At 42.0% G+C, this 288,358-nt stretch overlaps 1 protein-coding gene across 4 annotated transcripts; it reads left to right on the forward strand.

Annotated features, from left to right (window-relative positions):
* The first annotated feature begins 20,257 nt into the window (after positions 1-20,257).
* On the forward strand, positions 20,258-207,834 carry SMARCA2 (SWI/SNF related, matrix associated, actin dependent regulator of chromatin, subfamily a, member 2). 4 transcript variants are annotated; one of them, XM_030566024.1, is made up of 34 exons: positions 20,258-20,413; positions 34,539-34,799; positions 41,508-41,637; positions 54,975-55,304; positions 56,804-56,911; positions 59,491-59,740; positions 74,148-74,274; positions 76,059-76,232; positions 76,493-76,666; positions 80,021-80,191; positions 85,546-85,599; positions 87,020-87,150; positions 87,351-87,411; positions 89,523-89,623; positions 89,804-89,951; positions 92,844-93,007; positions 98,602-98,668; positions 99,304-99,414; positions 108,938-109,180; positions 109,517-109,630; positions 113,485-113,592; positions 114,652-114,738; positions 115,433-115,479; positions 124,096-124,262; positions 129,405-129,568; positions 132,541-132,768; positions 140,182-140,259; positions 154,675-154,893; positions 176,586-176,803; positions 197,710-197,815; positions 198,902-199,003; positions 204,360-204,492; positions 206,033-206,175; positions 206,944-207,834. In XM_030566024.1, the coding sequence occupies exons 2-34, from the start codon at positions 34,575-34,577 to the stop codon at positions 206,977-206,979; spliced, it is 4,719 nt and encodes a 1,572-aa protein (XP_030421884.1). In that variant the 5' UTR covers positions 20,258-20,413; positions 34,539-34,574; the 3' UTR covers positions 206,980-207,834. The 4 variants fall into 4 exon arrangements, with proteins under 4 accessions (XP_030421884.1, XP_030421886.1, XP_030421885.1 ...); XM_030566026.1 differs by having other exon boundaries at positions 56,810-56,911; XM_030566025.1 differs by lacking the exon at positions 20,258-20,413 and adding an exon at positions 22,124-22,317.
* Positions 207,835-288,358: the final 80,524 nt, after the last annotated feature.

Below are 288,358 nucleotides of genomic sequence, written 5' to 3' on the forward strand. Positions count from 1 at the left end.
TCACCTCCAGGTCCTGCTCTCCTTGACTGGAGCAAGAGACCTCAGCCAGCAGACCAAAGTGGTGGCACCAAATCAGACACACAGAATGATACTAACTATATGTTTGAGGAAAGGTCAAAGTGGTGGGGGGACTTCAGGCAGAGGAGAGAGAAATGGTGGGTACTTGAGGTGTGTTGAGTGGAGAACAATCTACAGTGCCATTCTTTCTCATTCAGTATGGCCTCATCACTACCTTTTCCCACAGGTTTGCTAGACTCTAGGGGAAGGAAGGACAAAGAAGAATGTGGTAACTACCCACCTGTGCACTGTAGCTGCTTCTAGCGGTAAGCAGCAGAAAAAACAGTGGTGGTGAAAATGTATCTCTGTATACTGTTGGGGTATCTGCCTCTTCTAGACCTGTCTTCCCTCTGGCTCTGAGCAAGTTCAAGCCATGCCATTGGCCTAAGTGGGGGCTTGCATGATTTAAGGACTGAGTGCAATACAAACAGAACCAGGAAACTGATACATGTGAGCAGACTCCTCCCCACCACATTGAATTCACTGGAGCTATGTATGTGAGGGTCTGCCTGTGCAGATACGCTTGCAGAATGAGGGCCAGAGTGAAGAACTCAGGGTTTGTCCTATGATTAATGTACATTTTTCAATGGAGTCTGTGTATTTAACATGAAAATGATTCAGTTATATAATGTATTTTCAATGGCAACAACATATTTGATGCTCTGTCTTCTATATAGTATCTATCCCATATGTCTGTGTTGCTCTATGTAATTCTCTATGGGGTTCCTGCTGGTAGTGACCTCAGCAGTTGTTAGGATTCCCTTTTCTCTTTCTGCCTTGTTTCCTCTGAGTTTATCTCCCTGCCTGTCACAAGCACTTTATGCTGTGCTTGTGATCAGCTTCATTACTACACTGTGCAAACTGGTTTGTGCAAAATTTCTAGCCTGTTAATCCCATCTTTCGGCCCCCCCCCCCCCCCTCTCCTTGGTGGTTAGGACTTGTATTGTACCTGGGTTATATTTGCAAGCTCTGTACCACATTGTCACACTTGAAATTATACCCTTGACAAAGTAACTTGTGGGTTTAACAGTACAGGTTTAGCACTTCCACTTCTGCATCTGGACTATTGATATAATAGGGATGGACACGTATCAACTCTATTTCTTTTTGTTGAACAATTGACAGTGTAACATATTATATCTGTTATAGCATCCATGACCTTGAGCAGCATTTCAGTGTCAATGTTTGAAGTGAAGACTAGTGTATATAGGTGACATAATTCTGGACCTTTATATTTAACAAGATATAGAAGGCACGTCATGGAAGATTTGTAGAAAGAAGTTATCTGAGCTGCAAGTGGCTCTTTAATGTGTATCCTATGACTCTTTGCAGCACAGGATATTAAAACACTGTGTGATGTAATAATTAACCAATCAGGATGATTTCCCTATGTTATTACCAATTAAGTTATCAACTTGCACTAAGTTATTAACTTATTTGCTGTGAGAATAATATATATTTATATGTGTATATATCCTATAGTAAATGAAACAATGAATTCACATTAGTGTCCATGAACTGCCTCATGGCACATTTGAACACTGTATCCAGAAATGATGTTTCTAAAAGTACATCTATCTAAGGAATGATTACAAAAATATAGGAGGTTGTTGTTACAGAAAAATTAAAGTACTGATTACCTATTCAGCAAAGTAGAGGGCAAACGGATACATATATATTTGGTTACCATTTATTCAAAACTCAGACGAAGTACATTCATCTGGGAAAAAAGAAAGAAGAAAAAAAGAATACAGTGCACCTGTCCATTTTAATAGACATGACTAGTCTGTTAAATGTGTAATCAGAGATTTATCTTGGTTTAATAAAATCACTAGAAACTACAGATCAGTTTTGTAATGATGCTCACTCTGCAATATTGTAACATCCTGATACACAGAGTTCTGATGACTATATTACTGTATGTCTCCTTAAACAAATGCTCACTGTTGAAATGATTATCGTTTTGTATCTGATATTTGCATGGCTAGGATTTGTAAACCTGTTAATTAATACTTCCTAAATAAATAAATAGTTGTTTTTTAAAAAAATCTATCCTTCTCTTATTTTTATTGATGTTAGCAGGCACCACTATATTTAAATCTCTAGCTGATAAAGCCCTTTCCAATATCTAACCACAATCTGTTCTTAGTCTATTTTAGTTCATGGCAATGAGTCATGCTTTTATCTTTTAACCTAAACAAATTAATTCCAGGGTCTTTGTATAACACCCCCACCTCCTTAGATATTTGCATGGTATAATTAACACACTCTGTCATCTCCCCATCATACCTCACAGGAATGCTGTTGCCCTTTTCTAAATTCTCTCCCAATACTTGAATGGTCTTTTAAAAACTTGAGGACCACAACTGCATTGTGTAACAAGCTTGCAATGTATATTTCCCAGATCCTGTTTTCTGGCCTGTTTTTGAATAGATTCACACAGTGATTTCCCTATTACCACCACCCCCCTCACAGTTTTGTGAACTAGTTACATGCCAATTTAGTGACTGTTTGGAAATTTGAATTGAAATTGAAACATTAATACACATTTTAAAAGCATATACAGTGTATTATAAAATACGTGTATCTGAAAAAGTATAATAGATTTGAAAAGTATGAACATAGACTAGCTTCCTATTACAGCTGTTGTTTTTTATGACAGGGTCAGTGCATTCTTTTCAGTGATGTTGGCCAACCTAATAATTTCAAATTATGATTTGTAAGCAAAGTCTAAATGAGCTCTCCCTGACAGCTAGTGATGAGCTGGGTCTGGGGGGAAAGGCTTCGGGACCAGATTGTATTTACATTCACACCTAATCTACCTAGGTATCCAGCAAACAGAGCTGTTTTGCCCAAGTGATAGATTTTGGCTGGGGCTGGGTTACAAATCACTTGAATGTGGGGCTGGGGAGGGGGCGAATGAAATGTTGTTCTTATTGTATGAGTAAAGGGCAGTAGAACTGCACTTAGCCTGTGCTGATTGAGGGCATCAGGAGAGAGAGTTGGGGACCTGTCCCTCTCCATTGTTTAAAGTCAGATCTTATTAGGCTCCATAGATAGTCTTTTATTCTGTTAAGTGACCACTGCAGCTGAAATCACTGATAATCAGGTCTAAGTGCTTAGTCCTGCTGTGGGTACAGTGTTTTTGTGTAAGAGACAGCCCAGACTGCGCTAGCAGCGAGCGAGGTTCTCACACTGAGAGCTCAGCTGAAATCACTGAGAGCTGGTAGAACCTCAAGAGACCAACTTTCAGAGGTCACAGTGGCAAGTGGCAGCAGAAGGTGACTGCGCAGGGCCATTGGCAACAGAGTGGTGGAGTGAACAGTGGCACAACAAACATCACTGGCCAGAACGAACAGTGAGCAGCTGGAGGAATGAGCAAGGTGCCTTCTTGCCCCCCACCTAGGAGGTGTACTCACATGAAAGCACTTCTGAACTCTGAGTCTCCACTGACTAAGGAGAACACCAGTGAGTGGGGTACAATGGAGGGAAAAGTGAGGGGCACGTTAAATAAACATTTGTTTGTTGGACTATATTTTAGTGACTTGGCTACAGAATGCTAGGTTTGTGACTGGGAATGGAAACTTATATAAATATGTTTCCTAGTAGGCCAAGATTTTTAAAATGCATTATTTGCCAAGGTTATTATCTCACATCGTTGCTATCTTGAGAGGTCGTTATGTTGGGGAATTTCTGTACTAAACATTTTTATTATTATAATTAATTTTTACATAAGAATGGTCAAACTGGGTCAGACCAATGGTCCATATAGCCCAGTATCCTGTCTTCCAACAGTGGTCAAGGCCAGGTGCTTCAGAGGGAATGAACAGAACAGGTAATCATCAAGTGATCCATCCCTTGTTGCCCATTCCCAGCTTCTGGCAAACAGGCTAGGGACACTCAGAGCATGGTGTTGCACTGCTCCCCACCCTGGCTAATAGCCACTGATGGACCTATTCTCCAGGAATTTATCTAGTTCTTTTTTAAAATCCTGTTATAGTTTTGGTCTTCACAGCATCCCCTTGCAAAGAGTTCCATGGGTTGACTTTATGTTGTGTGAAGAAGTACTTCCTTTTGTTTTTTAAAAATCTGCTGCCTATTAATTTCATTGGGTGACTGCTAGTACTTGTGTTTTGTGAAGGATTAAATAACATTTCCTTATTCACTTTCTTCACACCAGTCAAGATTTTATAGACTTCTATCATATCCCCCCTTAGTTGTCCATTTCTAAGCTGAAAATTCCCAGTCATTTTAATCTCTCCTCCTGTTTCATACCCCTAATCATTTTAGTTACCCATCTCTGTATCTTTTCCAATTCCAATATATCTTTTTTGGGATGAGGTGACCAGATCTGCACACAGTATTCAAGGTGTGCATGTACCATGGATTTATATAGAGGCAGAATGATATTTTCTGTCTTATTATCTATCCCTTTCTTAATGATTCCCAACATTCTGTTTGCTTTTTTGACTGCTGCTGCACATTGATGTGGATGTTTCACTGCTCTACAGCCAAAATGCTTCTGAAATAAATGTAGTCCAACTTTACTAATTCTGGGTCACTGAGAACGAAAATGATGCTTAAAATTGTGATTGGCTCTAGTTTTCAAGATATGCTATTAGGTCAGTATATACGACCCTTGACTTGGGAATGGCGGAGGATAAGTGAGTTATAAAGGGAAGGGATCTCAATTTAAACCAGAAATGACTAAAATACATCTTTGACCGGATCTATGACTAAATGTATGACTGGGTTTGGACAGTACTTGCTTTTTAGGCAAAACAATGAATGATGCAGTCTGAAGCTGGTATTGCATCATACATGATATGAATTGCATCATGTTATTCCTAGAAGTCATGGATAATGCAATCATAACGAAGCTTACATCATTCTGCTGAAGAAATTGCCCTATATCAGCTCTAGAAATCATACAGTGTGGTGCTCTCTTATTTGTCAGTGTTTGATTTTGCAAAGGGACACATTTCTGTTTAGGCCAAAGTGAGCAGAGATGCCTCGTACTTGTGTTAACAGTGCAGATAACTTCTGCTATGTTTGTGGTGAAGTGACTTTTGCATCACAAAAGTGCACTCTAACCACTATGGTTAAGAAAGCCTATCACCTTTATTTTGGCTGCAAAATTGGAGATCAGTACAAGAGGTGGGCCCCACACATATGCTGCAACACCTGTGCAACAAATCTTCACCAGTGGTTGAACAGAAAAAGGAAATCTATGCCTTTTGCAGTGCCAATGATTTGGAGAGAGCCAACTGATCATACCAGCAATCGTTACTTCTGCATGGTGCCTCCAGTTGGGAAAGGTGTGTCAAAGAAGAAAAAGTGGACTGTGCATTATCCAAACATTCCATCAGCTATACGCCCAGTACCCCACGGAGAAGGACTGCCGGTTCTTGATGCACCAGAATCATTCTCACTTGAGTCGGACGAGGAAGAGGAAGAGGATGAAACTTCTGGTCCTGAACCATCAATGTCACAGGACCCACATTTTCTCCCATCCTCCTCCTCTGAACCACACCTCATAACATAAGATGAACTGAATGACCTTGTCAGGGATTTGGAAATACCAAGAGTAAGGCAGAGCTGTTGGGCTCCAGACTACAGCAGTGGAATTTCCTGGCAGGCTATCAGGGCAAATGGAGCCCATCAATGCTTGCAGACTATTGCTGGACAGTGACAAGAGATGCTCCATTTAATGAATACAAGAGACAAGCCAAGAAGCGCCGAGTAGACACTGAATAGGACTAAACTATGTACAGAATAGTTTTTTGCCTTTTGTTTCTAATAAATTTTATTTATATAACCCTTTTGCTGATTTTTAAAGTGTTACATAAACAGGACCAGGTGAAATATTATCAGTAAAGCAAGCATAACACATGAAAAGACCTAGGTTTACAATTTATGATTAAAACTCTACTATCTACCACAATATACATAGACATAAATGTAAAAACTTAAATATCTTAGAAACAGTAGCCAATCAGTGTTTTAATTGTCATATTTAATTCAGCACATCAAAATACATAATAAATATCACATTTTATCTCTGAAGCAGACGACTTCTCAAAAATTGTAGACTAGTGTTTTCAGAGAACTATCCACAATGACTCCAAGATCTTTCTTGAGTGTTAACAGCTAATTCAGACTCCATCATTTTGTATGTATAGTTGAGATGTTTTACAATGTGCATTACTTTGCATTATCAACTTTGAATTTCATCTGCCATTTTGTTGCCCAGTCACCTAGTTTTGTGAGATCCCTTTGTAACTCTTCACAGTTTGCCTGGGACCTTAACTATCTTGAATAGTTTTGTATCATCTGCAAATGTTGCCACCTCACTGTTTACACATTTTTCCAGATCATTTATGAATATGTTGAAAAGTACTGGTCTCAGTACCAATCCCTCAGGGATACCACTATTTATCTCTCTCCATTCTGAAAATTGATAATTTATTCCTACTCTTTGTTTCCAAGCTTTTAACCAGTTACTGATCCATGACAGGACTTCCCTCTTATCCCATGATGGATTACGTTTCAAAAGTCAATTTAAATTAAATACATTTTTAAAAATATATATATATTTTAGAAATCTAGACCTGTTATGTGTTTTGGTGTAACTTGCATTATCCTAACAAACATTTACTTTATTCATATCTCTTTTATATGTTGCAGGTCAAAGTGAAAATGAAAGACAAAAAACAATACAACAATTTTTCCACTCAGAGGCCTCAAAAACTAACCAAGGTGAAGAACACATCAAGAACCAAAGAAATATCAATATGTCATCTGAATGTCAAGTGGTATATCTACATCCGACCAGTCAGAAGAACAAATACAGCTACCTACTGAAGAAACCATGTCTCCAAAACCTAAAGACAGTTCACGATGTTTATTGGTCAAAGTGTCCCCATTTATTGACGTTACAAAAGATGGCTACTGGTGCACCTCTTGCAAAAAAGTTTACAAAGAAGGAAAGCTTCCCAGTGCTATCTTTGGTAAAAATGAAGGAGCTTAGTTTGCCAAACCAATCAGCAAAGCCAATGCTGACAAACTACGTGAAAAGGCTGCCAAGCCTCTGAAGTGCATCAACATGCAGAAAGTCTTATAAGCCCACTTTCAATTTTAGAAGTACTTAATGAGGCTGTTAAGAATGCTGGAGACACAACATAGTTCATGCGAACAAACATGTCTGTGGCATCCTACTTTCTATTTAAGCAAGAGATACCACATACTACAAACTGGAGGCCAATGTTAAGTGCATTGTCACTTGTTCATCCTGAAGTGGAACACTGGTTCCAAATGAGACCAGCAAATGCTCACTATCTTTCTGCAAGAAACTCAGCTGACTGGCTAGAAGCATGCGGTACAACAGTGAAAGACTCAACAGTTGAAAAAGTGAAGAACTCCTGTCACCACATTAAAAAAATTTACAAACATGGCTGATGAATACTTGATGCCCATTTGCATCGGTGCATTAAGTCATTGTGATGTCTGGGGTAGGCCAGTAGATGCATTTCTTGATGTTCAAGTTATAGAAGACACATCAGCTGCATCTGTGACAACCCACATCTAAGAAGAGTTAAATGCTTGTCAATTGGACTCCAGACAGATGGCTGCTTGTGCATATGATGGAGCTGCAGATGTCTCTGGAAGACATGGTGGAGTACAAGCTTTGCTCAGAGAAAAGTGTAACCCTAGTCTCTCCTATACACACTGCAGAGGCCGTCTACTCCAACTAGCACTAGTATGAGCTGCAGAATCTTCAAAGACATTTAAAAAGCTATACATTTAAAGTCTTCATTATATTATTTTTTCAGCAAGAGTCCAAAAAGACTGAATATCTTGGAAAATAAAGAAGTTACACTGGGTCTGAAGTTCAAATTAGTCCAACCTGGAAAAAGTCCGCTGGCTTTCTCATGAGCAATCCTTGGCTGTTGTCTTAAAATTACTACAGCCATATTACTGGCTTTGGAAAGCATCTACCAAGACAGGATGGATCCAAGTAGTGAGGCTGGTAGATTACTTTCACTACTACATTCAGGGAAGACTATCGCCATTCTCTCTCTCGTAAGTCTGCTGTTGAAACCACTTGGGTCATTAAATAATGCCATCCAGGCATCTGCTACAACAGTAGTAGATCTGTGTCAGGCAATAGAAGCTACATTTGGATCAATCAGAGCTATCCATTTAAAAATACTGGAAGAAGCAAAGACTTCAGTCCAGAAGTTGACTAATGTAAGCATTTATATTGAATCCTTAAGTGAAGAAGGCAAGAAGTGTTTGTTAAGACAACTGAAAAAGTACACAGACTTGATTCTTAAAAATCTACAACAGTGACTTCTAGATTCTACTCGACCTCTACGTAGCTTTTACAGATCCCTGTCCTATAAAACACCAACAGTTGAGTGGAGTGAGGCAATACCAGCAATGGGGCTGCCATGTGGTCAGGACAGAATAGAGAATTTGAATACAGAGTGGAATATCATACGACAAATGAATGAAGATTTGACTTCAACTTTCTTTTTTATCATCACTAGTGGCTCGATCCGATCTTTGTGTTCTGTTTCCTGGGATGAAGGAAGTAGGAATTCATCTCTTGCTACTCCCAGTCACAACAGCTACAGTTGAACATTCTTTTTCATCATTGAATAGAATTTTGTGTTCTGAAAGAAGTCGCCTTCCGCCTGATCATGTGAATGAACTAATGAGCATATCAATTGAAGGAATGGAAATAATGGACACACGAGAAGCACAAAGATGAACGCATTGCATTCAAGAAGTTCATTAACAGAGTTGTGCAAAATTATAACAAGAAACCAAGAAGGATGTAGATGTAGTGCTTCATAGAAGGCTTGAGTAGCCAACTTTAATTTGTGTGATGATTTTAAAACATGAGTTAAATCTAATAAAATGGTCACGAAACATTTTTCAGTTTTTACTATGGTGCCATACAGCCCACCTTCACACTCAGGAATCTCACCCCTCATCGGCCCTGACACCCTCCCGTAAAGTCAAATACCCCCTGTAATTTCAATTCCTGGGGAAACCACCGGGTTCATAGCTTCATTTCTTTGTTGCTGCCCTTGGCAATCTATTCTACACATAACTCAGACTAAAATCTTCACTGAAGCCATCTGAATCAGGAATCTTAAAGTCAGGCATTTCCAGGAATCAGTAACATTCTCAAATGTAGGAAGTTTTTCCTTAACAGTATCTACCTCACATAAACTAGGAAAATGAAGAAAATCCTTTCCACTTTTAGCAGAGCACTAAATTTAATCCTGATAGTTTCTAACGGAACCATTTAAAAATACCAGTAGTTTTCTAGTTCCATCTTGCTGTGTTGTTTTTTGGATTAGAAATGGATTATTTCAAGGTTGTACAAACTAGGGACCTGATTCTGCTCTTTCAGCTCCACAAAGTGTAATAATCCATGTACCTAAAACATTAAGAGCAGTTTTTTGCATTAAACTGTTGCTCTGACAGTATTCTGCTATATTCCAAAAAAGGGCATCAGGTCACAAATTCATGTATTCCATATTTGTGATAGGAAATCTACCAAAATGTGTGAGCAAAAAGTTGTAGACTTCTACATTTGGAAATCTTGTATATTCTGCTATATGAAACAGGTGGATCAAGAGCCAATATTTTGAACATGATAATTTTATCATATATAGTCTCTTCCATCTGAAGCTCACAAAGTGTTTTACACTTTGGAAAGATTTACAACTTAGCAAAGCTGTGACACAGAGGAATACCATTCCTGTTCTACTGAGGTGAAGAAGAGTTTAGTAACTTCTCACAGGAGGTCTGTGTCAAAGCTGGCAGTAGAATCCACATCTCCCATTTCCATGCCTTCATCACAACACCATCCTTTCTCTTATAAAGATATTCATTGGAATAAACAATACACAAGAACCTTCCTCAGATGTGCTATGTAATACAGAACTTGTTTCTTTCTTCTTCTCCATCCTCAGTTTCCACTATTTTCCACCAGTTTCAGCCATTCATTTTGGTCTTCTACTGGTCTGTTCAGATTTCTGAGCGTCTATATATGTTTCAAAACTTCTCCTTTTCCCTTAGTAGTCTGGATAGTTTTTATGTTGAGTAGACACAGAATCTGATCAATGCTTGTTCTCCCCTTGCCATTTTAATGCTTAGATTCAAACACAGAATTATGGCTTACACCCCAGTGGCTAACTCCTGAAGATTATAATATCTTGTATTTATGTAGCAATTCACAACAATTTTTATTTATTGAGCACAATCAGTATGTGTGTCACTGTACAAGAGAGTAGAGGAGGAACCAGCCCTTGCCCCAAGACATTCTACATAGAAAAGAAGAAAAAGTCCATGCACTAATTAATCAACACAAAACCCATAATGAGGTAAAGTAGTAGTATTCAAATTTTACTCATCATGAGAGTGAGGCAGAGGGCTGAGTGACTTCTCCAAATGTCACAGAAGCATTGCTGACACCTTGTCTGCATGAAGAGTTGCACTGGTTTAACTAAAAGCGTGAATTTAAACTGATATAGGGCTGCAAGTTTCAGCACTGTAAAGTGCCAGTGTAGACAGTGCACCAGCCACACTCCCAGCACTGGTAGCTACACCCCTCATAGGGCTTGGCTACACTGGAGAGTTGCAGCACTGTTGGTGGGTTGACAGCGCTGCAACTTAGTAACTGTCCACACCTGCAAGGCACATCCAGCGCTGCAACTCCCTGGCTCCAGCGCTGGCTGTACACCCGGTCTGCTTGGGGTGTAACGATTGCAGCACTGGTGATGCAGCGCTGCTTGTCAAGTGTGGCCACCAAAAGCGCTGTAATTGGCCTCCAGGGTATTAGGAGGTATCCCAGAATGCTTGCTAACAACAAACCGGAAGAATGGCTTGAACTCCGAGCTCCCCCGAGCTGCTTATCTAAAAAACAAACACAGATCCTGTTTGCTCGAGCGAGCAAGCGGAGGCAGGCAGGGGAATTGCTTGGGAATGTTAACAGCTGTTTGCTTAAAGAAAGAAGTCACACGGCAGAGAGGGGAGGGGGAGTCCGTGTTGAGCAGCTGCTTATGTGGTCTGAAGGCTATTTAGGAGTGCATAATTTGCATTTAGTGAATAAGGGGATGGGGGAAGGGCTCGAAACTTTTAAATTGATTGCAGGTTGGTGATGTGTATGCTCCAGTCCTTAGAACTTACAAGGCAGGGAGCTAACAGATCCAAAAATCCACTCTCTCTCTCTTCTCTACGTTCCCCCTCACCCCCCTCTTTTGAAAAACACGTTGCAGCCACTTGAACGCTGGGATAGCTGCCCACAATGCACCACTCCCAACAGTGCTGCAAATGCTGCAAATGTGGCCACACTGCAGCGCTGGTAGCTGTCAGTGTGGCCACACTGCAGCGCTTTCCCTACACAGCTGTACGAAGACAGCTGTAACTCCAAGTGCTGTACAACTGTAAGTGTAGCCATACCCATAGAGGTGGGTTTTTTAGAGCGCTGCCACAACTACACAAGCCACATTAAAGCGCTGTGATGAAGATGTGTCCACAGTTAAACCAGTATAACTTCTCTAAAGTTCTATGCTGATATAAATCTTTTGTGTGGGAGAGGTCCACAGGTAAGCAAACTCTGCCTCTTAACATAAAACATTTTTCTTGACCTGGTTTGGGGAGAATGTGCCAATAAATCTTCCAAACACAGTTTCTGGTCTATCTTTGATTTATTGTGCTGTACACATTGAAAAAAGATGGTGAGGTTGGAAGATGGTAAACAAATCCTAATGTTGGCTCAAGAAATTCTTGGGAAGAATGTTGGAAATGCCCTGTCCTTTTGATTTCTTTGTAGTTTACAACTTATCGATCTAGGTTACAGAGTGCCTGTCACTGTAGATTATGATGGTCCCCCAAAATGATAAGGTATACACACAAAGATATCTTTATCTCACCCTCTTCTCTTCAGTCAGCAGGATCTGGAGCAATTTTTCTCCCTGTAGTGTTGTTGTTGTTTCCAGGCTCCCAGTAGGAGGATGTCTCATCCTTTGATGCTGTGGACTAAGTAGGAGAAAATACACACTTAGCAGGTATACATTTCATGTCTGCATTGGCAACTGATTGTTGTTTGAGGGGAACAGCATCACACACTGTTTGTGAGACCTGTGTTACCTAATAATTAATGAGCCATCCTGATCAAAGGTTATATATTATGGGCCAAATCAATTTCTAGTTTAAATCTATTGGCTTAACCAGGTTTATACCTGGGATAAATTTAGCTGCATGTCTCAGAATTAGAAACAATACTCTTTTGGGGCCCAGATTCTTATGTGAATGACAAACGTTAGACTGCTAATAAGCTGAACATTAGTTATTAAATAATACTGGTTCCACTTTGGGAGTTACCATCAGAAATATATAATAATAGTAACAATGACATGGACAATGCTGATGAAGGTACAGTTCTTACTGTGTAAATGCATTCATACTTGAAAACTAGAAGGAGGCACAATATGGAGAAAAACACACACAGATAAGAAACTATACAAGGACAAAAGCAAGTGCTGAAAACCCAGCCATTAAACCTAGATGAGCAAACACGCATAGCACATGACTTCCAAAGGCAGCTTGGAAGAAGGGTGAAATGTGCAGTATATGGCACATTCTAGTGCCTTTAGTGTGTAGCAATCCATCTAACTTTTCTATGTTGTGTATTTGTTTGAATGTCACCCTGATGTGCAGAACAGTCACAAAACTGCCACATATCAGGAGGCCAGGTCATGTGTAACTTTGATCTATGCAGATTTAAGCTGCCTGTCACCCTTTCCAAAGCCCACAATAGCCACTTAATTCAAGTAAGTCCATCTCATTTCATAATTCTGAATTGCAGATTGATTTATTTAATTCAAACATTACTGGCCTGATTCTCCCTTCACTGGTAGAGCTGGGCCCCACTGATTTCAGGTGTAACTCAGGGGAGAACCAGACCTTCAGTGCTTCATCTTTGCCTTGTGTACGTTTAATCATCATATCCATTGTAGGCATACAATACGAATTCATTGTTTTTCCTTCTTGCCCAATCCAACAGTCATGCCAGTGTAGATGAAGAATAGTTGTGTTTACCCCACTAAGTAGGAAGTGCTTTCACTGTTTTTTCCTATCATGCATTGGTCTCAGCTAGGTAGAAGTTTTCTGAATTAAGTTTTAGCTTATAGCTGTCTGGCACTTTAACTGTTTTTAAGATCTGCTCATTAAGTCTGGGGAGTAGTGGGAGAGTGGAATTACTTAATTACAATTAGCAAAAAGTAGAACTCAGTAAAAATGTAACAAATGATGGGTGCCAGCTGGATACCAAAATGTCATTTGGTAACTCATAGCAAATAATGACTTTATGCTCCTCCCAGACTTGTTGGGCCAAAGAGTTACACTAGGGATGATCTTGGCCATAGAGCAAAATTCAAGCCTGATGCAAATGTGTGTAACTTTGTTAGAATGGGGATGGCTGAAAATTTTCCATTGAAATTATTTTTCAGTGTAAAATTAAGTTTTTTACTAAATGAATTTTTTATGAGAAATATCTGCTTTTGAAGAAAAAATTCAGTTTTTTTAAATCAGAACCCAAACATGATTTAGATATGCCATCTCAGTGCGTTATGGGAGTTGTAGTTTGGTTGCCTCATGTCCTCATTTTCCTCTATGAGCTGGCTCTTGAACTTGACTTTATCTGCTATGATGCACTATGGCTGAATCCCATGATGCACTGATTCACCTCACCAAAAGGTGCATCACGAGAGATACTGCTCAACCAGCAAGCTCAGCCTATAAAGGAGAATGGGAGCATAAGGCACCTAAACTATAACTCCCATGAGGTACCATAGTGGCATTTTGGAACTGAACTATTTCAGCTTTTGGCCAAAACATTTCAGGTTTTTATTTTAAACCCAGAAGTCAAAAATTTCATTGGAAAAAGAAATTCTGACCATCTCTACATTAAAGTCAATGACATTACACCAGCTTACAGAGGCTCTAGATTCACTGTTTTTAACAGGCTTACTACTTCCATAACAACAACCTTTTGGGTGACAAGAGACTTTTTCCTCTAGAACTGATGTCCCCCACTTTAAAAAAAAATAGTGTTACTTGTAAGCAATTTACAGGGCATGAAAAGCAAGTTGCAAGCAGACAGTACCTCTGAAGTTGACTGTGTAGCAAGGTTTTCATGGCTTTTTTACCTCAGTGAATATAAACTTCAGCTTTTAAAACAGCAATCAACAGTCAGAAATCTCCTCCATTTCCACAGGCCAAATTTTAAGCTCTTCTGCTAGGCTTTGCCTACACACAAACTTACACTGAACTAACTAAATCAATTTTAATTCATGCCTTTTGTTCTTTCTGTTGTTTTTAATCAGAAATAAGTGTTCACAGACAGACTTGCAAGAAAATTACAGAAAGTGTGAATTAAAACAGATTTAGGTATTTTGGTGCCAGGTTATGTGTAAACCAGCCCTTAGTTTTGCTTGTTCCCTTTTATTCACAGGGAGCACAGTGTTAGGCCATGTCAACAATACAAACGTTAGCCGCCACAAGTTACATCAGCATAAAGCCACTGGTGCACATGCATGCTTGGCTCCTAGCGGTGTTGCGCATACTCACCAGGAGATCTTGTGTCGAGACACAGTGGAGTGCACCATGGGTAGGTATCCCAGTGGGCAACTCGACACTGTCTAGCGCGCTATCTTTTGGTAAGTTTTGGCAATGCATGTGGGCCAGAAACAAATCACACAGGGGTGACGAGGAGCAAGGGGGTCAAGTTCTCATCATATGACTTTCTCCATCTTATAATGTCATCCATGTCCCATAATTTTCATACCTTTTTAAAAAATCCCATGAATCTACACAGCCTCCCTTGCTGTCCGCCATCTCTGACAGACTCATGGAACCTGCACACCTCTGCACTATGAAGCATAGTAAGCACAGGACACATGGTCCTCTGGTATTTGCAGAGCTGCAGGAAGAACCGCAGTAGTGCGGGACATGATTATTTTGTGGAGGACAGATTGCTGTAGGACATAGCAAAAACCAATTCAGTGTTGTCAGTGACATTCATTAAGCAGTAGCAGATGGTGGAACGCCACTTCTGGGCCCAAGAAACAAACACTAACTGGTGGGATTGCATCGTAAAGCAGGTTTGAGACTGTGAACAGTGGCTACAGATCTTTTGGATGTGAAAGGCCTCATTCCTGGATCTGTGTGCTGAGCTTGCCCCAGCCCTCCTGCGCAGGGACACCAGAGAGAGAGCAGTATTGACAGTGAGAAGCAAGTGGCAATCACACTGTGGAAACCTGCAATGCTGGATTGCTATTGGTCAGTGGGAAATAATTTGAGAGTTGAAAAATCCACTCTGGGGACTGTTGTCATGCAAGTATGCAAGGTAATCATCTCCTGCTACACAGGACTGTGACTTTCGGTCATATGCAGGACATAGTGGATTGATTTGCGGAAATGGAGTTCCCAAACTGCAGTGGAGCAATAGATGCCATGCATGCACCTATTTTGACACAAGACCACCTTGCCCCAGAGTCTATCAACAGAAATGGCTACTTCTCTATGTAGTTGTGCAAACATTGGTGGATCACCGGATGCTTCACTGATGTTCATGCTGCTTGGTCAGAGAAGGTGCCTGATGCTTGTATCTTTAAAAACTCAGGACTGCTCAGAAAGCTACCCGCAGGGATTTTTTTTCCCAACTGGCAGATTACCATTGGTGATGTTGAAATTGGACCACCTTCTGTAGATGAGAGATGAGCTTTTGAGTTACACAGAGCTCTTCTTCCAGTCTGGGAAATGTACTCAGAGTGTCACAACTAAAAACAAGATGGAACAGATTGTTTAGCATAAGTTGTTAACATATATTTCAATGGACCATTCAAGGTGAAATGGCCTGTTAAAACCTTTCTAGTCCTGGGGCGGATGGAGCGCTGGGTGAGGGGGGAGAAGAAATCAGGGCGGGGGGGGGGGTTAGTTGGTTATTGTTGTAGTAAGCCATAAATCCAGTGTCTCTAGTTCGTCCATGATCTTTAGGGTCTATCACAGTTATGAATTTGAGCTTCCAGGCTCATCTTTTTAACGTGTTGTGAATGTTTCCTTTGATGATGAGGACAGAGACGGCAGATATAGAGTGATCGCTTTGTTAAAAGTGTTCACCCACAAGTGATGTGCTGTTTTTGTCTTATTTTTCTGTTTGAGTTCATTTGAGAATGTAATGATTGTTTGTTTCACATACATGTTTGTTATTGGGCCATTTGGGCCATCCATACTGGACGAGATTCAGCACATGCTGTGAAAGGCATATGTAGGACTCATGGATCTTGAAAGGTGTGTTGTGAGGGGGGAGGTGCAGATCATAGTAGTTGAAATACGTCTACAGGTTTTGCATTTGTTGTTCTGGCAGGGTCTGGGGCTGCTTTGAAATGTTGGGTTCTAGTCAGTGTGGAGTGTGCTTCTGATGATGAGCTTGGAGAGTTGGGAGTGTCAGAGAATTGTTAGTTGACTACGGGTATGTCTACATCTACAATGTTGCAGCGCTGGTTGTTACAGCTGTATTAGTACAGCTGTATAGGGCCAGCGCTGCAGAGTGGCCACACTTACAGCAACCAGCGCTGCAAGTGGTCTTAGATGTGGCCACGCTGCAGCGCTGTTGCACACTGCGGGGAAGGAGACCTGCTTGGAGGGGGGGTCGGGGAACGCCAGAGCACACCGCGGGGCTGGATACCTGCTTGGAGGGGGGGTCGGAGAACGCCAGAGCAAACCGCGGGGAAGAAGACCTGCTTGGAGGGGGGGTCGGGGAATGCCAGAGCAAACCGCGGGGAAGGAGACCTGCTTGGAGGGGGGGTCGGGGAATGCCAGAGCACACTGCGGGGAAGGAGACCTGCTTGGAGGGGGGGTCGGGGAACGCCAGAGCACACCGCGGGGAAGGAGACCTGCTTGGAGGGGGGGTCGGGGAACGCCAGAGCACACCGCGGGGAAGGAGACCTGCTTGGAGGGGGGGTCGGGGAACGCCAGAGCACACCACGGCGAAGGAGACCTGCTTGGAGGGGGGGTCGGGGAACGCCAGAGCACACCACGGGGAAGGAGACCTGCTTGGAGGGGGGGTCGGGGAACGGCAGAGCACACCGCGGGGAAGGAGACCTGCTTGGAGGGCAGTGGAGTTTGCTTAATTACCAGAGAGGCTTCCTCAGGTATGCTGGGATACCTGCTTATTCCACAGAGGTCAACAAAAACGCTGGTGAGTCTCTACACCTGATGACCAGCGCTGGTGATCCAGCGCTGGATCCTCTACACCCGAGGCACGACTGAGTGTACGGCCAGCACTGCAAACAGGGAGTTGCAGCGCTGGTAATGCCCTGAAGGTGTGTACACATCCTAAGTTGCAGCGTTGTAACCCCCTCACCAGCGCTGCAACTTTGTAGTGTAGACAAGGCCTAAGTTAATGTAGACATCATGGTTAAGGACTGTGATGGCGCCCCCCCATCCACTGGTTTGATCACTGTCTGGTGGTTGGATTTCAGGCACTGTATAGCTATCCTCTCAGCAGTAGAGAGATTGTGGTAGATGTGATGTTTGTTAAGGATTTCACAGTCAATTTTTTTCTTGAAGCAACCAATGTAAGGATCACGAGTGTAGTTTTGTCTACTGTGGGGTGTCCAATCAGACGACTCTTTTCTCTTATGAGTATTGGTGGAGACATGGTCATTGTGAGTGGTGTCATCACTGTTGTGAAAGAATTCTTAGAGGCAGAATCGTCAGAAGAATTATTTTAATTCCCCACATGTTAATATGGTATCAGGTATCCATCCAATATACTGGAGTCCCCACAGTCTCAAATAAAATTTGCTGCTGTATGAATTCCTGCAAACAAAAGTAATCAGTGCATTTATCCCTAACATCAGTTGAACATTTTATTGTGCCTGGAAGATTAATTTCATATTATCTGCCCTCTTTGTATTGTTTTTACTGAAAGGAATGACCATTTGTTTTGATTTCTGCTGAGTTCAAGGCCAATGCATGTGAGCTGTCTTTATGTGAGCTTCCCCCCAGGCAAGACTTGTTTCTCCTCTGCAGAGATAAAGGGCAGAAGGCCTGCACATTAGCCCTGAACAAAAGAGGGGGCTGTATAATGGAGGTGAGGGATGTGCAAAACACCAATTCACTGCAGTTGTGTTTTTCTCCTCTTCACAAAGGTGTTAATTTTGTTATCTCTAAAATGCTGGATTGTAAATCATGGTCAGAGACACAAAGCTAAGTCTTCAATGTCCCATTCTAATTAGATTAAAATAAAGTTAACATGTACATTTATTGAATATTTTATCATTGCTTTTCTCCTACCTAGTCATATTTGCATTCTGCACTACCATTTCACTAATTTTGTTCCCAGTTAAGTCTTTTCCGTATAGGCAATGTTGAAGCTTATGACAATACCAGTTTCCTCTTCTGAGGAACAACTTTTTTATTGGCTGCTTGGAGCTTAATACTGATTCTCTTCGGTGCAGTTATCTTTTATCATTTTGATACTCATGAAAAGCTAGGGAGCTGAAGTTAATGATCAAGTAATAAGATCTTGGAAAAAACCACAGAATCAGCGATAATTAGCATTGTATACCCAGCATTATAATCAGGCAGGCCATTACTGATCTGAATACTAAAAGCAAAAGTCCACCATGTAAACAATACCTGTCACTTAATCCATATGGAGCACTTGGTACAGTCCTATTGTTTCAGGTTCTTAACTACTACAGTTGGTCGCTAAGACCAGTAAAGGACCTGCTTTTCAAATACCATTGCTCAAATACATAGTCAGTAATTTTAATTGTGAAATTTCTCTTAACATAAGATTTTACATCAGGACAGAAAATAATGTCCCCAACAAAACAGTTGGACTGCAATTGGAATGCCTAATTCAGCTGTTACATTACAAAATAAGGAATAAATCATACTTTTAATATCATCAAATAGGATCAGCTTTAATTTTAAGAGTCAAGCATCCACTTTAATCAGGGTTTATAATAATAGGCCCGACAATTTGACAAATAAATAAACAACCTTTTAATGTATTCACTACTAACACTGAATAAGGTTATTTTTTCTAGAAATATTGTGATAGATCTATAGGTTTGCACTAGATTGCAGACCAGCTAAGTTCGGGGAAGGGGAAACAATACCTACATAATTAAGTTATCTCACCAGCATGTAAGTGAGCAAGTATTGCAAGTTTTAAGGGTGAAAGGCAGGTAGAGAGAGGGGAGTTAACAGAACTACATAATTTACTCTTCCTAGCTCTAAAAAACAGATCCACCCCCAACTTCCCTTCTAGAACAGTTGCAGCCTTTTTACATGCAGATTACATCTGATGAATAGTTTAATAGCTTTTTCCAGACCAATGACAAAACAACCCCTTGGTCATCTTGAAGGAATATTTAGTAAAGAATAGTATATCAGGCTGGTGCTACATCTTCATTAACAAGCATTTGGAAGTTGAAAGCCCAACTGATTGACAGACAGATTTAGCTGGAATGTTCTCTGCAGCCTTCCTTCTTTCACAAAAGGAGGGTCTATGATCACAGATTTGGAAGGGAATAAAAAGTTTCAGCATGCATGACAATGCCTGGCGGTGCCCTTTAAAAACAAACAAACACCAGGTACAACAAATAGCCTTCAGATCTCTCCTCCCAACCCTCACCTCCCCCTCGCTCTCTGCAGGCGTGCACTGGCAGGCACAGGCACAGATAAATTCCAGCACCTTCTTCACCTACCCCCAAACTACTATTATTATCACGATTGCTACTACACAGTCCCTGTCTCTCACACTGGGGCCCGTCAGTCTTTTCTACTCCAACCCAAACAAATGCCAAATGAACAAGCGAAGGGAAAAGGTGCAAGAAACTCATCCTGCTCCTGCACACCTATTGAGACATGCACAAACAGAGGGGGGCTGCAGCATGCACATTTACAGACACACACACGCATCACTTTCTCTCTCCCCCCCACATTCTTGTACATCTCCTCCTCCTCTGGCAGCAGGCTGAGTGACAGGCCCTAGTCACCAATGCGATCGGCCTTTCTGCAGACGAGGCGGGAGCTCGCTCCGCGCGGAGCCAGTAGCAGAGCCGCTTCCTGAGCGGTGGTGCAGGACTGGGGAAGCAGGGGGAGGAGTCAGGGGCAGGAGTTTAGGAAGAGGAGGGAATGGCTGTCATCAATGAAGTCATATTCATAATCTAGTCCCTCTCTCTCCGGTGCTGTACTCTGGGTGACTCAGAGAGGGAGAGGGGAGACCTCCCGCACGCCACGCTTCTGGAGCAAGGTAAATCGAACTTGTAACTCCTCTCTGACCCCATTTCTCCCTGCACCCCCTGCCAACGTGCTCTGAACCTGCACCATTAGTCAGGCTCCTTGGGAGAGAATGTGTTATTATTTGATGACACGCACGCACCTAGCCACCTTCCCTCCCTCGTTTAAAAAAATAGCATCGCTACTATCCCCAGAGACCAGTCGCGACCCCCCCCCACCTTTCCCCAGAGGAGCGAAGAAAGTTTTCAATCAAAATAATTCGGAAATAATAATGAAAACCTTTTCTAAGCCCGGCTCCTGACTTCGGAGTCAGCTGCACCGAGAGGGAGCCTGGCAGAGGAGGGGACAGGGGACGTTGCTTCCAATCTATGCATTTTAGAGGAGGCGACTGGCGAACCGAGCCAGCAATAAATAACAGTAATCAGCTGCTCTTGCAACCTTTGGTGGTGCTGCTGAAACGAGCGTTTCAAAAGGCTCCGGGCAAGCGGCAGCGGAGACAGAAATAGATCCCAAGAAGCAACAGCCCCTCCAGGAGCAGCTCAGTGGCTGCGATGGGGCCGGTAGGCTAGGCTGGTCGCCTCTTCCACTCCCATTGACTGCTCTGGCTGTGTTTTGGTGGCTATAAAGAGGGGGTGGGGGAAGGGAGATTCTCCCCCCCGCCCCCCAATCCGGCAGCGGCCAAAGGGGTAGATTTGGCGCATGTGGCGAGGGCGGCAGCAGCCTGGCTGCTGAGTGGTGCATGTTGGAAGTTCAGTGTGTCCTGCTCTGGGGAAGGGTTGGGCAAGCGTTGCAGTTTGTAGGGGTTTTGCAGGGGCTTTGTTGCCTGGGGGGTCCTTTTCTTGTAATGCAAATATTTAAATAAACGTGGCTGCGGAAGGGGGGGGTGGAGGAGGAAAAAGATGGGAGGTATTGGGTGGGGAGTGCTTGTTAGAGTAGCAACGTTAACCAGCAAAGCCAAGGAGGCCATGATCCGGATAATCTCCCTGTCTGACTGTCACAAACATTACCCGCACACACACCCGGGAGGGCGGGTAGAAGAGAGAAAAAGAAGGTGGGGGCCGGGACTTCACGAACCGGGGCTGCAGGTCCTGTTGCCTTACAGTTTAGTCACAGGGTCTCTATGCAATTAAAAACAAAACATCAGCGCTTTAGTCAGTCGCTCCTCTTCTGCTGAAAGGTGTCTTGATTCACTTCCTAAAATAGCTTCTCTCTCTCCCCCTTCTCCTGCAGCTCCCCCCCCACCCTTTTGCAGCAGCCTAGGAAGCAGAGAGTGGAATAACATGCGCTTCCAATTTTTAGAATCACCTTCAAAGCAAAAAGCATTTTATTTCTAGTATGCACAGAAAAATCCCTCAGTCATTTTTGGGGGGGTGTTGCGGGGGTGGGGGGAGGTTGTGTATGCACATTCATGTTCGCATAGATTTGTATTGTGTAGGGAGACGGGAGCATCATCGCCACACCATGGGAGGGGGATTTTTTTTTTTGGCTACCAAAAAAAAAGTTTTCTGTTGATGATTAAGTGAAGGAGAGGAGAAGAGGGGGCTTGCAGCAAATGTTGCAGTTTGTTGTTGGTCGCTGTGCGTTTGAGTGAGTCTGGAGGAGAAGGAGGGCAGCTTTGAGCTAGCTTCTCTGTGTCTGCTTGGAGAGAGGAAGAGGCGAGGTTTAGTGGTGGTTGGGGATTTTTTTTTTCCCTGTGTGTGTGATCAGCAGCAGAGAATCAGGAAGTCACAGCCGCCAAATACAGACTCTCGCTGGCTCTCACACACAGACATGTTTGATCAGCATGACATGATGACGGAGGGAAGAAGGGGAGAGACAGGCCTAGCTTTGCTATGAAACATGCTCTCAGTCCGCGCATTTGGCTTCTAAACCCCCTTGTACGTGCCTAGATCTGTTGTTTGGTGCCACTTCATTAAGGTAAAGGTCTCTTAACTCAGCAGGGGAAAGCTCTGACTGCAGCCATTGCTCTGTAAAGTAAGAGAAGGAAATGGGGCTGGCTCTTGCAAAATGGATTTTTAGGTCTTGTCGATCGGGTCTAAAACTTTCCAGAAAGGGAGGAGAGAAAATATGGCTCTACTAAATGTGCTTGCTAGTGCCAATGTTTTTTCTGTGTGTGTGTGGCTTGAAGCACCAGGGTGTGTTGCTAGATAGAAACTTGAGGCCTATGCAAAACTCCCGGAAGATTCACTGTGGGGTTTTAAAGGCAAAAGCTTACAATTTAATGAAGAAAACCCGGGTGAGAAAACTTCTGTTCTCCAACTATCTCAAGCTCAAGGGTTGGGGACAGTTCAGTTTGGATTCCTTTTCATATTTTTAATCACAAGTTTGTATGTGTGTATAATGCTTGGTGCTTCCCCGCGCCCCTCCCCCCTCCCCACGCTCCACGTTAGATTAACTCTTGAAAGCTTTTACTTTGCAAACAGGAGAGGAAATTTATAATGTTGTTGTTTTTTCCAAACAGAATGATAGTGTAACAAAAAATACTAAAGAACAGCAAGGAGATGTTGGTGAATTAGGTTTTTACTACAATAAATAATTATGTTGAAAAAAAAATCAGTGCCACTATATTATTAAATGCTTATTTTGGTTAAATCTTAGTGGTCCTATAGAGTGTATTTGAGCTGGTTTTCCTTTGTGCTTGCAGTTCTACCCTTCATTTCTACTTATCACAATTTGCAAACGTTTGAGAGGGTTCCATTCTCTTATAATTATTTTGATTAAGATTTTAGATAACTGGTTAGTAATTTGCATAAAGAGTTAGACACAAAGGTTAGAAAATTATAGTAAACTAAATAGTGAGGTTTTTTTCTCTTAAAAAGGCATATTCCAGGTATATCATGTACAGCATTGTTCTTCTCTTTGCATTAAAAAAAAAAAAATCCTTTACTTTAGTATTCTTTAGTTCCAGCCACTAACCCCGGAGGTCTGCAGTAGGACAATGAATATTAAGCCAGAATCCCATTCCTTTAGTAGTATATACCAATTACACGTTAGGAGGTGGGGCAGCGTTTGCGGTGTGAGTTAGTGTATTGTTATGCAAATCAAGGCACACTTTCTCTTTGGGAACCTAATTGCCCTATTATTCTCATTGACTTTTTTTTTCTTTGAGTCCTTTTGTTAATCAAAGAAAAAAAATGATGTACCAAAAGGACAGGATTAGAGACTGGTTTTATGCTCACATGTAACACATCAGCAGTATGAGGCAAAAAGATCATACCAGTAATGAGCATTTTTAAATAAATTCAAAGTTAGGCATATTGTGTAACACATATGGACTTGACAGAGGTGAAGGTAATGCTTTGTTAAATACAGTGTCTCTCATGAGTTATGTCTCAGCTTCAGGACTGGCATTACTATGGTGTTTCATAAAAAATATGCGCCACAAGAATGTGTTCAAAGCAGTCTTAGATCTTTTTCTTTTATTCATTTCTAAAGTGGTCTGTGAGCATTTCTCGGCAAATCTGAAAAGTGCTTTGACCAATACCTAAGCTTGAGATTGACAAGAAAAAAGTGATCCAGCTAGCACTTTTCTATTGTGAATGTTGGAATTCTATTTAATATATTCTTGACAGAAGTGTAACTGAAATTAACACCTGCAAATATCTTATTTTCAGTTTTTGTTTCAAGTTAAGATCAGAAGGTGCACAGTAATAACTTTAAAAAAAAATGTCTGGACTCTTTCTCACATTATGGTCCCGATTAATAATATTGATATCATCCCTTTTTAAAGAGGAATTGTCACTAGGGAGCAAATGAGAATGCCGTCCACAAATTATTAAAACACTTCTTTGTGTATTTTTTGCTGCTATTGATGATGATTGCATGTAAAGAAAGCCTCCTAGACCTCCACCCACCTCAGCGCAATTTCTTCTTTCTGATTGATTCCCCCACTGAAGTAATAAACACAGGATTGTGACATAAAGATGACTTGTCATGAAAATGGTGGCAGGCAGAAGTTTATGACTCATTAGCAAGATAAAATAAAGAATGGAACATTGAGGGAACAAGCCCTCATTTTAACACACAAGTTGGGTAGTTTGCAAACATGAGATGACAATGAAATTGGGGATGTGAATGGAATTTTTTTTGTCTGACAAATTTAAAGTCCCCTCTTCCCATTCAAAGTCTCCCTCTTCTCCCTCCATCATCTTCTTTCTTTTTTAATTTTTGTAGGGTAGAAGGAGCTATTGCAAAACAAGATTTTCAAAGGATGGGGTATTCAACTATAATATTAGAAATAGATTTGGGGGAGTACACATCACCTCATAGAGCTTGTGTCTTCACTAGGAAAGAAGGTGTCTTCTTAACCTGATTTAGGTAGCTCAAGGTGTGTGAGTTAGATATTTATGTGAAAACTACAAAACTTGTCTTCACTAGGATTTTACCTTGAGTTAGCTAACCTGGGTTAAGAACACACCTTTTTTTCCCCTTGTGAAGACAAAGTCAATTTGTGCCCCTAAATAATACAGTGATTTGTTTTCCCTCTCCCACATCCTAATGGATGGGCTTGTGTTCTTCAGAATCTGACATGAAGAGGACATTCAATAACCGTGATTAATGCCTGTAGAAAAGGTCACAGTGTAGTAATTTAATCCCTAACCAATCAGCAAAGCCTCAGTCTTCAGTTCCCCTAAGCAGAGTACAATCCACATGTGTAGCACTGAGAAGCGCTACTAACTCCACATGCAGACTTGTTGGGAGAGGACTTGATCTTAGTTATTATCAGGATAGGCATTCAGTGGACTTATTTCTAAGTCCTCTAGTTTGTACTACTGCAAGTTGCCTTCCAAAAGTGATCCTTATCATGAATTCCTAAAATATGTGAAGCCAGATCCTCAGCTGGTGTAAATGTGTCTAGTACCATTGATATAAATGGAAGTACACTTGTTTACATGAGTTGATGATCTGGTCCTTCACCTTTACTGGTTTTTAATGTTCTATGTACCCTTTTTTTCACACAATTGCTCACTTGTGATTAAACAACATTAGTGTTCTAATAGATGTCTAATGCTGTGGTATTTTATAAGAATTTAACAGATACATAATACATTGGAATTATTTGTAAATGTGGTTCATTCATTTTATTATATAATGAGTTGCCTTCATAACTTTCTGATTTGAACTTTCAGAATTTTTTGGTTTCAGTTATACAGTGTGACTTTTTTACTTTAAAAATTAAGCAAATGTTATGAAAAGTTAGTAATGCAATTCTTGTTTTCTGTGTTGACACAGAAAGCACCCCTGTTTTCTGCTTTCAGTAGCAAAGTATCATGATTTTCTGCTGTATCTTTTAAAAACACTTGCTGGCCATGACTTCAATCTGGAGATGGGTTGAATGGTCATTATTTCCCAATAGATAACATTAGAATATTGTAACATCATAACATTGTGAGGCACTCTGGACTGCAGTGCTGTCAGAATGTTGCTGACACTCAGCTCTGCATTGCCTTTCCATGAGATCCTCATGGTGCAATTTGCTTGTTTTGCGTTATCTGGCTGAGACCGAATCTAGGTTGACTCGGTCTAGAAAAGATCAAGGTTCTGTTTGCTGGCGAGGGGCAACTACTAGAGTAACTGAAATTATGTGTGATTGCTCCGTCTGTTGCTAGAGTGTATCTGTCCCATGAAAAAGCAGTCTGCAGTCTCAGAGTCCTTTGGGGTGCCCAAATGTTCTTGGATACCCAGGTAATAGGGGTGGCTTGCTCTGCTTATTTTGTTTGGATCTGGCCAGGATGTTACAGCCTTTCCCTGATATGGAATGGCAACAAGTATCCATGCATCTGTTAACTCTAGGTGGTAATACTACTTTGTTCAGTATCTATGGTTAATGTTAAAGGCCACCTCAGAGCGTCACCTAGGGTAGAATACAGAAGCATGCCGCCTTTGGGCTTGTCTGCCCAGGATGTTATAGCTTCCAAGATGGACACTTATTCTGGTCTGAGTGACTTTTTCTGGTTTAGCTTAAACTGCTTAGAAAGCCATATAAGCTGAACTGGAAAAAGGCCTTTTTGTTCAAGGATAATAGTGCCTACCTGGGAAGGTACACCAGTATAACAACTAGGGGTTTAAATTCATACCCCACCTTATCCCAGTATAATTTCATGTGTAGACAAGCCCTTAGAGTGGATTGCATATTACACATTATAAGCCCTTAGAGTGTAAACATATTACACCTTCATTCTTTGAACTATAGTAGCTTCTGCTCTGCTTCTGGAGCAATTCAGGCTTGTTTCTAATAGATAAAGCCCTAAATGGTTTAGATCTGGCTACCTCAAAGGCTGTCATTCCAAATGAGATCAGCTGACAGACATGTTGGGGATTTGGAAGTAAAGGTGTTCCTGGGTAAGGATTTTTTTCTTTGGTCCACTAGATTTTGACCTTCAGAACATAATGAAACACCTCTACGTTGGTCAACCACTTGCTTAATATGAGTAACTCCAGGTTTATGCTTGGTTAGGGCACTAGGGGATGAGAGCTATTTGTGACATTCAGTGTGGACTATCTAACTCAGTGGTCCCCAACGTGGTGCCAATGGGCGCCATGGCGCCTGCTGGGGCATTTATGTGTGCCCGCCTAGTGCCCAGCAGGGGAGAGAAGGCTGCGGGCGCCAGTGTTCTTTGTCTTTCTGGCTTCTCTCCAGCTTCTTTCTGTACTGCCCAGAACTGGCGCCAAAAAAAAACAACCAAAACCAAAAAAACCCCGCTCTGACTCTGCAGAATGGACGGAATGCTGCGCCATAGCATGTGCTGCCCTAGGCACGTGCTTGCTCCACTGGTGCCTGGAGCTGGCCCTGTATGTGAGTAGTTGTTGGCGCCTGCCACACTCTTCTGAAAACATGAATGTGCTATTGGCCACAAAAAGGTTGGGGACCGCTGATCTAACTTAATGTGGTGCTGAATGTATACTGTAGTGTGCTCAGCTGCTATTGGTGTTTAAAAATCAAACCAGTGGCCATCCAAATGCCAGTAAAACTGCTGCATTGTTCTTTATGTATTGTTTAGTAGTATTTAGCAACCAAGAGCACTTGTAACAGGGACGACCGTGTGCCCCCTCATGGCTAGAGGTGCCTCTGCTGTGCCCTGCCCTAGTTTTCCCTTGCTCCTGCAACAAACTCCACAATCTCTCTTTCAGTCACAGCCCTTCTTAAGGCCTGGATGTTTAATTAAATTAACAAAGTTCACACATGCACAAAATCTTCCACCCAGGCTTAAGCTGGGCACAGCCCCTTCTTCCTGAGGAACTGTCTTTTCCTCTGGGACTACTGCAGGAAGACCCTCTTTCCCTGTAGCTTCACTCTGCAGTTCCCTTCTGTGGCTTCCTGCTGCCTTTTGCATTGGGATCACCTGACTCAACCTAGGTGTCCTGTAATCAAGCCAGGGGTAATCAACCCATGGACTGCAGACACAGGAAGGGCTCTCCTGGGTCCATATGTGTGTGGGAAAGAAAGCCAGGTTGCTTTCTCTCTCAGTCCACACACAGAGATATATCACATGCCTTTCTGTCCTCTTCCATACACAAGGGGGACTCTCTCTCCCACACACTTATGAACACAGGAGAGCCCTTCCTGTGTCTGCAGTCCATGCAATTTAGTGCTCTCCCTGGTAGGAATTTGAGGGCCCTGATATAAAGGTACCAAGGTGTTGTGGCTGGGTGGTTAAGGTGCTTGACTTCAGTCCTGAAGATTGTGGGTTTGTGTCTTGCTCAGGCCAAGGCTACACTGGCACTTTACAGTGCTGCAACTTTCACGCTCAGGGGTATGAAAAAACACCCCCCTGAGTGCTGCAAGATACAGCGCTGTAAAGCCTCAGTGTAATCAGTGCTGCAGCGCTGGGAGCGCGGCTCCCAGCGCTGCAAGCTACACCCGTAAGGGATGTGGTTTACGTGCAGCGCTGGGAGAGCTCCCTCCCAGCGCTGGCGTTCTGACTACACTCACACTTCGCAGCGCTTTGAAATTTCAAGTGTAGCCATACCCTATGTCTCACACTGAAAGACCACTACCAGTTCACATAGCTGCAAAATAGGTACTGATCCATTAGGGTAGTCAAAGGCAGTTGGACGTGATGCTGGCCACATCACTTGCTGGTGTACTGTTGGCTATGAAACTGAAGTGCCTTAACCATCTCCACCTGATGAGCCATTGTCTCAAGAACTTTCCCTTTGATGTAAAGGGGTTCTAGAATGTAGTTCAGGATTCAGTTAAAAAAGAGATGCAAACTTTCTTTGAAGCCACTGTAATATCTTGGCTTCAACGAAGTCTTGTGAGGACTGCAAGATTGGGCATTTAGTCCTGACTATATGGGTCAGGAGAAATGTGTTTGTTTTTTTAATATAATCATATATAGAATCATATAATATCAGGGTTGGAAGGGATCTGAGGAGATCATCTAGTCCAACCCCCTGCTCAAAGCAGGATCAATCACCAGCTGGTCCAATCAAGGATTGAACTCACAACCCTGGGTTTAGCAAGCCTATGCTCACTGTTGGAAATGCTCTTCTCATATCTGTAACAAAGTAAATTCCCAGTCCAAACTAATGGACCAAAACTGACTATGACAGTGTTCTTTTGTTTACTTATCTAAATACACAGGGCCAAATGCTAGCCAGAGATATGATGGTGTAATCTGGACAGAATTTGACCCACACACTGTCAACATTGTAGTTGGTATCTCTTGGTGAAATTTTGCATTTGAATTGAGGCTGAGATTTTTCAGAGGAGTTTAAAGTAGTTATGCACTCAACTCCCCTTGAAATTCAAAAGTTGGCCACCTACGTCTCTTTGATGATCCCAGTAAACATATACCCCACATATTCTTGAAACCTATTAAGCCATAATCTTTTTAACAGTTCTGCCTTATCAATGGCTCCTCATTTGGTAGAACAGTGTATAAACTCCTCTGGTTTGTAGAGTGACAACTGCTTTTTCATTTTGCAGACCACTTCTGTCAGAGAAAGTAGTTCAGACCCCCACCTCTATTAAATCCTGTGGACCCTCAGGCAGAACTTGCTTTGGCTCATAGCCATAGTCATTGAATTTTTTTTATTTTCCTCCAAGAAGTTAGCTCTTCTAATTTACTGCTTGGTATAGAAGAATTGTGTTCTTTGTAAAACAAAATCTCTGAATATAAATTGGTTTAAGAAGATTCCACAGTGTTATCCTACAAGATTGAGTGAGTTTATCCCTCTTAACAGAAATAAAACTAAAGGACTTGATCTGGAGTAAGGCACGCAGGATTCACCCCAGTAGTGATTGTTTTTACAGCTTAGGCAGTTGGTACCTCATTAGAAATGAATGTTAAATCTTCCAAGTTCGCTTACATGAACTTTCTAATGTACATATACATTATCTTACAGTTTACATTAAGCTGTAACTAAGGCCAGTTAATTTTTATGAAAACTTAGAATTAAGTTTGAAATAAATTTGCATATAAAGGGAGTGTTTGATATCTCTTCTAATGGACAGGTTTAGGTACAAGTAATGCATGAGATATTGGATTTCACGATGCTGTGCAATGAAAATAGTTATTGTACTTACACATTGGTTGCATAGTTTCTGTTAAATGCAGCCTTAATGGTGGTGGTGCTGCTAGGTTTTACCTTGTTAAAATGTGTTTGACTTCCATGACATAGAGAGACAGCTATAAAAGGGTCCTTGTAATGCTGCTGTACATTTTGGCATGGTGAATATCCCTTAAAAACTCTTGTTTGCTGTGTGGAAAATGTCTTTGATTCCAAGAACAGTCTTATTGCAGGCGTCTAAGAAGCTGTATGTAGTTGTGATTGTTTAAAAACATGATTCCTTTTCTGGGGATGCCAGGGGATTGCAGGGGGACTAATTAGGCCTTGTGGTGTTCTGTTGTTATCTTTTGTTTTGAAGAGTAAAGCTTCAGAGGTATCACTCTGCAAGGAGTGGGCTCCCAAGATAGTTTATTTTAAGTGAGTTCAACAGCACTTGTTCCAGTTTGTTGCTTTGATTCAAAGTAGAGAAATAAATAATAAAATATAACAGTAGAGAGTTTTTAAATAAAAGCTTTTGAAAACTTTTTTGACTCCTGACAACACCTAGTTAATGGGGAGAAATCAGGGAATGCTTCCAATGTAGTAGACCTTTTTTCTTATTTGAAATATTTGGTTTTATCAACACACAGCTTGTTGAAAGGAGCAATATTGTAAATACTGTAAACTTCAAATTCCGTGCGCACAGAACAGAAGCAGTAGGGAACAGCCAGCAGTGTAACCATCCCCATCCTGCCTTGTCTATGGGCTCCTGTCTAACCTAGTGGAATGACTGTAGGGTAATTTTATTTTTTATGTCCATTCAGTCCTTGGCAACCAACTAGCAGAACCAGTAGACAAATTACAATGATGGTTTACACCTGTCCTCTAATGACTTATTTCATTTAAGTCACTGAACAGCCACTAGAGGATAATGTGGTTGTGTTACGGCTTAATTTGCGTGTCTTTGGCTCTAGATCTGGGAGATGAACATTTCTGTGTACCATTATCAGTCCCCTGACATGTCCACTCTTCCTGCAGAACTCTGTTAACTCTACTATATTTTGATGGTAAAACTAGAATTATTATTTTTAAAGCACCTGATTTAGAAATAAGTAATTGTTTTTTTATTGTAGTCTTAGATACGATTATTATTTCTTGGCAAACCATGACAGGGAATGACCTAATCATTTCCTTTCATTAACTTAGAGGACATCCATGTTCTCTTGCATTACAACTGTCTTTCATTGACACTAGTGAACTAAAAGTTCTAAATGTTAGTCACTGACAAAACTGTTAAGTGTGAAAGAGATGAAGAATGATCCCAGCTTGTATCCTGCTTCCATTTGTTTTGTTAAGTACACAGAAATAAATAAAATAGTTGGCTCTCCAGTGAGTTTGAGGGCCTCTAATTCATTCTCTGGGCTCTTGTCATTTTATAAGTCACATGAGCTGCATTCTCATGGTTTCTGACATCTGCAGAACCCCTCAAGTTAATTACAACTCTCTGTTCGCTCCAGAGCAGTTTGTCCTTTGTGTATTTCACTTGATATCACTGTTGCACACCAAAGTAATAAAAGTTCTAAATGAATGTCTTTTTTTTTTAAATTCTATCTAATGTAAAGATTTTATATTAATAAAATGCTTACTCCAATCACCTCTGAGGCACATAGGGAGAGACTTTTAAAACTCACAGATGTAAGTTAGATGCCTTAGGGCTTGTACATACTAGCACTTCAGTAGAACTATGTTGCTCAGGCCATGTCTACATCTAAAATTTTGCAGCGCTGGTTGTTACAGCTGTATTAGTACAGCTGTATAGGGCCAGCGCTGCAGAGTGGCCACACTTACAGCAACCAGCGCTGCAAGTGGTGTTAGATGTGGCCACACTGCAGCGCTGTTGGGCGGCTTCAAGGGGGGTTCCGGGACGAGAGAGCAAACCGGGAAAGGAAACCAGCTTCGCCGCGGTTTGCTCTCTCGGTCCCGGAGCCACCCAGCAAACCGCAGGGAAGGAGACCTGCTTGCTCGGGGTTCCGGGACCGAGAGAGCAAACCGGGAACGCCGCGGTTTGCTCTCTCGGTCCCGGAGCAAGCCAGCAAACCGCAGGGAAGGAGACCTGCTTGCTCGGGGTTCCGGGACCGAGAGAGCAAACCGGGAACGCCGCGGTTTGCTCTCTCGGTCCCGGAGCCACCCAGCAAACCGCAGGGAAGGAGACCTGCTTGCTCGGGGTTCCGGGACCGAGAGAGCAAACCGGGAACGCCGCGGTTTGCTCTCTCGGTCCCGGAGCCAGCCAGCAAACCGCAGGGAAGGAGACCTGCTTGCTCGGGGTTCCGGGACCGAGAGAGCAAACCGGGAACGCCGCGGTTTGCTCTCTCGGTCCCGGAGCCAGCCAGCAAACCGCAGGGAAGGAGACCTGCTTGCTCGGGGTTCCGGGACCGAGAGAGCAAACCGCGGCGAAGCTGGTTTCCTTTCCCGGTTTGCTCTCTCGGTCCCGGAACCCCGAGCAAGCAGGTCTCCTTCCCTGCGGTTTGCTGGGTGGCTCCGGGACCGAGAGAGCAAACCGCGGCGTTCCCGGTTTGCTCTCTCGGTCCCGGAACCCCGAGCAAGCAGGTCTCCTTCCCTGCGGTTTGCTGGCTGGCTCCGGGAACGCGAGAGCAAACCGCGGCGAAGCTGGTCTCCTTTCCCGGTTTGCTCTCTCGGTCCCGGAACCCCGAGCAAGCAGGTCTCCTTCCCTGCGGTTTGCTGGGTGGCTCCGGGACCGAGAGAGCAAACCGGGAAAGGAAACCAGCTTGATTACCAGAGGCTTCCTCCTTCCACGGAGGTCAAGAAAAGCGCTGGTAACTGTCTACATTGGATCACCAGCGCTGGATCACCAGCGCTGGATCCTCTACACCCGAGACAAAACGGGAGTACGGCCAGCGCTGCAAACAGGGAGTTGCAGCGCTGGTGGTGCCCTGCAGATGTGTACACCTTCAAAGTTGCAGTGCTGTAACTCCCTCACCAGCGCTGCAACTTTCTGATGTAGACAAGCCCTCAGAGGTGCAAATACCCCTCCCTCCTGTCCCGCCCTCCGCTGCCAGTGGTGTAAGTTAGACTGACCTAAGCATCAGTGTGGCTGGTACTATTTTGGTCGGAGAAGCTCTTCCACCAATATAGCTACTGCGGCTCGAGGAGGTGGAGTTACTATTCCGATGGGAGAGATGGAGTGATTCTAGTATAGACTAGCTCTAAGTGTCCTTTGTGCCTTTAACAATCTTCCCTCTAACTCCATGTGATATTATTTGGTGTTAATGAGTTAAGTTATTTACATTCATATTCTCCAGGTGTTGTTTCTTGTAGTCTGTCAGATATGCTGTTCTGTGCAGGGTGGAGTGATTTAAGTCATTTTGATTTAAGTCACTGATTTTAATCATGATTTAAAAATCAAGCAGGAAACACTGATTTAATTTATCAGTTTTAATCGTGTTTTGCATTTGTATTTTTCAGTTATTTTCCTAAAGAAAGGTAGATTCTTATTGTTTGATAACCATCCAAACATGTTGATTTACAAAGTATGACCTTTACACTGATTTTTGTGCTTCTTTCTGCCAATCAGGAGGATAAATCTATATCTATACACATTTAGTTGAGCAATTATGTTGCTTAACATTATTTTTTACAATTTTTATATTTATTAGAAAATAGTGAATGATGCAATATCTAGTAAATCACTATAAATAAAAAGTTAATTATTTTGTGTCAAGCTTTAAATTTGAATTTCCATCCAAATAATTTAAAATGCACATTTTTTTAATTACATAAACTACCTTAAATGTGCTGGATGCATAAGAAGAACAGTTTATGAAAATGTTTTGCATTTAAAATTAACTGATTTATTAAACAAAACTTATCTGTAGTTTGTGAATTAAACTGATTGTTTCTGGTCACTCTGTCCTTGAAAATTTTAGAACTAGTAGATCTCATCCTTTCACACTCAGTTTTATTTATAGAATGGAAGGAGAAAACAAGTTCTCTCAGTTTTTCAACTTCCAACTGGTTTCTTAACTTTGAAGGAACTAGTCATTGAACTGAACTAGTTGAATAAACTGAAGAAAATATTCTCTCTGCACATGAAGAAGAGGCTACTACTGTCAGAAGCTGGTTTAGCACTTCAACAAACTCTGACTCTGGGTGCTTAGCCAGTGACTTTTACCAGTTCAGTAATTTTACTTTTTTAAAATGTTGGCAGCAAACATGAATTGCTTAATATTTTTGTATTTAAATGATTGTAATTATCAATTTAAATTAAATTGTAAATTGGTTCATTTTAAAAAACATGTATTTAATTTAAATAAATAAAATCCAAATTGTAATTTAAAAAATTGCTTATTTTTATCCACCTTGCTTTTGTGGATGATTTATAAATATATCCAGAACCTGCCTGAACTGTCTCATTTTTGTAGCCTTCCAATGACCTTTTTTGAAGGATGGGCAAATTGATGCAGCACAGTAAGGATCATTGAAGCATTTTCTGCTGATGACAAGTCACCTGTGTGTGTGATGCTAGTCAAAAAAATTGTTTTATCACGCATAGTTTCTTACTGACTATACTCCACTAACTCTCCATTTTATGTAAGAAATACTGTTTTGTTTCTTTTTGAAATTAGAGCCACTCTGTTGATCGGAAAAAAGACGGAAAATAGATGTCCACGCCAACAGATCCTGGTGCAATGCCTCATCCTGGCCCTTCCCCGGGGCCAGGCCCATCACCTGGACCAATTCTAGGACCTAGCCCAGGACCAGGACCCTCTCCAGGTTCAGTACACAGCATGATGGGACCAAGTCCTGGACCCCCTAGTGTTCCCCATTCAATGCCCAGTATGGGGCCCACTGATTATCCACAGGAAGGCATGCACCAAATGCACAAGGTAATTGTATCTGCAAGTGAGCACTATGTTTCTCAGATTGGAATTCTATCAGATCAACATTTAATGCACCATTAAATCTCACGGAAGCAGTGACAGATGATACTATCTGTCCTATCAGCATGTTCAAGTTGGTGTATGTGGGACGCTCAGTATCAAGTTGTGGTTGCAGATGTCATAAATGGCCTCATTGTCCACCATGAAAGAACAGTCTGAGTGGTGTGGGTGGTCAGGATGGAACTGTAGGGTTCCACCACTGCAGTGGAGACCTGTGGGATATCAGATATCTACTGATAAAAGCATACTTCTATATTGTCCTCCCCTGCAGCCCTGTATTCTATTCTGTGGCTCACCAGTGAAACCAACTAAATTCTGATTCCAGATTTATTACTGGAGATGATGCACAATTCAGATTGCGCAGACCATGTTTTTATTTTTTTTCAGACATCAGTTCAAGCCTGCAGTTGCTGGCAGTTAAACAAGTCGCCACCTGACATGTAAACTGCACACATTTTGACATGATAAGAGTCCTCACTAGAGAATAAATATGGAGCATCACAAGGGCAGCCTGGCAATCTTTCTAATTATATCACACATTACATCTTAGGGCAGGCTCCTTTTTTAAAAGTCCATTTGGAAATGTTCTGCTTCCATAGTGCATTTTAATGGATTTTTCTCCCTTTTTGTTTTATTATTGCAGAAGGAAACTTCATGAAAATGGAATTCTTGCCTCTTAAAGGCTTATGCTTAAAGAACTTGCACACTGATGAAAATTTTTATTTCCAAGTTGACTTACATAAGCCGCACCTCATTAAAACACTTGAATGTATATGTAACTTAAAGCAGGTGGCTAGTCTGACCTCAGTGGGGCTTATGAGCTTATCGTTATGTGTGTGCTTACAGTTATACATGTGCTTAAATACCTTGCTCTATCATTGCTGTCTGAAAATATTTGTGTCTGGGATTTCTTCCTGAAACTTTCTCCTATGTGTTCCAATCTCTAATTATGCAGCAAAGTTATTATGGCATTAAAGTTGCAATAAAGCTTCACCTGTCAGGCTTAGTTTCCCATATAGACACCCCATGTCTTGCCCCTGTAAAATGTTTTAAGTATGACTTACTTTGGTGACTGTTTCTACGGGGAATTAGAATTGTGCTCCTAATTAGGGGTAGATAGAACAGTTTTCAAATTACAACTTAAAAAGTTATCCCTTTAAAGTAAACTTTTAATTTTTATTTTTTTTTTAATTCTCCTTCAGCTGCCCCAGTTTCCGTGTTTGGATGCTCATGATCGTGCATGTGATAGTTTTGAAGGAAAAACATTTTGAAGCGAAATTATCAGCTTTCATGCTGACTGGATTGTCAGTGAGAATGCCATTTAAAGTTATCATCAAGGACATGACATTGGCTAAAATCTTTGGCATGAAAAACTGTCATTAAAACATTCATAAAACAAACACCACCTGGGGGGCAGAGAAGCCTGGAGCCAGGGCCCTGTGGAGTTTGAGCATAGCAGGTCCCTGGTTGCTGGAGTGGCCTTGATTGTAAAAACTTCTGAAATCTTCGTGTTTGAAGAGGCAAGCTGATGTAGGGCTTAGTTCAGTGCTTAAATTTTATGCACATAAAACTTGAAGCATTAAATTAGCTGAGCTCTAATCTGTTTCTCTCCACAAACACTGCTTACAATCTTGTGTCTGTAGTGTCAGTGACTATAGTGTCAATATAGTGCCCCTTGCTGTCAGTGCCCTGCTGAACTCCAAAGGGCTCCTGGGCTGCTTGCCTAGCCTCCCCCCATCTCTGACTGCTGCTTGTCTCCTGAGAGGTCCTGAGGCACGCAAAAGAGGGAAATCATCAGCAATTTAGCAGAAGAGCAGCTACAGATTCCATTTACATAGTCTTTTTTGGTTCACAATGTGTCTCTAGCTTCTAAATTTGTCCCAACCCCTTCCCGGTCGCCTAGTAGTGCCTTTTTAAAATGCTGAAAGAGCATTTACCACACAAACTCCAAGTTCTCCTCTTCTATAGAGCTCAGGAACTTCACAGGAGAGGAAGGAGGCTCTGCTGTTTTTTCTCTTGTGGACCACAGTAACAGATCTGCTGTCCCGGGCATCTTTAGCCTTGTGTTTTGCTAGAAAATTTTATTGTGTTTGATTGTGGAGAGTCTAGATAGCTGACACAGTGGTGACTGATTGGCATAGACCAGGGGTAAAACCTTCAGAAGCATCTAAGTCTCATTTTTCAGAAGTGACTTAGGCACTTGGGAGCTGTAGCAGATGTCTAAGTAGCAAAGATTGTCCTATCTGAGCTAACTTAAATCCTGCTAACTTTGGTAACAATAGCAGTGCAGATAATACTGCATGGGTTTCAGCATGGGTAGTGTAACCCTGGCATGTCTCCTGGCTACATTGTTGGCTCACTAACCTGTTCTGAAGCTTGCACTGTGTTCACTGTTATTGTTACTCATGCTGGCTAGATTTAAGCTAGCTTGGGTAGGCTGCTAGCCCGTATACAGTTCTCGATTTGTTTACATATCCTGAGTCTCATTGCAAGCCAATGGGATTTGGGCTCCTTAGGCACTTAGGACCTGGGATAAAACTTCCAAAAGAATACCCTATCCAGCATTGTGCCAGTTAATTCAGCACCACGTCACCTGTTTGTGATACGAGTCAGTAGTGGTTGGTATTGTGTAAGCTAACATGACTCCTCACAGTTATAATCAAACGCAACAATATGTTACTAGTGAGAAAAAGTGCCATAGAAGTGTGCTGCTGGAGAACATGTACCTGGCCCATCAGTATGTGGAGTTTTTAAAAAAAAAATACTTATACACATGAAATATAAAAATGCACTTGCCATTTGGACATGTCATTAACTTGCAGTGAATAATAGAACCCTTATACAAAATTAAAAATAACGTATTAAAGCACATGTTAATATTTATCAGTTATTTAAGTTGGTGTTAAAGCATAACTCTTACAGTTCATATATTTAACAACAATGCTGATGTGAAAAATAACAGTTATGCATTCCAACAACTGGAAATCCTCCCTACAAGAAAACTTATTCTTTCTATAAATCAATAATATACATAGAATACTTATAGTTAAAACTAATAAAGTAAACTAACTTTTCTGGACCAGTGGGGGAAAAGCAACTTATTACTGTCAACCTTGAAGAATCAGACTTCTGGAAGAGTGAAATGGATTCTCCTTTGGCTCACGTACGATCAACAGAATTGTTGGCAAAGACCCAGTTGCCAGGGCTTGTCTTACAGTTACGCCCTCAATTATTCCAGTGCAATTACATTGACGGCACGTATATAACAGAACAACATTTGGCCTGCAGAAATTTTATTCACTAGTGACCGTGCATAAATAGAAATAACCCAGCTTGACTCTCAGATCCCAGGCTGAGGCTGCACGTCTGTCAGAAGAAAAAATTCTTCATTTGTAAACTAAGGAGATTTGATCTTCAAGTAATTGTGATGCAATGCAACTTGTGAATTAATGTGGTTACTTAAACATACAATAAAGGCAGTGTAGTTAAAAGATATATTCCATAAGCTTAGCTGCTGCCTAAAATCTGAATTCTGTAAATGAGAATGTCATGTGGCCCTGCATGTAATTGAAGCCTCCCCCAATTTTCCAAAAGCACAATTTATGACGTACAGCCTGTCCCTGCAAATGCTTATTTATATAGAACAGTGGAAAGGAACTGTGTTTAAAAATGATCATTTAATGAAAGCCTTAAACTCTAATGCTCATTATTTTCTATGCTAATTAGTACTTAAGTGAAATATTATCTCCATCCCCCAAAATGCAGAGTAGCACCATTGCATCGTTATAAGATATACTCTTTTCCCCAACAAATTCTTTATGGAAAAAAGAGTTTTTATATAATTTAATAGGTGTGGGACCAGTAGGAGTGAGATAGGGTTAGAGATCCTTTCTGTAAGATATTTTTAACCATTATATGGAGTTGGTTATATTCCTGCTATGTAACTATACAATGTTTCTATAGAAAAGATATGTAACTCGATTTAATTTTTGTAGACTCCTATTAGGTTCTGCTCCTGTTACATTTTCTAGGACTTTTTCTTAGGAGTTGTTCTATAAATAGAGGCTGTCAGGTTGAAAACTGTACTTAAAAGCACAAATTTCTCATTTAAGTTAGGAACACCATAACTGAAACTAACCTTAAAAAATGTTCATGCTGTTTTAATCTTAACTTCTCATATCTTGGACAATTAAAAAAAAATAGATCAATCAGATTCACCTGTGTTGATAATCAGTTTCTAGTACATTTCACTTTCATAATGCTTGGGTTGCTTACACTTGTCATTTGTCAAACCCTCACTGTCAAACCCTCTGTCATTATAGACTCTCCTCTCCCCTCCCCCCACCCCGCCCCACGTGTTTAAAAGTTGTGGAAATATTTGTATTGGCCTTAGGTTTTGTAAAAGCTTTTCTTTTACAAACAAACAAACAAAAAAATTCTTTGGGTCACTTTGCCCTGAAAGCATCCTTTTAACTGTGAAGTTGCTTTGCAGTTCCACAAGTGAATGAATCCCTCACTCCGTAATTGACATAGGGGTATTCTGGTTATACATTTGTTTCTCCCCTGGCACCAATCCTCTCTTTCTGTGTTTTAGTTTTAGTTTTAGTTTTTTTTTATTAGGGAGTGGGGAGGGAACCTGTTCAAAGGGCCCTTGGTTTTGCTGTCTCTTCTTAACTGACCTACCAACTGTCACGGAACCTTCCTTGCTGCAGCCTGTTAGAATAATACAGTGAAATCACTCTAATCACGCCAGAGCATATGCTACAATGGACCCAAGTGTTGCAGGTGAGACCAATTTCTAGTATAAATCACCCTGTGTCCACCTGAAAAGCTGGGACTAGAGCTTTGATTCTTTAGCTTCAAAACACCGTGGCTCAAATTCAGCCACGGTGTGACTCTGACTCTAATGTAGTTGGCACCAGAAATGAATTTGGCCCCAACTCTACACGTGTCAATGTAGCAACTGTATGCAATATGTGAACTACCTGCAACAAGAAGTGTATCCTCTTCAATGTTGGTGAATGCTCCAAAACCAGGAGAGGGTGCCCCATAGCATGGGAAGGGGCTGCATGCTTCAGGATGGAGAGGGGCTTTGTGTTTTTTAACTTCTTCTGCTAGAAATAGCCCAAACTCATTTTTAGACTTAAAGATTAGTTGAATTTTTTCCCAGGCTTTTTAATGAAAAATAGCTTTAACTACTATTTTTTTTTGCAAGAGATATATTTGCCTCATTCAAAATGAAGAGATTTGATACAAAATGAAAAAAAATTTTTTTTCCCCCATCTCCCCGTCCCTTTTGCCATTTTTTCTAAAATCCCATTTTCCGGTGAGGGTTAGTTTTGTGAAAATTTAAGGGAAATGAAAGTGGCTTCATTTCCTTTGCATTTTTTGTGTGGAAAATATTACTGTTTTGGCCAGCTCTATTAAACACATTGTGTATAAAGCAGATTTTCTATAAAGAAATGCTTCCACTATCTTTTTTTTTCCTTTTTCTCTCTTTATAACTTACTGCACTTTTTTCTTACATTCTTTTTCAGTAGTCTGTTTTCCCTAAGGCTAATTTTTCTCAAAAAACAAAACAAAACAAAAAAAAAAACCAACTCACAAATCCATTTGCATTTTGAGAGTTAAAAATTGCAGATGGCAAGTTCTCTGTCCAGGGTGGCTCCTAGAAGAATTGCAGGAGTTCAGCCCCGTGAGGAAAGAGAGCCTCTCTCTTCTTCCAGGGGGTGGGAGGTAGGGAACAGAGCAAGGTGCCAACCTTTTCTTTGCTCACCCCAAGCCCTGCACATGCAGTTAATGATTGGAATACATCTTTTCGATTTGTGACCTGTTGGATTTCCGGCTTTCAAGTGTCTAATTTGTTCCTAAGCCCCTTATCTCTGATTTGGCCTTTTTTTTTCCATGACATTGAGCATAAATAAAAGAGAGATTTTCTTCTATCCCCCATTCCAGTCTCTCCCCCAGCATTATCTCTCTGACCCTTAGTTGACTTCCCTGCCATGGCCAGTTTGGGATGGGGCCAGAACCCTGGCCATGCTCACCCTTCAAATACAGGTGAGAAGTGTTGTGAAGGGTGAGTGACTGACTGATTCTTGAGGGCGCCAGAGTTTGAACGTGGCCAGGAAGAGGTTGCCTCCTGCAGTGGAATCTTCATGTTCAAAGAGAAACAGCATTTGGGATATTCCATTACAGCACTGACTAAAAGGAAAAGAGTGGGTTAAAATAACTAGCCTTATTCCATCCCGAGCTGCAGAGTTTACTCTCATAAGTGGCCTATGTTTCACAGCTTTATAAACAAGGACCACCCAGATCAATTCTGATTGGATGTACCAAGTACTATTTGCCTTCACTTTGTAGTACTTGGAACTGCCCAGATGTCTCAATGAATACTTGAAAGGGGAAAGAGAGAGAGAAAGGGAGGGGTCTTTCAAAGACCAGCATTCCAGAGTTGTGGTCTCAAGAGGTCTAACTCTAGAATAGACTAGAGAGCGAAGGGGAAGAGTCCCACTGTACCCTTTTGCAGTAAGAAGATGTAGAGGTTTTACTCATTTTAGTCTATTTTTATATATTTGTGTAAGCTTTTAACTTCTCTTACTAGTTTGAAAGTTCATAAAGCAATATCTTTGTATAAATCTCTTTTTAATTTTGCAGTCCATTGATGGCTTGCATGAAAAAGGAATGGTTGAAGACATGCATTGTAGCTCCATGAAGAGTGCAAGTATGAGACCGCCTCACCCTGGAATGGGCCCACCACAGAGTCCAATGGATCAGCATAGCCAAGGTTGATATGTTATTCATGTGATGTGTTTTTCACCTCCGTAGAAGACCTTCAGAGCCACAACTCCTTTGTGATAGGTTTCCCAGTTTTCTTTTTACCAGTTTTGACATGATGAATTATGACCTTTTGAAAACTACTTAAAATTCTTGCTCCCTTGAATGTTCACCTAAGATACCTACTGTGGTCCAGTGATTAGGATACAGCCCTGAGATCTGGGTTCAATTCCCTGCTCTGCCACAGCTTCTTGTGTGACCGTAAGCCTGTCCCTAAGGCTCTGTGCCTCAGCTTCCCCTCTGTAAAGCAGGGTAGTATTATTTTCCTATCTCATGGAGATTGGTAGATTCTTAGTGGGTGCTGTATAATATCTGAGAGATGGAACAATTTTTAATATCTACCAGATGAAGCCAAATTCTGTCAAGAGCTGTTTATAGAGAGGGATAGCTCAGTGGTTTGAGCATTGGCCTGCTAAACCCAGGGTTGTGAGTTCAACCCTTCAGGGGGTCACTTAGGGATCTGGGGCAAAAATCAGTACTTGGTCCTACTAGTGAGGGCAGGGGGCTGGACTTGATGACCTTTCAAGGTCCCTTCCAGTTCTAGGAGATAGGTATATCTCCAATTATTATTATTATAGGCAATTGCCAGAAAACCTGTGTCCAACAACGGGCATACAGGATGGAAGTTAGCTTCACCCAAGTCCTGCAGAAGCACTGCATCATGAGTTGTGCTAGGAAAAGAGCCAAGGGTCAGAAAACATCGTTGGTGTGTTTTGTACACCCACCTCTCCCTTCTAACCTGGCAGTGGTCCTAGCTAAATACCCCAAGAATTATACTTGATCAGAAAGTGGGTGCATACCCTATTGAATTTTTTTTTGTGTGCTTTTTTTTTGCAGTGCTCATGAAATTGCTTGAGGGGCCATTTTGCCCTCTTGTTAGCGTTTGGCCTGGTATCACCAACATTTGATTTTAGAGGCTTTTGTGGTGGCTTCCCTCAGCCCTGCCAACTCCTCCATCCCATCAACTTGTAGCAGAGAAAGGAGACTCTGCCTACATGTTAAAGGGGGATGTATTTTATAAGCAGCTGTATGCAGTGATTTAGTTGACAACACCTGTTAGGACCTTAGCTGCTTAATAATGTGTCATACAACTACTTGTATTACAGTTGCATCTCAAGATCAGGATTGGGGCCCCATTGTGCCCGTCAATGTACAAACATAAGAGATGATCTCTGTGCTGAAGTGCTTATAGACCAAATGGACAAGACAAACAAACAAATAGGGAAGTGATTTTGCTGAGGACCTACTATGTGACTTTGGGGGAGTTGAGAATAGAGCTCTAGTCTCTTGCATGCAAGTCCAATGCCTTGTCCACTGGACAACACTTGTCTCCCAGTTTTACCCTTGAGTGAGTAACTACCATAAAACAAAATAGAAGGGGGCTTCTACAGGCCAGATTTTGCTTCAGATGCAGTTTCCACTGATCTCAGTGGAACCCAAGAATGCGTATCTGAGAGAAAAATTTCCCCCCAAGGATGCATGCTGTCACATTGTTGACTTGCCCCTTAAAGAAGCTTGCCCCTTAAAATGAATAGAAAAGTTGCTTCTAAAATCAAAGCTGCTAGATCTAAACCAGGAGCAGCGCCAGGGTTTTTGGCGCCCTAGGTGCAGGGCTGGCTCGCCGGTCCCGCGGCTTCAGTGGACCTCCCACAGGCGTTCCTGCGGACGGTCCGCTGGTCCCGCGGCTCTGGTGGACCTGCCACCAGCTTCCCTGCGGACGGTCCGCTGGTCCCACGGCTCCGGTGGACCTGCCGCAGGCACGTCTGCGGATGCTCCATCGGAGCCGCAGGACCAGCAGACCCTCCACAGGCACGCCTGCAGGAGGTCCACCGGAGCAGTCTTCTGCCCTCCCAAATCCTGGCGCCCTAGGCGACTGCCTAGGTCGCCTAAATGGAAGCGCCGGCCCTGATCTAAACATAACATTGTTAAACTACAAATATTTTGCATCTAAATAGTTGAAAGTCATTTTCCTCTTTCATCCACTTGTTAGAGCCTGAGGTCAGGACCGTGCTTGCTCTACAACAGATGATCGCATTACTAGTAGCTAAGTCAGACTGAATCTTCTGCTGTTTTTTGTGTGTGTCACAGGGGAAACAGAATGCTGAACTTCTAGTCTTGTCCGTTTAAGAGGTTCACTCCATCTTTATTTCAGAAATCCTCTTTAAATCTGTTACTGTGAACTTCTTTAACTTTCTTTGCTTGATTGTCCTCTCTCTTCAACTCCACAAAAAGAATATTGTGGTGGTAGAAAGTGCTGCGTATACATGTGGGGGAAGGATTCCAGATGGATGACACAGTAAGCTTTTTGGAAGCTGACAAGTAGCGGGGGAATGATCTCTTTTTTTTCATTGACCATTTGGCTGCAGGCTTTGAACTTCAGTAGGCAGTAAGAATATATGTATTAGCTAATAGCATTTTATCCAGAAGTTGTGTTGTAAGTAGCTGGTTAAATTAGAATTAGTTTGGTATCCTCCCAAATAGAGACCCAGTCCTGAATACGATGTAGACATTTTTTTAAGCACAAGTACCACTGAAGTCAACAGGAACTGTTAAAACATGTGGAAGTGTTCGTTGTGGAATCCCCATCATTGGACGTTTTTAAGAACAGGATGGACCTATCAAGGGTGGTCAAGATTTACTTAGTCCTGCCTCAGCCCAGCGGGCTGGACTTGATGACTTCTTGAGGTCCCTTCCAGTCTTACATTTCTACACTTGGTCCTAATACTGCAGTTAAAGTGATCTGAAGATTGTCCATATTCATTGTACTTTCCTCTGAGGACATTTTAAGAGTTCTGAAGCAAGTGTGTCCACTTTCCTTCATCATTTTCTAGCTTTGGTCCCTGAAATACTGCAGGCCACCTACTCCATACATTCTGACCTGATGTATTGTTTTACTCAAAATGCCCATTGAAGTTAGTGGGCATTTGAGGTGTGCATAAAACTGCTTGACTGGATAACTTGCACCCAGGAGCATTAAAAATTGGTAGAGAAGCTATCTGAACCATTAATGTTGACTTCTAACAAATCTTGGAAGGCAGGGGAAGTTCAAGGACTGGAAAAAAGCTAATGTCATGCTGATATTTAGAAAAGGGCAAACAAAATGAACCCAGGTAACTATAGGCAGGTTATCCTGACACTGATCCGAGGCAAAACCATGGAAAGGCTGATATGTGGTATAGTCAGTAAAGAAGTAAAGGTTTATAGCATACTTAATGACAGTCGACATGATTTTATGGAAAATAGGTGTTGTCAAGCAAACTTGATGTTTTTATGAGATCAAAAGTTTGACTTAGTTCCACGACATTGATTTAAAAAAATCTACACAAAATAAAAATAAAAACTAATTTCTAGCTCATAAAAATTAATTGTAAATGCATCCTCATGCTCTGGGTGTCTCTAGCCTCTGATTGTGAGAAGCTGGGAGTGGATGACGGGGATGGATCACACAATGATTGCCTGTTCTGTTCATTCCCTCTGAAGCACCTTGCATTGGCTACTGTCGGAAGACAGGATACTGTGCTAGATTGAGCATTGATCAGACCCAGTATGACTGTTCTTATGGGTAGTTGTCCTCTAATGGGTTATTTCTAGTGGGGACTCCCAGTGATCTGTTCTCAGCCTAATGCTATTCACTATCTTCATCAATGATCTGGAAGAAAATATTATTGCTAGTACAATTTGAAAATAGTGGAGTGATAAATAGTGATGGGAAGAGGTTACTGATACAGGCTGATCTGAATTTCTTGGTAAGGTGAGCTTATTTGAACAACATGTGACCTTGCACGTGGCTATCTGAATCAAGGAACAAAGCAGGTCAATGTAGGGGGATATGAGATGGGGGGAGTTAGGGGTTGGGGCGGGGAGCTGTATCCTGGAATATGGTGAGCACCCAGTTGAAATTGAGCTCTGCTGTAGCTAAGTATGGGGCAGAAACAATCCTTGGATATATAAGCAGGGAATATAAAGGAGGAGGTATACCTTTGTATACAACATTGGTGTGACCAACACTGTTCAGTTCTGAAGTCAGCACTTCAAAAAAGATGTTGAGAAATTGGAAGGGGTTCAGAAAAGAACTGCAAGAATCAACTGAAGGCTGAAAAACATGCCTTTATACTTGGAAAAAAACCTTAAACTACATTATGTATGAGAAGGCTAAGAGGTGACTTGATCATAGTTTACAAGTACTTACCTGGGGAAGAGATTTCTTCTAGTTGATGGCTCTTTAATTTACTGGAAAAAGGCATAATGAGATTCAGTGGTTGAAAGCTAAAAGTAAACAAATTCATACTGTAAATAGGATTGGCAGAATTATAATTTTTTAAAAATAATTGACATATCAATTATCAGAGGGGTAGCCGTGTTAGTCTGGATCTGTAAAAAGTGACAGAGTCCTGTGGCACCTTATAAACTAACAGAAGTATTGAAGCATAAGCTTTTGTCGGTGAACACCCACTTCATCATCAAAACTAAGATCTTAAGCAGCATTTCTTTGCTTATCTGTAAATTTCTATCATCAGTGGAAATGTCAGTTTGTGTGAATAGTGAAGATGAAGTTTACTGACATTTACTGATAAATCTAATTCTTCCAAGCCTTACTATGAATAAGGCACAATTTTTTTTAACAGTGAGGGTAATTAGCCATTGAAAGATCTTGTTGAGGGATGTGATGGATTCTCTATTAATTACTCTTTAAATTAAGACTTGGATGTCACTGAAAAATATTCAGTGGCACAAACAGAAGTCATGGGGTTGCAGAAATTATAAGATGAGGTTTTTGGTTCGTGCTATGCATGTGGTCCAACTAAAATGATCATAGTGGTCCCTTCTGGCCTTAAAATCTATAACTATAAACTGGGAGTGTAAGGCATAGGCATATACCATATGTTTTAGTTTTTGAAAATGAAAAATAAATAGATTTTATCCAGTGTTTCTCCTCTCCGACAATTACTGTATTTGTTGAGTGTCAACAGTCACAAACACGTAAGATGTGGTCCTTACCCCAAGGAGTTTAAAATCAAATATCAAACAGACCATTTATTTCAAACTAGACTAGTTTAAACGTCCAAATGTCAAGTAATACAGGGGATTTATTTTTAAAAAAATGTATTTTGTTAGTTGAAAAGTTTCAGAAAATATGACAATGGGAGATGCAGAGAGGGTCAGAATTTCAAAAATGGATATATAATTCTGCACTGAATTATAGTATGCAATTGGTAGAATTGTGTAAGTAAATTAGGTATATACAGATGCAGGAGGACAGTTAGGCCTGGTCTCCACAGAGGGGTGAGAGGGGGGAATTGATCTAAGATACGCAACTTCATCTACGAGAATAGCGTAGCCGAAGTCGATGAATCTTAGATCGAGTTAAAATTACGTACTTTGCGTCCTCGCGGTGCTGGATCGATGGCTGCAGCTCCCCCGTCGACTTTGCATCCGCCTCTCGCACTGCTGGAGTTCAGCAGTCGAGGGGAGAGCGATCAGGGATCGATTTATCGTGTCTGCACTACATGTGATAAATCAATCCCTGATAGATGATCGCTACCTGCCAATCTGGTGGGTAGCGTAGATGTACCCTTAGAAACATAACAGGTTGCTTGCATATGCAGTTGTGGCAATTATATACCTAATGCAAGCATGTAATTGCACGCAAGGTCTTGAAAGAAAGTCCGGAGTATTTATTGGCCAGTAAGATTATTTTCAAGGCAGCTCGGTACAGTATCATGAGAGGAACATTTCTTGGAATAGGAAACAAGGAAAACTGCCTTTTTTGCATATTTTTGATGAGCAAATCAAAACCATTCTCAAAAGCTAAATCTGCATTTACTTTGTCATCCTGCTGATAAATGTCTATCCACTGTCTCAAAGGCATTTGCTCTTCTGGGGGTTTTTAAACTAAAGATAATTACAAAAATAAGTTATGCAGCTTCATATTTAGCTTCTGTTTTTCCTTAGATTTAGTGGAATGCTAGTCATGCAGAAAGAATCTCTCACTAGCTGAGACAGACTGTCACATTTTTAATGCAGTCATACTGCAACAGGATGATTTTATAAAAATCTGACATTAATTTGATGGGAAGAAGACTCTTGAATTGGTTTCTCTTTCCCCTACAGTTCCCCCTTCCTCTCTTGCTATCAGAAGTTAAGTTTGTTTCCTAAGGGTACGTCTACAGTACGAAATTAATTCGAATTTATTTTATTCGAATTTCCAAAAGCAATTTTATACATTTGGTGTTGTATGTCCCCACTAAAGCATGTGAATTCAGTGGAGTGCGTCCACAGTACCGAGGCTAGCATCAAATGTTGGAGTGATGCACTGTGGTAGGTATCCCATAGTTCCTACAGTTTCTGCCGCCCATTGGAATTGTGGGTTAAGCTCCCAGTGCATGACGGGGCAAAAACATTCTCGCAGGTGTTTCTGAGTGTGTGCTGTCACTAGCTCCTCCTGTGAAAGCTACGGCAGATGCCATACTACCAGCAGACGTTGCAGCACGGTGCACCACCTGTCTCCTGGTACTATGAATCCACCTCGCATGTCCTCTCGTCTTTCTGTCTAACTCTTTCATCTAACCATTTCCCATCTTTTTTCGGCTACCATGAACAGCCGCGCAGCTTCCGCTGCTTTTTCCATGTTGTCTGTCCTGAGCTCCCGTGGAAGCTACAGAAGGCAACAATTCCCTGCTGTTTTTCAGCCGTCATGAACAGAGCCGCACAGCTTCCACCGCAAACTCTGCTCACGTTTCCGCCGCAAACTCTGCTCTCCCGCTCTTGCAGATCTAATGAGCTTCCTGACTCCATGAAAGCTACAGAAGACAACTATTTACTGCCTTTTATCGGCCATCTTGAACCGAACAGCTCATTTTGTGCCCTTTTTCCAGGATTACCTGTGCAGGCTCCATAGCATGGCAAGCATGGAGTCCACTCGGATCTCCACTGCAGTTTTGACCATTGTAAATACCTCACACATTATCCAGCACTATGTGCAGTACCTGCAAATCCGGGCGAGGAAGCGATGACAACGCAATTATTATATTGATGAGGAGATGGACACAGACATTCCTAGAAGCACGGCATGTGGCAATTGGGAGATCATGGTGGCATTGGGCCTGGTTCATGTCGTGGAATGCCAAATCAGCCTGGGAAACAAGCAAAGACTGGTGGGACCGCATAGTGTTGCAGGTCTGGGATGATTCCCAGTGGCTGCAAAACTTTCGTATGCGTAGGGCCACTTTCATGGAACTTTGTGACTTGCTGTCCCCTGCCCTGAAACGCAAAGACACCAAAACGAGAGCAGCCCTCACAGTTGAGAAGCGAGTGGCCATAGCACTGTGGAAGCTTGCAACACTACAGGTCAGCCAGGAATCAGTTTTGAGTGGGCAAATCTACTGTGGGGGCTGCAGTGCTGCAAGTAGCCAAAGCAATCACTGAGCTGCTGCTACCAAAGGTAGTGACTCTGGGAAATGTGCAGGTCATAGTGAATGGCTTTAATGCGCTGGGGTTCCCAAACTGCAACGGGGCAATAGACGGGATGCATATCCCTATCTTGGCCCTGGCACACCGGGGCGGCCAAAACATAAATCGCAAGGGTTACTTTTCCATGGTGCTGCAAGCACTGCTGGATCACAAGGAACGTTTCACCAACATCAACGTGGGATGGCTGGGAAAGGTGCATGTCCCCATGTGTCTGACAAAGTGGGTGTTCTGGGAAAGGTGCATGACAATGAGAGCCTGTACCTCCCGTTCGGACCATGCTGGAGCTTGTCTGCGAATCCAGGACTGTGTGATCTCTTGTAATGGTGGACTCTGCATGGTCGTCTGTGATAGTGGACTGTGCTGACGGTCACCTGTGCTGATGGTGACCAAACAGGAAATGAAATTGAAAAGTTCTCGGGGCTTTTCCTGCCTACCTGGCTAGTGCATCGGAGTTGAAAGCGTTGTCCAGAGTGGTCACAAGGGAGCATTCTGGGATAGCTCCCGGAGGCCATTAACGTTGAATTGCGTCCACAATACGTTTAACTTGGGATTGTGATCTCAACTTAAGCGCTACTCCACTTGCCAAGGTGGAGTACAGAAATCGATTTAAAGAGCCCTTTAAATCGAAAAAGCCAGTTTGGTCATATGGACGGAATCATTTTTTTTTCTAATTATTCGGCTAATTCCGAAATAACAGACTAGTGTAGACCAGGCCTTAGTATCTCAAATGACTGATTTGCTCTTGAAGGTTTGAATTTACTGTGATTACATGATGCTTCTGTTTAATCTCAGTAGCTTTGTTTTTGTTCTATTTAACTTATTAATATAACAGGGAAAATAAATTTCTCTTGCTTCATATTAAATGAAATTATATAAACAGCAACATTTAACTGAATTTAGACTGCATTAGCAACAACATTCAGCACAGTATGTTAATGTAAGCAGACAGTATTCATATTAGCATTAGATGCCCTGGATTTTGCTGCAGATTGTTAAACTGCTAAGCAGAGCTATGTGAAGAATCAAAATTAAGTCATCCCAATCCTACCTCTTCTCCATCCCTTCTCCCTCAGGAGTTGGGGAAACCTGAAGACAACCAGAGGACTCAAATAGTTGTGGTTTTTTGATAGGAGAGAAATCAAAAGGCTTAAGAATGCGCTGAAACACACAAACTATGCATGCCTTGGATTTTGAACACAATATACAAAATTATCCTGGTGTCAGTGAAAGCTAGGCCAGTAGTAGAGAATATTTCTCAAGTGCCCTGCTCACAGCTGATTAAATAACTCAAGTGCAAACATAAGCACTGTGACACTTTTGACATTACCCAAGGTATACAAGGTGAATCACTACTGTCTGCTTATAATGCAAGGGAGCCTTGTCTCTGCATACTGGAAGGAACTTGTCCAAAGATGTCAGCTGCTGGCAATATAAGGACCCCACTCCAGACTCTGCAAGCCCCTCTCTTTCCCTGTGCAGGCTAGCAGTTTGCATACCCCAGCCCTTAGGCTCCCTAAGTGAGTCCTTGGATCAAAGGAGAGAGAAACTGTGGCTAAGTTTTACGGAGGTAGTTTTCCCTTAGAGTTCTGCTTTTGCCCTGGGGCACATTTCCCTTTCACTTGTTTGTACATCCCACTTCATTATGCTGGAGTGCCCAGCCCCTCATTTTCTGGACACCCACTCAGCACACAGATTTGCTGCCTCCATGGAAGGAGTGCCCCCCAGTTCACTAGCTTCACCTCAGTTCAACACTCTCCTTAGCATATAGCACTTAGTCATGTTTATCGTAAACCCAAAGAGAAGTTTATTTGACAGATCTTAAGATGAAAATAGAAGTATAAGGATTGGAAATATATGATTGCAGATAAATACAAAATACAGTGTAGAGCCTATACTTATTAACAAGTTCCTTTCCTGTCTAATAAGGTATTTCTCAACCGATAGTCACTCCATACAGTGCTTGTACACTCAAGAGAGCAGAGATCCACTTTTCATGACACTCATGCTGGCAGAGTATCATCTTCTTAAAGGACACCACCATGTGTCCTTCATAACGAAGGTGTTTTGTTAACTTCAGTTCGCCTTGACTTTTCCACAATTTAAGATCTTGGTCTTGGTATCTTTTGTGCTTTATAAAGGTCCAAGCTTATACATTGTCTAGACTATGAACGCTTGGCTGGAGGGGTTGGAAGAGGTCAGGTGTTCCCTCTCTTGATTGAGTTAGCTTTGATGCCCACCTCCAGCAGGTTTCTAACTATTTTACATTACATAACTCTTCAAATATTTTCTGTACATACCACAATAGCCACGACAACCAGCGAGTTCTTAGCTTTTGGCTGAGACCACATATGGCCCCCTTCAGTGAAATGCCATGAAGATGGTGATCGCAGGGGAAACATGCCCGTCTGGGCATGCCTAAGCAAGTTCCTGGGAATAGATTTGTAACTGTTTAGCCCCTGTTTGCTGCCAGCAGAGGATCGCCTAGGTCACAAACACCAAAGGGTTTTTAAGGTGCTGGGACTTATCTACATTTTTAGTCACTACATAGAATGTGCTGGTCTTTTTGTTAACCTAAATTTGGGTAGATTTAGAACAATTTACACAATTCACCAAGTTACCTGCACTTCAGAGAATACTGATATTCGCCAGCCCTAATGTTCTTAAATTAGCTACATTTTTCTTTTGTGACCCTTTTATCTCTGACATAGAGATAGGAAAAGAGCGATTAGGTCACATTATCCATCTGCCTCCCAGTGTAAGATTATCCTCTACAGTATATTTTTTCAGTCGTAGTTTTGAATGACTCACGCACTTCTACCCCTGTCCTTCAGCAGTTTCATAAGAGTCAGTGTTAGAACCAGTATCCTGACCACATTCCAGTTGGGAAAACTTTTATATGTTGCTGACCAAAAATTCTCTTTGTAACTTTAGTTCTTCATCACATGTTCTAAGCTGTTAGGTAGTATTGCTGTGCATTGTGAAACACCCGTTTTCTACCCCATGGTGGCTGCATTTCAGTGGTGGGTGAAGTGTTACTCATTCTAAGTTAACCCTTTATTTGAAGTTAATCATATTACTCCTAGATCAACACCCTCTTTTTCCCAAGCCTTGTCTACAGTGAGCTTTTTTTTTGGTAAAAGTCTGCCATTGCTGTAGCACTGATGCAGTTCCATCAGAGATGGCCATTGACGCTAGCCCTCCCATCATGGCTCAGAAGCATTTCCCTCACCATGTTATGTTGGTGACACAGTGGTAACAATGCCTAGGCCAATGTACACTAATGTGCCCACCATTGCTACAACTAGTGGAGTTGCACAGATATTAGAATGACAATGGGAAACTTTAAGAAAGAACTCAATGTAGAAACAGCCTCAGCCCATACTGAATTCTTTCCTTCCTTCGGTATTGGCACCTTTCACATATCTGCAGATATCTGTTGTATCTTTCTTTTACTTGTAATCTAGATAAGCTGTGTATTCAGTTCATCCAGACTTTCCTCAAAGTCTGTCTCTCTGGACTATTACATTTCTTTGTATTACTACATTATTGTTATTTGGATACAGGTAGGGTGCATTGATTTTAAATTGACAATTTAGATCGGCAAGCAGGAAATCATTGATTTTTTTAAATCTTGTTTTGCACATTTGTACTTTAGTGAGATTCCTAAAGAATGGTTCATTCTCATTGGTTGGTATAACCATTAAAAGAGCTTGATTTGCAACCAACTATAGCCTTAACATTATATTTGTTACTTCTTTTTGATAAGCAGCAGGATACTCTACAGCCATATGCAGTTATTTAAACAAAGTTTAATAAGCATTTATTCAGAGTCTTAGTTTTTACCTTTTTAAATGGTGAAGGAAGCTTTTTATTTACTAGAATATTTTTTTCCTCAGGGTTTATGTCAAGCTGCATTTGGATAGAAATTTGGAATTCAATTAAAATATACAATACCAGCATTTTAAATGTCTTGTGTTCTTTAAATGTGCTAATATGTAAGGGAAAAAATGAGTATAGCAAAACCTCGTTTGCATTTATAGATAACCAATTTATTAAAGGAAGGAAGTCTAGCAGTTTGACTACTTAGTGCCTCCTGAGCACCCCATCCTGGGGTCATCCCATCTTTACTTCCCTTTCATCCAGGTCCCTTTAAGAACTGTTTCCAGTGACCTTCTAAGCTCAAATCCTTTGATTCACTCTTCACCAGTTCTCCTCAGGGTGGCAAGAGAGTTTGTCAAAAATAGAACTCAGGAGTTCAAAACAAACACACTGCTCATTTTCCCTTCTTTAATTCCAGTCACAGGTTTTACCTGGCTAGGGCTCTGCAAGTGCAGCCTTGCCCCTCAGAGCTGCTTCTTCCACTAGCCTCCTATCCTGAGCTTCCCCAACTCACTGCCAGACTGCTTGCTTCTAACAGTTTCTCTACCCCTCTCCCCGGTAGCTTTCTGCTGTCTTTTATATTATTTTATATTGGAATCACCTGATTCCTCTCAGGTGGCATTTTGTAATCTGGGCTGGCTTAGCCCCAGGCATTCCAGCCCATATGCAATGCACCCTATAACACCAAGTATTAATGGTAGTTAGAGAATCAGCAAATTGTTTCTGGTCATCGTGGGCCAGATTTTGAAAGGTATTTAGGTGCCTAAAGATGCAGATAGGAGCCCAGTGGGATTTTCAAAAGTGCATAAGCAGGGTAAGTGCCTCACTCCCATGAAATCAAGCAAACTCTGCCACTCATTGTTTTACGTATGGGAAGGCTGGGGTTTAGTGGTACTTTTCCACTAAGCAAAGATGATCTGAGATGTAAACAAATAATATTTGGACAGTGCAATCGAAATTCACACTGATAAAGTCAGAGGTGGGATTAGAATACACAAGTTCTACCCCTTTTCCCTAACCCAGTGCTTTTTCTGCCAGATCTTTCACAGAGCACCAACACCTCAATTGGCTTTTTCAAAAAAAAGTTTTTGTTCAGAAATGGCTCTTACAATTTCTCCCATGTCCAGATAGTGAACAATATTGAGTATTTAGTTAATATTGGGGAGGGATAGCTCAGTGGTTTGAGTGTTGGCCTGCTAAACCAAAGGTTGTGAGTTCAATCCTTGAGGGGGCCATTTAGGGATCTGGGACAAAAATCTGTCTGGGGATTAGTCCTGCTTTGAGTAGGGCATTGGCCTAGATGATCTTCTGAGGTACCTTCCAACCCTGATATTCTATGATTCCAAACTTTAGCTATTAATTAGCATAAGGTGGCACAATTGTACTTAATTACTGAAGGGTGACTTACAAACTGTCTGTTTTTATAGCTTTATTTTGAAGATATTGTCAAGGAATGCCTAGAGTAATGGACAAGTGCTTCTTTTCAGGGGAGATATGTATACATCAAAATAAATAAACATTGTGCAATCTGCATAAACTGTATAGTAGGCAAGCTTCAAAAATCTTCCAGATGAAAATTTCCCCCACCTCTTCCGTGAGCCAGTGCCCCATCATGGTGGTCAGAGTTCCCATCCTGTTTGGAGGCACTGTGTTTAAGATGGACAGTTTGGTTTTAGATGGCTTAGCCAAAAAACATGAGGGGTTATTATTTTAAAAGAACCATGATATCTGGTGCAAGATTAAATTCTGGTAGCCTTCTGGTAGTTGTCCCAAGGAACTCCAGATCTCCATTTCTATCTTCACAAAAAATATTATCACTACAATACCTAATAAGAAAATGTGTATGATTTGGGTATTCATAAAGGTAATAGAAGTTCTGTGGCTCATAAGACTTAGTTAATTGGGAAAGTAAATTTGTGATCCTCCTAACTATTCCAGGTTATATGTCTCCTCACCCATCTCCTTTGGGAGCACCAGAACATGTGTCCAGCCCAATATCTGGAGGGGGCCCAACTCCACCCCACATGCCACCAAGTCAACCAGGACCCATGATACCAGGAGATCCACAGGTCATGAGCCAGCCCAACAGGGGTCCTTCACCTTTTAGCCCTGTCCAGCTGCACCAGCTCCGGGCTCAGATTCTAGCTTACAAAATGTTAGCTAGAGGCCAGCCTTTACCTGAAAACCTGCAACTTGCTGTTCAAGGGAAGAGGACGTTGCCTGGGATTCAACAACAACAGGCTCCTGCTAACTACAGCAGACTACCTGGTAAGTACATGTGGGCTATGAAGCGTGGGTCATATTCTGCCATCAGTTATACCAATGCAAAACTATCAGGATCGGTGGTGGTGCGTGCATGCATGTGAGGGCCAGATTGTGGCCTCAGTATGAACAACGAGCTTCAGCTTTATATAAGTTGGACTAAGAGTGGCATAAAACCACTGCATTAAAAATACACTGTAAACTTAAAATCTAGTTCATTAAAAAAAAAAAGCGGAGACAAAAGTATTTTTATATACTTCAGCTGCCCTGGGTACCCTCTACCTTTTTTGTGGTGTTAAAAAATAATCACATTTTTACTATTCTCTTTTAAGTGCTTATATTCTACCCTTACTGACAACAAAAAAACAGGAGAAATTGACTCTGTAAGGGAAACATTGAAACTGACTATATTAAGAATACTGAGAAATGACCTAAGTAAACTGAAAAATATAAATTTTTTTTCTTTTTTTCTGTCATAGTGATCTTAGATGTTACAAGCAACATAGTAGGTAAACACTTTTTAGACAGAAGCATGCTTTTTGTTTCTTAAACTGTGAACTTTTAAACACACTTACTGCAGAAAAACCCTTTGCATTTTCTGAACAGGTCTTTGCTTAAAACTCCTCAAGCTTAGGGGTGTGGATCCTTTTGTGTGTAATTCACATACAGAAACACTGTGTGGTGATGGTCCATTATCACCACCCTTCCCATCCTCATCCCCTGGAAAAAAAAGTTTATCCATCCAAGTTTATGTGCATTTTTTTCATAATAGCTGTATCCTTAAGGAAGTGACCTGTATGTATTTTTAGCTGTACATCACTTTTTGGGTTTAGAAGCCCTTACGACTTGATGATGCCTTATGAAAAAGAAAATACCAAAATTATTTAGAGACAGTTTTAGGTATCATTTATCTATTACTTTTGTGTGTCTTTCTGTTACTAGGGGCTATGAAAACTTAATCTTTGTTTTTAACAGTTAATCTCCTCCTGCTGTTTATTACCCACATTAAGAAGTTATCCTCTGTTGGTGGCGTCATAGTATCTACCAAACAGAGGATTATGATTTTAAGCAGGGAATAAGCAGCAAGAACAGATTTCAAAATATGCAAATTTTTTAAAGTTAAAGATTTCTATGAACTATCTGTGGATGAAATATGTTTGTGTTTGCCTTATGTGCTGGTCACGTAAAATTGATCCCAAATCACTTTTCTGTAGTTAAAAGTTGGGGGTTAAAATGATTCTCTTTTTCTTGTTAATAACAGTTTTAATAACACTGCTGGTCACTTTATTTCAGTGCACATGGCTTTGTCTTCTAGTCTTTTTTTTAGTAGATTTGATTTAAATGCACTTCATTACATTTATATTTCACACAGCAGAATCCACTTAAATCTGTATTTAATGCCCCAAACTGTATTTGCATATATAGACTTGTTTGGCAGAAAGTGGCGTGATTTCTGAATGCATAGAAATGCCGTGTATTTTAATACGTTTCTTTTCTCTGTCGAGTTGCAGGTATTGGGGTGCATTCAATTCCCGGTCCCCCAACTGGGCCAGGATCTGCTTCAGGAGTGCCAGGACATGCAGCTGCCATGACCCCTAAATCTTGGGCAGAAGGTAGAAGAGAGTACAACAATAATTTTGTACTACACAGTTAAGGTTAAATTGTGTTGGCAGGGCTTTGGGAGTAGGGACAGGAAAGGAAGTGGGGAGATAAAAAGGCATAAAGAAGAAATAGTGTAACCTTTACTTTGCCTCACACACAAATATCAAGGAGTGTGCTACAAATGATCAGACTGTGAATGACTTGGGCGGATGAAATTATTGTTGCTGTTAGGCGACCTGAACATGAAGCTTCTCTCTACAATCAGAATGAAATATATTAGCTGTTTGAGGGACAAGCATAAAACCTAATAAACAGGTAGTTACAGTCTGAGCATGCTTAATTGCAGAAAGCTGTTCAGACCATTTTTCTGGCTACTGTAAACAAACGTTTTCACGCAATGGGTAAAATTCGGCTTTTTAAAAAAATGTACTAAATTTTAAAGTACAAGTTAGTCTTCAAGGATTAGAGAACAATGTTACATTGTTCTGCTAAATAACCTGCTTTATAATCTGATGATCTGGGAATACATTTAAAAACTATCGTTGGGGTTTTTTTTGTCCCCACCTACTTGAAAATGGAGCAAAAGAAGCAAGGTGGTGGGCGAATGAAGAATATCAGTTTAATAGTAAATGTTCCTCTGTCTGGAACATTTTTGTTCAAAGATTAAATTTTTTTTTTTTTAATGCAGACACTGGTATGGTACAGATTTCTCCTATTAAAAAGCTCCTTATTCTGTGTCAGTACTTAAAGGGAATTACATCTTGGAGGAAATGGGGACTAAATGATGGTTCACTATCCTAAAAAGAAATGTCGTCAGATGACACTTATCGCTCTCTTTAAAAAAGAGACAAAATACTGCTGTCTGGTCAGTTGCAGCATTATGTTCCTTTGAGTGCTCCAACAAACTGAGCTCCGAAGATGAGCCATCTTCTCCAGATGGGTTTCGGGTCCTGGATCTGAAGTAAACTGATCCTGGGATTGAGGACAGATTCTGAGATTGTGTTTCATCAATTGAATTATTACATGCCAACCCCCCGCACACCTTCAAAAAATACAGCTTTATTGTTGCAGATATCTGTTGTTTTCAATGTCTCTCTCCCACATCTCCGTCAAATCAGTAACTACTCGTCCATGCACAGAGGGCCATAAACTGCAGCACTTTCCTATCTGTCTCTATTGGATGCTACTTTCATGTTAAGTGATGCATTAAACTTTTGAAATGAGGAGAGTGCTACAGTTTAGAAGAAAAATCAAGCACCCAATACTTGAAATATTTATTTACTTATATTACTATCTTAATCTGGGGTAGTGTGTGGTTTTTTTTTAAATGTAATTTTACAAGTACACCTCTACCCCAATATAACACGACCCAATAGAACACGGGTTCGCATACAACACGGTAAAGCTCTGACACTCTGCTCTGAGCAGCGTGTTAAGGGTGTCAGCCAGGCCGAGGTTGAGGGGTTTGATAAGGGACAGAGGGTCTCAGGGGCGGTCGGGGAAGAATCTGGGGGGCAGGAGCTGTGGGAGGGCACTTTTGGGGGCCCTGCAGTCTCAGAGTGGCCCAGGGGATTAGCAGGAGGCTGGGAGCAGCCCACTCTGCTTCCCTTGCCCCGACCCCAGCCGTGTCGCTTGGGGGAGGGGGCTTGGGGGAAGGGATCCCCCCCGCACTCACCAGCAGCGGCGGAAGCAGAGCAGCCCGGCCCCAGCCCGCTCCACTCTGCCAGCTCCCAGCTGCAGCACTCCACTTCCCACCACAAGTGAGTATGGGGGCGTTCTTTCCCCAACCTCCCTGCGCTCACCTACAGCGGAAGGCGGAGTGCCGTGGCTGGAAGCTGGCAGGGTGGAGTGGACTGGGGCCGGGCTGCTCCGCTTCACGCCGCTGCTGGTGAGTGCCTGTCAGGGGGCAGGGAGGGGTGGATAGGGGTCAGAGCAGTCAAGGGATAGAGGGTGGGATCCTGGGGGTGATTAGGGATGGGGGGGTCTCTGGAGGGGGCGGTCAGGGAACAAGGAACTGGGGGGAGGGCAAAGCAAGTTTGATATAACGCGGTCACACCTGTAATGCGGTGAGATTTTTTTGTCTCCTGAGGACCGCGTTATATCGGGGTAGAGGTGTATATTAAATTATTGTAAAGTACATAAAAGTGGATGTTTTAATAAAGTGAATACTGCTGACATTTTTTCTGGCAGAGCTGTGGAAAGAAGCTTGCTTTTGGTGCTAGCCAAATTCTGCTGGGTGTATTTTCATAATTGACATGGAGATAGTGCCCACATAAGAGAGCAGAGTTTGATCCTCTGCCTAGATCTACCCAGTGCTAGAAATCTCTTGCTGATACAAACTCTACACTTAAAAAAACCCCAAAGACGAAATGAAAATATAGCCTTAATAAATTGTCAGTTGCAATTGCTGTTTTTGGATTACTTTCTGTAATGTCCACTACAGTATATTCTTCCTCTGTGGGAAGTGAAACCTATCTCAGTGTTTATTTTTGTTAACTCTGAAAGTTTATCTTTGGTGCCTAGCTGCAGATTTTTATGTTCAAAATAAAGCTGCTCTGTTTTTCACATGGCCATGTTACTTGTTTTACAGGTCAAGGCCCAGATATGAATGTTGCCAGTACACCACAAAAGCTTGCTGTTCCACCTCCTAGTGGAAGGCCTTCACCTGCCCCTCCTGCAGCTCAGCCTTCTGCAGCCATGCCTGGTCCTTCTGTACCACAGCCAACACCTGGACAGCCTTCACCTATTGTCCAGCTGCAGCAAAAACAGAACCGTATCAGCCCCATCCAGAAGCCACAAGGATTGGATCCTGTTGAAATACTCCAGGAGCGTGAATACAGGTAAAGAGGGATACATGAGAGTTAAACTACACATGCTTCAGTGTTGTGTTTGTGGACACTAGCTGGTCTCTCTTGCAATTGTAGCTCATAAGGGTCATAATTAAAATAATTCGTTTGAGAGAGGCTATAGTAAAAACTAATATAGACCCATCAAACTAAAGGGTGATTCCAAAGTTTACTTTAAAGTTAAACATGTGCTAAAGTGCTTTGCTGGATCAGGACTGAAAGGACTCAGGTTATGAAACTAAAATTCTTAGACTCAACATGGAGATTATTTTAGCAAAAGTTATCAGTCACAAAAAGTATTCAGAATTATAAACAAAGGAAAAAAAGACAGCTGGAATCCAGGGGTGGGAGAGGGAGAGGTGGATCCTTAAGTGCCAAGGACTCAAGTATATCTTCTAATAAGTGGGCATTCAGCCCAAGTGATTCCAATAGAAAGGAACAAGGTTTAACACAGGGATTCTCAAAGTTTTGTATTGATGACCCCTTTCACACAGTAAGCCTCTGAGTGTGACCCCCCCTTATAAATTAAAAACACTTTTAAAAAATATTTAACACTATTGTAAATGCTGGAGTCTGGGTTGGAGGCTGACAGCTCGCAACCCTACATGTAATAACTTTGCGACCCCCTGAGGGATCACGACCCCCCCATTTGAGAACCCCTGGTTCAACAGATGAAATGTAAAATGGAAATCAGGAGGGCCAGGATGGAAGTCAAAAAACAAAAAACCAATAAAAAACAGGAAGTTTGTCGAATGGAATGTGGGTTGGCTGATCCACCAGGGAGTAAAGAGCACAAGCAAGCAAGCCAAAACGAAGATTTAAAAAAATACCAAAAATGAGGTCCTTATGTTCATATTTAGGCTCTTAAATAAAAATGTCTTGACTAAAAAGTACTGAGGATCCAGGAGTGTCTGTTATAGCATATCAACCTTCATACTTAATTATTAGTATTTAATTGTTTGTGTTACTGTAGCACCTACGAACCCCAGTCATGGACCAGGACCCAGTTGTGCTAGGTTCTGTACAAATACATAATAAAAAGTTGTCCCCTGCCCCGAGAGCTTACAATCTAAGACAAGAGACAACAGGTGCAGACAGAGCAACATACAGGGAGTACAAGGAAACAATATGGCAATATTGGTCAGCATGATAGGCAGGTGTCTTCAGGGCCTGCCTAGGGTTGAGTATAAACTTCCCCTTTGGGAAGGTGTTGGTACTACAGTTGCCCATTTATAGGCACCTTTTTTTTTACACCTCTCATACTGGTCACTGTCAGTGACAAGCTACAGACTAGATGTTCCATTTGTCCGATCTGGAATGGGAGTGCCTTTGTTCCAATTACTGAAAAGGTAAAGGCCTAAGGAAATAAAAATGGAAAGCAGGATCTAATGACGTTTGTTTTAGGAATGTGCTCAAGCTTTACAGATATCTAAGGGACGATGATTGAGATGAATCTTTATGGAATATGAAATGTTTAGCAGCAATGTGCTAGGAAAGAGGGCTAGTGAGTGGGTGAGGTGTCCACAATAAAATGATTTGGACTCTAATGTTCTGCTTAGAAGAGACCATTACAGTGTAGATAACTTCGTTTTATCTAGAGTGTCATAACTCCTCTTTTGTGATGCAGTTCCAGGATTTGCTTTATTCCAGGCTTTGTTTTCTGAGAGACACAATGATGAAATAGCCCAGTTTTGGTGGGCAAGGCTAGTGTGATTACAGTACCCTAAGCAAAACTAGAAAACAGAGCAGAGATAGGGAAGGTCTTCCCTAGGAATACCCTGCAGAGGGCAATATATCTGGCATGATTCTGCATTATTGCATCTTATCTGCCTTGAAGGTTGTTTAGAGGTACTTCAGAATGCTGTATATAAACTTGTAAAACAGAACTGCCCTGTCAACTAAGAGTTATGATGCTTCTCAAAGATCTACTTAGTATCTGTAGTACTTCGGGTAATATGACACTTGTAATGATGCTAAACAAAAAGTATCTTACTAATGATTAAGAACAAGCCTAGCGGTATACTCTGTACTGTTTTTGAAACTGTTTTTTCAGGTCCTGATCCAGCAAAACAGTCAAGCTTTTGCTTAAATTAAGTGTGCAATGAAGTACTTTGCTGGATTGAGTCCCTAGTGACTAGCATCACTTTTACCTTAACTAGGAACGGCCTTTCCTGTTTCATTGTGTAGGGTTATTGAAGTGTAACAGCATTTTCAGAAAACATATATGATATACAAAGCTTAGTACAATTTAACTTTTGTTCTTATGGAAGGGGATATAACTATGACATGAGCCAGGAATCCTATAGGCCAGTGCCACACACACTTTCATGTATCAGTGATGGTGCCCCTCAGCCTTCATCTGTAACTGCTTCTTCTCTTCGAACCCTGTTTCTTCCAGGAGCAGAGATTGCTATTTGTGCCAGATTGTATGACTTAGGGATGTATACAAATGGGGACCTACAGGAGATCACATGGCTCTTCTTATTCCTGAATTAATCCAGGATTTGAATGTGGATCTCTTAGCAGTGCATTAACAGACTGTGTTCACCTAGAGGCTAGTGTATAGCGTTCTTTGGATTCAAACCATGCCTTTAAGACTCTGGCCTGTCTTGAAGGTGCTGCATAGTCACACAACCCCAGCAACACCTCAGAGAGGTATTGTGCCTTGGGAACTCCCCAGTGTGAATGAGAAGATGTGAAAAGTGTGGCATGCATTCTTCACAGCTAGTCAACAATGTTGGCTAGTACAAGTTCGGAAGAGGGGGCCTGACCCCATTCTCTGCCTTTGGGGTGGCTGGTAGTTCTAGCTCCCCAGTTTTTAAGCTTGGAATGCAAGGAATATGACTGCGACTAGTCCTTGTGCAAGAGACAGAAGAATGTGTTGGGAACCTTGAACACCTGCTTCATCTTCCTTCTAAGGCTGCTTGGTTTGAAATACCCTCACTTTGTATCTTTTGGGTAATCTGCAAAGACATATTTTGTAGATTTTTGGAGAAGGCTGAGGGTGTGCTGCCCTGAATGAGATGGGGTTGGAAAGAATTATTTTTTTTGTAGGCGGCAGGCTGGCTGAGTTGTGTATTTTTTTTTCTTGAATGCTGCTGGGAATTTTGTTTTGTTGTAGTAAATTTGTTGGTAAATTTGATATTGTTAGATAAAGTGTATATGCTTTTTTGCACAATGGGAGCAGGACGTGACAGGTATAGTTAAGGTAGTGTAAGCATTCCCCTTCTCAGAACCCATTGTAGTTGCTGATATGTCTCTGAAATGGTCAGGTATTGAGTTTGGTCTGTGCCTGAAGTTTAAATGTTTTGTTAAACGTTTGAGTAAAAGCCAGTTCATCCATTTTTTTTTTTTTTTTTTTTTGTAATAAGAGAAAGGAAGAAGACATCAGGTACTAAAACTTAAAATTTGGCACCTAGCTCTCATTGTAGAAAAGTATCTGAATATTTCAGTGGAACATAACATAAGAACGACCATAATGGGTCAGGCCAAAGGTTCATCTAGCCCAGTATCCTGTCTTCCGACAGTGGCCAATGCCAGGTACCCCAGAGGGAATGAACAGAACAGGTAATCATCAAGTGATCCATTCCCTGTTGCCCATTCCCAGCTTCTGGAAAATAGAAGCTAGAGGCACCATCCTTGCCTGTTCTGGCTAATAGCCATTGTAGGACCTACCTAATTCTTTTTTTGAATCCTGTTATAGTCTTGGCCTTCACAGCAGCCTCTGATAAGGCGTTCTACAAGTTGACTGTGAGGAAATACTTCCTTTTATTTGTTTTAAACCTACAGCCTTTTAATTTCTTGTTATTAGAAGGAGTAAATACCCCTTCCTTATTTCCTTTCTCCACACCAATCATGTTTTTATAGACTTCTATCATATCCCCCTTAATCATCTTGTTTCTGTTACCTCTGTTCCCCTAAGAACCAACCCAGGGTCACACTAGTATTAGTTTTATTACAATGCCGCTGTTAGGTCAGATAGAGAAGAGATGGAGCTTATTCATACATGCACATATTCACTGCATTCATACCCTCATGCACCCACACACTTACACAGGCGGAGAGTTACTGGAAACAGCATGGAGGCCGAAAAGCCAAAGCGTGGTAGATCTGGTGTGTCTGCCTGCGGTCACGAATCCAGGTTGCTGAGCAAGTCAAGGAGCAGCCACTTGTGTGCGTGGCTGCTTCCTTTTATTTTGGAACTGGGCGCTCCTGTCACATACACTGAGTTTTTCTTCTGTGTCCGTCACCGAGAAGCATTCCCTTTCATGCCTCTTTTCTTTACAGCACCCCAGGATTACCTTCATCAGGCACACCTGTCTCCTGTCTCCCAGGCTCTCTTCTCCTTGCAATTCCTTTTCACCCAGTCCCACATACATTCCCTTATCTTCTCCCCACACTCTCTTGTTCACACTCTCTTTGTTTTTATGATGGGATATTACAAAGCTTGGAAGTTCATACAAGTGGTAACTTGAAAAGGTTGCAGAGCTTGCAAAGGTTACAAAACTTCAAAGGCTATGCTAACGATCACTGAAGTTACAAAGTCTGCAAAAAGTTTGCAGAACTTAATGACACAAGTTACAGATTTTACAATTACATTTGAACGGAGGCTTTACATAACCGTTTCCAAACTGAAAAGTCCCGGTCTTATTAATCTCTCCTCATATGGCAGATGCTCCATACCTCTAATCATTTTTGTTACCCTTTTCTGAACCTTTTCCAATTCCAATATATCCTTTTTGAGATGCGGCGACCACATCTGCACCCAGTATTCAAGATGTCGGCATGCTATGGATTTATATAGAGGCAATATGATATTTTCTGTCTTATTATCTATCCCTTTCTTAATGATTCCCAACATTCTGTTAGCTTTTTTTAAAATGCCACTGCCGTTTTCAGAGAACTATCCACAATGAGTCCCAAGATCTCTTTCTTGAGTGGTAACAGCTAATTTAGACCCCATTATTTTATATGTATAATATGGATTGTGTTTTCCAATGTGCATTACTTTGCATTTAAAAACATCAAATGTCATCTGCCATTTTGGTGCCCAGTCACCCAGTTTTGTGAGATCCTTTTGTAACTCTTCGCTGTATGCTTGGGACTTAACTATCTTGAGTAGTTTTGTATCATCTGCAAATGATCATTTATGAATATATTGAATAGCATTCGTCCCAGTACAGACCCCTTGGGGACCCCACTGTTTACCTCTCTCCATTCTGAGAACTGACCATTTATTGCTACCCTTTGTTTCCTATCTTTTAACCATTTACCAATCCATGAGGGTACCTTCCTTCTTATCCCATGACAAATTGCTTTGCTTAAGAGCCTTTGGTGAGGGACCTTGTCAAAGGCTTTCTGAAAATTTAAGACCACCGCATGCACTGGATCCCCTCCACATGCTTGTTGAACCCCTCAAAGAATTCTAGTAGATTGGTGAGGCATGATTTCCCTTTACAAAAACCAGGTTGACTCTTCCATATCAAATTATATTCATCTTTGTGTCTGACAGTTTTGTTCTTTACGATAATTTCACCAGTTTGCCTGGTTCTGCAATCAGGCGTACCAGCCTGTAAGTGCCAGTATCATCGCTGGAGCCCTTCTTAAAAATTGGTGTCACAGTAGCTATCCTCCACTCATTTGGTACAGAAGCTGATTTAAATGATAGGTTACAAACTACAGTTACTAGTTCCGCAATTTCACATTCGATTCCTTCAGAACTCTTGGTTGAATCCCATTTGGTCCTGGTGGCTTAATACTGTTTAGTATAACAGTTTGTTCCAAAACCACCTCTCATGACACCTCAGTCTGGGACAGTTCCTCAGATATGTCACCTAAAACGAATGGCTCACTTTTGAGAATCTCCCTCACATCCTCAGCTGTGAAGACCGATACAAATAATTCATTTAGTTTCTCAACAGTGGCCTTATCATCCTTGAGTGCTCTTTAGCATCTTGATCATCCAGAGGCCCCACTGGTTGTTTGGCAGGTTTCCTGCTTCTGATGTACTTAAAAAAAATAAAATTGTTATTACTTTGAGTCTTTGGCTAGCTGTTCTTCAAATTCTTTTTTGGCCTTCCTAATTATATTTTGACATTTCATTTGCCAGAGTTTATGCTCCTTTCTATTTTCCCTCTTCGGATTTAACTTTTACTTTTTAAAGCATGCCTTTTTGTCTCTTGCTGCTTTTTTACTTTGTTGTTTGGCCACAGTGGCACTTCTTTGGTTCTCTTACTATGTTTTTTTAATTCAGAGTATACATTTAAGTTGATCCTCTATTATGGTGTCTTCAAAAAGTTTTCATGCAACTTGCAGAGATTTTACTTTTGGCACTGTACCTTTTAATTTCTGTTTAACTAATTTCCTCATTTTTGTGTAGTCTCCCTTTCTGAAATTAAATGCTACAGTGTTGGCTTGCTGTGGTGTTTTTCCCCTTCACAGAGATGTTAAATTTAATTATTTTATGGTCACTATTACCAAGCAGTCCAGCTATATTCACCTCTTGGCCCAGATCCTGTGCTGCACATAGGACTAAATCAAGAATTGCCTCTCCTCTTGTGGATTCCAGGACTAGCTGCTCCAAGAAGCAGTTATTTAAGGTATCAAGCAACTTCGTCTCTGCATCCTCTCCTGAGGTGACCTGTACCCAGTCAATATGCGGTAGTTGAAATCCTCCATTATTAATGAGTTTATTTTAATAGCCTCGCAACTCCCTGATCATTTCACAGTCACTATCACCATCCTGGTCAGTAATATATCCCTACAGGATATGTGCCTGTGGTGTAACCAAGTTATAAGCTTTGAAAATCGCCTACTGTGTACGTGCAGTAGCCTCAGGTACAGGCTCTCCTTGCTTAAATTGTGAAGTGTAACATTAAGGAATGTCATACTGCACATGCATGCATGGCTGATGTAACTGCCTACTGAAAAGTGACCTGAAAGTATGTGTGGGCAGTAAACCTCAGCACGTGTGCACCCTGTAAAAGAAGTTGATGGAGTGCTTTTTTAGACCTCCAAAGTTGCACAGGATAGGATATGTACAGCTGCGCACATCTTTCTTGCTGTGAGTGCGTAACTGTGCAACTAAAAGTTAATGTCATCTTTTTATGGATGTTGTAAACATGGAACATTTCTTTAATATTTGCTGTTGCATTGAAGAAATGCATCTAATCTGCTCAGTGACTGGAATTCCTGTGTCTTGGACTTCCTTTCAGGTAGGAAGCTACACAGTTGATTTGACAATTCCTCAAAGAATGCACGTAAAGGTGCAGCATGACATTCTTCTCCGTTAGCCATTTGTTAAATGGACCACTACAGATGGAGGAGCAGTAATAGATTCATTAGCATATTGAGACTGAAGAAGCCTTGAAACCGATGACATGTCAAGGGGAGACTTTCTACTTTTAATAGAGGACCACATTTTGACATTAAAAAGCTTTGGCTTAAATCAACAAAAAAGCAAGAAAATTTGGAGTTTATGTTGCCACTGAATTCACTTGGTGGTGTCTACCAGCTCTTGCAGCATATGTTGCTGTGAGATGAAATTAGCGGTATAATTGTTGTTAATCCCTATGTGACTGATGGTAGATGAAAAGAAACTTGGATATTTAAAATACCCATTGCTATAAAAAGTTTAAATTACTGCTATGTGTTCAGCTGTTAAATTTGCTGTGCTACTTGAAATATGGCCAAAGTTGTAAATTCTTGACATGCTTTTATAAAACTCCATTTTAATACTTTCTTGGAAATAAAGTGCTGGTTTAATCTTAATGAATGTCTAAAACTAATAATGTATAGTGTAATTTAACATTATTCCACTAGGTGGAATGGCTCTCCTCCCCACCAGCATTAATTTAAAAAATGGCACTTTCCAGCATCTTTAATTTATGATCACTGCAAACTATGTCAAATTGATTCATGTTATTATTTGAAAAGGGTCTCCCTTTTATAAAGCTTTCTTGCTTGCTGCCTGGCATCCATTTCATACAGCCTGCAGTGCTCTGGCACAATTTCTGCCATTACCCCCAATTGGTGAGGGAGAGGTAAGTATCACCTACTTTGTAAGGAGATCTCTATCTTCAGTTTGTAATGCAATATCTATGTTCTGTAGAGATGAAGATAAAATGCTGAACTGCAGAGATTAATTAAATGTATCCTTTAAATAGGGTTAGTAAGTACTCCAAGCACTTGAAAAAGACTTTTTTCTTCTTGACCCTCTTATGAATGAATGACTTAATAGCCTTTAGCATTTTCCCCTGAAAAGATGAATAGTCCAACATATTTTTATTAGTTTGAAGGATTAGAGGATGAGCATGATCCAGAAAAGTCTGATGCATTTGCTTTAGGTGAAAACTGGTGGTCATAAAATTCTTTAAAAAGTTAATATTGCTGTACATGGAAAAATAATTACCAGCAAACTGCCACTCTCTCTCTCTTCCCCCCACCCCTTCACTACTCCTAGAGATTGGGAAAGGACCTGGGTATCATTGTGAACAGCTCAGTGACAGTTTATTAAACTTCACCACGTTAAGCAGATGGCATTAGAATATTTAAAGAATGGATAGAAAATGAAGAAAATTGTATAAAACCATTAATTTATATAACAGCACACCTTACCTGGAATAAGTTCAGTCTGTTCAGCCTAAATATACAGAATATATAAAAATAGGATCAGGCCCAGAGAGCATTAAAGAAAGTTATCAGCAAATGTCCAAAGAGCCACTCCCACCTCCTTTATATGTAGGGTGCAGCTAACAAGCCAGGCCTGGCAGAAAGAATTGGTCTGAGTCAATCAGTGTCTCACTACAGTTCCAACAACCTGGTCACTGGGAAAGTCAGAGAAACCCTGCCAACCAGTTGCAGTTACACAAAATAATTAGTGATATATAGTGAAGGTAAGCCAGTGTTTTTTGTTCACCCTGTCACGTAATGCAAGAACAAGGGACAGTCAATGCAGCTAAAAGAGAACAGGTTTAAAACTAATAAAAGGAAATAAATTATGTATTTTTTTTAATTAAACACCCCCCCAAAAAACAAACAGAATCAAAAAGCCACCAAGAAATCCCCAGCCTGTGGAATTCATTGCCACAAAATATCAGTAAGGCCAAGAACTTAGTGGGATGCAAGAAAAAGAAGATGGTGTGGAAATGAAAACATTCACAGTTACATTAAATAGGATTGTTTTGTTTTGTTTTTAAATATACAAGAGATAAATAAACTCTTTCTGAAGCATCTAATACTGGTTACTTTTGGAAATAGAGTACTGGACTAGATGGACCACGTGTCTGATCCAATATGGTATTCTTATGTCCTACTTGGGACATGGGTTACTATATCCCTTCCAGAGAAGGTGCATTGGGTGGCATCCACTGATAACTGTTCAAACCATTTTTTGAAAAATTGTGTTTCCACCTAAGTGCCCTGGCTGGCCCCATTTCTGAGTCTCACTTGTCAGAAAGCAGGGCAGTAGTCCAAAATACTCAAAGATTTAGCAGATTAGTATTTACCTTTCAGTAAATTGAAGATGCGTCCAGGGGTCTGTCTAAGCTGATGCATATCAATACTCTGTGGTATCAGTTCTCTGTTGTCCCTATAGTTTTAAACTTGCAGTTTAAACTAAAAGTTAAGCATCTGGGGCCTGATCCAGCAGCAGCAAACTCAGTAGGAGTTTTTCCATTGACTTCAGTGACCATTGGATCAAGCCCTTAGCCCTTATGGCTGCAAACACTGTTCAGATGCCTTTCTGAGTAAGTCAAAACACTAGCTTGGGGAGGTGTCATTGCACACATAACGGAAGTCATATTGACTCCAAAGAGAGTGAGTACTTTAACTGTTTCATACCTGATGCATCAGCAGAAACATTCCAGCTATTTTGGGACTGGAAGATTGAGAAAAATCATAGCTATGATCTGGATTCATCAGTATGAGGATAAGCACCAGGCATCTGTGAACATCTCAGAACTGTAGATCCGGTCTACACTAGGAAATTAGGTCAATATAATTATGCCATTCCGAGGTTTGAAAAATCCACACTCCTTGGCAATGCAGTTAAACTGATCTAAACCCTGGATTAGACAGCTCTAGGTCAATGGGCGATTTCTGCCATTGACCTAACTATCAGCTCTTGGGGAGGTGGATTATCTACCCATCAACATAGGCAGCATTTTCACTGAAGTGCTACAGTGCTGCAGCAGCAGTGTTGCAGCGTTATAAGTGTAGATGAGCCCTAAGTCTCTTTATGCATCTATCAGCTGCTAGTCTGTGTGGATGTGCAATAGTCAATCTAATCCTCCCTTGTAAAGGCAGGAGGTAGGGAAGCCACTAGACTTTTCAAGTTGTTTTTCAGCTGTAACAGCATTGAAATTCCCTCGCAATCACTAAGTCCAGTTAGAGCTAGAGTTGTACAGAATTTGGATTTTTGTAGTGTCTTATAGTTACTTGAAAGAACAAAATCTCCCAGTGTTATATTCTGAACAAATAACTATCCTGTAGGAATCATAAACTTCTCCTCTGGACCTGAACAAATATCTGTTGCTGTTAATGGAACGTGTTCTTGCCAGAACAGTAACTCCTCTTGATTTACTGTTCAATCTGTATGAAAAACCTGACTGACCTAATTCTGCTTCAATTTTCTGTACTCTTGAGGACACAGAATGAGTCTCCTGCAGTTATGCAGTAATCCAGCCTTTTTGTTGTTTCAGGAAGTTTCAAATTTTGTATCTGTTTATCACACTACATATTAAAATACAGATATTAAGCACAAAGAAACCCCTCAACATTAAACTCACCTGATTATGATCATTTCTGTATCTGGTAAATTCTAATGTAGTCCAGCCCTTTCTGAGGTTGACCCAAATATATCCATGTGCAATATGATTCCTAATTTTCCTTTGCAGCACCCACCTTTTCCACCATCACTGTTCTAACTGGTAATTTCTTTAAGGAATGTACCTGCAGTAGTGCTTTGCACAGAGTGCTTTTGCCAGGGCCACTTTAATTTCACATGCCCTCAGTCAGCATTTGTGTGATTCTAGTCCATTTCATATAGAAGCAGGTATTTTGGTGTCAGCATTGCTCTTGTATATCCCAATAGCCCCAGTAATCTAACAGATTACTCGTTTTCAGGCCTTCCAAACTGACACATCTGCACGCCTGTTGTAATAGACAGACTACCAGGGTTTGTTCACTATACCACAGAAATGAAAGTGCAAGATTAATGGTCAGTGAACTCTGGGTTGTGGTAATTTACCTTTTGTTACAGTAAATTTAATACCAGTCCAGTGTTCAAGGCCCTCAAAATCTCTCACTACTTCCCTATGTAATGTTAGGGTTCAGTGATTGTCTTCCACTCTAATTTAACACAAGGTAGAGGAAAGAGACTAGTTAAGATCTCTTAAAAGGATTTTTTAAGAAAAAAAAATCTTCTCTGGTGACATTTTATGAATGGCAGTTTTACAGCATGATAATGCAGAACTGTATCTATAACTGTGCACCATGACTCACCCCTTCAGCGCCTCCTGCTGGTGTCTTCTGGGAATTAGCTCTCCAGCCATTGGAGCACCCTCTGCAGGCCAGTGTCCTGCTTTCCCTGGCCCCCATGTCCCTCCCGACCCAGTGCCCCTTGCACGCCAGGGTACTGCCCCCTGGCAGTACACCTCTCAGTCTCTGGGTTTCCCCTCCCAGGGAACCCCCACCCATTATCCCTACCTCACCTCAGTCATAGGCTACTGCCATTCACCAACTAGCCCCCCGCTCCCTGGGGCAGACTGCAGTATAAGCCACTCATCACAGAAAAGGTTGTGTTTGGACCCGCTGCCTCTACCTATGGCAGAGCTGTCTCTCTGCCGCCCTAGTATCCCATAGTGGGCCCTTACTTTGGCCTGCAGTTCTGCTAGGGTGGAGCTCCCTAACCCTTCCCCAGCACTGCTCCACCCTCAGTACCTTCCTCAGCTCCCCAGGCAGACTGGGCCCTCCCTCTCCAAAGGCAAGAGAGAGAGTATCTTTCTGCTCCTATCCTCCCTGGCCTTTATAGGACCAGCTGGGTCTGTTTGGAGCATGGCCCCACCTGTGGCTGCTTCCCAATCAGCCAAGCTTTTCCCCCACCCCAGCCCTCTCCAGGGCTATTTTAAGCTCTTTCAGGCAGGAGTGGGTGACCACACTGCTACAGTACCCTTAATAGATTATTCCTTCTGTAAATGCATTCTTCAACAGAGAATTAATTTATATCGCCACTGTATCTGCTACCTTAGTCAATACTTTTTTCATTGTTTCCATTTTTATTTAACATAGACATATACATAGTGTTGTATAGTACTACTACAACGAAAGATTGCCCAAGCAACTATTATGTGACACCCCTCCCAAAAAAAGTGGGGGAGGAGATTTACTTTGTTTTTTTGGTATTAGCAAAATATTACAATGTTTTGGATTGTATACACGTCAGCAGAATCTTTTTTCCTTAAAAATCTTTTATCAAAAAAAATGTGTATTTTGTTTCTTTTGTTTTGCTTTGCTTTGCTTAAATTTCATGGAAACTGGGGCCTGCAAAAAATTGACCTGTCAATATGTCCAATCCTGCTCCCATTAAAGTCTCTGGTAAAACTTGCACTGACTTTAGTGGCACCAGAATTGGAGGTAGTGTTTTTGCCTTTTTACAGTGTGCCTTTTAAAGTATTGTACGTGTGGCTGGTTGTACCACCTATTATGCAGCTTGTGGTTCAAAATATTTAACAACCGGACCACTTAGAATTCATTCCGAAAATATTGCTGATTTATTGATTATAATCCATTTTTATCTAGTTCATCTGTTTGCCAGAAGCTAGGAGTGGATGACAGGGGATGGATCACTTGATGATTGCCTGTTCTGTCCATTCCCTCGGAAGCACATGGCATTGGCCACTGTCTGAAGACAAGATACTGGGTTAGATGGACCGTTGTCTGACCCAGGATGGCTGTTCTTATGTATTATTTTCGAGCAGGGGTGAAGTTGTTGAGTAGGAATGGGTGGTGTATGTGGCTTTAAAAAGCATAAGTTACAATTGTCTTTTTAGGTGTGAGCAGTTCTCTAGTTTGGTTGGTATGACATTTTGCTTTGTTAGCAAATTCATTTACCAGGTTGCCAACTACTCTATTAATGCTATTATCAATTTCTTACCTGTGTTATATTGTGATGGAGAGAAGATGAGTGATTGTATAGGTTTGGCTATGAGTCTGTTATCCTTTTCAGGAGGGAGTAGGATCAGCCTTTTAATTTATGTAATCAGACTTCCCTTATAAATCTCCAGAAGTGTGTATGTCACATGTAGCATGAGTAGACTAGATAAATTCTCATCTCCACAGCTTTGTAAAAAATGGGGACAGAAATTCTTTCCTCTGGCTCCTATTGTTGATTCACTTGCATTGCAATGCAGATCATGGCCCAAAATGTTTATCAACTGGACCACTTAGAATTCATTCAGAAATTCTCACTGGTTGTTGGTTGTAATCCATGTTTTATCTAGTTGAAAGAATTCTGTGGTTGAAATTACACTGAAGTTAGACAGCACTGTATTTGTAAAAGTGCCAGAAAGCCAAAAGGAATATTAAACCACACGTTCACAGTGTTATTAAAAGTAGCATGGGGTCCATGTTTGTCTGTCATTCACTGCCTGATCAAATATGCTGAATTACAAACAAGCCAAAACAAAACGCCACTTTACAAAGATTGTATAACTACCAGCACTACAAACTCAGTTTGGAATTTGAAAGTGAAGGTGTGTTCTTTCTGGCTTGTGCACCATGGCTGGTCTTAAAAGAGTTTGCAACTGGAAGTTAATTCTGTGGGGGCTGAGTGAGCTGGAATAGAATCCAGCTTGCACTGTAATAGCTTTGCAATGCCAGAGTTTGTTTAAAGAATAAAGAAAGTGAAAACTTAAACTTTGTCAGTAGAATAAGCACATAGGATTTTGATCACCAACAAGAAATAGTTCTGCTAAATAAGAATGTTCCATTCTTACACAATCACTATTCTGACTGCAGTCACACTTTAAAGAGACCTAAAATAATACCCAATTGTTTTATAACATTTTTTTCTTCGTGCTTAACAAACTGGCCTGCAAACACAAAATGCTTGAAAGCATGAGTAGAATAAATCTGCTGAGTTGCTGTTCCTATACAACTAATAGATAAAATGAAGGGGAGGAGAGAAGAGAGTCTTCATTGTTTGTTATCAAGGGTATTCCTGCAGAGTAAATGTAAGTCTGATTTTTTTTCTCTCCATTCCTGGAAATGCATATTAATTCAGAATAGTTGGGTATTAGAAATTGACTGGGTGTCTGAGATCTATTGCTTATGTTAGCATATAATATTGATAACTACTGACAGATCTTTCCTGATATCTTTCCCACATTCTTTATCATCTTAGACTTCAGGCTCGAATTGCTCACAGAATCCAGGAACTGGAGAATTTACCTGGCTCTCTGCCTCCTGATCTGCGAACCAAAGCTACAGTCGAGCTGAAGGCACTTAGGTTACTGAATTTTCAGCGCCAGGTAATGTCTTTTGCTGAAGGGAAATTTTTGCAGTGATCACAGTCAAAAGTTATCTTTCTTCAGCACAGAATATGTTGGCAATAGACATTTATGAAAGTACTGAGTTTAAAGAGGAATGTCAATATTTGAGCAAACAACTGAAAAACACTATTCTTAGAATATCAAATGTACATGATCAGTATCTTTTGTTTCCTTTATTACTGACGATGCATGTGTTCTCTCCCCCGCCTGCCCCCACCTCCTGTTTAATCCTGCAGTGTAGTCCTTAAAATCCTAGATTTATGCTCTAGTCCAGGGGGTGGCAACCTTTCAAAAGTCGTGTGCCAAATCTTCATGTATTCACTCTAATTTAAGGTTTCGTGTGCCAGTAATACATTTTATCCTTTTTAGAAGGTCTCTTTCTATAAGTCTTTAATATATAACTAAACTATTGTTGTATGTAAAATAAATAAGGGTTTTTAAATGCTTTAAGAAGCTTCATTTAAAATTAAATTAAAATGCAGAGCCGCTAGGACCCGGGTACTGTGAGTGCCACTGAAAATCAGCTCGTGTGCCGCCTTTGGCACGTGTGCCATAGGTTGCCTACCCCTGCAGTAGTCTTTCAGGGAGATCATGGGGATGGCACAAACAGATCAAAAAGGAGGACAGGATAGGCTGAGAGTTCACAACCCCTTGTTCAAATACAAATTGTAATAGATGTCTCTTTTCTGATAGTCTCAAAACCTAGTGGGTCAAATTTTTCTAAGAAACAGTTGCGTGTTCTCGGTGATACATGTGTGTGATTGTTGTGTGTTCCTCACAGTGACCCCTGTTTTCAAAAGGCCTGTGGGTAATGTGCAGGCTGTGCGGCTAGGCCCAGCAAGAGCATGTCCAAGATATAAGTTTGGTCAGATCTTGGGTGCAGACACAGCATAAGAATTTTGCAAAGGGGCTTTGCTGTGCCAAACTCCCTAGACCCTTGCCATTTGGCTCTCCCAGCTGGCCTGAGAGCAGCAGGGGTGTCAGTTGGCTGCTCTTGACCCTGCCCCTATTGGCCAGCCAAAATTGATTTCTGGAAGAAATCTTCGGGACTAGCACAGGTTAGCAGTGTGTGTACCGTGCTATGTGTATCCTTCTCCCCATTGCCCTAGTGATTCCTTTATGGTAGAGCCTTGTCTGAGGCCAGTTCTCAGGAGCAGCATGCTATTCATTCTGTGCATTTAGAACTGTGTGGCCGTGTCTCTCTCAGCCTTAGTAATTCCCTGCTGCTTCTGCCACCCCCCTATCTGATGTTGAAAATGAATGTCCCGTTGATGTGTGTGGGGTCAACTAACCTCAACATCAGATTTAAAAGAGAACACAGGTCATCTTGTTCTACCATGCTTTGTTAAAATGGATTTTCATCTTGGTTGGCCTCTTCCATGCCAGCAGGACAATCATTTTCAACACCAGCTTGTGAGGGAGGAAGGAGTGTGACGTCTGCTATGTTTGACACCTAATATCAGACACACCACTTGTGGCGTTGCTTATATAAGTGGAGTCCATACTTCTCTATAGAAAGAGAAAGATCCTACAAAGAATCAAGAGCTTTTTAGGATGATCTTCACTTTCTTGCTGCATCTGAGGATTACAGGATCTAAATTTTCAGTATCTCAATAGAAAGTGAAAAGATTGAAGAGCTCATGAAAGATTGAAGAGCTCATGAAAAGTTAACTTTCTACCTTCGTATGCTGTATTGGTGACTGAAATTGGTTTTTTGTGTGCAGAATGGTGGTTTTTTAAAGTTTGTCTCTTCTTGCTGGTAGCTAAGACAAGAGGTGGTGGCCTGCATGCGCCGTGACACAACACTGGAGACAGCCCTGAACTCCAAAGCCTACAAGCGCAGCAAGCGCCAGACTCTGAGGGAAGCCCGCATGACAGAAAAGCTTGAGAAACAGCAGAAAATTGAACAGGAGAGAAAACGTAGACAGAAGCACCAGGTATTTTAATCTCTGCTTTTCCAAAATTAATGTATTCCAGATACAGAGAAATGCCATTGAGGTAAGTGTTAAACCTTGCTTTGCTTGGCCAGCTGTCACCGTTTTATATTTAGGGATCCAAGAATACAAAGATTTGTCTTACCAGAGGCCATACAGTAAGCAAGGGCAGAGTCCAGAATTTGGCTGTTCGTAGTTTTAAATCCTGTGTTCTGTCAATTATACTACAATGTCTCAGCTTATTTATTATTTTCTTTCTCTAGGAATATCTGAACAGCATATTGCAGCATGCAAAAGATTTTAAAGAGTACCACCGGTCAGTGGCTGGGAAAATTCAGAAACTTTCTAAAGCTGTGGCAACTTGGCATGCCAATACTGAGCGTGAGCAGAAGAAGGAAACTGAGCGAATTGAGAAAGAAAGAATGAGAAGACTGATGGTAAGGGGTCTTTTGGTAAAATGCCAATGCTGGCATGTTCTGTAGTAACAATTTTTTATGATATGAGAGTGGGGAGATAGTAATGTGTTGCATTAAGATGTACCATATTTTTATGCTGTTGGAAAGAGTTAGGAAAAACAAATTAATGGGCTCCTGAGCATTAGGAAGGCCACTGTGTAAGTTACTTTGTAACTGGGCATTACTGATCAAACTTTGCTGCAAATACTGAATGTTGCAGTCTTCAGATTTGACTGCCAAACAGCCTGTTTGCTAAGTGTATATTAGATAAATTCAGTATCTATTTAACACCTTATGTATACTGTCAAGGCCTCGTATACTTCCTTTGCATGATAAGGGCTCTCTGATCAATTAGATTTTAACTAATATGAATCTAAACATATCTGTGAGATTAGTTGTATGTGCTTTATAGTGGTGGTAGTGACATTATTTGTTTGACTTTGTTCACTTTGAGCCATATTTACTTTTGTTTGAGCCATATTTACTCTTGTGTATAATTGTCTAGCCTCATTACTGGTAATCTGCTCATAACTGCTGTTTTGTATCCTCCATTAAATCACCTAATCTTTCTAATTTCATATTTCAAACATTTTTTACAACAGTGCAGGTATATTGCAAAGTCCATTAGTATATTCGCCACATGAAGACCATGTGTTTTTTTCTAACCTTTCCATTATAGTTCTAACAACTACTTATGCCTCTATTTTTTGCAATATTCATCAGGAGCTTAGTTTGATTATGATTTATGTGCCAAAGAAGACATTTGCTGTGTAAATTATTTTTGTAGAAAAGTTAAAGGAAAAAGGTTATTTCAGTGAGTAGCAGTAACTAGCTCTCCTCTCTTCACATTGTTTCTTCTAGCCCACTCTGGCTTTTTAAAATATACATATTTAAGCAATGATGATAAATACAGCATTTTCTGGGAATTCGTGACTAATTCCAGTTGACCGTTAATCCCCAGAGTTATGGTCCAAAGAAAGCTAGCAGTAAGGGTATCTTTTTTTTCTTCTTTCCCTCCTCCTCATTACTTCACAATAATACTACTCATAGTTTCTTTTGAGGGGAAGGTGTGATGGGACGGCTTCCCATGTGACCATGTCTCTTCAGAGTGCTGTCAAACTGATTGGCAGGCATGTCTAGATTAGGAAAATAGCTTGTGTTTTTATAACATCTTAATTAACACATTTTAACGAAGATAATTTTATATAGGACTTTGCACCTAACATAGACAAGGCAGGTTGTGTTTAGAAGTGTGTTAGCTGGTCATGGTTCTCACCTTAGAGTAGGCTAATATTTTCTTTTTAATATTGGTAGAAATCTGATAACTGTGATCTAACTCTATTTAACAGTAGGATTCATTGAGGTCTACCAACAGTAAATATAATCACTGGGAAACTAGTTATTCTCCATTTACAAGCATTTGAGTGACACACTTTTCGTAAGGCACAACACTAGTGAAAGAGCAAGTAAATGTCTAATTTGGGTGCAGATATGAGACAAAGCCTCAATGCTTGTCCAAAATCTGTCACTACCAACTATAAGGGCTGACTAGATTGGTTTTAAATCATTAAATGAAAATACAAGTACATGCAAAGTACACATGAAGGATTTGCAGAGGAAAAGAACAGATCTTTTGTCCCTGAGGCCTTTCTCAAGGTTATATACCAGGGGCAGCCAACCTGAGCCTGAGAAGGAGCTGGAATTTACAAATGTACATTGCCAAAGAGAGACAGCAATATGTCAGCAGCTCCCAAGCAGGTCCCCATACTCCAACCTGCAGTGGCTCCTGCCCGCCGACAGCCCCACCAATCAGTGCCTCCTGCTCCCTCCCCACGCCTTCTGCCTGCCATGATTAGCTGTTACGCGGTGCGCAGAAGGCTCTGATGGGGAGGGGGGAAACAGTGAGGGCATGGCAGGCTCGGGGAAGGGGTGGAGTGGGGGCAGGGCCTGGGGCAGAGCAGGGGTTGAGCTGTGAGCACCCCCTCCAGCACATCAGAAAGTTAGTATCTATAGCTCCAGCCCCGGAGTGAGTGCCTGTGCAAGGAGCTGCATATTAACCTATGAAGAGCTGCATGCAGCTCTGGAGCCACAGGTTGGCCACCCCTGTTATATATCAATCTACATTATAGAGATCCTTTAGACTAGCTGCTCAAACTGTTACCATGTTAATTATCAGAAATAAAACATGTAGATGAAAAAAGGTACTCTTGCTATTTTAAAAACATTTTTACATCCTGAGGTGAATGAGCTGATGTCAGTCCAGGGCTTGTATGTTAGGAGCATGTAGGTCCAAAGTCATTGCTAATAAAAGTGAGGGGCAGCGGCCATCCTGATGTACCCTCAGACATGCCCAGAACACTAATATCCACTGCTCGCCCCTGAGGCCATCTACCTGTGGACTGTGAGTTGTCATCATTGTTTTCAAAGACAAATCACTTGAGGGTCATCTTCAGTCAGATTTGCTGTCAGGGGCACTTCAGGTATTACTACCCCAGTGCTTACCAAATTCACAGTTGAATTCTTGTGAGGACACAGCTGCATGTTGAGCACACTTGGCCTGTGTGTGCACTACAGAGCCTGTGCTGGCATAGCTATACCAGAAAAGCTGCCTAGCAGAGATTGAAGAAGTTCTACTGGGGCAGGAAGACTACCTCCCCAAATGACATTAGCTATGCCAAGAGAGGCCCTCTTCTGTCACCCTAGCTCTTTCCACACTGGGGTTTTTGTCAGCATAGCTGGGTTGCTGGGGGTCAGGCCTGTGCCATGTAGTTATTTAATTCCTTTCTTGAAATGTAGCCCAATTCAGTGGCAAATTTATTTATCTTTTATCCTATATACCAAGAAGTTTATCTTTTAAAAACTAAATCTTTTAAAAAATCTCTTCTCCCCTCAACGACCATGTCTAGGTTAGGAAAATGGTCATATTTGAAAACATGCTAGCAGGAAATCCTCCTCCTAATTCATAATACTTAAAGATTATTATTTATATTGGGTGAGATTTCCAAAACACAAATCAGAATTAGACATCCTGCTCTCATTACCTTTCAATAGGAGTTGTGTTCCTAACTACACTTTGAGCCTTTGAAAATCTTCCCCTTTGCAGTCTTCTGTAAGGCTACGAGTTTCCTAGGGCCTTACCCATTCAGTGTGTCAGAAAGTATACAGTTCTTCCCTTCCTGACCCATTTCTTTTGTTGAAGGTCCTCAGGTTATCCTGCACCTCAAAAATGAGAGTTGAAGACATTTCAAATACACTTCTATAGTTCCAGTGCTAGTGGTGGTTTTTCTTCTCTGTAAGTGTCTAGACCATGAATGTTGTTTTTCTCTGTGTTGGTAGGCTGAAGATGAAGAAGGCTACCGTAAGCTGATTGACCAGAAGAAGGACAGACGTCTGGCATACCTGCTGCAGCAGACCGATGAGTATGTGGCCAACTTGACTAATCTGGTTTGGGAGCACAAGCAAGCACAAGCTGCCAAAGAAAAGAAAAAGAGGAGGAGAAGAAAGAAGGCAAGTAGAGAACTGAGCTACAACTAAAATCTACCCCCTCGATCCCCCTAATGTAACTGTTGGTGGGTAAGACCAGAAGAAACAATGATGATGATCTTGTCTGATCTCCTGCATAGCACAGGCCATAGAACTTCTACAAAATAATTCCTTTTGAAATGGAGCACATTTTAGAAAAACGTTTAGTCTTGATTTAAAAGCTATCAGTGATGGAGAATCCAGCACAACCCATGGTAAATTGTTCCAGTGGTTAATTACTCTCATGATTAAAAGTACACATCTTATTTGCAGTCTGACTTTGTCTAGCTTGGGCTTCGAATCATTGGATCATGTTATACCTTTCTCTGCGAGATTGAAAAGCCCACTATTAAATATTTGTTCCCCATATAGGTGCTTATACCTATAAGTCGCCCCTGAACCTTCTCTGTTAAGCTAAACTCTGCATTGGTCTTATGTATACGAGCTTTCTTGAAATTTTATAAACTACGAAATTGCTAACATTAAATGAGTATACATTTCCAAAAGTCTGGCATAAGAAATCGTATGGTTTATGCTATAGAAATACTGAATTAGCTCTTTAAGTGTCAGTTTACTAATCAACATGAATAATTCCATAGACTGGAAGGGGGACAAGATTAGAAAATTTCACTGGGTTATAAACTTGATTTATTAATAAATATTTAATAGGCAAAAATTAGCCAACCTACTATCAATTAGCAATAAAATGTATGTCTCTTTAATTCTATACATTGGGAAGGTGAGAGAAGGGCTATCTTATGCCAACAGAAATTGGTCCAATAAAAGATATTACCTTACCCACTTTGTCTCTTGTAGTAACATAGGATTTGTCATAGTGAACTACTAGACCATTAGTGTGTCAAATCTGGTGGGTTTAGCAGTGCTTCAGGGAGAGACTGAAAACACCACCATGAAGTGCTTGCTAATTGTGCAGTGTTTCACCTGGAGGCACAAAAAGTGAATATTCCTTCTTGATACCTGCAGCCACTTTGCCCTCTGAACAGTTATCTTGAACCTTCCAATTCTGAACTCAGCTCAGTGCTATACATAGTTGATAGGGCAAGTGGACAGAGCCAGAGAGAGATCATTTTGTTTATGCTCATTTTGTGCAAATAGATAGCCTGGAAATAGTGTTATTTTCTATCTGCATTCTGACCATTTAGTATAAGCCTTTTTAAAATTCACTTTGGATGCTATGAAACATTTCTTTGTTAGTCAGAGAGGGTATGGCTGAGAGTTAAGCAATATTATTTACTTAATAAAATAATTCTGTAAGTGAAGTCATTAAATAATAGTTTGGTATTTTCATGATCCCTCAATTCCTTGAAGGACGGACAAGATGACCTTCTAGATGACTATCTGTAATTCTCATGGTATGAATATGCTTAATATGAGAGAGAAGAAATAATGACTCAGAACTTTATTTGCTTGTTCTGCATAAACAAAGAGTGCACCTGCTAATTTTCCTGGCAATTTAACTTTACAGAATTTGAAATGCTTGCTTAGGTTTCTCCACATACAGTAAGAGCATGCTAAGTATAGTAACGTGCACCAAAATATAAAAACTGGACAATGTTAAGGACGACAGACCTCAAAAGTACCCTTTCCTCCCCTCCATTCCCCTCCAAAAAATGTCAGCTGTGTCTCTTTAAGAATACGTTTGTAAAACAGAAAGGGCCCACAGCCCTCCAGAATGAGGATGCAATATCTTAAAAATAAAAAAATAAAAATCAGATTTCAGAGTACTTGGCCTACAGTCATGGCAAGAGCAGCATTTGATTTTAACATACCTAATTCTCCCCACAGATATCACACAGCATCACTGTACTTGGCTTATACAGTGGTATAAACACAGTGTTTCCTAGTATTTCTGTTGACACTCTTGTGTCATTTGTATCTGTGAATGGACCTATTCCAGTATTTTCTTAGCGTAAGTCTGTGCTCAGATAAGAGCATCTTCTGGTGATGTCAATGCATGCATAAGTCTCTAATCTGAAAAATCGTGTCCTGACAGACCATAAATATCTGATGCAATGTGTTCTGCCCAGCTCAAAACATAAAGGAAAATTAGCAGTAAAATTTTGTGCTTTACCCTGACCATCTTCAGCCTCTTCATGCTAGTGAACTCTGCCATCAAACCATTTTGCTCATCTGCAAAGAAAGAGATGAGTACTAATAAATATGACCATGTTTGTGCTTTGATTTATAACTGTGATTTCATTTGTTACTTAAGTTTGACCCACAGTTACCCAGCAAGTTGACATTGTGCTTCTCAGCCATATCCTTTGGATACCTCTGTTCTTGTATTACCTAATCAATTGAAAATGTGATTAAATCAATTAAAAACATTATTAAGTATTCCATCCTTACATAGGAGCAGGACAAGAGTCCTTTAGGCTTGCTCCCAAGGGTGTACACTGATGAAGTGGATGGTGCAGAAGTGCTTCTTTTCAGCCTCACTATTTATAATTAGGAAATGAAGCCTATTTACCCAAGAGACCAGACTGGTTACAAATAATCCATTTTGTGCTCTTGGGGAAATAGGGTTTGGGATTTTTTTTCTGGCTATAATTCTGCACTTGTCTGGAATAGCTCCTTTTGAACTGCTCTGATCTGTTGAACAAGTGCGGAACTGGACCACTCACTTTCAGTGGAGTTGCTTCTGATAGGAGCTCAAGATTTTTTCAAGTTCTGTAGATAGTTTGTACTGTACAAGCGATAGGGAAACAGACGGAGAAGTTCATGATGTAGTCTTTTGTTTAGGACTGTAGTTGACTTTATCAAATACTCCAAGCACATCTGTGATGTAGACAGAGTATGTCTTCAGTATTAAGTACATGAGTGTCAGTGTTTTGCCCTCTCATATATTTGCATGTACACCGCTTTCCATTTGTATTGTGAAGATGCAGGTAGAGTGGAGCCAGAATAACCAGGAGAGTAGCTAAAATGAGGCATTACTTTATGAAATAGTAAATGGGACATCTGCTCTGTAAGCATATTGGTGTCTGAGATCAGCTGAGATGCACCTCTTTACTTTATAAACAGTCCATATCACTGGCTATCAAGGATGGACATTGTTTCCAAGTCCTTCTCCTAGTCCCACTTCACCCACTGAAGTTCTCAGCCAGAGATATGAAGAAAAAATACTTCAGTTCCATACAATTGTCATTGCCCCTCAAGGCATCCTCTGTTTGTTTGTGGCATAACTGAATAACCAATGTGGAATACCCTCTTTTAGGATCATTGCTTAGGTTCGTAGTTTTAAGAAAAATATTAATATCCTAAGCTTTGTATAAATTATACAAAATCGGTGTTAATCAGCTGGTCTGTTTAAGCAAAAACCATCAGCACTGACACAATTTGTTATCCTACTCACAAATAGGTCTGACAAAATGAAGCTAGCAGCACCGACACTTTACTTTGGTTGCAGCCATTGCTTACCCTCCCTCAAATATTTTAGCATACTTAATAAATATATGTATGCTTGGCAGAATTCAATTTTTTTTATAGTATTGACAGATAACATCAGTGTATTTGTAATAATTTTTTACCAATTTAAGTATTCACAGTTGCACAAAATTATGGGTTTTAAGCACATTTTTCCTATTTTTATTCATTTAAATGTTCCCAGTGTCAGGAAATTATGGGGGCAAAGAGGTCAGAGAATAATGATTTAATGACAGTAGATGTTGAGATTCAAAAACTTAAAGCTTTATAGCTGTTAAAACACAAATTGTCAACATATGTTGAAATATACAAAGTAGATATCCTTATCTAAGTAGATCTACTTATCAAACTCTTAAGAAGTTCTCAAGGAGCTTTCTTCCTTTGCCTATCTGTAAATTGCAGTTATCATCAGTGAAAATACTTTTTTGTCAGTTTTTGTGTGTAGGGTGAAATCGATGTTTAACGACATTTACGAATAAAAAACTCATCCTTCCAAGCCTAAATAAATATATGCAAGATTCTTAGAGAATTGCCCCAATAGTTCATCTATATAAGTTTGCTTTGCTACTTTCACTTAGGGCATTTTATGTAGACATCAACTGATAAAAGTGAATCTGAAGACATTCAGATACCTTGCTGGCAGTCACAGTATGAAAAAACAAACACCTCAAATAGTATAGAAGGATGGAGATCCAAAGGGAAAAAATTGTTTGCAGACTCCAGAAAACAAATCACCACAAAAATAGTTTGTCAGAAAGAGACACACCTCAGCCCCCGTATTTCTGCCTTACTGAGAAGAATAAAGCAATAGCATTATTTTTCTCTATGCAAAGAAGGGAGAAGAAGCTGAAGTGTAAGAAATGCATGTAGGTATGCAGAAAATGCGATTCCCACCAGTGGGTGCATATATATCTCCTTTGTCTACTGTCAGCACACCGACTAGCTGGATTTAGGGGGCAGATTTTCCAGACCTAACATACCTTAAACTAAAGTCAATGGAGTTACCTTGGCTTTACACTGGTGTAAGAGCAGAATTTGCTCCACATGGTATTACCTAGGTATTTCTACTGTTATTTCTTTCTTCCAAGTTCCTACTCCTTTGAAACACCAGAATCTGCTGAACAAACAGGCTCAATTTGGGGAGGGGATGGGCAAACATAGTGTTCAGAAGGACAGATAAATCCTGAATGTCTTTACAATTATAAAAAGAAAAGTTAGCTTTTCTTGTTTTAGCCCACATTGCCATCTAAACACACACATTACTTAAAATAAGGTACTAGCCTGTAAAGAGTGATTGTCAAAATAGCCCATTTTTCCTAACAGGATCTTCTTCCTGTGCATTTTAGGTCAAATCTGCTTTCTGTAGCAACAAAGGTAAAATTATACTCCAGTTAGCAGTGCACAGCTGACAGTGCAACAGGATGGGGAGCTGGATTCTGTTTCTTCTTGCACATCATGAATAGAATTGTTAGCCAAGTTCTAAGTGCAGGGGCAAATCATGCCTTTCACTGACCCTCATGCTGTCCTTTTGCCTTAAGTGGGGTAGCCTAAGACATGATTTGACGTTCAGCATGCTTATTACTGGTGGTGATGCATGGGAAGAGTAGATTCCAGTTTGACTTGGGAGTCAGTTTTTCTATCTGTTAGTCCTATAGTCTTGTTACTGTTAACAGAGTGACTCTGATCTGGAATTATTGAGACATATTTAACAGAAACCACAATACTGTTTCTAGTTACTTTTCAGAGTGAAATAGCTAAGATCCCAGCATGGAAGCTAAAGCTGCTTTAGGAACAAGAAACCAGCAGAACATTTGAAAATTATTTTATAGTTCATACTTGGTTATACTCATCTCAGTTCGAATGTAACATTTTTGTTTGTGTTTTCATTTCAGAAGGCGGAAGAGAATGCAGAGGGAATGGGATCTGATCTTGGTCCTGATGGAGAGGTAAAAATTTTAAAAGCCTTTTTCTCAAAGGAGTGGATCCTACTAAATAAATCACATTATTTATTGCTGGTTGTTAAATATCAAGGAGACAGATCCCAGAACCTTTACTTGCCCAAATAATCACATTGACTTCAAGGGACTAAGTACAATGGAACTATACCTCTACCCCGATATAACACTGTCCTTGGGAGCCAAAAAATCTTACTGCGTTACAGGTGAAACCGCGTTATATTGAACTTGCTTTGATCCGCTGGAGCGCGCAGCCACTCCCCCCAGAGCGCCGCTTTACCGTGTTATATCCTACTTTGTGTTATATCAGGTCATTTTATGTCAGGGTAGAGGTTTTTTTGCATTGGTACGGGTCACAGGATCAGGCTCATGTGTATTTGCAGATATAGTTTATGAATACACATCGACACAATTGATATTTCACAGTATAAGTAAAATGTATTTGGAACTCATACTGTAGAATTATGATGAATATGTCATCCCAGGTTATCTTTATAAAATACAATCTGGTCATTTTAAATGAAATTAACATCAAAATATAAAATTAGCATTTATTTGAGAATTTAACTTATTATAAAGTAATTTGATTTCCTGTATTTTTCCCAAAGTTTGCTATGGCTCCTACTGGCAGTAATAGATTAATCTGTATTCTAGACTTGCGGCCCACTCCATTCAGGTACCTAGAGCAGGGATTTGCAGTGAGATAGGATGCACTGTCGCTATCACTTTCTTCTTAAATTATGCCCTGAAGTGCCTGAAAAGATCCATTTTTGTAACCAGGAGAGAATATATCCATCTTAACTATAGTCCCGTACAAGCCATTTTTTAAAAAGATCTGAAGCCTAGTCTCTGGAGCTTTGTATATATCTCTTAAGTATTCTGAAAATCCCTTTCAGCTTGTGCACATCTGCGTGTAAAAGTGGATTTCTTGAGATCCAAGTCTGTGTAGTACACAGTTTATTTGTCAACTATGGTTGTAAGCAAACATTATATTATCACATCAGTAGGAAATAAACCTACATTGGACAAGCACATCCGTTCCCTTCCTAGTATGGGATAAAATGTGCTGTGTCATGATGGCTCCTTTGTCTGTCAGAAGTAATTGCAAATGAAAACTTCTCCCATCATGTTCTTTGGACACTAAACTCTTCAGAGAGACCAGTAGATACTTCTGGTTCCATAGTCCCTCATTAATTACACTTAATATTGGGATGTGCCTTTGGATGATACTTCTGGAGATATTGTGACCTACTGTTGGCCCAGTTGCTGACCAAGAAACTTTTGCTGTGGTTTTCAGTTTCTTTGTTTTTCTTTTGAAACTTTAACTTTGCAAACTGTTGTTTGCTGTCATTATCTCTATGGGAAAGAAAGTCCAGCTGTCTTATACTGTGACATTGGCTTTCACTTTTAGCCCATTGATGAGAGCAGTCAAATGAGTGACCTTCCAGTCAAAGTGACTCACACTGAAACCGGCAAAGTTCTTCTTGGACCAGAAGCTCCAAAAGCAAGTCAGCTGGATGCTTGGTTAGAAATGAATCCTGGGTAAGTAGCTAAACAAACATAACAGAATTTTTAATAAATACTTTCACTTCTGTTGATACTTATAACAAGAGAAACATTGTTTCATTACCCAACCTTATTTTGTTTAATTTATTTAGCTCTTTATAAAATGATTTGGAAACATATTAAATCTAAGTGGTGTTTTTTTCCTAAACTCCTATCCTTTTGGCTTCCTGGACTAGCTATGAAGTAGCTCCTAGGTCTGACAGTGAGGAGGAGAGTGACTCTGAATATGAGGAAGAGGTATGTATACTTACTTATTTAATGTCTAAGAGCAAATGAGGGGAAAACCTTGTTTTTCTCTCTGGTGAGAAGGGGAGGGTGGGAAATTTCATAAAGGAAAGGAGCAACACATGAAAACAATTGGAGGGACTATAATTTCAACAAGAAAAACTAGCCCTTTGTGCAACATAGGAGGAGAGAGGAGTATGTGTTCCATTTCTGGTTATTTATAATCATGCTTCAGAACAAACAGGAAGATTCCTTTTGATAACAATATTCTGTGACAGGAGATATGGTGACTGTTCTGAATAAACTGATACCTTGTATCTGTCAAATCCATTTTATCTCCATATGCGTAGATTTGTGTTTCTATTAAGAGACATACTTTCTTAATCCTTCTATTATTAAAAAGCCACCAGTTTACAGGGAGGAGGACAGAATAGGCAAATTTACTATTTGTGGTAATCATAATAAGCAAAATTGTATTAAAAGCATTTGGTAGAACACATACACAGATCTGTTTTTTATAGACATATGTAAGCTTTTGGCAAGTTAGCCTGATTTTGTTGTTGTTGTTGTTTTTTTTCTTGGTAATCTTTCAATGAGAGTAGTTGGCTGTGACCTTTCAGGCAACAGACTGTAAAGGGGGGCTGATTAAAGCAATGACATGTCTGTAAATGTTGATTTGTCTACCTTTGTATCACCAGTTCTTGGGTGTCCTCTAGGGGTAAGGAGGCCAATGCGATTTCAGTTACTGCAAATGTGATGATGGTTGCGGGGATAAATTCACCGTAGAGTAGTTTTATTTAGTTAGTTATTTAAATTAAAGACTTAAAAATAAGCCACTTGTGTTTGGAGGGGCAATTCTAAATATTTTCTGTTTAGTTCTGTGGGTTGCAGGCAGTGGTGATATAGTGGAATTTTCACTCACCACTCAGCATGTTAGTTGTTTGAATATTGTTTTCATCCTATTTTAATCTAGAATCAGAAAATATTGGCAGGGTGGTGAATTAAATATTGCAAGATGCTAAGATTATGCTTAGTTGATATTTCTTCAGCCTACATATGTTGCAAATAGAATTGCATTGTGTACGTTTTAAAATAGTGTATGTGTTTTACATTTGATTTAACAATACACACTAAAGGTGTGTCTCCTGCAAAGGCTTGCACACCGGTTTAGTTTTATGTACTATGAGTAGTCCCACTGAAATCACAGTATGTCCAGTTAAGCATGTGTGTAAGACTTTGAAGATTGAGACCTAATAACCTAACTCTATGGGGTGATGAAAATGATAACGCCTGTTGACCTTAGTAGGTGGTAAGGGCTGTCAGCGCCTCTCAATACTGGGCCTTGAGTGTAGTGTAGTGTAGACATAGATGTAGAATTAGATAAGATCTTGTACTCTCTGTGTAGAAAGGGATATGCCTATAATTTCGATACAGTTTTGTGACAAGCAGAAAGAAAGGGAGAAATCATTTTAAAAGTAGTTTGCCTACAGGAAGCATAGGGATATTTGTTTTAACAGTGAGAACTTAAGTTGTTACAAAATAGCATTACTTCAAAGAGAACAGAGATTCTTGGAGAAACCACAAAAAGATCTGAACACCTTTCAGTCCATTTATCATCATCTGCAATATTAATTGGAAAGAAGGTAAATAATAAATAAGGAACAAAAAGTTTATTCTGTTTAAAGACAGTTTTAATAAATCAAACACTAAAACAACTCAGATCTAGTGGATCTTGTCAGTTTGATTGCCTTTTTTGTGTGAATAGAATATATGTTATGAATCTCCAGTATGTTTTGAAGGAGGGTATATATATGATCTAATCAATGAACAGGAAAAGAAGACATACTTCAAATATGATGGAATTAAAATGGGAAAATTTGTTTTCTAAGTGTTTTACAGTTTTACCTTGGTTCACTTACATCACAGCAAGAAGGTTTCAGTTGACAGAAAAGAAGAGATATCAATAACTCTTTCTTGTTAGGATTTCTTTTGTTGTAAAGCAGTGTGCAATGAAAACTGTTGATAAAAACCTGCATGAAGTCTGGCTGATGTTATGATCAAGAAAAATGTTACTTTCCTATTTTTCTGTCCCCTCTCCTGTTTTTCTGTTGTCTCCTCTGTAGGATGATGATGAGGAATCAAGTAGACAAGAAGTGGATGAGAAAATACTCCTGGATCCTAACAGTGAAGAAGTTTCTGAGAAGGATGCTAAGCAGATCATTGAGTGAGTGTACATTAGGATGCCTTCTCTGGGGGTGGGAGGCTGATTTCTCGACCCTATCTTTAACTTTAGCTGCGTACCTATTTTTATTAAGAGCACTTGAATAAGAAGTGATAGTTCAGAGTACTGAACAAATTGATATAGTGTAAATAGCATCATAACTCTGCTTTACCTATCTTCTAGGACAGCCAAACAAGATGTAGATGATGAATACAGTATGCAATATAGTGCTAGAGGGTCTCAGTCCTACTATACAGTTGCTCATGCAATCGCTGAGAGGGTGGAGAAACAGTCTGCTCTTCTTATTAATGGATCACTAAAACATTATCAGGTAAGAAACCTAGTAGGAATTTCCTTCTCAAGTTGTAAAAACCAGTTTATGGCCAGCTATAATCCTGCAGTTAACCCTTGCTTTATACATGGCTTTTGCACTGTTGCATAATGATGGCCAGGTATTTGTATAATATGCTTTTATTGAGTAAAGCATGTTATAATATAATATTTAAAAGTTTATGCACATTAGGAAGGTATGTAGGAATAAATGCTTTAATCTCTAAGTGGATCAGATTTGTGTTGCATTGAATCACAAGGTTTCCATTTGGGTAGAAAACGATGGTTTGGAAAAGAAGGTTGTATTCTGCCTTCCGAATGTAAATGTCACACGTCACCTGTATAATAATATCAGCTCTAAGTGTACCTGTAATTATCATCTTCATTAGAGAACAGTAGTGATCCAGTTTGGGTTTTTCCTTATTGTTTTAGTGACATACTTTTTATAAAATGCCACTCTAATACTTCAGTGCACTAACCAGTTGAATCCAGAAGCCTCTTTATACTGGATGCTGTTGGCTTGGCTGTTGAGAGAAATGTAGGGTGGGACCATGTTTGCATGGTCTGTGGCCACTGACTCCCCGTGGCCTCTGAAAAGTTATTTGTGGCTTGATTTTTTTGTGGCACTGAGCATCTGTTCCCTAGGTAGTTCCCTAGCAGATTTCTGAGAGCTGCAGGTGCTCAGCATTGTTTTCAATCTGACCACTTGGCTCTGTCTCAGTTTTCTTGCCTGAAAAATAGAGAATATTACTTTCTTATCTAAACTGCAAGGATGATGTGAAGATACATATTATTTTAAAAGTGTTCATAGAAGGAAGGCAACCTTAATTCTTACACATCCTAACTTTTCAGTGATCAACTTTGCAACCCAAACGTTCTTTTTTTGTAGTTTTTTTTAAAATGCAAACTAAAACCCCAGAAATTCCAGCATGTCAGATTGGGGCCTAGATCCGTAACACAAACCTCTACCACTTGAGTTAATGGTGTCACTGGCAGCTGTAGCAGGTAGGGTGTTATTCTCTATGTGGACCAGCACAAGTCGGGGATGAGGCACACTTGCCAGTGAGTTTCACAGCTATTTGCTGACAATAGAGGAAGGTGAGACTCAGGAATCCTGGGTTCAATCCCAGGCTCTTGAGGAGAGAGTGTTCCTTAGTGGATATAGAGCCTTCTGCCCCAGTCCTTCTCCCTCCTCTTTTTCCCCTTGTGCTCCTCTCTGTCTCTCTCCCTGAACCACTCTGCTCCTATTTTCCTCTTCCCCTGCCCTCTCTGCATTCCAGTCAGGCTACTTCCTCTTTCTTCATGCTGCCTGTGTGCCATGTATAACACAGGAATGACTCTTCCTGTTCTTCGTTCTGCTGCCACGGCAGCCACCAGCAGCTGGGCAAAGAAATTACAAAGTCCTGCTCAGTCTGTCCAGCTCTTAGGCTCAGTAAAGACTGAGAATTTAGCAATTAAACTCCACTACGTCTCTACTGAGCATGTGTGAACTGTGACTTGTTCCCCCTCCAGAGACTTACAAGTTGGCCAAATGTTGATGAATTCTCATGGGGACAACAAAAGTCACATCCCTACCCCAGGGTGACAGCCCCCTCCCCGTAACCAAATTTCAAGTCCTTGCTCCACCAAATTTCGAGTCTCCTCTCCAGAGTATGGAGAATGGTAGAGCTTCTCAGTGAAGCAATTGTAAGAATTTTTTATTGTGGACAATACAGTATATTTTTCTGTAATCCCTGTCTTGCAAATATTTCAGCCTGAACAGTTCAGATTTGACTAAGTTATAAATAGAATCCTGGGAAATTGTTTATTTTTTATAATCTTTCATTTTATTTTTTGGGAATTTTGTTTGATTTTCTTTTATCCATTTTAGCCATGTGGTGGGGGAGTTAGGTCCAGCCCCTGGGGTAGGAGAGTGAGAGGCCCTGTGGGTTGGTATTGCAAAATGAGCCCTCCTCACACATATCGCAGTGGCAGATCCTGTCCTGCAGGGCTGGGCCTAGCTCCCCATCATAGGCTCCGTCTCTGTGGGTGCTCCAGGGTTAGAACACCCATGGAAAAAAACCTGGCAGTCAGTTCCCTCCTCACTTGCAGTGCCTCCCACCGCTGGTGGCCCCGCCGATCAACTCATCCCACTCCCTCCCAGTGTCTCCCACCTGCCATGATGAGCTGTTCTGCGGCATGGGGGGAAAGGGAGAAGCCGGGACGGGGCATGCTCAGGGGAGGGGGTGGAAAGGAGGAGGGACCTGGGACTGAGCAGAGTTGAGCACCCACAGGGAAAAGGAGGAAGCTAGCGCCTGTGCTCCCCGCTACAGGTGTTGTGACCTGGTGCATGTTGCTCACTCAAACTTGGCCCAGCTTCCCCTCTGCCATTGTGATGGAGGAGTGGCCGGGACAAACTGTGAATGGTGCTTGACATGTGCTGGGTTACAACACCTGAAATGGGGAGCTAGGCCTGCTGCACAGGGCAGCAGCTGATGCTGTAGGTGAGTTTTAGAGGCTTTTTTTAACTTATATGTTTTTCTTTATTTTGTGTTATTTCACATTTGCAAAAAACACAGGACTCTAGTTGTAAGCAAATGTAAAACAGAGAATTGTAATGGAAAGTATTAGGCAGCCTCAACTATAGGCATTGCTACCAACTCTGCGTATAATATTAAAAATCTGCTTGTACAAAATAGAACTCTGAAGCTTGGTATTGGACCTAAATATCAGCAGTGACTTTCATGCAGATATTCTGGGATATTACTTATGTGCTGGTGGTTCCCAGTGCATCCACTGTTGAAGGAAACCCAGCACCGAAGCAGGAAGTGAAATGAAAGGCTTACTTCAGTAATACTAGAATTAATTACCTGTGCAGCTCTCAGATAATTGAAGCGATTATTCTTCATTTCAGATCCAGGGCCTGGAATGGATGGTTTCACTTTATAATAACAATTTGAATGGAATTTTAGCTGATGAAATGGGGCTAGGAAAGACCATACAGACTATTGCACTCATCACTTATCTGATGGAGCACAAAAGACTCAATGGCCCCTATCTCATCATTGTTCCCCTTTCGTAAGTAAAGAAATTCATTCCACTGTTCTCTTTCTATGCATTGCAAATTGGCTTATTAGCAGCACTCACTTGTTTTTCACTTAATGGTGAGATGAAGCACGCAGTAAGACTACATTGAGTATGTACTCTGAATCTAATCTTGATTATTTTGCCACACTGATTGGCTGGCATTGCGAGGATGACCAGATGGATGATAAAAGCAGTTGGTTCCATTAGTTTTGCTGTCCACTCATAGACTCATAGGTCAGAAGGGACCAATATGATCATCTAGTCTGACCTCTTGCACAAGGCAGGCCACAGAACCCCACCCATCCACTTTTATAACAACCCCTAACCCAGTACCGAGTTATTGAAATCCTCAAAATAGGTTTGAAGACCTCAAGCTGCAGAGAATCCACCAGCAAGCGACCCGTGCCCCACGCTGCAGGGGAAGGCGAAAAACCTCCAGGACCCCTGCCAATCCGCCCTGGAGGAAAATTCCTTCCCGACTCCAAATATGGCGATCAGCTAAACCTTGAGCATGTGGGCAAGACTCACCAGCCAGCACCCAAGAAGGAATTCTCTGCAGTAACTCAGTTCCCATCCCATCCAACATCTCCCCGCAGACCATTGAGCAGACCTATCTGGTGGTAATCCAAGATCAATTGCCCAAATTAACGATCTTATCATAACATCCCCTCCATATACTTATCAAGCTTTGTCTTAAAGCCAGAAAAGTCTTTTGCCCCCACTACTTCCCTCGGAAGGCTGTTCCAGAACTTCACTCCCCTAATGGTTAGAAACCTTCGTCTAATTTCAAGTCTAAACTTCCTAATATCCAGTTTATACCCATTCATCCTCGTGCCTACATTAGTACTAAACTTAAATAATTCCTCTCCCTCCCTAACGTTAACCCCCCTGATATATTTATATAGAGCAAGCATATCCCCTCGCAGCCTTCTTTTGGCCAGGCTAAACAAGCCAAGCTCTTTGAGCCTCCTTTCATAAGGCAGGTTTTCCATTCCTCGGATCATCCTAGTAGCCCGTCTCTGAACCTGTTCCAGTGTGAATTCATCCTTCTTGAACATGGGACACCAGAACTGCACACAGTATTCCAGATGGGGTCTCACCAGCGCCTTATATAACAGTACTAACACCTCCTTATCCTTGCTGGAAATACCTCGCCTGATGCATCCTAAAATCGCATTTGCTTTTTTAACAACCGTATCACATTAGCGACTCATAGTCATCCTGCTATCAACCAATACCCCAAGGTCCTTCTCCTCCTCTGTCGCTTCCAACTGATGCGCCCCCAACGTATATCTAAAATTCTTATTATTAATCCCTAAGTGCATGACCTTGCACTTTTCACTATTGTATTTCATCCTATTTCTATTACTCCAGTTTACAAGGGGGTCCAGATCTTCCTGAATAGTATCCCTGTCCTTCTCCATGTTAGCAATACCCCCCAGCTTTGTGTCATCTGCAAACTTTATTAGCACATTCCCACTCTTTGTGCCAAGGTCAGTAATAAAAAGGTTAAATAAGATCGGTCCCCAAACCGATCCTTGAGGGACTCCACTAGTGACCTCCTTCCAGCCTGACAGTTCACCCTTCAATACGACCCGCTGGAGTCTCCCCTTTAACCAGTTCCTTATCCACCTTACAACTTTCATATTCATCCCCATCTTTTCCAATTTAACTAACAGTTTCCCATGCAGAACCGTGTCAGACGCCTTACTGAAATCTAGGTAAATTATATCTACCGCATTTTCTTTATCTAAGTAATCCGTCACCTTCTCAAAGGAGATCAGATTGGTTTGACACGATCTACCTTTAGTAAATCCATGTTGCAGTTCGTCCCAATTACCATTGACCTCTATGTCCTTAACTACTTTCTCCCTTAAAATTTTTTCCAAGACCTTACATACTACAGACGTCAAGCTAACAGGTCTATAATTACCCGGATCACTTTTATTCCCTTTCTTAAAAATAGGAACTACATTAGCAATCCTCTAGTCGTACGGCACAACCCTCGAGTTTATCGATTGCTTAAAAATTCTCGCTAACGGGCTCGCAATTTCACGTGCCAGTTCCTTTAATATCCTCGGATGGAGATTGTCCGGGCCCTCCGATTTCGTCCCATTAAGCTGTTCAAGTATGGCCTCTACCTCAGTTGCGGTAATATCCACTTCCATATCCACATTCCCGTTTATCATTCCTCCATCATCGCTAGACTCCTCACTGGTCTTATTAAAAACTGAGGCAAAGTACTTATTTAGACATTGGGCCATGCCTAGGTTATCCTTAACCTCCATTCCATCCTCAGTGTATAGCGGCCCCACTTCTTCTTTCTTTGTTTTCTTCTTATTTATGTGGCTGTAGAACCTTTTACTATTGGTTTTGATTCCCTTTGCAAGGTCCAGTTCAATGCGGCTTTTAGCCTTCCTCACTTTATCCCTACATGTTCTGACCTCACCCAGGTAGCTTCCCTTACTGATCCTGCCTTTCTTCCATTCCCTGTAAGCTTTCTGCTTTTTTCTAATCCCCTCTCTGAGTTGCTTGCTCATCCAGTTTGGCCTACAACTCCTGCCCATGTTTTTTTTCCCCTTTCTCGGGATGCAGGCTTCTGACAGTCTCCGCAGCTGCGACTTAAAGTAATTCCAGGCCTCCTCCGCATTTAAATCCACAAGTTCCTCTGTCCAATCCACTTCCCTAATTAATTTCCTTAACTCTTTAAAATTAGCCCTCGAGAAGTCGAAAACCCTAATCCCAGATCTACATCTGTTTATCTTTCCATCTAGTTTGAACTGAATCAGCTCATGATCACTTGAACCAAGGTTGTCCCCTACCACCATTTCATCTACGAGGTCCTCACTGCTCACCAACACCAAATCTAAAATGGCATCCCCTCTCATAGTTACTTCAACTACTTGATGAAGAAGTCCATCCGCTATCACATCCAGAAAAATCTGACCCCTATTATTCTTGCAAGCACTCGTCCTCCAGTCTATACCCGGGAAGTTGAAGTCCCCCATAATCACACATTTCCCCTTTGTGTTTACTTCATTAAAGACATTAAAGAGGTCTCTATCCATATCCAAATCAGATCCCGATGGTCTATAGCACACCCCAAGCACTATCTCAGGGGAAGCTCTAGTTGTTTTTTTACCCAGTGTGATTTTTGCCCCGACAGACTCTGTCTTATCCATTCCATCGCTTATTTCACAACAGTTAATCTCATCAATGATGTACAAGGCTACTCCACCACCTTTGCCTTTCTTCCTGTCTTTTCTAAACAGCACATAGCCTTCAATACCCGTGCTCCAGTCATGAGTACTATTCCACCAGGTTTCGGTTATCCCTATAATATCCGGTTTCACTTCCTGCACCAGTAGCTCCAGTTCCTCCATCTTGTTACCTAGACTCTTCGCATTAGTGTACAGACATTTTAATTTTTGGCGTTTGGCGTCAGTGACATTCTTTCCCCCGTTGTGCACAGACCTTCTACCACCAGCATCACCCGTTGCTCTGGTTTCTACTCCACTATTCCTCCTTGGATCAATTCTTTGGTCCACAAGGGTATCGCCTCTCACTTTGTTTACTTCCCTCTCCAGGTTATATTCCGGCGTGGAGATCTCCTGAACATCTCCCAACCATCTCCCCCAACTTCCTAGTTTAAAGCTCTCTTGATGAGGTCGGCGAGCCTCCATCCTAGAATTCTATTTCCCTCCTTACTTAGATGAAGTCCCTCCTGAGCGAACAGTTGTCTATCCGTAAACGCTTCCCAATGACCGTACATCCCAAAGCCCTCCTTATAGCACCAATGCCTGAACCATCTGTTGATCGCCATAATCTTGTCACTCCTTCGTCGCCCTGCTCTAGGAGCCGGCAGAATCCCACTGAAGATCACCTGAGCCTCGATTTCTTTGAGCGTCTTCCCCAGTCTGGCATAGTTCTCCTTGAAACAGTCCAGCGAGTAACTAGCCGTATCATTCGTTCCCACATGAAGAATAATCAACGGATTCTTTCCCGCTCCCGCTAGGATCGTATTCAGCCTCAGGTCCACATCCTGTATCTTAGCCCCTGGCAGACAGCACACCCTTCTGTTGTGCACACACTCAGCAGGCAACTGTATGGTATCTCTTATTCAGTGTAACTTATTCCTGACATGATCCACAAAAGAGGAAATGTACTTTTTTTTCTCTTTTATTTTGCATGTTACAGTTTTTGCTTTTCAATTTTTAAAGTGCTACTTTCAGCCTATTATTAGATCTTTAAAAGGCACCTCACCAAATATTAGGTAATTGTGCTTTAACAACCCTGGATTTTCTTGTAAGTATAGTATAAAGTAACTGTCCGATGTGGAGTTGCTTATTGTCCCTAACCATTGATCTCCAACCTCTGCCCAGTGTATTTTTATTTGTCTTATTTTGCCCCCTTTATTTATTGTGATTTTTCTGAATGTGCTCTACTCTGGTCTCTGCAGGAATTGGTTTTTGGTTTCTTGAAACAGATTGTTTCAAGTGCTGCAAAATTTCTGTCATGTTTTTTTTGTCCCTAAGTGATACCTATCTTACAACTGGCTGTGGAGTAGCTTTGGCATTCTAATTAGAAGGTGGCTAAGAAAGTTACCAGTTGTCTGGGGCTTGGTGGTGTCTGTAGGTGTTAGCACAATACAAGTTATATTAATTATTGTTATACCTTATGTGGTCTACTTTGAAGTGCCCCACCTTCTCACTCTGCTGCAGCAACCATTAACTTCCAGAGCTGTGTTCAGTCCTACTAATACTAGTGGTGCCGGGCTCAAACATAAAAATAAATGCATGATTGGGGAGAGAGCCCTGTTATTAAAACAGTGTTTCCAAGGGGAAGGAAGTGGTGCTATCGATTTTCAAGAGTACAACGGAGACTTGAGACTTGATGTTTTTAAATTACTTGTTGTCTTTTTTTAAATTTTATAAAGGGGAGGAGCTGAGACCTGAAGTATTTTACCAGTTCCTTTAGCCTTTCTTTAAGACTATTCAGTGTGTTAGTACAATTGAAATCACATAGTGCAAAAATGAAGGTACATAAGTGGCTGACTGACACAGCAGTGGTGCTGGATGCTAATAGCGCATCATCACAAGTTAACACCACTGATACCTTTTACCTTGGACTTTGTGGGGCTATATCTGAGAAGTTGTAAGTTTTACATGTTACAGCTGAGCAGCGTGGGATGACAGATATGTCTTTTCTGTGCAGATCCATCTATTCTAGCTTTTTTAGTAGGTGTGTTAACATGAACCTAAGTTAAGCATGTGCTTAAGTGCTTTGCTGAATCAGGGCCAAAACAGACTTCTAAATAAAACTTAGACATTTTCCCCAAATCAATTCTCCCCTCACATCTCAAATGAAGATGGCTCATATAGCATAAATAAATCTGCATGTTTTCTTTTTAATATTCAATCTACATGTTCAAGGCAAAGATGTGGGTGTAAGTAAGAAGTTTGTTGGGGATTCAGCTTTCATTGTGAAAGAAGTATTAAGATGACAAAGTTATAAATAATACCTTAGATTTAAACAGATAATTATATATTATACTAAATTGTTCATATTCTTAATCTCTTACCTAGGACTTTATCCAACTGGACATATGAGTTTGACAAATGGGCTCCTTCTGTGGTGAAAATTTCTTACAAGGTTTGATTTGTGTTCTCTATTTGTATAAAATTGAAAGTGTGAAAAATAGACCCTCCTCTTCCTCATTTCCCAAGCTAATCTGTAAACTCTGGCTGTAAAGTTTTGTCATATGCCTCATGTACTAAACAGTGACAGTTAATCATCCCAAACAGATTACTATAATAAACCATAATTATTTTCAAATGGTGAAATGCAGAAGAAAATTGTTAATGATCATATTGCAAGGTTTCTGATGAGAGTAATACAAATGATAAATAAGACACATTTTGTATATTGCTGAATACTTTAATTTTAGGCTACTGTGTTTCCAATTGTTCCTACAAAGTCAAGCAGTTACCAAGAAGACTAGATAGACTGACTGCTGCTACTTCCATATAAACAGAGCTTTGCAATCCGGCAGCTAGTTTCCTGGTATGAGGTTACTGTAATTTTTCTCTTCTCTTCTCCCTCCCATGATCTTCATTGGGGAAACCATTCTGAAGGGATCTGTAATATGTCAATACATTGTTTGATTTTGCTTTTTAGCACACTCATACAGACAGCTTTTCTCTGCTAACCCATGATTGTAAGAAATAGCAGAGGACTATATATAATTATTTTCTTCATCCTTTATTTTATTTTCTCTTCTCTTTCAGGGGACACCTGCCATGCGTCGTTCACTTGTTCCTCAGCTTCGAAGTGGAAAATTTAATGTTCTTTTAACTACTTATGAATACATAATAAAGGATAAACACATTCTTGCTAAGGTAAACATTGATTTCTGTCACTTCTTAACTGCAAACCCTCCTCCGTGTCACCAAACTGTGTTTTGCATGAAACTTTTATTATGTTGCCCATAGAAATCATAGAAGTGTAGGACTGGAAGGGCCCTCGATAGCTCTTCTAGTCCAGTCCCCTGCACTGGAGGCCAGACGAAGTGTTATCTAGACTGTCCCCGACAGGTATTTGTCTAACCTGTTCTTAAAAACCTTCAATGATGGAGATTCAACAACCTCCCAGATAATTTGTTCCAGTGCTTAATGACATGTACAGCTAGGAAGATTTTCCTAATGTCTAACCTAAATCATCCTCGCTGCAATTTAAGCCCATTCTTGTCCCATCCTCAGTGGATAAGCAGAACAATTTATCACCCTCCTTTATATAACAACCTTTTACATACTTAAAGACTGTTATCGTGTGTGTGTGTGTCTCTCTCTCCCTTCGCTGTCCCCCGCAGTCTTCTCTTCTCCGGACTAAACAAACCCATTTTTTTTCAATCTTTCCTCATAGATCATGTTTTCTAGACCTTGAGTAATTTTTGTTGCTCCCTCTAGACTTTCTCCAATTTGTCCTCCTCTTTCCTGAAGTGTGGTGCCCAGAACTGGACACAGTTCTCCAGTAGAGACCTTATCAGTGCTGAATAGAGTGAGAGAATTACTTTTCATGTCTTGCTTTCAACATTCCTGCTAATACATCGCAGAATGATGTTCGCTTTGTCCACCAGTATTACATTGTTGATCCATATTTAGTTTGTCACCCACTGTAACCCCCAGGTCCTTTTCTGCAGTATGCCTTCTCTGGCAGTCATTTTCCATTTTGTATTTTTGCAATTGATTATTCTTTCCTAAGTGTAGTATTTTGCATTTGTCCATATTGAATTTCATCCTTTTTAATTTAGACCATTTCTCAGGATTTGTTAACATCATTTTGAATTCTAATCCTGTCCTCCAACGTGCTTGCAGCTCCTCCCCGCTTGGTATTGTCAGCAGACTTTATAAGTGTACTGTCTATGCCTTATCCAAGTCATTTATGAAAATATTGAATAGAACCAGACTCAAACAGATCCCTGCAGGACGCCACCCAGTGTGCCCTTCCAGCTCAATTGTGAACCATTGCTAACAACTCTGAGTACTCTTTCCAGCTAGTTGTGCACCCACCTTATAGTAGGTTCATCTAGGCTATGTTTGTCTAGTTTTGTTTATGAGAAGGTCATATGACATGGTTTCAAAGCCTTACTAAAATCAAAATATGTGACTTCTACCATTTCCCACCACTCACAAGAAGGATGTTAGGTTGGTTTGACATGATCTGTTCTTGATAAATCAGTGTTAAATGCTCCATGTTTCCTTCTAGGTGTTTGCAAATAGAATGCTTGATTATTTGCTCCATTATCTTTCTGGATACTGAAGTTGATCTATCATTCCCTGTGTTGTCCTTAGTCTCTTTTTATAGATAAGTACTATATTTTCCCTTTTCCAGTTCTTATGTCTCTTTCCCATTCTCCATGAATTCTCAAAGATAATTCCTAATGGCTCAGAGATCTCTTCAACCAGTCCCTGAAGTATTATAGGATACATTTCATGAGGCCCTGCTGACTTGAAGATTTCTGATTAGTCAAAGTAATTCTTAACTTGTTCTTGTTCTTCTTTGAGTGCTTGTTCATGTCCATTCCACATTAGGTGTGCGCACGCTGTGTGCATGAGCATCAGAAACTTTTCCCTTAGCGGCTCCCATCGGGCCGGCGGGGCCCCGCCTGAGCGGCACCACTGCGCCATGCATATATACCCCCACGGGCCCGACACTCTCCAGTTCCTTCTTACCATCCGTGACGACACTGGAACAACCTCTTGCTCTCCTATGAGAAGCAATCCCTTAGCTTTAGAGTACTTAGCTGCTATCAGTTTGTTAGCATTCTGTTGTTGTGGGCACTTAATAGATTGAGTGCTTGGAGGCTTCCAGCACCCACCCCTGGCCTCACACAGGCCCAGGGGTTTAAGGCTTGCCCCACATGCCGCAAGCCCATTCCGGTTAGTGACCTCCGTGACTCCTGTCTACGTTGCCTGGGAGAAGGACACCAAACAGAGAAATGTAAGATTTGCAACACATTTAAGCCTAGAACAAAGAAAGAGAGAGACTTTCGCTTGAAGCAGTTGTTGATAGAGGCAGCGCTTCAGCCATGGGGCCTGAAATGCCCAACGCCGGCTCCAGCCTCCTCGGTGCGGAGTGCCCAGGAGTCGCAAGTCGTCGGCCTTGGAGAAAAGTAAGCCCCAGGACCACTCATCCTCCCCAGTGCAGCCTAAGGCCAAACCAAAAGAAGGGCACGGATGTTCCCCACAAAGGAGACCGGCGCCATCTAAGGGCTCGGGCACCGGAAAGAGCAGGATGGACATTATCCTGGCACTGATGGCACCGGCGTCACAAGTCCCACTGAGTCCAGCCCTAAGTGAACTCAGTGAGGATGATGGGCTCGAGGGAGTAATAGATCAGCCCTCCATGCCTGAAACCTTTGAGGCGGCGAAGGACTCATTGAGTTGTCGGCAGTGAGCTCCAATCAGGGAGAAGCCTCCGGCACCCTTGCTGGCGGTGATGTCAAGGGGAAAGCTGTAAATGGTGTGCCGTTTGAGGACACCCTCCTGGCATTGTTCCCGGTGTTGGTGCCGGTCGAGCATTGAGTCTGTAGACTCTGTTACCCCTGACGCAGAAGGAACTCTTGGTACCGGAGATGAGTCAGTGCATGGGGTTAGTGCAAGGGACCCGACGCTCTCCAGCACCCTCCAGAGACCGGCACCAGGAGAAGGTGAGCTGACCATCGCTGAAGGCTTCCAGAAGTCACTGGTTCGGTCCATGTCTCAGGAACACCAATACCAGTCCCGTCCCCAATCGGCAAGAAGCCGCTTGTCGGCCTCCTGCCAACACGAGTCGACAGCACCGCCATGGCCTTCACACTTGGCCTCATCAGAGTCCGGCACCGACTCGGACCAATACAGTTATGCGCACCGGGAACCAGACAGCAGAGAATACCTGGCTGGCTGGCAACCCCAGTGGGGACTGCTGGAACACTGGTCCTTCTGGATCGCTTGGGCCTACCACCGGCGGCAAGGGGCTCCCTCCAGGGCCAGCTACTCGGCATACTGGTCCTGGTCCCCGCCCCAACACTCCTCTGTGCGGGAAGCTATGGCGTCCAGACCGCTTGCACAGTTGCCAAGCAAGACACCAGGGAAACCGGCACCGAGTGCGGTGCTGCCCCAGGGTCAGCGGTCCGGGCCTGAGCTGGAAGCCCCTCCTTCGGGGGACAGGGACTAAGAGAACCAGCAGAGAGAAGCGGAGTAGCTGCTGACCTCCTCGTTGTCCCTGGATGAAGTGATCGCGGGCACAGTGGTATCAGGAGCGCCGCCACTAGACTACAGAGCCCACCAAGAGCTGATGGTTGAGCAGGAGGACCCCATAGTGGACATCCTGAGCCCAGAGGTTTCCATCCAGAATAGCGCCTCCGCTCATTAAGACCATACAGTCGAACTATAAGACTATATGGCAGACCCTGGCCTCCAGCGCTCCAACAACCAAAGGTGTGGAACGTAAGTACTTTTCCCCATCAAAGGGGCACAACTTCTTGTTTTGCCACCCAATCCCATGTTCCCTGGTAGTCTTGGCAGTAAACGAGAAAGAGCGCCATGGGCAGCAGGCCCCAGCCCCTAAGGCCAAGAAAGCGAAGTGCCTGGACCTGTTTGGCAGGAAGGTGTATTCCTCAAGGGGCCTCCAGTTGAGGATTGCTAACCAACAGGCCATCTTCAACAGACATAACTTCAACTCCTGGGCGGCAGTGGGGAAGTTTAAGGACAACCTCCTGCAGGGTTCCCAACAGGAATTGCGAAGGCAAGTGGTGGACGAAGGCAAGGCTGTAGCAAAGACTTCTCTCCAGGTGTCCTTGGATTTGGCGGATGCGGCGGCCAGGACAATTGCGTCTGGTGTGGTGATGCAACGCTCAGCATGGCTACAGGAGTCAGGTCTGCTGCCTGAGGTCCAGAACTCGCTCCAGGACCTCCCCTTCGAAGGGTCCAGGCTCTTGCGGACCAGATAGATGCAAAGCTGCATAGCCTCAAGCACTTGAGGGCCACACTCAAGTCGCTGGGTATGCACACCCCAGCGACCCAAATAAAGCCCTTCAAGCTACAGCCGCCTCCTCAGCTTCACTACAGACTTGGTGCTAGGCAGGAGCTCTACTGCAGTCAAAATGGGGATATAAGAGGTGGCATAATAATGAGAACAATAGCTCCAAAAGGCAGGGCCAGGGCCAAGACCACCATAAGTCTCAGCCCATCCCTAAACCAGGCTTTTGAAGGTGTGCTCGAGGACAGCATAAAAGACTAATCACCTGATCCATCCCCTTGTTTCCTGAATCGCCTGTCCTGCTTCTCCTATGCGTGGTCCAGCATTACATCGGACCATTGGGTGTTACGCACAGTGCGAGGTGGTTACATGCTGCAGTTCTCTTCTCTGCCTACTCCCCACCCTCCTTTCCAGTCCCTCTTCAGGGACCTTTCTCACAAGCACCTCCTGGAAAAGGAGGTTTGCATGCTCCTAAAGGCGGGGGTGGTAGAGTTGGTACCAAAGAACCTAAGAGGGAAAGGATTCTATTTCCGCTACTTCCTCATTCCCAAGGCCAAAGGAGGCCTTCAACCCATTCTGGATCTGCGCGGGCTCAACAAGTTCCTGGTCAGGGCCCGGTTCCGCATGGTCTCTCTGGGCACCATCATCCCTTCCCTGGATCCAGGGGACTGGTACGCTGCCCTCAACATGACGGATGTGTACTTTTATATCGCCATCCACCCAGCGCATCGCCGATTCCTGTGCTTCACTGTGAACCAAGAACATTACCAGTTCAAGGTTCTCCCATTTGGCCTAGCTGCGGCCCCATGGGTGTTTACAAAATGCATGGCAGTAGTGGCGACCTTCCTATAGAGGCAGAGGGTCTGAGTTTATCCGTACCTTAACGATTGGCTCTTGGTGGGCCAGTTTGAAGAGGAGGTTCGTTCGGTCTCACGTGCAAATGGCCCTGAGACTATTCCGCATGCTTGGGCTCCTGGTCAGTGTCCCCAGGTCCACCCTCATTCCAATGCAGAGAGTGGAATTCATAGGGGTGGTCCTAGATGTGGTCCAGGCAAAGGATTCCTGGCCAGCCAGCAAGCAGTGAACTCCCTGTGCCAGTTTCCCATTACAACGGCCAGATGCTGCCAGAGGCTGCTGGGTCACATGGCAGTATACATACATGTGGTCAAGCATGCCAGACTGAAACTCAGGACTCTGCAGGCTTGGCACCCATATATACCGCCCAGGCAGGGATCCCCTGGACATGATAGTGACTGCCCCGGGGGACGGATTAGACTCCCTGCGGTGATGGCTGTCCCAGACAGTGGTTTGCGAAGGCAACCCCTTTGCTGCACAACAGCCAGACCTGACGCTTGTGACGGACGCACCTCAGATGGGGTGCTCACCTAAGGGACCTCAAGACTCAGGGCTTGTGGTTGAGAGCGGAGCGGTCTCTCCATATCAATGTGAAAGAGCTCAAGGCAGTTCATTTAGCCTGCCAGGCCTTTCATGCCGCTTTGAGTGGGCACAGCGTGACAGTTCTGACGGACAACACGACCATCATGTTTTACATAAACGAGCAGGGCAGAGCCCATTCGTCGCCGCTCTGCCATGAGGCTCTCCTCCTTTGGGACGTTTGCATAGCCCACGCCATTCATCTTGAGGCATCACATCTCCCGGGGGTGCGGAATGAACTGGCGGACCACCTCAGCAGGTCGTACTGCCTGCACAAGTGGACGCTCAGAGCGGACGTCATGTATTTGCTCTTCCACAAGTGGAGGTTTCCCCAGGTAGTCCTGTTTGCCACCAGGGGCAACGCCCAGTGCCAGCAGTTCTGCTCGTTCCAGGGCCGCAGCCTGGGCTCAATAGCAGACGTGTTCGCAATCCCGTGGGGAGGGGAATTGAAATACGCCTCCCCCGGATTCCTCTGGTGCACAGGGTCCTGCTCAAGATGCGCAGGGACAGGGCGATGGTCATCCTCATCGCCCTGGCCTGGCCCCACCAGCACTGGTTCACCACGCTCCTGGAGGTGTTGGTGGAAGCCCCGATAACCCTGCCTCTACACCGGGACCTCATCATGCAGAATGGAGGGCGGCTCCTCCACCCCGACCTGCAATCACTGCATCTAACAACATGGGAGCTCTGTGGCTGAACATTTTGGAGAGCCAGTGCTCCTTCCCTGTGCAGCAGGTTCTACTTGGTAGTAGGAAGCCCTCTACCAGGGCAACTTAACTGGCCAAGTGGAAGAGGTTCTCATGCTGGTGTGGGCCTCAACAGATTCAGCCATGCCAGGCTCCGGTGTCTACCGTTCTAGAGTACCTGCTGCACCTCGAGCAGCAGGGGCTGGCCCCGTCCTCGATCAGGGTGCATCTGGCGGCCATTTCTGCCTTCCACCTGGGGTTTTTAGGGGGCTCGGTGTTCTCCCACCCAATGGTGGGGCTGTTCCTTAAGCGACTAGAGAGAGTGTTCCCTTACTCACGCCCCTCCAGTCCCTCCATGGAATCTCAACTTAGTCTTTTCTAAACTCATGGGGCCCGTGTTCAAGCCCCTTGCTACCTGCTCCTTCCTCCACCTTTCCTGCAAGGTGGCATTCCTGGTGGCCATCACCTCAGCCAGAAGAGTTTCTGAACCGAGGGCACTCACCTCGGAGCCAGCATATATGGTATTTCATAAAGACAAGGTGCAGCTCCGCCCACACCCCAAGTTCCTCCCGAAGGTGGTCTTACAGTTCCATCTAGGCCAGGACATTTGTCTGCCGATGTTTTTCCCCAAACCCCATATAGACCCAAGTCACCGCACACCCCGGACGTCCGTCGAGCCTTGGCATTCTACTTGGAGCGCACCAAGCCCTTTCGTAAATCCACACAGCTGTTCGTGGCCGTGGTGGAAAGGATGAGAGGCCTCCCGGTTTTGGTGCAGCGAATCTCCTCCTGGATTACAGACTGCATTCGGGCATGTTATGACCTCGCAGATGTTCCGGCACCAACAATCATAGCCCACTCGACCAGGGCACAAGCAGCTTCAGGAGCGTTCCTCACACAGGTCCCGATCCAGGAGATCTGCAGAGGAGCCACCTGGTCATCGGTGCATACCTTTACGTCCCACTATGCGGTCAACCAGTGGGCCCAAGAGGACCCAGCGGTTGCCAGGGCGGTCCTCTGATCAATTGTTCCTGAGTACTACTCTCCTCCGAAGGTAAGCTTGTGGTTCACCTAATGTGGAATGGACGTGAACAAGCACTCGAAGAAGAAAAAACGGTTACCTACCTTTTCATAACCGTTCTTCAGATGTGTTGTTCACGTCCATTCCACCACCTGCCCTTCTACCCTCTGTCGGAGTCGCGAGCAAGAAGGAACTGGAGGGGGTCGGGCCAGTGGGGATATATATGCATGGTGCAGTGGCGCCGCTCAGACGGGGCCCCGGCGGCCCAACAGGTACCACTAAGGGAAAAGTTTCCGACGCTTGTGCATGCAGCACATGCACACCTAATGTGGAATGGATGTGAACAACACATCTCGAAGAACAACAGTTATGAAAAGGTAGGTAACTGGTTTTTTTTCCTGTTTTAGCCTCAGATTCTATCCCATTTAAACTGATGTTCACTATGTTAGTTGTTCAATCACTGCTATCTTTTTTGGTGAAAATTGAAATAAAAAAGGCATCTAACACTTCGGCCATTGCTGCATTTTTTTGATATTCTCTTCCATCCTCATTTGGTAATGGGACTACGCTGTCCTCGGTCTTCCTCTTGCTTCCCAATGTGGTTATAAAATGCTTTCTTGTTACCCTTTATATCCCTAGCTAGTTTAATCTTGTTTTGTGCCTTTCCCTTTCTAATTTTGTTCCTACATGCTTGTGTTATTCTCTTGTATTCATCCTTTGTAATTTGACCCAGTTTCCACTTTCTGTATGTCTCTTTCTTGAGTTTTAGGTCTCCTGATTAAGTCAGGGTGACCTTTTACCATACTGCTATCTTTCCTACACATTGGTATAGTTAGCTCTTGTACCCTTAATAACATCTCTTTAAAAAATTACCCTGAACTCTTTTTTCCCCAAGATGTGATCATATTTGTTCCTCTATTCTGCAAAGCAGAGTCCCTGGATCTTCTCTAGACTTTGTAGTAGTATTTATTCTGATCTTCAGTCTGTGACCTCTGCTATTCCAGTTCTGTGTTTCTGGGCAGAGACTGATCCCTATTACAAAATTTCTGGTTATGGGTGGTTTTTATTTGTGGCTATTTAATAACTTATGCCTAAAATTTGATATCCAGAAAACTTTACATCACCTAAGGATCCAGTTTTCTTAATCTAAGTGTCTCCTAAGTATTTGTGGTGTTACTATTTAAACATTTTCAAAGTGACATGCGAATATCGATGCCTCAGTGGTAGGGGATGTATTTTTAAAATGTGCAACTAAAGTATCAGTAGTACTCTTGATATACATAAAGCAGACCGACAAGGTGCATAAATGCCTCACTGAGAGACTTTGTGATCTTATTGTCACCCTGTCATTCCTTTCCCTTCCTTTCATTCTTTTTGTATGTTTAAGACTCTGACTTGTCATGTTCAGTGTCGTTTACATGCTTTTTGGAGCATAGATGCTGCCTGGACTCATTTGGGGAGGCACCTAGTACATTCTGAATGCATGAAAAAATAATTAATACTAAATCCTAACAGTTAGTTTTGTGTCTGCAGCACTTTTCTATCCCCCAGTTTTTGCCCACTCTTGTTCCTTGTCTTCAGCTCTTAGGCTGTAGATGGCATTGGTCTCCATGTTTCAACATCTGCTCTGACTGCATTAAATCTTTCATGGTGGGAGCTGAAATTTCCTGGGGTGACATCCATTGCTGGCTTCCTTCATTAAGAAGTTGCAGTGCCTGAAATGCCCTGGTTACCTTGTCCTGTTTTGTTTCCTCACATTTGAGTTAGATGGAAGGATTTGGCTGAACTAAAAGAATGTGCATTTTTGCTTTCTTATGTGCCTGTTTGAAAACGTGTACTTGCTTCTTCTGAGTTTTTACTTGTGCCAACTTCATTTAGAGTTCTTGGTTTTTCCGATTCTTCTAATAACTACTATCCTGACCCTACAGTAATAGGTCTCCTAAGGACATCACCCTGTGAAAGATCCTAATGGGGGGACTGAGCTGTTAGCAGTTGCTGGCTCAGATACAGTTGTACCCTAGCCACGGTTTGTTCCTCCTCCATTACGTACAAGGTCACTGCTGCCTAAATAACACTGTATTGGACTTTGATCCCCAACAAGCACTACTCTTAAAGCTAAAATAGCCAAGTCCCAGTTTGTCTTTCCTGTTTAATGCTGGCGGAAAGCACTTAGCACTAATTCTGGCAGTGTCTCATCTCTGTGTCAAAGGTTCGCTTTTCCCTGAGTTCACTAACTTGGCCAGATTTTTTTTCCTGTTGCAGATTCGATGGAAGTACATGATAGTAGATGAAGGCCATCGAATGAAGAACCATCACTGCAAGCTGACTCAGGTCTTGAACACCCACTATGTGGCTCCTAGACGGATTCTGTTGACTGGGACACCACTGCAGAACAAGTTACCTGAACTTTGGGCTCTCCTCAACTTCCTCCTCCCCACCATTTTCAAGAGCTGCAGCACCTTTGAACAGTGGTTTAATGCTCCATTTGCCATGACTGGAGAAAGGGTACTGGAATGGTTTGCTTAAATCTAATCAGAAATAAACAGTAGGATGAAAACAAAATGGAACCCGTGATGTAGGAATAGCATCTGAACTGTCCCTTGTACTCACAGAATTATCATCCCAATGTAACAGTCACCTTCATTACAGCTTTACAATTCTTCACTTAAATTTCTCTTTCTGGACGCGGAGTCCTGTTTAATAATAAAATACAAGAGTACAGCATGGGGTAAATATTTATTGCACATGTGTTTGTAAAGAGGTATAATCTCCCACATAGTCACAATATGACACAGTTCACAGATTTCTCTTGTAGTAACTCTTATAATTACATTTGTGAAGGTGGACTTAAACGAGGAGGAGACTATTCTGATCATCAGACGTCTTCACAAAGTGTTACGACCCTTCTTGCTGAGGAGACTGAAGAAAGAGGTTGAATCTCAACTGCCAGAAAAGGTTTGTGGAGGAAGGATTTCATGAAAAACGTGTTCCGCAGTGTCTGGGATTTTTGAACAATTTTTTTTCTTTTTTAAAAGTACCATAAAATATAGCTGTTCAGGTTATCCTACAGAAGGAAACTTCCTAGAGCCACCAGTTGATTTTTAAGAAAAATCTTTAAATTAATTAAGATTTCCCTTTACAAAGAAGAAAAAGCTATAAGTGAGGACTTCTGAAGTTGGCAGAGGTTTGCTCAGTCTTTCATCCAAATCCTGTATTTGACAATTTTTGCTAAAAGTGTCAGTACTAAAGTCCATAATATAGTTTTAGTACAACTTAAAGCTAACTGTGTCTGCTAAAACTGGTTTACATAAAATGTTTATTTCCACAGTACTTATATTCAGGGCATTAATAGAAACCAACCTGACTGATTACTGAGGGTCAGATTCTGCCCTTTACTCTCCCGAATAGTACTTTTACTCCCTCTGGTAGTTGCATTGAAATAATTGAAACTCATAAAGTACCATATTTGTAAGGGTAACAAACTCTGATTCTGCTTTAGGGAGTCAGAAACTTTCCAACACTGGGTCTTGTGGTGTTTTTTGAATATTGCATGTAACTTTTAACCAGGTTGTCATGCATCTCAGAAGTTTTCAGAGCCAGATAACTAAAAAAAGAGAAAAAATCAAATTTGGCTTCTTCTGCACTTGAAAGGGTTTGTTTCACATTTTGCAAGAGGCATATATAAACCCTCTAGGTTACTTTATCTGTGCGTAAATGTGAAAGTGCCAAAATTTACACCCTGTTAGAATCCCAAACTGAAATTGGAGGATGCAGGAATCAAACCATTTGTACCTTTCTGACACACTGAGCCTGTGCCAAAAGCTGATCCTAGTTCTGTCCTTTCAATTATATACAGCTAAAATTCAAGCCTAAAAAGTATTGTATTGCAAAAGAAAACAATTACTCTTGACTTTCTCCCTTCCCTTAAACCTGTTCTATCAGTGTGAGTGGCAGATGACTGAAATATACAAAAATTCTGCTCTCTGAAGCACATTCAGGAGTCAAATCAATGGAGGAGAGCAATGGATCAAAAGGAACAGCATTACACTGATATTAAGTGATCTTTGAAAACTATATTTTGCCATTCGTTCATTACACAAGATCAATGTGGCAGGTAGCAGAGGATATGTCACAACCAAAGTTCACAACAGTTAGCAATTTGTGGCCTAGTATCTCCATTACCTTACCGAGAAGACAGAACTAACCTGGACCTAATTACAGAGTAGCAATTTATAGGCTGGCTTTGCTTCCTCACATTTCTTTTAAAATATATAAGGCTTAATTTGATTAGAACATGAATCTTAGGCTCTTATAATTAAAATACCGAGGGCATTTCAAGGTAGAGTGTGCATCCTCCATTTACTTCCTCAGTAATGATGTCACACACAGAGAAAACTAAGTAGCAATATGCGGGAGGTGGATCTAACTCCTGGGAAGCAGAAAAGTCACAGGCAGTTCCTATATAAGCCTCCTATGCTATGTGCAACCTGTAAATATAGGATGTGATTCAAAAAAAAATTCACCCTAGCAAGCTGTTATACTGTGCTGGGAATGAGAGAGCTCCAGGACCTGGAAGCCAGCCTTCAGGAGGGCAAAATATGTGCCAGGTAGCCCGGAAGCATAAGGGAGTCCTGAATTACACCCATTTTGCTTGCCCATTCTGGCGTGACCATCTGGCACAAGGTTCTCCAGGACATGGTCAAGATGCTAAGAGGGGTACTCCTGCTTATATTGCTTTCCAGCCTCCCGAGACTTAACTCTGTAAATATAGAGGCTGAATTCAATCAAAACAGAACATGATTTTGGAAAGGTCTTTCTGTTAATTTTCTTTGTTATTCTGCAAGTGTCTCGTGTTGTAAATGTGACACAGTGGGCCCTTGCTTACTGTGGACCCAGTTCTGTTCCCACTAAAGTACTTGGAAAAACTGGCAAGATTCAATCTTAGTTCCCAAATAATCAGCAACAAGAAAGCATTGTATTTAGTTATGTTAGATGCATTTCTTGGCACATTTATTTCAGTATGTACTGTTAATTGCAAGAAATAGGCAGAGCCTTTATGGATCTCCAGTTACCAAATGGGGCTTACCAGTGCTGTGCAGCAATGGGGAAGATGTTTCAGGCATTCTTTTCCTCTCTGTCTTATCCGAACAAAATGCAAACAGTACAAATGCTGAAAGAGAAATAGGTGAGAACCACAACATTCAAGTCCAGATGAAAGTTGTGGGGAGAAGGCATCTGGGGTTTTAATTTTTCCAACTGTAGACAGAGGGGGCAGTGGTAAAATTCAGCTCTGCTTCAAATATGGAGGTTGGGGGATATTTGACTCCCCAGTTAAACCCAAAACAATTAGAGGTAAGTAGTAATAGGGATATTTTGTTACATGATTTTTATTGTGACATTGTACTAACATTGACCTGGATTAGCATTTTAAATATAAACCAACTCAGTAGTAGAATTTATTTAATGAAAGGGGCATATAATACACATCATTAATTGTTTGTAAACTTTATTGCCATTATGCCCTCCTCCCTCCCAACATATAGTGTTCATACCAGCCTCCTTTGCAACATTTTTGATTAATTTTGGCTTGGAATATACTCAGATTTGACACTTGACTGAATTGCTACCGGTACAAACCCATTATTTAAATTTGTATTGCAGTTCAGATTTCTCCCCATTGACTGTCAATGAGAGCCACTGTATTCAGTAGCTTTAGTAAAAAAGAGGGATTGAGAAAATACTTAACAGTATTAGTTTAGGTGAGTTGTGGTTGTATTCCCCTGTTTTAAAAAAAACAAACAGTGTTCAAATCCATTGTGGTGCATTGGAATTGTTGACACAAGATGGCTAATGACAGTTCCGTCTTGTCTGACAGGTTCTTGGTAGAGAAGCTACTAAATTAATATTCAGTTCCCTCTCATCTGTGACCTCATCCTCTTGATCCTCTGAGCTTAAAATAACCCAATCATATTTTAATCAGTTTATTAAACATTAGGTGGCTTGCTGATTTTCTTTTAATCACCTCCTGCAAGATTTCTAGCTATTAATATGGCTTTGTATATGTATTATGATTTTTTGTCTAATTAATAAAAACACAGAGAGTGTATACCAAACCAGATTTTATGCATGAGTTTATTTGTAGAAAAGTTCGTGTGTTTAAAATTATATAGGAAAAAACCATCCTGTATTACTGGCTTTGAGGCTGATACGTAATCAGAACAAACTAAAGACAAGTTAGTTCAGTCAATGTTACATGAGTTGAATTTTTGAGGTTACAACATACTTTACTATATTTCCAAACAGTTCCCACATTCTTATTGGTATGTTTGGAAAAAAAATACATATTTCCATCCAAACATTAGTGAATGGCATGATACTTAGGGTATACAACCACAACTGATCTTTTAAAAATGTTTTGCAAGCGTAATAAAGAAAATTCACACATTATTGGCCATTCATTTTGAGAGTGCTTGTATAATTATAGAAAGAGGAAAATATAAAAATCTCTCTTTTTGGCTGCTTTGCTGAGCAGCACTGAATGCTCATGCTCAGAGAAACCAAACAATTTACAGTAGATATGGAATCCAAAGATAAACTTTAGAGACAACCATTACAATGAGTGGATCTGGATTCCAAGAGTATGTATGGATGGCCACTTTACAATTCTGCCTTTCTCCCTGAGAGATGTAAGATGCTGCTGGGATACAAGTGTTCCTGTGAAGGAAAGATCTGCAGTTAAATCATCCTAACATTATTATAGCCTGGCAAAACTCTGTGCTCCATTTATCTATTGCTGTTTTTCACACTAGGTTGAATATGTGATCAAATGCGACATGTCAGCTCTTCAGAAGATTCTCTACCGCCATATGCAAGCGAAGGGAATCCTCCTCACAGATGGCTCTGAGAAAGACAAGAAGGTATAAAGAGAACTATAATACTTAACAACAATACATTATGACGGTGTGCTTACTGAATACATGACAGCCTGCACCAGCCTGCTTATTAAAAAAACAAGTAAACTTTTTTGGATATCCTACTTCAGATGTGTCAGTTGGGATAGGAATTTGCCCACAACTGAAATGTCTGTGCAAAAAAAAATTTTTTGTCTTTGTTCTCCATTCACAATGTAAAACTTGACCTTGTTTTTGATATATAATTGTAATGATGCATTTCTGGATGCAGTGTTACAAAACCTCCTGAAGAGGCTGAAACGTAATATGGAATCCCGTGTAAAATAACTGGGATTGTGGCACACTGGCTGCATCAGGTTATTTATTTAAAGTGTTGAAAAGTACACCAAAAGTCCTATTCTCACTCCTCTGGACTCTCTAATTCCTCCTGCTTCCCATCTGGTTCCCAGGGTCCTTGTTCAGTCAGTGCTAATCTTCCCCCTCCAACTTCCAGTACTAGTTTCCCTTCCCCACCTAAGACTCATCATCCCTTATTAGCTACCTCTAGAGCATTTTAGCTGCTTAGAACCATGTGGTGTTCTTGTGGTTGACAGAGAAGCAGATAGATTCAGGTAACTGCCAAAGGAAGGCACTGTAGAAGTGAAAAGTAGCTGAACAGAATCATGCCCTACATGTAGGGTTTAGACATCACATAATCTATATGCCCCATAAATCTAGATGGCAGACAGACATTGCCTCCCAACACGACCACTGTAATTAGATACAAACCCCAGGCCCCAGTACATTTCCATTGATTTCTTTCAGATCATCCATACGTTTTTATCTTAGACCACACCACTTCTGACAATGGAGGTTGCACATGGACTTGAGGGGACAACCAACTTCATTTTACTACATAGCTTCATCAGGGAGTTTCCTGTGCAACTCTGAGATTTCATTGCATGAGATGGCCTTCAACTTTGGTGTAGGAATATAGAATGCCTCCCTAAAAATTCAGATTTTTAAAAATCTTCAGTTACCAGCAATTCAGTTTTGCCATTTGACTTGTATTTTTTCCTCCCTTAGGGAAAAGGCGGGGCGAAAACTCTTATGAACACTATCATGCAATTGAGAAAGATATGCAATCACCCATATATGTTTCAGCATATTGAGGTAAGGCTGTCATGTTCAGTTTGCTTAGTCTTTTCTATATGGATTGCTAATGGTATAGAAAACCAGGGTTAGAGAATTATACATGTATGAAAGTCTAACCAAGGCCATATTCAAATCTTAATTTTTATCTATTCTTTGCAATTTACTAAAGGAGGAGGGGTTCTGAAACTTTCTAAAACTTGGTGCATACTACTAAATAAATGCACTCTTCTCTCTTAATTTTGAGGTATATGTGGTAGGAGAAGCCCCTGCCATTGTCACTTTTCTGGAAGTGGCAAGTTTGGGGAATATACTTATTTGGTTACCACTCTGACTAGGCAATTCACAAAGTAAATGAACAAAGTACATCTTGTGATACATTATCATTTTGGTTTTTTGTTTTCTAACTTGCTAATTCACGAAATTCAGTAATTTGCAAAAGGATCTCCCAGTAATTAGTGCAAATAAAGTTCTACTGTAGTTGTAATCTGGTAAAGTGGCCACTGAGGGAAATCATTCCTACAAGCCATGCATTTTAAGAAACAGTGGGAAAAACAGCGCCCTTGTACCGTAAGGCAGATTCCAAGGTGTATGAGTGGTAATGAGGCTTGAACCCTAGCAATCAACACATAATTATAGCGCTCAACCTAAAGATACCTGTTCTCGGATTACTGTATAATCTCAGTGTATAATAATCCATTTATATTATTTGCAGGAGTCCTTTGCTGAACACTTGGGCTATTCAAGTGGTGTTATCAATGGGTAAATCTTTTTTTTTCTCTTCTTTGTATATTTGTAATGAAAATATTGTGCAGGATGTTTTATGTTATTTTCAATAGTTGCGTTATCAAAACTAAGCAGTTTGCAAAACAAATTCAATCTTACAGTTAGAAGTAATGTATCTTATAGACCCTGGTCAATTAAAAACTTTCTCTGTACTATAAATGGTTCCTCATGTCATCTGGAGTTATGCAGTCTCAGAGGCTGCTGCTTATTCCAAAGGGATGCTTCCTTCTTGGAAGCAGCAATTTAAAGCTGCTTTTGTACTCATGTAGTAACTAGAGACTTCCCAGGTTCCAGTCTGGCTCTTTTGACTGTCAGGGCAGGCTCAATGTCTACTCCAACATCTAAATAAGGAGCAGGTTTTTCCTTGGCTGACTTTAAAGGAGCCTTGTGTTTTGCAGATAACTACAGTGGCTGGGTACTTGATGCAGTTTAGCCTGACAAATGATTAAGAGGAGCTCCTCATGGCAATGAGTGTGTGTGATTTCCATTGACTTAAGACAAGTGATTGGGAGCAGGATCTCTTCCTCCATAAAAATCTCAAGGATTGAGTAAGGTGGAAAGGATTTCTGCTCCTTGCTGTACCTGTTTACAAACATTCTTCTTTGAGTATGTGTCAGTGTGGATCTACTCTGGTTGTATATATGCCTCATGAATGTGAGATAGCAGAATCCATGTACACTGTTTCTCCTTGTGCTTCTGTTTGAGGGCATGAACAGTGGGGCAGTCATAACCCTCCCTCAATTTTCTTACCATCCGTGGCAGCAACACAGGACCTGGCAAATGTGCAACCCACTAGTTCTTAGCTCAGGCTAACCTTCTTCAGTATCTTCCAAAGCCTTCAGAACCACTTCTAATCTACTATATTCAACTGCCGTGAACTGATCCAACCTATCTGGACTGAACTCTACTGTTCATACCCCCCTGTACCGAGCTCCTTATTATGACCGATTTAAAACCTGCAAGCTTCAAACCTGTCCATTCTACAGTACCTAATACTCCTGAGGGATGGACATAGTAGATATCTCTTCTGCCTGAGGGAATTGCATATTCTGAGCAGATGTTTACACAGAATCATGAGATGTGAGGTTGAAACCCCATCTTCTGCAACAATCCATGCATGTCTCCTCAGACCCGTAGGAAATGAGTTCCAGAACCCTACTAGTGGAGAAGCTAGGATCATCGAGTGTGCCATCGACCTGCTAGGCAGTGTCTCCTACTAGCACAGAGAAGAGGGCATCGAGGAATGTTTCAACATCAAAGTTGATCTCAACATTAACACTGAAGCCAGAGCAGACACCTATGGTGTTAAATTCAGTCCAGAGGGGGCTGCTTTAAGCAGAAGCTTGAGAAGGAGCTCAGTATCCTCTTATAAGAGCAAACATTAAAGCCTTTGGAGAGGAGTCCACCAATCCTTGCCCAATGTTGAGGGCTCGGGGAAGGAGCAGCTTGTGATGCAGCAAATTCCACTGGTACCAGTGATGCAGTCCTCAGCCTTGACCCTAGCTTCATGGAGGGGATAGGACTGCAGCTGAATGATCTATTTGGGAGGATGTTTGGGAGGATGTTGTACTCCTCAGCTTTGCTATGGCTACATGCTAACTGCCATATCATGCCATATCATGTTACATTGTCCCATGTTAGAAGTCATATTTGGCTAACATTCCTCCTCCTTCGTGACAGCAGAGAAACAGTTGGACATAATTAAGGAAGGCCAGTTAGTGTCAAGATGTCTTTGCAGGTGATGATGAAAATGTTGGACACTGGCCATTCTGATGATCATGTGCTGAACATTGTGATTCCAAGCGTCAGGCATCATGAGAGAGGTGCGGGCCATGATTGAGGAGTTGCCTTTGGAGGGCTGACAGCTGTGAAGTGAGAGGACAGACAGTGCTCTATATGCACTGAAGGACTCCAAAGCTATCCTGTACTCTGGGGGTTTACACCTTGGCTCATGTTTCCCTTCACCTCAGCTGAGACAATGCACACTTACCACCCCAAATAGATAGAATATGATGCCAAAAAGCATCTGAGATACAACAAGAGGTGCCAGCCTCTCTTTTCCTTGGCAACACAGTTCACTACTTTGACGCATCAGCAGATCTGACAAAATGGTAGAGAACCACATTATTCCCAGTCGAGAGAGCATGACCTTCAGAAACCACCTCACTCTATTCAACTCAGCGTGGTCTGCCCTGACATCACACAGATGGGTGTTGGAGATCATTGCTCGTGGCTACTCTTCAGGGACCTTTCTCACAATGTCCTGCTACAAGCAGAAGTGGAGTTGTTGCTTCTTCTAGGAGCTATAGAGGAGATCACAAAAGAGTTCAAGGGAAGAGAGATTTTACTCCCAGGATTTCCTCAATCCAAAGAAGGAAGTTGCTCTTCATCACATGCTACACCTGAGAAGGCTCAACAAATACATACACTATCTCAGTTTCAGGATGATAACACTTGCCTCCGTCATTCTGTCTTTCAAAGTTCAAGACTAGTTTTTGGCTCTTGATTTACAGCATGAATACTTCCACATAGCTATCCACCCTGGCCACAGGAAGAACATAAGATCATGGTTGGCTCCACTGGAATCAGTATATAGTTCTACCCTTTGGAGTCTACACTACACTGAGAATGTTCATGAAATACCTAGTAGTAGTGGCAATGCATTTAAGAAGACAAGGAATCCACATCTACCCATACCTGGATGACTGGCTGATCGGGGCAGGTTCAGGAAACTGACAGGCTTCCAATATGTATTGTCCCTGTTTTCTTAACTAGGACTCCTTCTAAACTATGAGACATTGTCTCTCACAGCGTCACAGGCACTAGAGTTCACAAAAGCTTTAATAGATCCAGGTTGGCAAGAGACTACCTGCCAGAGGACAACCAGTGGTAAACGACCTGCAGACAAGTCCACTGATGACAATATGTTTGTGTCTGGGACTTTTAGGTCACATGTCAGCACTCACATATGCAACACCACTTGACAGAGTTCATCTAGGGACTTTACAGCTGTGAATGACGTCTATAGACACCCCATTCAGACATCATGTAAACAGGAGGATCACAGTGTAGCTTCAAGTCCTGTGAGACCTTGCTTGATGGTTAGACCTGGTGAACATGAGAAAAGGGACGTAATTCTCGGTCCCCTCCCCAACAATGATTCTTCTCAGAGATTCATCAAAGACGGGCTGGAATGTCCACCAGAACAATCTGCAGATGCAAGGCATATGGTCTTGGGACGATATGAAAAAGTCAGCTCCATGATGTTCCCATGTAGAGCTATCAGACTGGCCTGCATAGCATTCCTGCTCATATGTGAAACGCCATGATGCAAATCCTGGCAGCATATCTGTGATGAAATATACAAACAAGGAAGGGATGCTCGATTGTCCCCCTCTTTGCCAGGAAGTCATTAAACTTTGGGCATGGTGTCAACACAGAGTGACCCTTACAGTTCTACATCTTCCAGGGGTCAGCAATGACCTAGCAGACTTCCTGAGCAGGCATATGATGTCCAGCCACAAATGGTTGATTACAGAAAACCATTCTAAATCCACTATTACTCGTATCATAGACTTGTTCACCACAAAGCTCAATACCAAGCATCTGAACTAGGGCTGTTGATTAATCACAGTTAACTCACAAGATTGACTTTAAAAAAAGGTAATTGCAATTAATTTTTTTATTTGCGATTAATCGCAATTTTACTCGCACTGTTAAACAATAGAATACCAATTTAAATGTATTAAATATTTTGGATGTTTTTCTACATTTTCAAATATATTGATTTCAGTTATAACACAGAATACAAAGTGTACTGTGCACGCTTTATATTGTTTTTATTACAAATATTTGCACTGTAAAAATGATAAAAAAGAAATTAATTTTCAATTCATCTCATACAAGTACCGTAGTGCAATCTCTTTATTGTGAAAGCTCAATTTACAAATGTAGATTTTTTTTTTGGTTACATAACTGCACTAAAAAACAAAACCAATGTGAAACTTTAGAACCTACAAGTCCACTCAGTCCTACTTTTTGTACAGCCATTTGCTTAGAGAAACAAGTTTGTTTACATTTATGAGAGATAATGCTGCCTACTTCTTATTTACAATGTCACCTGAAAGTGAGAACAGACATTCGCATGGCACTTCTGTAGCCGGTGTTGCAAGATATTTACGTGCCAGATATGCTAAACATTCATATGTCTCTTCATGGTTTGGCCACCATTCTAGAGGACATGCTTCCATGCTGATGACACTCATTAAAAAAATGTGTTAATTAATTAAATTTGTGACTGAACTCCTTGGGGGAGAACTGTATGTCCTCAGCTCTGTTTTACACACATTCTGCCATATATTTCATGTTACAGCAATCTCAGATGATGACCCAGCATGTTGTTCATTTTAAGAACACTTTCACTGCAGATTTGACAAAACACAAAGAAGGTACCCATGTAAAATTTCTAAAGATGGCTACAGCACTCAGCCCAAGATTTAACAATCTGAAGTGCCTTCCAAAATCAGAAGTCTTAAAAGAGCAACACTCAGATACGGAAACTAGAGAACCTGAACCACCAAAAAAGAAAATCAAACTTCTGCTGGTTGCATCTGACTCAAATGATGAAAATGAACGTGCGTTGGTTTGTACTACTTTTGATAGTTATTGAGCAAAACCCATCATCGGAACCCATGTCCTCTGGAACGGTGATTGAAGCATGAAGGTATATATAAGCTTTAGTGCATCTGGCACATAAATATCTTGTGATGCCAGCTACAACAGTGCCATGCAAATGCCTGTTCTCACTTTCAGGTGACATTGTAGACAAGAAGCGGGCAGCATTGTCTCCTGCAAATGTAAACAAACTTGTTTGTCTGAGCAAGTGGCTGAACAAGAATTAGACTGAATGGACTTGTAGGCTCTAAAGTTTTAGATTGTTTTATTTTTGAATGCAGTTATTTTTGTACATAACTCTACATTTGTAAGTTAAATTTCCTTGATAAAGAGATTGCACTACAGTATTTGTATTAAGTGAATTGAAAAATACAATTTTATTTTATAGTGTAAATATTTATAATAAAAATAAATATAAAGTGAGCACTGTACACTTTGTATTCTGCATTGTAATTGAAATCAATATACTTGAAAAAATGGAAAACATCCAAAAATATTTATATAAATGGTGTTCTATTATTGGTTAACAGCATGATTAATTGCGATTAATTTTTTTAATCACAATTAGTTTTTTTAATCGCTTGACAGCCCTAGTCTGAACATCTGCCCCAGGAGAACAGTGAACCTAGGTACACAGCTTAATCCCCTTTTCTTTGGTGGTCTTGAGGACTGTATATGCTTTCCTGCCAACGCCCCTGATCCCTAAAATAATAGCTTAGATTAGACGGTACAGTACTTTGATGATCATAATAGCTCCATGGTTTTCAAGACAGTTTTGGCTTTTAGACCCTGCTGCAGATGTCCCATATACCACCTGGCTTGCCCAGATGTAGTATTTCAGAACCAGAGTAAGATACTTCACCCAGAGTATGTCTATATTACCCGCCAGATCAGTGGACAGCGATCGATCCAGCAGGGGTCGATTTATTGCATCTAGACTAGACATGATAAATTTACCCCCAAGCGCTCTCCTGTCGACTCATGTACTCTACCAGCATGAGAGGTGCAGGCGGAGTTCACTGGGGAGCGTCAGCAGTTGACTCACCACAGTGAAGACACTGTAGTGAGTAGATCTAAGTATGTCAGCTTCAGCTACGTTATTCACGGTGTAGATCAGGCCCCAGACCTGCAATTGTTGTACCTGATGCTTTGGATGTTGGCTGGCAGGCAACTAATGACAGATTATGATATTAAAATTCTTTATGGGCCTTCTTCACACTTGTCCTCTGGTCAGAGATCCAACTCCCCCATGGATCCTCAATGCTGTCCTTTTAAAACTCCTGGAATCTCCCTTTGAACCACTGTAGGAATGCCCAGCACATTACCTTACCATCAAAATGGTCTCTCTTGTCACCCTCACCTCTGCACAGTTAGCCTTTATAGCCTTACACATCCTGGGACACTAAATGGGATAAGCTCTGTGTTACTATAGAGAATTCTTTTCCAGGTGTCTGGCTAATGGGTCTCACCCACATGCTCAGGCTCTAACTGATCACCATATATGGGGTTCGTAAGGAATTTTCACCCAGGTCAGATTGTCAGAGACCCTGGGGATTTTTTGGTGCCTTCCTCTGCAGTGTGGGGCATGAGTCACTTGCTGATTTGTTCTAGAGTAAATGGTGGAGTCTCTGTAAATTAAAGTCTTTAAATCAAGATTTGAGGACTTCAGTATCTCTGCCAGAGGTTATGGGTCTATAAGAAGAGTGGATGGGAGAAGTTCTGTGACCTGTGATGTTCAGGAGGTCAGACTAGATGATCGTGATAGTCTCTTCTGGCCTTAGTCTATGAGAAACCTTTTAATTGGGATAAGGTGGTGCTGAAATCACACCCCAAGTTCATCCCTAAGGTGGTCTTGGAAGTGCCACGTAAATAAATTAATTACTTTGCCAAAACAGCACTGAACAATGCATAGTTTGGACATCTCCAGAGCATTTCTCTGTTACCGCAATGGGGCCAGGTCTTTCAGGCTGTCTCCCCACTTCTCTGTGGCCATATCTGGTGCATCAAAAGGCTAAGTGATCTTGTTGCAGAAAATGGATCACACATATTTCCACCTGCTCTCAACTGGCTTGTGAACCTTTCCCTCCACATGTCAAGGTGCACACCATTAGGGCGCAAACCGGCATCTTCCATCTGTTTCTTGAGATCTGCAAGGCAGCTACATGGAACAATCCACTAACTTTTGTTAAACACTTGACACACAGCGAGGTTTCAAGACTGCACTTGATGTGGCAGCCAGGCTGCATGCCAAATTTGGGAGAGCAATATTTTAGTCATTGTTCAGCTGATATACCTGGGGCCCACTTTCCTGAGGAGATCTGCTTTCCAGTTGGCTACAATGGGATCCACACTGAAACATATTTGAAGAATGAATGTTTACTTCCCCTACCATAGCTGGTTCTTCAAGATGTAGTCAGTGGGTCCCATGACCAACCCTCCATCCCTGCTTTTCAGTTTTCAGCAATAGGGACTTTTTGGATTGCCAAAGAACTGAGGGAGGATGGCATCTTTATGCCCTGGTATGGAATTATGAGTCAGTACAGGGTGCATGTGTGGCTCTCACAGACACTGCTGTTCAAAAAACCTCCAGTTTTGTAGGCATGAGGTGCATGGGCTCCTACAATGGGATCCATACCGAGTACAATGTCTTGAAGAACCACAGTGGGCTAGGATAAGTAACTGTTCTTTATCCTAACACAAGGAGGATACTAATGTTTATGCCTGGCCTGTTCCCCGCAGAGAAGCAGACCCAGAACATGGTCTAGTACTGCCTAAGGGTTGGAGAGCTCATTTACATTTTCCACTTGACTCCCTCCCTGTCCCAAAAATTATGTGTGATTCCTGCTTATGCATTGAGTGACATTTGGCTTTTCCTATTTTGCACACTGGTTTCATCTGCCTCGTAAATAGATAGGAGCTGTGCAACAGGCCAATATACAGACCTCAAAAGACCTGGTTACTTGTGGTCTGCATTGTGGTCTTAATAAAGATGCAGATCCTAATGGCAAATTTTATTTTAAAGCTATATGGCACATTTAGAGGGGACTTGTATATCATTTGTGTCTATCATGTGGCTAAAAAAAGAACAGTAGTACTTATGGCAACTTAGAGACTAACAAATTCATTTCAGCATAAGCTTTCGCAGGCTACAGCTCACTTCTTCAGATGCATAGAATGGAATACACAGACAGCGTTAGGTTCCCTACTTAGACGCTCACCCTCTTACTGACATAGCTTAAACCCTTTTTATACAAACTCTGGATTCAGCCTGCTGAATCTGACTTGCAACTCACTTGCTGAGGGGCTTGACAAAAGGAGTCTAGTAATAAAAGGATGTTCAGGTTAAAGGAGTCTGTCCCCTTTTTTAACTTACACCTTCCTCAGCCCTTTTCCAGCTCCTCTGAGTGTAAATTACACCAGTTTGGACTTATGCTTGATTACACATTGGTATGTTGCTATTAGGATGACTAAGGGAGACATTACACATTGCCTGTGAATTTGACCTATGGCTGCAGGCTTGTCAGTGACTGAAAGCAGATCGAGCAAGCACTTAGTTACCTCTGAAACTATATTACCTACTCTAGAAATGTCTCTTGCTTGAAGAAAAATTAGTCAAATCACTGGATTTATATAAAGGACGATACTGGATCTGGCTGAAATTTTAATGAGCTTTAAATTTTTAAAAAAGGGAAACTTCTTCTTTTTTTCCAAAAATTCACATAATTCTCCCCCTCCTTTTATTTTAAAACCAATGCTAGAAAACATATATTGGGATCTCAGCATTCCTTCAAAAACAATTTTAGAGAGAGAATAAAGGAATCTCTCCAACTCAGCACCTGCCAGCATTATTAGAAACACAGTTTTAGAAGTAGGCTTGCAAAGGTTTTTATTGTGTTGTTTTATTTTTCTCTTAAACAGAGCCGAGCTTTATCGGGCCTCAGGGAAGTTTGAACTACTTGATCGTATTCTACCAAAGTTGCGAGCCACTAATCACCGTGTGCTTCTCTTCTGTCAAATGACATCCCTCATGACCATTATGGAGGACTATTTTGCTTTTCGAAATTTCCTTTACCTTCGCCTTGACGGTAAGCTGAGAGAGGAAACAAAACCCATGCAATAAACTGGGAGGTGGTGTGATTCAAGGGATAGGGCACTGGACTGGGATTCAGGAGACTTGGGTTCTCTACCTGGCTCTGCTGCCATCTTGCTGTGTGACTTTGGACAAATCATTTCACCACTCTTTGCTTCTTTTTCTCCTTCCATTCTTTTGTTTTATCTATTTGGACTGTAAGCTAAAGGGCTTCAGTCTCGGGTAGTGCCTCTGCTCACTAACCTAATAGTAAAATATTTAAATACTTAGTCTGTATGCACTCAAAATACTACAACTTGGAACATATTTGAGGCAGTTACCAGGATGCAGTTAATCTAGTGATCCATCAGGTCTGGTCTAATTCACTGTTTTTCAGATAAGATGTAAAATGAAGGTTTGCACCATTTGTCAGAAGTGAAGTCCCTGTGGCAATTTTCTTACGAGTAGGGGTGTTAACTACACTGTTCTGGCCAAATTCCAATTGAAGTAATTACTTTCTACCTACTTAAATTCCCATTCCTGTTTATCCACTGGGATTGCTGTATTTTTGTGACAGGTAAAGTGATACCTAGATAACTTTAACTTACAGGAGAGTTGGGAAGGTTAAATTAGTTAATGTCTGTGAGTGTTTTATGATCCTTGAATGAAAGCTGTTTCAGAAATGTAATGTAGTACTATTAAAAGAGCATAACACTAAAAAATGCCTGTTTTATCCCACTCAGGGGATGAAATGCGTAATAATCAACTTAGAATTTGAAAGATGATTTCTTTGTCAACAGCATATGACAGTATTAAGGATGTTTAGAGTGATCTTCAGTCTTCTGCAGCAGCAACAACCTCTGTCTCTTACTAACAAGTTGAGTGTTGGCTCTTCCTTGCTTCCAATGTCAAATATGACAATATTTAATGCAGTGTTGTAGCCATGTTGGGCCCAGGATTTAGAGAGCGGATGAGTGATATGTAGTATCTTTTGTTCTTCTCACCAGTCCAATGAATGATTACCTCACCCATTTTGTGTCTCTTATATTTAATGGGACAGTGTGTTCAGTCAAATAAAAGATAGCAATTATAGGGAAATATAATGAACAATGCCAACAATGCTCAGGTTAATTTTGGCTGCTCACATTATCAAATTTTAAGTTGATTCAAAGCTTTTCATCCCTCAGGTGGGTTAAGTATTATTAATACCAAGCATTTCTTTAGTACTTTCCATCTAATGATACACTAATGAACATAGCCTCAAGATACCCTGCAAGGTAAGGGTAAGTTGTACAGATAGGGAAATATAGGCACAAAAGTCGACTTGCCGAAAGCATCACAGGAAATCTGGGGCAAAGCTGGGAATAATACTCAGTTCTGTGCTTTACTACAAGACTGTCCTTTCTCTATACAATTGACTTCAGTTTTACCTTTGACATAATAAAACCCAACAAAATACTGTGGCCATCCAAGACAGCAGACTTAGCTGTGACATTTTACATCACTGTATACTACTTACTTTAGAATTAATCCTTTGTTATGCTAGAATGTTGCTGAAAATACATATATGTGTAAGTACCACTTATTCCTGTCATTTTTCAGTGTGGTAGACAGCATATTAGAGAGATTAGGTGGAAGAGGTAACATCTTTTATTACACCAACTTCTGTTGGTGAAAGAGACAAGCTTTAGAGCTACACAGAACTCTTCTTCAGATCTGGAAACGGTGCTTAAAGTGTCACAGCTAAATACAAGATAGAACAGAAGGTTTAGCGCACACATTTTAAAGGACCTTTCAAAGGTGAAGTGGCCCGTTAACACCCCTGCAGTCATGGGACAAAAGAGGGGGTTAGTGGGTTACAGACTGTTGTAATAAACCATAAATCCAGTGTCTTTATTAAGACCATGACTTTTAGTGTCTAGCAAAGTTATGAACGTAAGCTCCCACACTCATCTTTTGAAGGTATTGTGCAGGTTTCCTCTGAGGACAAGGACTCGGAAGTCAGATATGGAGTGATCATGTTGGGAATAGTGTTCACTCATGGGTGATGGGGTGTTTTTGTCTTTTATCATTTTTCTGTGTGAGCTCATTTGAAAGTGTAGTGATTGTTTGCTTTCACCCACGTAGTTATTATTGGGGCATTTAATACAGTGGATGATGTATACAACATTTTGTGATAGGCGCCAGCCATAGCTACAACATCCCGACCGGCAGTCATAAGAAAAAAGAGTCATCTGGCCGGACACCCACATTGGATGGAACCACACACTTGATCATGACCTTGGGGGGTTTGTGTGTGTGTGTGTGTGTGTGTGTGTGTGTGTGTGTGTGTGTGACAGGTCCATGACTTTTATTAAAAATACCCATAACTGAATTGTAGCCTTACCCTATATCTGGCCATGACATTCTTACTGAAGGAATATCTCATAGAAAGCTCTCTCAAAACACTCACCACACACAGGGCCAGCTTCCTCCAGGACACAGGGCCAGCTTCCTCCAGAAACCTGGCAACATGAATAGCCTCCCTCAAAACACCTTCCTGGCCACTGTGGATGTCATCTTCCTATACACCAGCATCCCTCACAATGACAGTGTCATGGGGTACTCAACTTACCACAGGTGGCACTTCCTTCTGGCTGCTCTGGGGAATAGCTCTCTTTCAGGTCGAAGGCCTCCCGTTGTGGTCTCTTCCCCCGTTGTCCTCTCCCTTGCTCTGCGGGCACTATCTCACAAAGATGAGCAGCAGCTTCATCTTTATACCTTGGCCCTCCAGCCAGTTCACTATGGGTTTTCCTCTTCTGGATATAGAGTCTCACAGATCCGTTGTCCAGGCACTGCCACTCTGTCAGTTGCTGATAGGGGAACCTGAGTCAATCCACCAGTCCGGGTTCCAGCTGAACGACCATGCAACACACAGCCAAGGTCTGCTCAATCCCTAACCTTGCTACTCTTTCTGGGATGCTTCCTACTCACCTCCCATAGGCTTTTTTCTTCACCCTTCTCTTTGCAGGGTATGCCCTTCCCTCAGGGCCAGGCTCACATTGGTAAACTCATCCATTTTATCTTCATGCATAATAATTTTACCTTCAACAAACACTTTGTCCGTGGGACTAGGATGGCACCCCAGTATACCAACCTCTAAGTGCGCCACCTTGAGGAGGAATTTCTGGACAAATGCGTCACGAAACGTATGATATATCTGACACACATTGATGATATTTTCATCCTCTGGACGGACAACTGAAACTAATTCAGATTTCCTCTACAACTTCAACATCCACCACCCATCCATCAAACTCTCTCTAGAACACTCCTGCACCAGCACCAGCTTCTTGGACACTACTATCAGCTGCAACAATGGAATCCTACAGACAGTTATATACAAGTATCCCATGGATCACCACACTTGCTTTCACAAGATCCAGTAACCACCCAAAACACACCAAAAAATATGTTATCTACAACCAAACACTCACATCACAGAATATGCTCTGAGGAGGAAATTTGGGATACACACCTTAACACACTTAAAACCACCTTCCCCAAACAAGGACACTCCACCAGAGAAGTAGATCATACAATGGAATGAGTCATCCAAATAGCCTGAGAGAACCTGCTTCAATACAGAAATATAACCTCCTCAGGCCTTACTCCCCTAGTTGTCACCTACCACCCCACACCCATATGGGGTATCATTAAACAGTTACAACTCATAGCTGGTGGGGACCACATTCTGAAAGAAATCTTTCCTAAACTCCCTCTTCTGGCCTTCAAACAATTCCCCAACTTTATCAAGCTTATCATCAGAAGCAAGCTCCCCAGACCAGGACTCACCAACTTAAAACGGCAACAGACCCTGCCAGGACAACAGATGCAGGACATAAAAACATATCTCCACTGCTATGATGATCAGTTCCCACCAAAACACACCTTTCAAGATCCCTGGTTCCTGTACAACCTTATCACAAGACATGGTGTACCTCAGCCAGCACAATAAATTCCCTGTAACAGCTGTGTGCGTGAAACCAGACAATCACTATGCTCTCAAATGAACTCTCACAAAAAAATGATAAAACACACAATCAGCCATGGGCAAATGCTTCCTCAAAACTTTCTCTGCAGCTGACCTCTCAGTCCTCATCTTCAAAGGAAAGCTCACAACACTTCCAAAAGACGAGCCTGGGAGCTTTAGTTCATAACTTTGCTAGACACTGAAAGTCATGGTCTTAATAAAGACACTAGAATCTGTAACATACTAAAACCCTTTTTTTGGGCCCTTTGACTGTAGAGGTGTTAATTGTTTAACTTTAGTTAAAATATATTCTACGGGACAATCTGTTCCACCTTGTGTTTAGCTATGTGTTTAAGTACCTTTCCCAGACCTGAAGAAGAGCTCTGCGTGCTCAAAAGTGTGTTTGTTTCACCACCAGAAGTTGGTGCAATAAAAGATAGTCCCTCTCTCACCTTGTCTCTGTTATTCATGTTGTTTAATAAGCTGCGTTTAATACTCATTGGGGTTAAGATTACAATGTTATTATACACTCCAGTTTTTCCTTCATTTTCAGTTTCATGGCAAAAAATATTGCAGGCTGAAATATGGTTCAAAAGTAAATATCATCTTTCTCTCCTTCCCCCGCTCTTCCTGTATCACCTTCTTCACATCCACGCTGTGTTTCTTAATAACAAATATTTTTGGTCAACAGTTTGCGATTTTACGAGGGACAGATTTTCTCCTCTTAATATGTGTGTATTGGATAACTAAATAAAAATCTCCTCCTCTCAATCTTTGATTTCAAGCAATGTATAAAGAGTGTGGTAGAGGAAGGACAGCTAAACATATATGTTTTTATATATGTATATTTATGTTTATCATAGCCATGAAACACTGGCTGATTGGTTGAAGCTGCCTTTTGAAATGTATAGTGTAGTTAAATTCACTGTTCATTTGTGGAGACCTTTGTCCAGCAGCCTAGCACTTACACAGTTGGCCAAAGCACATGTGTGCAGTAATGAGTCTACACAATGTGAAGTGCAGGTAGGATGGCTGAGGACGAGTGAAGTGATTTGCCTCCCACATGGTTCCTCATCAACTTGTGTCTTTTGCGGCTTACTTCTGAACAAGACCTATGTCATGGGATTTCTTTGCATATCTTTTCAGGTACAACAAAATCAGAGGATCGGGCTGCTCTGCTGAAGAAGTTCAATGAGCCTGGGTCACAGTACTTTATCTTCTTGTTGAGCACAAGAGCGGGAGGCCTGGGCCTGAATCTTCAAGCTGCTGACACTGTCATTATCTTTGACAGTGATTGGAATCCTCACCAGGTTATTTTTATTTACTTATCAATGTTGCAGTATATAAAGAGAATTGGAAATGCTTTTGGGGCTTCCTGATTTAATTTGGGAAATTTTATAGTGAAACAAATTGGCTCTGTACCTCCAAGTGCCACTTTGGTAAAGAATCAGTCACCAAACAACTACTTGTAAGTAATGATTTGTTTTAAAGCAGTAAAGTGATATGGTTTTTTCCATCTGCCAGGGAGGCCCCCGCTCTTCCTTCCCCCGCATGCCAGAGCACTGTGGATTCTGTCTCCTACTCCCACAGTATAGCTATCCTCATCCTCTTACTCAGGGAGCTAGTAAATTGTTCCCTTTGGAGCATATGAATCTTGGTCTTTTAAACAACTAGAAGTGTGGCAGAAGAATAGTACAAGGCATTCCCTCTCTCAAGAGGCTAATTGCAATACTTCCAAGGCAATTTTGCAGTTTCATAATAAGGGTGGTGTGAAAGAGTCCTCTTACGTTTTCCTTCCAGATGGCAGGAGACTCTGGTCGTGCCCAGTTGTTTACCTCCGGGTGGCTTATATACAGGCCTCAGCTCCTTATTTCTTGCAAGGGAGACCTTTCCGTTTGTGGACCTTCTTAAGTCCCTTCTCATAGGGGATCAAAAGGAAAGTTAAATGTCCAGCACACCAGAGAATAACTTCTTTGGTTATTACTTATAACCAGAGCCCCTCAAAGAGGAAAAAGGGCCAACAGTACCTTCTTACTTCAGAGGCTATCTGCATAGCAGTTTTTGAGAAGTCATTCTGGCTGGCTGCTGAATCAGGCTCACTCTGTCAGGCTTTCCCTGGGAGTTCACCACACTCCCCGTAGGGTCGGGGTGGAGATCTCCTCCTTGTTGGGAGTTTTCCTATGGCTCCAGGAGTAGCTCCAACAGTCTCCTGCTCAGGCTGATCTCTCTCCCCAGTTTACTGCAGTTTCCTCCTTTTTAAAGTCTGCCTCCCTACCATACATGATTGATGGGGCCAGAGCGGTGGGACTGGCCCTGTGTGCAGGGCCTATCTGGCACCTTCCTCATCACGGTGGGGTTTATACACCCTGTCACAGGTGGCCATAGTAACTGGAGATGGGTACTAGTGAGTACAGATAGTTTGAACATCCTCTAATACCTCATGCTAGCCAAAAAAGCAAGTAGAAGCAAGTATGTTCTGTGCTTGTCTCTTAGTGACACATTTTTTAAAAGTAGAGGTTGTATATGAATGGATTTGCAAGCCTATATTTATACTTTCATAACAGGTACAGTTAGCTATTCAAGTGCCCCATGCAGAACTAAGTGGAGGGATTCCTTGAGAGAGGCTGAAAAGATTTTGTTTATTTAAAACTTTAAAACAGCACTATCACAAATGCACAAAGATCAGGATGATCAGAGACCTCAAGATCCTGAACAAGAACTAATGATGCTGCCTCTATGGCTGACTCTGCCCGGCTACTAGTGTCTCTATCCCTCTCCCCCAGCCAATGGGAGCTATGGGGGACAGCGCCTGCAGCAGAGATTGCCGGCAGCATGTCTGCATGGTAGGGTGACCAGACAGCAAGTGTGAAAAATCGAGGCGGGGGTTAGAGGTAATAGGTGCTTATATAAGACAAATCCCCAAATATCAGGACTGTCCCTATAAAATTGGGACATCTGGTCACCCTACTGCGTGTGTCTCTCCTCCGTGACTGCACTGGGGTGGTTCTCGAGCTGCACATGGCCCCGGGCTGGTACTTTGAGACCCCTGGTTTGGGGTTTCTGAAAGCAACGCAAAATGTACTGTACTCTGGTTTCACATTTCCATTGGGTTAGTTGTGTGACAGTTATAGAATAGATCACTGTATGTGCAGCAACCAGGTAGCAATATGTGCAAATGGTAAATATTATTTTACTGGAGTGCCAAGTAAACAAACTGCTAAATTGTTAAGTAGCATTCAATTTCTGTTTTTCTCTTGGGGATAGAAGCAATATGTTAACTTTAATGAGGCATGTGCTAAAAGAAAGATACTAATAATATTTGTTAGAGCCAGGCATAGCACTTATAGGAATGGAAGCTTCCACTGTCCTCTTTTTAACATCCCCAGTCTGTAAATGAATTGCATGAATGTGTTCATAGTGTGACTTTATGTTCACTTTTATCTGCTACTGGCTGCAAATATGCCCTTAATTCAAAACATTCTATTAATTTTAAAGTGCCCAGAGCAAAAAAAAATGTCTAGGCAGGGCTTCGTGACTGCAATCCCAAACATCTGGATTGAAACAGGCTGGTTTTAAAAAAAACTTTTAATCTTTATTTTAAGAGGCCTAGCTCATGTAAAAAACCACTACATTGTGATAGTACAATGCTTGCACTTTTAGATTAACTGCCCTCCATTAGTACTGTTTGTATCTGACTTCGCTGTAGTAAGATTATGACTTCTGGAAAACTGATAGGATTGCAGTATCTTTATAGAGTTCTAAATAAATAAAATTAACCTCAATCCTTGACCTGCTGTTTTCTTTCGGGGACTGGGACTAGTGAGTAGAGCTGCCAATCAAAAGGCTGCTTTAGTTTTTAGTAGACATTTGTCAGAATCTCTACTTTGAGACCATGAAATTCATGTCACTTGAGTCCAAATTTAGACAATTTGAACCCATATTTCCAAAGGCAAAAGACTAGTTGTCTAAGCCACCATACTACTTTGGTCATCACTGTGTTTGTTTACTAATGCCTATATTATTGTCTCAGCAATATTCTCTCTCTAAGGTATAACATTCCTGCCTGGATTTCACTCTCTCACCCTTCTGCACTCATTTTTGCACCCAGAATTTGGGGCAGGTAGAGCTTTGTTCAGTTCAGGATTTTGGTTCAGACCCATTTCTACTAATGTATTTTATTATCATAGAGATTTTTAAAGATAATAGTTTTCTCTGACAAGACAGTTCGTTTGCATAGCAGACAGAGGCATTGTATATAACACAGTGTATTTTTCTCAAACAGGATTTGCAGGCACAAGACAGAGCTCACCGAATAGGTCAGCAGAATGAGGTTCGAGTTCTGAGGCTGTGCACTGTTAACAGTGTGGAGGAGAAGATACTAGCTGCTGCCAAGTATAAACTGAATGTGGACCAGAAAGTTATTCAGGCCGGCATGTTCGATCAAAAATCTTCAAGCCATGAACGGAGGGCTTTTCTACAGGCTATATTGGAACATGAGGAAGAAAATGAGGTACTGTACTTGGAATTTTGTTTAAGTACTCAAAAGAGGGGAAAAGTTGTTTTCAAAGTAAATTGGCTAGAATGTAAGAATATGAGGCATATTCAAAGAAACCAGGCCCAGTTTGCAAATTTGGCTTCCAAGTACTGCATTTGGGTGGTCAAATTATCACATGGGTACCTATAATGCTAATCAGAGCACTTCAGTTCAGAATTAGATTGTAACTTAAATTCCTTCCCCTCCTTCATGAAGATAGGGAAGTAGATATCCTGTAACTACAGGCTACGCTTTTCAAATGTAGATGTCTAAGGTGTCCATAGTTAAGTGCCTAAATAGCCTAATTTTCAAAAGTGCTGAGAACCAACAGCTTTTCATGTTCATGAATACAGGACCCTGCCTCTGCCCATAGCTGCTTCTGTCTTCTGTGTTCGTGAACAGAAGTAACAAACCCTACCTTCATGTGTTCCCAGGGTGAGCCAGCAGAATAGCTCTCCTCCTTTCTGCAAGACACTAGAGTGTGATACTTTGTCGCATTGAAACTTCAAGATATTCCAGAGCATTTTGTAAATTTCCTTGTCAGCATTGCCTCCACAAGGGCCAATGCGTTGCCACAAAAAGCTTCCACAACTTTACTTTTAATTGACAGAAGTGTAATAGTAAATTAGAAGAAAGTTGCCTCTGCTCCCACCCCATCCGCTTTTGAATTGTGGCAACAGAGTGGAGGTAACCTTATTCCGCCCTTCCCTTTAAGTAGGTTAGTAACCACTGCACACACTAACAGAACTCTGTACAAATACTAGATCCGTGACACTTTGTCAAATAATTCCATTCTGCAGTGACTTCTTCACCACCAAAAAACAATAACAACCTCCTACATGGTCAGAGACTGTAGGGCTCTAAAAGCCTAAACTGTCCCTTTTAAATATTCTTACTAGCTTCTGAGTATGGGTTGTACTTGAGTAAAGAGCATTTCCTGTAGTCTTTGCTTTCATTAACATGCAAGTATGGTTCTCCAGGAGGCCTCATGATTTCTCAAAGGTCAGGGAAATTACTTCTTGAATAATTAGACTTTGTTTAATAAACTTTTATCAATGGTACATTGATTATATACCACTTAGAAAAAGCTAGTATGTCATTAAGCGGGAGTGGTTTTTTTGTGGGAGTTGTCAACAAACTGATTACATAACAGATGTGAAAGGGGTTGCACACAATGACGTTGTTTTGATTAATAATCCTTTGTTTTCTTTTTTAACTCAACAGTGCAATTATTGTTTGGTTTAACTCACAGTGAAGTAACAATATAGTAGTCACCCAGTCAGTAGCATCCACCAAAGACGCCAAAACTAATATGAGTAGAGTAGATTGAAATCAATAGAAATCTTATAGTAGGGGTTTGGGTTTGGCTGCATAGCTGGGGTTCCTGGATATGCTTCATTTGACAGATGACCCTTGGAGCAACCAATTACATAAAAATCGCCTTCTTATTCATTAAGCACAGTTGTGTACATCTTTGTTCTAGGTTTGCTTGCAGTATCTCTGAGTCATTGTTTAAAATAACTAATTAATACTAGAAAATTACTGTCAACAATTAATATCTTATTTTAAAAATGATCTACCTAATATGTTATTGTGTGAAGATACTATATATCATCTGTGTTTGCTACACTTACTTCCTTTTGCTAACAGAAATTCTAGTAACTAGTAATCCACCACTGTGCAGGTTACTGTCCATAAAGAGTCTAATTCTAAAGTCCTTATTAATTCTGAAATTTGAGACAAAAGTCAGTACAAGTTTTATGTGTGTGTGTGCACATTAGCTTTTTAACCATCCCACAATACATACATTTTCTCATTATGATAACCTCTTGCATGTCATGTAACAGCAACTATTAACACATACCTGCAACTGTTTATTATAATACTCAAAAAGCGGGTAAGCTTAATAGTAAAATTGAGGTTCGTAAAGTACTGTGGTAGGAAACCAGGTCTGATAGCACGGAGGCTAGAACTTCTTGGGCTCTGCTTATGTTGTGTTATAGACAGTATCGTGAGATGAATAAAGTCAGTCTTGCTGTGAGGTTGTATTCAGTTTCAGTCTTTACTGGCATGTAATTTACTGTTTGAACTAATTGATCTAAAGGCAAAAGAGAGATGAAATTGTGAAGAAGTTCATACACAAGACTATGCTTGCCTAGGTTATAGTTTTGATGGATTTTTTCAAATAATCTAGTTTATTGATGATATAGTTACAGATATGAAGATTGCAAATGTGTTTCTAGAGTATTTTGTTGAGTTGTCTATAATCTATAGAACATAACTGGGTAACCTGAAATCTTTATAAGAATTGCTCATTGACCACTCATGCCAAAGTCCTCCCTCAAGTGAATTTTGTAAGATTATCCAACCTTCCTCTTTCTTAGGGTCTTTCTTGCTGCCTATGAATAAAAATCAGAGGGATAAAAATTGAATTGCAATTTCAGTTGAAATTATTTTTGGGTGGATGTAATCTCACAAAATATTGTTTGGGCCTAGCACAATATCATGGTACGATTTGGCTTATGCAATGAGTTTGTCTTGCGGGATAAACTTTTAAAGGCTGCAACCATAGGAGGAAGGAGGCTGGAAAACAGTCACGTTCAGTTAAATAACTGCTATACCAGTTGTCCATACAAACTTAATGTGACTGTAGCCAAACATCTGATACATACGGGGGCATATCCTCAGCTGGTGTAAACTGTCATAGCTTCGTTAGCTTCAATAGAGCTATGACAATTTATACCAGCTGAGCATCTGCCTCATGGATTCTTTTTTTTGCAAACTTACCTCCAAATGTTCTTTTTGTTTTGTTTTGTTCTAAATTATTATTCCTTTCCTGTAAAGAAGTTCTGGTTGGTTCTGATTTTGTTAATAAACACTTTGACCAGGGAACCTGCAGCTGTTAGGCATTAGTACTAAAAGAGTACACAGCAGCTGCCCAGTCCCTCAGGGTTAACATTCTGGCACATAAACAGAAATCTTAGACAAATGCAGTTAGCATGCATACACACTGTAAAATGTGTCAGCAAGCTTTAGAAAAAGAACTGAATGAGAAATAGTTACCTGAGTCAATAATGAAGATATGTATGTTATCAAATGAAAAAAATACTTGTTTTAATTGAATGAATAGTTCAGATCAATTCACAATTAATAAAGAAGGTGGAGTGGGGAGCAGAACAGTAAATTGTCTTTCCCTATACTAACATAATTAAGAAGGAAAATGATAATCTGATGTAACAAAGTATAGTCTGTCTCCTTTAAAGAATAAGAGAGTCAGGACTAATCCATCCTATTCCATGACATGGCCCCTGTAAGGAATATGAGTTTAAGGGAGCAACAGACAAGCTGTTGAATGGTGGCTTGGTGGTGATCAAGGAGCTACCTCCTGGACATGATAAAAACCCAGCTGGTAGTTGACTCTGGGGGAGAGAGAAGAGAGGCTCCATGAAGCAGAGCTGGAACCTGGATACTGTGGGCTGGGGAAGCTGGTTTGAAACATTATACAGCCCCAGAAGGGATATTTTAATGGGGGAGGAGGGTTTGGGCCCCAGGGGTCAAAGGAAACTGTATATTTATAGTATCAGAGGGGTAGCCGTGTTAGTCTGGATCTGTAAAAGCAGCAAAGAATCCTGTGGCACCTTATAGACTAACAGACTTTTTGGAGCATGAGCTTTCGTGGGTGAATACCCACTTCATCAGATGTAATACAGTCTGTTACTGTAATATCTGGAAAATGTACAGGGAATGGATGTTTTAATACAGTCCAATACATAACAGTAGTGGTTGTGTAAGTGCTTAGAACAGTGGTTTTCAACCTGTGGTCAGTGGATCCCTGCAGGTCCGCAGACTGTCTCTAAGATGTCTGTGAAAGGTGACTTTTATGAAAATAAAGTTTCAGATCCCAGAAAAGACATTCCATTTTTCTAATCAATCAAAAGTATGTGAATACCGCCACCTACAGTCAAAACCCAGAAGTGTTATTACCATAGAAGCCCGCAGTGTAGTGCCCTTTCTCATGCTGCATCGAACACTATGCCAAGCATGCACAATATTTATAGTTAAATTCTGTCAAGCCAGTTTTCAGTCTGAGACTTCTATGGTAGGGGCTGTTGACCACAGGTTGTATTTCCAAAGGGTCTGCACCTCCAGCTGAAATTTCTTTAGGGGTCTACAAATGAAAAAAGATTGAAAAACATTGATTTAGAAAATAACATTTAGGTAGGACATCGACTTTAACTTTTTCTCTTTTTAGTCTGGTACTGAATGTTTCCTTATGAGTACAAATCTCAGACCCCCACCCCAAAGTCAATATCGTGGCATAATGAATTGGCTTACATCATAACAAGTGTTAAACTTCCTGCATTTCTCAGTCAGTGTGTAATAATCTTTTAAAATATTGACCTTAACTGTATTTAATCAAATTTTCACAAGGACCGTTCCCAAAATGCTACCATAAAATATATTGAGCAAACATAAAGTTGTATCATTAGACACTCAAAAGTCAGGAAATGCTGAAGTTTATGCACACAACTTAAATTCTGCCACTTGTGCATATTCACATAAGTACAGACTTGAATTATATGATCACACACTGTTTCTCAAATTTTACATATATTCATACAACAACTTCCATGGTCTGAAATATATTAAACTCAGTGGCACTCCTCCCATGCATAAAATTACACACAGTGTTGGCAAGACTGGGGCCGAGCTGAGATGTAGTCTGGGAATTCCTAGAAATAGGTCATTGAAAATCTTATCCTTGGGAAAACTTCCACCAAAATGTAGCATATGTCGTTTAAGTACCATTTACTATATACTTCTCTTATAAATCACTTTCATGGATTCTCTTTTTGTCATACACAGAATCTACCTAAACCATCTTGTAGTTCTGTATATATGTAGACATTGGGGAGAAGAGGGGTGGGGGAGGACTACAATAAAATTAAACAAAACTTTGAGAAATAGTATGTCAGTGTAGAATTCAAAACTATTGTAACGTATACACATGGAAGCAGAGTTAAGGTTTGTCTTTGGTCGATCCTGAGTTTTTGAGTGTAACTATGCAACTTTATAGTTATCTTAACATAAGTCTTTGTTTGTGTGTATGGTTTGGGTTTTTTGTTTTGTGATTATTTTTTTTCCAACTCTCAAACCTCTCTTCTCGCCCCCTTTTTCTGCCACCCAAATTGCTCAGACTTTGCACTACCAGTTCCCTTTGTGCAGAGAATAAGCATGGAGAACTTCAGACCAAAAGATGAAAGTTATGAGTGACTGAAACTGAGCTGAGAATGGAAGCTACTGGGCAACGTGCACTGCACTGGTCACCGTATCTCCCATTGTAACTACCTGGAAACATTTAATTAAAAAAAGACAATCTCTTTCCTATTTCAGCTGAGACTACCCAAAAAAAAAAAAAAAAAAGAAAGACTTATATAGATGATAGTTAACACAAGAACCGTTTTGTCTTGCAGATATGGATTTGAAGACTTAATAAAATGCAAATACCGAGTAATTTCTTAATGTATATGAGTGACCTAATTCATATACCCAGAGCTAAGCACATAGCATCTATATGTGGGACCCTTTTACAGTTGCAGTAGTAGCACTGTGCTCCATGTGTGTGGTAATTTTCTATTAATGGTATCCCTAAATTTACCACCCCAGCTATTTTGTATTTTAATTGCCCCTTCACTTCTGTGGTCCTATTCAGTACAGTGTAGGGCTCACATCACTGCTAATTTAAAGAAGATAAATTTGAGGGATGTGGATATATTATGGAAGAAGGGATGCATTTATTTCATCTTAATACTTCCTTGCTTATGGAGGTAGTTTCCATGGGCAGTGGTGCTTTTAGGTTCCTATTTTGTGCCTAGAACAGGAGTCGTCAACCTTCAGCATGCGGCCCATCAGGGTAATCTGCTGGGGTGCCGTGAGACATTTTGTTTATGTTGACCGTGTGCAGGCACTCGCCCTGCCCCCTCCCCCCAACCCCACTCCAGCTCCCAGTGGCTAAAGTTCGCCGTTCCTGGCTAGGAGGAGCTGCAGGAAGTGTCTTAAAGCTGTTTAAGGTCACAGATCGGAATCAAACAATATTTCATAGCTTCATTTTCCAATCTGTGACATTGTAGGCAAAACTAACGTTCAATACAAGTGTGTTTATCTATGCTAGTGTCCTTGTTCTGGATGTTGCAGATGGAAACTGTGACTGGAAGGGTTATTGCTAAATGCGCAATTTTTGATAGCAATGCCATTGGATTAAATACTGGCATTTCCAAGGTCCAGGAAGGAAATTGGATCTGCTTCCTGTTGAAGGAACTCTGTAGTTGTTACCAGCTCAGCCATGAAAGTGCAAAGGTGTAAACATACTTTTTAATTTTATTTTTAAACATACCACTTTTGAAAGCTACCATGTTGAAAGCTCTTGAGAATGATGTCGTTTCTTTGGAGAACAGGTATAGCAGGGGAAGTGCAGGCTTCATTCACAGTGCTCTGCGAATGTTCTACCAGTTTGACTCTGAAGAGCCATTTTCATCTGTAAGAGGGTAGTTTGGGCTCCAAGCCTGTTCAGTCTGTGGCCTCTCCTGATTCTGCTATTAAGGTTGCCAGTTCTGATGTGGAGACTTGTCAGCCAGTAAGTGGACTTAGAACACCAACACCTTTCACAACAATAAATACATTTAGAGAGAGAACTGAGCACTGTAGAGCCTGATCCTGCTGAAAGTAGGTGTTGTGACTGTACAGAAGTAGAATGTGTTGAATGGAATACTAGATTCTATATTTATTTTACCAGTAAACAGTGTTTGGGTTTGGTTTTTTTTGTATGTTTCTATAAAGGAACTTCTTTGTCAAGTAGCAGAAGGCAAAACTTAAAGTTAGAACTTGTGATGGGGCATTGGATTAAAGAAATAAAGCTTGGCCAGTTCCTTTTTCTGTGATTAGCAATACTGTTGTGTTAGGATTCTCCTTCAAGCTTGCTAAGCCAGCAAAGAGAGCATGGGAGAGAAGTGGCATCTCTGGGGAGTCCATGAAGAGAATATTGTACATTAGCAAAAGGGAAATATCTGCATTAACTGAAAAAACATGTTGTGCCTGTGACCCAGGAAAACCACAAACCAAAATTTCCTGGTTGCACGTTTGCTCATTTCTTCATACTACACTTATGAAGGTGGTAATAAGTCCCACATGCGTCTTTAATGAAGTCAAACCTCGGTTTCCTCAGAGTGGCCTATCAGCTAGAGGCTTTCAGTTTTAGTTTTAATTTGAGTGTTTCCCATGTGTCATCCTTGGGGAGAAGGAAGGTCACGGCAGCACTGACCTGGTAAGGACGGGTGCGTCAAAGCAGCCACTGCTTTGCATGTCCATAAATCTTTTTCTCTCTGTCACTAGGAAGAAGATGAAGTTCCTGATGACGAGACTCTGAATCAGATGATTGCGCGACGTGAAGAGGAATTTGATCTCTTCATGGTAAGGGCATTCTGATAATAAGTAGTACAGCTTCTTCCGTAGTCCTTTCCTGTTAACACTTTCTTGCTAGAGCTGCTACTCTCTTGGGATTCAAACTGTAGAATGGTATTTTGAGAGAGGGAGGAGCATTTACTTATTTTGCTCCCTATTTGAAAGAGAATGTAATCTCCATTGAAAAGGGAGCAGCTTCACTGGATGACTAAAAAGAGGTAAGTCCTGAAGAGTGGTAAGGTGAAGTAGTGTCCACTGCATTCTAACACACACTATAAGGGAAAGAGGATTCAGAGTTGCCTTGGAAGAATTCAGACAGTGCATATCAGCTGGTCACTATTTCTGGCTCTGATTTTTTGACACTATTCATTTTTAAATGGCTCTACTCATGTTGTGGTCTGCTGGGTTTCTGCCAGGGGCAAATACAATAGTTTAACAGTGGTATGTTAGGAGCTTATGGTGGTGCTCTTTTCTTCTATCATTAGTTGGGATTGCCACAGGGTGATGTTAAAGGTCCAGTTTGCCTTGTCTGCACCGAGAAAGTTTAGCAATTCTTTAAGCAGGACTAGATACAAATGCCAGTATCTGGTCTACATTAGCACGTCCATCATTGTTAGTAGCAGGGAAGCTGTGCTGCTAGGTGAATTGCTAAGAAGTCTGCCTAAGCACAGCTATTAGATTTGCCATTTTGTGAGCATCCAAGGCAGGGATTGCTGAAGGGAGTCTCCACACCTTCACACGCAAGGGCCTGCCACAGTTTCAGACCCTATGTTCATGCAGCCGCTGGAGCACACACCCGAAAGGGGGAAGTGTGGAGGTGGGATCATTGCACTCTGCCCCGCCTGTATTGGGGGAGCGAGCAGGCCACTGCATTTCCTAAAATGTTGACAGACAGAGAGACACATATCCGGAAAGCTGGGAGGGACTGTAGTAGCTTGAGAGACAATCCCTGAGGTAGTACATACAGCTGCACACTACCTCTTGCTCAGAGATGTGCCTTAAAGCACTGTACACAAGTGTGAATTGTCACTTGTACCAAACTTCAGATGGCAGAGGCAACATTTCCCCCATGTGGCAATGCATCATATTGCTATTAAACTGCCAGCCCAGCCCTGCTATGCTCTACTGAACGTTGCCAGCGAAGCATTGAAGACTTGAAAGAAGTGATATATGTGAGATTGGGTCTGTTCAGGAGTTCTCTGTCATTTAAATATTCCCACAATAGGAGTCAGGTGTGAAGAGTTTGGCAGGCCAGGAACCAAGAGGAGAATGTTTGATTTGCCAGCACTGCTAGTCAAGTTTATAGTTACATAACATGGTAATAAACTAAATGGCTCCTTCCCGCTCTCCATTGCAGATACACATTTTTGTATATCTGGTGCAATTTCCTGCTGCTCCTGTTGTGTTCAAGCTGAGTAGTTGACTTTACAAGATATATGGTGATTGATGTGGGTGCTGTTGTATCAGAGATAAAGACTGAAATTTAAATATCTATTTTTCACTGTGCAACACAAGCAGATTTGTTGTCTGAAACAGCTTCTTAATTCTGGCAGCCCAGAAGGAAGGAGCCAGAATGCAGGTTGAACCTCATTGTTGAATTCATGGCTAACTCCAACAAGGTTTTGAAGCTTTCTCTATTTGGAGAAAGCTTGAGCATCATCACAAAACAACCAATAAGGAGGGGATCAGGAGTAATGACAGTTTTGACATTGTTTGTGCTTAAATCATGCTATTAATGCACCTGAAAACCTCTAAAGGAAAGTAGGATGAGTTAATTTAAATCAAGGCTATTTAAATCACTGATTTAAATCACCAAGTGAAAAGCCTCGATTTAAATCATAAGTTTTAATCAACTTTCCCACTTCACTTATTTTCTAAAGAAAGGTACATTCTCATTGGTTAATATAACCATGAAAATGTGTTAATTTACAGCTAAGCATAGAATCCATCAGTTACCTTGGTACTGCTGCCAACTTCAGGACTGACACAGCTTCCAACTCCGGAAACAACAGAGGCATACTCGGTGCCGCTGGAACTGTGTCCACCATCTGCAGCAGCTCCTTCGTTATTCTGGGCTACAAATGAGTCAGAGCAGTTGCTCACACGCTCAGGGTTGGCTCCACCTTTATCCCCTGAAGGCCAGGACTCTTTGATGTCCAGAATAGAACCTTCTGCCTCTCGCTCTCCATCATCTGACATGCAGCAGGGGCTGTTCATGGAGAACTATGGGTACCAGGATTGGTGCTTGTCTCGCGCTCGGGCTGAGGGGCACTAGCCTGGCACCTACTGGCCACCTATGCCCTATCCATGCCAGTGGTCCCATGGAATGTGTGGGATGCTCCTCAGTTGCAGAAGTCCCACTCCTCATCTCACTTAAAGGTGAGATCAACGACCAGGTCTGTGGCAGTGACCGTCAATCTGATCAGATGGTCCTTTACCTTGTGGAGCCACCAGAGTCATTCCAGAGAAGTCCCTCAGTCCTGGAGCATGATCTGACTCTGGTGGAGTTAACCACTTCATCTTTGTTCCCAAATGATTCAGTAGTGCCTACCTCTTCCTCCCCTTTGGTACTGGAGGATTTTAAGGCGTACCAAGACCTTTTGCAATGTGTGGCTGCTTCCCTGGGTATTCAAGCAGAGTTCCTGCAAGAGAACACTCACAAGTTAATGGATATCCTGCAGCTGTCTGTCCCGGGAGAGCTGACTCCCTATTAATGATGCATTCCTTGAGCCTGCAAAAGTCCTCTGGAGCATGCCAGCTTTGTTACCACTTGCAAAACATTACATGGAATACTGCTACTTCATTCCGGTGCAGGGATTTGAAGGTTTTTACTCCCATCCAGCCCCAAATTCCCTGGTTGTAACTACAGTGAACAAAGAGCTTGGCAGGGCAGTGTTAAATCTGTTCCCAAGGATAAGGACTCTAAACAAATGGACCTGATGGGCAGGAAGGTTTATACTTCCTTTTCCTTGCAAAGGCAGATAGCTAACCAGCAGGCATTGCTGTCCAAGTATGACTTTATGAACTGGCCAGCTATCTCTAAATTTGCAGACCAACTTCCCAGAACACCGAGAGAGGAATTTGGGGCATTTGTCACCAAAGGCTGCTTGGTGACTTCACTGCAGTCCATGCTGGATGTCACAGATACTTTGTCCAGATTGATGGCCTTGGCAGTGACCATGAGAAGGGTTTCCTGGCTATAGAATTCAAGCATTGCTCCCGATATGCAGCAGGCCACAGAGGATTTGCCTTTCAGTGGCCAAGCGCTGTTGTGGGAAAGACGGACAAGAGACTATATTCCATAAGAACTCAGACACTATCCTACAGTCCTGTACATGCTAGTGGCGCAGAGGTGCACTATGATGGTCAACAGCGGCAGCAGCAGTATCGTCAGCAGCACATATTTGCGCAGCCTTTTCCTCCCTGAGATAATGCGAGTACCCCAGAAAAGAGCATAGATTCTCTAGGACAGGGGTTCTCAAACTGTGAGTTGGGACCCCAAAGTAGGTCGCAACCCTGCTTTTCTGGGGTAGTTGCATTATCTTGGGGCGGAAAGTCTGCTTAGATATGTGCTGCAGATAGTATTGCTACTGCTGCCACCACTGCTGACCATTGTAGTGGCACCTCTGCACCACCAGCATGTACAATAGCCAGGGCTCTTGTTAGACTTGCTGGGGCCCTGGGTCGAACCTCGAGTCCTACCGCCTGGGGCCGAAGCCAAGCCAAGGGCTTCAGCCATGGGCTGCAGGGCTTAGGTTACAGGCCTCCTGCAGGGGCTGAAGCTCTGGGCTTCAGGTTTGCCCCACTACCTCCAGCTTGGGGTGGTGAGGCTGGAGCTTTGACTTTGGCATCCCCACCTAGGTTGGTAGTGCTCAGGCTTCAGTTCCACCTCCTGGGGTAGCATAGTAATTTTTGTTGTCAGAAGGGGGTCGTGGTGCAATGACATTTGAGAACCACTGCTCTAGGACAAGACAGTCAGGTCCTGGGTTTGGACAGTCCACACACCCTCCCAGCACCCATTTTGATGCATTGGTCCAGAGCAGTATTCCAGTCACTGCTACTTTCTCCCTGTCTACTCTTTTTGGGCCCAGGCTGGCCTGCTTTCACAATGCTTGGGGCTCATTCACCACTGACAGCTGGGTCCTAAGCAGCATCAGATCAGGCTGTGCTATCCAGTTCCTCTCCATCACTCCCCTCAGCCTTTCTCCTCTTTCCTTTTCAGGGACACCTCTCATAAGATACTGCTCCGGGCGCAAATTTCTCTCTACTGGCTTAGGGAGTGCTGGAGGAGGTTCCACCAGAACACCAGGGTCACTTCTTCTATTCCCAGTAATTTCAGGTGTCCAAATTCAAGGGAAGAGTAAGACCCATCTTGACCTTTGTGGCCTCAACAATATCAGATACATGAGGTTCTGAGTGGTGATTCTATTGACTGTTCTCCCTGTGTTGTCCATGAAGACTGGTTTGCTTCTCTGGACCTCCAGGACGCCTACTTTCATGTGACAATTTTGCTGTACCACAGAAAATTCCTTTGATTCATTATAGCGAAGTGCCATTTTAAGTATATGGTGCTTCCATTGGTCCTCTCTTCTGCCCCTTAGGTTTTTACCAAATGTATGGTCATCGTGATGGCATATCTCAGGAAGAAAGGAATCCACATCTTCCATTATCTGGAATACTGGTTACTGAGGGGTAGTCACAACAAGAAGGATCTTGCTCATGTCAGCGCTACACTGCCCTTGCTCGACTTGGCTGTTTTTAGGTGATTCTCCACCTTAGCCTCAGTGTGCAGTCTCAGCCTTCCACAGCAGTTCGGATATGCCTATGGCTCTTGGTCCATATGTCCTCTTGCACACAGATGGTCCAGTTTGCAAGGCTGCATCTTTGCCCACTCCAAATGTGGCTCAGGACAGTTTACTGTACGACTGTTCACACCTTGGACAGATTGATCTCTCTTCCTCAACTGGTCCTGGACTTCCTGCAATGGTGCATGTGTCCAGAGCATGTTTTGCCAGGGTGTTCCCTTCATCCAGCACTTAACCTAACAGGTCTGTTGTCACTGATGCTTCCCTTATGGGTTGGGGAGCAAACCGGGGGCTGCTGATAGTTCAAGGTGTGTAGTCAGAGCAAGAGTCATCGCTGCATATCAACATGCTGGAGCACTGGGCCATCTACAATGGATACCACACTTTTCTGGACCATATTTGTGGTTCATACACTTAGTGACAATACCTCTTTGATGTATTATGTGAACAAGCCATGGGGAGCATGGCCCAGGATGCTTGGCCATGACACAATTCGTTTGTGTCAGTCCTGCACTGAGGAGAGTATCTCTTCTATAGCTGACCACTTGCGTATAGTCCAGAATCATCTTGCGGACCATCTTGGCAGAAATTTTTCCAAGTCACGTGTGGTCTCTGAAGACAATCATCCTCCAGGTCATTGTCACAGCTTGGGGCATGCCAACAGTCAATCTGTTTGCTACAAGGGACAACAGGAAAGGTCACCTGTTCTGCTCTCGACGTGGCCTCAGTCTGATGCTTTCTATTTCAGCTGATATTCAGCTCTTGTGTATGCTTTTCCCCCGATCCTGATCATCCCACAGGTCATCCTCAAACTGAAAGCAGATTGGGCCAAGTTCATTCTCATTGCCCAAGCATGGCCAAGGCCTGTGCTGGTTCTCTGACCTTCTCACACTGTCATTTGAGCTTCCCCATACCCTTTCTTTTCCATCCTGACCATCTCACAGAGAATCACGGTGACACATTACATTTCACGGTGAAGCTGCTTCATGGCTAAATGAGAAGGAAGAGGGTGTTCAGTGACTGTTCAACGACTGTTCAACAGATTTTACTCAGCAGTAGAAATGCCTTTACCAGAATGGCCTATTCAGCGAATTGAAAGCAGTTTTTGGTGTGGTCATTGGCCAGAATTCAACTGAAGCTAACTGACGCTGGCCTCAATCCAGGACATCTTGGAGTATCTGGTGCACCTTCAATCGTCAGGACTCGTACTTAGCTCATTGACAGCGATTTCGGCATTTCATCCCCCGTTCATGGAAGATCAGTCTTCTCCGGGGCCATGCTAGCAAGATTCTTGGAAGGGCTTCTTTTTCTCCATCCTCCATTCTGACAGCTGGTTCCTCTGTGGGACCATAACTCAGTCCTAGTGGCTTTGATGGGACCTCTGTGTGAGCCCCTGGAACCTTGTCCCTTTCCCTTTTGTGTCAGAAAACTGTGTTCCTGGTAGCAGTAACGTTCACAAAAGGATTGTACGAGTTGCAAATTCTGATGGCAAGAGCCTCCTTATGCACAATTCTCTGTTTCTTGCTTCACCTCATCTGCTTGTGTCATATGCAGATTGCGCAAAGGGTCAAGCAGTCTCTTCAAAAATAACATCCGGTATGAAGACTGCATATGAAATAGCTTCAGCTACACCTCCTCAATGGGTGTGTCACAATGGGGTATACTCTGTCAGGGTGATTGTCCTTGGATTAGTGGCAGTATGGCCTAGTGGCCAGAGCCAGTAAGACCACCCTTCCGCACAGGGTAGTGGGGCCTAGCGGCCAGAACTTGTAAGACAGCCCTTCCACGCAAGGTGGTGGGGCCTAGAAGCCAGGAAGAGGGCGGGTTGGCAGCTGGGATAGGGAGACCAAGCCCCTCCCAACTCCACTGGGTCCCAGCCCAGGGTCCTGTCAGTGGTGAGAGTTTCCTCCACTGGGTTAGTGGGGATCAGTCTGAAACATGCTGACCCTGTTCTAAGTTCCACAATGTCCGATCCCCAGGAGCTACTTCCTACCTGTTCCATAATCTGTAGGTTTCTGTTCTTTTGGGGCAGTTGGCAGGCTAAGATCCTGAGGGCTCCTTGTCCTCACGGCTTCTGTAGGTAGCCTGGTATTTGCCTGGGTCTTGACACACCTGACCTCTGCAGTCTGGGGCTTCAGCAGCTCCCAAATGGGAGCTTGCAACAGGCAGGCTCTCTCCTCAGCAGTCAGCCCAGGCTGAGCTGGGCTGCTCCATTTTATACTGTGGTTCCAGCTGGAGCATCCCAGCAAGGGTGAGGGGGCATGGCTTACTCAGCCCACGCTAAGGGGCTGAGGGGAAGCACGCGAAGGGGAAGCACCCCATCCTGTCCAGTGCAGGGCCAGTATAACCCCTCATAGGGTGCTAGCTCATTCCATGAGAGTGCAAGCAACACTGATAGCATTCCTCAGTGACTTCTCAATATTGGACACTTGCAGAGCTGCTGTGCAGTCATCCGTCCATACATTTATGAACCGTTATGCTATTACTGCATCTTCCAGAGTCACCAAAGTGGACTCACAAGTGTCTACTGAGGAATGCTATTGACGTTGCCTGCATATAAAATTTAGTTTTATTAAACAAAACAAGCCCTAATACAGTATATGATCTACTGTGCCATAAAAGCTTGACCTCAAAAGTTGAATGTTTTCCCCCCATATTCTTTCTTTATGTAGAAAAGCAGCCTTCTATTCAAAGTTTTTGATAGAGGCTTATGGATTCAGCATTTTTTTATTTAAATGTTTTGAGAGGTTATAATAAGTTTAGACCAACACATTTTGTATTAAATTCAGATTTCAGTTAAAGTTCATTTTTAAAAAGAAAACCTTATAATTAAATGTATTATAATTTAAATAAATTCAAAAATGTGATTTCAGTAATAAAAATCAGATTCTCTTTTTAAAAAATTCATCAATTTTTATCTGCTGTGAAGGAAAGTAAAGAGCTGACACTAAGGTCTGGTCTACACTGGGGGGTGGAGGGTGGATCGATCTAAGATATGCAAGTTCAACTATGAGAATAGCGTAGCTGAAGTCGACGTATCTTAGATTGACTTAGAATCACTTACTTTGCGTCCTCACAGCGTGGGATCGACAGCCACCACTCCCCCATCTACTTTGCTTCTGCCTCTCACTGAGCTGGAGTTCAGCAGTTGACAGTAGAGCAGTCGGGGATCGATTATCGCATCTACACTACACGCGATAAATCAATCCCTGATAGATAGATCGCTACCCACCAAATCTGGCAGGTAGTGTAGACGTACCCTAAGTGTTAGACGTCTGGAAATGAAGTTAACATATCCTTCAAAACCCAAGGAGTTAAGGCAAGCGTTAGTGGATAGGAAATGCTTTAATTGTTAATAAAATAACCTATTATAGATAGACACATGGAAATGCAGTTCTAGTCTGAAAAGTTCTGCTCATATTAGCATTGGGGATGAGGGTTCCATGTTTGCTTTCTCAGTAATTTTAATATCAGGTATACTCTGTTAACAAGGAAAAAGTTGTTTGTTTTCTGTCAGCCAGCCCTGTATACTCAGCCTTGAGATCTCAGTCAAGTTGGGAAGAAGAAGGTTTTCTTAATCATAGAATCGAGGTCAGAAGGGACCATTATGATCATCTTGTCTGACCTCCTGCACAATGCAGGCCACAGAATCTCACCCACCCACTCCTGTATCAAACCTGTGTCTGAGCCACTGAAGTCCTCAAATCATGGGTTAAAGACCTCAAGCTGCGGAGAACCTTCCAGCAAGTGACCCGTGCCCAAGGCTGCAGAGGAAGGCGAAAAAACCCCAAGGGCTTCTGCCAATCTGCCCTGGAGGAAAATTCCTTCCCGACCCCAAATATGGCAATCAGCTAAACCCTGAGTATGTGGGCAAGACTCACCAGCCAGACACCCAGGAAAGAATTCTCTGTAGTAACTCAGATCTCATCCCATCTAACATCCCATCACAAGCCATTGGGCATATTTACCGCTAGTAGTCAAAGACAAATTAATTGCTAAAATTAGGCTATTCCATTATGCCATCCCCTCCATAAACTTATCAAGCTTAGTCTTGAAGCCAGCTATGTCTTTTGCCCCCACTACTCCCCTTGGAAGGCTGTTCCAGAACTTCACTCCTCTGATGGTTAGAAACCTTAGTCTAATTTCAAGTCTAAACTTCCTGATAGCCAGTTGATATCCATTTGTTCTTGTGTCCATATTGGTACTGAGCTTAAATAATTCCTCTCCCTCCCTGGTATTTATCCCTCTGATATATTTATAGAGAGCAATCATATCTCCCCTCAGCCTTCTTTTGGTTAGGCTAAACAAGCCAAGCTCTTTGAGTCTCCTTTCATATGACAGGTTTTCCATTCCTCGGATCATCCTAGTAGCCCTTCTCTGAACCTGTTCCAGTTTGAATTCATTTTTCTTAAACATGGGCAACCAGAACTGCACACAGTATTCCAGATGAGGTCTCACCAGTGCCTTGTATAATGGTACTAACACGTTCTTATCTCTACTAAAAATACCTTGCCTGATGCATCCCAAGACCGCATTAGCTTTTTTCACAGCCGTATCACATTAGCGGCTCATAGTCATCCTGTGATCAACCGAGGTCCTTCTCCTTCTCTGTTACTTCTAACTGATGCCTCCCCAGCTTATAACAGTAGTTCTTATTAATCCCTAAATGCACAACCTTCCACTTTTCACTATTAAATTTCATCCTATTACTGTTACTCCAGTTTACAAGGTCATCCAGATCTTCCTGTATGATATCCCGGTCCTTCTCTGTATTAGCAGTACCTCCCAGCTTTGTGTCATCCCCAAACTTTATTAGCACAGTCCCACTTTTTGTGCCAAAGTCAGTAATAAAAAGATTAAATAAGATTGGTCCCAAAACCAATCCCTGAGGAACTCCACTAGCAATGTCCCTCCAGCCTGACAATTCATCTTTCAGTCCGACCCGTTGTAGTCCCCCCTTTAACCAGTTTCTTATCCACCTTTCAAATTTCATATTGATCCCCATATTTTCCAAGTTAGCTAATAATTCCCCGTGTGGAACCATATCAAATGCCTTACTGAAATCGAGGTAAATTAGATTCACTGCATTTCCTTTGTATAAAAAATCTGTTACCTTCTCAAAAAAGGAGATCAGGCTGGTTTGGCACGATCCCCTTTTTGTAAAACCATGTTGTATTTTGTCCCAGTTACCATTGACCTTAATGTCCTTGACTACTTTTTCCTTCAAATTTTTTTCCAAGACCTTGCATACTACAGATGTCAAACTGACAGGCCTGTAGTTGCCCGGATCACTTTTTCCCCGCTTTCTTAGATAGGAACTATGTTAGCTATTCTCCGGTCATCCGGTACAACCCCTGAGTTTACAGATTCATTATAAATTCTTGCTAACGGGCTTGCAATTTCATGTGCCAGTTCCTTTAATATTCTTGGATTAAGATTATCTGGGCCCCTTGATTTCGTCCCATTAAGCTGTTCGAGTTTGGCTTCTACCTCGGATGTGGTAATATTTACCTTCATATCCTCATTCCCATTTGTCATCCTACCATTATCCCTAAGCTCCTCATTAGCCTCATTAAAGACTGATTATTCTTAATCTCCATTCCATCTTCAGTGTTTAGCAGTCCCACCATTTCTTTCTTTGTTTTCTTCTTATTTATATGGCTATAGAACCTTTTACTATTGGTTTTAATTCCCTTTGCAAGACTGAATAGAGATGGGAGTTGATTGATTTAGCAAGAAGGCACCATTTGTACACTCTATTTTCAGATTATAACTGTTCCTTGGCCTAAATCCTCATATGCAGCTGAAGAGCATACAAAACCATCCAGGAAAGGATGTGCAAAAGTGGCTTTTGCTTTCCTGATTAGGGCCAATTGTGTGCCAGGCCAGCCCTCCAGCATAACTCAGAGAAACCTGAAGGGGTTGATATGGCAGCTAGTGATCAGTGAGATGTAAAGAAGCTGCAGCCACATTACTTTCCTGGCCATGCCTCCTGTGCTGGCAGTGGTGCACAGGGTCATAGAAGCAATTTAGCAAACCAAATGAGCCCCTTGCATTGCTGTGATTGTCTCATAATCAGTTACACAATAGTACATCTGTGCCTAGCCACATTGCATCCCAGTATCAGGCCTTTATGTTGAAAATATTCTTTGTTCTGGTATTAAGTAAGAATACAGCCAAGTTTACAGCCAAGTCATTAGCACCAGAAAACAAGATATTTGTGGCTGAGATATTCTTACCTTACCTTATTCATAAATACTTCTCTGTAGTATAATATCACTGTAGCATGTCTTATAAACATTTCTGTATGCTGCGATAATCAATGGAATGCCTCTCCTCCTTTTTATCCCATAATTCTGTCCTTTTAGAATCTTTTCAACTCCTTATTCCACACACAGATAGTGCTGCCTGCCCAGAGGCTCAGCGCATGAATTCCAAACAGATCCACCTGTTGGGTCTTTGAGATTTACTATAAGCCTCCCCACTCCACCTGGATCTTCTAGTCAGTAGCAGGAAGCACTTCCTATTTCTAGGCCAAGAAGTATTGCATTTAATCCTCCTTCAGTGTTCAGAGTAAAGATTTATAGGCAGATTTCAAGGCAAATGCATGCTTTGCGTTTGAAAGGCAGTAATGAATTGAAATTCTTTCTTGCTTTTGGGTGCTTACTTATAATTCTGGCAGACGCCAGTATTTAAAGGACTTATACGTGTATGGACAAATAAAAAGAAATCCCAGCATTTTGTCAGGTTTCTTTTCAGACATGGCATTAGATATTGGAGAAATTGCCTACGGCAGCGATTCTTAAGCTGGAGTTTATGGACAGCAAGGCATCAGCTGGAAATTTTATTTTTAAAAAAATAATAATACTAATGCCAAAGTAGTACTGATTGGAGTTCTGTCCAGCCTTCAAGACAGGTGTCTGTGAAACTAAATGACTGGATCTCTGCATTCTCTCTATTTCAGTTTCAGATTACTATAAATAAGCTCTTGTCTAGGGCCACCTTCAGTTATTTCCAGTTATTTAACATTCAAAATTCATTCCCCTCCCTTCCACCCACCCCCTACAACTGCTCCTAAATCTGATCAAAACCTACCTTGAATTTAGGGAGGAGAAACATCACAGAGGGAAAGGAAGCTTTCTACTTAAACTAGAGTAACTCGGGCCTCATCAAGTGCTTTCAAGCACATCTGTCCCCTGACTCAACAATGATAGAATTATGTGTTTTCCTTCCCTTTTCCTAGGCACCCAGTGGCATGGTATCACTAGATGCGTAGTGATAGTTAACAACTGTGAATATTGTGGACAACCTCTAACCCACATCTATTATTGACTTTTCTTGTCACTTGCTGCAAGGGATAGCAACCTTATTTTCTGGTTGCACCACTAACTAGCAAGAATAGAAAAAATCATCAGTGAGACTTAGCTGTGTCATTGAAATGTTTATTAGTGTGTTGCAACAAATCTTTAACTTTTCCTGCCTTACTTGATAAGCAAAATAAGGGAAAATATAAACTTGTTTCTAGTTAAAATATAATATAAATAAAGCTGTGTCTAGTGCTATTTTTTAACTTAAGTAAGGACTCCTAATCGGAAATCATCCTTTGAAATAAGATCCTAGGATCCAACAGGTTTGAGCTGATACTTTATTTGTGCTATTTTAATTAATTTTTCTTCTCAAAACCAAAATGGCAGTATCCTTATGCTAAAAATAGGTAGTTGTAAGCTCTAGATGAGAGTCATCCCCCTTGTTGCTCCTTTTTAGGACCAAATGAGTGATAATATAGAAGGAATAGACTGCCTGTTTCATAGTTCAGTAATACAGGTTGATTTTGAAGCTGACCGTTTTAGGCCATGATCATTCAAACAAGCACATGCTCAACTTTTACTTACCTGGACGTGTTTGCAGCACAGGGGTCTTAGTCACTAGGTTAGTTTCAGGCATAACCGAGGTTGCTGTGGGTGCATGTGTATAACCTCAGTATAGTACCAGAGTTACAGTGACACCAGATAGAACCATTAATTGTTTTATCTGTCTGTCACTGACATATAGGAAGATTTGATCATAGATGTCCCAGTAACACAAGGGCTTTTATGAGTAGCTTTGGGAGAACAGAATCCTCACTTGCAATCTTTTGTAGTCAGGCTCAAGGAGAGTGGCTTAACTTTTTTCCTCTCATGTTTTCCCTCAGAAAGAAAAGCATAATTAATATGCATTTTAACTTAGCCTTTCAATCCATGTCTTGCAAATAGCAAACCAAGCACTTCTACAAGGGTAAAAAGTTAATTATTTAAAGGATGCTGATCTATGCAACTTATGGGAATAGTGTACTTTACTAATCCTTGCTACTAAGTAATCAAAACAGGCCTGTTGAGGCCTTTTCTTTGATTATAGCTGTACATTCTTTGCCAGACCTGCCAACAGTTGAAACCTGTGCTAGGTTGCCAGTTAGTTAATACAGAAATTGCCATATTTAAAAAGGCGAATAGAAAAGTCTGTGTAATGTAGAGTTATATTTAAAATACATGCAGTGTAAGAAGGTTCAAGATGGCAACTTGATCACTTGTGCTTTGGTTATCCCAGAGGGGTGAAAGGAAGATGCTCTTCAATTTGCATTAGATATAGTACCGTTCGTAGCCGCAACAGAGGTAAGAATGGATTGTTTGTGAGAAAAAAGGCTTGTAACAAGTTAGTGACCACAGCTGTAGCAGCTGTCAGTGTTACAGTACCTTATTGTTTTTCAAAATATGATGTCCAAAAATTTTGCAACCACCTAATGGTCAACTACTTAGTTAAATGGAATTGGGAATCCAAATCCTGTATGCAGCTTTGTATAATCTCAGCAGTGTACTCTATTTTATGGAATAAGCACTTGCCAAGTATGAAAATAAACCAGGCATTTCTTTGAGTCATAAAAATATTAGAGCTGTAACACAATCTGATACTTCTACTTCTACTTAACTTTTTAAGTAGCATAATCTGATGGGTTGGGGGGGGTGGTTAAATTTTATATGTGGTATTCCAGTAAACAGCTATCAACATTCCAAGTGGATAGCATTCTAGCTCTGATGACAAAGAGACAAGGTGTCCTTTGAATAGGATTGAGGCTTAGGAACTTCTTTATTCTAATTCCAGCTCAGATAAGTCCCTCTGCAGCTTTGGACATAGTTTTTCCCTTCAGTAAAATGGGAATAACACCTCCAAGGGTTGTTATCAAACAATTTTAGTGTTTATAAATTACTTATATCAGCGATAATACACTATAAAATATGTGCAAAAGCAGAGACAGCATTTTAAACAGTAACTATCCCACTACTGTTATGGCCTGATTTTCAGGGGCACTAAGTACCTGCTCTTCCCATTTACTTCAATGGGAACTGTAGGTTCTCAGTACCTCAGAAATAGAAGCCACTGTGTAATAACAAACCTGAACTGAAGATTCATGACCAATTATCATGTATGGATATTCCTCATTATAAATACTCCATAGAAGTATGAAGAATTGGGAAGGAAATGTAGTCAGACTGATTTTAAAAGAACATTATGTAAAACTTAATGCAGTATAAAATACCCAGCTTTCCCTCACTGGTCTTAACCACTGTTTTGATTGCCCTTGCAGCGTATGGACATGGATCGTCGCAGAGAGGATGCCCGAAATCCCAAGCGCAAGCCTCGCTTGATGGAGGAGGATGATCTGCCATCCTGGATTATTAAAGACGATGCTGAAGTAGAAAGGCTCACTTGTGAGGAAGAAGAAGAAAAAATATTTGGGAGGGGGTCCCGTCAGCGCAGAGATGTGGACTACAGTGATGCTCTCACAGAGAAACAGTGGCTCAGGGTATGTGCCACATTTTTCCTTTCTGACATCTGCTATTTGTTGGAGTTTGCGGGTGTTTTGGGTGGAGGGGGGTTGTCAGTGATGATGACAAAGTTGGAGTTAGAGGAATGTGTGGAATTAAAAATACAAGTTAAGTTGCTGGAACCAGGCAATGTTGCTAGACCTGGAATCAGTATTGCTCTCTGTGTTGCAAATATTCTGTTGCCATAGATCTAGCTATTTTTCACTCACGTGCTATTGTAATGTTTCAGTGATGCAGATGCTTTTTGATGTTGTCTATCAAACCACTGATTACTGTGGGATAAAACAAGACACAAAAACATACTGAGCTTAATTAGAAATCCAGAAAACTTTGGAAAAGTCTTCTCTCTCACACTTCTTTCATTTTCACATGTCTGTGCATTTCCTGGTTCCAGTGAGATCAGAAAACTTCCAAAAGAGACTGTTCTTCTTCGAGTGATTGCTCATATGCATTCCAGTTAGGTGTGTGCACGCCACGTGCACGTTCGTCGGAGAAACTTTTACCCTAGCAACACTCGGTGGGTCGGCTGGGCACCCCCTGAAGTGGCACCGCTATGGCGCCGGATATATACCCCAGCCGACCCCGCCACCCTTCATCCTTCTTACCACCCATGTCGGTCGTTGGAACAGTGGAGTGTGGCTTAGCTGACCTCCACCTTCCCTAGCTACTCGTAGTCTTTTCTAGTTATATTCGTAGTGTAGTTAACTGTTATTGTGTATATATATAGTTTGTTAGATTTAGTTATAGTTCATAGTTATAGTTATTAGTTAGTAAGTGTTGCAGGTTTCGGGGGGTAACCCCTTCCCCGCACCCGGTGCTGGAGCTCATGCCTGGCTCACCGGGTTTCAAGCAGTGCTCGGCCTGTCATAGGCCGATGCCGACAGGAGATCCCCACGACTCCTGTTTGAAGTGCCTAGGGGAATCACACTTATCGGCTAAGTGCCCAATTTGCAAGGCTTTTAAGCCTAGAACTAAAACGGAGCGGGACATTAGGTAGAAGCAGCTCCTAATGGAAGCGGCCCTGACACCGTCGCCCTCGGCACCGAGCACGAGCCAGTCGGTGAGCAGAGGCACCCCTACAGCACCGGGCGTCGCTGGTACGCCTAAGGAAGACCGGCACCGGCCACCGCCGGCACCGAAATCGACTCCGCGCCGCTCCCTCTCCCCAAGGTTGAAGACGGCGAAAGGTCAGACGGCAACACCAGCGTTGCAGCCAGAGACTGCACCTAGATCTGACCGCCCGGCACCAATACCTGCCGCGGCACAGCCGAAACCGGTACCGTCGACTCCAGCCCCACAAGGGCCGTTGAGTCTGGCACCTGACAGCTCCCCGGCACCGGCCATGGTAGAGCTCACGTTGCCATCTACCCTGGAGACTTTCTCCGTGGCGAAGGACTTGATCGCCATCACCGAGGCGACACTGCCCCTACCCCCGGCACCGCCGGTGCGGGTATTACAGTCCATAGGCAAGCCGACCCTGAGCAGACTGCTGTCAGTCAGTGCAGCGGACCAGCACCGCTCATGATTGCAATCCCGCAGGCGCTCTGCGTCGAGACGTCGCTCCTGCTCCCGGCGTCGCTCTCGATCCCGGCACCGTTCCTCGCCTCGGCACTGGTCGGCCTCTCGGCACCGACCAGTCTCTCGCTCCCCAACCTGCTACTCACGGTACCGCTCCAGTTCCCGGCACCGTACCTCCCGGAGCAGGTCAGGGCATAGAGACTCAAGATCCCGGTCGATCTCCCGGCACCGATCCGGTCGCAGGTCCCGGTCTCGCCCTCGGTACCGCTCGGTGTACCGGCACTGGTCCTCACGATCTAGAGGTGCGAGATCAGTCAGGACTTCAGCTCCAGGTTTTTCTGCTCCACCATGGCCGTCCAGACACACGTCCATATCCTCCCAGGCGGACAGCAATTACGATCAGGACCGGGATACGGACCTACCTACGGGGGTTTTCCAGGACTCTTGGCCGCAGGAAGTAGGACCTCAACAGTGGTCCTTCTGGACACCCTGGGTGTAACACCAAGCCCAGGGTGCCCCCCTGGTCCAGATCCGCTCTGCTGCCTCAGAACATCGGGCACCAGAGGCCACAATTTCCTGCCCCCCTGCGGTTGAGTCAGAAGAGCACGCGACACATCCTCCGGACTCCCCGGGGCAGCTGGAGCAGGAACTGTCCCAAGAGCAGGAGGCCGTCCAGGACCCTCTCATTCCCGGGGTATCCTCCTTCTCTTCACCGGATGAGGCTGTGGCAGGGACCTCCTCATCAGGGCCCCCACCGTAGACCTCAGGGCCCATCAGGACCTCCTTCGCTGGGTGGCCCTTGATATCAACCTCCCAGTGGAGGAGGTTCCGGAAGTCGGGGACCCTGTAGTGAGCATCCTCACCGCTGATGCTCCCACCCGGGTCGCATTGCCATTCATCAAAACTATCCAGGCCACTGCCGACACCCTCTGGCAGTCTCCAGCCTCCATTCCACCGACAGCAAAGGGAGTTGAGAGAAAGTACATGGTACCCTCTCGGGGGTATGAGTACTTGTACGTTCATCCTCCTCCCGCCTCCTTAGTTGTCCAGTCGGTCAAGGAAAGGGAGCGACATGGCCAGCAGGCGCCGGCCCCAAAGTCCAAAGAGGCCAGACGGATGGATCTCCTGGGTCGGAAGGTGTACTCAGCGGGGACCCTACAGCTCCGAGTGGCCAACCAACAGGCTCTCCTGAGCCGATACAATTATAACACTTGGGCAGAAGTGGGTAGGTTCACCGAGCTGCTACCCCCAGACTCATGCCAGGAATTTAACGCGTTCCTGGAGGAGGAAAAGAAAGTGGACAGGACCTCTCTCCAGGCCTCCCTAGACGCAGCCGACTCAGCAGCCAGAACTTTGGCCTCGGGAATCACCATGAGGCGCATCTCCTGGCTCCAGGTCTCTAACCTTCCTCCTGAGCTGCAGTACACCATCCAGGACCTACCCTTTGATGGCAAGGATTTGTTCTCGGAAAAGACTGATCCCAGGCTGCAGAGCTTGAAGGATAATAGAGTCATCATGCGCTCGTTGGGGATGCATACCCCTGTAACCCAGCGTAGACCCCTCAGGCCCCAAGCACACCACCCATACTTTCCACCTTGGCAGAGGCAGGACATCAGTAGAAGGCGCGGGCAGGATGGCCGCAGACGCCAGTCCGGTCCCCAAGGGGGCCAAAACCATGGGCCCTCTAAGGCACCACCGGGCCCTAAGTCCAACTTTTGAAGGTGCGCCTGGGGACGGCGTACCAGTCTCAGGACAGGATCCTTTCCCTCCCTTCTCCAACCGTCTCTCCTACTTCCTCCCGGCATGGTCCCAATTGACATCGGACCTTTAGGTTCTGCACACAGTGAAGCAAGGATACCACCTCCAATTTGCTTCATCACCGCTCTCCCACCCCCCATCCCGGTCCCTCTTCAGGGACCCCTCTCATGAGCAAGTCCTCATACAGGAGGTCCAATCTCTCCTCGCTGAGGGGGCTATACAGGAGGTACCTTTAGACGAGAAGGGAAAGGGGTTTTACTCCTGCTATTTTCTGATTCCGAAGTCCATGGGAGGCCTCAGACCTATCCTAGACCTGCGCGGACTCAACAAATGGATGCTCAAGTTGAAGTTCCGTATGGTCTCCCTGGGAACGATTATCCCGTCCCTGGATCCTGGAGACTGGTATGCCGCCCTCGACATAAAGGACGCGTACTTCCACATTGCCATCTTCCCACCTCACAGGAAGTACCTTCACTTTATGGCCAACCACCAGCACTTCCAATTCACAGTCCTCCCCTTTGGCCTCTCCATGGCCCCGAGGGTATTCACGAAGTGCATGGCCGTCATCGCCGCCCACCTCCGCCAGCAACAGATACATGTGTTCCCGTATCTGGACAACTGGCTCATCAAGGGGACCTCTCAATCTCAAGTCCAGCAGTATGTTGGTATAGTCACAGACCTATTCTCCCAGTTGGGCCTACTCCTCAACACCGAGAAATCCACCCTGGTCCCCACTCAAAGGCTGGACTTCATAGGGGCAATGCTGGACTCCACTCACGCCAGGGCTTACTTGCCTCTGCCCCACTTCCAAGCGATCGTATCGATCATACAAGGTTTACAGGCCTCCCCAATCACCTCAGCTTGCACCTGCCTCGGCCTCCTGGGGCATATGGCCGCATGTACTTATGTGACCAAGAATGCCAGACTCCGCATGAGACCCTTCCAAACGTGGCTCCATTCGGTCTTCCGCCCGGGCAGGCACCCTATAGACGCCCTGGTGACAGTTCCCCCCAGCCGCCTCCGCTCCCTCGATTGGTGGCTAGCTCCATCCCTGGTATGTGCAGGGATGCCGTTTCATCCACAGCCACCGTCGATGACCTTAACGACGGATGCATCATCCCTCGGTTGGGGGGCCCATCTAGGTCACCTGCATACCCAGGGCCTTTGGTCGCACCAGGAGCTGACACTCCATATAAACGTCCGGGAGTTGAGAGCAGTCCGCCTTGCGTGCCAGGCGTTCCAGCAACATCTTCACGGCCGTTGTGTTTCGGTATTCACGGACAACACAATGGCCATGTACTACATCAACAAACAAGGGGGGACCCGCTCGTCTCCCCTGTGTCAAGAGGCCATTCGACTCTGGGACTTCTGTATAGCCCACTCGATAGACCAAGTGGCGTCCTTTCTTCCGGGGGTCCGGAACGCTCTGGGAGATCGGCTCAGCCGGTCCTTTCTATGTCACGAGTGGTCAATAAGACCAGATGTCATCCATTCGATCTTCCGGAGGTGAGGATTTCCCCGCATAGACTTGTTCGCCTCCCGCTCGAATAGGAAGTGCCAGGAGTTCTGCTCCTTTCAGGGTCTCTCTCCGGGGTCGATCACAGACGCATTCCTCCTGTCATGGCGGCACCACCTGTTGTATGCCTTCCCTCCGTTTCCCCTGGTGCACAAGGTCCTGTTAAAGCTCCGCAGGGACAAAGCGCATCTGATACTGATCACGCCTGCGTGGCCCAGACAGCACTGGTACACCACCCTGCTAGATCTGTCCATGGACACCCCAGTTCCCCTCCCTCTCCTCCCAGACCTGATCACACAAGACCACGGCAGGCTTCGTCACCCAGACCTGCGAGCCCTCCACCTCACGGCGTGGCTTCTACATGGCTAAACACAGCGGAGTTGCGCTGTTCCGCTCCGGTTCAGCATATTCTCCTCAGCAGCAGGAAGGCTTCCACCCGCTCCACGTATTTGGCAAAGTGGAAACGCTTCTCTTGCTGGTGCGCAACTCAGAGCGTTACTCCTTCGGAGGCCTCAATTCCCACAGTCCTGGACTACCTCTGGTACCTTAAGCAACAGGGCTGGTGACATCCTCTCTGAAGGTGCACTTAGCGGCTATATCCACCTTCCGGTCAGGTGAGGGTGACCACTCCGTGTTCTCCCACCCCTTGGTCTCTTGGTTCATTAAGGGCCTAGAGCGTCTCTATCCTCCCGTACATCGTCCTGCTCCTACCTGGGATCTGAATTTGGTCCTAAACAGACTCATGCTCCCACCATTTGAGCCGCTAGTGACTTGCTCGCTCCTTTACCTATCATGGAAAACAGTCTTCCTGGTGGCCATTACATCGGCCAGGCGGGTCTCCGAGCTGAGAGCACTCACGGTGGACCCGCCCTACACTGTTTTTCATAAAGACAAGGTACAACTGCGCCCTCATCCGGCGTTTCTCCCTAAGGTTGTGTCTGCCTTCCATACCAACCAGGACATCTTCCTCCCGGTCATCTTTCCAAAGCCCCACTCTTCTCGGCAGGAGCAGTAGCTACACTCCTTAGATGTATGCAGGACACTCGTTTTCTATATTGAGCGAACAAAGCCGTTCCGAAAGTCCCCCCAACTGTTCGTGGCGGTCTCGGAACGGATGAAAGGTCTGCCAGTCTCCTCCCAGAGAATCTCCTCTTGGGTGACTGCATGCATCCGCACATGCTATGACCTAGCTCATGTCCCTTCGGGCCACCTCACAGCGCACTCTACTAGAGTTCAAGCGTCATCAGCTGCCTTCCTGGCGCACGTGCCTATCCAGGAGATATGCCGTGCAGCGACCTGGTCGTCGGTCCACACCTTCACCTCACACTACGTGCTGGTCCAGCAATCTAGAGATGATGCAGCCTTTGGCGCAGTGGTTCTGCATACTGCCACATCTCACTCCGACCCCACCGCCTAAGTAAGGCTTGGGAATCACCTAACTGGAATGCATATGAGCAATCACTCGAAGAAGAAAAAACGGTTACTCACCTTTGTAATTGTTGTTCTTCGAGATGTGTTGCTCATATTCATTCCAAACTCACCCTTCTTCTCCACTGTCGGAGTTGCCGGCAAGAAGGAACTGAAGGGTGGCGGGGTCGGCTGGAGTATATATCGAGCGCCATAGCGGCGCCACTCCAGGGGGCGCCCAGCCGACCCACCGAGTGTTGCTAGGGTAAAAGTTTCTCTGATGAACGTGAACGCGGCGCGCACACCCCTAACTGGAATGGATATGAGCAACACATCTCGAAGAACAACAGTTACAAAGGTGAGTAACCGTTTTTTTATTGCAGGATTTCCAGGCGAGAGAGCCTTGGCTCAAGAATCCAAACTTGGCTGATTATTCACACCACATCTCTGATCCTTTTGAGATTTTCCTAGTATCCTGTGCACACACCTAATAATCTTCAGTGCATATAGCCTTTCAGTAGGTTATTATTTGTCAGAGGGTGGTAAGGAGTTGACGTTTAATCTTCAGAAAGTGTTTCCAAAACCACATAAGAGATTTTTAGCATTCTTTTCTCAACTAGAATTCCCAGAAAGGATTGATAAAATGTATATTTCAGTCAGTAATCTGCATATACATACCTACTGTATTTGAGTAAGTAGATGGTAATCTATTAAAGTATCAAAATTGCACACCTGTGTGACTAACAAGAGCAGCAATGGACACTGCCAGCATGAGCATATATTCAAAAGCTAACCAGTTAGTGTGCATATTGGGAAATTGAATCATCTAACATTTGATACATTTTATTTCTCAAGTGTTTCATTACTAGAAGTTTTGATTTGACTAGTTACTATTTATCGTGGAGGGGATGGCAGGGAGAGAGATGTGTTGTGTTCTCCACTCACTTTTGCCTCTTATTTGAGCAATAAAGTTTTCCTACATCCTTTAATTGGAGTACCTAGGGGATTATAGATGATATGACAATCTTTAAATATATACAACTACCAGAGTTTATAATTAGCTTTACCCCCAAGGCATTGCCACTGTAACACGATCACATGCGTATTGGACAAAAATTTTAGATCAACCGTTTCTTGCTAATGAGAACTTGTAAACAATAAGTTGCTTTAAAATAACACTAAGGCTTTCCAAAAATATACACGATCCAGTAAATTCTAAATTAAGAAAGACATTTTGTCTTTAATTCATAGCATTCTTCCCTCCCAGGGATCTGTTGCAATAAATACTTCAGTCTGCTTGTAGTATGAGGGCAGCACTAGACCTGTCAATCACTGACAGCTGAAGAATGCCCCAAAGTTCCCTCCAGTTTATCTGCCTCACCAATGGGTGTGGCTCCCCAAGGTCACCCTTGCCTTAAATCAGGCTGTGTAAGGGTTTATTTTTATGTGGAAACTTTGTATATGTTACTTTTACATTCAGTCAGAATAAGATATTTTTAAGGTATAATTTTGTAACCAGCGGCCAGCAGCCATTTTGTAGCCAGGGCTCTTAATTTGATTTTATAGTGGTTTTGATTAGGTAATACAGATTTGCTCAGTGGAGTGTCTGCCTTATGTTCATTATTCATTCCAATTTAGCCTTTCGTCTAATGTCTCTCTTATATTTATCTAATCCTAATATTTATCTAATCCTAATGCTTTACCCGAGCTTTGTTGGTGGTTGTGATATAGGAGATAAAAGATAGATATCTGTAAAATTGGGTAAAAGCTGTTGTCTGCAGAATCTTCTCACACACTATACAAGAATCTTTTTTGATTTCTATTCTTCCCTCATTCTCTCCCCTTTCTGGTTACAGTGCATAACTTTCTTTTGTATCACAAAGTTCAGTAACTTGCTGAATATCTACTTAATAGTCAAATAAGTGATTATTTTCGTTGGGCACTGGGAGAAAAGTGCATTCCAAACTAAATAGAGTGCTGTGAAGTACTTTATTGCATATCCGATAGAATTTATTAACCTTTTTACAAAAAAATTATCTTGTTTCAAAAATATGTCCCTCTGACCCCAATGTCCTGAATCCATGGATACCAATTACTCCATGATAGAGGTCACTAAATCACAAGCACCAAACCTGCCTTACAATATAGGAAACTGAGCCTTTTGCCTGTGGGACTGCAATCTGTCAGAGCAGCAGAAATTGGGTATAAGTTACTTCCCTCTGACAGAAGGGAATATTGAACAATATTGCCCTCCCTCTGGTGGAGAGTACTGCAGGTCTTCTCCCATTATGGTTCTACTGATAGCACATTGAGGAAGGAAATTAAGCTAGCCCATGGTTTGCAAGTTTGCATGGAGCCTGAGTAGTTATTTATTATTACTTGTATTGAAGTCTAGCTGCAGTTGAAAGAAATTCCATTCAGAGTAACAGTTCCAGAAAATAAAAGGAAAATGAGGTGTCCTGACTGCTACTTCTAAGTTACAATGAAATTAAAACTAATGATACCCTTCAGATGAAGGGAGCTTTCCTTCTTTAAGAGTCCATTAGAAAATAGCGAGTTTGACGAATGAATGAGAACCAGAGAAGTTTATCTGCCCAATATTTATTTTTAAGCAAATAAACTGCCCTTACTCTTCTGGATACCTTCCGCAGTAAATATTTTGAGGCAGTACCAAAAGTACAATGTTGATACTTAACAAATAAGCCTTGAAATACTGCTTTGTATTTAGGATGTGCTCTCAGGAAACAGATCCAGAGTCCCAGAAACTGGTTTTATGGAGGGAAGTCTTGAAAAGAGACGTTCTGAGTGACCATTCAGGAGAAACAAAAAGCAGTAAAACATTTTATGGTTTGTTGATGGAATTTTTTTTTCATTTTCTTTTCAGCAGTTTCTCCAAAGATTTTTTTTAAAATATCTGAACAAATATTACTGTAATTTCTACTGTTGCCTTGAATACATTCTCCTCTAGGAATCATTAGGCTAATAATGTGACAAAAATGTGTAATGGGCCACACAAGCCTCCATGCAAGGCAGGAAGGGGTTAATGGGCTACCAAAGGCCCAATTAACCAAAATTAAGACACATGGAGCAGGAAGCAGGTTTCCAGGGAAGGGCTTAAAAATAAGAGGCCACCCTCCAGTTGGAGGGGAGCTGCAGAGAGCAGATGTGGAGAGTTTACTGAGAGAGAAGGCTGGCTAGGGCTAGGAACTGAAAAACTAGTGCCTAACAGATCTTCCAGAGCAAGGGGAGTGTTTACATTTGTGTTGTTGCATACTTGTTTCTGATTTCGAGTGCCCCCAAAAGGGTAGCACTGTAAGAGGCCTTGCTGGAGGGCTAAATCTGTGCAAAGCCAGAGGGCATTGGAAATTGGGCAGAGCAGTGGAAGAGCAACTGAGAAACTGATGCTGAGTGGCTGCGACACTGCAAAATGCCATAGGGAGGTGCTCGGGTAAGGAATGTGCAATAACAAACATCCTCTGGTATTTTTAACAACAGCATTGTGAGCAGCAGTGTTGAGGACCTTAGCCAAAGTGAGCTGCAGACCTATTTAGAACAAGGGTTTTAAGATAGCTTGTTTTGCTAGGTTGAGTTTCTAAAAGCCAGCCAACGTGAACTCAGACTACAAGTTCTATGTTTTAATAACAAGATTTTAACTGTCATTTCTTAGGCAAATTTTTGAAACCTTCATTTGTCTGAGCCTGCAATTTAGGTAACTGGGATGATATTGCTTACACTGAAATTCAAAACAGTTACTGAAACAGTGGTGCTCAGATTATTGTTAAACCTTTCCCAGACTTCCATTAAGAGAAAATCCTCATTATAACCTCAAAAAACACAAAGATGGAATAGTATTTTGTGATCTGAGTCAGAAAAAACCAACGCTTGAAAACTAGATTTTCAGAATATGTGTTCAAAACTCTTTTAAAAAAATCTTTTAATTAGTGCATTTTCATGCTTGTGAAAACTGCTGGGTTTATGACTTTGGAAATTAAGATGTGTCTGCAGAATGACAGCACAAGCAATGGCAATGCAAGCTGCCCCACTCTGTCTGCTAATGGACCTTGCTCAATATTGGAGGGCTACCTCTTTCTCTGTATCACTGGAACTTTTTGCTTCTCTGAGATTGCAAACAGTATTGATAATTATGATCGTGGGTTTTATAATGTAGTAGGACCAGAACTGTCACCACCGATTCTTAGGGTTTTGAAAAGTGATTGAGTCGTATTGGGTTTCCTGGGCTGGATTTGAATTTGTAAAAAAGTTACATATAACCTTCCAAGCAGCTTGTCATGTGTTTTGGCCACAAATACTCATTCAAGCCTTGTTTTCATTGACAAAAGAGAGATGTTGTTTTTTGTTTTGTTTTGTTTTTTCTCCTTGAGGTAACTGCCACTCATTAGCTACCCCAAGATAAACAGCCCTAGAACCCTCCAGACTTGGCCTTACTGAGTTTATTTCATGGTAAAACTAAAGTGCCTGGTCTTCTCTGTGGTTTTTTTTGTATCAGAGTAGCTCATACATATTAGTTACTTGGAGGTAAAAAACTTCACTCTTTCAGCAGTGAAAACAAGGCCTCAGTCTGTAGCAAAAAGAGAAATGTTCAATATTTTACTTCACCATTAGCACCAACTTAATGGCTTTCTTTTTTTAATGTGATGTGCCTTGAAAGCAGACCAAAATAGGCAGTAGGCGCCCTTTATACCTTTGTTTTCCAAGCAGAACGCATGGGCTCCTGATCCAGCAAGTGTAGGTGGGACTCTGTGCACAAGTACAACCCTATGGACTTCAGTGTAAAATTATGCACATTCTTGAGACTTTGCAGGACCAGGGCCTTACTGGGTAATTTAAATATAAACAAGATTTGTTTGCCAGTTTTGTTTTTTTTTATTGTTATATACCTGGACAAACATGTATAAACACTGTTAAAAACTGGACTCATCAAGATGGATACAATTGCCAAAGCCATCTGGTGGAAAGTAAAAACTGGGAGAGCTCTTAAAAATGTAACCTCTAACTCACCTTGAAGTACTAAAAATGAATAGAATATTCTGTCTATTGTACCTTGGAAATATGATTTTGTTGCTGAAGAATTAAAATTCTCCTCAGGTAGTTCCAGATTAAATGTAATTAAAATGGAGAGAATTCTAACATCTTAGAAATGGTGGAGAAATGGAAGACTAGTGTGTTGGACATTCATTTTAGTTACCTCTGGATTAAACATAATGAGACATCAACGCTTTGAGCTCCATCTTGTGGTGCTCCTTTTTTGCTGCTTATTGCAAGGACGTTGTTGTTCCTACTGGACTTGTCATTCCACTGTGCTTTCTGTTCCTTTGAGAAGAAACCCCATTTAAACTCCTCTTAGGCCACTGAGACTGTGGCATCTTGGATTCCTCTGTCTGTTCTTCACCCAGCACCTGACTGGATTAACTGTAAAGTGGTAGGATCTTTTGGATACTTCTACCATTAAAGGAATAAGATCTACTTTGTCTCTCTCAACGTTCCTTATTGATAAACACAACAGTAGAAAGGGTCTGGCAATGTGGAACTCACTATCTGACGGATAAAAAAAATAGCTAGGGTTGTCAATTAACCACAGTTAACTCACGCAATTAATTAAAAAAAATAATGGTGATAAAAAAAATTAATTGTGATTAATTGCAGTTTTAATCACACTGTTAAACAATAGAATACCAATTGAAATGTATTAAATATTTTGGATGTTTTTCTACATTTTCATATATGTTGTATTCTGTGTTGTAATTGAAATCAGTGTGTATAATTTTTATTACAAATATTTGCACTGTAAAAATGATAAACAAAGAACTATGTTTTTCAGTTCACCTCATACCAGTACAATCTCTTTGTCATGAAAGTGCAATTTACAAATGTAGATTTTTTTTGTTACATAACTGCACTCAAAAACAAAACAATGTAAAACTTCAGAGCGTACAAGTCCACTTAGTCCTACTTATTGTTCAGCCAATCACTAAGACAAACAAGTTTGTTTACATTTACAGTAGATAATGCTGCCCTTTCCTTATTTACAGTGTCACCAGAAAATGAGAACAGGCATTTGCATGGCATTTTTGTACCCAGCATTGCAAGTTATTTATGTGCCAGATATGCTAAACATTCGTATGCCCCTTCATGCTTCGGCCACCATTCCAGAGGACGTGCTTCCACGCCGATGACACTTGTTAAAAAAAATAATGCGTTAATTAAATTTGTGACTGAACTCTTGGGGGAGAATTGTATGTCCTCTGCTATGTTTTACCTGCATTCTGCCATATTTTTCATGTTATAGCAGTCTCGGATGATGACCCAGCACATCTTGTTCATTTTAAGAACACTTTCATTGCAGATTTGACAAAATGCAGAGAAGGTACCAATGTGAGATTTTTAAAGATAGCTACAGCACTGGACCCAAGGTTTAAGAATCTGGAGTGCCTTCCAAAATCTGAGAGGTACAAGGTGTGGAGGATGCTTTCAGAAGCAACACTCCGATGCGGAAACTACAGAACCTGAAGCACCAAAAAAGAAAATCAACCTTCTTCTGGAGGCATCTGACTCAGATAATGAAAATGAACATCTGTCAGTCCACACTGTTTTGGATTGTTATCGAGCAGAACTCATCATCAGCATGGACATATGTCCTCTGGAATGGTGGTTGAAGCATGATGGGACATATGAACCTTTAGCTCATCTAGTACGTAAATATCTTGCAATGCCGGCTACAACATTGCCACAAGAACACCTGTTCTCACTTTCAGGTGATATTGTAAACAAGAAGTGGGCAGCATTATCTCCTCCAAATGTATCAAACTTGTTTGTCTGAGCGGTTGGCTCAACAAGTAGTAGACTGCATGGACTTGCAGGCTTTAAAATTTTACATGGTTTTATTTTTGAATGCAGGGTTTTTTTGTACATAATTCTACATTTTTAAGTTCAACTTTCACGATAAAGAGATTGCACTTCAGTACTTGCAATAGGGGGATTGAAAAACACAATTTCTTTTGTTTTTTACAATGCAAATACTTGTAATCAAAAATAAATATAAAGTGAGCACTGTACACTTTGTATTCTGTGTTGTAATTAAAATCAATATATTTGAAAATGTAGAAAACACCCAAACGTATTTAAATAAATGGTATTCTGGTATTGTTTAACAGTACAGTTAATTGTGATTAATTTTTTAATCGCTTGACAGCCCTAAAAATAACTTTGCAGAATGTTGCAATTAGGTGGTTAAATTAATTCCTCTCTTACTATTTCCTCTTTGAGAATGAAATGGGCCATTAAGTTTAACTTTATTATTTTTAATAAGGGGTTAAAAATGTGCTCAGTTTTGCATTGACTTTATTCTTTCTCTCCAACTCAGACAAAAATTTAAGTGGATATTGCATGACTCTTTCAGCTGCTAGATCAGGGTAGAGTGATTTAAATCATGATGAAAAAAATCAAATTAGGTTGAGCTTTGTAAAATTAACTTGAAAACTTGTGCTGTTGCAATTTAAGATTAACATTTATCATGAACTAACTTACAAATGCGGTTTAATGTGCCATAACTAATAGAGGGTTTGTTGTTTGACGTTTAGAAAACTGTTTTTGACATAACCAAAATATTGAAAATTTAAGGCCCTGATCCTGCAACCATTTAAGTGGGTATAACCCCACTGATTTAATGGGATCACTCATGCTTAAAGGTAAGCATGTGCATAAGTGTTTAGAGCACCAAGGGCTAATGTTGAATTTCTGTTAAAAACTTTCTCTTCATGGCATAAAATCTTTGTCACTTCAAAGCAAAATGCTTTAGCATTAATAATGAAAAGTGATTTAGACTTTCAATACACTAATAATGTTACTGTGAAATTTTATGTACACACAAGCCAAATTTAGGAGCCTAAAGTTAGATTTTAACCCGTATTTAGGCACCTGTTGGTGGACTTTTCAAAAGCAAAAAACCTCAAAAAATAAACCCCAAACACAACATAGAAGCGCAAGTCCTATTGTCTTGAAACTGCAAAACCTGATGGTGGAGTATAGCCTGGTTGAAGTATTCCAGCTTTCTCGATCTCTGGAAGTTCAACATACTGGAATAAGGTGCTGTGGGTTACAGATATAGCTTATGCATTTGCTTATCAATATTGTCTTGTGAAGGGGCAAAAAAACCCTCAAACTCTTTCCTCCCCACCTACCATAGTTTTGGAAGGAGATTTCTTAAACAATTCCTTGATCTGGGAGGTCTTTGCTCAGTTCAGCTCATCCACAAAAGGGTGGAGTCAGCAGTAGAAGCACGAAAAGCTTAGGTTCATCTATTAAAACTTTGCTTGTGGTAAAATTAAAGCAATATTGTGTTAATTTACCCCCAGCAAAATCAGTCTCACTTAGTCATTGCAGGATGCCATTCAACAACAAAGGCAACCGAGGTGAATTTCAATTAAAATAATCCTTTCATTCCTTATATGAACTTTAGAAGTTTATTTATAGTACTAGCAACAGCATATTTTATGTGTGTTGTGTTGTCTGGCTGTGCCTGGAATATGGTGACTTTCTAGGGTCACTATTCTCCTTCATTTGATTTATTAATATAGTGCCATATATGTAAATAGAATTTTCCAAACACTTAAAACAAGAACACTGCCCCAAGGAGTTAACAGATTAATTCAGAAATATACAAACAATTACATTAAGCACAGAAAAGGGTGCAGACATCATCTGGGAGAGCAAGTAACAGAAGTGGATTTTAAAGAGAAGGAAGCCATTTGGCACATAAGTTGGAAGCATCATCAGGCATAAAGGACAACATGAACAAAGACAAAAATGGAGATGGGAAGGAGAAAGGGCCTATGGAGAAAAAGTGGAGGTGGCAGCATTGGGAAAGCTGCACTGGGTGTTGAAAATAAGACAGATGATCTAAACTTAATGTGGAAAAACAGAGGTGGTCTTACACTTTGGCATAGGGTGTTCCCATAGCTAGGGTCCTCTTCTCCTGCCACTTCTTGTTCAGTACCTTCATGCCTGATGTTGGCATTTGTCATGCTGTTTTTGAGTAAATGTTTTAAAACCATTGTCATAAGTGCTTAGTATCTCTATGCCAGTAGGTGGTGCAATACCTGGATAAGCCACTCTGCTTTTATGAAGGATTTTACTCCTTTAAGCTCAGATGATTTTACAATCCTACCTCCTTTATATTATCTGATTATTGATTTATACTTTAAATATCTATTTTGGATACCTTCTCTGAAATGCTCTTCTGATGGATGTTTCATTTACTGTCAGAATATACCAAAGTATATAATTCGTGAATAGCTGATTTTTCTGCATGTATACTCTTTTTTTATTGTGTTTTAAAATATTATAAATTAGAAAACTTAATAAAGAGAAACAGGGGAAGCCAGTGAAGGGTTTTAAGTGGGGTAGTTCTCCATTAATATCCCACTTTTTTTTGTTGAACAGTCATGTCTTCAGCTTTCCCAAGTCTCAATTCAAAACCTTAGAATTTCTTACTGATTGAAGCACAAGATCATATCAAATTTCTGATGGGCCTCTGAAAAGTTTTAATTTTTAGGCTTTATTTTAAAAATAGTGTTCTATGAAGAGTTTCTCTAGTTACTGGACTGACAATGTACACGCCCCAAGAGAGTGGTCTGTGTCCTGTCCAGCAACGGTTTACCTTGGATCAGATCGCCCTCTTTAGTACTCCAGCTTACTTCCTGGCATCCTAGAGATTGATGGGACTATTACCTACCAAAGCCACCCACAAACAAATGAGAAAATAAGCTTTTAGTGAGGTGGGAGGAAAACAAAAACAATGCCCTAAGCAGCACCTTAAGACCACGGCAGAAGAAGAATCTCTAGGCCCCGTCAATCATTGGCATATTGATATTTGGAAAGAAGGGTTTCCCTGTGCTTCCAGGCAAGATTTTTGTTTTTGGCCTGAGGACCTGAAGTTCTTGTTCTTTGGTACATCTTCAGTGAAACAACGAGGAGTCCATTTTTTTACCCTCAAAAGCTTATGCCCAAATAAATCTGTTAGTCTTTAAGGTGCCACCGGACTCCTTGTTGTTTTTGTGGATACAGACTAACATGGCTACCCCTCTGATACTTGGCACCTTCAGTGAAAATATTTAACTGGACAACTCATGTTCTAGCATAGCAGCAGGATTTCCTTATGTGGCTTTTAGAGATGTCAGGCACTGATGTCTGGAGGTAAAGGAGCCAACTATAGCAGTATTCCTTGAAGAGAATGATTAGGATTTAGGCTACGTCTACACTACAGCATAAAATTGAAATAACTAAAACCGGTTTTATAAAACCGATCTTATAAAATCGATTTTATGCGTCCACACTAGGGCACATTAATTCGGTGGTGTGCGTCCATGGTCCGAGGCTAGCGTCGATTTCTGGAGCGGTGCACTGTGGGTAGCTACTGTAAAATGATGAGGCCAATAACTTCGATTTCCGTCCACACTAACCCTAAATCGATATAGTAATATCGATTTTAGCGTTACTCCTCTCGTTGGGGAGGAGTACAGAAATCGATTTTAAGAGCCCTTAAAATCGATTTAAAGTGTGTTGTAGTGTGGACGGGTACAGCGTTAAATCGATTTAACGCTGTTTAAATTGATTTAACTGCGTAGTGTGGACCAGGCCTTAGGGAGAATGAGAGTGGGACCTTAGAAGAGATACTTGTTCCCTGCAGTTTTCTCATGTAATCCAAAAAAGGCTGCCTGATGATCAGTGTGTTCAACATTATCAAGGAGTCTTATCATAGTGGTACTAAGCCATGACTGAAGAAGACGTTTGCAGGTTATCACTATTTCAGGTTAGGGTCATGGGTTTTTGTACCATTTAATTTTCAAGTAACTGTGCCTAATGGTGATCTCAGAGCAAAGGAAGTTACTGTATATCTTAGTCATGATAAATCTCTTATGAGGTAGTGTTCTTTAATGGTGAGAGAAAGGGATTGGAAGTCAAGCTACTGAGTTTTATACTCAACTCTGCCTTTGATTCACTGTGGGATCTCAGTCAAGTTACTGGATCTGTGCTTGACATAAAATTAATCTATCCACTACCTAAAATTACTGCTCTAAATTTTAATTAATTTGTATGGTGCTTTGAGGGGCTTTCATGAATGGTGCTATGTAAATACAAAGTATTTAGTATTTTATTGTATGTCATTACCCACCTTGTTATAAAATACAGCTTTTTAATTTGTTTAATGTAATATTTTTGATAGTCTCCCCATGGTGTGTTTTTGTTTTTTAAAGTCTAATTTTGCCTGATGTGTGCATCTTGTTATAGCACGATTCCCTTGAATATTATGGGAGTGACCTGAGGAAGGGGTCAGGACTATATATGTTACTGGCTGTTGGTGCCGTAATTCTTAAGTGAAAGTATGCACCCATTTTTCTCAGCACACTTCACATGTTCAAATTTTCCAGACTCTCAACAAAGTGAATGTTGAGGATACATCCATAGTCCAAAGGGATGAAACAAAATGTAAACTGATTTGGCCTTCCATATTTTGCTTGTATGCTGTTTCCACCAAGAGGAGATTAAAAAATGCCCTTCTTAATCAGAGAAATGAGATTTCAAACAGTATTGGGAGGCCATTTTGGTGGGCAGGCCCACTCTTCTAGCACTCACTTCTGTCTGGTTGCCTTTAGAAAACGCTGTAAGATGTATCTGGCCAAACTTTTTCCATAAAGGATAATTTTAAGTTTTTTCCCTTTCATCCATTTTCAACATCCACATCATCATATCTCCTTAGAATTCTGGTGCCTGAGCAGTCACAGGATCTTGGCTGCCAAGCAAGGAAAGGTTTCTTGCCTCAATATAATAAGTATGCAGTGAACCAATATACTGCAGAAATGCACTGCCTGCTGTAATAAGTACATGGTTATTAACAGTGAAAGGTTTTTCCTCAGTATGAGCCCAGCTGCTGAGGTCCTCACAATTTCTGTTGGCTTCATTGAGAATTGAGGGCACTCTGTGCCTTTCAGGAGGTGCTCTGCTCTTTGCAGAGTCGGGCTCTGCAAGAGCTTGGTGCAGCTTTCTTTTAATATAATAGGGTCCAAGCTTAATTGTAGTCACACATCTCTTTTTCTTTAGGCAAGGAAAGTGTTAAACTCTTATTTGTACACTATTTTCCTGACTCCCTTTCTACTTACCTCACTAATCCAGAGGCAGTTGAGCATGGGAGATGTCTTCGTGCTGTGTCTTGCACTCTTGCGCAACACGTCATCAGTCAGAAACTGGGGATTTGCTTCTGGGATTTGTTTCATTACTGTGCTGGTAAAGGTTTGGAAGGGCATTCTGTTTGGTCTGACACTCTAGCCCTGTGTAGTAAGGTTTTCTAGCACAGAGCTCAGTCAGCTGCACTGGTTTAATCAATCTAATATCATTCATATATAATATATAATTTTAAAAGATTATAAATACCTCTGATATTTGACTTACGTGTAGTTGATTTCAACTTTTGGGAAGCATAAATCATAATTTGAGCTTTGACTTTTATTGTATAATCCAAGATATTAATTTACCATTTGTAAATTATTGTTAAAGTTAGCTGTCACTTGTACATTAACTACAGTATTTGATTCTTATTAGTGTAACACTGGTTTCCTGGTGCCTGCATTACAGCTTTAAATTAAGGAAAAGAGTGTCTGAATTTACATGTCTTTGCACATGATTTTGAGAGCTAATTTTAATAACAGCTTTCTATACATTAGTACTGAAGTACATCTTTTTAATATTCATTTGCAGACTTGTGCTGTACTGGCAATTAATTCGCTGTCATTTGTCTGCTAATCAGATTTACAAAGCATAAGAGCAAATGTCCGCTTGCTTATTTGTGTTTTTATTTTTGGGTTTTGATGGGATTGAAAATGTATCTTTAAATGTACTGAAATGTTCTTTTACCATTACTCTTTATATCAGCCCCTAAAAAGTAACAGTAGATACCCTGAGCAACAATTAAAGGCGCAAATGTAAGTAAGGCATGTGGAGGTTCTGCGATGGAGGTAGTGCTTTTGTTTGGGGGTTTTTAAGAGGGAAAGAAAAAAAGGATTGGAAGCAAAGTCCTGTTTTAGAAGCAAAATATTCATTTTTAACAAATAAATATCCATTTTCTAAAGCAAATTAAATTAGAATATTTACCTCTTTATTTTTTTTAAATTCAGAGCGTTTTCATAGTAATCTGTCTCAATAACCTGAACTTATCTGTTCATAAGAGAACAATAAAATTGCATTGTGTAATAAATACAGTTTTAAAATGCACACATCTTTTTAATTATATATGAATTTGTTCAGTTTTGTGGTTAGCATTATAATTATTACAAGAATCAATAACTGCCCAGCTAAAAATCTGTTTGGATGCCTGGAATAATAAGGGAAAATATGATAAGTAGTTGTCAATATTAAAGCAGGCTGAAGGAAGAAGGCTTCGGGCCTTGTAGTAGGTAGAATGAAACAGCAGATTTGAGTATCCACAATTCTTTCAGTATTAAATTTTCAGTAAAATAAAATTACTTGTATATGAAAACATAGCCTTTCCCCAGCTCTCTTTTTTTTCCTGATCAGCTGATGAAGAGACTAGCAGCTCGCTGCTTTGCTGGCTTGTTAATTTTATCCCCACTAACTGTGATTTCCGATAGCCGGCCTGCTGATAGTGGTAAGGTAAATATCCTTTTTCATTGCCGTCTTGAAGATTCAGTAGAACTACATCACAGGCATGTGTAGGTGTGTAACACATCAAAAGCTGGTGTTCTCCGTATTTCTGTGTGCAACTGAGTGCTTAAGGGGAGCAATAACATTAACTGTTGACAGCCTTGCATGCTGTATTTATTATTAGCATTTTCTAGCTTCCAAGATTTACGGAGAAATTTCCTTTTCGTAATCTTCGCTAGCTGCAGTGGTATATAGTGGGTGTCCTGCTTTAGCCAAATGAATATTAATGAATTTGTGTGCAGATTTTTTTTCCTTCCTTTTTCTTCCTAACTCATCAGATCAAGCCTCTTCATAATGGTTATCTGAACGCTGTGGAAGCATGATGGAAATTGTCTTTTGATTATTAAGGCCTAGTTTCAGGCTGTCCCTCAGGATTCTGTGTTCATGTTTGTTCTATGGATTTGCACATCGGAGGATGCATAGGAAACAGATTTTGAAATCCCACTGGCATTTTTAACATGCCAGGTTGTTTTGTGTTGTGCACCAGGTTTTGTTCACAAAACGTTTTTCAAGAGACATTGTACACAAGTGAAAGAAATTATGTCTGGGCTGTAATCACTCTTTTTATATTGATTGTTATACTCACATGATCATAAATATTAGCCATGTTTGATGCTGTGGAAAAATGAAGGTAATTGCTTTATGATTAGAGCTCTTTCAGCTACAAGAAAGGATTGATTAGCATTTGCATCTACTCAAGGCAATATTGAGAGGCAAGAGAGACAAATATCAACATCAGTTATGTTCTGAGAGAGCGTTAATCCTAAAGTCTAATTTTAAGATTTTGAATATTTTTTGTTCTCTCTCTTTATACTTTCTTATTAATTTCCGTTTTCTTATAACCAATTTGTGTTTAGGTATTTTGGAGTTGTTTCTCCCGCTCCCCCTCTCCATTAGGGGTTTGTTTTCTGGGGGGCTTTGAGATTTTTTCAAAAGCAAAAAAAAGTTCAGCTTCGTTTTGTCACATGGATCTGTCAGTATATGAGCAGGTTCCTTTTGTACCTGGTTTGTTTTTGTAGACACTTTATTATCTCTCTGCTGGCTCTGGTTAAAAGCACACGTTTGCAGGTAATTGGAACTAGTGTTTATTGTTTGTGATTGTGCTTTTGTTTTTCTTTTTCCATGCCATGATACAAGTGCTCTTTACTATAAAACATCATATTGTCACTGCTTCTGCCTCTTCATTTGTTATTATACTGAATGAAAATTGCACAACATTTTAGAGATGGTTTTAGCTCTTAAGTGATTTGTAAATTTGAAAACTCTTTTGGAAGAAAAGGCTGAATCTAGTGTGCTCCTCCTTAAAAAGAATATATAGAAAAAACTGTGTTACTTTCTTAACATTGATACCTAATGTGGACTGTCGTGTCTGCAAACACTGACATTAAAATATTTTTTAGCACACAACTCTTACTACAACAAAGAAATTAATGCATGTCTTGCAGTGTACTTACTAGCGTAGTGCCACAGGCCCTCAGCGATATGGATTTGTAACTTGCAAGGTGGAACTGAGGGTTCAGTTTAATATGAGTCCATCTGAGGTGAAGGTGTCTTTATAATTACTTTTAGTTTAGTGTCTTATTGATTGCCACTCACTGATTTTTCTCTTGAACTCTTGTTTATAAATAGACTTACTGTGTTGAGTTGTCTTCATCTGGCTGGTCTTTTAAAATGTGATTTTTTTTCTTTGCATCTTTTTTTTTTTAAATATAATTTTTCTGACTCCATGGTTCACAGGCAATTGAAGACGGCAACTTGGAAGAAATGGAAGAGGAAGTCCGGCTTAAAAAACGAAAGAGACGAAGAAATGTGGATAAGGATTCTGGGAAAGAAGACGGAGAAAAGGCAAAGAAGAGAAGAGGCAGACCTCCTGCAGAAAAATTGTCACCCAACCCACCTAAACTGACAAAACAGATGAACGCCATTATCGATACTGTGATAAACTACAAGGACAGGTGAGCTCTCAATTTTGTAGATTGGTTCTTTGTTGATGCCCAGTCTTTTTGGGTTGCTGACAAACCATTTCTAGGATTTTAATGGCGTGTTGTTTTTTAACTGTAAATAAAAATGATCTCACTTTGGAGCTGGTCTTCTATGTACGTAACTTCCATTGGTACACGCTGGGACTTGAGAATTTAATTTACAAGAGAGCCATATAACCTCTTGGTTTGGAAATTCCACTGCCCTGTACAAGAGAAGTATTTCTTAGTACAGTGCACTCCATTAACCAGATATAGATAATCCAAACAAAACCTCAGGGGTTTGTTTGTTTGTTTAATAATCAAATAGCACAAGCCAGATACAAAATATTTTCATTTTCTAGACTCCATTTACATCCCTGACCTTCTCCCTTCTCTTAATTTCTGTTGATCTCTTCAGCCCTAACTTCCTGTCTCCTACCTGAAGCCACGGGCTCTAAAGAAGAGTCTTCCTGATGGCTCAGACTATTCCTTTAGCCTAATGGAGCCCCTTGCCTTAATGATTTAGCTATAAATCTTTCCAACATATGGCTACTGTTTTTTTAGTACGAGTTCTCATGTTGGCACTTAAAAGTATTCTCCAGACTCTTTAGGGATGGAATGAGGAGCATCTGAACTGACAAAGAATATGCTATAGAAATATTATATGGCGTTATAACCCACCATCACTGAGGTTGAAGCTAGCTTCTCATTATAAGCCAATATTCAGTATGCCACCTCTCCTTAACTTCCTCAAATAACTAAAGCCCCTGATATTTCACACAAAACCTCCTCCTAAAATAAGAATCACTTTTTATTTGGATTTTCAAACTAGCTTTGCCTACAGACTCCAGATTTGTACTTGTCATTTTATTTTGTATAGTGTTTTTAAGGTGAAATTACAAAGATTTATAGTAAAACAGCTTTTGAATATAAACTGCATGCTAAAATGTGAAGAAGAGGTTAACAAAGAGTAATTTGAGCAGCGATATGAATAGAAGGCACAGAAAGGCAGAAGAGCCCTAAGGCAAAGAGGAAGTGTTTTTTTTTTCCTGTTTCCTTTGTCTGGCTTCAGCTGAGAATTGGAAAACCAGCGGTCTTGCTCTATTGCTTAAAGAAACTGTGTGTTAGACAGTGTCTACATGAGGAAGTTTGTACCAATTTTTACCAAGGTTTTTACGATTTGGTTAAATCAGTGCAGCCGTCTTGTGTAGATGCTCTGATTTCGATTTGAATGCTTTGTATGAATTTATCCTAAATCTACAAGGAACTTAACTTAAACTATAGCAATATAAATCACTGTCAAACTCATTTAAAAGGGTTAGCTCCGCAACTAACTGTTGCAATGCCTAGTATTTTGGTGCCCTGCTGCCTAATGGAATCTACAGCCCTGAGTTAAACACTCAGCCACTCTGTTCAGTGCCTGAGGAGAATTAGGCACCTAGGAATTAGATACACAAAACCCAACATGTTGAGCAGGGAGCTACCTACACTAGCCAATAGGAAATGCTGAGGAGAGGGCTATGAGTAAACCCCGCTCTTTAGGGGCCTATCTCCACTTGGGATTCACAGCCATGAATCCTCTTCTGGAGTTAAGCATGTAAGCCCATTCTCAGAAAAAATGAAGGAAATCCTACCACTGCACTTAGAACCTTTAGCCCAGTGACTAGCATACTCACCCAGTGTGTGGGAAACCTAGCTTCGGTCCCTCCTCTGCCTGAAATGAATCCAGATCTCTTACCTCACAGGGCTATGAGATAATCTTTCTTGAGTGAATCTCTTGTGTTGAAGCCATTCCACTTTGTATTAAATAGTGGGCCAGAGAATGACTCTCTAGCCTAGTTGTTAGAAGACAAAAGTTCAAGTCCAATGATTCTTTAATTATTTATCTGCACTGGAACAGCTTCAATAGGAAAGATTGAGAGAAACCCATCCCAGAATATCCCATAACCTTGTGATTTGGGCTGTGTAACCACTCTCTGGTTCCAAGATGGGATCAGTTGGACACCATACCAGCAACTTTGGTACCATTTGTGGGATGCCCATTGAATCCAGTACTGACAACATTAGTATGCACAGGCTGTCTCCAAAACAATTGGCATTCTAGGCATCATGAGACTTGCTCTGCCTCTCTGTTCCCGATTCTCCAATAATTCAGGAGCATTCAGCAGCTGTGGCTTTTCTGCTGAGTCTTTGGTGCCTCCTGGACTGGTCACAGAATTCTCTCTGTCGTCAGCACCATCTTTCACACTGTCTAAACTTTGAGTGCAGAATTGAAGACAGCTGCCTCCTTGGTACCGAGGGGCCTGTCTGCACACGTAATATCTTTGGTACCAACGATGATTTTGATGCAGACCACATCTGTGGGATCAGTACCAGCACCAGCTTTGATGCAGAGGTCTGTTCTGGTGCCGAATGGGAGTGTAATGCCCCTTCCAGTACTCAGGGTGTCATCCTGGGCACCAATGCAACCTGCCTATTGACTTTTCAATGAGTCTGGACATTTTCTTGCTCTTTCTGTCTTGGCAGCTTCATTGCCACTGGACAACTTGGAAGGTTTGTCAGGCTTGGGGACATCTTTCCCCTCTATCGATTTTGAGGGACTGCTCTTCAGTCATTGAGACATCCTGGGTAACAGTAGGGATAGAGTCTTTTGTCCCATGCTTAAGGGCCATCAATGCCATATCCTTATTCTCACTGGCCTCCTTGGAACCACTGGAATGTTCCTTGATCTGCACAGCCCAAATCCTCAGCCCAGTCCTGAGGTGCTTGGCCTCAGCCTTGGGCATTCAGGCCACATTTGTGAGAGAGAATAAATTGATGGACATTCTCCAGTCCTCTGCTTCTGGGAGAGTAACTTTCCCTATAAATGAAGCACCTTTGGAACCTACAAAGACTTTGTGGCATATCCCAGCTTCCTTACCACTCACAGCAAAACATAATGGTAAACAGCATTATGTCCCAATGTAGGGTTTTGAGAGCTTCTACTCACATCCGGCCCCAAACTCTCTTGTGGTAACAGTAACAAATGAGAGATTGTTAGAGACGATACAAGTCCATTCCTAAGGACAAAGAGTCTAAGAGGCTGAATTTGATGGAGAGAAAAATGAATTCAGCTTCATCATTACAAATGCTTATTGCAAATCGGCAGGTTCTGTTATCACTAAATATGATTTTGTACATTGGGAGGATATGTCCAAATTTGTGGATAACTTGCTTAAATCCTTCAAGGAAGAGTTTAAAACATTCATTGGGGAAGGCCATCTTGTGGCCAAGATGTCATTGCAATCAGCACTGTATGTGTTGGACTCATCTTCCAGAATTATGTCCTCCGTTAGTACAGTAGTAACCTCATAGTTGCAGAACTCTGGCATAACTCCTGAAGTCCAGTGGAGTATAAAGGACTTACCGTTCAAGGGTCAGTTTTTATTTTGTGACAAAACTGATGAGATATTACATGCATTTAAGGACTGCTGGGCCACTAAAACGTCATTACACCTCAGCCATGAATGACATCTCTTTTGGAGATCAGCAGCAGTACCACTCCCACAGTACTTTTGACAGTCATCCTAGCCTGCTAGGCAGCAAGACTTCCCCAAGAAGGAACAGTAGTCACAGAAGGGATGACCTTCTAGGTCCAGTTTTAAACAGCCTGCCTGTCCTTTGGCTAAGCCAGTTTAATGGGCAGATCGAGAGTAGCATTCCACTTGTGAACCTCCTGGCCATGTCTCCACCTTTTGGGGACAGACTGTCTCACTTCCACAGTGCTTGGAAAATGATAACCACAGACAAGTGGGTCCTAAGCACTGTGGGATCAGGTTATGCCATTCAATTTCTGTCCATCTCTCCTTTCCACCATCCTACTCTGTCCCTTCTCAGGGAGCTCTCTCACAAGTAACCGCTCCTCCAGCAGAACCAGACTCTCTGGGCTTTGGGAGCTGTAGAGGATGTTCCCCTGCAGCATCGAGAAAACAGATTCTACTCACAGTATTTCTTGAACTCCATAAATCAAAGGGAAGTTTGAGGCCTTAATCATCAAGGTCTCAACAAGTGCATCAGAAATATGGGTTTCCAGGTGGTTACCCTAGCTGCTGTTCTTTTTGCTTTGAATCACAATGACTGGTTCAGATCAGAACTTACCGATGTCTTCACAATATGTGGAGGAGCACATCTGGGGACAGAACAAGAAGCCTTCCCTTCATATCAGTGTCCTGGAGCTCTGAGCCGTTTAAATGCATTCAGGGCTTTTTTTGAGCATAGCTCATGGGCACAGTAGTTCATGTATTTGCCAACCCTACCACTTCAGTGTATTGTGTGAACAAGTCGGGAGGAGCCCAATTTACCAGCTTTGTCAAGAGGCAATAAAATTTTGGCAGTACTGCATCAAAGAATACAACATTCCCACAGCTGCTCACTTGGCGGGGGTGGGAGTCCTGCTGTGAATAACTTCAGCAAGAATTTCTCACAGAATCATGAGTGGTTTCTGAAGAGCAGTGTGCTGAGCTCCATTTTTGGAGAGCGGGCGTTCTGGTTATTGACCTGTTAGTAACGAAAGACAACAAGAAGTACCATCAGTTTTGCTCTCAAGCAGGTCTCAGTCTAGGCTCCTTAACCAATGCCTTCTCTCGGAATTGGGGATTGACACTGATGTGTGCCTTCCTCCCTCCCCCACTTCCGCTCTTTCCTCAGGTTATTCTCAACTGAAGCTGGATCATGACAAACTGATTCTCATTGCACCAGCTTGACCAGGACAATGTTGGTTTCCAGCCTTCTCAGTCTATCTGTTTGACCTCCCATATCTTCCTCTTTATCTTGATCTATTGATTCAGCACCACAGGCAGATTGGTATCCAGTTCTGAGCAGTCTGTATCTCACAGTGTGGATGCTGCATGGGTAAATAAGGAAAAATGGTGTTCAGAAGCTGTTTGACAAGTACTACTAAATAATAGAAAGCCCTCCACTAGGACTATCTGTTTTGCCAAGAGGGAATGATTTTCAGTTTGGTTAGTAGCCAGGGGAATTCAACCAATACTAGCCTGCATTCAGGACATTTTGGAGTACCTGTTACATCTTCAGTCCTCTGGTCTGTCTTTCAGCTCAGTGAGGATCCACATAACAGTGATGTTAGCATTCCATCCTCCAATCCAAGGGAAGTCACCTTTCTCCAACTCAATGGTAGTGAGATTTCTCAGAAGATTCGTTTGTCTCTTTTTATCAGTGAAAGAGGCAGTTCTTTAATGGGACCTCTGTACTGTGCTGGCTGCCCTTGTGGGACCTCTGTCTGAGCCCTTGACAACCTGTTCTCTGTCCTTTCTATGCCACTAAGCTGTTACAGCTGTGTGTAAATCAGATGCAAACTTTGGAAAGGCAGTTTTGCCATTCTTTAAGTAGATTCTGAACCCCACCTCTTACCACTACAGCTTGTGAATCACCTGAGTGGAATCAGGGCCCCCCGGGGGGGGGGGGGAGTGAGGCTATTTGCCCTGGGCCCCGCAGGGGCCCCATGAGCCCTGGCCCAGTGGCGGGCTGGGTCTTCAGCAGCATTTCGACGGCGGAGGGGCCTTCAGTCTCTCCAGGTCTGCGGCAGCGTTTTGGCAGCAGGAGTCCCGTCAGTGCTGCCGAAGACACGGAGCGACTGAAGGTCCCCCCACCACCAAAATGCCACTGAAGACCCGGACCGCTGCCGGGTGAGTATAAGCGCCGCAGCTCCCCCACTTTGCTCCAGGCTCTCTGAATCCTCTGAGCGGCCCTGAGTGGAATACATGTCTGTAACCACTCAAAGAATCAAACTGTTACCTGGTTATACTGTAACTGTTGTTCTTTGAGATGTAAGTGCAAATGTATATTCCATGACCCACCATCCATCCCCTCTGCATCAGGGTCTCAACTCTTGACATTGTTCGGAAGGAGCTGAGATGGAATGGGGCAGCACTGCCCTTAAATGACTATGGGAGGGACTGCAGGCCCAGAGGTGCACAAGTACCTCCTCATGGGTACTGCTGAGCAAAGATCTCCACCTTCAGTGTGCTGGGTATATTCACACCTGAGTGCAATACACATCAGCCCCCACATTTCAAAGAACAACAGTTACAGTACAGGTAGGTAAGTGTTTTTTTAGAATATTTGGCAATGTGCAGTTAAGTTATCCAGTGAATCTCCCACTATTTCATAATCATTCATCACTGTCGTCCTACCTGGCTAACACTGTATGCCTGGCTTTAATATTGTCCCCTTAAGTTTTCAAAAATATAAATAGAAAAGCCAGAATAAGATACTAGGAGACTGAAGAAGTGTATTTATTATCCAAGAGGTCCATTTTCAGTATATTATAATGCCCGTATAGTAAATGAATATTTTTGGAAACATCTGAGCTGCAGTGTTGTGATAAATTAAATGAACTGAATTTTGGGGGCATCGGGTGTAGCTCTGCTCGGGTAACAATCGGACATAGTTTTAAGGTTATTAAGATTACAGTACAGTCTCAGCTTGTTTTCCAGTGGATAACTGTTCTCATAAAAAAAAAAATGACCGGTCTAGTTTGACATGCTGTATTATCTTTGGCAGTTTTAGCTCAGAAGAATTTATCTGAACCTGCAACAGAGCTCTGTGTATAAGAAGAAACATTGGGTCAGAACCATAACGAGGAGAATGAGTAGTCTCCCAAGTATTAAAGAATAATTGGCTGTTCCCATTAACTATTTTGAGCTATTTGTTGAAATGTAAAAATGGGTGGAAGTGGTCACAGGATTGTGTAGTGGCATTGTGTGCTGTTTTTATTTAGTTCTGTGGCAGCAGCTTTTAAGATGAGGTGTGGTGTAATGGACTTATTTAACCAACTTGTCAGAAAAGTGTGTTCCTCTTTCTGATTTTTGTCTTCATACCCTCTCTCTTCCTCTCTACCAAGGTGGACATTTATGGTCTGTTTTGCTTTCTAAAGGAAAGCATTGGTTTCTATGGGGGATGGGCCAATTGGGTAGCTGGTTTTAATATTAACTTCATTAGATTTTCCTGGGCTTGAGTATTGCTTGCCTTTGGGAGAAAACACTTAGAGAGGGAGAGATGGAGAAGAACTAATGCTGGAGCATCATCTAACAGGAAACCACACTGTGCACATACAGTTTTCATAATCCACATACTGCATGCGTAATCTGTTGTACAAGGTGAAGGAAACCCTAGATGAATGGTTGACCAGCTCCTTACTCTCTCCCCTCTGCTCATGGCCTCACTGTGGACAATGAAGGATTAGTGTCTTCCAGATAGTGAGACATCAAAATAAATGTTGCCCGTTGGCCTGTTCCTACTCCCACTAATCCATACTTTCTTTGTCCAGGGCCTAATTTGTGCCAGGGCTGAGCCCTGGCACCTCTAAGCTTGACAGTTCATAGCCCTGGCACCTTGGGCTTGCTGCACCAATTATGAATGTAAAAAAATTTGCATGAGCCCCCGCACCTCTTTCATTACAAATTAAGCACTGCTTTTGTCAGTCTTATATCTGATGGGTTGGTTTCCCCCTGCCTTTGTGAGATACCCCAGAGCTAGGTTACAGGAATCGTGTTTGCTGTCCCCCACTGTCTGGTGCTTTTTACTGCACCTCCATCTTGCAGAGGGTTTAGGGTAAGTAAGTGAGTAGTGCCATCCTCATTCTAGGTAGGGGGAAGAGAAACGTGGAATGAAAACCTTATTTCACAGACCCTGGCTTTTATTTCTGAATGTTCAGTTCTTCTCCATCAGCACACAAATCTTAACATTTGCATGCACAAATCAATTTGGGCAAATAGTGTTTACACACCCAAACTCCACCTGCACATGCAGGGATCAAAATAAATTTGTCTCTTTACCTCATCTGCTAGCCCTGGCTCTTTTGGTTGCTTTTAGAATGTTAATATACTGTATTACTGATAACTGCTAATAAGAGTGTCATTCATTTAAAATGTGAAAAACAAAATCAGTTTACTTATCCCTCTGAATAAATTTGACAAGTGATAAATCCTCAACACTGAGAGTTGAAAAGTTCCATCCCAAAAAGAAAACAAGAGGTTCACTTGGTGTAGAGCTTTCCAGGAGTGATTTTGAAATGGACATTCTAACTACATTTTTTCATATGGCTCTTATAAAGAGAGAGAAGAGAATTGTCAGTTTTAAATCTGTAGTGCTGTTTCCTTCAGTGCAAAAATTTTGGTTTGCACCAACCCAGACCGTTCTCTGATCCTTCTCCCTCTCTTCTTGTCATTCACAATCCCTGTGGACCAGCACTCAGCTTCAGCTCCTAACTCCAGCTAATCGACTGCTCCACCTGCCACTCAGGCTAGGTCTACACTTGGGGTGGAGTGGGGGTGTTTGACCTAAGATACGCAACTTCAGCTACGCGAATAGGCGTATCTTAGGTCGATTTACCTGGCCATGAGGATGGCGGCGAGTCAACCGCTGCCACTCCCCCATTGACTCCACTTCCGCCTCTCAACACCGCGGTGGAGTTACGAACTCAACGGCAGAGCGATCGAGGATCGATTTATTGCATCTAGTCGCTTATGATTCAGGACTGCAGCTTAGATAGGTGGAGAGTTTGGGAGTACCTCCATTTACCAGGACTGCAAAGCTGTTTTTAAGATATATGAGCTTTTTCTTATTTCATGGTTCAGAGAGCTCCTCAGCTATAGTTAACAGACTAAACTTGGATAAATTTCAGTATTTAAGTAATAACTACTTCAATAGGCCTTCCATTGTACACGTGGCTGGCACTTTCCTAGAACTCAAATTCAGGATTTTTATTATTTGTTCTCTTTCAGCTATTCATCTTTACTGGTAGTTCATACCTTTTTTTAAAACAATATTTTCAAGAGGTTGAAAAATGTTTTAGGTTGTTAAGACAGAATGAAGGTGATGTTTGGCATTTCAATATTATTAATGTCATTGAACAAGTCAAGACTAGGTATTACTGTAATGTATGTACACAGGGGTGGGGCAGTGAAGGGGGGGAGGGTCAGTTTTCTGCCTTATCCACACACATCTTTCTTTAGTGTATTTAGTAACAGTCGAGCATATACACTGAGAGGATAAACCTGTGACTTCCTGAGAATACTTTCCATTTCAACTATTGCTGTCTCCATTAACTGGCTTCTGAGATTCCTTCCCTGATTCCCAACCTCTGCATACATACCTACCAGATTTGGAGAAAGGCAATATTAACCTGTGGCTGGCATTGTGAATAGATGTTAGTATGTTTACTTCAAATGATATCCTTATGCTCTTCCAGGCTTCACAGTGCAATAACTCCTTGAAGGAGTGGGTGGTATTTTATAAAAGTGATTTATTTTTTAAATAACACATGGACTAATAACTGGCCAGCTAATTCCAATTTCTAGCCTAGAACTGTTTTTCTGGCTGAGTTCTGTAAACCTGTTTTGTGAGAGGATTATAGAATGGAAATACTAACATGAATTATACCATTCACGCACCTGTAATTTCTTTTGTCACTTCCCTTACTTCACCTATTATAAACACTTAATGGTGCCCTTTGGCCTGCTATGCTTCAAACCAAATGCAGTCTTCGTAATTTTCTACTTTCAGCCATCCATTCTTGCAGGGAATGCATTCTCCAACCTTTCTATTTGTGGAAAGAGGTTTAGCTGTTAGCAGAGCTTAATTGGAAATAAATGCAATTCTTTAAGCTGGACAATAGCCAGTTGCAGTGTATTATGCAAAAATAACAGGAGTACTTGTGGCACCTTAGAGGTACCACAGTAATAAAGAGACACTATCAAATGCTATTTAAATATCAGTTTGGTTTTTTTAAGCTGCTCTCCATTATTTGCAGTATCATCAACTTCTCATTTCATCGCTTGGTACACACAGTTCCTATTCTTTGGGCCATTTATTTTAGGGTTTGGTTGTAGTTGGGTTTTCTGGGGGTTTGTTTGTTTTTTGCTCTGCCATATTCCTCTTTTTGAAATTGAAGGCAGCATGCCTTTTTCCCCCCTACCTTGTTTTGGAACCAACACCTATGATGTTTGCCTGCTTGTTCAAATGACCTAAAAGCTAGACAGTCAAAAGAGCAGGTTAAGTGAGGGTTGGAAGGAATAGAAAACCTACAGGTGAGGAGCAGTTGTGTGATCCGCAGCCTCCTTACTCAGATGTTTGTCTAAGATGATTTGGTAAGGACTAGGAGAAATTAAATCTGTGATAAATTCCGTTTTCTCTTATTATACACCTTCTTAAGGTCAGTATCTAGGACATCTCAAAGCAAAACTTACCCCAGACTTAAACACAGCGGGCCCTGAGAGGCATTTTGGAGGGTGGTAAAACAATTCACTTGAGTGCAGCATACAGAGCCTTCTTCACTAAGGTATCTTGAGAGACTTGCACAGTAAACAGGGAGACTGAGCTTGCTACCATGCAAATGTCCAGTGGGGATGTTCATCTCCTTTCTGCCCATGATGAAGCTGTTGCTCTGGTAATATGGGCCAGGGCCCTGATGGCTAAGGGAATGGTTTAATCGTTAAGCCTCACTAATACACTCCTTTATCCACCTAGCAATATAGGTGTATCCCCCCTTTTGGGTTCCTGTTGAGGCATAAGAAATGATCAGGACCTATAGGGTTTTTTGAGATAGATTTACAAAACCCTTCTCGGATCTAGAATATAGAGTAACAATTCGTTATTGCCAAGAGAAGGAATACAGGGACAGAACCATCCCACCATCTCCTGTTTCAAGGTCCTGGTGACATCATTTTTGATGTTTTGTTTTGTTTTGTTTTTTATTTTAGCTGTTGCTACATAACAAAACACACAAAGTGTTTAGTGGAAGTCATTGGCAAATGTTAGCATGAATTCTTTGATTTAGAAAAACCTGGAAAAATTTCAACACAGTAAACCTGTTTTGTACTTCAGCTTCTGTTAAGGGTGTCTATTAATTATTTTACATTATCCAAGCCTAGTCATGGTACTTAAGTCGGAACTAACCAGAGCAGGCAGCAACCTAACTACCCAAGATAATCCAAGAGTCTTTTCTTTGGTTAATGGGTTTGGGATGAAAAAGCTGGGATCCAGCCTCAGATGAATTACAAAACAACTAGGTATCAGTTGCTTTAGCTTAGTTGCTTTTCCCTTTCTGTGCCTCTTTAACCACCCCATTCTCCCTAAAATGAGCTGCTGTTTTCATCTTCAGTGTTGATTTAACTACATAGACAATAGGGAGCAGCGCTAAGGAAGAAACGTGACACCAGAGAATACACAGGTTATCATAATTTCCATGTCCCATTACATGCACCCTCACTAAGTTAACTGTGCAACCAATACCCAATAAATCCCAGTTGTGTTATAGGGGCTGTATAAATATACAGATTTTAGACTCTTGGACAAGAGTGCTGTCAAGGTTTGCCTAATGCCATAGCAGGGATTGAGCTGCAACTATCACAACCTCTATAAAACTATCTATTGAGCATGTGTGTCCATTGAGTTCTGGGTTTTCTGACCATTGCCAGCTTATCAGAAACCCTGTTTTTTCAAAGGGAACTGCATGTCTCACAAATCCTCTATGTAAGTAAGTAAGTACTGTAACAGACTGCAGTATTTATCATCTAAAATAGTTTCCCATTTGGAGTAATCTGAACTTTAAAATTGTTAGAAAAATATTGGCAGATACTCAACAATACAGTTATGGATCATGTAAGCTATTGACATTTTCAGGTATGTGTTCTCAATGTTTGTGCTACTCAGAACCCACTAAGCCCCATGTTCTTCACTGTGGATGCAGGATTTAATATCTCTAATTATTATTCCCTTTGGATATAAATGGCTTCCAGTTGCCATGAACTGTATCATCCCAGAAGTGAATCAATGGCAACTGCCTTCACTGTACGTTCTGCCAAACCAAAATAAGAGTAGCAGGATTGAGAATTTGAACATCTTAATTACAGTGATGAGTGATATGAATAGTGCACAAATACTCCCCTCTGGCTTTATGCATAATAAAATTCTAATAATGTTATTGGTCCCCTGACAGAGTATTAAAAAACAGATCTCTTATCCAGTGGAGCTTGCTAAAGATGTAATAGGAGGCTGGCAGTGCTCCGGGTAATTTTGAAGCCTTTGAATACAAGCCCCCTAATATATTGTATAGTTGTATTTTGAATATATGAAGCCAGTCTGGGTCCAGTTGACATAAACAGAAATGAACTGTGAGGTAGCTTTTGTTTTTCTTTGTGGATTTCTTGCTTTAAGAATTTGTATATCTCTTCCTTCCATCACAGCCACACACGCAGAATATTATTATTTCTTAAAATTGGCATTGTTACAGAAATGTCATATCTTAGTTGTTCTGTGCTTGTGCGTGCACATGTGAGAGTCAAATTTCAGCTTGTATAACTGCACTGAAGTCAGTGGAGTTAAGTTTGAACAAATTTGTTTCTGCTGTTTTTTGAAGGACTGTGAAGTAAGAAAGGTACGTTCCCAACCCCCATCCACCATTTTTAACACTACGATGGCAAATTACAGTTCAAATTGGAAACTCTGCATGGACATAGTTGTCACCAAAGACTAGTGCCTTTATTTGATTGGGAACAGATTGAAGGGAACAACTAAAAATATTTATAGGTTATTGAGAAATCACTTCTGAACACGCTTTATGGGAATCTATGATAAACATGTTAGGCCCCCAGTCCCACAGTGGGACCTAAATCTGGTGTTGGCTCATCTCGCAGGGCCCCCATTTGAGCCGGTAGCCCCGTGCTTCTTGTGAGATCTCTCGTGGAAGGTGGCCTTCCTGGTTGTGATCACATCGGCTAGGCGGGTGTCAGAACTCAGGCCCTAACCTCCGAGCCCCAGTACGCGGTCTTTCATATGTGTTGGATGTGCGACGTGCTCTGGCTTTTTACTTGGAACGGATTAAGCCGTTCCGAAAGTCCTCGCAACAGTTCATCGCCTTAGCCGAGCACATGAAAGGTCGGCCGATCTCCACTCAACGGCTCTCCAACTGGATCAGCTCGTGCATCCGTACCTGTTATGACCTGGTGGGAATCCCCCTGCCACCAATTGTGAGGGCACACTCGACGAGGGCACAGGCCTCATCGGCTGCCTTTTGGCCCATATCCCCATTCAGGACATTTGCAGGGCTGCCATGTGGTCTTCAGTTCACACGTTCATCTAGTATTATGCGATTGTCTCTCAGACCAGGGAGGACGCCGGGTTTGGCATGGCCGTTCTCCGTCCCGAGAGTTCGTGAACTCCTTCCTACCTCAAACAGATATAGCTCGGAATCACCTATTGTGGCATACACATGAGCAATCACTCAAAGAAAAGACAGTTACCTTTTCCATAACTGGTGTTCTTGGAGATATATTGCTCATGTCTATTCTACATCCCGCCCTCCTTCCCCTCTGTCAGAGTTTCTGGCAAGAGGAACTTAGGGTGGGGGGAGCGTGCAGCACCCTTTATACCATGCCATGGAGGCGCCACTCCAGGGGTCGCTAGGGCGCTCCCCTACGGGTATTGCTAGGGGAAAAACTTCCGGCACTGGTGCATGTGGCGAGCATTCACACCTATTGTGGAATAGACATGAGCAACACACCTCGAAGAACACCAGTTATGGAAAAGGTAATTGTCTTTTTTCACTCTGTTGAAGCTTGGCAGGACTCTGAACAGCAGCACAGGCATTGGTGCTGTCTGTCTGCAGATGTGGAACGATTGCAGTGCACTGGTTTCTGCTCTTTTCACATTTGAAATTTTTTTTCTTTGCAACCATAAGGGCTAGAAGATTTATTTATTTATTTATTTTTAATTGAAAGTGTTCTCTAAAGTGGATGACATTCACCAAGGGAAGTTTTCTACTTGCTATTGGCAAGTGGATTTTTCAAGCAGTGGGCCATTAAGCAAACCTTTTTCACTTAGGCCTCATTCTCTTTGCCACTTGTTACTTATATACCTTTGAGAGGCTGATCCTTGAGCTAATCTATCTTTTGATGAAGGATTATATGTTTAAAATGTTTAGTTTTTAGTGTTACAGAGAGAGTGTTTGGGTTTTTTTTTTAAAGTGTGTGAGAGGGGGAATTCTGCTTTGTTGTACTAGTTAACTCTTAGTAGGACAACTGTAACAGCTGAGATATTCCATATTTACACTGGTATTAATGAGAAAATAATTTTTTTCATCATGTCTGTTAAAACTTTTGAAAATGAGGACCTCATGTCCCAGGACAGGTGCTATCAGGCTGGAACACTCTCCTGTTCCAGCAATGACCCTGCCTGAATGAAGACTGACAGTTTTGCTGAATTATGCAAAAACGTGATATAGGTGAATGGAAAGTAGGCTATCCCTATCATTGCTATTTATAACTATTATTATTTTATTAATACATCTCTACAGTTTTCTTTTTACCAGCTATCTAAAACAAGAGTTAAACCGTGATCTTCAGAAATGAAAAATGAATGCTCCAACTCACTGCCACACTAACTGCCTTGAGTGGTTAAGAGTTGGTCACATCTGTTACTAGCTTATGTAACTTGCATGTGTGCCTGAAGTGGCGATCCATTACGGGAAGTCTGTATAAAATCTCGCAAATGTGTTGTCACCAAGAAGTAACTACAGCTTCAGAGCAATTTCTCTCCCTTTTTCCTTACATTGCTTTGCCAATGGCAAAGGTTGCAGAGTTCTATGTATTAACAAACAAAAAATAGGAGAATCTGAAACTCTGCCCTGGGCTGTTGTTTTACATTTTAATGATGAGCTTGTTATTGACATTCACTGTCCTTGAAGAAAAACAGGCCCTTTTACAGGCTCATGTTACAGACAAATTAACTTTTGGAGGGGTTTGCTAAGGACATTAGTTGTTTTGTTTCTTCTGCTTTTGTCAGATTGTATCAGGATGTTTTGTTCACTTAGTGGTGGGACAGAAACTGTGTGTTAGCATGTCAGAGAAGGAGAAGATTAATAGAAAATAGGGATCGACTCTTACCAGGGCTTGCTACAGTGCACATCCATTGTATAAAGTGGTGGGCTCCTGTGGTTGATGATCTGCCTGTGCGGTTCAGGCAGAAGTGCGTACAGGGCTGTAGCTGGCAGTTTCGTAGTGCTTCCTTCTTTCAGCAGAGGGTTGTTAACCAGATTTACCAAGACTGATCTGAAAGTTGGAAGGTAGGGTCTCTACACACTGCCCATGGTTTCTGCTTGTGCTGGGGACTCTTTCTACGTTTGGTATCTGGTAAACATTTTAGCACTGCCGCTTTTTATTTTAAAAAATTTAAAATATTTGCTAGTGCTTTTAGCACACCAGTTTTAACAGGACTCAGCTTAGGGAGAGAAGAAACTTTTGTATTTAAACTGAAAGATTTTATGCATGTCGCTTAAGGAGTTTCCTTGAATTACGTGTGTTTGAGTGAATTATATAGCTGTTTTGCAGTGTGAACAGCCAATCAGAATCAGCCATGCTGGATTCTGAAGTCTTTAAATATACAACACAAACCATTTTGTCTGTTCTTCTGACCAAGATTGTGGTCCAAATATTCAAATAACTACAATGGAAATTAATAGAAATTGTACTTCCTGATTCGGTAATAGATGAAAGCACACAGTTTATTGGCAAAGTCAAAGTCTGCAAGGAAATAATTAAAACATAAAACAAGCCTGAACCTCATTGCCTGGGACTCAAGGCCAAGCCCCACCACACAGGGCCAAATCAAAGCCCGAGTGCTTCAGCCCTGAGCAGCAGGGCTCAGGTTACAATCCCCCACACCCGAAGGTGAATCCATTAGGCTTCAGCTTTGGGCCCCCCACCAGGGGTGGGTGGGCTTGGGTGGGCTCAGGCTTTGGTCCCCTCCCATCAGGTCATGTAATAATGTTTGTTGTCAGAAGGGGATTGCAGTTCAGTGAAGTCTGAGAACCGCTTCTCTAATGATCTATGATCTATATCTGCATGCGTGTCCACATGGACAAAAATGGGTGGTCTAGTGCAGTCGTAGTGAACTATCACTCCTCTTTCTGTCACAGTCGATTCTGTTAATTTATGCAGGTCCCTCTTCCTCTTCAGCATGTATCCTGCTAGTTGCTAGGCAACCAGGAGTGATTTACTGCCGGCAGGCTTTTTATGTGGAAGCCTTCATGGTTATTATTTTTAATTATAAAAGTGGGGAGATATGGATTAAAACAGGAGTCTGGCACTCGTAATTAACAATTTTCTTTCAGTATACCCACAGCACAGACATTTGAGACTTCTCTAGAAAAGAAGTGTTTTGTAATATATTCTAACCCTGTCCATTTATGGTATGGATATACATGCACAAAGGGAATAGGAGATGGAATCCTTCTGTGAGAGGAGGTTCAGTAAAAAATGGTAAAATTCTGTGCTATCATTGATCTAGGTAGACTAAGTCAGATGTTAGTCTTTTGTATCTGCTGCGTATTCCAATCCTTAATGCTTTTTCCTATTCACAACTTTAAATAATTTGCAGTAATTAGTTGTGCCAAATTGCAAAGGAATGAATTCATTGTTCATGTTGCATTTCTAGCTTGATAAATAGAATCTATGACCAAAGCCATAGATAAAATTCTACCTCAGCTTGTTTTTCAAAATACTGGATTTTAGTTTATTATTGTTTATCTTCATAATTAGAGACTATTAGGCTGTCTGTGTATATACACCTCTACCCCGATATAAGACGAATTCGGATATAACGTGGTAAAGCAGTGCTCCATGGCGGCAGGGCTGCATACTCCGGTGAATCAAAGCAAGTTTGCTATAATGTGGTTTCACCTATAACGCGGTAAGATTTTTTGGCTCCCGAGGACAGCGTTATATCTGGGTAGAAGTGTACTTGTGTAGCCATGACACACAAAAGCTATATAGGCATGGAAGGGCTTTTCTTATGTACAGTAGCAAGAGAGAGAAGCTTGAGTGGTTTACAGTGGGAACAGAACTCAGATTATTCAGTAGTTTTTTGCTCTATATTTAAAGGATATCACTACAAATTGTTTTTAATTGCTGTCAAAATCTGAAGTACAGTTGGGGCCAATCCACTATGAAAACAGCTTGATGTTTCACTTTGAACTCGGGACTGCATTGCCTCTGCTCAAAGACTTTTTTCTGTTGAAGTACGAAGCTTCTGAAGTTTCAAACATAGCAGTGAGACTCACTCCTTCTGAGGAGCTAATCCAGGATATCAGTTTCGAGGAGTGGTAGGAGTTGTGAATTTGGTTTGCCATACCTTTTAAATGACAGAACAGCAGGTATGCTTTGCTAGCAGTAATAGCTGTTTGGGTTTTTTCATCACTTTAAAAGGCTGTGTTTCACTGTATGATGTAATTGTGTGGCTGTGGTGAACTATAGCATCTGATGCTAAAGCTACTAATTTTTTTATCACTATTTTGTAACAAGGAATCTGTCCCCCTACCCCATATGTATTGTGTAAGTAATTAAGTGAAAAGGCTAGATTTTTAAACAAGAATATAAGAAGTATTTCTGTAAAATGGCACTCATCTGTTAGCTTATGAAAATGCACACTTGTTTACACAAAATAAGTAATTTTGTACATATAACTGCAGGTTTTTGTTTGCTTTTTATCTGGGGTACATGCCATTTTGCAAGCAACTTGTTGCATCCTCTGAAAATTAGCCTACTGTGTAGTATATGTATATATTTTACACACACGTGCGCGTGTGCGCATGCGCCAGTATTAAGGCTGCCTGGGCAACTTTAATTCAGCCTCCTTTTGCATATGTATTATAATAGTCTTTGATTATGTAATCATATACTAATTTTTTTCTTCCGCACCAGATGGATAATGCTCAATTAATGAGCTAGCTATTCAGTATTTTGTTTTTATCCTCATTGTTTAATGTCTGGCCTTAGGCCGTATTTACTGCACTCTATTCAAACCCTGCTTTGAAGGCAGAATTCTTAATTTCTCCATGAGCTTTTCTGTGCTGCTCATCACTGTAGTATCTTAGTGCTTCACAGACATAATGGATTTTCACAACACTTCTGTGAGAAGAGTGGCATTATCCCATTTTACATGTGGGGAACTTTTGGCACAGACTGATTAAGGTCAAAAGTATGTACTAATCTGGAGTGCTCAGTTTGAGACACTAGGACGGGGTAGTCAGTAGGCGGACCGCAGGCCAAATCTGGACTGCCAGATGCTTTTGAATGGGCCCTAAAATCTTTTTATTTACTTATTATCATTTTTGCTATTTTATTATTATTATTTTCTCTGGAGTCTGGACTTTGATTATACCTTGACCAACAAATTTGGACCTTAACAAAAAATAATTGACAATCCCTGCACTAGGTCATGATTTTTCATGATTTAGCATTATACAGCATTTTATATGTTCAGACCACAAGTCTTATTAATTTCATTTGCAGCTTTAGCACTTTTGTAAATTTGACACCAGAATTTTAAGTCAAGCACTCAAAAAAATGAGGAATCCACTTTTTGTGGCCACTTGTAAAGATTTCTTAGTTTGTGTGTGTGTAATCTAGGTGTATAAAAACAAACTGGAAACAATATAAATTCTATCATGTGGTATCATAATGACACCTCCGTGGGTCATCGCTAGGGTTGGAACCTTTAGGTCTTCCACATAGACCTGTACCACTTGAGCTAATGAAGTAACTGATAGCAATAGTAGTTTGTCGTTCTCTGTTTGGACCAGCTCCAGAGGGAATGAGTCATTTTGACTGTGGAGTTCACAAATACTTGCTCACAGCAGCTGACTGGTGAGACTCAGGAATCTTGGGTTCCGTTCTAGGCTCTGGAGGGGAGTATGCTCTAGGGCAGTGCTTCTCAAGCTATCTGATGTGGGGGACCAGCAATTTTTTTTTCCAAATGTGCCAGGGACCAGTGCCATACTATTATCCTATTCAACACTCTTATGAGGAAACTCGCCGCGTACCAGCAGCCAATGGCTCGTGGACCGGCACCGGTCCGCAGACAACCACTTTGAGAAGCACTGCTCTAGGGGGCACAGACTCTTCTGCCCATTTTCCCTCAAGCTTTGACCCCTTTTGCCCTGTCTTGTCCAACCTGTCTCAGTCTCCTTGCCCAGCCAGTATTAGTTCCTCCTCTCAGCACCTTGTCCAATCTCTTTCCCCTTCCCCACGCTGGCTCCCAATGTCCCTCCCTGCACTCCTCATCAAATCTGTCTCTCCCATTCCCCCTCCCTCTTTCTGGCTTCTTGTCCCAGTCTCTTTGCCTAGCCATTTCCAGCTCCTTGTCCAATGTCAGTGTGTCATCCTCCCAGTCATCTAGTTCCCAGGCCCAGCCTCCTTGCCGAACCAGCCTGCCTTCCATGCCAGCTCCAATTTCCTTGCCCAGCTAGTGTCAGTTTTCCCACACCCCAAACTTCCAGTTGCAGTTTCCATTCCCCACCCCACCATCATCACCAATCTACTTTCCAGTCTCTCAAGACTCCTTGTTTCAATCTACTCCTTTCTTTCCCCTCTGGTCCAGCTTTTGTCCCTTCTGCATTTGAATCAGACAGCTGCCTTCTCTGTGCTGCCTGGGTGCCTGCAGGAAGGTCATTGAGAGAACAGAAGGGACAGCCTCCCTGCTCTCAGTTCCAGCATCCAGCCTGGAGCAGCCATTACAGGGAATGTCCTTCTGCACCCCCATACAGCTGGGCTGGAGCATGTTCCATCACTCTCTGGGGATGGTGCATGCATTATCTGGTCAGTATTAGGAGCTGTGAGTTCCCATCTTGAGTATCACAGTGAGACTAGTACCCTTTAGCATGCAGCTGTTGGAAGTGTTATTCTCCCAAAGTCAAAACAAGACTTTAGAATAGAATTATCTGCCTGTCCATTTTAAGGTTTTCTGTAGTGCCTGTCATTGTAGTATCTAAGTGCTTCTGAGGTAAATTAGGTCTACTTGGTAAAGTTCCTAGTAGACTTGGTGGAGTCTTGGTCTCTTTTCTCTTCCATGGTATAAGAAGCTGTGCTTGGAATATCTCTTATTTTTTTCTCGCTATCAAATTCAGCATATAAAAGGGGAGGGGTGTCACAGTGCAACAACACAAGAGTAGTGGGTGTGAGGAAAGCAAACTGTGATTAAGAAATCTGGGACCATGTGGTAAAAGTAAGCAGATGTGAAAAACTGTTTACTCCTCATCATTCCCGTAGAACATGAGATCCCTAGCCAACGGATTCTATCCTCTAACCCCCAAGAACACAGATATCTAGTTATTCATATATCTGTATTGGTTACAGGGCATCACAGGAGGAGAATGCCCCTGCTATTTCCTCCCCCCTCCCCCAGCTATCCTCCTCTCTGGGTCACTTCCCCCAGGTCCATGGCAGAATGACTTGCAGTGGACTTGTTTGACGGATATAGCTACAGATTTAGCAGGAGACTGTCCTATGGAGACTAGCTGCTCCACTCTGACCTCACTTGCAGCTTTGCTGCTAAGGTTTCTGGCTTTCTGGACAATAGGAGTGAGGGTCGGCGGGAGGGTGGGAGATGCTGGGAGATAGTATTGATTTGCCTGGGTGGAGAATGAAGGGTGTGTGCTATGGCGAAGGGCTACATGTGTTTAGGATATTTTATGTTGCATGGGTGAGGCAGTTGAGCCAAGTAATAATCTACCATCTGTGCAGTCTCCCTCGTACATCAAATTAAATTGTTTAATTAGCTGTAGAGTAAGAGTGTTGATTGGTTGAGTTACCTCTAATATCACAATGGGCAGGGAGTCTTGTAATTGTAAAGTCACAATGGCTGAGAACTTAAAAATTGGACAGTAACAAATCACAAAACCGTGATGATTGAACTTGGTGATTATTCTGAACAGAACTGATCCTTGATCCTTTGAAAGAAAAGTAAGCATGCTTATTTTTTATGGTTGGTGATCGCTATTGTGTACATTTTCTTTCACTACAAAGCTACAGTAATTGTCTGCATTGTGTCTTTGTTTTTCTCAACAGTTCAGGACGGCAGCTAAGTGAAGTCTTCATTCAGCTCCCATCTAGGAAGGAATTACCAGAATATTATGAGTTAATTAGGAAACCAGTGGACTTCAAAAAAATAAAGGTAGACATCTTAATTGGGAGTGGGCATTTCTTCATACCTTTTCTTTCTGGATGTAGAAATATTGGGGTGGTCCATTTAATCGACATCAAATTATGATCTTTTTGGACATTACAAATTGGCATATGTTCTGAGGCCTAGATTTTAAACACAGAATTGCCATCTAATACAGTAGCCAAAACCTTGTGGCCAAAGGTTGCTCTGCAGCACCCTTCCTCAGTTTCCCCCCTCTTCCTTGGGCACCAAAGATCCACCTCATCCTTGTTTCAGGGGCCAATTGAGGTGTCTGTGTTCTACATCATACATGATGCACCAGGGCGTCTCCTCAGATGAACAAGCACTCATTGATAAACCCGGTCTCCTATATGCAGGTTTATTTGTCCAAACGTAAGCCTATTACAGACAAAAACAATTCCTCAGATCACCCTTTGTCCTAGGGTTTCACAGTCTCTCCTCTCAGGGTTCTTTGATAATCCCACTTCTTGTAGCTTTGCAGTCTCAGCCAGCATCCCTTCTCATTCAGCCATCACTGTTCTTCTTCTGGAACACTGGCAACCATAACCTTCCAGAATATCATCCTTCTAAACCTGAATCTACTTCTGGAGTAGCTGGGCTACATCCAGATACTGTTGGGTATGTGGGTAGATAGTGTATGCAACCCACTGAACCTCTGTGGCCAGGAGGATCCATGTTGTATCCTTATGCTGTATCTATGCCCCTGGCACTTCCACAAATTCCTTCCCTGTTTACCATCTCCCTAGTGAGCTGAAAATACCTGGTATTAATCTCTTCTTACAGCAGTGCAAAGTCTCTGCTGCTTTTGTCCCTTCAGCTCCACACAGCAGTTGAATAACTTCACTTTGCTTTTGGCCCTTACACTTAGAACTATGCCCTGTTTTAGACATTTCTTACTAAAAAATAAATAAATAAAATCAGGCAATATCTGTCATTCCACATAGTTATGACATTGGGTAGGGATTTCTAATATTAATGCATTCATATTGGTATTCAAGATTACAACACAGTGTTAACCAATTGTCCTGTCTTTTGTTTGTCTCTTTTTCTTCCCCTTTTTAAAAAACACAACAGGAAAGAATTCGTAACCATAAGTACCGAAGCCTTGGTGACTTGGAGAAAGATGTCATGTTGCTGTGTCACAATGCTCAGACGTTCAACTTGGAGGGATCGCAGGTCTGATTGAAGCCACATATGCATTTGTGTTAAAATTAAGCATACATGTATTTTTCATTTATTTTCCATTGTCTTTAGTGCTTTATCATAGAATGTCTATTGTTGCTCAGTGATAACTCGGTGTATAAAACCTCTGTTAAAATTCTGTTTGAATTGTGATAGACACAGAGGCCCAAATGCTCTTCTGCATATAGTATGCACTCGACACAACTGGAGGAAAAGGGTCACAAAGGAGTTGGTTGTAGCTCCTTGATTCTGGGTACAGTTCTGTGCTGTCCCTGGCATAGTTTAGAACAGTCATGGGCCTGTTCTAATCTACACTAAATGGCTGTGTCCCTAAGGATCCTTTTATCACCTTGGGATTACCAGAGTGCAGCAAGGATGCAGAGGAATGGTGCAGTAGCAGATTCATTGCCAGCTGGCACTACATCCCCCACCCCTCCAGTGGAAGAATCTTATGCTGAGGAAAACCAGTTTATGGCCACTTAGTGCCATTGTAGATGTGTGCTTTGTGGTCTCTGTACATTGCAGTAAATTTGTGCTTTGTAGATATTCCCTTACTGGTATTGCTGGTTGATGAAGGACATCCATTTTGAAAGATTATATTAATGAATTCCCCCCTGAATTGCTAAAGTCCAGAGAACAGATCATTTATGTCAGTTCTATGGGTCTCTCATCTCAGGCAGGTGTAGGATGCGGGATTTGGCTGGGTATGGATTTATGCGTAGGTCTGTGTTCTGCCATATGAATGCAAGACATAAAGGTAAATGGTGATCCTCGTAGAAAGAATACAGAAAATCTATGTGAGATTCACTTATAAAACAAATAAGGGCCAAATCTTCTAGGGGATAAGGCTTTCTAGACTGGTCAGGAGGGCATTAAACAAACAACAAAGGGGGAGGGTGAAAGGTGGGAACAAATGAACACTTGTTTACAACAAAATCAAGATCTTGAGAAGAGAAATAATCCAGGCACCAAGAGACATGAAGAGATGAAAAATTTTAATTGCTTATACACTGACTATAGGACCCTGGGTAAGAGACAAGAGGAATTGGAATTACTCATTTGTGAGCATAAATTTGACCTAGTTGGTATTATTGAAACTAGCAGCAAGAGTTGCATGACTGAAATGTAGTCACTGACTATTTCCTATTTAGGATCAAATGGGCAGAAAAGGACACAGAAAGGCATTGTGTCAAAATAGCATTACCTGTTTCAAAGTCACTGACAACTCAGAAGCAAATTATCTTGCATGCTTATGAATCAGTGTCCTAATAGATAAGGCACAATATGGGGTACAAGTTGGTGTCTGCTGCTGGCCACCAATTCGAACTGGCTCCTTAAACGTTGTCTATAACAGTGGTGGGCACCCTGCGGCCCGTTTGGGTAATACTCTGAGGAGCTGCCAGACAATTTGTTTATATTAGCATGGCCGCCCACAGCTCCCAGTGGCTGCAGTTCGCCATTCCCGGCCAATGGGAATTGCAGGAAGCAGCGCAAACTGTCTCGCAGCCTGCCAGTGGATTACCCTGATGGGTCGCAGGTTACCCACACTGATCTGTAGTGTGTAGGGGGGAAAGCTGCATTGTTACGGAGGATTACAATGTGAGGGTCTAATGCTGGATGTCTTGTGTTGTCAGCACTAAAATGTCCCTGGAATTTCTGAAAATTATGACAATTTCCTAACTCAGAAGTGTTGCATCCAATACTGGGAAATTCTGTCTTAGACTTATTCTTGACAGATTAATAGGAATTGATCTCAGATCTAAACATTAGTGGTACTTAGATGCTAGTGATCATGACTTGATTACATTTGTTTTTTGTAAACAGAATAAAGTCCAAACCAATTATATATATATATATGTAAAAGGTCAGTTTCACAAAGCTAACAACAGATTTGAGCCAAATTGTCTGGGAGAAAGAATCTAAACAGAAAGGTATGAAAATTGGGAACTGTTCAGGAATATTTTATCTGAGGCCCAAAAAGCCATAATTAAGAAAGAAGGCTACTCTGTTAAAAAGTCATCTTGGCTTAGAGGAAAAGTGTATATATAACAACAAATGGGAAAAAGGACACAAGGAGGACTCAGTGACTAGCATAGTTAAAGACAATAAGGAGGAGTTTAAGTATATTGGGAATTAACAAAATCCTAACAATGGTATTGGTCCATAAATAGATGGAAATGGTAGAAATGTCCATGATAAATAATGCAGAAAAAGAGAAAAGGTGCTCAATAAATATTTCTGTTCTGTATTTTGGCAAAAATTAGGATGTATTCATGTCATGATGATGATTAAATACTCCCCATTTCAACAATAACTCAGGAGAATGTTCAACAGCAGCTACTAGAGTTAAATATTTTTAAATCACCAGGTCCATATAATTGGCATACAGGAGTTTTAAAAGAGCTGGCCAAAGAGCTCCCTGGACTGTTAATGTTGACTTTCAATAAATCTTGGAAAATTGGGGAAGTTCTAGAGGACTGAAAGAAATTATTATGCCAATATTTTAAAAGGATAAATGGGGTGACCAGTGACGTTAGGCTGACAGGCCTTTAATTACAATTTTGGGCAAAATAATGAAACTGCTGATACAGGACTCAACTAATAAAATAATTAAATAAATATGATAAATGCAAGTCAATATGGGTTTATGGAAAATAGGTCTTGTCAAACTAACCTGATACATTTTTTTAGATTCCAAGTTTGTCTGATAAGATAAATAGTATTGATGAAATACACTCAGGGCACATCTTCGCTAGCAACGTTAAAGCGCATGGCTTGTGTAGTCACGGCATAGTGCTGGAAGAGAGCTCTCCCAGCGCTGTAAAAAAACCACCTGAACGAGGGGAATAGCTACCAGCACAGCACTGGTGCACTGTCTACACTGACACTCACACCCCTGAGTAAGAAAGTTGCTGCGCTGTAAAGTGCCAGTGTAGACAAGCCCTTAGACTTCTCTTAGGCATTTGACTTGGTACTGTCTAACCTGGCACACTTTAAATGGATTAAAAACTGGCTACCTGACGGGTTTCAAAATGTAATTGTAAATGGGAAATCACCACTGAGCCGATATGTTTCTAGTGGGGGTCCTGCAGGGATCAGTTCTTGGCCCTACACTAGTTAATATTTTTATCTGTGACGTGGAAGAAAACATAAAAGCATCACAGACAAAATTTGCAGATGGCCCAAAGTTTAGGGGAGTGGTAAATAATGAAGAGGGTAGGTCACTGTTGCAGAGCGATCTAGTCACTTGGTAAACTGGGCATAAGCAAACAATATACATTTCCATACAGCCAAATGTAAAGTGTTAAATCTAGAAACAAATAATGCAGGCCATACTTACAGGTTGGGGGGACTCTGTCCTGGGAAGCAGTAACTGAAACATATTTGAGGGTCATGGGAATCATCTGAACATGAGCTCCCACTGCAACACTGTGGTTAAGAAGACTAATGAGATCCTTGGATGTATTAACAGGGAAATGTTGAGAAGGGGTAGAAAGGTTATGTAATTTTTGTATTTAGCACTGGTGTGGCCACTGCTGGAATTCTGTGTCCAGTTCTGGTGTCCACAGTTCAGGAAAGATGTTGATAAATTGGAGAGGGTCCAGAGATGGGCCATCAAAATGATTGAAGTATTGGAAAACATACTTTGTAATGATAGACCCAAGGAGCTAAGCCAAGAGCTGGGCAAAGGATGATTGATCAGCCAGTAACCACCTACATGGAGAATAGAAATTTGATAATAGAAGGCTCTTCAGTTTAGGAGACACAAACTAAATCAAATGGCTGGATGTTGAAGGTAGACGTATTCAAACTTGAAATAGGTCACACATTTTGAACAGTGAGGACAACTGTTGGAACAACTTACCAAGGGTTGTGGTGGATGCTACATCATTGGAAATACTTAAATTGGATCTTTTGCTAGATACATTCTAGTTCCAACACAAATTAATTCAGGGAAGTCCTATGGCCTGTGTTACACAAGAGGGCAGACTAGATGATCACACTGGTCCTTTCTGGCTTTATAATCAGTCAGCCTGGTTCCTCTCTCCCTGGGAGTTTTGCCATTGACTTTATGGGATTTAGAATTTGGCCCAAAGGTAGTAATTTGTTTTGAAGCAAGGTTAATTTTATCTTTCCATGTAACAGATTATGATCCAGGTTATCCTTACCACTTGGCATCAGAACCATCTGAAGCATCAGAGAAGAATTCTGTTGCTTTGGTGATCTTTTGTGCAGTGATGCAGTTCATAAACAGTAGGGGTTGTGATGGCTGCCAAAGTCTGCTCTTTGTCTTGCTCGCAAATTGCCCCTGTCCAGTACAGAGGGACTTGTTAAATAATACAGTGAACTAGTAAGAGTGCTAAGGCTATCAATCATTATGATTAGGAAATCCAATACGATACATGTTTGTATATATAATCTTATAGTAATTGGTATTAAGTTTATTCAGGATAAATGTGTTTGTGATTCTAAAGTACCTTTGAGCTATCTGAATAATCCAAGCTAGTGTAGAAATATACATTCAGTTGTCTAATACATCACTCCTAAATTCTGGGTAGCAGCATGTACAAGTTCATTTGCAAAGATGATTATGAAGTTTCAGTGCTTCTTTTGCAAGCCATTTAGATTGATATTTCTGTAGTGTTACTCTGATAAGTATATTACTAGTAAGACGCACTCCTCTCTTTCATAGATGCTCTTTAGACAAGGTTAAGATGAAAGCTGATGGACCAAAGATGCTTAGCAGCCTCAGAAATGTTAATAACGAAGCCTTTTAAAAATGAGCATTGATGTTTTAGTCTTTTTGTATCTAGTAGGAAGGAGTAAACTGCTTAGCACAGATTCTTTCTATTAGTCAGCTTGGACTTCTTAAGCATTAAAAATAATTAGTATGAGGATGGTACATTTGTCACCATTAAATATACTGTTAGACTATAATCAGGATCATAGATAGGGAGCTTGTATTTGAAGACTCATTCTGAATGCTTCCCAAAATTGTTGTTATCTAATGAAAAATATACTGTAGTTAGAGTAGTAATGACAATATACAATAAGAAGAAAAATGGATGCATGCTAGGATGGACTTTTTTCCCTCTAATTGGACGTTTAAAAGTTAATAGATTGAGGGACTTACATTTTGTGATGCACTGTTGGCAGGCTTCTTCATTTGGATCATGAAAAATTCAACATTGGCATTTCTTGTAAAATTCATGCAACAAGCTTTGTTACTTGTTATGAAAAAAAAGGGCCACCCTCTCTGTGGGTTTGCATAGAAAATAATGTTCCATGCTGTGAATTTTTGATGAAACTTGACTTTCAGTTCTGACATAGGTTTGCTTTCATGTTGCAGATTTATGAGGATTCTATTGTTCTTCAGTCAGTCTTCAAGAGTGCCCGACAGAAGATTGCCAAAGAGGATGAGAGCGAGGATGAAAGCAACGACGATGAGGAAGATGATGAGGAAGATGAGTCAGAGTCAGAATGTAAGTCACCTGTTCAAATCTGAGAGAGGGAAGCAGGTTTCACTTGGTACTCAGTCTCTCCAGTTTGTATGTGGAAATTGGTTACAGACTTCTGTTCTTCCATTGGCCATTTTAATGCAAGCAATTTGTTACCAAATTTGCTATATTGGTTCTCTTAACCCTGACTTTGTTGGCTGGCTGCTCTGTTCTGGCCACATCTCTTAGAACTGTGCCAAAGACTTCAAGCATCTCTAAGCAAAAACAAAAAACAAAAAAAAAAACACCAACCAACCAACCCCAAACCCACAAAAATTATAGAAATGTTCCTTTTTTCTACCTGCTCATAGGGGACTTAACCATGCAGTGAACCAGCTTGCCATTGACTGACCGCCTTGTAGTATTTCTTGTGCGCTCTTCTTTCTCTGTTTAGTTGGTTGTAAACATATGCTCCTTGCGAGAACTTCTATTGGAAGACCCAAGCAGAGTTGAAACTCTCAGCGGAAATACTTTTGGATGACTTCCAAAATGATTAGTGAACTGCCAGCTTCTGGTGCAGACCATTGTAATGGCATGTCCCTGTGGCTAGTGCTTGCATACAAACCTCCTCTTCTCACATGTTCTAATCATAGCTCTGCTAACCATATAGGACCCTTATTATTTAGAACACATTGCCTTTAGCAACAACCAGTTACTTTAGAGTACATAAAAGGAGATGGTTCAGCCATTTGGAAATGAGCTGATCTTTTGGAGTCAGACCTTAGTGCTCCATTCAGAAAGCCACCTACCTGAAGATGGCCAATTACCCTATCTGGTGTTGTGTAATTTATAGCAGCACTACCTGGCTCTAACTAAAAGCAGATACTTTGTCCACAGAGAAAAATGATTTTGAAAATAAAATGTATTCTGTTGCACAGGAGGTCTCAGAGAGTGATCCCAGAACCAAATACAGCCTGCAGCCACCCCACTCACTTTAATTGCATAGAGAGGATGAAGCTAATCAGCTCAAGGAAACAGTATTTTTTTATTGAACTATCAGAGAAAATACAAGTACAAGCAAATATCTCTACTTCAGATATTCCAAAGTCATGATAAAGAACACAGAGGTGAAGGGATCTTTTCAGGCTGTTACAGGAGGAGAATGTTCATGAACAGAGAGATTGTGTTAAGAAGCTACGTTGTGGTCCTAGACAGCTAATTTCTGTATTGATTGAGAAAAGGGAGAGAGAAGACTATACAGTAGAACCTCATAGTTACCAACGCCTTGGGAATGGATGTTGTTCATAACTCTGAACAAAATGTTATGGTTGTTCTTTCAAAAGTTTACTGCTGAACATTGGCTAAATACAGCTTTGAAACTTTACTATTCAGAAGAAAATGGTGCTTTTAACAATCTTAATTTGAATGAAAAAGCACTGAAATAGTTTCTTTATTTTTGTCAAATTTTTTTTAAATGTCACCTGATTGCATACTTTCAATTCCCAATGAGGTTCATAACTCCGATGTTCATAACTCTGAGGTTCTACTGTAAGAACAGCTGTTATATTCATGTCCATTTTTGCAGCAAAATCTGTGAAAGTGAAAATCAAGCTGAATAAGAAGGATGAGAAAAGCCGGGACAAAGGGAAAGGCAAGAAGCGACAGAGCCGGGTAAAAGCCAAGCCTGTCGTGAGCGATGATGACAGTGATGAGGATCAAGATGAAAATGTAAGTTTTAGTCACTAAGGCAGTGGAGATAGTTGCAGCTATTGCACTTCCCCATTCTATCCATAATCACAACTTTTGATTCTTTGTGTATAGAAATATTAAGCAAACTTGTGCATCAAAGTGTGCTTGAGAGAAGGAGATTGGGCCACCTGAATTCTAAAAAGACTTAAAAGAAATCCACAAAGAACTTGCACTAAAACCTCTCAAGTGAGGAAAAGAACTTTGCTGTGAATCTTGCAAAGGAGACCTTTACAACTTTTCTTTTAACCAGCCTTTGGAAATAGGAGTTAGTGCTAAAATAATGAAGACACAGAAGTGTCTTAACACTGGCTGTTTCAGAACTTATTTTTCAGATAATCAAGCATTCCTTTGCACTTCTAAAATTCAGAAATGGGGCACACAAGATTTGCTCATTTTCACCGCTACCCCCAAAATGCTAAGTATTATGAATTTACCATAGATATTTCTATTCGTGCCAACACTCGGGGGCAAAATTTGCTGAATATTTTTAACAAGTTTGCTGGGCAGACAGAAAGGAACTAATGTTTCCTGACACTGTGCTTTCTCCAGCTCTTCTCTTTTCTGAAGAGACTCACAGCAATGAGCATGAATTGTCATGGAGCAGAAATATAAACACTGTGGCACCCTTCCTAAGGCAATCCTGATTTGTCAATTTAACTATTGTTTTTCTTCTTCCTATTGTATTACAATCCAAAGAATCACTGACAAAGAATGTCTAACCTTTTCCTTTTTGTCTCTTACTTCCAGGACCAGTCAGAAGCAAGTGGAAGTGACGATGAGTGATCCATAGGGTTTAATCTCTTCTCCCCTTCCCTTCTATCATTTTATACCCGTGAATTCATTTTGTCAGATAGACATTGGGTTGTTTCTGTAGTCTCATCTTCTATAAACTAGCTTTAGGGTAGTGCCAGACAAACATATGGATATCATGGTGTAAAAAAGGAAAAAAAATTGTAACATATTGTGACCAAATGGGCCTCAAAAGATTTAAAAAAAAAAAAAAGGAAAGAAAGCTTTTGATGGAAAAATGTGGGTTGATAGTATATTTCTATGGGTTTGGGTTTAGCTTGGTAATGGTTTGATTGTGCCTGGTTTTATCATTTGATGAGATGCTTTTGAATGGCATCAGAAAGACAAAAAAATACGTCTTTTGTAGCATTGGTAACCAGGAGAAGCCATGAAAAGCTGCTGGTTATTTTATTTTTCATCAGGCAGTTTTCAAGGTTTTTATTTGTTATGTGTTTTTTTTTTTACACTGTGGTACATATATGCAACATTGTTTAAAAGCTTATAAATGTACAGTAGTTAGCCTCCACCCCTCCCTGTCCATATATATTTTTTCAATTTATGCTCTATCTCCAGAAAAAAATGCTTTTCAAATTCTATAAAATTTATGTCTACTGTAAACTTTGCTTTTCTCTCTCTCTTGATTTTTAAAAAAGTTGGGTTGAAAAATGCTATTGAATATTGCAATCTATATAGTGTAATGGATGGCTTCTTTCATCAAACTGACCTTTTATGTTACCAATGTGGATTATCACCTTTTCCCTAAAGTGTACTTAATCTTTGCTTTCTTTGCACAATGTCTTTGGTTGCAAGTCATAAGCCTGAGGCAAATAAAATTCCAGTAATTTTGAAGAATGTGGTGTTGGTGCTTTCATAATAAAGAAATAATTTAGCTCTGTAAATATGTGCCTTGTGTTATGAGTGCAGGAGACCATAAAAATACCTTTCTACTATGTATCAGTGGGGTAGCCGTGTTAGTCTGGATCTGTAAAAGCAGCAGAGAATCCTGTGGCACCTTATAGACTAACAGACGTACTGGAGCATGAGTTTCGTGGGTGAATACCCACTTCGTCGGATGCATGTCACATGCATCCAACGAAGTGGGTATTCACCCATGAAAGCTCATGCTCCGGTACGTCTGTTAGTCTATAAGGTACCACAGGACTCTTTGCTTTTTACTATGGTTGCACATGCGCTAGTATTTGGACCTAAGCTACTCTGTTCTAAACAGGTAACAGGAGAGCTTATTTGCATTAGGCAGAAATATCTGTATAAAGAAAGACAGTATATTAAAAACCATAACCTAAAACATCAGTGTAACTCAAAACGCTAACAAGGACTCAAGCAACAAAGCTTGTAGTGATACTGCCCAATAAAATAAAAACGCTGCTTTCTTTCTTTTAGAAAATGTCCCTGTGTCTAGTGAGATCAAATAGAATTTGCTGGTTTCCTAAGAAATCAATCCAGCTGTTGATGTCTCTCCGTTTTCTTCACCATATGGTACCTGGAGATTTCAGCTACAGATTTTGAGTTTAAAGATCGTATGTCAAACTCCGGGAAGGACTGAAACTTTTACCTCATTGGAGGATATTTTCACCATACTCTGTCCACACCCCCTTTTCTGTCAGGGCTGATCCTCCTCAGAGATGTTTCAACACCCAACTAAAAAACCTCAAAGAAGAAGAAGATGATCTTCTACAGTAGCCACAAGCTAGAGTATTCTTCCATTGGTACTGGTTCCCCAAGGAGAAGAAGCCCAGACAGATCCCATAGGAGGCCTTGGAGCTGCTTCCCTCCTACCCAGAAAACGGTTGGAGGGCAAGGCAGTGGGTACCAAGATGTCTGATCCTTTCTCCTGGGCTTCATGGGATCTGTAAACATGCTTCCCAGGTCTGTGCAGGAATCAGAGCAGTTCTCTTCTCCCAGGTGATACCAGCGGCTCGGTCAGAACCTGCGGAGGAGGAATTTGAGCCAGCCCCAAGGTTTCTGTCAGGTATATCATCCTCATCACCTGATGACGCAGTTTCTCCATCATCCCTTCAGTACGTCGTGACCACAGGCAGTACCAGTCGCTTTTGCAGAGGCTGGCAGCTGACCTTCAAAGTCCATAATGTGCAGTATAGTCTTTTGGACATTCTGCAATCCTCTGGCCCTAGTAGGGTGGCTCTGCCAGTGAACAGGGACATTTTGGAATCCACCAGTATTATGTTTCAGAGTGGTAGTTGTGTTAGTCTGTAGCAGCAAAAACAACAAGGAGCCCTTTTCGGCCCATTCCCAAACCACATCCATCCTGATTGAATTGGCCTCATTAGTACTGACCCCCACACTTGGCAAGGCAACTCCCATCTTTTCACGTATGGTATATTTATACCTTCCTACTGTATTTTTCACTCCATAAATCTGATGAAGTGGGTTATAGCCCACAAAAGCTTATGCCCAAATAAATGTGTTAGTCTCTAAGGTGCCACAAGGACTCCTCGTTGTTTTTACCAGTATTATGTGTCACACCTCTGCCTCCTCCTGTGCCTCTACCTTGGAAAGGGCTGAAAAATGCTATTTCATGCCACCTAGAGGGGCAGAGTTCCTATGTACCCATTCAGTACCCAACTCCTTACTGGTGCAGATGACTACAGAAAAGTTCAGGATATAGCACCATAAGATTTCTCCAACTGACCAGCGTGCCAAACACCTTGATCTTCTGGTGGGGAATGGCCCTCTAGTTCAGAATTGCCAATCATCAGTACTGTTAGCAAAGTCTGATTTCACAAATGATTCCAAATTTGTGGAATTCAGAGACAAACTTCCCCTGGCAGACAGGGCTCGGTTCCAAGCCCTTATCGATGAGGAGAGTCTGGTTGTTAAGACATCACTCCTGGCAGCAGTGGACACATCCATACTGTGTCTAGCGCCATCACCGCAGCCATAGTTGTGAGGTATAAATCATGACTTCATTCTTTGAGGTTCCCCAGGGAAGTCTATAATACCATCGAGGACTTGCCCTTTGAGTCTGGTTTTCTTGCTGAAGAGATTAATGAATCGCTATTCTCTCTTAAGGGCACTAGGACAGTCCTCTGCTCTGTGGGCATTTACACCTCAGTCCTGAAGACAAAACACCACAAACAAAGGTACCGGCCCAGACCCCATTCCCCCTCCCCCTCAGACTTTTTACCAACTCCCATGAAAACAACAAGGATGCAAAGACCCATTTATGCAGCTTCCTCCATCCCTACTGCTGCTGCTCAATCCCACCCAACACCCAAGAGTTTATTTTGATGGGATTCTTGAGAACCGCATACCAGTTTTAATGCAATGCCATAATGCCCTCCGAATCTTTGGTGGCCATCTTGCCCATTTTGCACACAACTGCAGGGCAATAACAGACACGTGTGTACTAAAAATCATCCATTCTGGCTACACAATCAAGTTTATCTCGCTTCCCCACCACAAACCCGCTTTCTGGTCCTTACTCAGGGACCACTGTCATGAAGAAATCTTTCATCCAGAGGTGGACTCTCCTTCAGTGAGTGGCCATAACATGAGTGCCATCCCAACATCAGGGGAAGAGATTTTACTCCCCATATTTCATAGTTCCCAAGAAAAACAGAGATTGAAGATCAAGTCTTGATCTACACCAAGTAAATATCTTTATTCACAAAGCAAATTTTTGCCTGGTGACGCTGGCATCAATAATTCCCTCCCTGGAGGAGAACACATGGTTTGCAGCTCTTGACATTAAAGATGTCTACTCTCCTGTGGATAGTCCCCAGTCACACAGAAGGTTTCCCAGATTCAAGATAAGACAAGAGCACGACCAGGTCAGAGTACTCCCATTTGTGCTGGTGACAGCATCCAGGGCCTTCACAAAGGTCATTGCAGTGGTGTCGGCCCAGGTGAGATGCAACAGCTACACTGTCTTTCCATATCTGGTTCGACCTGCCCTTCATCCAGGAGACCAGGTTAGTGACCCTATTCTTACTCCACCTTATGACATAATTGGGGATCTGTGTAAACAATGAAAAGTCCACTTTTGACTTCCACAAAAATTATACATTTCATAAACATGATGTTAGACTCCTTATCAGCAAAGGCCTATCTTCTGGACAGATTTCAGTCCATAAGTCACCTTCAGACCTTGCACAACAGTCCAGGTCTGCCTTTCTCTGGTAGGCCATGTGGCTGCATATATATATGTAACACTGTTCGCTGGCTTCGTCTCCATTGCTGCAAGGCTGGCTCCAGTCTTTCTACTCACTACTCACAGGGACATTATGAATACCAAAGTAACAATTCCCCAAAAGGTCAGGACCTCTCTCATATAGTGAACAGAACCAGAACAGATGCAAGCCCAAAGACCTTTCCTTCCACCCATATCCAGCATAACCATATTTATGTCTGCATCCCTCATAAGATCGGGAGCCCACATGGACAATAACACTGCACAAGGCAGTTGGTCTCCCAGGAGGCCAGAATGCATATCAGTCTTCTGGAGTTTACCCGTATACAGTTCTGTCATAACCACATAATTCCAGATATGACAACCATCTTTTATGTAAATAAACAGGGTGGAGTGAAATCTCTTCCTCTATGCATAGAGACAGTGAATTTATGGAACTGGTGCATCAGAAACCAAATACACTCCTGGCAATATACTTACCAGGCATGCAGAATACTCTGGCAGACTATCTCAGCAGGCACCACTCCACAGATGTCGAGTGGGAAATACAGAATTCTGTCCTGAATGAAATTTTCACTGGGTGGGGAACACCATCTTGGAACCTATTCATCTCCAAAGCAAACAAGAAATTCATCCTCTTGCTCCAGAGCAGCATTAGGTCAAGACTCTGTTATCCTGAACAGACCGCCTACGGTTCACCTTTCCTCCCATCCCTTTGCTACCTCAGATTCTGCAGAAAATTTGCCATGACAGGGCCAAGGCACCCAACTGGCCCAGGCAATTTTGGTTTCCAGACCTATGAATTTCATCCTATCCTCTCATCAATATTTCACCTTTTCTGGATCTGCTAGCTCAAAAGAATGGCAGGATTGGACAACCCAGCCCAAGCTCTCATCATCTCACGGCCTGTTATTTGGATGGGCATTAGACCTGGAATGGTCACGTTCAGAGGTTGTCCATATGTCTTTAATAACAGCAGAAAATTCTCCACCAGGAAATACTATATAGCTAAATAGAGGCATTTCTCTGCCTGGACACAACAGAAACAGTTATCAGAATTGTCAGGCGTGCCTGCTATTTTAAACTATTTCCTGTCCTCAAGACATCAGGATTTAGTTCACTGCAGGTTCATCTGGCAGCAGTGAATGCCTTCCATCCCACAGTGAAACGTCACTGTCTTCACTCACCCAACCACAGTTTGTTTCCTGAAAGATCTCATTAGGAGCTTCCCACAAATAGCGAAACCCACACCACAGTGGGACCTCAACCTGGTATTCTTAGTTCTTACCAGACCACCCTTTGAACCGATGGCCATATGTTCCATGTCATATCTCTCCATAAAGGTTGCCTTCTGGGTCATCATTACATCAGCCAGATGAATGAATGAACTGGGAGCAATCATGGCTGACCCGCTGTACATCCTGTTTCACAGAGAAAAAGTCTCCCTTCTTCTCCAGCTAAAATTCATCCCCACGGTAACTTCTGAGTTTCACATGAACCAATTTGTCACTATAGCTAAGCGATCTCATGGACAAACATTATCTGCCCAGTATCAGAGGAGTAGCCATGTTGGTCTGTATCCATAAAAACAACGAGGAGTCTGGTGGCACCTTAAAGACTAACAGATTTATTTGGGCATAAATGTCTGTGGGTAAAAAACCCACTTCTTGAGATGCATGGAGTGAAAATTGCAGATACAGGCATAAATATATATCAGTGTTGAAGGCCAATTCAGTCAGGGTGAATGTGGTCCACTCCCTATAATTGATGAGGTGTCAATACCAAGAGAGGGAAAATTGCTTTTGTAGTGAGCCAGCCACTCCCAGTCCTTATTCAAGCCCAAATTAATGGTGTTAAGTTTGCAAATGAATTGTAGCTCTGCAGTTTCTCTTTGATGGTGTTGCATAGGACCCAGCCACACCATCAGGGGCTCATTCACCTGCACATCTACTAATGTGATATATGCCATCATGTGCCAGCCATGCCCCTCTGCCATGTACATTAGCCAAACTGGACAGTCTCTGTGTAAAAGGATAAATGGACACAAATCAGACATTAGGAATGGTAACATAGAAAAGCCAGTAGGAGAAGACTTCACTCTCCCTGGACACTCAATAACAGATTTAAAAGTAGCCATCCTTCAACAAAAAGACTTCAAAAACAAACTTCAGAGAGAAACTGCAGAGCTACAATTCATTTGCAAACTTAACACCATGTCCCTCGGCATGGGGTTGAAGTGTGATGGTTCAGACTTGAGCCTGAGCCCTGCCACCTGGGGCTGGAGCAGAAGCCTGAGCAACTTAGCTTCATGGTGCCCTGGGCAATTGCCCTGCTTGCTACCCCTTAACTGCGGTCCATGCTTTTATATGCAGAAAACCAGTTATTGTGGCAAAGGTAGGCCATGGAGACCTAGTATGGTCATAGTATGTTCGAGGGACCTCAGAAAGAAAAAGATTGAGAACCCCTGGACAGTATCTCTTCATGAAGTTCTATACTGGACATTTGTAAGATGGCTCTCTCAAGCTCCATCCGCCCCTTGAGGGAGCATTATGCTCTAGTCCAGACCTCATCTGCAGATGCAACTGTGGGGACAGCAGTTTTACAGACATCCATACTAACTGCCTGCTCACTTTCTTCCCTTGTTGAATACTACATAAGAGCCAGTACTGGAAGAAGAAATTGATGTTATTTACCTGTAATTGGAAGTTCTTCAATATGTGTGGCCTCTATCTGTATACTTGCCCTCCTTCCCCTCTTCTTCAGATTTTATCTGAGTCACACAAAGAGAAAAAGCTGGAGAGACCGCCCTTGGTTCAGAGCACAAGGATGGCAATTGCACAGGCCTGGACTAATTGACACTTTGCTACAAAACTTCAGTCTCAGACACATGGAGGACATGCATATCCACGTGTGGAATACAGATAGAGACCACACATCTCAAAGAACTTCCCGTTACAAGTAAGTAAGCTCCATTTCATACACTTGGGAGTTTGAAGAAAAACCCATAAATATTGCTGGCATTTTAAACCATTAGTATATCATATCCCCTTTGGGGTTGGTCTTGCTCATTCTCCTGGAGACTTGAGATTGTGCTTTCCCCAGCATTGTTTTTTTTTTCTCCTTACCTCTCCATTTTTTTATGCAAGTCCCATTATCTTTATTCAGCTCCTGACCTTTCTCTGTAATCTACTCATATCAGTAAATTAGATATTGAATGAGTTGCCCCAGTTTTAACGTGGGATAGCATAATCAAATATTACACTCCTAGTTCTTTATAGAAAAGGGAGGAGGCAAATCTGATTTGTGTATGTAGTAAACAAAAACTCATGCTGAACGTGTCAGTGTCTACCCTTCCTGTAACATTCCTTTTCCAATACGAAATCAAGACATGTATCCAGAACACATTTGCTTCCACAGATGATAGCCCATAAAGGCAGAAGTTAGCTGATTTCCTGCCTGAATTACCATGTCTAACATATGAAACAAACCTTTTTAATAAAACTGGAAGCAGTTTGGCTTGGGCATTGTGGCAGGCAAGCAAAGCAAAAGAACTGCTAGGAGATTGGCTGTTTGCATCTGCTTCTCCTGGGAGCTAGACAGTGTGATAAGTGGGTCAGATGAATAACATTTCTAAGGCTTTAATATATTTCAGATCCTAGATTAATATTTCTCCTTTCTCTCACACCTTCTCAAAGAAACAAAGAATATGCAAAACCACTTACTTCAATGCATGTAAACAGATTCTTTTTTAAATGTGTCCAGCCACCTGTGCAATGTCTTGATTATTTTTCAGACTTGTATGTGCATTTTCATACCTATTTACTACAATCATTTTCTCTGTCTTTATAGCCTTTTTTTTTCTTTAAGACTGCAAGGATTCTCACCTCCCCCAAGTATAATCTCCACTCTCTACTCCTGACTGTAGCTGGCAATGTATAGTGTTGTTAGGCAGTGAGACATGACAGGGTGTGTCACAGTGAATACTGCGACAGTTTGCATGCACTATGAAGCACAAGCCACAGCTGATACAGCAATAAGCCACAAAATGGTGTGCAATTAGTAGGCTATTGGTGCATGCTTCTGATGCCTTTGCTTCAGGCTGTCAGCTGCCTGAGAAGTGCACCAATGGCTTTATTCACGCTGTACGCTCAGGTGGGATTTACTACTAGTAGAGTATGGCTCATTCATGGGGGAAAAAAATCTAAACAATTGTGTGGTGAGGAAGGGAGTTAGGTAATGCACCTTTCTGCTGCACAGAATAGTTAAGGCCCTTTGGGTTTTAGTTTTTATTTTGTTTAAAATCTCCCAGTGCTTTCATTGTTTTTAAAAAAAGAAAGAGAAAATCAATGAAAACTGAAAACAAAGGACCAGCCGGGGAGCAGGTGCCCAGTACTCACAGGAGGTGGCAGGAAGGGGGTGAGGGGAGCCTTCTGCTCCCTGTGGGCCTGACACTGCAGCAGTTGGGTGGTCTCCCTGACCATCTCACTCCCATACTGTGCAGGGAAAGCAGATGAGGGCTATCACCTGGCTCCCAGTCAGCTAGGTGAAGGGAGAGTGGAATGGGCAGAAAGTCCCCCTCATATGCCAGAACTTAGCTCCCAGCTTGTCTCTCTCCCACACTGTGCAGCAGCAGCTGCTACCAACCAGCAGTTACCTGGAGGTGCGCTGTGGTGTCCAACAGGGACTGTGAGCAGGGAGCTGAGTCTGGAGAATTTCTGCTCTTGCAAAATGCAGCTTAAAATTGGCAAACCCCAAATACTTGCTTTCTCAAAAGCTGGTCATTTGGGGGAGAAATTTGAAAAAAACTGAAAACACAGGGCCTTAAAAATAGTTCCTAATGGAAGGATCAGAGGAAAAGGTTCATAGGAGAGATTTTACAGCTGTGTTTCTCCCTCCCCACTGTGCACCCTCTGCTGACCTAATTTCTGAAATTCCTAAAAAAGTTTAACCACCTTCCAGTTCAGGTCCCTAGCATTTACTGTAAGGGCCTGTGTTCACACTGGTTTAAGGCTCCCAATTCAGATCCTTTCAAATTCAGGAGAGTGGCAGGAAGTGTGCATGCACGTGTGCGTGTGCGTGTGTGTGTGTGTACGCATGCATGCATGGGAAGTGGGGGTGATGTTGACTTTGTTGCAGCCAAAGCCTGTAGCACTTTAGAAGCCACTCACTCTCAAGCTCATTGTTAGATGGAAGTAGAAAGGGAAATAAGTGAGAAGAAAGCTGTAGCTAAAAGGAAATGATTTGGGACTAATTAAAACGGGAGAGTTGATTTTTCCTTTCTACAGCAAAGAGGTGGGAGCTGGGCACACAGTAAGCAGGAGAACCTAGACAGCCAGAATTCACACTCTAGTCTTTATACATTAAGGGTGATATTCATACTCAGTGTCATGTCACTGAAGATGAGTATTCTCTCACTGCAAAATCCCCATGACAGTTGGCCTTGTGTAGGTAACAAGCAAGAAATCATTAGTTTGAAACTGTACCTGTCTGCTTGTTCCCAGGAAGCGGGCAGCAGCTACAGAGTTAGCAGGAGAGGAGGAAACCCGTGCTTGCAGCCTAGCTTGTCTGGCCTGCTGGCACCACGTAGTCGTGGGGAAGAAAGACTCCTGAGGCTGATGCATGCCCAGTACAGCAAGTATTGTACTGGATCCATTTGACCATCCATCTTCATGTACATTTTGTATTTGTTCTAGCAAACTGAGCAGTTTCTTGGGTGCCTGGAGTCCTCCTCTTTCTTGGTCCTTGATCAGTTGTCCCTCAGGATAGTGGATTGTGCCAGAATACAGTGCTGTCTCCTAGCCAAGAGAGGGCAGAGCCACTTCAGGAACTTCCCTCTTGCTTTCCCTTCCCCACTTTTGAAGCTGCTTTTGCTTGGCATGTTCTCAAGGAGCTGACTGAGGAGAAATCTGAGCCATTAACTGATTACCTTTGAAAAGTCATGGAAGATGAGAGAGATTTCAGAAGACTGGAAAAGGGCAAATATAGTGCCCATCTATAAAAAGGGAAATAAGGACAAGACAGGGAATTACAGACCAGTCAGCTTATCTCCTGTACCCAGAAAGATAATGGAGAAAATAATTAAGCAATCAGTTTGCAAACATCTAGAAGATAATAAGGTGGTAAGTAACAGTCACCATGGATTTGTCAAGAACAAATAGTGTCAAACCAACCTAATAGCTTTCTTTGACAGGGTAACAAGCCTTATGGATGTGGGGGAAGTAGTAGATGTGGTATATCTTGACTTTAGTAAAGCTTTTGATACTGTCTTGCATGCCCTTCTCATAAACAAATTAGGGAAATGCAACCAGATGGAGCTACTATAAGGTGAGTACAAAATTGGTTGGAAAACCATTCCCAGAGAGTAAATATCAGTGGTTCACAGTCGTGCTGGAAGGACATAACGAGTGGGGTCCCAAAGGGGTCAGTTCTGGGTCTGGTTCTGTTCTATATCTTCATCAGAGATTTAGATAATGACATAGAGTGTACATTTACAAAGTTTGCGGATGATACCAGGCTGGGAGGGGTTGCAAGTGCTTTGGAGATAGGATTAATATTCAAAATAATCTGGAGAAATGATCTGAAGTAAATAGGATGAAATTCAATAAGGACAAATGCAACATTCTCTATTTAGGAAGGAACAATCAGTTGCACACAAACAAAATGGGAAATGACTGTCTAGGATGGAGTACTGCGGAAAGGGATCTGGGGGTCATAATAGACCACAAGCTAAATATGAGCCAACAGTATAACGCTGTTGCAAAAAAAGCGAACATCCTTCTGTGATGTATTAGCAGGAAAGTTGTAAGCAAGACACGAGAAGTAATTCTTCCGCTCTACTCCACGCTGATTAGGCCTCAACTGGAGTATTATGTCCAGTTCTGGGTGCCACATTTCTGGAAGGATGTGGCAGGGCCACCCGAGGGGCGGGGGGGCCAATGGGGCAATTTGCCTCGGGCCCCACAGGGGCCCCCACAAGAATATAATATTCTATAGTTTTGCAACTTTTTTTTAAGGAAGGGGCCCCCAAAATTGCTTGGCCCCAGGCCCCCTGAATCTTCTGGGTGGCCCTGGGATGTGGACAAATTGTTTTTCTTAACCTCTGAGGATAGGACAAGAAACTATGGGCTTAAATTGCAGCAAGGGAGGTTTAGGTTGGACATTAGGAAAAACTTTCTGTCAGGGTGGTTAAGCACTGGAATAAATTGCCTAGGGAGGTTGTGGAATCTCCATTATTAGAGATTTTTAAGAGCAGATTAGACAAACACCTGTCAGGAATGGTCCAGATAATATTTAATCATCTCGAGGTCCCTTCCAGTCCTATGATTCTATGTTTCTGAGTTCTCAGCATGCTGCTAAGCAATCTGTCTTGGCCTGCCTCTTCTCTTTCCATCCCTGGTGTTGCTGCCCACCCAGTGCTCCATAGTTAGACCCTTCCTGCTCAGACTCCCTTCCTGCATTCTCTGTGGCTTGTGCTAGCCAAACCTTCCATTGCCTCCAAGAGATCTGTTTTACCATTCAGCACCTCTAGACAGGCTGTATTCTAGTGTGAAAGGTCTCTGGTCATAGGCAGTTAAATCCAAACTCCCCAGATCCAGATTTTCCTGAGACTTGTGACTTAGAAGTGTTGGAACCTGAGCATGAGCAGATTTCATATTCTGAACCTTTGCAGTCATTTGGCTCATACTCAACAAAGAGATTCAAGAATTTTCCAACTTTTATGGTCCTAAGAATGGATACAGGCTCCAAGATGTCAAGGATCAAGAGGGCCAAAGACAATAAGGACACAAACAGCCTGCAGGATCATATTTCTGTTGATCAGAGGACACACTGTGAGGCGTACAAACACCTCACAGGCAGGGAGGGCTGTGGCACCAACTGAAACATTTGTTGACCCTTGGACCTCTCCTATTTCTTCATCAACCACTGCTGGGCTGACCTGTCATTCATGTCACAAAAGGATTTAATCCAGAAGCTGCTGCAATCTGTGCCCCAGGTAAACTCATCTCCCCTTTTCTGTCCTATTGCTTGTCCTGCTGGCTGTCTCTGTCCATTTCATTGTAGGATATAGTAACAGAGGCCCTATTCTTCTGTCCTCCCTTCTGTATCACCTGCTTCTTTTCTTACATATATGTTCGTGGGGGGTTTGATTAGCTGAGCCAGAAGGGGAGGTGCTCATGTTTACAAATAAACTATCTTTGCTTCCTTGCTTCCATTAGGTGAAGTCATAATTCTTCGTGTCTCTTCCATTGCAGGATGAGAGAAGACAATGATACATTCAATTGCCAGTTAATAATTTTCTTGCTCTGATAAATTTTTCCATAGCTGACTTAGCCTAAAGCACTTTGTTATGAGAACATATTTTGAACAATCTATTTACATATTCCAGTGATACTGCTTTTTGGAGCTAGGTAGGAGTTGGACCAGAACATAATGGCCATTATACCATGACACACACACAGACATATTCCAGCCAGCTGAGTTTTGGACTAGGAACAAGGTACAGCAGAATTCTCAGCCTCGCTCTGACACTATTGCTGGGTAAGATAATTTATCTTGTGCCTCACATTCTCTGTAAAAGGGGATCAGAATGCCAGCCTCATAGGTTTGTTGGGAGTGTTAATTAGTTAATGTTTATATTGCATTATTATTATTTTATCAACTAACTATTTGCTTTATGGGTCCACATACCTGAGGTGATGTGAACAGAATTCTACTCAGCTTGAAGACCGCAAATTATTTTTTCACACAGCCTGATACTATGCATGTTGGAGAAGAATGACTCACAAGGAGCACATGTAGGAATCCTGCAGCCCGCAAAGGAGTCAAAGAGCCTGTTTGGAAAACCACAGCTTGAAGTAATAGATTTCCATTATAGCTTGTTCCAGACCTGAACAGCTGGTGCCTGAATGTGTATTGGATATTCAAGGCCACCATTTCATACAGCGTCAGGTACCTTTCAACATACACTCTCCATTGTTGCTTTATTTTATCTACTGTTGTGTTTGACCATCCCAAATTATCTGCTGTGTTGCATTTTCTCTCACATCTAAATGTGACACTCCAGACAGTAGGTGTTATATCCTCCTACTAACAGATGGAGATAAGAAAATGAACACACATTATGACTAAGATGGCTCCCCAATATGCCAGCATATTCCTGGACCACAAAACCAACAATATACCTGAAATACATTGATGATATTTTCATCTTATGGACAGATTATTTAAACTTCCTCTTAGATTCCCACCACAACTTCAACAACCTCTACCCATCCATCAAACTCTTTCTAGAACATTCCAGCATCTTCGTGGACACCATGATTAGCTTCAGTAATGAAACCTTACAAATGACTATTTACAAAAAAAGCCATGGAACACAACACTTACCTTCACAGATCCAGCAACCACCTCAGACATACCAGAAAATCTGTTATCTATAGCCAAGCACTCAGATACCACAGAATATACCTGAAAAAGAATGTCCAAGATTCACACCTTACACACTTAAAGGTCACCTGGACACTAAAAACCATGGACTTAACAGAGACACTGATCTTTATGGCTTATTACAACAATTTGTAACATAGCTTACTGCCTGCTAACCTTTACTGTTCACTTATTTTAAGTGGTCTCCTATGGTAGGTGTGAACCCGTTATGTTTGACAATCTGTCCAACTATGTTCTTAGTTTAGACATACTGGTTGCCTTCTCCAGACCTGAGGAAGAGCTTTGTGAAACTCTGAAGCTTGTCCCTTCCATGAAAGAAGTTGGTCCAATAAAAGATATTACCTCACTCACTTTGTCTCTCTCATATCCTGGGACCAACACAGCTACAACACTGCAAGCAAGCAAGCAATAGATAGACAGGTAGATAGCTAGTGATGTCCACTACAAAAGAAATAAAACTGGCTGAGTGCTCCTGTTCATTTTCTTTCTCAGCAGATGGAACAGTCTCTGGCTGAGCTCAATTTAAATCTGATTTTATTCAATAATTTCCTTTTCAATTCTTGTTATATTGGTAGGATTTATTAGGTATGGTAGGATTCTCCCTTCAGAGATCTAGGCATTGTTGTTCTTTTCTCTCTTGTTCTATCCATTGAAATCAGAGAGATATAGGGTATATCTGATACTTTCAACAGCACAGTAGATGTGTTTTTACCAGACATATCTTCTGACATGTCAAGGGGTGTTAGACTCTCTTTGTTCTTCTGGAAATTAAACAGCTAATACTGCTAAATGTTCAGCACTGCCTCACACAACACCTGCAGCTCTGTGTCCTTTTAACAGTCCACTGAATGGAAGAGGAGGAAGGAAAAAAATCCCCTCCTCCACCCCCCATTTGCCATTCACTGAACATTTCTCATTTTCTGAGACCGGCACACATTGCTGTTAGTGGTAATGTCTTTCTGTTGGATGTAACACAAGGCTTGAGTACTCTTATGGGTCTATGAGTGCCTTCCAACAAATCTTAAGGTCAAGGAAAAGTGCTGAGAAGTTGAGCAGGTCTGACATGCTGCAGATGCATGTAGAACTATAAGCGCTCCTGTCAGTACCTATAAACATTTAGAAACTGTAATTAAAAGAAGTCTTTAAAACTTTGCAATACATTGCAATTGTATATGAGGGACACTCTCATCAAAATATGACCTCCTTACTTCTGCAGAAACACTCGACCTGACTGGATGGCCACACTGAATCAATTTACACAGACATTGCTGCATCTAGAAAGGTGGGACCCACTGGTCAATTACTTTTTGTGTGTGATCCCCCCGTCCTCTTAAAGCTTAATGAAGCTCTCTTCCAGATCCCGTCACCTGTGGTAAAGGACTGGGGGTTACAGAGATGGTCTAGTGGATAAACACACTGGACGGGGGGGACTCAAGAGGGCTTTATTCCTGATTTTGCTACAGACTTCCTGTGTGACCTGTACCTCAGTTCCCCAATTGTAAAGTGGGGATAATACTTCCCTATCTCACAGAGGTGTTGCAAATGTTTTCTTCTTAGTGTATGCGCAACTATCTTAGGTGGCACGTGACCAGGATTCATCATCGAATTTGGTCCACTAGTTTGCTCATTAGCTTCCCCAGCTTGAGTTAGGTACTGATGGGGAGCACGACATGAATGCTGATCCATGCCCACTGTGTCAAGAGCACAATCCAGGAATGACTGTTAGATGTAGAGATACTCTAGTAATGAGGGCTATATAGGCACCTGGATAAATTGTGAAAGGCAACTTCACTGAGATTGACTAGCAGGAAATATAAAAGTCTGACAGATTGCACTAACATGTCATGCTACTATTGTTTCCCTTTGAAAGGGAAAGCTTATTGAAAAGGTTGCGGCGAGACAACTCTTGTAACCTACAGATTTGTCTAACTTCTTTGATTCTGCCTTTTGCACAGGTTACAGAAGAACAGCTGCAACTTCCTCTCTGTGATGGACAGTAGACAGATATTCATGATTCTTTTAAATATGTAAGCAATCTTTGATAATACTGGCCCCAATGCATTGCTAACTCACCAACTGGGGTCTTGAATGACAGACACATATAACGTGTGAACATGATACACTTGTGACAGACTGTACCCTTATGTTCACCACTTTACAAGACCATGATAAATATTGTACTAAGGTATCATTTGAAAACTCATCATCTACTGAACATTATTGTCCTGATAAAATGTATGTAGCAACATTGTATGTAAAGTTATAAGGTTCTACAGTATGACATTGCTGAGACATGCCTCATGCTAGGAAAGCAGCCCCAACCTGTTTCTCAGAGACAAAAGGCTAACCAGCACCTCAGCCAGGTGTCAACATTAATCAAGTGGATTACTACCAGGTTAAGCAGCCATTCTTCGGCAGGAAAAAGAGTGTGAATGAGAAATTTACGTCTTGGCAGACAGACTTGTGGCTGTCACCTGAACCCTAGCTGGAGATGATTCTCAGAGAGGAGGGAAATATATAAAAATGAGGAATAGAGGACACAAATCACCTCTCTCCAATCATGGTATCAACTTTTGAAAGACAAAAGGAACATCATCAAACTGGGGGAGTAGGTCGTAGTGGAAATATCCATCCAGACTGCTGTGATCATGTGGTGAGAAAAACCTTTTTGCTTTAAATTCATTTATCTTGTTGAGTTAGGTATTAGTTTGTATTTTACCTTTTATTTCTTTGTAACCAATTCTGATTTTATGCCTCATTACTTGTAATCACTTAAAATGTTTCTGTAGTCAATTAACTTGTTTTATCTAAATACGCGTGTGTGGATTGAAGTGTCTGCAAACTCCATTTGAGATAACAGGGTTTGTGCATATCATTTTCTACTAATGAAATGATGGACTTTCTATGAGCTTGTACTGCACAGAGAGAAAGAGCTTGGCAGTACAAGGCACAAATTTCTGGGGACAAGTCTGGGACTGGGAATTTGCTGGTGTCATTCTGCAATATAATTCAGGAGTAATTGGCTAGAGCACTCACATCATTCAGCTGGGAGTGATTTTGCGTGCTAGAGGCTATGTGTGAACAGGCCAGGAGTGGGAAGCAGTGTGAAAGGCACCCCAGATTGGAGAATTGAGGGAACACAGCTGTTCAACAGTCCAGATTGTACCCTGGGGAATGTCACAAAGTGATAAATTGCACAAGCATGTGATTTATTGGAGACAAATGAATTAATGCTTTTACTCGCTTTTGACCATATCACCTGCCCTCTGCTCACCAATTGTTAAGCCATGGACTTATTTGGACATTCCAAACACCTGAGCAACTTCTAAGACTCATCTTTAAAAAGAATCAGCCTGCTAGAGAAGTGTTTCCCCCTTCTCCTTCAATAATTACACTTATGCAGGCACAGGATTAACAAACTGCGGTCCTGGGGAGTGACAGCTTCTCTGTAAATATAAATGTCACAGCTTTAAAGTTCACATTTTCCTAGCACAAATGGGAGCTTTATCCCATTAGAAGTAGGAGATTCCTCATTTGAGAAGACTCATATGACTGACTCTAAGTGTCATCACTCAAAATAAAGTTATTAACCCTAAGACATACCAGTAAAACCCTTATACCACTTCATCTCATATTCCATATCATTTGTAATCCAGTCCTGCAAACACGCCTGATCATAGTGCTTTTTACTGTACATAATCCCATTGAATTCAGTGAGACTACTTGTGTAATAAGCATCATGACCAGCTGAATTTGCAAGAGTAGCTTCTTTAGTTAGCTGCTTAGGTTGAACCTAGTACACAAGTGATTATGTCTTCAAAGGGCATGAAAGCTGACATGGGTGCATATGCTTGATATCAGTAGGGAGATCTGATTGTTGCATTGTTTGACATATATAATACATCCATAGGGTGTAGCTGAAAAAGAGAAGGAAACTGGAAGATTTACTTGGGGTATTTTTAACCAAAGTGGATTTTGTTCTTCAAATATGAGATTAAAAATGTACTTTTATGGAGGCAACATTCACTGACTTTGTAAAGATCAAGCATTCAGTAGCTATTGCATTTCCGTATTCAGTGGTGTGGACCCAGATAAGACCCACTCTACTTCACTTAAATGTGTTAGCTCTCTGCCTTAGAAACGCTCAGTATTCAATACTAAGGGTTACAATTTAGTAAATCATGTCAAAAGCAGTATCCTTTCAGATGTTTCTTAAAGGACACTTGTTTTCTGAAGAGTATATTTTGCCTTAAAGACTTTACAAGGCCAGGGTAATATGACCTTCTTAAGAGCATGTCCTGAGGGGCTTTTCAACTAAAACAAAAATCAATGCATGGGAAGTTTAAAAAAAAATTACAACTGGAATAGCATATCTGTTTACATGACTGAGAATCCTGTTTTTAATCTGTATTGAAGCATTTCAATCTTTCTGTAAGGCACAGATTTATTTCATACCAATGATGGGTTTAATACTCATTCCTTCACTGATCTCTGAAGAATCCTGTTAATATCCAAAGTGACTAAAGGATATCTCCTCTTGACACACTTATATGTTTTCTGTGCTGGAGAAAAGAGCTATTTTTTCATTTTATCATAGCGTGGGTGGAGATGGGTAGGAGTAAATCCAGCAGGCCATGGAATAGGTAGCCCAAGCTGTTGGATAGCCCAGCATGAATTCCAAAGGCTGCAGGACTCCAAGCTGAGAGACTGGCGGATAAAATTAATGCAAAATAAAATCTAGGGACATGTTTATCAGGTATTAGTAGTGCATGCATAGATTACTGAAAAGAAAAAAAAATGCAGATAATGTATTTGCTTGTGTAAAATGCCAGATTGACTTGAAATCTTGTTTATTCACTGGCAAGTACAGCATGGGTAGTCAAGAAACCAGCTTCTCCATGTCACTTTACGAAAGAGTCTGAAATCTGACCTGGTGAAACCACACCCATAGGATAAAAGAGTAGAACATCCATTGTGCCCCTTCAGTCTCTGGTCTTTTTTTAAACTGCCAAGGCTGTCTCAGTCCATGGTGAGGACTCTTGTTCGCTAGAAGCTGCAATTATGCTGCAAGTTAGGTCATGTAGCTGATAAAACAGATGTCTGGTGGTAACAACTCTTGTCTGCATTGCCTGAGCTCAACTTTTGTCCCTTCTAACTTGGGCTAAATTTGAACTGGCAACCTATAGGTCATAGATTTCATAGCTTATTGCCAATCCTCTGAGCTACCTAGTCTCCTGTTTTAGTATTAACTGAACAATAGTTTCCTCCAGTTCTCAGCCTAATGGCTGCTTCCACACTGACATCATTAGTAATGTAGCATGGCGGAGTCTGGACTTCAACATCACAGCTGGAAAGACTTCTGCAGTATTGGCAGCAGTAAGAATGAGATCTGATGGCAGGCTTGAAACAGATGAAGGGAGGGCTGCTTAAGCTAATGTTGGAAAAGAAGAAAGATGGAATACATTCAAATCCTTTCTGAAAAAACACTTCTTCCATGAAGCCTACCAACTATAATCCTCCAAAATAAGTATGTACTATAACATTAAAAGGGATTTCTGCAACTTTTAGACATTGCTATAGCTGAATCTCTGATTTATACTTTTATGTTAAACTTCTGTACTGTCAGGTTTGCACAGTGGTCTTAGACAAACAACACAACAGAATTGTCTACCTGGCACTGTATCAAGATGTAGAAATGACTCTACTAATTCTTTGAATCACATCACACCTGAGCAGCTATGTCAGGTATGGTTTTTTTCTTTCTTTGGGATGTATCATTTGTTTATAGCCCCATATATACAGTTTTTAAACCAACTGTGATTAGGTAAGGTTCGGACTTTTGACCTAACTCAATTCTAACAGTGTGGCCAGTCAAACCATGCCAGAATTGTACTCCAAAACCCATCTCTGATTAGCCCAAAACCTTACTGAACACTCATCCCATGTTGGAGGTAGTTCATATCAGGATCCAGATTTTGCAGTTGGCTTCTGTTTCTAAAATGCGCAGGTCCAAAACTCCAGTTCTGCACATGTCCGAAGTTTGTTCAACATTTGAAAGCATTAACAGGATTTTTAGAGTTAGAAAAAACATTCATGGAAAAGCACTGCTCTCCAGGCACTTTTGGAAGGAACAGAATGAAGACATTATTATAATTTTGACAGGAAAATATTAACTACATTTCATACATAGAAAGCTGGCTTACTTGTTTGCCTAAAGATACTTTAAGTTCTCATGTCTACCAGACAATAGAATCATTCTGTTGCACCGTGGATCTTTATAAGGAGATACAGTCTCTTTTTGGTTCCACTTTCATTTTTTTCTTCCACCTGTTGATCTCCTTTAATTTCCTTTCTCAGGCTCCCATATACGTTTTATAAATGTCAAAATCTTGGCTAATGCTGTTTATTGATCTGCTTTTCTCTCTCAGCTTTATGAGCCAGTTGGTAACAAGGTGCTGGTTCAGTGTGTCAGGTTTTCCCAGGCAGCCAGAAATTCTTTGCGGCTCCATAGCCCAGGATGATCTGATACAGAGATCAATAGGTCAGACAGTTCAGTTTCTTAATGCAATAATATTGAAGCCCTGAAGTCAGCTTACTAGGAACTGTCAGAGGTGAAGAGAAAATAGTAGAATCATGGCAGAACTGCAAAAACATGAAGGGAATGAACACCAGAAAATGTGGAATAAACCACAAGTGTCAGCCTGTGAGCGAAGAAAAGATATTTACATTTTAGTTGCTTTATATGCACTGGAAAACAACCAAGATGTTTTCTGTCACCTCCTGAGTGTTTTGCTTATATGCTTTACCCACTTCCCTCACCCTTCTTCTGTTTTTTATCTATTTTGTCTTGTGCATTCTGCAGACCAGGGAGTGTTTCTTCTGACATGTTTGTACAACACTTACCCCTGGTGGGGCCCCCCTACTCCTGATTGGATGTTACCATAATATAAATGATAAATACTAGAAACACATTTTACCTGCAGTTAGCTGCCATTGACTCTTTGGGGCAGAGATTGTCTTTTTGTTTTGCATTTGTACAGCACCTAGCACTATGGAATCATGATCCTTATTAAGGCTTGTAGGTGCTATGGTAATACAAATAGCAATAACTGCTATTTGCAAATCTCCACAACTTATAACAATGGCCTAACTAAAGCCCTTCTCTGGAAGCTCAAAACTGTTCAGTTTTCTTTATCCCATTACTGAGTTCTGTGCATGTGCGCACACCCCTGCCGTAGCAATTGAGTCATTTCTTGCTGTTTGAGTGCATGAAAGTATGTTAACTTAATCTGAATCCCAGTATACCCCAGCACCTGGAAACACCAATAACCTCAAAAAGAGATTAAACAAATAACACTGCTCTACAGTCAAAATACTTCTGAAATAAATGTAGTCCAACTTTACTAATTCTGGGTCACTGAGAACGAAAATGATGCTTAAAATTGTTGATTGGCTCTAGTTTTCAAGATATGCAAGATATGGGTCAGTATATACGACCCTTGACTTGGGAATGGCGGAGGATAAGTGAGTTATAAAGGGAAGGGATCTCAATTTAAACCAGGAATGACTAAAATACATCTTTGACTGGATCTATGAATAAATCTATAACTGGGTTTGGACAGTACTTGCTTTTTAGGCAAAACAATGAATGATGCAATCTGAAGCTGGTATTGCATCATACATGATATGAATTGCATCATGTTATTCCTAGAAGTCATGGATGATGCAATCATAACGAAGCTTACATCACTCTGCTGAAGAAATTGCCCTATATCAGCTCTAGAAATCATACAGTGTTGTGCTCTCTTTTTTGTCAGCGTTTGATTTTGCAAAGGGACACATTTCTGTTTAGCCAAAGTGAGCAGAGATTCCTCGTATTTGTGTGAACAGTGCAGATAACTTCTGCTATGTTTGTGGTGAAGTGACTTTTGTATCACAAAAGCGCAGTATAACCACTATGGTTAAGAAAGCCTATCACCTTTATTTTGGCTGCAAAATTGGAGATCAGGACAAGAGGTGGGCCCCACACATATGCTGCAACACTTGTGCAACAAATCTTCGCCAGTGGTTGAACAGGAAAAGGAAATCTATGCCTTTTGCAGTGCCAATGATTTGGAGAGAGCCAACAGCTCATACCAGCAATTGTTACTTCTGCATGGTGCCTCCAGTTGGGAAAGGTGTGTCAAAGAAGAAAAAGTGGACTGTGCATTATCCAAACATTCCATCAGCTATATGCCCAGTACCCCACGGAGAAGGACTGCCGGTTCCTGATGCACCAGAATCATTCTCACTTGAATCAGACAAGGAAGAGGAAGAGGATGAAACTTCTGGTCCTGAACCATCAATGTCACAGGACCCACATTTTCTCCCATCCTCCTCCTCTGAACCCAGGGCCAGTGCAACCATTTACGCAGACTAGGCGGTTGCCTAGGGCACTGAGATTTGAGGGTGCCAAAAAGCGCCCTCACATTTTTTTTTAAATGGTTGAGCAGCCGCTGCTGCTGGGACAGAGAGGGAGTCTGAGCTGCCGCAGTCATGCCTGCAGGACCGCCCGCAGGCACCGCTTATCACTGTTTGGAATGTTCAGTGTCCCCCTTAGAAATGCTAACAAGCTTATTCAGCGAAGTTTTGATGTACTTGATGCATGCTATTAGATCGTCAATTAGGCATCAACGAGATAATTTAAGAGTAAATGTCTTTTTGTTTGAAGTACCACTGAACACTAATCTGTCCATTGCCCCCTCCCTCCTGTGTTACTGCTTGAAGCAGAATCCTGGGTAACAGTAATGGGGATGCTGGATAAACCTTTTAAAATATTTCCCCTTTATAATGCCACATTTTTAATACAATTTTAAAATTAGATCCCATAATTTCAAGGCATCGATTTCCCCGTTTGGACAATTAAATTGCAATTGTCGGCATGAACATCATTTTAAAGCTGGGTTTTGAAAATCTAATTTAACTTCAAAAATTAATGACCAAAAGATAGGCACGTGAAGTAAGGTAAAAGTAATTAATCGAGGGTCTAGCATTCACTCCCAACACCGAAAAGAGCTGAGGGATTTCCAAAGAACTCCGACACCACTACAGTGTATCATTCAAACGTGAGAACATAGTTACTACAGATAATAAATAATAAGTTACCTGGGTTGGAAATAGATCTTTGTGGAAGGGAAAGCAGGAAACTTGTCTTTTTGATTACAGAATTATTTTGCTTCTGGATCCATTAAAATCATAACCGATTTTTTGGGGGAGGGGATGTGGGGAAGAAACTCTTTTCTCTACTAGGTTTGTTTATAGGCAGCTGAAAAGAAAAGTTAACCTGCTTTGCACAGAACTGAAACCTAAAGGTCTCTCCTCCCTCCTTCTCTACTCTGACCCCTCTGGGCTATTCCAAGTTAATTGTCATCTAATTGCCCAGCAAAGAAAGAGATAGTGGCAGCAATTAGGCATACCCCCCACCAGTTCAGGAGTCATTAACGCAGTACAAAGATATGCTGCATGCTTTACAGGCACCCAGGCCTAATGAGGGACTGGGAGCAAGAGGAGCAGGGCTGAGCCCCTAGGGAGTGAGCTGCAGAGAGCCAGTGCCCAGGAGGCTGAGAGGGCAAGGGGCTGCAGGGGCGTCCCCACTGCTATTTAAAATGCAGATCCCGCAGTGGTATCTCTCCATGGGACAGAGCCGGTTCCTCACAGAAGCTTCTGTCCAACAGCTCTTCCTTCTGCAGCTGCTCTTTGTGCTCCAGCTCCATCCATGGCAGCTGAACCCCCTGTCCTGACTGCAGCCAACCCCTCATCCCCTGCCCTGCCTCCAGTCAGCCCCACAGCCCTTCCTCTGCCTCCAGCCAGCCCCTCACCCCCTGCACTGCCCACAGTCAGCCTCACACCCCCTGCCCTGTCTCTAGCCAGCCCCACACCCCTGTATCCAGCCAGTCCCTCACCCCCTTCCCTGCCTTAACCAGCCCCGCACCCCCTGCCCTGCCCGCAGCCAGCCCCTGCTGCACTCCCTGCCCTGCCTGCAGCCAGCCCCACACCTCCTGTCTCCAGCCACCCCACACCCCCTGCGTTGCCCACAGCCAGCCCCTCACTCCCTGCCCTGCATGCAGCCAGCCCCTGCTGCACTCCTTGCCCTGTCCATAGCCAGTCCCACACCACTGTCTCCATCCAGCCCCTGCTGCAGCCCCTGCCCTGCCTGCAGCCAGCCCCACACCCCCTGCCCTGCATGCAGCCAGTCCTGCACCCCCTGTCTCCAGCCAACCCCACACCCTATCTCCAACCAGCTTCGCATCCCCTGCCCTGCCCAGAGCCAGCCAGCCCCACACCCTGTCAGGTTATTCAATGATTTTCATTAAATATGTAGGCTAAATAATGAAATTAATAAATTTTCAAGCCAAATATGTATTAATTCTAATGAACAATGCCACATTATGCAGTATTCATTTTTGAAAGTTTATAATAAGCAATGCTCTGGGGGGAGGGGTGGAGGCAGAGGGCGCAAGGTGGAAGTTTCACCTAGGGGGCAAAATATCCTTACACCGGCCCTGTCTGAACCACACCTCATAACACAAGGTGAACTGAATGACCTTGTCGGGGATTTGGAACTACCCAAGAGTAAGGCAGAGCAGTTGGGCTCCAGACTACAGCAGTGGAATCTCCTGGCAGGCTATCAGGGCAAATGGAGCCCAGACTATTGCTGGACAGTGACAAGAAATGCTCCATTTAATGAATACAAGAGACAAGCCAAGAAGCGCCGAGTAGACACTGAATAGGACTAAACTATGTACAGAATAGTTTTTTGCCTTTTGTTTCATAATAAATTTTATTCATATAACCCTTTTGCTGATTTTTAAAGTGTTACATAAACAGGACAGGTGAAATATTATCATGTAAAGCAAGCATAAACATATGAAAAGACCTAGGTTTACAATTTATGATTAAAACTCTACTATCTACACAATATACATAGACATAAAATGTAAAAACTTAAATATCTTAGAAACAGTAGCCAATCAGTTGTTTTAATTGTTGTATTTGAATTCAGCACATCAAAATACATAATAAATATCACATTTTATCTCTGAAGCTGACGACTTCTCAAAATTGTAGACCAGTGTAATTGGTATTGTGTAAGAAGGCAGTTGATTAGCTGAAAAGTAGCTCTGCTGATACGCAGTATAACATTTACAGGTTGGAACTCTTTTTCTCCCTTTAAATCAGGGTAGGCTCCAGGCACCAGCTGAGCAAGCTCGTGCTTGGGGCGGCAGATTCTACGGGGCAGCATTCTGCCCAAAGCAAGAGCGGCGCGGCCGCTTTTTTTTGTTGTTGTTCGCTGCTCCAGCCGCCCTGTAGGGGGTGGTGGCACAGAGGAGGGGAGCGCCCTGCAGCAAACTCGGCAGGGCAGCCCACGTCCTTCCCTCCCCGCCAACCGGAGCGGAGCGGAGCCCTCTCAGCAGGCAGCGCGGTGGTCAGGACTGCATGGCAAGCGCCCCGCTGAAGCGCTGGCAGCCCCCTCTTTTACTCCCCCCCCCGCTCCCTCCCCTTCCCCCCATTAGACCGGGAGCACACTCTGCAGCATAGGGAGTCCACTGGCTCTGGCCACCCTGTAGGCTTTTTTGTTTTGTTTTTCCCCTACTTTGCTGGCCGCACCGTGTTTTCCTCCCCCCTCCTTGCCGCTCCAGCCGTGCCCTGTTCCCCCTCCCCACCTTGCCACTCCAGCTGTGCTGTTCTTTTTTTTTTCTTCCCCTGCTTTGCTTCTCTAGTGGCCCCGCCCTTTTTTTTTCCCTTGGAGTGGCAAAAAAGCCAGAGCCGGCCCTGCTTTAAATCATTAAACTTGTAATAAACCTCTATATGTGTGTTTTCATTTTCCCCACCTCTGAACATAAGGTACTACTGAGTCATGATATTGCTGGTCTGGCATCGGAGGTGTGGGCTGTCTAAAAATCAGCAAGGAAGGATCAGAAGAAAACAGCAGTCTGTTCTAAGTATAAAGAAAGGGAAACTTTATTTTAAAACTTCATTAATTTGATTTATAAATTTCCAGTAACAAAAGATAGATATAAAGTCACAGCTTTCATAAGACCCAGCTGTAAGTCTAAAAGAGCATCAACAGACATGAGCTGAGGTCCTAGGTGCTCGAGATCTGCTTTGTAGTCCCTGGATACCACTTCTCTTTGGATTTGGCTAGTCTTTTACCATGATGATCTTGATTGACTGATTGAGTCATTCATTTTTGTATTTGATTTTTTGTTATAACTTAAAAACACTTGCTCACCTCACTACTACTTGCTGTGAGACGTCAAGGAGCCACTACCAACAACCACTCCTGTAAACCAGAACAAAGCAGGGCTGAAACAAACAAAACATAAAGTAGTACTGGGCCATTTCCACTCCTCAATGAGAACTTGCAGTGCTTCAACTCCCATCTTTTCATGTGCTGTATATTTATACCTGCCTACTGTATTTTTCTCGCCACGCATCTGATGAAGTGGGTTATAGCCCGCTAAAGCTTACGCCCAAATCAATGTTAGTCTTTAAGGTGCCACAAGGACTCTTCATTGTTTTTGCTGATACAGAAAACTAACATGGCTACCCCTCTGAAACCTGTGCTTCATTATTGCTGCTAGCTGGTACAGTATGAGGGTATAAATATCAACACTCCCAAGCCTTTGCTTTCTCATTCATGACTTAAAATGGAGATCTTCAGCAAACATTGCTGATTTCTTCTGGGTTCAACAAAAACTGAGGCAAGATAAGAAAATGTGCAGGTGTCTACTTTCTGAAATAAGAAGAGGGAGAAAATACACTCTGTGCACCCTGCATTTGGGGTCTCCTTCCCTTTTTTACATTGGGACTTTTACAATTAAAATACTTTTTGACATTAAGCCTTGTATAGCTCTCTCCCTTGGGCACTTATATATATCCAGAAGTAAGGAAAAACAAAACTGAGTTTAATAAGTTTAATTGAACTGCACAGCTGGAGGATATTTGAGTTTCAAGAGAAAGCAAACACATGTGAAGACATAGTTTCTACCCAGAAGAGAACACAATTGTCTAAGGTCACAGCTGTGCCAATGGATCTGTGCAGGCAGATCCTGGCATTCCCACCGAGTCTCATTTAGTATTAGGTTATTTTTAGGTTTAGTCAGGTATAATAAAATGGCCTTACCATTCAGCTCCTGAAATACTTTGCTGACACTGGGAAGGGAGCCCTCCTTTTTCTCTAACTGGTCTTTATTGGAAAGTAATAGATCCATTCTTTTTTATATTTGGATTTCTTTGGTATTCCTGGTTGCATCAAGTCACTGTGGCTTGTTTTGTCCATCCCTTAGTGTCTGCTAAAGTCTTCCTTGGAGGTCTGTAGGTTCTTTCACTGTAAAGTTGGCCTTAGGTGTTTATCTAGAGAGCCTTAGATATTAGCTGATTAAGAAATGCAGTTAAGTGTTTGCCCTCCAGCTCATCTGGGGCCCACAGTAGCACCATATTTTTACTGCAAGCTTGGTTTTCCAATTCAGTATTATAGGTAGGGGCTTGGTTTTCTTACTAATGAGCGTTCAGTTATAAGTAGTTTATTTTCCCTCCCTGCCCCTTAGACTCACTTCCAACTTGCCCTAACTCTGACTCTGATGTATCCATGTGGTTTTCCTGAGAAGAGGTCTTGGGGATTAAGTCATTTTTCTTTGGCCACCATAGCATTTGGTGACCAATCAGGCTTCATACTCAGCTCTCCAAGGAGCTGGTGAACGTTATCACCAGACTTTTCCACATTGCAGAGCACTCCCTCTTAGTCAGTCCTGCAGGATGGAATAATCCCTCCACTGTGGCAAAGTCAAACAGCCTTACACTGCTAGATTTCTATTTTTTTGGCATTTTCAGTTGTACCATAATCTTCACAATGTTTTATCTCTGCTACCTGGGGGAGTTTGGCAGTGTCTGAAAAGGTCCTTTTTAGGATTTTAAGATTTAAAAGAGCATGGGTTAGAAGTGCTATCTTCTAGTTGGCTGGTTAGATTCACCCAGGTTTCTTTTAAACATTTTATAGAACTTAATGTAGAATTATATCTCCACATTTGAATTTTGTAGGATGGCTCAGTAATCTATTAAACTCTATATGTTCTTAGTCTTCATCCCTATTGCATTTTGTCAGTCTATTCCATGAGGCCATGGTAACCTTTCTGTCCTGAGGAAGGCAGGCAGGTTAGAGGGAAGATAACCTTCAAGAAAGGCAGGGATTTCTGGTCCAAGTCAAACCAAATTCTGGTCCCATAGAAGTAAGTGGAACAGGAGTTTAACCCCCACTGAATGCCAAATTGATCAGGTTACATTATTTTGTGAGATACACCACTCTACTGACTCCCTTACAACTGATGTGTGACTTACATTATTATTTCCAACGTGACTAATGTTGAATCCAGGATTTCAATGGGCATTGCACTTGTTCATTCGTATTTGCATTGCATGAATTTGACCCAATGCCTCTAGACTGTTTCCATGTCCTCTGATCCTTCTAAGCATTCTCTCCATTTTTTTATTTTTTTTTTAAATTAGGCAAAAATCATCCATTTTATGCCATCTGTTCCAGAGTCCAACCCCAATGGAAGGTTGAAGAAGAGGTCCCTATGTCTGCAAGTTCACTGTCAGCCCAAACCTAACAATGCATGTAGCTCGCACTAATCAGGACCGGATGTAAAGGTGAGCTTACATTCTAAGCTGCATGTGGCATAATAAAGATAACCCTCCCCTACCCCTGTACCAGGCTCACACAAAACATCCTGCAGTTGTTTTTGCAGGTTCATATTAGGTGGGGTTTTTGTTTGTTTTGTTTTGTCTTTTAATTACTATTAAAATGTTGTTATGCTGATATAAGCATGTGAGTCACTGTTGGAGGGAATGGGAGATTGAATGATATTATTTGATTAAGGCAGATGTTCCAAGCATGGGGAACGATGCTGGAAAGCACAGAGATAGTTGTGGGAGTTGAACCTCTAAGGTGTCAGATTTGTTACTTCCGTGTAAATCTGGAATTGAATCATTAAATTGAAATTGCATTGGTGTGAATGAGATCTGTAAGGTGCTCAGGGGTCCTGTAGAACTTCACCAGATTCCATGCTTACTCTGCTTCCTGATTCTGATTAATTCCTGTGCATGGGTGTTTCAGCTATTCCTGGAGCTCCAAGGAAGCCCCTCTAGTTGAGTATCAAGCCATGTAAAGTATCACTGGGTCAGCTACATTATAAGCATGGGCATGTTTTGTATGATGCATGTACTGAAGAAACAGAGAAGCTGCAAAATAATCGCTCAGAACATTGACGAAAGAAAGTTAAACCAAATTCAGCTTCTCCTGTATGTAACAGATTCAATAAGTGTTTATTTCATATGAGTGTCTTGATGCCTGATTGTGCAATTTATACACCGACTTTGACAGCTCCATACCATCTACATGTTAGATGAAAGTACAGAAATTCTCCCATACTTTCTGTTTGTTACTTGTGGTACATTTCCATTAGCATTTGTGGAGGAGTAGATGTCCTGAATGGGATTTTTAGAAGTGCTTAGGCAGGTTACACACCTAGCCCCTTTGAAATGAGGAATGCTTAGGTGCCTCAATTCCTTTGACAACTTGGCCCTTAAGGACTGATTATGAGAGATGCTGGACTCTACCAACACCAGCTGAAGTCTGTGGCAGCTGCAGGTGTCCAGTATGTGAGAAAATCAGGCTGCACATGTCTAAAGCTGGGGATTCAGAAACTGAGGATTCCAAATTAGTGGCCTCTCTTGAAAATTCAGCCTAAGCATGCATTCCTAAAGCCTTTCTTTGTAATCTTTACAGTGGTAAGGCCTACATATACATGCTCCTCGAGCACACGGAGATCCCTACTCCCCAGTAACTGTTTTAATCACACCTCTGTTTGCAAGCTGAAGGTCACCAGTTGTGCTGAAAACACATTAACTTGATGCATTTTATGTTTATAGGTGGTTTGGGTCCAATTTATAAATCAAGTTAATTCAGATGCTGGCAAGTGCATTTATCTCTGACATATCCAGGTAAACAAGTCGGGCAAGGGAGCTCGTATCCTTCTCTTAGTGTCCCTGGTCCAGCAATGGCAATGCCAACATCACATACTCGTATACTATTTTTATTTAAGTACCATGAATGGTCTTTACATGTCACAAATAAAGCACAGTTCCTGCTTTCCATAGCTTGCAATCTTCAGGATAGACCCAGATAAATCAAGATTCATGGCAGGGACCTAGAGGAAGAGGTTCAGCTTTGACATTTTTGTTTGTCTTTTTCTCTTTTGTGATATTAGGACACAGAAGGCATTTGGCCAATGTGGATTAGTGCATGTGGGCCTTGTAGGAGAAATGGCTTTTTGGTAGATATCCAAGGGTTTTTATATTTGTGGGGGGAGGGGGTTGTTTGGTTTTTTTTCTTTTCAGCCCAGAAGTGACCATGAGATCATTTTGTCTGATCTCCTGTAAATCACAGGCCATAGAATTTCATCCAGTTACCCCTGTATTGAGCCCAATAATTTGTGTTTTGACTAAGTATGTCTTCCAGAAAGGCATCCAGTCTTGATTTGAAGACCACTTCTCTTAGTGGTCTGTTCCAATGGTTAACCACTCTCACTGTTACAAATGTGTGCCTCGTTTCCAATTTGAACTTGTCTGGCCTTAACATGTGTTCTTGTTATGCCTTTCTCTGCTAGACAAAGGAGCCCCTGTAGTACCTGGCATTTTCTCTTTGTGAAAGTACTTGTACACAAAAACAATGAGGAGTCCTCGTGGCATTCCTCATTGTTTTTGCTGATACAGACTAACATGGCTACCACTCTGAAACTTGTTACTTGTACACAATAATCAGATCACCCCTTTTTAAATGTGATAAGCTAAACAGAGCCTTTCACTGCAAGGCTTCCCCCACCCCTGTTGAACAATTTTTGTGTCTCTTCTTTGCACACTTCCCCCTTTCCCCCCCCAACCCATTCCCAAAAATGTAGACACCAGAACTGTGTGCAGTATTCCAGTATCAATCTCACCAAAGCTATATAGGTAAAATCACCTGTCCCCTCCCAGTGGCTATTCCCCTCTTTATATTTCCAAAGATTGCATTAGCCCCTTTTTTGCCACTGGATCACATCTGGGCACTCTTGTTTAGTTGTTTGTCCATTATGACCTCTAAATGCTTTTCAGAGTCACTGCTTTGCGGGATGCATTCCTGCATTCTGTAGGTATGCTCTGCACTCTTTGTTCCTAGATGATCTTGCATTTGTCTGTATTGAAATGCATTTTGTTTGAATGGGCCTGGTTTATCAGGTGAACCAAATCACTCTGCAACAGTGACCTGTGCTGCTCATTCTTTACCAGGCCACCAAACTTTGTGTCATCTGCAGCTTTTATCAGCAGTGTTTTTATATTTGTTCACAGATCATTGATGGAAAATGTTGAATCATGTCAGGCCTAGAACCAATTCCTGTACAACCCATTAGCAAAACCCCAATTTGATGATTCCCCAGTACTTTTTGAGATCTGTCAGTGAGTCAGTTCTTAATCCATTTAACATGCTTTATTTTCACCATCATAAACAAAATGAAAAGGAGCACCAAAATACTTTAATGCTATGTTCATTAAGCCATACCTTTTTTCCATCTTTCAAATGTAAAATATATGCATTTTGAGAGATGGAGATAAATATTAGACCAGATTCTTTGCTGGAGTATATAAGGGATGAAATAGGCTAACAAAGTTCAATGCACACACACAGCATCATATTTTACCGTCTCACAGAACAGAGGATGGAGGAATAGTTAGTTCGAGTTCACAACATTTATGGAATTGCCATTAGTGGATGGTGAGAAATAGTAGCTACTCTCACGATCAGAATATAACATGAATCTATTTGCATACCACATTCCTGTTGATTAAAACTCCATTTCACGCATAACCTTCTGATGATACCACGTCTATGAAACTATCTGTTTTTACTGGCTGGTGCTAGGATTTTACTGAGGGTACATCTACACTACGGGATTATTCCAATTTTACATAAACCGGTTTTTTAAAACAGATTGTATAAAGTCGAGTGCACGCGGCCATACTAAGCACATTAATTCGGCAGTGTACGTCCATGGTCCGAGGCTAGCATCGATTTCCGGAGCATTGCACTGTGGGTAGCTATTCTGTAGCTATCCCATAGTTCCCACAGTCTCCCCCTCCCCTTGGAATTCTGGGTTGAGATCCCAGTGCCTGATGGGGCAAAAATCATTGTCGCAGGTGGTTCTGGGTAAATGTCGTCACTCATTCCTTCCTCTGGGAAAACAACAGCAGACAATCATTTCGCACCCCTTTTCCCTGGATTGCCCTGACAGACGCCATAGCATGGCAACCATGGAGCCCGTTCAGCTTTTTTTTTACTGTCACCGTATGTGTACTGGATGCCACTGACAGAGGCTTTACTGCAGCGTTACACAGCAGCATTCGTTTGCTTTTGCATGATAGCAGAGACAGTTATCAGTCGTTCTGTACCATCTGCTGCTACTGTAAATTGGCAGTAAGATGACGGTTATCTGTCATTCTGTACTGTCTGCTGCTGAGGTCGGCCGGGGTCGCAAACGCAAAACTGAGAATGACTCCCCGAGTCAATCCCTCATTTATGGTTTCTAAAAATAGTCAGTCCTGCCTAGAATATGGGGCAAGTGTGCTAGAGAACCAGTGTATCAGAGAGCACAGCTGCTCCGTGTCAGATCCCACAGAAATGATGGGCTACATGCCATTCACGGGGGGTGCCCCTTCAACAACCCCACCTGTTGCTTCCCTCCTACCCCAACCTTCCTGGGCTACCGTGGCAGTGTCCCCCTCATTTGTGTGATGAAGTTATAAAGAATGCAGGAATAAGAAACAGTGACTTGTTAGTGAGATAAAATGAGGGGGAGGCAGCCTCCCAGTGCTATGACAGTCCAGACAGGACATTAAGCGGTGCGGAGGAGAGGAGCCCAGCATCCCGCTGCTATGATAGTCCAGGCAGTACAGAATCTTTTCTTTACACAGGAAAGGGAAGAGGCTGATGGAGCTCAGCCCCCCGTTGCTATGATGAGGACGGTTACTAGCCATTCTGTCCCATCTACTGGGAATGTCCAGGAATCATTCCTATTTTTACCCAGGCGCCCCTGGCCAACCTCACCTGAGGCCAGCCAGGAGCACTCACGGGCTGATGGTGACGACGGATATCAGTCATATTGTATCGTCTGCCACCAGGGAGGGGAGAGGAGCGGATACTGCTCCTCACTGCTGCAGCATCGCATCTACCAGCAGCATTCAGTAGACATAGGGTGACATTGAAAAAAGTCAAGAAATGATTTCTTTCTCTTTTCTTTCACGTGGGGGGGGGAGGAGTAAATTGACGAGCTATACCCTGAACCACGCCGCACAATGTGTTTGAACCTACAGGCACTGGGAACTCAGCCAAGAATGTAAATATTTTTCAGAGACTGCTGTGGACCGTGGGATAGCTGGAGTCCTCAGTACCCCCTCCCTCCCTCCATGAGCGTCCATTTGATTCTTTGGCTTTCCATTATGCTTGTCACGCAGCACTGTGTAGCCTGGAGATTTTTTTCAAACGCTTTGGCATTTCGTCTTCTGTAATGGAGCTCTGATAGAACAGATTTGTCTCCCCATATAGCTTTTAGATCCAGTATCTCCCGTACAGTCCATGCTGGAGCTCATTTTGGATTTGGGACTGCATCGCCACCCGTGCTGATCAGAGCTCCAAGCTGAGCAAACTGGAAATGTAATTCAAAAGTTCACAAGGCTTTTCCTGTTTACCTGGCCACTGCATCTGAGTTTGGATTGCTGTCCGGAGCAGTCACAATGGTGCACTGTGGGATACCGCCCGGAGGCCAATACCGTCGATTTGCGGCCACACTAACCCTAATCCGATATGGTAATACCGATTTTAGCACTACTCCTCTTGTTGGGGAGGAGTACAGAAACCGATTTAAAGAGCCCTTTATATCAATATAAAGGGCCTCGTAGTATGGATGGATGCACCGTTAAATCGGTTTAAAGCTGCTAAAATCGGTTTAAACGCATAGTGTAGACCAGGCCAGAGATGGTTAAACTGATAGAGCATGGGGTGCATCAGACAATAGGGCTATCTCTCTCAGCTGCACTAGCATCTGTCAGAAAACTGATTCTAAGTTAAATTACTGTAGCTTTAAATACAGTCCTGGGATAACACAGGATCTGTCTCTTATGCTTTGAAAATAAACATTTCAACTTTTCTTTTGTGCTAATCTAGCATGTTCTATTAACATAATCTCCTAAATATGTCTATAAACTTTAATAACCTGACAGTGGCTATTCCTCTGTTGTTGTTTGTACTAAAAACAAAGATTTTTTTTTTAAAAAATCACTGTAGCATGGTCTCTACCCTTTTAAGTTGAAAAATGTAGGCCCAATACTGCTCCCATTTAAATTTAATGACTTCAGTGGGAACAGGTTGGGCTATTCTAAAAATCTAAATTCTCTTCCATTCAAATTATGGAACACAAATTTAAATAACTTTGTACGCTATTAACAAATGTTGGTGAGGTGTATAACAGTTTTTGTGATCTGGAGTGTGTAATACCTATATAAATTGGCGGGGGGGCAAGTTATAATCCACTTGTTTTTGTGAGTGAAAAATGGTGTGTCCCATTTATGACTTTATTTCACCTACTAGCACTTACATCAGCAGTCTCTAACACGTGGAAAATAATGTGCCACAATCTCTCAGCTGATGTAAATCAGAGTACTTCTAATGACTTCAGTGAAGCTATGCCATATCAGTATGCTCCAGCTTCTGAGGCTCTGGCTTAAAAAATGTATTGCACTATAATCCATTAAGTATTGTCTGACTATGATTAAAGATGTAGTGGATTCAGGACCAGCGCCAGGGGTTTTGCCGCCCCGAGCAGCATGGGGGGAAGTCGTGATCGGCGGCAGCTACACTGCACCGCTTTCTTCTTCTTCTTCTTCGGCGGCAGGTCCTTCCCTCCACGAGGGCTCGAGGGACTTGCCACCCAACATGCCACCCCTTCCTTCCCCTTGGCCACCTCAGGCACCTGCTTGCTGAGCTGGTGCCTGGAACTGGCCCTGAGTGGATTGTTCTCTTTTTGTTTTCACACAGTATTTTTATTTAGGGAACTGAACTAATTTCTTCAAACTTCTATTTGAAGTCGATAGGAGTTGCCAATGAGTATCAGAGGGCAGGATGGCCTGAAGGAATGCAGTTTACCATATCTAGCTCTTGATCCTCCTCCCTATTGCCTCACACACACACATAGGTGCATTCAGTTTGGATCCCTAGACTCACTGCTGTCTCCCAGGGATTCGACTGCAAAGGAAGAAGCTTTAAACTACACCTGGGGCTCCAGTGGAGCCCTGTTAGCAGAGGCTTTCCAGTGCATCCTGCAAGTGCCTAAAGCCAGCTGCTGTAATCCCTACTCACTGCCTCTGGGCTGGATTGCAGCACCCGGGTCTGCAATCTGGGTTCTAGCAGTGGAGTAAAATGGGGCCAGTTACTGTACATTACTCCCAGGGTTTCTTTTCTAGCCCTGCTCTTTTCTGTCAGTTCCATTAGACTTTGATTGCCTGGAATTGTTTAAGTAATGCTAGATTGGCAAAACCCTCTTGGCAGACTAGCTCTCAGATTGCTGTTAAAGCTCTCTCAGGCCCCTTTCAGGCATGAGTGTTCAGTTAATTAATAGGAGATGTTCAAATACACAATAACTCTATATCAAAGGGGAAAGTCCACAGGAGAACTCAGTGCTTGATGTGCGGCTTTGCAAATGCAGCCCACCTAATTTGCTATGGTACCTTGGGGAACAACAGTGCTGGGACTTAACCCTGTATTAGCATGATATAAGCAAATTGCTCATTTAACGTGGTCAACTTTGGCAGCAAACTGTTAATCTAAAACAATATTTAAAAGTCTCTCTTAGATGTGCTGAGCAGCTGCACCTGCTGCTTTCACATCCAGTCTCCCACAGCCTTTTCTGGGTCTTTATGCTTCCTATGTGACTTGTCTTCCTCCGAAGAGAGGCTATACCTCCTAGCATCTCATAATGATTTTGTGGTTGTAAGACGCAAAGCGGGCACGAAAATGTATCAAATTTAGGCAGTGTCTGAGTCCTGCTCACACTAGCACAATACAATTTGGCTGCTTATTTGAAAAGATACCTGTTCATCTTGGGGTTTGGTTAAAGGTACGTTTAGCTGGAAACAGGGTCCAGAGCTGAAGGGAAAAAATGTGATTTCAAATTGCCAAAGCAGAAAGTTCAGTGTGACTTAAATTTAAGTGAATAAGCATGTTAAAGTCCTTTCCAGGCTCCCATGGATTGTAAGGCATTTTGCCTCTGCCCTCCATGATAGGGCACAGCTCTGTGAGGTTAATATCAACCCTGCACCATGGTAGCAGCAAGACAGTTGGACACCTCACAAAAATTGTTCCATGACATCTGCCCTGCAAGCAGAGGAGGCTGAATTCAAAAATTTGGATTGGCTACTCCCCTTGCTTCAGCCCTGCTGCAGAGTAGGGGCAGGGAATTTATAGGTACTCACCTGAGATTAATAACAGCCTCTCAGGGTAGAAATAGCAGAGGCATTCAAGGGGTAAGTAGCAATTTGTTTTTTTCTCCTAGTATTTAAGTGTATGATTTATTTTTCTGTCTTGTCCTCAACCTGCTGATCCATAGTTAAGATACCAAACATCCATTGCCCTGGAAAGCATAATTGAGTCATTTTTTGTTCTTTCTGATCACAGGTTTGAGAAGTGTACTCATGCTGCAAATATTTGTTCTGCTCCCACCAAAGGGTTTCCAAATCATCAAGAGCAAGTGACAAAATCACTTCCAGTATTTTTATTTAAACAATGTGGAACTACTGAGCGTTTTTTAAAGTTAAATAACCAATATTTGGGTCTTTGCAGTGGTTCCCTCTCCCATCAAAAGCTGAAAGGCTGCTTAAGTCCCATTCTGTTGTTGTTTTTGGCCTGCAAATCCTGCAAATTGCCCCAGGCAGATGAATCTCTGCACTCTCACAGACCCTGTTGAAGTTGATGGGGCTCTGCATAGGAATCTGCCAGTACAGAAGTGCTATGGGACTGGGCCCATAAAGGCCCCAATCCTGCAAGGTATTGAATTATTAAGCGGTTCCCTTATCAGGGCTTGATGCTATTTGTAGTGGTCCAAAGAAAGTAAGGGGAGATTTTGTTTCTCTGATATTGTCTTCATTCCTTGAGCTATAGTTTGTGTTGGGGGTTTGTTTTGTTTTGTTTTGTTTGTTTGTTGGGCTATTGAAATGTAAAAACCAAATTGAAGAAATGTCTATAATTTAGAGAATAGCCATGATTTGAAAAGTAGTTCTCTCTGCTTAGCATCTTGGTTTATTCTACTTAAGTTCTGACATTTTAGTAGACTGCATTAGCCCAGCTATTACTGGTAGAGATACTATGTAATATATGAATCTTACACTTTGAGCCCTGCAAATCTGCAGACATTCACGGACCATGTTTGCAGATTGCGAATGGATGCAGATCCAAATTTTGCATCTGCGCAGGGCTCTACTTACATGAATGTGCTGGTTTCTACTTGTATCAGGTGTTGCAATAGCAGCCTCAAAAATCACACTGAAATTCAAGTTTGAAGACTAGTCTTCAATTGTCTATGATTTTTAAGGTCTAAAACAAAAATGCCGTGGTGTATGACGTATTATGTAACATGAATGGTATATAAAACAAGGAGTATTTAATCTGTCACTGGCTTCATGGACGAGAAGACTTTTGGTACTACTTGGTCCCAGAGGGAGTACAGGCACAATCTTTAAACAGTATTTTGAGACCTCCAGTGAACACCCATTTGCTGCAGGAAGTAATGCTGGTGAGTCTGTAGGTGACAAATGTCCTCTGAATCAGTACTGGGGTTGGAGGTGCTATCTTTTAGATAGGTACAGGGCCAGTGGAACCATTTAGGTGACTTAGGCGGTCACCTAGGGCGCTAGGATTTTGGGGGGACACCATTTTCTTCGGTAGCGACCGTGGCCACCAGATCTTCGGCCGCCCTGGTCACCGCCGGCATTTAGGTGGAGGAAGCTGGGGCAGGGGAGCGTGGGGAGGGCGCCCTGCCACAAGTGGGTGGGGGGCGGCACGCAGGGGAACTCCCTGCCCCACCTCCTCCTCGAGCATGCTGTGGCTGCTTCACTTCTCCCACCTCCCAGACTTGCGGCGCCTAAGCCGATTGGCGCCGCAAGCCTGGGAGGCGGGAGAAATGAAGCAGTGACGACGTGCTTGGGGTGGAGACGGAGCAGGGGTGAGCTGGCATGGCGGGGGTGCCTCGGGGCAGAGGGTGGGGGTGGGGATCTGCCGCAAGGGGTGCGCCTCTGAATGTGTAGGGGTGTTAACCCCAGTGTAGTGGCAAGTTCTCATTTCAGGTAATTACATTTTTACCTTTCAAAATTCCCCTTTGATTTTAGTTAGACACAACATTCTCCTTCAATTATTGTCCTAAACTGTCATGTAGTTTTGCTTTGCATTGTTAAATAGCTGTTGTGTTACACCCATGAGTTGGCTGCAGTTTGTGATCTCAAAACATCCTTACCACACCTCACAGACTAGGTAAATTCACCTAGTAAGCAGGGTGGTTGAGAGGCATAATTTATTAATCTTTGTAAAGTTCTTTGAGATCACAAATGAAGATGTTTGAACAACTAGTGTTTCTATATTTAATATAAACCGGGGGAGGGGGGAGAAAGTGTGAATAATAAAGTATGATATTGTTCCCCTCCTCTAAATAAGCAGATGACAGAGGCTGAGGATAAAAACTTGACAATTGTCTTAAATAACTAAATAATGTTAATTCAGAAATACTGCAATTACTGAGGTATTTCCTATACTATTTTTTGTTTGCTTCATTTTATAATTTAAGCACCTATCCTTGGCTCTAGGCACTTTTTAAGAAATGTTTGAAATAGACAAGATATAAAATGCTGAGATACCACAATCTAAGGTGAAACTGAAAAATGTTAACCATGTCTATTGTATTCAATAAATGTTATAGAGCTTGTTCAGAGTAATTTGCATCCAAGACCAGAGGACTGTCTATATAGTGATGATAAAATCTGTGAATGTCCATCTTTAGAAATGATTTTGTGTCAAACGTCATCTAAATTCCACTCATGCTGTTGCTTTGTGCCGCTGCTACCTAGCAAGTCTCTCTCTGCCTCTCACTTTACATCAAGAAGAAATAAATGATGTGGCTTCTGAAACGATGATGCAGAGCTTAAATGCACCCTTGATATAGCAGAAGGATGAAGCCCATTGGTGTATATGCATTGTTTCCAATTACTGCAGGTCCTGTACCATGTGTTCAGGGGAACCCTCTTGATTCTCAGTGACACCATGGCAACCCTGTAGATCTCGCATGGGGGGGGGGGGAAATGAAAATCGATTCAGTTTTCTCTTTTATTTTCTGTAACAGTTTCTGTGATGTCTCTGGATATATAGTATTGCTCCTCAGTAGGACCATGTTGTGCCATCGGACACTGCAGCTGGAGGTTGTAGCTGGCTGCTTTGTCGTCTGGTAGCACTAACAGGAGGTCAGCTGTTCTGTGAAGTGATTTTTAAAACCTAGTAGCAGCATTTTTTTTAAATAAAAATTGCTACCAATATTAACTCAACCTGCTTCCTTCTACTAGATTTGAATTATCGTTCAGGATGAAAAAATGAATGTGTGAGGCTGACAGTTTGCCTTTGATTCATGTACTTAGGCAAATCCTCCAGATGGTAGGTGAAAGGGCCTGATTCGCTTCTTACTTACGCTGGTATAACGCCACTGACTGCAGCAGAGTTGCTCTTTGTTGACACCAGTCTAAATCAGGGCAGATTGAGGCCCAAAGAATCTATTTCTCCATATATAGGAAACTATTTAGCATGACACATAATCTGGAGGATTTTCTTTTAAGAACACACAATATTTTGGCTTTGTGGAAGGGGTAGGAATTACTAGGTTCAGCAGTCCATCCCTATTTGGAGAAATACTGACATGTGGACTTTAAGTCAATGGGACTTAAACCTGTGTTGCAAGGAAAACATGCTTAAGTGCTTTACTGAACAGGGACTTGAGTGTATGTTTGAATGGGCCTAAGTGCTCGTTGTACCACACTTAACTTATGTTGGCCACTGAAGTCAATGGAATTCTGCAGCAATTCTCCACTCATATGAATAAGAGGAGGATTCTTGGGATCAGATTCTGCAAGGTGATGCCAAGTGCTTTCATCTTCCATTAATTTCAGTGGCATCTGAGGGTGCGCCACATTGCTCTAGATGGAAATTTATTTCAACCCACTCTGTCCTGAATTCTGTCAGTGACAGTGCAGTGGCCATGCAGTCTCATGACCTCCATGTGAAACATACTACGTGGTGCAGCAGAGCCTGATCTGCTTGATGTGTCCAGAGATGATTATTTTAGGCCATGTACATCTTAAAGATTTGCTGGTCAAAAGTGGATAATAAATGTGAAAACTAAAGTCAGCTCTCCATAGCTGTATTGTTCTTTCATCCAGCTCTCATCATAAATCCTTCTTTTGTGTTATCTTACTATCTCCTCCTCAAAACCTACCCTATTCTCTTCGTCCCATATATTCTCTTATTCTGTATTGTATTTAATATTTGTATCACCCCATAATTTCAAAGTGCTTTAAAACATTGGGCGGGGGAAGGGGATTAGTCAATATAGCATATTTTCCTGTCTCTATTATTATATTCACTATAATTCTTTTTGTTGCAAAGTCTGGTTTCTTGAGTTTAAATCTATTTATTTTCATCTCTTTTCCCCGCTCCCTCCGCATACTCCCTAGTCTATTGTATCCATTTCTTATCCATTCTTGTCACCTCTCATAATAACCCTACCAACCATACTATACTATATTGTTCTGCTTTGGTGATTAGTAGATATCAAGGGAAAGAACATATTGGCTTCATTCCCTCCCTTAATATAGACTACTCATCTCCGTATGTTTATCTTATTATTCTATCTGTCCGTGATAACACTGTAACATCCATTTTTCATGTCATATCTGCATGTTGTATTTTTTTGACTCTCTCTCTTTTTATTTTTGTATCCGTCTATCTGTACATGCTACTATTTTAAATTCTTTTCTAGCTCCGTTTCATTTTCAAGTATTGTGTTGTTGGAGTCCATTTCAGGTGACCCCAAAAATGTTGGGGATGTTTGTTTTGTGATCGTTTCAGGTAAAATGTGTTTGCCTGATCTGTCCTCCTGAAGATTTCACTGTGTTTTGTGATTCTCTTTGTATCATTCATAAGCTAACAGTCATCCCCTCCTTGAAAGTCACTAGGGCAAACAGTCCAGGCAGTGGGTCTAATTCTCCTCTTGCTGATGCTAGTTTTACACTGATGTCACTGTATTGACCATAGTGTAGCTGGCTAGAAATAGCCCTCAGGAACAATCTGTGACCCTCTGTAAAGCCATTCAGTTGAGGCCACCCTTATGGAAAGAACTAAGATTCAGCATGTGACTCTCCTCCTGCCATATGAGCCTGGGAAAAGAGGATTCGTTCAGAAGGGTGTGAATGAGAGACTCCTGGTTTAAAGTGGAGGGATGAATCTTGGTGTGCCCCAGCCAAGGACACCATACATGCTGAGCAGGTCAGTTCCCTGGAGAGCAAAAATTGTCACTAGAGAGCTCTGTCTGTACAAGGCAGTACATTCTCCATGCAATGCGGCACACGACCACAAGCAGCAAACATCACAGGGGCGCTGGTGGGCCCCCTGCTAATGTGACTTTGGCAGCATTGCCTTAACTGTCACTTGGTGATCTAATAGTTTATAGGTAGCTATTCAAAGCAGGGCTAGATTATGTAGTAGCACACGAGTGTCCCTGAAAATGATTAGAAACCTCTTTCTTTCTGTTAATGTCTTAGTCCCTTTTCCCCTCCTGAAGGAAGAACTGGATATTTATAGCATTTCTCTCTGAAGACACTGGTAGTTTGATAAGGAGCCCCAGTGCTGAGAGAATAACTCTTGTTGTTTAGCTGCAGGCCTTGTAATGATGATATAATACAGAAAGGACAAGACAGCACTAGTGCCAAACCACCGGGAGGGTAGACTTGCAATAAAATGGAAGTTTATTTTGTCTGTTTAAGTACTGCATTTAATTGTCACTAATAATACTGTGAATCATACTTACGTCTGTTGTGGAGAAGTTTCTCTCTGATAAAAGAAAGCAAATTAAATTGATCCATAAGGATCATGCAACGTTCTTGCACTCCTGAACATACATTTTTATCTCGGCACTGTCAGCAGCTCCAGTGGTGCGCAGGTATGTATGAAGGTTCTGCAGAAGCTTTTCTGCTGCAGCAAGAAGACTGTCTCTGAGGAATGTCCCTTCCTCTTATCTTTGATTGGCCTGCAGAGGAAAGGGGTAGAAGTGAAGAAATGAGGCAAGCAGGCAATGCTAGGTGGACCAAGTGTCCAAACACTTATCCAGACTTCAGAAGTACTCCCACTACTATCAGGAAGTGAAGAAAGTGTCAGGTAGCTCCTGACACTACCTTTACTTCCCATCTGTTGTTACCCAGGGTCTTCAGAACCCAAAGCAGTGGCAATGCTACTGTTTCTCTCTCCAGGCATTGCCAAGAATAAATCAATGGGGGCACAGCTTATTTTGTCTGATAAATAATTTTGGAACAAGCAAGAATGCTTTCATCTAAAACTATTTTTTTATTAGATTTTAGGTGCACACATGTTGTCACAGTAGGGTTAAAACATTTCAAAACATTTTATAGCTACCCAAAAAGTCTGAAATGGTTAAAAGGCCTCAGCAGCTGGTCTTTGAGGTGGGGGAGGGAGGGACTCACCTTCCATCTAGCCGCTGGGAAACTCAGCTGTCAGATCCTTGCCCCAAGAAAGCTTCCTCGGACTGGTCCAAAGCAAATTCTTTGACCTAATCTTTTATAGTTAACTTCAAATAAAGCACATAACCTATTGTGACTCCTAGTGAGTCACCATAGTAACCCCTAATAAGTCACCAATTCTACTTTCAGCAAAACTAGAAATGTTTTGACTACTCATTATCTCTTATCATTAAAACAATAATATCTTACATGTCAGAAGTGCTCAAGACCACGGTCAGCCATCCAAACATTCCTTCTATTCGTATAGTACACTCACTTAGCCTGTCCTCCCATTCTGATAACAACTGCATGTTTGCAGTTTTGTTGTTTTGGCCTTGCCTCTCAGGGCTTAAGATTTTTTTTCCTGTCTGCAATGTTTGTTCAGCCACAGCCAGCTAAAAACCATACAAAATTGCTGACTGCAGTACAGTTAAATTCTGGGGTAACATGCAGGAATGTCAAATTCTGAGTAACACTGTCCCATCTGTCTGCCTAGCTCCTATTCATTGCATTAACAATGCATCATCATGCATCATGCATTAACAGGTGTGTTGTAAACAAGACACGAGAAGTCCTTCTTCCTCTTTACTCTGCGCTGGTTATGCCTCAACTGGAGTATTGTGTCCAGTTCTGGGCACCGCATTTCAAGAAAGATGTGGAGAAATTGGAGAGGGTCCAGAGAAGAGCAACAAGAATGATTAAAGATCTTGAGAACATGACCTATGAAGGAAGGCTGAAGGAATTGGGTTTGTTTAGTTTGGAAAAGAAAGACTGAGAGGGGACATGATAGCAGTTTTCAGGTATCTAAAGGGTGTCATCAGGAGGTGGGAGAAAACTTGTTCACCTTAGCCTCCAATGATAGAACCAAGAAGCAATGGGCTTAAACTGCAGCAAGGGAGATTAGGTTGGACATTAGGAAAAGTTCCTAACTGTCAGGGTAGTTTTAAACACTGGGAATCGATTGCCTAGGGAAGTTGTGGAATCTCCATCGCTGGAGATATTTAAGAGTAGGTTAGATAAATGTCTATCAGGGATGGTCTAGACAGTATTTGGTCCTGCCATGAGGGCAGGGGACTGGACTCGATGACCTCTCGAGGTCCCTTCCAGTCCTAGAGTCTATGAGTCTATGATGGCCATTGGAACAGGGCATTAACAGACTATTATTTAAGTGCCAAAGATGTGCTTAGTGGGCATGAGGGAAAAAATATATAAAACTCCTGACCCAAGGAGCTTGTAATCTAAAAGATAGACACAGATAAGGCAAGATGTACTGGGGAGACCCAGAAAAAGTCAAGCTAGTGTATTTCTCTTCTCTTCTTTCCCCCCCCCCGCCCCTTCTGAACCCACATTCTTCAACTAGGTAACATTGGGGAGGAAAAGACATTTGACTGACCTGGTTTAGTGTTTATGGGCTTTGTGGCTAGAGAGATTCTTCATAAGAGATTTGGATGACAACAGGTGGGGTTCTGGTGTGCTGGAAATGGCATGTCAGTCTATGCTTGGAAGGCAGCATAAAAGAAGACAGCAGAAGAAAAAGAAATGAAAATGGTGACAGTGCTGGCAAGCTGACTTGAGGGGCAAAGGAGGACACAATAAGAAATGAGATTACTTTCAAGGCCCTACTATTTTGAAAGAAGAGATGGTTGGCAAAGGGAATGAGTGAGGGAAAAGTGATGTTACCTGCTGGCTGGGTGAAGAAGATCATTTTAGCACCTGATCTTTGACTGGATTATAGGGAAGTGAGAAGGGGAATATTGGGAAGGCCAAAGAGGAGGCGGCTGCAGTAACCAAACTGGTAGATAACCATGGACAAATATTTTAGCAGTTGGGGAAAGGGTTGGTTTTTCAAATGTTGTGGAGAAAGACTCAAAGCAGAACTTGTTAAGCCTTCCTACATGGGGAGGAGGAAATGGAAGATTCAAAGATGATGACAGTGGCCACTCGGCTAACATCCACTGGGATGTGTTAAATGGGCAGACCAACCAGAAACTGAACTGGGTGGGGAGGTGAGGCAAGGAGCAGAGTCATCTGGCATGGAGAAGTGGGATTAAAGACAGGCTGCTCTGGTTAGGAGACACATTTTAGATGAGAGTCAAAAGGGCCAGGGTGGCATGTTTGAAACTGTGATTGGGTGCATGTGGAGTGTTTGAAACTGTGGCTTGAGGTGGCGGGGGGGAGATGGTCTTTACCTAACAGTGCAAAATATGTAATTTTTCACACCAGACAACTCTTTATTTCAGATTAAAGAAATAAAAAACATAAAACCTTCATGAGAGCACAGTGATTTCCTTTGTAACTTTCTGCATGTGACACAAAATGGCAGACACCTCAAAGGTTACCCTGCCGGCATGGAGACTCCATTACATTTCAAGGTGCAGTACGTCGAACCAGGAAATTAGATTGGCCTTCTTTGCTGTGTATCAGGTCCCTTGCTTAGACTGTACCAGTCTTTATCAAGTCTTTGCTGCAGACTCAGTTTTCAACTTTTAGGGCCGTACAAAGCCCTTCTTTCCTTGCACAACTTCTTTGTTGATGCTGATGGGAATTATTCACGTAGGTTGAGGGCACAATATGGCCCTTAGTTTGGGAAGCTATTGGGAATTACACTGGTTGACTAACTGAAGAACAGATAATCTTAGCCCCCTTCATATGCCTTCAAGAAAAGGGAAATAAGTGTTCATGATTTTCAAACTAGACAACAAAAGCATCCAGTGTAACCTTTGAATGCTGTTTCCCATCTACAGTCAGATTCTAATTAAAAAGACAAACAGTCATTCACCAAGAATGTCTGCATTTATTTCAGGCTTAATCATGGTAATCTAGGAAAAAATGAGGGACCATGGTGTAAAGGCTGGTCTGTGTCTTATTATGTAGCTGTTAGCAAGTAATGTTGTTCAATTGATTAATTCAGGCTTTAGCATTAAGAATAACCAATGGAGGATTTACTTTCTATAGCAGGTTTTGCTTTTTGTTAAAATAAATCAACTTCAGAGTTTGAAGGAGACACGTAATGGTAACTGTGAGACAAGAAATTATTTTACAGGAAGAAATGCTAGTTGCCATGGTTTCAAGAGACAAACTCCAAGGTTATTCTCTGAAAATCTTTTACTACTGATCTCAGCAGAGAGAGGGACCACTCCCCCCAAATACTGAATATGATCTTTCAGTCCTCATCAATGCAAGCAGCTGAGATTCAGTCTCTGCTTCTCTGATAAGAGTATAATGTGAAAAGCCTGAAATGCTTTCTGAAAACAAACCAACCGCACTAGCCATAGATTTACAAAGTCTACAGTTCTACCAAGTAGATTATGGCTGTTGGGATCTTTCTGAATGTCTGGCTGGGTTTTCCAGTAATCTGTTGCTTTCCCTAGTGATGGTTGCTGTGAGCAGAGACCAAGAAATTTTCATCTGAAGGCAGAGGGCTGATCCAAAGCTGGATCAGCTCTCTCTGCCTTCAGATGAAAAGTGTGAAGGTATCACTTTGTCTTTGATTTCAATGGGCTTTGGACTGGGCCTAGAATTGCTGCTTATCTCATCTTCTATTTCCTTGGGCACCATGCAAACAGAAAGGAAGTCACAATCTCTACTCCAAGGAACTTGGTCTAAGGCAGGCATAGAGAAAAAGGATATGAGTGAGGACAGAGTATATTTTCACTTATGTTAACTGTCATAACTATAACGGAAAGGGTAACAACCCTCCTGTGTACAATACTATAAAATCCCTCCTGGCCAGAGACACCAAAATCCTTTTACCTGTAAAGGGTTAAGAAGCTCAGGTAACCTGGCTGACACCTGAGCCAAAGGACCAATAAGGGGACAAAATATTTTTATATCTTGGTGGGGGAGCTTTTGTTTGTGCTCTTTGTTTTGGTAGGTGTTCACTCTTGGGACTAAGAGGGACCAGACATCAATCCATGCTCTCCAAATCTTTCTGAACAAGTCTCTCATATTTCAAACTTGTAAGTAATAGGCAGGCAAGGTGTATTAGTTTATCTTTGTTTTTCTCAACTTGTGAATGTTCCCTTTGCTAGAGGGGGGTATCCCTGTTTTGCTGTAACTTTGAAACTAAGGCTAGAGTGGTTCCTCTGGGCTTTTTGAATCTGATTACCCTGTAAAGTTATTTTCCATCCTGATTTTACAGAAATGATTTTTACCTTTTCCTTTAAATAAATCCTCCTTTTAAGAATCTGACTGATTTTTTTTTTCCATTGTCCAAAGACCCAGGGGTTTGGGTCTTTGATCACTTTGTAACCAATTGGTTAGGATATTATTCTCAAGCCTCCCCAGGAAAGAGGGTGTAAGGGCTTGGGGGGATATTTTGGGGGAAGAGGAACTCCAAGTGGTCCTTTCCCTGTTTCTTGCTGTCACTACCAAATGATTTAACATACCAGGTTTTAACCTAAGCAGGTAGAAATAAGCTTAGGGGGCTTTCATCTGGGTCCTCACATTTGTACCCTGGAGTTCAGATTAGGGAAAGAACCCTGATATTAACATAACTTTTTTTTTCTTCCATTTAAAAAAAAATGATTTTTTTTCCCTCCTGAGGTGAGAAGACAAACTCTTCAGCAGAAGAAAAATATTACTTGGACTCTGTTTATTCCATGATGCTTTATCTGCTGTTACCGATTCTTCTAAACAAATCACTAGGTAGTTTGGGGGAGTGCAAAGGGGGTTGTATTTTATTTTAAAGGCATGACACTGAAATTTCTGAGGTTAAGTGATCATTAAAGCTGCTTCTGCCAGCCGGTATGCACAGGCAAACCTTTATCCAGGCCTGCACAACATGCGGCTTGGGGACTGCATACGGCCTGCATGGGTTCACTGTGTGGCCTGTGGGGGGTGAGTAGGCAAGCAGCGGGTGAGGGAGGGGGGCTGAGGAGGCAGGCGGGCAGTGGCAGTGGGGGCAGGTGAGCTGGCGGCAGGGGCTGAGGAAATGAGCGGGAAGGCAGACAGTGACGGGAGCTGAGTTGGTGAGCTGAGGAGGCGAGTGAGGAATCAGTGGCTGACTTGTTCTTCTGATCTGGTCTGGCTCCCATCCCCTCTCCACGGAGTGCAGCTGTCTGGAGGTGCTGCCTTCCACGCCTTCCTCATTCAACAGGGCAATTGATTACAAAGTTGGGGGAAGATCTTATTCTACTTCTAGCAAAAAGACATTTTTCTTTTACCTTAATTATACTACCGTAGGGGCCTGCTATAACACATTACCAAGGTTCAATACCGCTGTTTCAGTGGGGCAGCACTGGGGAAAGAAGGTTTGTTTCCGCGGGGCAAGTGGTGCTGGGGGCGTGGGAGTATTTCAGGGGGGCTGGGCAGCACTGGAGGGGTGTTGTTTTGGGGGGCTTGGTGGCACTGGGGGGGGTCGGTGGGGCTGGGAGGGGGTTGGACCTGTCATAACATTTTTTCCCAGATCTGGACCTTAGCGTCCAAAATATGGGTGTTAGCATGAAAACCTCCAAGCTTAGTTACCAGCTTAGACCTGGTAAAGCTGCCACCAGCCAGGAATTATACAGTGCCTAGCTCACTGTGGTTTCCCCAAAATCTTCCCTGGGGGACCCCCAGACTCAGATGCCTTAAGTCCTACAACAAAGGGAAATAACCCCCTCCCCTTGTTTCCTGGTTACTTCCTCCCAGGCTCCCCTCCCTGGATGACCCTACGAGATTCCCTGCTTCCAGTCCTGGAAACACAAGTACCGAGAGAGCTAATCTCTCTCCCCCCCCTCACCCAGAGGGTATGCAAAGTCAGGCTTAGTAAATCTAACACAAAGAGATTTTCCCCCTGACTTCTTCCTCCCACCAATTCCCAGGTGAGCTGCAGACTCAATTCCCTGGAGTCCCCATTAAAGAAAAACTCCAACAGGTCTTAAAAAGAAAGCTTTATAAAAAGAAAGAAAAGTACATTAAAAATAGTCTCTGTATAAGGTGACAATCTACAGAGTCAATTGCTTAAGAAAAAAAAAAGTGAATAAATGCCTGATTCCAAAAGAATACAATTTAACACATCCCAGCAACTACACACATGTAAATACAAAAAAAATATAAACTTATTGTCTTACTATCCTTGTACTTACAACTTGGAAACAGAAGATTAGAAAGCCAGGAGACAGAAAGATCACTCTCAGAGCTGAGAGGGCACAGACACAAGGCAAAGAACAAAAAACTCACACCCAAAACTTCCCTCCACCCAGATTTGAAAAAGTCTTGTTTCCTGATTGGTCCTCTGGTCAGGTGTTTCAGGTTACTCCTTTCCAGGTGAAAGAGACATTAACCCTTAGCTATCTGTTTATGACACGCCCCCCAAATTGCAGACAGTGGGGAACGTCACTGGCGGCGATTTCCTCCTAGAACTTTAAATTAAACAGATTAATACAACACATGCACCTTTACATATACCACTAAGTATATAACTAACAGACTTTTACATTTTAAGAACACTTTTTAACTACTGGATTCTGGGAAACTCTCACGGGAGAGAGCATCAGCTACTTTGTTAGAAGCTCCTGAGATGTGCTGAATTTCAAAATCAAAATCTTGGAAAGCTAAACTCCAACGAAGAAGTTTCTTGTTGTTCCCCTTGGCAGTATGAAGCCACTTTAGCGCAGCATGGTCAGTTTGTAGCTGGAACCGCCGTCCCCAAACATGGGCGTAGCTTTTCCAGGGCGTACACAATGGCATAGCATTCCTTTTCACTGACTGACCAGTGACTTTCCCTCTCAGTTTCTTGCTGAGAAACATGACAGGATGGAAGTTGTGATCCGTTGCTTCCTGCATGAGAACTGCTCCTATACCATGCTCAGATGCATCTGTGGTTACTAGGAATGGCTTGTCAAAGTCCGGGGCCATGAGCACAGGGTCAGACATAAGCGTCGCCTTAAGTTGGATAAAGGCCTTTTGACACTCATCAGTCCACTTAACTGCATTTGGCTGGGTCTTTTTGGTCAGGTCAGTCAGTGGGGCAGCGATTTGGCTGTAGTGTGGTACAAATCGCCTGTAGTACCCGGCCAAGCCTAAGAAGGATTGGACCTGTTTCTTTGACTTTGGGACAGGCCACTTGTGGATAGGATCCACCTTGGCCTGTAGGGGGTTTATGGTTCCTCGACCCACCTGGTGTCCCAGGTAAGTCACTCTGTTTTGGCCTATTTGACACTTTTTGGCCTTAACAGTTAGTCCGGCCTGCCTGATGCGCTCAAAGACCTTTTCCAGGTGTTCTAGGTGTTCGGCCCAGGAGTCAGAAAAAATGGCCACATCATCGAGGTAGGCAACTGCATATTCGCCCAGTCCTGCTAGTAGACCATCTACCAGCCTCTGGAAGGTGGCGGGTGCATTTCGAAGGCCGAAAGGAAGGACATTAAATTCATACACCCCCGCATGGGTGACGAATGCTGACCTTTCCTTGGCAGGTTCATCTAGAGGTACTTGCCAATACCCCTTGGTTAAGTCTATTGTAGAGATGAACTGGGCATGTCCCAACTTCTCCAATAGCTCATCGGTGCGTGGCATTGGATAGTTGTCCAGACAAGTTACTGCATTTAGCTTACGGTAGTCCACGCAAAAGCGTATTTCCCCATCTGGTTTGGGTACCAGAACCACTGGAGATGCCCATGCACTGGTAGATGAGCGGATTATACCCATCTGTAGCATGTTCTGGATCTCCCGTTCTATAGCAGCTTGGGCTTGAGGAGACACCCAGTAGGGTGGGGTTCTAATGGGATGAGCATTACCTATGTCAATGGAGTGGTATGCCCATTCAGTCCGTCCTGGGGTGGCTGAGAACAATGGGGCAAAGCTAGTGCACAGCTCCTTGATTTGCCGCCGCTGCAGACGTTCCAGGGTGGTTGAGAGGTTCACCTCTTCCACGCCACCATCTTTTTTCCTGTCATAGTAGACACCTTCAGGCCACTCAGCATCATCTCCCTGGACTGTAAACTGACAAACCTGTAAGTCTCTGGAATAGAAAGGCTTGAGAGAATTAACATGGTACACTCTGGGCTTTAGTGAGGAATTGGGAAATGCTATGAGACGCTCTTGGACTGTGAATGCTTCCATCTTATGGGCCTGTTGTGCCTTCAAGACCATAACCTGGTCTCCTACCTTGAAGGAACGTTCTCTGGTATGTTTGTCATACCAGGCCTTTTGCTCTTCCTGAGCATCCTTTAGATTTTCTTTAGCAAGGGCTAAAGAGTGTCGGAAGGTGTTTTGTAGGTTGCTTACAAAGTCCAGAATGTTAGTCCCTGGATAAGGCATAAACCCCTCCCATTGCTGCTTCACCAACTGTAATGGCCCCTTAACCTCATGACCATACACAAGTTCAAATGATGAAAACCCTAAACTGGGATGTGGTACAGCCCTGTAGGCAAAAAGCAACTGCTGCAACACTAGGTCCCAATTATTGGAGTGTTCTTTGACAAATTTACGTATCATGGCCCCCAAAGTTCCATTAAACCTTTCCACCAGGCCATTGGTTTGATGGTGGTACGGGGTGGCAACCAAGTGGTTCACCCCATGAGTTTCCCACAGTTTTTGCATGGTCCCTGCCAGGAAATTAGATCCTGAATCTGTAAGGATGTCGGAGGGCCAACCGACCCTGGCAAAAATGTCTGTTAGGGCCTGACACACAGCGTTAGCCCTGGTGTTGCCTAGAGCTACTGCTTCCGGCCATCGCGTAGCAAAGTCCACTAAAGTCAGTACGTACTGCTTTCCTCTGGGTGTCTTTTTTGGGAAAGGACCCAGAATATCCACAGCTACTCGCTGAAATGGGACCTCAATTATGGGGAGTGGCCAGAGAGGGGCCTTGACCTGGTCTTGGGGTTTTCGCACTCTTTGGCATACCTCACAAGACCTGAAATACTTGGCAACGTCCTTGCCCATCCCCTCCCAGTGGAAAGACTTCCCCAACCGGTCCTTGGTTCTGTTCACCCCAGCATGGCCACTGGGATGATCATGGGCTAAGCTTAAGAGCTTCCCCCGGTACTTAGTTGGAACCACCAACTGTTTTTGCGGCTGCCATTCTTCCTGGTGTCCACCAGAAAGAATCTCCTTGTATAAAAGTCCTTGTTCTATAACAAACCGGGATCGGTGAGAAGAGCTGAGAGGCGGTGGGGTGCTCCGTGCCGCCGCCCAAGCTTTCTGAAGGCTATCATCTGCTTCCTGCTCAGTCTGGAACTGTTCCCTTGAGGCTGGGGTCACCAGTTCTTCCTCAGACTGTGGACTTGGGCTTGGTCCCTCTGGAAGCGATGTAGGTGATGGGGTTGTTTCCATTGCTGGTGAACCGCTCTCTGCTGGTGCACCTGAGGGTATTTCAGGCTCTGGCTGAGCCTTTTGGGTATGGCTGTCTGTTGCTTCTGCCAGTTCTGGCTCGCTGGCGCCTTCTGGCATTGAGTTTGAAGATGTGGTTGCACTTCCTGGTGTTGGTTGCTGTTCCAGTTCCGGGCCTGGGACTGGAGGTGCTGTGGCTGTCTCAGTGGTTGGCATGGAATCTGGGTCCACTACCTCTGTCTGGGTCTGTGGTAACACAGATGGGGCGTCTGTGGACGGCTCAGGAACAGGAATGGGTTTGGAAGCTTGCCTGGTTTGGGTGCGTGTAACCATTCCCACTCTCTTGGCCCACTTCACCTGGTTGGCCAAGTCTTCCCCCAGTAGCATGGGGATGGAATAATTGTCATAGACTGCAAAAGTCCACATTCCTGACCAGCCTTTGTACTGGACAGGCAGTTTAGCTGTAGGCAAGTCTACAGCTTGTGACATGAAGGGATAAATTGTCACTTGGGCCTTTGGGTTGATGAATTTGCGGTCTACGAAGGATTGGTGGATAGCTGACACTTGTGCCCCCGTGTCTCTCCATGCGGTAACCTTCTTTCCACCCACTCTCAAAATTTCCCTTCACTCCAAGGGTATTTGAGAGGCATCTGGGCTTGGGGATCTTTTGGGTGATGGTGGTGTAATGAACTGCACTCGGTTGGCGTTCTTTGGGCAGTTGGCCTTGATATGTCCCAGTTCATTACACTTAAAGCATCTTCCAGCTGACTGGTCACTGGGTCGAAGTGGGTTACTGGAGACTGGTGAGGTGGAAGAATAGGGTGTCTGTGGCTTTCTTTGGGTTGTAGGTGGGATCTTTGGCTGCCCTCGGTTGTAGGGTTTATTGTTGGTGTGCCCTCTGGGGTATTCGCTCCCCTTGACAGTAGCTTTCTTGCTTTCTGCCACTTCCATCCATCTGGCTCCAATCTCCCCCACCTCGGTGAGATTTTTGGGTTTTCCATCTTGTATGTACCGTGTTATGTCCTCAGGAACACCATCCAAGAACTGCTCCATTTGTATGAGGAGGTGCAGTTCGTCTACGGATTTAACGTTGTTTCCTGATATCCAGGCCTCATAATTTTTCCCAACGTAGTAAGCGTGTTTGGGAAATGACACATCTGGTTTCCACTTTTGGGTTCTGAAACACCGACGGGCATGATCCGGGGTTATCCCCATTCTGTATCTGGCCTTGGTTTGAAAAAGTTTATAGTCGTTCATTTTCTCCTTAGGCATTTCAGCTGCCGCCTCTGCTAAAGGTCCACTGAGCTGTGGCCTCAATTCTACCATGTACTGGTCTTCAGAGATGCTGTACCCAAGACAGGCTCTTTCAAAATTTTCTAAGAAGGCCTTGGTGTCATCAACTGCCTTGTAGGTGGGAAATTTCCTGTGCTGTGGAACAATCATTGGCACAGGGTTGTTAGGATTGGCTGTGTTTTGTTGCTTAGCCTTTTCTAATTCCATGGCCTGTCGGTGGGTCTCCCTCTGGAGTTCTATCTGTCTTCTGTATGCTGCCTCTTTTTCTCTTTCCCTCAGCTCCATCTCTTGTAGTTTTTTTTCCATATCTTGCCTGTGCTCGGCGTCTTGGATTTATTCTTCAGCCGCCATTTTTGCCTTAGAATTCATGGTTCCTGTTTTCTTGTGTTGGGGTGCCCTCCGGTGTTTATTATCTGAACTGCTGGCTCTGTTGCCTCCTGGGGTCTGCCTAATAACAGTGCCTTTTTCCCTTTCTTCCTCTAGCTAACCTTTTAAATGTTAAGTAAACCAGAAAAACCACTTTATTTGCATGTGTATTGTGCTGGGTACTTGACTGTCAATTGGAGTGCTATAGTATAACAAAAGACCCTTAATAGTTCCTTAATGGTTCCTTGCTTAATATGCAAGCTACTGCCAGGAGAGAACAGAAAAAAAAATTTCTCTCTGGTTCCTTTTAAAACCAAACCCTCTCTGCTTAAAAGCCCCTAGCAGAGAAAAGGAAAATAATATTCCTACTGGCTTCTGGATTCTATCTATCCCACAACGCTGCACACCATGTCATAACATTTTTTTCCCAGATCTGGACCTTAGCGTCCAAAATATGGGTGTTAGCATGAAAACCTCCAAGCTTAGTTACCAGCTTGGACCTGGTAAAGCTGCCACCAGCCAGGAATTATACAGTGCCTAGCTCACTGTGGTCTCCCCAAAACCTTCCCCAGGACCTCAGCTGTTTTCTTTGGAGTAATATGGCCCTCGTTGCTTTGAGTTGTGCAGGCCTGCTCTATGCTCACATAGAGCCTCACTGAAATCATAGTAACCTCTACACTACTGTTGGAAAAGTGTCAGGAGAAACACTATATTTCCCCACCTCCTTGTATTTGTTGTCATGAAAAGAATTGTCCCTCACCTTCTAAGGATTTGGCAATGTAAAATAAGAACACTATTGCATTTTATTTAACACCAGTGAATTTTGTTCTAGTATCAACATAAAGTGGGAAGGCACGTGCTTCTAATGGCTTGTGCCTGGATTTATGCAAATGTATGTAAGATTATATAAATTTACACCCTATAATTTACAAAATATGCTTCATATTAGAAACAGAAATTCACTTAGGATATGGCCAGTGCGTTAATTCCCTCATTAGTTCAGGAGACATTTGTTACACTGAGGCTCTGAGGACTGTAATTAGGATGACCAGATGTTCTGATTTTACTGGGACAGTCCTGATTTTTGGGTCTTTTTCTTATATAGGCTCCTATTACCCACCACTACCCCGTCCCAATTTTTCACATTTGCTATCTGGTCACCCTAACTGTAAAATACCTTAAAACAAGCAGTGTATATTACAGTGCAATCACCATCTCAAAGTGGTTGTCCTTGCCGAGAAGATTGTTCCCAGATAGTACTATCATTGGCTGAGAGGTAGCCTGGTTTCTCCATGTTCACAATGTGTTCAGCTCACCAATGGCATGACCCCGAGGCTCTTGCTAATTTTAGTTCCGATCAATATACAAAATGTATCAAAGATAGGTGGTTCCCAGGTCACTTCCAATCTCTTAAGCACCATCAGTAACACTTTGCAGTGAGTTACTGGGTCAAATACAGTATGCACTACTACAACTTTCAGCCTGTCAAGCCACCAACTCCTCAGCTTAATTAACATCTGTACAGAAGGCAATGGCTTAATTACTAAAGCATAAGAGATTTTATAGGTTATTCACATCGTAAAACTTTTTAAATTCTTGATACTAGATAGCCAAGGAGATTATTAAGGGGATAAGGAGCCTTTCACTACTAGCTCAGATTGATAGCTAAGATTTATTGTGCAGAAATAAAAGCAGAGCTGAAGAGTTAAGTCTCTGAAGTCTTTTTCAGAAGTGCAAAGTTTCACAACTTGTGCTAACTAGAGATGTTCATTGTCTAATGTTAGACTGTTGCAGAAGGCAACATCACCAATAGCTATTACGCAGGGGTATTCTTTGCTCTGCCTGTGCCTTATGTGTCCTTAGGGAACGTTACATTATTCTCTCTGTTCTTTAGTTTCCCCAACTATAAAATAGGAAGAATGTTCTTTTCCCACCATGGAGCTTTATGGATGGAATGTGCTAACGCTTATTTCTCAGTGACTACGTAGTTGAAGTTAGAGAACATTTCTGTTCGGAGTCCAGTTCAGACCCCTGTTTAATTTTCCCACAAAAGTACCTTTTGACCTGAAATATCTCCCCTTTAGTTTCAGGCCAGAGGCATTTTGGCCAAAAATATGAAATTAATTGGACTAGCAAGGAGATTTGTTTTTATTCTGAGGGTTTTTCCCCCCTAAATTTACTTTCATTGGGGAAAAATCTTTGTCTACATACTTTAGCTTAATGTATGTGTAACATAATATCTGTAGAGCAATGTCCATTTCGAGGGGGAAATGGAGTAGAATAGTCAACATGGGCTAGGTTTTTAAAAAAGCATGTTGGTGGCTGAGGGTTTTTTGTTGGTTGTTTTTCTCTCTCTCCTCCCCCCTCCCTGGCTCCATTGTGGAAGTCAAATGCTTGAAAATCTGGCCCTCTGTCTAAAAACCACACAAGTTCATGTAAAAGCCCAGTTAATTTTGGTAAGTGATGACTATACTTCATTTGCAAATCCCAAGCACCTAGAAACAAAGAAGAATCATAATCTCACCCTGCTCACATATTAAACACATTGTGATCCATGTATAAAGAAATGCTTATTTCATCCCAAACCTTGGTTTCCAAACTTTATAGCTACTCAACATCAGTTTTCCCTAATGATAGGTCTCCATCAAGTCCTCAGCGGGGACTGTAATATTACCTGCTAGGCAGGTGGAGTTGACAATTTCCACTGCTCTCCTGATGAAAACAGCATTTGAAGCTTTGCAGAAGTTACAAATTCTGCCAGCAACTGTTGTGAACACGATGTGGGAGGAATACAGGGATCACCAAAGCTACAAACTTCACCTGCTATAGTGATGGTGCTTATCAAGTCTGTTGTGCTCCCCCAAATTCTATACCCCTTTATTTAAATTCCCTTCTAATCTGATGGTGTAGATATTTTGGTCCAAAGCATCCACAGAGAGGGGAGAATGGAAGAATGAATTTCATAAAATCCAACATCACATCAATTTAAATGTAATTTTGGGGAGGGGAGGACATTCATTTTCCTATGAAATATTTTTAAATACAATTTACTATGTCTTTATTTTGTTCTTCTGCCTTTCTCTTCCTTCTTGTCACTTTTTCTTCGATTCTAACTTTCAGGGTCTGTTTGTTCACTGTTTTCATCTGCCACATCCTCGCCTGCATTTTTCTTCTACCTCTATTTATTTTTTTAATCTTTCCCTTCTGCTCAGTCCCTCTCCTGGCATCTGCTCATTGCAACAATTTCTCCTAACTTCTCCGCTTTATTCTGACTACTACTTTTTTTTAACTATTTTTCCAATCTCTTCCTCCTTTTCTACTCCATATCTATTTCGCTGTCTGAGATCTACCCAACAGCCACTCTCTCACTCAAGCCCTCATAGTCACCCACACATGTCACTCACTCTGCCAGCCATGGAGTGAAGAGAGGATTTTGGTAGATGCTTTCAGTGCAAAGTGCCTTGGTTGCTAAGGCAGGGTGCACTGGAAGGAGCTGCTTTCCCATAAGAGGTTCCAGGAGTTCTCCATGACTCCGAGTCATTTATTTATTTATTTATGTAGGAAGAGGATCATCTGAGCCATAGTGCTCTTTATTCCTTCTTCAGTCCTGGGGAGTGATTCTTGCTCCTCACTAGGCATTGGTGACTGTGACTATAGATTGTAATGGTACAGGGAGACTCGTCGATAGCTGAGTGGGGTGTGAGATGAGCCCAAAGCAGAAGACACGTGGAAGTGGTGAGTGGGCCACAGATGCCTCCTCTCGTTGCTGTTAGCCCTCATCACTGACACTTAGCAGCAGGGAGCAGTAACCGAGTGCTGCGACGTCATACTGCATATGTTGTGTCTGAGGAATTGAGCAGAGACGAGCCGTCTATGTATGTCCTCTGTAAGAAACAAAATGGGCCTTCTGCTCCACTAGGATGTAAATGTCTGATTTCCAATGGCCCAGTGCAAACCTACCTATGTGTCTTCCTAAGGTGGCTGAATTCTAAGATGACTAGCACAGGTTACAAAATGACTGTAAATTCAGATCTCTTGGAGGTCCAGTAACTCTTCCTCCATAAATTCTATACCCCACAAGAAAACTTGCCTCCCACCTCCAAAAAGCAGGAAGAGGAGGTTGTGTGAATGAGGGAGAGTTGGGAGAAGTAACTGCAGTCAAAACCAACAAATCTATCTGGATTCAAGTCCCCTCATGCTGGTCAAAAATCTATTTTACCACTTCCCAGAATCTAACCACAGCTCTAGTATGATGAGTTACTGGCCAGCTTTCCATTCACAATAACAAGTGACATAGTCTGAATCTGACAAATTAGTAGTTGGAGCCTAACCAGCTGATCCTTCCCAGGGCCTATTCTTGAGCACAGTTTTTCTGAGGGAAGAGGAGGAAGAACAACCACCTAGAAATTTCCCAAAGAAAAGCTTTAAGGCAGGTACAGCTTAATATATAATTTAAAAAAAAATACACTTTATAGTCAGGAAATTAGCTATTGAGATACTAACAGAGCTTATTTGGCCCACCCTTTACCTATAGCAGCCCACGCCCCCATGTTGATCCCTAGCTTACTTTCCAGTATAGCCCCCAGCTGCCCAGTATCCCTACCAAATCTTCACATGCTGTACTGCCCTAAAAAACTACCAACAAACCACCAGTTACAGGCTAAAGAACTGAACCTCTACCAGGTCTCTAAAACTAAGAGACCACATCACGCATCTTAATCTGTACACATAAACCAGAAAAACATCCTTCTTCTATCATCCCACTACAGACTGCAGACCCAGCTGTATTTCACCAATACCCTCATTAACTGTTTATCCTGTTCACCATAGATCACAGGCCAGAAATCCATATGTACCAGTACTCTGTCCAGCTTCTCTTTCTTATGGACCGCAGTACAAAGCAAAGCATCTGAGCTCCTTCCAGGAAAAATCAATTAGCAGTGGAAGGGCCCCTAATGCAGCTTCTGGCTCTTCTCTCTTTTCAGAGTGAAAACGGGGGTAGGATTTTGAGGTGTGGGGCTGGGTAAAATGGGGTATCCGTTTTGTAAGTCTGTAAGTGTTAGTGTTACACATTTAAAAATCAAAAGCTCAAGCCAGTTGCTAGCTCTGTAAGTGTTTGAATATATGCCTTTCCACAGTTAGCCTGCTGCTTATGGGGGAAGGCTGGCACAATGCCAAGACAGTCTCCAGCTAAAAATCTTCTCTGAAAACAGTCTCATTTATTAATTTCTGCCTCCTGTGTCAGTAACACACATTGTTCAGACCAAATCAAATTGTACATGCAAATATATATGCAATGGAGGGAGAGGAGAAAATACTAAGATCTCACTGCCTTGTGTCCTTCCACAACAAAAGTGTAATTTCCCCAACTCCTGATTAATAAAAGTTAAACAAGTTAAATATAGCTTATGAATTAACATCCATAATTATGGGTTCAGCCTTTCTTCTGCATTGTTTCTTTACTACAGTTTTACCCAGCAACACTTCAGTTGATTTCATAAGCCCAAAAGACTAAAACTTTTAATTCTCCTCTGGCTTATAGTGAAGTATATCAGGAGTAACTCTATCCCATTGACTTCCTTATAAGTGGAGATATGAGGAGAATCAGGCCCTAACTATTTTGCATTATATCTTATGTGAAGCTTAGCCAGGTACAGAAGTACTACATATGTGATTCAGGTCCTTGAATGCTTTTTTTTTTAATTATTATTATTATGGTTGGTTGGTTGGTTGGTTGGTTGGTTGGTTGGTTGGTTGGTTGGTTGGTTGGTTGGTTGGTTGGTTGGTTGGTTGGTTAAATGGACTGTAAAAGCAGCAAAGAGTCCTGTGGCACCTTATAGACTAACAGATATATTGGAACATGAGCTTTCGTGGGTGAATACCCACTTCGTCGGATGCATAAGTGGACTGGAACTCTTTCCTCTTGATATGAGCTGTTGACCCCAAATAGGGGAAGATGAGGCTTTTTGGCCTTTTTATCTCAGAATGGTAGGGCAGCCATTAAAATCTTCCCCTCTGCCCCGCCCCAGTTTCAGCCAGTTTTAAAATCATAGTTTCTTCTTCTAATGTTTGAGCTTTTACAACTGATAGAGCTGGCAGAATTAACTTACAGTGAGTGGGAGTCTGAATTCAAGTTTTCTGTAAGCTATTGCTCAGAAACATCGAGGTCCCCTTCTACATCAGGAACAATGGTACCCAGACACCATAAAGTTTGCACAGTATAGACATCTAGCTAGAAGAATGAGAATGCCTCAAGGCTTGTTTCTCTAATAACTCATTATGATTATGCAAACATTATTTTCCTAATTGGTCCAATTTACAGTCAGGTACAATTTATTGCTGCACCTGATTTCTCTCATAGCTTGGGCCTATACTTCATATGTGGTGGTCACATTTCTGCTCTATGAACTCAGTTCAAGCTTGTGTCTCAGATCTTCCAGATCATTCAAGTTGTTTACAGTGCAAGTCTGGAAGAGATGAGGACAAAGGTAGTGACTTTCATGGTTTTCTGATTCTGGGCCCAGCAGGCAATGGCCTGGTCCCCAGTCTAGTCTTCAATACAAGACACTGACTTACACTGGATGCCAGTGGCCCACAGAAGGCAGCCTGGGATCAGCCAGGTGAAGAGGAGCCCTGGCCTTGTCTCCTTCTCTCTAGCTATGAACCTTATGCCAGGAATCAGAAGAAGGGAGTTATAGGAGATTGGTCTGGCTGCTGGATTCCCTCTACTAAGGTGAATAATCCACTACTCAGTAAAGCCATGTGGCACAAAACAGAGTTAATGGGCAGATTCTGTCTTGGACTTCCATAGCCAGCTAATCCATCTTGGCTTCCAAGGCTTTTAAATTTGTACTGATCTTCAGTAACAGAACAAAAAATGTGTCCACCTTAACCTTTACCCAGTATTTCTTTCTGTGTGTGTGAGAGAGATTCTAAGATTTGCTGCATCTGGAGGTTCATGTAGTGCTGAAGAGGATGAAGGACACTTTATAAACATAAATTATGTTGTTCTTGGCTCCTCTCGTACCTATATACTTTGTTTGTATTTCTGAAAGGCCATAACTGTCTTATTGTTTCCCCCTCCACAGCAATCTTCTTATTTTCATACTTTCCATCTTTGCCACTTAACTGATCTACAAGCCAGAAGCATTTTGCCTTTTAGGGCCCTCTTGGACTCATCCTTGGGGGACTCCACTTTATCAGAATTAAAGAAACAGTACCTGACTCTGGAAGGTCTGATGCTTTGTTCTTTGTTCCATCTGCCCTTCTTTCTCCCAGGACAAAGCATTGACCTGCAACAGGTAATACAGTGGAAGCAAACCAAGGTGAAGCCAATACAGAAAATGTAAATTAATGACTTAAAAAGACATTTCAAATGCTATTTACATTTTAGGAACATAGTAACATAGGGGTTGTGGTCTGACCCACTATCAATAGATTATGGAGTCCCAACTCCTTACTGTGGTCAGTACCAGATGCTTGAGAGGAAGTCCCTATAATAAACAATTATGCAATAACAATCATATTGGGAAAGTTTCTTCTTACCTCCAGGCAGGTGGTGGCTATCTTATACTCTGAACTATAAGTATGTACATTTTTATCTTAGCTAGTATAACTGTGGATGTTCTCACTTATTCATACAAATTCCAAAACCACCTTGAATTCTACTAAACTCAATGATACTGTGTCGTAGTGAGTTCTAGAGGTTAATTATGCATTTTTATAAACCCTTTTATCATTTTTTAACTTGTTGCCTTTTAATTCCATTGGTTGACCCTGGGTCCACTTTGAGAGATTTAAGTAGGTGCATCTTGCTGACCTTCTAAAAACCATTCATTAATTTATATTCTCTATTTTGTTAGCTCTCGTTTTTTCCTCTCTAACTAATCCTAATCTTTTTAATCGTTGCTCACACAAGTCTTTCTGGGACTCTATTTTCATTGCTCTTCTCTGGACCTTTTCTTTTCTGCTGTTTATCCTTTTTTGAAATAGGGTGATGCTAAGACTGACTACAGTATTCAAAGGAAGGGCATACATCTTTCCCCGTCCTGTTTGTGTTTGAGTTTTAATAAATGGCTTTAATGGCAGTAGAACAATACTACAAAAATACACATAAAATAACTTTAAGCTGCACACAAGGAACCACAAAAGCTAGTACTGGACACTGCTAATTACTATCATCTCAGTGCCTAAATCCAGCCAGCCAGTTCCTGGAGTGTGCGGTGTGACAAAGTTCCTCCTCTACCTTGGTGGGTCCTGAGCTTATTGGCAGATTTGCTCACCTCAGTGATCTTCCTCACTGCTGGGTCAACTCCTCCTGTGTCTGATCAGGAGTTGGGAGATTTGGGGGGAACCCGGGCCCACCCTCTACTCTGGGTTCCAGCCCAGGGCCCTGTGAATTGCAGCTATCTATAGTGCCTCCTGTAACAGCTGCATGACAGCTACAACTCCCTGGGCTACTTCCCCATGGCCTCCTCCAAACACCTTCTTTATCCTCACCACAGGATCTTCCTCCTGGTGTCTGATAATGCTTGTACTCCTTAGTCCTCCAGCAATTCTCTCTCTCAGCTCCTTGTGCCTCTTGCTCCCAGCTCCTCACACACATTTCCTCTTCTCTGGCTCTCCCCTTCCCGCCCCCCCCCCCCCGACTGGAGTGAGCTCCTTTTTAAACCCAGATGCCCTGAATAGCCTGCCTTGATTGGCTGCAGGTGTTCTAATCAGCCTGTCTGCCTGAATTGGTTCAAACAGGTTCCTGATTACTCTAGTGCAGCCCCTGCTCTGGTCACTCAGGGAACAGAAAACTACCTAGCCAGTGACCAGTATATTTGCCCTCTATCAGACTCCTGTACCCCACTGGCCTGGGTCTGTCACAGCTGGAAGCAAGAGGTCCCAACAGAAGGCCATTAGAAACAAGTAAAATGTGTCTAGAAACAAGTACCATTTCTCCCGCTTTTCCTCTTCCCCCGCCCTGCCCCTGAAAAAAACAAACCAACTAATCAAAAATCCCTCAAACAATAAATCCAGAAAAAAAAATAATCGCCTCAGACTTTCCCTTCAAACTCTGCAGGGAGAGGGGTTTGCATTATTAGTAATAAGCGATGCAGCAGGCAGACAGCAGTAGGAAGGAGATCTTTATTGAACATGCATAGAAGCCACTCAGATGTTCTGAGACACCCACACTTATCTAATAGCAACATGGGCCAGCTTGTATCCTGCATCCCTATAGCCACACCAAACCACATCTCTCCTGAAGCCTGACCCTCTTTCCCTAGTTATGCTCATCACGCAACAGGATGGACAACATCAGTCAGCATTGCCAACTTGAAGCATTCAAAAGTAATGTCAGGCCCCCAAAATCATGCAATTGGTGGGGGGTTTTGTTTTGTTTTTAAATGTTGGGTTCTTTTATTTGCCTACTCTTTTTTTTTTTTTTTTTAATCTTTAGGGTGCACTCACTTTATGAATTTTCTGCAACCACATGGTCTAGAAGTTTACGTTTTTAAAATGAAAGCTGGGATTCTTATGCATCTTTCCCTTTCAGTAGGCTGGGGTTTCAAAGCCAAATGCCAAATATTGCCAGATTCACAATAAAACCATGAGAGTTGGCAGTACTGTGGTATCACTACATAAAGATGCCACCACTACTCTCTCTTCCCCTTTCTTAAAATATCTTGTTTACATTTTTGATTGCCATGAGCAAAAGTTTTCATTGAATTGTCCATAATAATGCTAAGGGACCAGATCCTCAAGTGCTGTAAATCAGCATAGTTCTGTTGAAGTAAATGCAAGAAAAATCCCCAGCTGCCCTGTTAGCACTCCTGCCTGAAAATCAAAGTAGCCAAAAGAGGGTGGTGGGAGAGAAATGATTGATCTAAACCTTTTATCTTAATAATATTTGCATTTTAATGCTTTCATTTGTTCACATTTATAATTATACCTTTCCTAGGGCTAAAGTTTGTCTAACGCTTTCCATAGGACTGTTTTCACAGAATTTGTGAACTAATCTCACTGTTCACTGACTGTACATTGATTCATTGTGCATTGATGTGTGTAGTGAAGCTGACTTCTGTAATCGCCACCGAGAAAATTTCTTTACCTGCAAAAAAGTAGCAAATCTTGGGGCTCATTTATCCATATTTATGTGCCACTTGTTTTGTTTTCCCCCAGTGCTTTTCCCAGTTCTATCCATCTCTGCCCTCTATTTTTTTCAGCCTCCTTCTCCATGGCAGCCATGAGAGAGGAGTGTTAACGTCCTAAAAGAAGTCCTTCATTGCCAGTGGTGTCAGAGCAGTAGGGCGCACTCCCAATACCTCACCTTTTGGGGATTTAATAGGGTTTCTCACATTTCCTGGTAGGGAATGTGGGTTCCTTTAAAGCCTCACAAACCATGTGGGTACCCCATTTCTTTCCCACCTTTAGTAGCCTTGGCTAGAAAGGTGTTAATGATGTTTTAGATTCCCTCAGACTGTAAAAAGTTGAGGCCCCAGAAGATGTCTTAATTTGTATACACAGTTTTCCCACTGGCCTTAGACATGCTGAGACTCCTCTGAACATCTACCATACATCTTTTCATCCCCGTTTGATGAGGTTTTAAAGTTACAATTTTAAGACGGCATGAGATGTCTAGTGCTACTCTATTCTGCCTATACTTCCAGAGGCAAAGTGAGCTTGAATAACTAATGTTAGGCTGTAAAACCACAGGAGAATACTACAGAGGGCTGAATATAGAAAACTATGTCACTCTGTATAAATGTTAGCAACTCAGTCATCTCTGCTGGAGAAAGTTCACTGGGGTCATGCACTAGCTTACAAGTTTCTCCCTTTCCATAACAACAAATTTGTATTTAACTCTGGGGGGCAGGGCCATGGCATGGGATTATTATATGTGCAACATTAAAGTTGAAAAATCTAAGCACTCAGGAGTTCTCAGAGTAAAGACTGAAAGTTCCCTTGCGCTGGTGCAGGGCCTGGGGCAGAAATGACAAATCCATCACTTCTGGGACCAACCCATCACTTCCAGGACCAATCGTACCAGCCAATCACTGGCCTGCAGGGCCCCTGAAAATGTGGGGCCAGGAGAGGTCACCCCGATTCGCCGTACCCAAGGGACAGCTCTGTGCTTATGCCTCTCCTATAGTATTATAAATGACCAATAATTTGTCAGTTAATATGTACAATACACAAGAGCTAGCATTTCTTACACTGACTTGAACATACTACATGATAGTGCAGTGCTTTCGGTCTGCAGTCTTGCCTTGATTATGCCTTGCTGGAGATTTACAAAATAAGTCAGATTTGGAGAAAATTGGTTGAGTAGTTGAATGAACATTTAAAGTTGAATGATCTGAAGTCTGAGACTGTCTCCTGTTTGATCTTAGATTTGAGGACGCTGAGTACAAGGGCTTGGCTTGCCCTTAGCTTTTGCATGGGTTGCACAAGTGAGGAGCAGGCTCTGGGCCCCCTCTCCACACACACACCTTCCCATTGCAAACATACAACAATCTGGCCCTCTATTCGCATAACCTTATTTAGCAAAGAAACCCAAAAAGAAACCTGCAGGAAAGAGCCTGTTCTATAGTCTCCTGTTCCTATTAATTACTGCAATGATATTGGATTAAGATGTTCCAAGTCCAAAATGTCAGGAAAAAATGGGCAAGCAGCCAGTTTTGAACACAAGAGTGCCTTAATGTGTGAATAAAACTGCTGAACTTTATAAAAAAAATATAATCATCCCTCATGGTAGGGAGGGAAATATAGAAGAAATAAAAAAGGCAGTTGTGCAATAAATTCATTACACACAAACCCAGTGTAATGCTGCTGAGAGAGTTAGCTGTGTTTATCAGCTTCCTTCTAAGCATCAGATCCGTTTAATGTAATACTTCCCTAATTGTTTAGAGAAGCCAGCGTTTGGCTCTGCTTTATTACTGCTCCATGAAATATTAATGTTGCAGCAGTCTACAGCAAGGAGCAATTCCAGCAACATGATTGTTGACGGGGCAATCTCTGACTAGAACGAACGATCAGTTCACAGAAGGGACCGATCGAAATGGATGCTCCTGCTCATTCTGGGGAAATATGGTAATCAAAAGTGTTGCCTGGTGATTCATCTTTAACAAACATTTTAATAAAATACTTTCCTCTCCCCACCTCACCCCCGAACTTTAGATGATGTGAAAGTGCTTCGATTTGTTTCTGAATTCCTGAAGCCAGATTCTGATCAACTACATTGAATAGTACCTAACTTATTGAGTAGTACCAGTGAGACAAATGGGACTACCCTTCGTGTAGGTCTGCACGGTAGCTGGGAATTGTAATTCCCAGTGTGAATAGACAGACATGCTCAAGCTAGCACACTAAAAGTAGTAATGTGGTGGCAGCAGCAGCATGGGCGGAAATCTTGCCTCACCCCAGGGGTATATACTCAGGCAGCTGCACTCAGCTGCCACTTGTGCCATTTGGCCAAGCTGCTATTTGTAGACATTAGCTCAAGCCAAGCTAGCAGAACATGTATGTCTGTACAGACTGAAAATTATAACTCCCAAGCTGAAGTGTAGACATACCTTTAGACTAGCGTAAGGTGCTAATATACCCAGCTAAGTGAATGACAGTCTGGTCCTTAGCATTCATTTCACTTGAAGCTGACTCTAGAACACTTCATTGAGAAAATGCCTCAACAGGAGATCAATGAATCAGACATCCCCTTTCCTATTGTTTTATGAATAGCATTTATAGCATAGTCCAATGAACCATTAAACGACTAGAATTAAATGTACTTAAATAGTTGTGACAGTCCTGCAAGGTGCTGAGTCCTCCCATTAATGGCCCTATTGCCTCAATTTGTATTTTCAGCTTGATTCTGGACCCAATTCTATACTGTCTTTCACCAATTTTATGCTAGTATGACTAGTGGAACACCACTGGCATAAAACTGGTTTAACGCAATGGAGAATTAGATCTCTGAGTTTAAGGCACCAATCCTAAAAGCCTTGCACTTGCGTTGCGGGATTTTCATTTGTAATTCCACACGTCAAGAGAATACATGATTGAACTGAAAATTTGGATCAGCTTGGATGAAACTGTGGTTTTTGGTTTTTTTGTTTTGTTTTTGTTTGCTTTTTAATCCAAAATGTAACTGTCTTCTGAAGATATTTTGGTGCTAAAAATACATTTTTGTGCTTATTTTTAGACAATGTTTTGCAATGCTTAGAAACGGCCTTTGCTTTTAAAATTAAAATTTGCAGATCATTAATGTATAGCTCAGATCAGGTCTGCTCTTATTTCACATGCAAGATGCATGCTCTGCTGACATTTCTTTAAAAAAGACTACAAAGGAAAGTATTGAACTAGACTATCATAGCAGTGGGATGCTGGGCTCCTCTCCCCCACACTGCTTAATGTCTTGCCAGGACTATCATAGCAGCTGGAGGTTGCCTCCCCCTCATTTTATCTCAGTAACAAGTCACTATTTCTTATTCCTGGATGCTTTATAACTTCATGACACAAATGGGGGGGACACTGCCATGGTAGCCCAGGAAGGTTGCGGAGGAGGGAAGCAACGGGTGGAGTTGTTGCAGGGGCACCCCCCGTTAATGGCATGCAGCTCATCATTTCTGTGGGATCTGACGCGGAGCAGCTGTGCTCTCTGGTTCTCTGATACACTGGTTTCTAGCACACTTGCCCCATATTCTAGGCAGGACTGACTCTATTTTTAGATACCATAAAGGAGGGATTCACTCAGGGAGTCATTCCCATTTTTGCCTTTGCGCCTCCGGCCGATCTCAGCCAGGGGCACCCATGATAGCAGCAGACAGTACAGAACGACAGATAACCATCATCTCATTGCCAATTTACAATGGCAGCAGATGGTACAGAACGACTGATAACCATCTCTGCTATCATGCAAAAGCAAACGAAGGCTGCTGTGTAGCGCTGCAATATCGCCTCTGTCAGCGGCATCCAGTACACATACAGTGACAGTTAAAAAAAGCTGAACGGGCTCCATGGTTGCCATGCTATGGCGTCTGCCAGACCAATCCAGGGGAAAAGGGCGCAAAATGATTGTCTGCCGTTGTTTTCCCGGAGGAAGGAATGAGTGACGACATTTACCCAGAACCACCCGCGACAATGATTTTTGCCCCATCAGGCACTGGGATCTCAACCCAGAGTTCCAAGGGGCGGGGGAGACTGCAGGAACTATGGGATAGCTACGGAATAGCTACCCACAGTGCAACTCCAGAAATCGACGCTAGCCTCGGACCATGGACGCACACCACCAAATTAATGTGCTTAGTGTGGCCACGTGCACTCGACTTTATACAATCTGTTTTACAAAACCGGTTTATGTAAAATCGGAATAATCCCGTAGTGTAGACGTACCCAAACAAGCAATTTTGCCCTCTGCTCCAGCACAGGCAGAGCCTGGGGGTCTCTCATCCCTCAGCCCCTCCTCCTCTTTCCCCCATTGGATCCCTTCCCAAATCCCCACCCTGGCCACGCCCCAGCCCTGCCCCCTCACTGCCCCATTGGATCCCTCCCCAAATCTCTGCCCTGGCCCCACCCCTTCCCCAAGCACGCAGCATTCCTCATCCCTCCCAGGCTTCAGCTGATCAGCTGTATGGCGGCGCAAGCCTGGAGGGAGCGGGGTGGCCCTCAGCGCTCACCCTGCGAACTGCTCCAGTCCAGCTTCTGGTGGCGGCTGCGGTAGGGTGGGGAGCACTCCAGCAGCTTTTTGGTTTTTTTTTTCTCCGCTGCATCCCAATATTTCATCTTTGTCATCTGGTCACCCTATGTTCATGTGTATTTAGTCCAAATCACAATCAAGCCCTAAATGACCTGGCTAAAGGCTCTCAGCAAGTCTGTTGCACAGCTGGGAACAGAATCCAAAATTCTTGTGTCCTACTCCAGTGCTTTAGTGACAAGACCACCCTTCCTCTCTGATTTATGTTCTAACTTGTTTCTAGTTTGAGCTGTACATGCCGCAAGAGGAATCATTTTGGTGAATAAAGATCACAAGGATTTTTTTTTTAATATATTTTTTTTAAATTTTGACTGCAGCAGTTGGCTCAAATGTGGCTGTATCCATTCTCCAGAAAGCAGTGTATAAACTATCAAAGTGAGTTCTCTCTGCTTTGTTTCTTTCCCAATCCCCACTCCAGCCTCTATTTATTCTTTGCAGGATTCATTCTTTGCCAGAATTCAAGTGCTTGCAAACAGGAGATCTTTGCAAATCCCAGTTGAGCACCCCAGCTAAAAGATATGAATATGGATGATGATGATGCTTTCACCCATCAGATACAAAACGTTTCGTTAGCTTCATACCTCTCTGGCTGGAAATACAATAAAATATACTCAGCATCCAAAGTATTACCAATGGTACTCATGTCATTAGAAAAGCAGAAGCTGGGAAAGCAGGGTTCTAAATGAGATCAGATGAGTGTCTTCTGAGGTTAATAAGTATGCAATGCAAAGCAGCTAGATGTGTTGAGAGAATTCCATCCAGTTTTCTTTCTCCTCAACTAAGAGCTTAATTCAATTCCTTTAAGGTCAGTGGGCTCCCAGTGACTTCATGGGAACTGGATCAGGCCCTAGTTCTTGAAGTACCATTGGCTTCTCTTGTAGTTAGCATTCCTCATTTTGAATCACTGCCACACAGTTCCATGTTTGAGCCCATTTAGACTGAAAGCTGTAATACCAGTAACGCTCCATGGCCCTGATTTTCCATTCAGTTACATACATCAATTTGAAATGAAGACCAGTCCCATAGTATCTGTTTGAATGGAAAACTGATAATATACTAGTATAAGAACTGGTGAAACTCAGAATTTCCCATTACTGTCATTTTAAAATTTTGTTTTTGAGAACAAAAACCTTCAAATTTCCTGCTAAATAAAACTTCTGCATTTTTTTTATTTCAGGCCAATCAAAATGTTCTGTTTTTATAAAATCTAAACATTTTGTTACTATTTCAAATTTGTATTTGATATTAATTTATAATCTAGAGTACACTTGGAAACAGAAGTCGTTTCAAAATGAAAAATCAGTGTTCTGTTCCAACCACAACAAAATGCCTTTTCATTTTCTTTCTAAACAAAGTTTTATCAAAATCAGCACTTTCCTGCAGAAAGTTTTAAAAACAGCATTTTCCAACTGAAAAAGTCCCATCAGAAATGTTTTGACTAGCTCTAACTAGTATATCCTTGTACCTGCTTTACTGCAGGGCTTGTTACAGAACAGGTTGTGGTTTGTTATTGGCTTGCTTCTATTTAAAGCTTCTGCTGAAGCATTGACTCCAGATGGGCACACAGTTTCTAGGGTTTGTTGATAATTGTTACAGGAAAATAAATATTTTTAACCCATTCAGTACTGGGGGACCTAGAAACCACTAGGACCACATGTTAATTATAAAATTAACGAGAAAGCCCAGCTCCCCAGCTGGGCTTCTGCAAGGTCTTCACTCCAAGCCAGGCTGGCACGCAGTATCCCAGCTTGGGCTGCTGCCTGGGCTCCCCACTGGGAGTCCTGCAGTCCCCTTTCTGTCCCCCCCGATCTCAGCTCCTGGCAAGGAGCCTGGCTGCACTGAGGCTCCCAACTCGGAGACCAGCTACTGTGCCCCCCCTCCCCCTGACTCCCGGTTCCCCCCCAGGAGCATGGCAGCTGACTGGATTCCCGGCACAGATCTCCCCGCCAGAGGCAAGAAGCCCTGGGTGGCTTTCCCCCTGCTCCCAGTTGGGAGCAGAAAGGCAAGAAGCTTGGGGGGGGAGGGAGCAGGTGGGATCCCAGCAGGAAGCTGCACAGAGCTGAGAGCCCTGGCTTTCAGCCCCCCCCCCACATTGCCTCTCTTCAGTCGCTGGAAATGCTCCCGGTGGGCATATGGATTACAAATAGAAGGACACTAGTGTGAACATCAGTAGTGTGGTGGCTGTAAGTCAACCTAACCAAGGTTGACTTAAGATTGTAGTTTAGACATGCCTTAATATCTGCATGTCCTCTTTGCTACTCCATTTTGTCTATTAACCAATCTAATAAATGCTGCTTTATGGATCAGTTGTGGCTGAGCCCTGCACATGGCTTTCCTGGCCCATGTGTTTGGACATAAGGAAGGGGGAAGATCAAGAACTGTGGTGCCTGATACCCCACCCCCATGCCCCCAGGGAGTGGGGAGATGTCTGAGACAGGCAAGGAGTTGGCAGAGCCATGGTTCTGTGCAGCAAAGTTGTCTGGACATGAGCAGGGAGTAGCTATGTCTGGTAATGGGCCAATGCAATGTACTCCCCCACCCTGCATAAAACAGGCATTCCAGAGGAGTTTTTACTCAGGGATATCTCTGATTCATGATTCCTTTCTGGAGCTCCTTCTAGACAGCTGCATCTACATGCTGCCCATTACATAGGGCTAAGAACAAACTTTCAATCTAGCCCTTTGTGTTTTTCTGTTGGTACCTGAGGGTTAGTAACTTTGGGCCACATTCTACCACCAAGCGGTATTTTATGCCATAAGCAGCTCTACTGAACTCAGAGGGATTGTGTACAGAATAAAGTACTACTGAACACAAGAGTGAAAAAATCAGGCCCTTCGTTATTTGGTTAAGAGATTACAACAGTCCACCTGAAATGGAAAGAGGACACTTTTAATAGGGAGACAGTTTTGCCTACTGGATAGAGTGCTGGGCTGGGGCTCAGGAGACCTGGATTCCTGCTCCAGTTCTGCCATTGCTGGATGATCTCAGGAAAGTCATTTCACCTCTCTGTGCCTCAGTTTCCCCACTTGTAAAATGGGGATAATGATTGTGACTTCCTTTATAAAGTGCTATAATGAAAAGCACAGTGTAAGTGCTGGTTGTTGTTATAAAAATCAGAATAATGTATATGACCTTGTATAAACTTGTGAAATGATCCTGCCCCCCCCAGCAAAAAAAAAAAAAGAAAAAAGGCAGAATCTGACCTTTCAATGAGCAGCAGAACACCGCGAGGTAAGCTTGCACTCAAGAGCTGGAGCCAAAGCCATAATGAAATGCTTTTGCTGGAACAGACTGGTGTGACAAATGCAGTCCATAGCAGCTGTGCCTCTTCCCTAGTGCAGACTTCTATTCTTCTCTGCAATGCAGACCTCCGGCCCCCTCTCTTCCTTCTCCTCTGTGTAGATTTTCCTCTTTAATATAGATCCTTCTCCCTTTTAGAGACCCCCATCCACTCACCTCCTCAGATGGGGGTGGGGTACTTCCACCACCCCAGCTTGGTGTAAGGAGTCACTCACCCACCACAGCTCACGATGCAGTAGCACGCTGGATGCTGGCAGCACAAAGAGGAGGCAGACAGCAGGAGCTAGCTGGACCTATCAGTGAGTAGAAGAAGCATGTGCAGTAGATGATTAATATAATTGTTCCCTACCTGGCACAAACACAAGCCATTTACCAGGCAGGCCAGGATGCCTTCACCAACCCTGAGCATCTTGGTGTAGTTTCCCCAACTGAGGCCATAGCTATATTTTCCAACCCCTACTCAAAATAAGAATATTCAACCTACTTTAGAAATTCATTTCCTCTCTTTTACTGCCTTTATCAATGACAATATCCCTCAATATCACCTGCTTCCAAATCGTTGTTATAGCACATGTTCTGATAGTTTGATTAACCTGGTCACCCTGAGCAGGGCCGTAGTAACAAAGAACCTGGCCCCCTCCAAGCATACGTTCGGGGCCCCTTACAATGCAGAAACTGGAATGTGGTATTTATTTTATACAAAATACAGGGTTCATATTATGTATACATAGGCCTACAGTGTACATGTATTCCGTATTTACGCAAAGCGCTTCTTTCGAGCCTTGTTCTCCACAAATTGGTTAATCAATGCATCATAGTCCAGAGATCTGGCAATCTTGTTTTCGACTGAGATAACTGCAAGCGCAGAAAGCCTGTCGTCTGTCATGGTTGAGCGCAGGATATTCTTGATCAGTTTCATTCTGCTGAAGCTCCTTTCAGCACCAGCAACAGTAACTGGTGTGGTCAGAAGAATTCTGATGCAAATGCAAAGATTCGGATATATCTCCTGAAGGCTGTTCTTGTATATGTACGTTAAAAAATTGTTTGCCGTGACAAGTCCTCTCTCTTTCTCGATGACATAAATAAAACGATTCAATTCCATTATGAGTTAGTTGGCATCAATGTCTCCCATTTTTCTTTCAAACTTTTTGCTGTGATTCTCCAGTTCATTTTCTCTGTGACACTGCTTCAGGCTGTTAGCATTGTACAGAAATCCAAACAACTTATACCACTCCACGAGTTGGTCAAATCGCGATGAAACAGAAGATATAGCCTGATCAGTGAGAACAAGAAAGAACTGCGATTTGAATTTTTCTTCGGCAGAAAGACGACTCGAATCATCAGCACATTCGTAATCAAACATTCTCTTCTTACGTCGCACCCTGGTTTCTGGAAACACCTGCTCAATACCCATATGCTCTGCTATTTCACGTGCATTTGTGACCATAGAGTTATATCCTGTATTTCTATAGTCTTCCAAAAACTTTATTGTAGCACCGACTTCTGCCTGCAGTACGTCAATTGACACATCTGGTGACTGAATTAATTTGCTGGTTTTATTGACGTGAAATAGTATATCGTACCACGTGTACACAGTCAGAACAAAAGGCCACGTAGTAACATGGTCTAAAAGTGCACCGGCTTCTGTTGCTGTATTGCCATCTTTCTTTTCGAGAGCATATTCTCGCAAAGATGACAAAGCATTGCACAATTCTTCAAGGTGATAACGCAATGGCTTCACAGCATCAATTCTCAACTCCCAACGAGTGTCCGATAACCCTTTAAAAGATATTGGCATATGTTTTTGAAGTATATCCCAACGTGAAGGTGAAGAAGAAAAGATAACGTATATTCTGTTAATCAGACCGAAAAAGTCAATGGCATATTTCGATGACTTTGCCGTGTCTGAGATCACAAGATTCCAAGTGTGAGCTCCACATGATACATACAAGGCACGGTCATTTATTTCTAGCATGCAGGCTTGAACTCCTTTATTCTTTCCTCTCATATTTGCACCGTTATCATAAGCTTGGCCTCTCATGTTAGCAATGTCTATTTCTAAGTTGTTTGCCTTTTCAAGAAACGCTTCCAATAAGCCCTCGCCAGTTGTATCATGAACATTAAGAAAACCAACAAACACTTCACGAATATTGGCACCATCTTCACCGTTGCATTCAACAAAGCGTAACACCACAGACATCTGTTCTTCACGTGACACGTCGGGAGTACTGTCCAAAATAACTGAATAATATTTTGCTTTTTTAAGCTGCGCTGTGTTGGCCTCTTGAATGTTACTGGCAACAAGTTGAATCAGCTCGTTTTGGATCTGTGAACTGAAGTTCTGAACATGTGTCTCTGCCATCTTAATTCTCTGTAAAAGTTCGCTGAGGACAGTATCATACTTTGCAAGCAATTCAAACAGTTCCAAAAAGTTGCCATTCGAAGGATCGCCGAGCTTTTCATTACTTCCTCAAAATGCCAAGTTTCCTTCGGACAAGAAAATAACGACATCAACCATGCGTTTGACAACGTTTCTCCAGAAATCTCTTTCTTTCAGAAAAGCCTGCAATTCGAGTTGGTCAATAGATGTATGTTTTACTATGCCTGACCAAAGGTCAAACCATTTCACCATACAGTCTTGATGGCCTTTGCCTGTTTCATGCTGCTGAAGTCTTTTTGACAGTGCTTTCCAAGCAGATGTTCCACGACGTAGCGGTATGTCGCCAGTGCCAAATAATTTACAACAAAAACAAAAAATGGCATCTTTCTGAACTGAGTACATTTACCATGAACGTCTTTTTTTTCGCCATTTGCCATGGTTCGATAGAAAATGAGTTGTGAACCTCCGTCTTTCCTCGTTAAATGGAAATTCGTAACTTTCATTCTGCTGCGGTGGGCCACGTGCAACAATGTCACACACTTGCCTGTCTGATATTATAGACGGCCAATCTCCTGGATCATCAGTCAGTGGTTCAGATTCAGATACTTCTTTCCTTGCAGCAGCTGGAATATCTGTCACAGTTTGTTTGGTAGAACAACTGGCTTCACCTTTGACCTCACTTGAAGCACTTCTGGATACTTCTGGATACGATTCGTTGCTGCTAGCCCTGTCCATTTCATGTGCCTGTACCTGTAAGTTGGATTGCAGCGCAAAATATGTTGACAACTTTGGAATTTTCTCAAGTTTCTTCTCGGCATCTTTTGCTGCCTTTCGTTTACTAGCTCCACTCTTATACATTCTCTTAGACATCACAAAGCAAGCTTCTGCATTGGAAACGATAAAAAATTAAACAACTAAATTAATAACATTTATCCGCCGACCGCCATTATGAACGCAAATACACATTCTTTGAATGGGTCCAACTAAAATTCGAAACTGACCGACAGACAACAGATGTAGCCAATAGCATTATGATGTATCATAATGACATCACGGTTTTGTCAGTAAAACCGACATGGATTGTGCAATAGCGTCAATAAATGTCACTTACCTAGTTATACCTTACATTTTTTTTGCCACTTTTAGGGGCCCCCTTCCTTGCGGGGCCCCCTCCGGTCGGAGGGTACGGAGGGCGCTCGCTACACCTCTGACCCTGAGAAATAAATCTGAATGCCAAAACAGTGACTGATCACTGACATCACCTGATGTGGGTGCATATTTCCAGGACCACCCTAATGGAATGGACACATAGATCTCCCACCTCAAAGATTAGCCAGAATTTGCCTTCAGCTATGACCTGGTTCATTTTTGTTTTAGTAATTATTGTTAAGCTGTTATTCAATAACAATTTCTTAAAAAGGAATAAATATTTCTGGAAATTACTCTTGAGTTTTTAGTTACTTGACAAAAGTAATAAAGTCTATGTTACCTTTTGGTTTTAAAGACCGTGGATCTCCCTTATTTGAAGGGAGTGATGGCAGGTGGTATAATTTAGAGCAGTTCTAACTTGCTCTGGGGGACTGGACACAGCCAACATGAGCTCAGGGGAATGCAAAGTTGACTTAAACATCATCTTTGCAGTCCTTTCTCCACCTTTTCAGCCTGAAACTCTGCTGAGGCTATTAGGTGAAAAATGAGCAGAATTAAAATAGATACCCAGGCTTTCTTGATACACCATAAAGAAGCAAAACCCCACATTCATATTTTTCCCCTCACCATCTTTAATTAGGAAAAGGCCTAGGATGGCACTTATCTAGCCCCTTTGAGCTCCTCTCTTCAATAGTTTCTCCAGGTCCCTGTCAACTTCCTTTGTGTCCCTTCAGTTGCCACTCAGTGATTTTCAGTGATGTCCCTGATGTCTTCTTTTGATGAGACATCATTGACTCAATTTCAGGAGACTGATATGAAGTTAGTGTCAAATGTAGAATAGTCCCCAAAAGCAGGTACTTGCTATGTCTCTTGCAGAAAATCAGAGGAGGATACTTCAGTGGCAGATACTTCTAAGAAGAGGAGATACTTCTCCCTATAGCCATATGTCACTGGATATCGGATGCCAAAACTCGGCCAGAGCTGGAAAGTCATGTATTGTATTATATAGGGATAAATATTAATAAGTCTAGTAGCTGATAAAGCAGAGCTATTGAGGGCTAAATTCACCCCTGTAGTAATTCCACTGTCTTTAATAGTTACATCAGGGATAAATTTCAGAATTTTGAAATAATGACAGCAAAAAGAGAATGGGTCATACCCTTAACACAGACAGCTAGCTATGAGAAAATAGTATATAGATTACAAAATTGAGAGTATTCGATATCCATGTTTTAGATACAAAAGTTTATTCCATTTTTCTTATTTAGTGTTCTTCCTCTTTCCAGTTCTCTTCTTTTTGTATCCTCATATGAAACTGCTGAAATTGTCAATGCCTGTGAATAAACATTGCTTATCGTCTCCTATCAAACTTCTTGTCTGGGCTGCCTGGGAACTCTGCTCCTAAGGCCCCCCACCCTTGCAGACATCACCTGTAGGAGCAACATTTTTTTTGCAAAAGTAGCTTTAGAGCTGGAATCTGACATTGTGGTTGGAGCCTTGACCTTGATGATGATCTTGGTGAAGGCAGCAGGAGGGGAAACTATAAATATGAACTCTTTTTGATCAATTGAAAATGTAACGTGTAATAACTTCTGGTTTATGATTTTTTAAAAATCTCCATGGCACAACTGTTAGGAAATGTTTTTAATATATGGCTATTCCATTATTTTTATTAGTGTTCTATCCAGGCATTGTTTTGCAGCTTCTTGAGTGATGCTTCTCAATATTGGATTCTGCAATATTATGGAACCAAAGAAATGTAGGTTGCTCAAGACATCAGAAATGATTTAGGCCCAGGTTTTTAAAGGAATTTAGGCATTGCTCCACTCAGCCGTGCAAGGCCATGGTCCTCAAAGGTATGTAGGTTCCTGACAACCACTTTCAATAACTTTTGAGGATCTGGGCTTAAGGCCCATTTCAAAAGTGACTTAAGTAGTTAGAGCCAGATTTCCAAAGTATTTATGCACTTAAAAGTACAGACAGATGCCTACTGGGATTTTTAGATGTATCTAGGTTTCTAACTCCTATTGAAACTAACAGGTCTTAGGTGCCTAACATGCTTAGGTGCTTTTGAAAATTATACTACATGCCCATCTGCATCTTTAGGTGCCTAAATACCTTTGAAAGTCTGACTTCTAGGAACCTGAGTCTTGTTGAAAATCAATGGGACATAGACTTCTAAATCACTTCTGAAACTGTGAATTAGCCATCTATATCACTTAGGCCTTGCAAAGCTGGACCTTGCAAACTGGACCTTAGAGACATGTATATATGTCTAACATTAGCAAGGAAAGCAGACACTCCTCAGAGGCCAATACTTCCTATGAGACAGATTTTCCCATGTAGATCTAGTGCATCTGTTAGTTTGATTTCCGTATGTTAGCAGGAGAGAACATTTTCAATACTTTATATCCACTCTTCACAAACATTTGTTAGGCTAGCTATCCTTGAAAAGGTGAATACTATTTGTGCTAAATGTCAAAAACTGGACATTTCAGTAGAACAGAAGGAAAAGAATAAAAAAAGAGATAATTATTGGTCAAGATCAACATAAGATGGATTTAAATAGCACTGATTATTACTGAATAACATTACAAGGTAAAGCCATATTGCAATGCTGTTTGGAGACTCTGGAAAATAAGTCCAGTGCCTCCAAATTCTGTGTAATAGGGTTAAAAGAGGTGCAGGGGAGATGATAATCTTTATTTATTGCCAAAATTATTCCACTTGTTAGGTGGAAACGTTTTGACCCTGAATTATCCATACAAAGGGGTTTTCAGTTGTGTGTCTTTCTAGTCTTTTGAGACAGGGAAGTATCAAGAGTAAGAAATGTGTAGGACTCTTCTGATTTGCATTCATTTTCTTGGTGATTGCAAAAAACATTCAATTTATATCAAGGACATCATGCCATTTAAATCTTTGAAAAGAGACATTATGAAAACTGATGCTCAATTTGCCACACACTTATTTACAATTCTAAAAAATCTATAGCTTTTAAAATGATGATGAAGCTTTGTCTTCTAAGCTACCCTGTCAAATTTTACTTGTGCCACAAACATTTGATCAGATAAATGATTCTGAAGCCACTAAATATTCATGTCTTCCTCATTTCTGAACAAGTCACAGCTTCATTTAGAATTGATCATATTTTAAATGTTTTTTGTATTGATATGCTGGCTATGGGATGAGTCCAGTTGTTTTCTTACTGTCCATGACTGGGTATTTGGTCTAACACACTGAAATATATGTTTGTATATTATTTTCTTCAGTGGTTGAAGTCTTGTCTTCCAATGAGCTGATTACAGCCCATTGTGTAAATCTGTATATTTAAAGATGATAAATTAGGCTTTTTTTTTAAGTTAGTTTGCTCTGTACGTTTGTTTTTTCTATTGCCTCAGGCTGTTTAGAATCCTTAGTCTTTGTACGTCTTTCTTTTTGAAAAATCATTAGAGTTTTTAATGAGAAGATGGCAATAAATGCCCCACACAAACAGATTATATTGCTGACCTAGGGCTGGCTTTTGCACCATTGAAGTCATTAGGAGTTTTTCCATTAACTTCAGTGGGTGTAGAGTCAAGCTCTGAAGACTATATAATGCCATTGATCTACAAGAATGTTCATTGATTTCAATGGGAATTCTGTGCACAGAACAATGGCAGAATGGCCCTAAATGAAATGATCAGTACTTAATGACTACCAGTTACTGAGCAGTGCTGCAAATAATTTGCAGAATAAACTCTTCCTTTGACTAGTAATGTTTATAGTGGCTAACTTTGTATTACTGACTGTCATTTTGGGAAGTTGCAGGGTTCCTAAATATAAGGTTCATTAACTCTCTAGAAATGTGCCTGCGTTTATGAAAAGGAAAATTATTCCAGCATCCCTTAGACAATGAGCCGAATGCAGCCTAGAGCTGATGCTAGTGAAGAGCCCCAGCAGCAGAAAGTTTGCTCAGTGAAATGGGTGCAGTACAAGACACCCTTAATGTACCATTTGCAGATGCATAGCATTGCCCATAAGTGGGCTGTGTTGATTGAGGAGGGGGTGTTGTGATGGGTTTTTCCCAGGGTGCAACCTGAATTGTTTTTTTTTTTTTTTTTTTCCCCCCCCCGTCCCCTTTTTGGGACCGCTGAGCCCTCTGTCACCAACCTGGACTCCCTCTCACACTGTGATGCTGTTGCTAAGCCACAAACCTCAGTCAGGAATTGTACTTACACAGACATCCACAGATAGAGACACACCCAACTGAGTGACACGAATGCTTGTCCCACCCACTCACAAACTAGTTATAGAGAGGCCCCAGCCAATTTCCCCCAGCTCCTCAGCCTTGTACCCCAGAGCTGTACCATCTTGCACTAGTCAGAAGCCTGACCAGAGTAAGTTCATTAGGTTCACCACCTCTACAAAGGAAAGTGGACGTGCACCAGCCTTTGTAACCTGAGCAGATTTCCCAAGCACTTCAACCAAAACATACTGTTTTAGGTAAAATATAAAACAGATTATTAACAGCAGAAAGAGAGATTTTTTAGTGATTATAAGCAGTGAGTGTAGAGATCAACGTTGGTTACCTAAGAAATAAAATAAATTTGCAGTCTAAGTTCTATAAACTAAACAGGATTTGAATCAAGCAGTGTCTCATCATGATAATACAAACGGGTCACTGATCTTCAATACACAGGCTGGAACTCTCCTCCAGCCCGGGGCCACTTCCCCAGTTCAAAGTCTTTGTCCTCCAAATGTGTTTCCAGGCACTGAGTTACGGGGAGAGTGAAGCCAAGTAATGATGCCACTTCCAACTTGCTGGAAAGATCCTTTGCTATAACATGGGTCAAGCAGTCTCCTTTGCTATCTCTGAGAAGTCTCTATTGTATACAGTTCCTGGGATAGTCCTTGCAAGTGTAGATGCCTTTAATGGGCCATCAGTGCATCTGGCTCCTCCGTTAGTGTACCTGAAAGGCTGGTTGTGGGTGTTCTGAACCTCACAACATATTTCAGTAACACATACAAAGTCAAACCTCATTACTTCACGTACAATGACAGCACATGCAATCCTATAGGATATTAATGTTCAACGGATCAAGACTTTAAAAATATCACCTCGCAAGGCATATTTTGTACAAAACATATCATAGTTATAGGACAGTGGTGAATATGGGGGTTCCAGAGTGCTATTTTGAAGCACAGAGTGTCACAGGTGTAACTAGGACAGCTGGGAACATGCTGTTTCAATATGCATCCACTGATTCCTTTCTTGAGGCTGCTCCTGGGGAGCCTCTGGCAGAGATTAAAGGTGGCAACCCTACGCAAAGGTTTGTATGGGACATTATCTTCTTCTGCTTCTAACAGTTGACCGTCTGAAGGTCAATTTTCTGATATTACTCCCACTGAAGTGAATGATGGAACTGCTGTTGGGTTCTGTGAGAGAATGGTGGGCCCTGATGCCTGCTGTTTACTTATCCATTGCTTTTCATCCCGGGGGCATGACCCCCACTGGTGATAAACAGGCTTCCGAGGGTTGGAACCACCTTTCCTTTCTAGTTAGTATGGAGTGGGATTCTGTAACTTTGTTCTTTTGTTACCTGGTCTCATGGTATGGAAACCTGTGAATAGAGTTAATGGGACTAGTTTTGTAAGTTGGTTTTGATCTTCAGGATTTTCCAAACTAAGGCTTGTTGTTTAAAAATATGGCTACCTCCACAGCTCTGAAAATAGTTCATAAACATGCACTAGTAAAGCAAGATTGTTTCTTCTTCTGCTTCTGCTGTGTAGCAGACTCCCTTCCAATGCCTGTTCTAGCATGATGAAGTGGGAAAGGATGACACTTTTATGCACCAAAAAAAAAAATGTAAAGAGCAGCTTCTTAGTGAGAAAGGCCTGGCTGAGCACAGTCAGCACCTACTGGCTCAGCCAAGGGCAGGCTTTCTCTTGCTCAGCTAGCAACTGCCAAAAGGACTACAAGGGTGCTGGTTTGTATCTTCTCTGTGAGTCTACCCATCAGAATTTGCAAGTCAAATTACCCTCTTAACTAGGGCAGCTTTTTGTGTGATCCTTTCCATACATTAGAATTGACATTATTTGTGTTTGCCTCAGTTCCTTCAGGTAGGGTAGCAGGGAGGGAAAGGACAGAGGAAGAGACAATCATAAACTGACAATGAACATTGAAAAAAAGATTATGAATGCCAGCAAAGATAATGAAGGTCAGCAACATTTGTCTTTCAATACTCCATTGGAGTAGTATGCAATAGAGCAATTAATTGGCTGATCATTGGCATGTGATGTATAAAACTATTGGCCTTCACTTGTACTCTTCATTTTAAAAAAAATCTTTTGCTTG

Source organism: Gopherus evgoodei, chromosome 6 (genome assembly GCF_007399415.2).
Source record: "Gopherus evgoodei ecotype Sinaloan lineage chromosome 6, rGopEvg1_v1.p, whole genome shotgun sequence".
NCBI classification, from domain to species: domain Eukaryota; kingdom Metazoa; phylum Chordata; order Testudines; family Testudinidae; genus Gopherus; species Gopherus evgoodei.

Excerpts from the sequence above, each read along its gene's own strand:
- SMARCA2 (XM_030566024.1), top strand. The coding sequence starts at position 34,575 with ATGTCCACGCCAACAGATCCTGGTGCAATGCCTCATCCTGGCCCTTCC. Across the intron at positions 109,631-113,484 it reads AATCTCAACTGCCAGAAAAG|GTTGAATATGTGATCAAATG; the intron begins GTTTGTGGAGGA and ends TTTTCACACTAG. Across the intron at positions 132,769-140,181 it reads AACATGAGGAAGAAAATGAG|GAAGAAGATGAAGTTCCTGA; the intron begins GTACTGTACTTG and ends CTCTGTCACTAG.